Source organism: Mauremys mutica, chromosome 1 (assembly GCF_020497125.1).
Source record: "Mauremys mutica isolate MM-2020 ecotype Southern chromosome 1, ASM2049712v1, whole genome shotgun sequence".
Taxonomy (NCBI): Eukaryota; Metazoa; Chordata; order Testudines; family Geoemydidae; genus Mauremys; species Mauremys mutica.
The window spans coordinates 336,839,888-337,098,130 of record NC_059072.1 but is presented as its reverse complement, the minus strand read 5'-3'; the positions used below and the strand labels follow the sequence as shown (position 1 = coordinate 337,098,130).

At 44.7% G+C, this 258,243-nt stretch overlaps 4 protein-coding genes across 5 annotated transcripts; 2 read left to right on the top strand and 2 right to left on the bottom strand.

Annotated features, from left to right (window-relative positions):
* Positions 1-6,178: 6,178 nt before the first annotated feature.
* LOC123361818 (high-affinity choline transporter 1-like) lies at positions 6,179-23,797 on the bottom strand. The gene is made up of 8 exons (XM_045001975.1): positions 23,620-23,797; positions 22,188-22,301; positions 15,968-16,123; positions 15,330-15,478; positions 13,188-13,331; positions 12,584-12,737; positions 8,409-8,626; positions 6,179-6,649 (listed from the first exon to the last, which is right to left on the bottom strand). Exons 1-8 carry the CDS (start codon positions 23,795-23,797, stop codon positions 6,179-6,181), a joined length of 1,584 nt encoding a protein of 527 aa, XP_044857910.1.
* A 10,377-nt stretch (positions 23,798-34,174) lies between these two features.
* Positions 34,175-63,204, bottom strand: LOC123371909 (transmembrane 4 L6 family member 1-like). Of its 2 annotated transcripts, none has more exons than XM_045019796.1 (6): positions 62,976-63,204; positions 45,989-46,172; positions 42,280-42,345; positions 36,050-36,195; positions 35,047-35,233; positions 34,175-34,332 (listed from the first exon to the last, which is right to left on the bottom strand). In XM_045019796.1, the coding sequence occupies exons 2-6, from the start codon at positions 46,157-46,159 to the stop codon at positions 34,312-34,314; spliced, it is 591 nt and encodes a 196-aa protein (XP_044875731.1). In that variant the 5' UTR covers positions 46,160-46,172; positions 62,976-63,204; the 3' UTR covers positions 34,175-34,311. The 2 variants fall into 2 exon arrangements, with proteins under 2 accessions (XP_044875731.1, XP_044875724.1); XM_045019789.1 differs by lacking the exon at positions 62,976-63,204 and adding an exon at positions 53,607-53,764 and having other exon boundaries at positions 34,176-34,332.
* A 24,397-nt stretch (positions 63,205-87,601) lies between these two features.
* HEPHL1 (hephaestin like 1) lies at positions 87,602-164,492 on the top strand. The gene is made up of 20 exons (XM_045019781.1): positions 87,602-87,771; positions 103,834-104,078; positions 106,790-107,002; positions 108,640-108,819; positions 110,616-110,870; positions 113,190-113,358; positions 119,425-119,564; positions 119,745-119,876; positions 122,695-122,906; positions 123,663-123,813; positions 125,011-125,223; positions 128,991-129,189; positions 141,356-141,495; positions 149,544-149,684; positions 152,829-152,935; positions 154,914-155,136; positions 156,409-156,548; positions 157,162-157,321; positions 161,664-161,744; positions 161,828-164,492. Exons 1-20 carry the CDS (start codon positions 87,602-87,604, stop codon positions 162,028-162,030), a joined length of 3,474 nt encoding a protein of 1,157 aa, XP_044875716.1. The 3' UTR covers positions 162,031-164,492.
* A 6,616-nt stretch (positions 164,493-171,108) lies between these two features.
* Positions 171,109-216,839, top strand: PANX1 (pannexin 1). The gene is made up of 5 exons (XM_044982686.1): positions 171,109-171,314; positions 191,494-191,633; positions 209,025-209,248; positions 210,331-210,998; positions 215,375-216,839. The coding sequence occupies exons 1-5, from the start codon at positions 171,134-171,136 to the stop codon at positions 215,458-215,460; spliced, it is 1,299 nt and encodes a 432-aa protein (XP_044838621.1). The 5' UTR covers positions 171,109-171,133; the 3' UTR covers positions 215,461-216,839.
* The last annotated feature ends 41,404 nt before the right edge of the window (positions 216,840-258,243 follow it).

Sequence of the window (258,243 nt, the reverse complement as noted above, 5' to 3'; positions counted from 1 at the left end):
TGTTGAGTTAATTTTGGTGGAGTAAATGGGCCCAGAGAGTCAAAGATGTTAACACGACCCTGTCACTGTACAGCACTAAACAGTTAAACAAGGTTTAGGGTTTTGAGTACAGAGATTTTGGCCTGTTATTTCTATGGTGAATACCTCATTAAAATCTTTATTACCTCATTACATATACAGAAAACGAAGAAAAAACAGCAAAAGCATTTTAAAGGTAAAATATTAAGTCAGGCTTTCATTTTAACAATACCCTTTATTGCTTTTCCCTGTGGTTGTAGAGACTGTATATAAGGAAACCACCATTTGACAGTACGTTCAAGGGTGCTAAAGGTGGTAATAACTATCCTTTCTGGAAGGAAAAGAGAAAAAGTTAATTGAGATAGGCTGGAGCTGTTGTTAAGTCTGATCCTGCTTCCTTGAAGACAAACGCACACAAAAGGCAGGGGAATATAGGCGCCAACTCTGTGGGTGCTCCAGGGCTGGGGCACCCACAGAAAAAAAATAGTGGGTGCCCAGCACTCACTGGCAGCCAGCTCCCTCCAACACCTCTCGCCCATTGGCCGCCCCACCAATCAACTCCTCCCCATCCCTGCCCTCTGCAATCAGCTGTTCAGCGGCATGCAGGAGGCACTGGGAGGAGAGGGAGGAGTAGGGATGGGGTGCGCTTGGAGGAGGCGTCAGAACTGAGTGGGAAGGGGCGGGGGCAGAGCGGGGGTGGGAAGAGGCAGGGTGGGAGCGGGAACTTTGGGGGTGGAGTGGGGGTGGGGACTGGGTCTGAGCTGCAGTTGAGCACCCCCGGGGAAAGGAGGAAGCCGGCACCTGTGCAGGGGAGAGAAAAGAACACTAAAGATAGAAGATGCACTTCCACCTTTGGTGCTGACTTGTAGTTCTAAATTGTAACCTCAGGGTGGAGAAGCCTGGGCACATCGTATGGTCTTTTCAGACACCCCAAGACCTGGCAAACTTGCATTAGGCTGTCAAATGTGGTGCTTTTAGCTGCCTCTCTGGTCATGGGCTCACAGGAGTGTTGCAAAAGATGGAGTTGTCTTGGCGGGCTAAGCTAGACTCTGGCAGGAACCCAAGTCTCACATTTCAGGTGGTATTCAAGACTTAGCCAAAACTGGTGGAGGTGACTGTGTCATCCAGGTGTCACTCTCTGGCCCAGTCTAACCAGAACGCCTTTTTGGATCAGGACGATAAAGGCCCAATGGTGTCACAATGGATTCTGGGGTTGGGGTGTCATTTGCTGTGAAGCAAGGGGGGGCAGTTATCTCCTCCCAAACTGTTCATAAGTCTGTGTGCTCCATTATATCTTCCACTTTTGTGGGGGAGGTTGGGGTGTGGAGGGGGGGGAGATTTTGCAGGATTCAATTTATTCACATAAAATGTTTTATGCTGATGCAGGTTCCCCCCCAACCCCTGGATTTATCTGAAATGACACCTCTGCTTAGGGTCCCAGGAGATGGTGACTGCCATGATGGTAAAACTTATTTCTACCAGTCCAATCATCCACAATTCCCACAGAGTCTCTCTCTCTTTTTTTTAAGGACCTTAAAAGGGGGTGGTGGGTAGAATGGCGCATCCCCTCATTATTTCATTCACCATTAGACCTAATTTCCAATATACCAATTCCATCTTCCTTTTGTTTACCACAGATAATCTCATCCCAGTCCTTGGGTGGTATCAGCAGACCTTTCTGTTTGGGATAATTCAGGCTGGCTGTCTTTAACTGTGGCTGACTTTTATAAACAATTGTATGTAAGACGCTGAGTTGGACTTTTGTTATCTTGGACAACTTAAGAGTACAGGCCTGTGCACAACACCACGCCGTGACATGGTACTGGGATAAAAGCATTAAACATATTAGTGTTTGTGGGGAGGGGTACCCCATGGAGCAAAACAGGGCAGAGCTGGGTGCTGGGCAGAAGGGCACTAGCTGTGGCTTTTGCTGGTCAGCTTTGAAACCTGCTGTGGGAAAAGTTTTTAAGTGTTTACATTTTTTTCTTTAGTCTGTGGGCTTCCAGGGGCAAAAGGGACTCTCACCTTATTGTGGGAGGATGGAGAAGGCCAGGATGCTGGTGGTAAGTCTTGTGCAATAGGAATAGATGCTGGTGCTTGAAGCAGATGCCCTACTGCTGGAAGTTCCATGTGATTGCAGTAGCAGCAAAAGTTGCTAGTGGGAACTATCCTCCATATAGGAGCCTGATCCAACTTCCATATGAGGGGCAGGCAACTGAGGAGCCTAGAAAGGAAGTAACATGCCAGGATCTGTCCTCAAGTCTGGTGTTGCCAAGATTCACCATTTTATTGTAAGTCTCACAATATATGGTGTTTTTTTCTTAAAACCCCAGCTACTGGAGTCATGTGACTACATGAGACCCACATCTTTAATTTTGTTTAAAAAGTAAATTTCTAGTCTCCATAGTTGCAGTGAAAAGCTTATGTTTTAACTCAGATGATGTCTAAGCCAGTCATGATTTGGGGTTGTCAATACTGCAAACCTGATCATTAGAATTGGGTGAGAGAGTTCATCTTGCTATCAGAATGACGGGTCCTGGCATGATGATTGGTTTTTAGTTAACACGCAGCCTAACTGGCTCCCACTGTAGCTTTATATTGATGCTAACCACAGCTTATGTGGATCTTAAAGCCTGGATTCTTCTGCTTTCTAAAGGAAACTAAAAGCACCCATGCAGTTTGTAGTCTTATTTAGAGCAAATCTCCTTCATTCAAAGCATTTCCCACAGTTAGGATGATTCATTTTGGGTTGAAGAAAAACAGACAAGCCAAGAGAGAGCATAAAAAAACCTTCCATCAGACAAGGTTCATCTGGTAGTCTTTCAGTCTACTTCCTTTTCTATCTCGCTCCTCCACCTTTTGCTCATCCATCTAGGCCGGTTTTGACAAGACTGGCAAGTCTAGTTAGCTCTTTGTGTCCACTGATTGACATTCTTCAATCGCAATTGCCGCCAGTTATAAGTGGATGTAAAGTCCCTTAGTTCACAAAAGCACCAGGGATATTTGCTTAAGTCTTCATTTGCAGTAAGACACCTTGCTTACACTGTAACCCGGGGTAGGCAACCTATCGCACGTGTGCCAAAGGTGGCACGTGAGCTGATTTTCAGTGGCACTCACACTGCCCGGGTCCTGGCCACCGGTCCGAGGGGCTCTGCATTTTAATTTAATTTTAAATGAAGCTTCTTAAACATTTTAAAAACCTTATTTACTTTACATACAACAATAGTTTAGTTATATATTATAGACATAGAAAGAGACCTTCTAAAAACGTTAAAATGTATTACTGACATGCAAAACCTTAAATCAGAGTGAATAAATGAAGACTCGGCACCCCACTTCTGAAAGGTTGCTGACCCCTGCTGTAAGCTCTTGAGGGCAGGAGCTGCCTCTTAGTTATGTCTTTACAGTCCCTAGCACAATGAGAGTCCTCAGGCCCCTAGGAGCTACCATAATGTAAATGGTAATATTACCTGGCTAGCTTTTTCAAGTTCCCTACTAGAAGAGAAAGTTATAAAGTTTCTAAGCCACAAGCCTTGTTTCTTTATCAACAGCAAATTAGAAAGAGAATATGGAAAGAAACTGAGGAGACATGATCAGGTTGGAAGCCAGGACTGTGAAGGTTTGAGTTAGGGTCAGAGAGGTCCAATTGTTTATGAAGTTTAAGCCATGACATCATAGCGTTTGTCTGGGTAAAGTAAGATGATACTCAATAGCACTCAGTCACATAAATGTCATTGCATTTTAACACTGTATATTAATAACAACTGAGGAAGAGGTCTCTTCCCAAGAAACTTTTCCTCTGCTTAGCATAACTTTAGCATGGCTGGGATCACAGAAGTGGGCAGTAGATGGTGCAGCAAGTTGGTAATAGATTTTTACTTCTAGGACTGTCCTTCCAATCCAGCCAGATCAGGAATGAGTAGGGCCCTACCAAATTCATGGCCATGAAAAACATGCTATGGACCATGAAATCTGGTCTCCCCCCATGAAATATGGTCTTTTGTGTGTTTTTACCCCTTTACAGATTTCACGAGGGAGAACAGCGTTTCTCAAATTGGGGGACCTGACCCAAAAGGGAGTTGCAGGGGGGGGGTCACAAGTTTATTTTAGGGGCGGGGGTTTGCAGTATTACCACCCTTACTTCTGTGATGCCTTCAGAGCTGGATGGCCAAAGAACTGCAGCTGTTGGCTAGGTGCCCAGCTCTGAAGGCAGTGCCCCACCAGCAGCAATGCAGAAATAAGGGTGGCAATACCATACCATGCCACCCCTACTTCTGCACTGCTGCCTTCAGAGCTGGGCGGCTGGAGGGTGGTGGCTGCTGACTGAGGGCCCTGGTCTTCAGGTAGCAGCACAGACGTAAGGGTGGCAATACCATACCAGGCCATCCTTACTTCTGCGCTGCTGCTGGTGGTGTCTTTGCCTTCAGATCTGGGCTCCCGGCCAGCAGCTGCCACTCTCCAGCTGCCCAGCACTGAAGGCAGCCACTGCCAGCAGCAGCAGTACAGAAGTTAGGGTAGCAGTACCTCAAACCCCCTACAATAACCTTGTGACCCTCCCACGACTCCTTTTTGGTTCAGGACCCCTACAATTACAACACTGTGAAATTTCAGATTTAAATAGCTGAAATCATGAAATTTACTATTTTTAAAAGTCCTTTGGCTTTGAAATTGACCAAAATGGACCTGAATTTGGTAGGGCCTTAGTAATGATGAAGAATCCTTATCTGACTGATGTTCAGAGAATCTATACACAAAAAGTTGGTCTAAATAAAGATCCTAGTTGACCACTGTCCATGTTAGCCACCCGCATGGTTAGCAGGCTCAGCAGTAAGGCTAAGGATTGAGATTGTTTGTGTCAATTACATTACCTTCTTTTTGGGTAATATGTCTGTATCTATGTACAGCAACTGAGATTTAATGGTAAGTATCCACGTATAGTGTCTTCTATGTTCAAATCAGTGTACAAACACAATCTTGCTCACACTCAAATCACTGGACGTTTTGAATGACTTCAGTGAAAGCTGGAGTTGGTGGATCCTTACTTAAAACTTTTCATCTTCAAACCTCTTTACAAACCTTAGCTAATTAATCATCACCGCCTCATGTGATATAGAGAAGTGTTGTCGTTCCTCGTTCAGCAAAGCACTTCAGCATGTTCAAAATCTGAAGTCAAAGGGACTGCTCACATGTTTAACTTTAAGCATGTGCTTAAATGCTTTGTTAAACAGAGATACGTTTGCTCAGTTGCTTACAGGTAAGCATATGATTAAGTGAGATTCTGAATTGGGGCCATTATCCCCATTTTGCAGATAATAAAACCGGGGAGCATAGTTTAAATGACTTCACCAAGACCACAAGAGGGAGTCATTGGCAAATGTATATATAGAACTCAGGAATTTCTGGCTCCCAGACTTTTGTCTAAACTGTGACTAGGCCATACCTCTGTAAAATTCAGTATAGCTAATGTAAAGTATTGATTTCAATAGCCTGGTTGGTCCATTGTATAATTTATGCATTGTAAAAGTAGTGGGTGACTTATTTTTTTCCACATCTGATCTGTCCCTTAACAGATGGCTTTGCCATTTCACCGGGGACTATATCAAATTCAAAATGTAACATACTTGTCTATATACTTTCATAGGCCTGATGCTATCCCCATTGAAGTCTGTAGTAAAACTCCCATTTGCTGCAATGGGAGCAGGATCAGCCTGTGTGTGTCTTATGAATAAAATTTATTAAAGCATCAATCAGTCCCCTTTGTTGTGCGATGTGGAGGTGTCATGCACGAAGTTCACATCTGTGGCAACTCACTTTGTAACCCTCTCAGTTGCTTTGTAAATCTCAGTTGCTGTACATAGATACAGACATATTACCCAAAAAGAAGGTAATGTAATTCGAGCTCCTGGTACCAAGAACACACAGAAGCATTGAGTTATTTCATTATATTAACAATTCTAACCACTGCAGGATCAGGTTCCTTCATCAGAGGCCCTTAAATCATTGCATATTCTGACTTCATTCCTTTTCATAGTGCAAATGGAATTCTTGTTCTCTTTATGAATCTACCAAATAATTCACAATTGGTGAGAGAAGACTGGAAAATAAATGTCATCGAGCTGGTAACTTAACTGCAGAATGCTCAGTGATGCCCTGCATTTAATCATGATTCTCGGGTGGGTGAATGCACTATATCTTCTATTACACTGCAAACATCCCATCTGCGAGGGAGGATGTTTCTCTTAAACAAAAACGCCACCAGGTATGAAACAGCGACGATAGTCCCCAAAGTGAGAAGCATGGTGAAGGTTTTAAAAGGGAACAGCTGAATGTAGACCCCATCCACAAGGGAGCAGCCTGGGTAGTGGATTACAGGGGGGATTTTCAGGGAAGGCTCCCCTGCCAGCAGCCTTAACAGGAACCCGAAGAGGAATCCAGCAGCTGAGCCATATGTGTTGGTGTTGGGAATGAAGAGGACGCAGAAGAGCTGGGGAAAGAGAAGAGCGTACACCAGCTCGCCACTCAGGAACCACAGATCATAAATAGAATGGGAGTAAAAAGCCAGGCCTGCAGCTGCTGTCCCAAAAACCACCATGGAGACCCTCATTATACAGACAACTTCTTTCTCCGTAGCCTGTAAAATAAGGGAGAATTGTTGTAGAAATCATCATTGGTTTATTTTTTAATCTCACCCTGAATCCAATCTCAAGTTTACAGTGATCATATAAATAATATCCAGATCCAAATTTTACAAATAACTTCTGATGGGCCAAACCAAAATTCTAGATCCAAATACCTCTACACGTAGGTGTGTTCAAAATCTGGATCCAGAACTAAATTCTTCAGCTGAAGTCTATCTGTAAGCATTACTAACCTGGGCTGGATCTGAATTAGAAAAACTCTACAGACCTCGGGGCCATGTTCATTTTGAAAGACATCTTTGGAATTAGAGTAGCTAAGAATAATAGAAAAGTACATAGTAAAATAAATAGTAAGAACTCACTATCAAATACTGGAGCTGAGCAACATAGAGTATGTCTACACAGCAAAGGAAAATCCGTGGTTGGCCCGTGCCTGCTGACTCAAGCTCATGGGGCTCAGGCTGTGGGGCTGTTTCATTGTTGTGTAGACTTCCAGGCTCGGCCTGGAGCCTGAGCTCTGGGATCCTCCTACCCCACAGGGTCCTAGAACCCAGGCTCCAACCCAAGCCTGAAAGTCTACACAGCAATAGAACAGCCCAGCAGCCCGGGCCCCATAAGCCACAGTTGGCTGGTGTGGGCCAGCTGCGGGTGTCTAATTTCGGTGAAGACGTACCCATAATCAAAACATTTGCCATTTTGAGTTTACAGAACTTCTGCAAACTTCTGGTGTTTTTGCAAAACCCAGTTTGACTTTGGCAGCATGGGCTAGCCAGCTGACCACAGGAATGGGAATCAGTAGCTCCTGGACCACCTCTGACTTATATACCTTTACGGACTTGATGCTATCCCCATTGAAGTCTATAGTGAAACTCCCGAGCGGGATCAGTCTCTCTGTGTTGTATCAATAACATACAGTCTGTTAAAGCATTAATCAGTCCCTGTTGTTGTGAGATATAGAGGTGTGTTCTATGAATTTCATCCTTGTTACAACATAATTTGTGACCTCTAACCACAGTTACATTTATGTTTCACAACACTTCTACTTAAATGTTCTTACCCCCATTTTAAAAGATGGGCGAACAAGGCTCCCAGAGGGCATAGCACAGATTTTTAATGGTTTTTAGGCATTGCCAGTACTTAATTTGTGCCAGATCTCTAGGCTTGGCAGTTCATAGCCCCAGCACCTCTGGGCTTCCTGCATCAGTTATGAATGTAAAATAATTGCTTGAGACCCGTCACCTAATTGCTTGAACCCTGGCACCTCTTTCTTTACAAATTAAGCACTGGGCATTGCTGTGCTCATTGTTGCAGTACCTAACCAAATCTGATTTTCCAACAGGATTTCAGCAATTAGGAGCCAAAATACCATTGACAGCCAATGGGATTTAGACACTTAAGGGCCTAAATCACTTTTGAAAATTAGTTTAGGCTCCTAAATCAGTTGGGCCTTACAATGCTGAGTACAGCAATTGACTAAATACCTTTAAGAATCTGGGCCTAAATGACTTGGACAAGGTCACATATCCCAGTCATGACAGACAAGTATTCAAGTCTGGGGTCTCCGGGCTTCCAGCAGAGAGCAGTGCTGTACTGGGGAGAACAAATGTCATGTGAAAACTCCTGTCTCCCTACATTTGACAAACAGTTGAAATTTTGGGAATCTGAAATCAGACACGTGAAATGATGGCAAACATTTTGAAAAGATTTTCAGCAGTTTCTCCCTGCTGCAAATACTAGTGATGAATCTGTCACCTGTTTCCTAAGAATTTTTCTGTAGATATTGTGTGCAAACATAGAGCTGGCAGAAAGAAGGGCTGAATCTGCGGAAGACATGACGGCAGCAGCGATCGCTCCCAAGCCGCCAATGGAAATGTAGGTTGGACAGAGATAATGCAGCACTAATGGCAGTATCATGGCTGACTCTCCTCTCGCCACTGGTGTTGGAAGACCATAGCTCGTCTGGTTCCAGTCTTGAACACAGAACAATAAAAGGAGGTGAAGAATTAAATATTTAATTCATGCTTTTGTTGCCTTCAGAGCTGTATTTCTACAAAGAGCCATCCTTGCGCAGATAAAACCTGTGTTCTAGTACTTAGATTAGGTTGTTTCCTGACTCCAGCTGGTGAGCAATGTATGTGTATCAGTGATCATGTATCAGTATATGAGGCGAGATTAATAAGACTGGGACTTTTCAGCTTGGAAAAGAGATGGCTAAGGGGGGATATGATTGAGGTAGAGAAAGTAAGTAAGGAAGTGTTGGTTACTACTTCTCATAACAGAAGAATTAGGGGTCACCAAATGAAATTAATAGGCTGCAGGTTTAAAACAAAAGGAAGTATTTCTTCACAAAACGCCCAGTCAACCTGTGGAACTCCTTGCCAGAGAATGTTGTGATGGCCAAGACCATAACAGGGTTCAAAAAAGAACTAGATAAATTAGATAAACTATTAGCCAGGATGGGAAGGGATGGTGTCCCTAGCCTCTGTTTGCCAGAAGCTGGGAATGAGCGACAGAGGATGGATCACTTGATGGCTATCTGTTCTGTTCATTCCCTCTGGGTCACCTGGCGGCACTGGCCACTGTCAGAAGACAGGCTACTAGGCTAGATGGACCTTTGGTCTGATCCAGTAGGGCCATTCTTATGTTCTTATGTCCTGAAGCATGAGAACTGAAAGTCCTTGGAAACCTAGCTAGAAAACATGTATATGTTGTTAATGCCAAATCCTAACACTAGTTTATGCATCAAGTAAGGGGCACAATGGTTCAATACTGCTGGGTAAACTGGCAGTGAACCGAGTCAACCAGTTGGAGGGATGATTGGTCCAGTGCACAATGGGGAGTGCACAATGTGCCTGCAGGAGTGTCCCCTCTGCTGCTTCTGGGAATGGGGAACTGAGAAGTCTGTCCGCTCTCCAGACCTTGATTGCTCAGACATGGGGGTCTTTGCACTGATTTCTCTGATGGCTTTAGCCAGGGCCGGCTCTAGGCATCAGCCCTCCAAGCATGTGCTTGGGGCGGCACTTTCAAAGGAGCGGCTCTTCGTGCCCCCTCCCCCCGCCCTTTTTTTTTTTTTTTTGGTTGTGGTGGCAAAAAGCCGGAGCCAGCCCTGGCCAGAGCCACTCGCCCTGTCAGCGCGCAAGCCAGGATCTGCGCCTCCTGCCCAGCCTGGCAGCGCCCTGCATGGCCCACTCCAGCGGGGAAACGCGGCGCCACCCTGGGCAGATTCGGAGCAGCAGCGGCAGCAGGACCCCTCCTCCCTCCCTGCATCCCGGGCCCCGCTTCCCTCCCTCCCTGGCTCCTCACACACTCAGGGAGCCCCTCTCGCCGCCACAGCCCAGGCTCAGCTCCAGGGGCTGCCTGGGAGAATCAGACCCAGGGGGCCTCCCGAGAGGTGCAGAGACCCAGCCACACATGTCCAGGGGGCCGCCTGGGAGATGCAGAGACCCAGCCACCCATGCCCAGGGGGCCGCCTGGGAGGTGCAGAGATCCAGCCGCTCATGCCCAGGGGCCCGCTAGTGACAAGCCCGGAGAGGCTTTTGAACCAGGCGGCGAGCCGGAGTCTCGCGCCAGTTCCCAGGCTGCCTTGGCTCCAGCACAGAACCAGTCAATAAAACAAAACACAAAGTGTGTTGCGGAGCAAACCCGGACCGGTTCGGAGCCTGGCCTATGAGGCTGCCTTGTGCAGGGCTTTCTAGCATGTGGCTGGCTGCGGGCTGGAGCGAGGCACCATCTGCCCCCCACCCCACCCCACCCCCCCCCACCCCAAGCTCAGGAGATCAGATGCTGACTTTGGGAGATCCTCCTATTCCATGTATGGAAAGTGGCTCCCCATAGGGCTCACTGAGACTTGTCCAACACCCTCCCCCGCTGTGACTTTCCCCAGCTCCCTTTTCTTCTTGCTCCTAGCAGAGAAGCAAAGGAGAAATCTCCCAGCCTCTGCTGCTTCCCACAACTCACCCCCCTCCAACAGTCCCATGCCTGCTGCCTCCTCCTCCTCCCCTCCTCTGCACTCGGGAATAAATCCGGGAAGGACCGAGCCAGGCATGCCAAACCAAGCGGAGAGCTGTTCCCAAAGTAGCCCTGATGGCGGCGGATCGGATGGAGCCAGAGCTGCTGCTGGAGTAGCGGCGAGTCAGAGTATCTCCCTGGATCCCCCGCTCCACCCACAGATCTCAGTTGGTCTCCTCCCCACCGGGCTGGGCAGGGGGCACAGATCCCGGCTTGCCCGCTGACGGGGCGAGTGGCTGGGCAGCCCGAGCTGCCAGGGAGCTGCCAGGGAGCTGCCCCCTCCTGCCCCTGGACCCAGCTCGCTGCGCACCTCTCCCGCCTCAGTCCCGCGCTGCCTGCCCTGGGTGGGGAGAGGCAGAGCCCGGCTCCGAGCGGGGTAGCCAGGGATACTGCACTGCCTGGGGACCCCGCAGCTCGGGCACCTGGGGGTCAGTGTCCCTCCTCTCGGCTCTGCCTGCACGGGGCTGGGGAAGCAGCTGTCAGCGCCTGCCCCTCTCAGCCCTTGCACCCCCACATCCCTCTCGCAGCCTCTTCCCTTGTAACTTCCCCCATCGCTCCTTCCCTGAACCCCTTCCCCTTGTACCCTCCCTTCACCCGAACCTCTCCCCTTGTAGCCTCCCCTAGCCGTCTCCTCCCGCACCTCCCCCTTCCCCTGCACCTCTTCTCTCGCAAGCCTCCTGATACCCCCCTCCTCCCCCACCTTCCTCCGCGAGTACATCACACCCCACTTCTCTGCCAGTGTAGAGCCCCCCCCCACCCGCTCCTCTGCCTGAACCCTCTTTACTAGATCCCCATCCCTTTCTGGGTACAAGGTTTGAGGGTTAGTCCCTACGCTTTCCATGTGCATTTGGAGCACTAAAGATGGGGTGAGGGGGCGAGATTTATAGGAAAGTGAAATAAAAATAGGAGAAACGGTTAGATCCCCACTGCAAGTGTAAATGGGGATTGCTGTGGTGAACAAGGAGGTCACTTGTGCGGGGGAGCCCAGTGCTGGGGCAGCCGGGGGAGAGGGGGCAGTGGTGAGGGGAGTGGGAGCCCAGGGCTGGGGTGGAGAGCAGCCAAAAAATTTTTTTGCTTGGGGTGGCAAAAAACCTAGAGCCGGCCCTGGCTTTAGCTCATAAATATCAAATTCTTTTCTGACTCTTACTAAGCTATTTACCTCCACAAGAGCTTGATCCTGCTCCAACTAGGGTGGGTGTGATTTTTTTTTGGAGGGGAAAGGAGAGGGACTTGTTTCTTTTTGTTTTATCACTGAACCTTTAAATTCCTTTGAGCGTTTTCTCCCCTGAACGTGATCAATGATACCGACACAACTCAGTGAAGATCGTGAGTATAAAGCAGTGAGGGAAATAGGGTGACCAGATGGCCCAACTTTATGGGGACAGTCCTGATTTTTGGGTCTTTTTCTTATATAGGCTCCCATTACCCCCAGCCCCCGATTTTTCACACTTGCTGTCTGGTCACCCTAGAGGGAAAATAAGTTTTATTGGTCTTTTTTTTTCTTTTTGCGCTCAAGTGTATGTATTGTACTGTGCACAGAATATAAATGTGGCAGCACCCTTCTTTACCTAACATAAAACATAAGGAAGACATTGATACTCTAATGGAGATCCCACAACTGAGATTTAAATATATCTTAGGTACTTGAACACCTGAATCAGAAGCTGGAAGGCTCCAGCATTCTGATTCGGGCCCCTAAATAAGTGGCCTGAGTATCAAAGATGCTAAACGTCCAGCAGCTCCCACTGATGTCAGTAAGAGCTACTAGATGCTCAGCATTGAAACCATGCTGCTTTGTTAGGTGCCTAAATTAGAACAGCGGAGTCCTATCTTTAGGCCTCATTTTAATAATCTTGGCCACTGATTTTAAATCTTGAGCAAAAAGGTACATTTCTTAAAGCCACATGATTTAGTTTTACCTGTGGATGCTGCTACGGCCCCTATGAGCACGGAGGGGATGGCCATTAAAAAGCTCCCCAATCCAGACAGATAGGAAATGAGCCTTGCTTGTCTTGGTGAGGAGGCTGAGAGAACTCGTTGGAAATAAGTTTGCCACGGGATACTACCAAGAACCTGAAACGTTCAAATGTTAATGCAGTGAGACAACATTCCTTGCCTATTAGTATTATTTTATTTATTGGTAGGGCTAGTAGCACCTTCTGTTATCATGGTTACCTGACCCGTATCATTATAAGAGCTTAGTTTCAAGTTGCTTATACCTTTAACAAACTTTAACTGTTTGGGGTGAAATTTTTGCCTCCAGCTGATTTGTTTTTTTAAGTTTAGCCAGAATGGTCTAGCTGTTTCCTGAGAATGTGGCCACTGAAAAATGTCTTTTTTTGTGACTCTTTCTTAGCGCATTGATGCTTGGGAGCAGAGAGTTGAAGTTTGGCAGGGCAGTGACCTTTGTTTCAGGGATGAGTCTTTTGCCAACTCTGTGGACTGGCTTTGGAATGGATGATTAAACTATTCACCCGGTCCAATTTACCCACCCCACCAGCCCATCCAAGAAAGATTTCTTACCAGAAATAAGAAGTCATCCAGCCACCTTCCAAGATATTCTGTTTGTACTTGCCCAATCCAAGGGGCTTGGTAGGATTCCTGAGCAGCAGTGTAATAAATGTTTTCTGTTGCAGAGTTGAGCAGGGCAAATGGGACACAGATCCACTGGGATTAAAATGGAAACACTGAATCTCTTCACTAGCTTCCTCTCACTTCTGTATCCTATTCAAGCTTCTTGGCCTTGCCTTTACTCTAATTTCCTCCTCTCCCACTCCTGCCTCCTACAAACATCCCAAGCCTGCTGCCTAACTGTCCCTTTTGTCTCCTCCTCCTGCTCATCCTCATTTCATGCCACCCTTTATTCCTGTTCCTGTATCTCATTCCCTCTTCTTTTTCCTAAGCATTTCCATCAAGCTCATTCAAATTCCTTCTTGTCCTACAAGGCCTTTCAGTGCCAGCTAGACTGAAGTCTTGATTTTATAGCGACAGTCCCGATATTTGGGGCTTTGTCTTATATAAGTGCCTATGATCCCTCACCGCCTGTCCTGATTTTCACATGTGCTATCTGGTCACCCTAGTGCCAGCCCAGTGTAATTCACTAATGCATTAAGGTTAAAACTTCACTCCATGTATCATGTCCTGTATGTCAAGAATGTGGTATGTCAATGTTCAGTTATCAACAGGAAAAGTAGAGTCCATCAGAAAGGGCCACCATGTATGAATTATTATCACCGTTGTAATGTTGGATAAACTCAGACACAGAGAGATTAAGCACATTCTCAGCTGTGCACCAGGCACAAAGGAGGTGCAAAGAGTCATTTGTTTGCCCCCATTCTTGGGCCCAGTCCTACATCTGCCTGGTCACATAGAAGTGTAGGACTGGAAGGGACCTCAAGAGTTTTCTAGTCCATCCCCTGCACTTAAGGCAGGACTAAGTATTATCTAGACCAGTGTTTCCCAAACTTGGGATGCCACTTGGGTAGTGTAAGCCCCTGGCGGGCCAGGCCGGTGTATTTACCTGCTGCGTCCGCAGGTCCGTCCAATCGCGCCTCCCACTGGCCGTGGTTCGCCAGTCCAGGCCAATGGGGGCTGCTGGAAGCAGCACTGCCCGAGGGATGTACTGACCATCGCTTCCAGAAGCTCCCATTAGCCTGGAGCAGCGAACCGGGGCCAGTGGGAACCACGATTGGCCGGACCTGCGGACAGGGCAGGTAAACAAACCGGCCCGGCCTGCCAGGGGCTTTCCCTACACAAGCGGCATCCCAAGTTTGGGAAACACTGATCTAGACCATCCCTGACAGGTGTTTGTCTAACCTACTCTTTAAAACTTCCAATGATGGAGATTTCACAGCCTCCCTAGGCAATTTATTCCAGTGCTTAACCACCCTGACAGGAAGTTTTTCTTAATGTCCAACCTAAACCTCCCTTGCTGCAATTTAAGCCCATTGCTTCTAGTTCTATCCTCAGAAGTTAACAAGAATAAATTTCCTCCTCATCCTTGTAATAACCTTTTATGTACTTGAAAACTGTTACCATGTCCCCTTCTCAGTCTTCTTTTCTCTAGACTAAACAAATCCAATTTTTTCAATCTTCCCCCAGAGGTCATGTTTTCTAGACCTTTAATCATTTTTGTTGCTCTTTTCTGGAGTCTCTCCAATTTGTTCACATCTTTCCTGAAATGTGGCACCCAGAACTGGACCCAATACTCCAGTAAGGCCTAATCAATGCAGAGTAGACTGGAAGAATTACATCTCGTGCCTTGCATCGTGTAGTTAAAAGCATGGTTGCTTTATTTAAATTAATTGGTGTTTTTGGATAGCCGTCTTCTTGGGTTTTGTTTATTTCCAGCCAAGATAATTAAGGGCTAGATTCTGCAATCTTTACTCAAATGGAATAGCATTTACTCATGTGAATAGCCAGTAGACTACACCCATGAGTAAGTGCTACTCAACCCAAGTAAAAGTTGAAAAACTGGCTTTATGTAGTCCTGGGGCCTTTTTGTTTTTACACCTAAAGTAGAGCTTTTTACACCTAAAGTCTGAGACCAGTGTCAATGGCCCTACTTTGGACTGAGACTGGTGAAAATGCGAGAGGAATTTTCCCTCTCATCTTTAGTTATACAATATTGAGAAAATTGATAACACAGAAATGCATTGAACTTACCAGGCTGAGCATAATAAAAATCAGCTGTATCACATCTGTGTATGCAACTGAGTACAGCCCTCCCAGTAAAGTGTAGAGTATAACAGTGCATGCCGATATGATGATGGCCAAATAGCCTTCGATATCCAAAATGACCCTCATTGTTGCCCCTGCAGACAAAGACAGTTTTGAACAATCATAACAGGTTTTATATGTGCAAGTTTCTTATTATACAAATAAATGGTTAAATGATACCAATGGCAATGTAGTCTAGTGGTTAGTGCACCTGGCTAGAAGCCAACGATTCCGGAGTTTTATTTCTTGTGCTGCCACCAATTTATTTTGTGACCTTGGCCAAGTCACTTCTGCTCTCTGCACTTCAGTCCCTGTTTATATTATCAAGATGATAATAAATAAATACACAGCATTACCTAATACTATGGAAATGTGAATTTTATATTTCCATCGGTTTTACTTTAAACATGCACAAGAAACATTAGGAAAGGGAATAAACAATATATTTTCATGAATGAGCGATGAACACATAATCCACAAAAGGTGGTGGAAAGCAGAGCTATCCAGGGCTGTCTTTCCCTCGTCCTCTGTGTTTTGCTACATCGTCTTTCTATCAAATACAACAGCAGAGCAAATATATTTACCTAATGAAGCAAGAATAGCTGCAAACCAGAATATTTCTCCTATTAATGGTGGAATAAAGAGAAGGCTTCCAATCATGTTCCCGTATGTTTCTTGGAGAGGATCCATCATTGTCACATAATTTTTGGATCTCATTGGATTTACAAAGAAGAGGCCACCTATCAAAAAAGATAATATTGTCACTGAATTTTATACAATCTCCTAAGCAATTGTCAGAACTGTCCTCTTGTTCTAAATGACATCTGTATTAAAGCCAGCATTAGTCAATGTTCACTGGTCACATTGCAATAACTTGCTAATGTTCCCCATTAAAATGTCCGTCAGCTGATCACCTCCACAATTAATTAAATATCCACATTTACCAAGCTTTTTAAAGTGAATTTCTCATCAATAACCATCTCCTTCAGGCAATGCAAGGCCCTAAAGAGTTTTCACTGTAAAGGGTCTTACATTATCTGAAAAAAAATGTGCTTTGGCATGGGTGGTGACCCTCTGGCTCAGGGAGGCTAGCCCCTGCCCAATGCCCTGCTGGATCCCAGAGCCCCACCCTCCCCATGGCCGCCAGCCCCTCCCCCAGCCCCTGAGCGCCCCCAAGCACAGGGTGGACAGTCCCAGCTCTGGCATTCTTCCCCCCCAGCACTAGGCGGTGTGGCCCAAGTGCCCGGGGGCCCCTCAGTGCTGGGCGGCCCCAACCGCCCCAAGTCCCGGCCACGGCCCCCCTAACCCTAGCCCCAGCCCCAGCATGCTTCCCTGAAGATGAGTGACCAGCTGGGCTGGGGTGAAGGGAGAAGGATGAGGGCGAGCAGGAGGGGGCTTTCTGGGCGGAGTGTGGGCAGGGCCACGCCAGGCTGTTTGGGGAGGCACAGCCTTCCTCTGCTTATGCTACCCGCTTTGGTCAATAGAAGGCAATAGGTTTGTCCTTGATTTTGTGAATGCTAGATGCCATGCAACGTACTGAGATAAATGCTGCCCTCAGTTACATACAGTGAAACCTGCAGCTCCCCTATGCCTCGTCCAAAATTAAATTATCTTGTTTTTAATGTCAGCATCTCATGAACTGAGCCCAGTCCTACACTCCTTCCTCATATCAACAACCCTAACTCAAACAAGTAGTCCCATTAAAATTGATGAATGTATGTAGTGCCAAATCCTGATGCCTACAGGACTGCTTGTCTGGGGATTACTGACATGAGGAAGGGGTGCTGGATTGGACTTGCAGTCTCTGAATGGGGCTTCTTGTGTTGGTAAGGATTACTCACATGAGAAAGGGTTGCCGTGCCCATAGGCTACTACTTTAGGGCCTGATTGAAATGGAAATCAATGGGCATCTTTCCATTGACATCAATGGGCTTTGGCTCATGCTCATAGTTCTCTTCACAGGACAGATATTTCCCAGTGTAAGAGCAGCTCTTCCTTGTCTCTACTTGTAGGATTCTGCTAAATTCCTACTATACACTTCCAGGGAAAACTGCCCCCAAATGGCACTGTTGCACACCCATTACTCCAGCTTTATGTGATGGGCTGGTGTATGGCTGTATCTAATTGTGACCTGCCCTTGACATTGTAACTGCCATTTTGAAGAATGTGATTTGCATTTGGAGTGTGTAGTTGTGCCTGCCTAGAGATGCCAAGGACAGACCAAGGCAGCTTATTGTAATGCAGGGTGCTTCCCTGAAGCAGCTAACACAAGAGTCATCAATGGTGCTTGTCAGAACAATGGATTTGCTGAAACCAGTGGCCAGGCTAAAGGAAACTGGTTCTCCCAGTTTGTCTCCCAGGGGAGTAGGACTTCAACCACCTGACTGAGATGATGAAGCTGGTCAGTAGATAGCATGACAAAGGGGACTGAAACCTTATTTAAAGGCAAGATCTGCTCTTGGTTCATAGAATCATAGAATCATAGAACTTAAGATCAGAAGGGACCATTATGATCATCTAGTCTGACCTCCCGCAAGATGCAGGCCACAAAAGCTGACCCACCCACTCCTGAAATAATTTTCTCCCTTGACTCAGCTGTTGAAGTCCCCAAATCCTGATTTAAAGACTTCAAGTAGCAGATAATCCTCCAGCAAGCGACCCCCGCTCCATGCTGCGGAGGAAGGCGAAAAACCTCCAGGGCCACTGCCAATCTACCCTGGAGGAAAATTCCTTCCCGACCCCAAATATGGCGATCAGCTGAACCCCGAGCATGCGGCAAGACTCTCCAGCCAGACACCCAGGAAAAAGACTTTCAATATCCCAACATTGATCCTCGGTACTAATTACCAGTGGTCGCACGTTATTGACCTATTGACTAAATCACGTTCTCCTATCAAACCATTCCCTCCATAAACTTATCAAGCTTAATCTTAAAGCCAGAGAGGTCCTTCGCCCCCACTGTTTCCCTCGGTAGGCTGTTCCAGAATTTCACTCCCCTGATGGTTAGAAACCTTCGTCTAATTTCAAGCCTAAACTTCCCGACTGCCAATTTATATCCATTTGTTCTCGTGTCCACATTAGTACTGAGCTGAAATAATTCCTCTCCCTCCCTGGTATTTATCCCTCTGATATATTTAAAGAGAGCAATCATATCTCCTCTCAACCTTCTTTTGGTTAAGGAAAACAAACCGAGCTCCTCAAGTCTCCTTTCATACGACAGGCTTTCCATTCCTCGGATCATTCTAGTGGCCCTTCTTTGTACCCGTTCCAGTTTGAATTCATCCTTCTTAAACATGGGAGACCAAAACTGCACACAGTACTCCAAATGAGGTCTCACCAACGCCTTGTATAACGGGACTAGCACCTCCTTATCTCTACTAGAAATACCTCGCCTAATGCATCCCAAGACCGCATTAGCTTTTTTAACGGCCACATCACATTGCCGACTCATAGTCATCCTGCGATCAACCAGGACTCCGAGGTCCTTCTCCTCTTCCGTTACTTCCAACTGGTGCGTCCCCAGCTTATAACTAAAATTCCTGTTAGTCATCCCTAAATGTATAACCTTACACTTCTCACTACTGAATTTCATCCTATTACTAATACTCCAGTTTACAAGGTCATCCAAGTCTCCCTGGAGGATATCCCGATCCTTCTCCGATTTGGCAATACCTCCCAACTTCGTGTCATCCGCAAACTTTATCAGCCCACTCCTACTTTTGGTTCCAAGGTCAGTGATAAATAGATTGAATAAGATCGGACCCAAAACCGAACCTTGAGGAACTCCACTGGTAACCGCCCTCCAACCCGACAGATCACCTTTCAATACAACCCGCTGCAGTCTCCCCTTTATGGTTCTCAGTCTCTTGCTGGACAACAGACACTGCAGAAGGTAAAGGGTCCATGGGGCCTAACTGCTGGACACACAGACTAGGCCTAGGGACTCACAAGAAGGGATGAGCATAGACACAGGGAAAAGAGCATTCAGGTGCCCGTTATTTTCCTAGAGATCTGTAACTCTTGTATATTTTGTCAGCAACGGTTACTGTGATTTTAAAAACTCCAGAGCAAAGCCTGTGTTCCTTACTTTACCTGCCAGGTGTCCCCAAAGAGTTAAATTACAATCCAGAGCACCCACAGAGGGGACCAGACAAGAGGTCTGCACCCAGTAGTGAGCCTTAGGGTATGTCTGCCCAGCAATGTAAGCCTAGGTTTGAGCCTGGGCTCAAATCTAACTCCCCTTGCGTCCACACACCAATTGTGCTAACCTAGGGCTCGGACCTAGGATCCCAGGATCCTCCAGGGCTGGAGGGTCGGAGCCCATGTTAAGGTGGCACTGGGACCTGAGGTTTGAGCCCTATTGCTTTCCTATGTGCACGGGGTCCCAGCTTGACTTGGGTCCTGGAAGTCCTCCCAATGTATCCCAGAGTTCCTTGGGGCAACTTCCTTAGTCTTCTCTATGCCGATGATCTGTGATGCCATCTGTTGCACTCTATTGCAAATGGAAGCTGCACCTCCCTTTGCAAATGGAGCAGGTCAAATCAGCGGGTAAACCATTGTCTACTGAACATGCAACCCTAAGGAAGGCGGGGGCCCTTGAGAGCAGAGCAAGGATCAAGCAACTGCCTTGCAGGGAGAGGGGAGAGCAGAGCTCCCAGCTCAGCATGGCCTGGGGGCAGATGACCCCCATTACCCTGACCGCTTCCCCTCCCTGCAGGGCTGCTGCATGGTCTCCACTCTGATCTCTGGCCCCCTGGGGGCTGCATGTGCAGAGTGCCAAGGCAGTGTGTGCTGTCAGGGCAGTGAGTGAGAGCCAGCCCCAAAACTTCCCCACAGCCTCCCAGGGATCTCTTATCCCTGCCTCCCAGGGTGCGTCGGGGCAGGGATAAGGGATCCTGGGAGGTGCTGGAGTACACGGTACCCCAAGCCCTGGGGATGCACTTCACTGCTCTGCTGCCAGCTGGCCTGAAGTGTTTTTCCTCTGAAACCTGCTTTTTATGTCAAACTTCGAAACAAACAGACAAAAGTAAATAAAAAAACAGCCAAACAAAAACACCTTCACTGAACATCCCATTTTAGAAATTAAGAATTGCAAAGTTTCACTTTCATAGTTTGACAGCTCGAGAGCCTGATGTGCTAATTCTCCTCAGAATAGCTGCACATGGGCATTTTCCTGCCAAAGTGACTCAGCCTAGAGGTGGACAACCTTGTTGTCTGGTTAGATGGTAGTTCAGTATAAAGCTTTTTCAAACGCCAGTCATTCTATTGATACAGCCACCAAAGGAGCTAATTATCCAGCTTATGTACTCATGTGATCCTTATGGGCACCTGAGTCCCATCAATAACATGGTCACAGTTAGGAAACAGCATGGGCAGTAGAGTTTTCTCACAATGTAACACATTCCTAGGCCTAGAGTGTCGACACTGGCATGTGTATGTGTATGTGTGTGTGTGTGAAACCCACACGCCTCCTGGGTGTGGTGTTCTGTCCCATCTAGTGACACCGAGACCACTTAGATTAACGAATCTGCTCTACAGCCTTAGCTAAGGGCCATAAGGGCCAACCAGGGTCTGTCAATGTTACAAGTGTGCGCACCAGAGGTCAGAAAATCCTTAACCTAGGGTTAAAATGCATTATAAAAGCTCAAGCCCAAGGTTGAGTCAGGTCAACTTGAGTCCCATTAATCTTAGGCTTATATTGCTGTGTACACATACCCTGAGAGGCCCAGAGTTAGAGGCAGTGACTGGATGCTGACCAGATCCAGCTGGCTTGGAAGCACATGGGCTCCAAAATAGGTACAATTACAGCTGACTGGTGACTGTCCACTAAGGGACTTGGCTAGGTCTTCTGTAACAAACATGCGTTGAGATTAAAGGTGTTAGGAGAATGTATTTTGGTGGGGAAATCATGGTGATACTTTTTAGCTCCACCAACATTTCAAAGAAAGAAATACATTCTGCTGAGGGCCTGATTTTCCTACTGCCAAAAGGATATTGGAGAAAAACAGTATCCACGAAATATCACATGCAAGCAAAACACACAAGTAAGATTATTTTGCTGTAGATTGTCTCATGCAGGTGAATCTCTGCACTTGCACAGAGCCCCATTGAGTTCTGCATTTTAGGCCCTGATCCTACAATTATTAATCCCTTGAATTTTCATCCTGAATTTATTGTATGTATGCAGAATAGTCCAATAAAGGCCAATGATATCACTTTTTGGATGTCCACTATCTGATACTTCGTTCAGAATAATTTAAACAGCTCTGAGTATTTGACAGTTACCTGAGTGTAGAATATGTAATATGTCAAATGTATATTGTAGGTGTTGGGACATGTGAAAAGATGCCTGCTTGCCTGGCAGGGAGGTAGAACAGCCAGGTGAAAAGCTGAGCCAGCATGTCAATCAAATGAACAACTGGTCATTGATTCAATCAGGGGAACATCTTGGTCAGCAACCTCATTAGGTAAACAACTGAGTTAGCAAACTAATCTTAGTGTTAGGCAGTAACGTGTTTATATCTATAATGACTGATTTTGTAACAATGTATTTAAGGTGAGCACCTGAATGTGGGTATGCGCTTGCATTTAACCCTGTGCTGTGCCCTGTTCCGGTGCACTGATCACTCACTGAATCAGCAAATAAACTACATACTTCTTCAGCTCAAGAGTCTCTCTGTGAACCTGTGTGTTCTGGGTAGCAGGAAAAAGACCCAGTCAACACTGGGAGAGGCCGGAATTTTTAGATCCATAACACTGGATTAAAAAAAAAAAGATTTATAATATGCTTTTTTTTTGTTTTACCAATAACAAGGGACAAAGCAAATCCTATTGGTGCCTGGACCCACACTAGTCCTCTTGTGGGAAGATAGACAGTTTCAGCTGTACCATTGATATATGCTCCTCCGACCCATGTTGCTGAAAAAAAAAGGGGTGGGGGGAAATAGTGATGAGACATATATTGACATACTACTCTCATAAAACATGTTGAAAAATACAGGGCCAGACTGAACCCTCTATTCACACTGGTGAGTGTTTACGCACACTCACGTTTACTCCAATGGCACTGTTTCTGGAATAAGGTACTACACAATATGGATAGGATAATCAGAATCTGACCCTAAAGGCTAGTTTACACTACACAGGTTCTGTGGATACAGCTGTACTGGTACAGTTATACTGGCAAAAGCCCACACAGAGGATGCAGTGTAGACTGACAGGAGTTTTTCTGCTGCGGTAGTAACATCACCTTCCTGGATGACATTAGCTATGGCACTCTGGTGTCAGCATAGCTGAATCTATTCCGGGGGTTTTGCCAGCATAGTTGTGTTGGCTGGGGGATGAGGGTTTTTTACACCCCTGTCCGACATAGTTATGCTGACAAAACATTGCAGTGTAGACCTGGCCTGAGTAAAATTCTGGAGAGGCAATATTCAAAAGTGAATAGCCACATTTGCATGGAAAACTCATTAAGGTTCAGAATATTTCTAGGCAATTTGAGTAGGTTTATTTTTATTTCTATTTTTGTTTATGCTAGACACTGGCTGGAGCAGATAGCAAGAGCAAATAGCGTTAATTTATTGTTCCTTAATGATTTATAGAACATAATTCCCATGTATCATGATGCTTTACAATAGTAAATGTGTGCTTAAGAAAAGAAATCCCTTAAAACAACAGTCAAGCACATATTGCATTCAAAAAAGCGAGTCTTCAGCTTAGACTTAAACCAAGCAAATCTGTTGGCCAGACAAATGTCACTTGGAACTGCATTCCCCTAATGACAGGTAAGAGGGACAAATCTCTGACAATGGGAAAACACAGAAGAAATAGAGTGTCAGAAGCATAGTATGAAAATGCCTTAAAGAACTATATATACACATCCTTCTTTATAGGCAGATCCTGATAGACTTACTCATGATGAGTGGCACTGTATCCTACATAACAAGTAAGGTATTCAAAATGAGTGAAGGTAGAAGAATCTGGCCCTAAATTAGAACCACATTCTAGCCTCTTGAGTAGTATCATATTTCTCAGGGAGTCCCACTAATTTAAGTGGGACTACTCAAGGCATTAGGGACTGCTCAGTGTGAGTAGGGCTGGCACAATCTGGCCCATAATGCTAATAAAACTTTAATTCCATATCCCAGACTTAAAAGAGCAAATTTATGTTGCGAATGAGAAAAACTCAACCTGAAGGTTTTAATAAGATAAAAGAATTTCCCTTAAGAGCACTTACCAGTTGCAGTGAATAATCCAATGAAAAAATTCATGTTCCTGCCCCCCACTATGATCATCTCACTTGGTTTCCCTTTCTTCTGGTCCTTTTTGCTTTTCCAAGAAGCCCAAATTCCAATGGCAAAAGTTATTGCATAAAACACAATCAAAGCTACCAAGCCAGGTATATTCAGGGCCATTTTCTGCAGCTTATTCTGGACCACAGAGATAAATATGGATTCAGTAGTGCTCCCACACTACCAAAACGAATTATGAGCCAAAATTTTGGTCAAGGTACTGGATACTATGTCTCTGTCTTTCAGTCTCCACCCTTCTTGAGGAAATATCCAATCCTGCCTTCTCGGTGGAAGTAGGGTGGTGTAGATAAGGGATTGGGACTAAGGCAAATCAGCGTTTGTGTGTTGTATAATGTCAGTTTGATATCAATGAGGGGAAATGTAATATTTTGTATGATATGCATTGGCATGTAAATAATCAGTATCCATTTTGCTTGGTTCTAGTTATGAGGTCAGCATATATGTGGATGAGAATCTCATCTGAACAAAGTTGACTGAAATTAAAAAGAAATCATTATAATAAAAAGAAATTCAGGAAAGAAAAAATCAGTGATCAACTGAATGAGTAGCATTCCCTTATTCAAATCAAGCTCACATCAGTCTCATTGCTAAAGGCAGGCAGGGGTGCAGACAGTGTTGCATTGTACCATAAAACAACAGGTAACACAGCTGTTTCTCTGGAGACTGTATTTAACAAACTCCTGTTAGAATGTTTCTCAGGTAATTAGAAAAAGAACTCTTTCTTTGATCAATTTAAGAAGCTGTCCTTCTAACAGATAACAAACTTCCAATAGGAACCCCTTACATGGTAGGATGTGAGTAATTTATATAGTTTAGATGTCAGCGTTTGGTTGATCTATGGCTGAAATCCTGCTCTGGGCAGTAGACTTTCATTCTTTCTTCTTCTGTCCATTGAGATATGATCCTTGATGCCAGGTAACATGTTCCTTCTTTGGGGTAGTGGGCATATGTCTGCTGTGCCTCTACTGAACACCAGAATTTATCCTAGAAGTAGATCCTTGATGGTAAATCGAAGATTGTTTCTTGAACAGTCTTTCATTTGCATGCTTAGCTTAACAGTTTCTTCTAAACACCACCTCATGCAGAGATCAAGAGGCAGCAATTTTGTGAAACTCACATGGCACAGCTCAAAGATGACCTTTAGTTTAACAATACACACTAAGAACTCGTACATTGATTGTGACTGTGAAGAGTCTTGAAGAGAAAGACCTGAGGAGAACCTTGGTTTTTTTGTTTGTTTTTTCATTATAGCATTCTGTAAATAGCCCATCGGCAATCCCTCTGTGTACAGTGTTCTCAAAACATTCTGGAAGCAGTATGAAGCTGTCCTGATAGCACTGATAGCAGAATGAAGGCCAGTTCAAGGCTCTTCATGCTACTGGGTTTGTGGCCCAAAAATCCTAATCTAACAGCAAACATTTTGTTTGAGTGAGAGACGCGTTCAAAGTGCAATTATATGAGAGGTTTTTAACTAATTTTTTGACAAAACAGATGAATTTGACATCAAACTGTAATATGAAAAATTCATTAGAAATAGCAGAGGAAGCAAGATTTGTGTAAACTTTGCTTCAGTCTGACAGGGGGATTTGTACAAATAAAAGTAGTGTGGTTGTTTTCATTTAAAAAAGAAAAAGCCTCATGGCCAAACTCGGATACCTTTTCTTAGGCTGAATAGTACTGTTGTCTTTTAGTAATCTTATTAAAATCTGGTACTATTCAGCCTGAATAAGTGTATCAGAATTTGGCCCTAAATGTATAGATATAAAAAGCTAGGTGAGAAATACTGTACATTTTAAATATACATTTTCAGTGTGGTATGTTAGTCAGAGACACTAACTTTCACCTTCATCATAGCATCTGCAAAATCCTAGAAAGTGAAACTGTTACAGGTAATGAATAGCAGGGTGAATCTGAGCTGTCTTCTCTTGCTTACTGAGTAGAGTTTTTCTTGCTGTGAAGAATTTTCATGTTACTTTTTGGATAAGTCACCAAGATCCAGCCGGTGTGGGCATTAGATCTAAATTCAGTGTCAAGAAATTGTATTTGCTGTATTTAAACATAACTTCTAGATCAGTGTTTCTCAAACTGGGGCCACCGCTTGTGTAGGGAAAGCCCCTGGTGGACCGGGCCAGTTTGTTTACCTGCCCCATCTGCAGGTCCGGCCAATCGCAGCTCCCAGTGGTTGCGGTTCGCCGCTCCAGGCCAATGGGGGCTGCTGGGAGCGGCGTGGGCCGAGGGACATACTGGCCACCGCTTCCAGCAGCTCCCATTGGCCTGGAGCAGGGAACCGTGGCCAGTGTGAGCCGCGATCGGCCGGACCTGTGGACGGGACAGGTAAACAAACCAGCTCAGGCCACCAGGGGCTTTTCCCACACAAGTGGTTGCCCCAGTTTGAGAAATACTGTTCTAGATTCATAGATTTCATGGCCAAAAGGGACCATTGTGATCATCTAGTCTGATCTGCTGCATGACAATATCTTTTAGAAAAACATCCAATCATGATTTAAAAATGGTCAGTGATGGAGAATCCACCAGGACCATTGGTAAGTTGTTCCAATGGTTAATTACTCTCACTTTTAAAAACGTATACCTTATTTCCAGTCCAAATTTGTCTAGCTTCAACTTCTAGCCTTTGGATCATGTGATACCTTTTTCTGTTAGATTTAAGAGTCCATTATTAAATATTTGCTCCCCATGGAGGTAGTTATAGACTGTAATCAAGTGACCCTTTAATCTTCTCTTTGTTAAGCTAAATAGATTGAGTTCCTTTAGTCTATAACTATTAAGTGTTGTTTTCTAATTCTTTGTTCATTATCCTGGCTCTTCTCTGAACCCTCTCCAACTTGTCACAGCGGTTGCACTACTGCCAAATACAGAGGTAAAATAACCTGTGAGCTGAATCCATAGCCTTGCTATATGGTAAAAGCCAGCAAGAAAACATTAGACTTGCTGCTGGAGAAGATTTTTGTCAGAGCTCATTTAAAAATGTCTCCTCAATCCTGGAAAACATTGAAAAATGGGGGGGGGGGAAAGAGTCTACATTTTCCCTGGACATTTTTTTGTGTACAAATTTTAATACTTGAAAACTTTGGCCAAAACTGAAATATTTTGATTTAGAAATGCGGTCACAGTACTTCATGGGAGCTGTAGTCTGTGTGCCTCAGGCACCTGTTATCTATGAGCTGATCACCATGATTCCCTTCTTGGAAAGGGAGTCGGAGAATTAGCCTGTCTGTGCAGCAAACAGCCAGCAGCTCAGGCTGAGCGAACAGTTTAATATTAGCAGTCCCAGGCCCTGAGTCAGGGCGGGGCGACAAACAGTCAGGAGCTCAGGCCCTCAGGGAGGGGCTGAACAAATAACCTGGGAGGTGGGGGGAGACTGCCACCCGCACGTTGGGTGGAACGTTGGGGGGGGCAGGGGAAGACGCAGGCCCTCCCACTCCACTGCGTCCCAGCCTGAGGCCCTAGCAGCAGCAGAGGACCTGCTGCTGTGTCAGTGGGGATCCTGGCCGCAACACACTGACGTCGGCTCTGGCGGAGCTGCAGCCAGACTAGGTTCGGCTGCCCTCGCGCTAGTTCCTACCTCCCCCTCTGGAGGTACCTGTGTCTGGACAGAGTCTTCTAAGGAATCAAGCACCATGGGCTCCTCTGGGTACCCGGCAAGCGGCAGGTTTACCAGCTTCTCTGGGGCCTGGTTGGCATCTGGCCAGTCCTTGGGTCGGCCCCAAACTGCATGAGTCTCCCAACCGGGAGCTAAGCCACAGACATCTGGCTTCTCCGGCGGCCGGGCCGCTAGTGAGCTCTGGGGCTGGGCTTTTGTACTTCCTGTCCTGCGCCCTGACCTCTAGGGGGTGGGCGCAAGCTCCATTGGCTCCACCCACTTTGGCATCCGGAGGGGCTCGTCCCCCTCCAGGGTGGCAGGGAACCAGGCCACCTCACTACAGCTTTATATTAGGTGAAGGTTTCTAACCCTCAGACGAGTGAAGTTCTGGAACAACCTTCCAAGGGGATCAGTGGGGAAAAGCCAGTTAGTTTATGGAGGGGATGGTACAATTGCCTTCAATGGCATGTAGCCAATCTGCAAGTGCTAGCAGCAAATATCTCCAATGGCCAATGATGGAACACTAGATGGGGAGGTCTCTGAGTTACTACAGAGAATTCTTGTCCAAGTGTCTGGCTGGTCCGTGAATCTGAAAAGGTAACAGCTGCAATAGGCCATAAGTCTTGTATCCAGTTTAATGCTAACATCATTCCCATCAACCCAGCTGTCATAATGGTTACCAAATTAGTTATTATTTTAGATTTCTTAACTCCCATCTCAGGGATACAAAAGGCTGATTCCACTCTACCAGTTTTTTCATCTTTAGATCTGTCAGTATATAATCATCAATGGTGGCTCTGTTACTGTATTCACACTCGTACACTTTATCTTTCCCTTTATTTTATTATATAATTTAAATCCACATCCAGAGGGACAATTTTCCCAATATAATTTACTGCCCCACAATCATAGATTTTAATCTCTCCTAGTTCTTCCTTTTCACTTAACTCTTTTACCCACATTTTAACCCTAGGAGCATGAAGGAGTTTATTGGATTGGGTGAAATGTTGTCTGCTTTATTCCCAAGATTCCTTGTATATTTGTCCAGTGTTCTTATCTTCACTATTTCCCTTCACTTCAGCCCAAAGTGTCAAATCTGACATTTTCATTCTTAAATTTCTCCAGAAGCTACCTAGATTACACCCAGAGGTGTAAGAAATGCACTACCTGCAATTCATAGCTCTTGAGCTTGAACTGACTCTAACTTTTTAAGCTCCAATCCAGATGTGGAACTCAATGCTTGACACCCATAATCTATGACTGATCTTATTAACACTCTATCTAACATCATCAGGACTTTCTTATCTGCTGCCAGCAATACTTCTAAGTAGATTAATCCTATCTTTACATTTGTTTATAATACTTTCTATGTGGCCCTTCCAAGTAAGTTTATTATCAAATCATATACCCCAAAATTTAAAACTGCATGCACCTGTTCTCCATAAAGATATAAATACACCCATCTTTAATCTTTCTGCTAGTAAAGTTCATTCCCTTTGTTTTAGCCTCTCTGGGTCACTTTCTCACCTGGTCTCCTATAGGCCACAGGTGCTGCCTTGCCCACTTATTTGGCCCATCTGGGAGCACCTGAACTGGAACAAGAGAGCTGAGCCCAGTTGCATATAATGGATCAGCTACTCAGTTACAGGCCTGAGCTCTAGACACACGCAAACCCCAGGGGGACTGTGTTCTTACTCAGTCCCCTAGCTCCCTTTGGAGACGATTATAGCCAAGGTTCCCTTCAGGATCTAGGGCAACCAGACAGCAAGTGTGAAAAATTGGGACAGGGTGTGGGGGATAATAGATGCCTACATAAAAAAAGCTCTGAATATCGTGACTGTCCTTTTAAAATTGGGAGATCTGGTCACCCTAGCACAAATCAAACTAGAAAATACCTTTAGAATAATATTTAATATTTACAGATATTCATAAAACAAATGATCCCAGGGTGGATAAGACAAACAAATAGTGATTTACATGAGCACATACGCGTTACATTAAACACCTCTAATGCAGGAGAACTTGTAACAAAGAGATTACAGAAATACACTTCGCTTTTCTTACTTATGCTAGAGATCAGACATGTCAGTTTCTTTCTCTGAGTGCTGGCACAAGCAGGGCTGATTTGAGCATAGAGACTGTCACCGGGCAGCAAAACTTTCAGTGACTGTTTATGTGAGCTGATTAGGATGGACGTTTTAGGCAGAACCCCTGGAGTTGGCACATGTCTGCTGGAGTTTCTTTCTCACACTCTGAATACATGCTTGTGTAATCACTGATCTGCCTCCCTGACTTCTTTACATAAGGGAATTGTTTGGGTTTTGATTGATCTCCTGGCTACACCAGTTCTTAATAATGACATCGCACTCGGAGTTGTCCGAGGTCATAGAAACTGTCTTCAACAGCCAGGTGGATTCTGACTATCTGAATCGAGGGGCTGCCATCTTCCCTTTGATGTCTGGTTGCCTGGCTCTCACAGACTATTCCTGGGCTGGGAGAAGAGCTGGTCAAATAAGCCACAAAGTAGTTGGCATATACTGTTGTGAATAAAAATGTTGGGTTTGGTTTACAGTCATATACAGGGACCTAATATTAATAATTCTCAAGTATTCGAGTGGCTACTGGGAATTCATTTAAACTTCATGATTGCTGAAGGTTTCAGAAATATGCGTGTAACGCACTGGCTGTGGTGTGTGTTTGTGTGTGTGATTGTGCCTCCTTCTAATAGCTGGCCCCAGCCATTATAACAGCCTGCTGCATACTCACAGCTGAAGGAGTTACTCCTTCAGGTAAAATGGTAGAGCCTGTGGGTTTGGTGCTAAAAGACCTAGGTTTCATCCCCACTAGGGTTGCCAACTGTCTAATCGCACAAACCCAAACACCCTTGCCCTGTCCCCTGCCCCGCCCCTTCTCCGAGGCCCCACCCCCACTCACTCCATCCCCCCTCCCTCTGTTGCTCATTCTCCCCCACCCACAATCACTTTCACCAGGTTGGGGTGCAGAGGAGGTGCAGGGTCTGGGAGAGAGTTTAGGTGCAGGAGGGGATGAAGGGTACAGGCTCTGGGAGGGAGTTTGGGTGCGGGGTGCAGGCTCTGGGCTGGGGCAGGGGGTTGGGGTGTGGGAGGCGGTGAGGGGTTTGGGCAGCGCTTACCTCAGGCAGCTCCCAAAATTGACCAGCAAATCCCTCTGGCAGCAGCTTTTAGGTGGGGATGGGGGCAGGGAGGCTCTGTGCACTGCCCCACCCGCAGGCACTGGCCCCGCAGCTCCCATTGGCCGCAGTTCCCAGCCAATGGGAACTGCAAAGTAGGTGCTTGGGGTGAGGGCAGAGTATGGAGACCCCTTGCCCCACCCCAGGGTGCAGAAGGGCCCCAGGGGCCTCAGGGACATGCCGGCCGCTTCCGGGAGCAGTGTGGGGCCAGGGCAGGCAGGGAGCCTGCCTTAGCCCCGCTGCACCACCAGACTTTTAGCACCTAAAATCTCCTGGTTTGGCTTCAGTAGCTTCCAGGAGCTAGAGCCTGATTCTGGGAGACTCACGGCGAGACTGGGAGGGTTGGCAACCCTACTCCCCACTAGTGACCACAGTGTCTGTATATTCATCAGAACATTAGAAGTGTTGTTTTTTTCATCTTCTCTTCTCCTCCTGTTAAAAAGTTTCAGTCATCCAATTAGGGAGCAGAAAAGATACCATCTGACTTAAGTGACCAGTCCTAGTAGATTGCTCATGAATATCCGATAGGCTGAAATTTGTTTGCCTAAACTACTTGACAAATATATATGAATAATGAATAAAAATCATTATAGACAGAAATCAGGGTCAGCACAGGAATAATTTGCAAACAGAAGAAAAGAGTAAATTTGCAAAGAAATTGTATTCGCAATGAATAATTTGCCCAGTTCTGACAGAGTCTAGGTTCCCTTGTTAACAGAGTTAACGTTTTTCCTACAGGCTCAGTAGAGTTTGTTAGTGATTGTTTTATCCTTCCTGCTTGCTGTGATACAATGTCAAAGATTATAGTGTTTTACGAAGAGTTGTCTAATTAGTTATTGTTTCTTTACATGAGTTTCAAAGCAGCTTTTCCTTGAAAACGCTTTTCCAATAAGTTCCCCCAAGTTTCACTGTCACAGCTACACATACAAAGCAGTTCTCCTGTGCCAAAGCTCCTGCCTGACCAATATTCAAGATAGGCTTTTCCCTAACATCTCCCCTCTTTGCAACCGAACTCTTAGCAGCAAGCCGCCTGTTCACTTACTTTGCTTCCACTGCAGAAACTCATTTGAAGAAACAACATCTAACGAGGCAGCTCTTCATAACAGAGTGTAACCTGTTCCAGCCAGTTAATTTCTGGTTTCCTTGGGAGGTGGGGAGAAATAGCATTAGGTGGGAGGCTAGTTGGGGTAGAATGGGTGCGGGGTGGTCAGGTGGGTGATGATTGGCTGTGTCAGAGCTGGAGTGATGGAGGAGGGTGAGTCTAGGAGCAGGGGCAGACAGAAGCCAGAGCAGAGGACTAGGCAAGAAAGAGGAGAGTGGGAGTAGCAGATAGTAGATGCTGCTGCTGCAGGAGCAAGAGAAGCAGGCAGGCAGTGAAAGGGAGAAGAAGGCAGTAGTGAAGCAAGCAGCATTAAGGGCATCATGTCTGGAGAGTTGAGTAGTGCAAGGAAAGGGAGAATCAGTGGCTTAAAGTCAAGCTAGGGTCAGGCCAGCTGGCCTAGGAGAGGACCTTCAGGACAGCTTGTGTAGGGTGGGGCAGACACATGGACCTGCATGAAGAGGAGAGGTGGGTGAAAGGAGCTGGTTGCTAGCAGGTTCTGTCTGTGTAAACTAATGGCTGCAGCACAGTGGCTGTGAACCATTTGGTCGTACACTGGCTGTGAAGCACTGCTGCAGTGCTAGGAACAAAGGCCTGAATTCTCAGTTACCCTGTGGCCCCTTAGTGTAACTGAGAATCAGGCTCAAAGGGTTTAATACACTAGAAGCATATTCATACAGGTCACTGTACAGCAGCTGCACATTTCTCAGGACATGACAATGAGCAACCCATTTAAACTGTTAAATGTGAGATAATCTGCAGTGCGTTTTCATGCAGTGAAAGGACAAAATGTACACAATTTAGCCAAAGAAAGCACCGCATTTTATTTCATTTTTCAGCAGTTTTAAAATAAAAAGATTGCTGCAGTAAAAGAGACAGTAGTACTGTGAACCTCATCTCTGATCATAGCCCCTTGCATACTTGCATGTAACAGGTGGAACTTTCTGAGCCACTTACAGGATCTGTATGCATCCAAATCCTTTATTTATGTTTGAAAACCTTGGCTAACCGGTGTATTTCTCTCATGCTTTTTATTTAAGAGAATATGCTTTAAAACATGATGGGCAAAAATTTCAAATATTGGTGCTTAAGTTGCACCCCCTAAAATATACTTGTTGCCTGAACATAGCCAGCATTTATTTGTTCAAATGAGGGATCTGCATGCATATGTCAGGTGACAGCACAAGTGACCGGATACTTCCCATTTGTGTGATCAAATGCCGTAGTCAAAACATTTTTGAAAGAGGAATCAGAGGTTCCTCCTTTCGCAAAACAGATCCAAAGTAACCTAACTTTACAGTTATGCAGTTTTGAAGAGCTTCTGATGTATATGTAAAATATCTTACTACTTTTTGTCTTAAGCAGAAGAATCAGTGGCAATTGTAGGAATTAACCTTTGAAGTGGCCAATAAAATGACAAAGAATTCACTCCTGAAATCAGAGACTTTAGCAATCACACAGATTTAGCATTTGGGCTTGATCTCACACTCAGCACTTTGTGGGTTCAATGCTTGCTGTAGCACTGAGAATGAAGCCATTTGGTGCCTTTCAAGGCTTGCTTCGGTTTCTCAGAAAAGCATGCACAAGTATGATCAGAAATTCAATTTAAAAAAAATTAAATACCGAGTATGAAAATGTTCTACACTAGGATGTGCATATTTGACTCCCCTGGAAGTGAGTCTGATTTTTTTTCCTCCTTATTGTTCAATAAGGCTAATTATTGGCTAGTTGGTTGCTACATACCATGCCTTGCATGTTGGGCCAAGTGCATCTCCAGTGCTACCCCATGGGCAACGTTATTACCTTTGAAGTGCTGATTATCAGTGGAGCACTGGCACTTTACAGACCACCACAGCCTCCTACGGCACACACAGAAGTGTGAGTGGAGGCTGGCTCCACAGAGGTTAAAGCAGGTTAGATACTGGCCAACTGCCTGCTACACAGGGCCTCCACGTGCTACAAATATTGGAACTATTTAAGCAACATCGCTACTGCTAGGTCCTGAAAATACCCTTTCTGAGCCAGACCTTTAAATGACTGAAGACCAGTGCTTCTGTACCAAAGTGATAAAAATAGACAGAGCATGACCTGAAGATGAGTTCTGTGTAAGCTCGAAAGCTTGTCTCTCTCACCATTGGAAGTTGGTCCAATAAAAGATATTACCTCACTCACCTTGTCTCTCTAATATACTGGGACCAACATGGTTACAACAACACTGCAAACATAGACAGAGCGCTGCCAGAGAATCCATTCCAGTTTTACACAGGGCCAGGACAGGGTTTGGGGAGCATTAATGAGCACCTTTAGACATCCAACCAGTGTGGATGAGTTCAGTAAAGCTGATAAATTCCCATATACAACAGTCAGCACTTCAAAGTGACATGCTTGCTACACAGGGCAGCACTTGCGGGGTAAGCAGTGAATTTTAATTGGAGAATGTTTGTGACTGAATTTTATATATGCCAGGCACTCCTGAAAAGACAGCATCACGTTGCCAGTACCAGAGACTTAGCCTGGGTACAAAAAGAATCTTTGACTTCAAAAGTTCTAGATAATCCACCCCGTCCCATCCAGATATCTTTATAAAATATTCTGGAGTTGTTCTGAAACTCCTGAACATCTGTCCCCACAAATACAGCACAACACATTATGAATATACATGAATCCCCGCAGGTCTATGCTTGCCACTAGCATTCTTTGTAGGTGATTTACATTCCAGCAATATGTGTCTGAAAGGCAAGGAAGGAAAGAATGTCAAGTTAATTAAAGTTCCAGATGGATATCAGGCTTGCTTCAGGAATCTTATTAAGTTAAAATAAATGGCAACCTCTCCCCCCCCCACAACCTCCTTGTGGAGAGAAATCAAAATGTAAAGGTGTTTTTCTTGCAAAAGAAGAGACTTGCAAGCCAAGAAAAGATTTCTGCCTCATTACAACCCACAGATAACATGACCCTGAATCTTGTATGTCCATAGATGGGCTTTAATCCCTACATTTTGAAAAGTGACTTGTGACTTTGGGTGCCTTGGTTATTGAGTGCCCACCCTGAGTCACATGCTTTTCAGAGGGTGGGTGCTAAGTATTGTCTGAAAATCAGATATTTTTATGTAGCTCAAATTCAGTACCTGCAAATTGAGATTCCCCAAATCACTAGTCGCTTTTGAAAAGGTAGTCCTAAATAATCACAGCATCAGACCCTTTGTCCCCTCTCCATGTGGGAATAAATAGTGTTATGTTTTTTAAATGGGGCATTACTTTTTATTATTTGTCCAACTATTTAAAAAGTCCTTGAGATTTGCATCATTTGTTTACATATCTGATATTATACACTATCAGGACAATTTACTGTGGTTCTGTCAAAAGTGGGGCTAAAATTATCATAGAGTCTGAAAAATACTAGTAAAAATAATATTTACTTTGTGATATCTTATATCAGATACTCACCTTTCTTTTCCTCATGCATGTGCCACATATGAATCCAATAAGTCCATTGATGACTTGAATAAAGCAAAGAACAGCTTCAATTGTACCAATCCCCAAGAGAAGAGAGAACAAGACAATATTCCACATAATAACGTTTTCAGGTTTTTTGCAAATGCTCCATGTTGTCTGATTAAACAAATAATTGTCTCTGTAAGTAGAAAAAATAATTGACAACTTATTATGAAGAGTGATTCAAAAAGACTTCATCGGTTAAGAGCTGTACCTCAAAGATTGGGCCTGATTCTCTCCTTGGTATCTTTAGAAGTCATTTTCAAAGGGTAAAGTGAATGTTAAACTCTAACATAGTGGTCTGGTAGCATATTATACCCACTTTGCAAAGGTGTAATTGACCATTTAAGGTGCAGGGCCATGGAGCATTAGGCTTGCATTACATGGCTACCCGCATAAGATCCTGTGTTTTGTTTCAGGACAATTTTAATGGCAAAATACAGAAGTCCACAGAATATAAAAAATGTGCCCATAATCTGTTGCAATATCTCACCCAGTTTCATCAGAATTCTCCAGTCTACTTTGCAAGATGTTGTCAGGGTTCACTTGCAAAAAGCTAATGGAATGATTTTTGCATTGCTTTTCAGAGGGATGTGGGAGAGGGCTCAATTTGGCAGATTTCCATCCAACTGTGTGACTCCCTTTGACTTTAATAGGAGCCAAGGCACAAATTTCATACAGTCCCATGAAAGTATTGCACAGCCATCACACAAGTCTGGTCAATAGCGCAATAGAAACAAAGCACCCATATCCTCCAAAACAAAAGCAGGCAGCTTCCCAGAGAATGAGCCAGAGAACTTGGACCAAGTGAAGGATGGTTGGGGCCTGCTCGCTCAGAATAATATAGATTTGATAGCACAGAACATCAATTCATTTCAGAAAAACCTAGATTTGCTGTTAGAAGGGTACAAAAATTGGCCCTTGTAATTTGAAAGAGTCAGTACGTCATACTTACGTGAATGTGTCATTCCTGAAAGGGTAGATGTATTCTCCATCACCAGTGTCACAAAGAGGCCCACTAATCAATCCCAAGGATGAGATGACCACACAATATACCCCTCCTGCAGCTCCGAGTACAGCCAGCAGCACAGAGAGCAGCATCTGAAAGAGAGAAGGCCCTGAACATCATCTCTGTGGACACAGAGTATTATGGACTCCTCAGACTGTGAATGGAAAGGGAATCCCTCTTTATCTGTTTTGCACTTTAGGCAATAAATAACAGCAACCGTAATTTGGGGCCTGCATCACTGCAGCAGGAATTTGAAGTTGTTGAATCTTTCCAACTCTGGTGCAGCTACCCCCTGGGCTGAAGAAAAGTGCAGATTGCATCCCACCTGCCTGCAGAGGTGGATGAAGCCCAGATCTATAGGAACATAGGACTGGATGGGTATGTCTGCACTGCAGCTGGGAGCGTGCTTCCAGCCCAGGTAGATAGACTTGCACTAGCTCAGATAGCAGTGTGGATGTTGTGGCATAGGCAACAGCTCAGACTAGAACCCACACTCAGACCAGGGAGCCAGGTGGGCTTGGACTCGGGTGGCTGGCCGCCCATGCTACTATTTTCAGCGTGCTAGCTCGAGCAGAGCTAGTGCGAGTCTGTCTACCTGGGCTGGGAGGCTCACTTCCCAACTGTAAAGCGAGAAGAGTCCATTGTGATCATCTAGCCTGACCTCCTGCACATCACAGGCCACAGAACCTCACCCAGCCCCTCCTGTAATAGACCCAGAACCTCTGGCTGAGTTACTGAAGTCCTCGAATCATGATTTAAAGACTTCAAGTTACAGAGAACCCACCATTTACACTCATTTAAACCAGCAAGTGACCCATGCCCCAGGCTGCAGAGGAAGGCAAAACCTTCCTGGGTTCTCGCCTAATCTGACCTGAGGGAAAAGTCCATCCTTACCCCAGATATGGTGATCAGTTAGATCCTGAGCATGTCGACAAAACCCCCCAGCCAGACACCTGGACAAGAATTCTCTGTAGTAACTCAGAGATCTCCCCATCTAGTGTCCCATCATCAGCCATTGGAGATATTTGCTGCTAGCAGTTGCAGACTGACAACATGCCATTGCAGGCAATTGTACCATCCCTTCCATAAACTTATCAAGCTCAGTCTTGAAGCCAGTTAGTTTTTTTGCCCCCACTGCTCCTCTTGGAAGGCTATTTCAGAACATAAGAACAGCCATACTGGGTCAGACCAAAGGTCCATCTAGCCCAGTATCCTGTTTTCAGACTGGCCAATGCTGGGTGCCCCAGAGGGAATGAACAAAACAAGTAATCATCAAGTGATCCATCCCCTGTCGTCCCTTCCCAGTTTCTGGAAAACTTCACTCCTCTGATAGTTAGAAATCTTTGTCTAATTTCAAGCCTAAACTTGTTGATGGCCAGTTTATATCCATTTGTTCTTGTGTCAATGTAACTCTGACAGATCCTGGTCATTGGCGGGTGGGATCCAGCCTCTAAAGCAGGGGTAGGGAACCTACGGCCCATGGGCTGGATCCGGCCTGCTGCTTCATTTCATCCAGCCTGCTGCAAGTCTCCCCTCCTGCACTCAAACTCCCTCCCAGACCCTGCACTCCCATCCTCACTCCAACCCTCTGCCCCAGGTTGGAACCCCACACACACCCAAACTCCCTCCTGGAGCCCGCACCGCGAACCTCCTCCCTCACCCCAACCAGGGCCGCCGGGGGGGGGAGGGAGGGAGGAAAGTGGGGCAATTTGCCCCAGGCCCGGGTCCCCACAAGCCCTGGCCCAGCGGCGGTCTGGGTCTTTGGCGGCATTTCAGCGGCGGGGGGCCCTTCAGTCTCTCTGGGTCTTTGGCAGCGGAGGGCCCTTTGGTGCTGCTGAAGACGCGGAGTGACTGAAGGGCCTCCCGCTGCTGAAATGCCACCGAAGACCCGGACCGTCGCCGGGTGAGTACATGCGCCGCAGCTCCCCCGCTTTGCCCCAGGCCCCTGAATCCTCTGGGCGGCCCTGACCCCAACCCCCGGCCCCAGCCCTGAGCCTGCTCTGGCACTCCAAACCCCTTAGCCCCAGCCCATAGCCTCCTCCTACACCCCAAATCCCTCATCCCCAACCCCACCCCAGAGCCCTTACCCCCAGTTGGAGCCCTTACCCCATCCTGCACCCCAACCCACTGCCCCAGCCCAGAGCCCCTTCCTCCACCCTGAACCCCTCATTTCTGGCCTCACCCCGGAGCCTAGGGGAAGCCTCAAGCCTCTGTGCCTTCCTGTGGGGCTGGAGTCATGAGCGCTGGCTCACCCTGCTGTGGAGAGAAGCCCTGAGCCTCTGCACCCCACCTCAGGGCTGTATGTAACCCATGACTGACTTTTTCTGTGGCTCAATGACCCCTTATAGAAAAAAGGTTCCCCCTCCCCCCGCCCCCCCGCACTAAAGCTTAGTGCATGAGCCTCTACTTGAAAGGTCTACAATCTGGGGTGCGCCCCCTAGGGGAGTGCAGAGTAATGTTCCGGGGGGTGTGGGGAGGGAGCACTGCCCAGCTCCACTTCTGGCTCCGGCCCTGTGCCCAAGGTCCCAACTGCTGGCTCCGTGCTCCGTGCTCAGGGATCTGCTCCTGGCCGTGGCTACCGGCCCTGTGCCCAGGGTCCTGGCTGCCCATCCTGCTCCTGGGGCTCTGTGCCCAGCTTCGGCTGCAGGCCTTGGCCTCTGGCCAAGGGTCGCACCCCCCCGCCGAGGGTCCACTCCAACCCCCAGCTTTGGTCCCAGCCTTGCCCCACTTACCCCTGCCCACGTCCCCCCTCTCCTGGAGCCATGGCCCCACTTCCGCCTCCATGGGGTGTGTGAGGACAGGGGTAAGAGGGGACGTGAGGTAAAAAGTTTGGGGACCACTGCTCTACTGCATGAGTTAAAAGCTCCTAGCCAAGGCTGTAGCAGACTCATTAATCTTTAGGTGATCTCCTGCCACTAGAGAGGGAGAGAGCACCACATCCATCAGGCATGGGTTACATCAAAATTAGCACTTAAATAATTCCTCTCCCTCCCAGGTATTTATCCCTCTGATGTTTTTCGAGAGCAATCATATCTCTACTCAGCCTTCATTTTATTAGGTTTAACAAGCCAAGCTCTTCTTATAAAACAGATTTTCCATTCCTCTGATCATACCAGTAGCCCTTCTCTGCACCTGTTCCAGTTTGAATTCATCTTTCTTAAACATGGCATATCAGAACTGCACACAGCATTCCAGATGAAGTCTCACCAGTGACTTTTTTAATGGCAGTAACACTTCCTTACCTCTACTGGAAATACTTCACCTGATGCACCCTAGGATTGCATTAGCCTTTTTCATGTCTGCATCACATTGGTGGCTCACAGTTGTCCTGGGATCAACCAATACACCCAGGTCTTTCCTCTCTTCTGTTGCTTCCAACTGATATATGCCCAGCTTATAGCAGAAATATTCACTGTTAGTTTCCAAGTGCATGACCTAGTACTTTGCATTATTAAATATTATTCTATTTCTATTACCCTGAATTTCAAGGTCCTCCAAATCTTCTGGTATGATATTCCAGTCCTCCTTTGTATTGGCTATATCTCCCAACTTTCTGTTATCTGCACATTTTATTAGCACACTCCCACTTTTTGTGCCACGGTCATGAATGAAAATGTTAAATGATTGGTCCCCAAATCAATCCCTGAGGAACTTCACTAGAAACCTCCCTCCAGTCTGACAGTTCACCTTTCAGTATGTCCCATTGTAGGCTGTAATGTCAAACGAATGGGCCTGTAATTTCCAAAATCACATTTTCCCCTTTCTTAAAAATAGGTACTATATTAGCAATTCACCAGTCATAGGGTATGACCCCCAAATTTATGGACTCATACCTGAAGGGACCTCCTTGGTCATCGAGTCCAGTCTCCTGCTTTTTCAGGCAACCCCATCAGATAATCCCATTCATAAATTTATCAAGCTCTATTTTAAAACTAATTATGTTGTTTCCCCCACTATTCCTATTGGGGGGCTGTTCCAGAACCTCCCTCCTCTGATGGATAGAAACCTATTTCTAATTTCCAGCCTAAATTTATTCATGGTAAGTTTATACCCATTTGTTCTAGTGCTTGTGTAACCCACACCCCTTCTGGGTGTGGTGTTCTGTCCCATCTAGTGCCACCAAGACCACTTAGAAAGCAATTAATGAGTCTGGTCCTACAGCCTTAGCTAAGAGCCAGGGGGCTTTTAGCTCATGCGATAGAGGCTCATGCTTTAAGCTCCCAGAGGCCTCAGGTTCAATCCTGCCCACCAACGACTGGGATCTGTCAGCATTACATTAGCACTGTCCTTTAGCTCAAGTAGTTCTTCTCCTACCTCTTGATGGCTTTAATTGTCTGGGGTTCCATAGCAGATCTGCCAGTGGTGGCAGCCCATGAGACTGATTCACTGCATCTCCTGGGTTCCCTCAGCCAGCCACTTAATAATCTAAAAGTATACGGTGGCTGTTTGTATACGGAAAACTTTTATAAGTGGGGCTACCAGTGGTGCCTTTAATTAGGGCTGCCTAATACTTCCAGCCTATAAGATGTAGTTTTGGTTGCTTATAACTTTGCCAAACTTTAACCATTTGGGATAAAAAATTTCATGTTGGGTGTTTGGCTCAGCCTGGATTTATTTAGTAGAAAGTTTTGGATAAAATAGTTCAGCCAATTCCAGGAACAAAATTAGGGAAAATATATTGTTTTTCCACCATGACTGAGCATGCTCCATGCTGGGGCTCCAGGGGCTGAGCAGGAATTTCCCTGCAGCTGCTCCTCTGAGGGACTGCTGTGGTGCCACCAGGAAGATTGTCTGTCCAGTGATCTTAATGCTCCAGTTGCACTGGTGGTGGAGGAGAAGGAAGTAGCTTTGTGGTGGAGACTTACAGAAGCTAAGACAGGAAGGGGCAGAAGGGGAAGGGTCTTTAGCCACTAGAGAACTCTCCAGTCCAGAACATGGAATCAAACCTGGGATTTCTGAGTTTCAATGTTCTCTGCTGTCAGCAAATATCTGTAAAACCCACTGGTAAAATGTGTCTCATTTTCCTTGAGTGGCTGATCTACATAGAGGATGTCAACCAGGGGTCGGCAACCGGTGGCTCCCGGCTCGCCAGGGTAAGCACCCTGGCGGGCCGGCCCGGTTTGTTTATCTGCCGCGTCGGCAAGTTCGGCTGATCGCGGCTCCCACTGGCCGCGGTTCGTGGTCCCAGGCCAATGCGGGAGGCAGGAAGCCGCGGCCAGAACATCCCTCGGCTCGCGCCGCTTCCTGCCTCCCGCATTGGCCTGGGACCGCGAACCGCGGCCAGTGGGAGCCGCGATCGGCCGAACTTGCCGACGCGGCAGATAAACAAACCGGGCCGGCCTGCCAGGGTGCTTACCCTGGCGAACCGGGAGCCACCGGTTGCCGACCCCTGATGTCAACCTACTACTGCTATTGGTTACTGCCTTAGGTCAAATGGCAGAGGTTTGTGTTGTAGATCTAAAGGTTCCAAACCTATTGGTGAAACATGTGGAGGTTATTATGGTTCCACATGATGAAATTTCTGTGGTTTTTTTTTCAAATTTGATTTTTAAAAAATGTAGGAAGCTACAACAAATTTACATCCAAGACTGAAACATGAAGCACTCACAAATTAGGAAATGCCAGAATTGAGGTTGCAATTCTTAATTTGGCCCCCTTGTGCATTATGGTATATAGCAGAGAAGTCTTATGGTATGTTACTTCTGCATCATGAGGCATGGCACCCTGGCACTGTCCTCACATGAACAGCCACAGGAAAGGGGTTAGGCTGTGCCACCCTAGAGGACAGTATAGTTTGCCAACTACCCCTGTTCACCAGCAAACTGGAGCAGTGATTTGTGCCACTTGGAGTGGGATAGTGCTGCTTTGTCCCCCTCCACTCTATACTTATTATTGTGGCTAAATGCCCCAAATCTGTCCTTGGGATAGGTCTCAGTTTATATAAACAGCTCCAATATATTAACATTCTTGCTAGATGAGGCTGCTCCTGTGATGGAGTCAATCAATCATAGGCCAAGCACAGGGATTCTGCAAGTCAAGCCCTGTTTCCGTATTGGGGGGATTGGACTGTCAGTGGTTGTGTGCTTTGTGCCTTTCCATCTGCTCAGCTCCCACTTACGGGCTGTTGTTCAGGGATCATGGTCATTGCCCTTTTCAGCATGTAAATTGTTGCTTACCCCACATCTGTTAGCGCAACATCCAGCTCCACCTGCGCCCAGCATCATAAATGCTGGCAAAATAACCTGTAAGTTAAGAACATATTGAATTAATATGTGAGGTCTCCACGTACTCAGCTTTAGTTGGACAACAATGTGTGAATTAAGTGGGGTCATAGGATTGAGCTACTTTAGCTTCTTCTGGCTCTTCACTGTGTGTTACACCAACTGAGACTCACTTGCGCACTGGAAGAGTGACTTTAGGTAGCTCTATGGTATTCCAACTGACTCTAAGGAAGTGTTAAGGGGACTAAAGGATAGATTCACAGCTAGTGTAAACCAATGTAGCTCCATTGATTTCAGTGGAACTACACCAGTTTACACCAGTTGAGAATTTGGTCCTAAATTAGAGTGGGGGGATTTAAATTGCACCATCTTACTCATCATCCCCGAATTTGATCTTTTGTATTAGACCACAGGAAGGTGCAAACAACACAATTCAGTCAACACTCTCCGAGCTCAGCTCAGTTTGATCCATGGTAATTATTAGCTGGAGTCAAGTTGATAGGGTGTAGCCAGCAGTCCCATCCATGACTGTGCCATGGCAGGATGTCCTATCATGCCACAGAGAGTCTCCCTAGACCAGTGGTTCTCAAACTTTAGTAACCCGAGGACCCCCTTTTTTATTTTAAAATTTTGCTGGGGACCCCCAAGCCCCCAGCTCAGCCCCAAGCCCCATCCCCAGTTCACTACTTCCCCCAAGGTCCTACCCCCGCCCCACCTTTTCCCACCCCTGCTCTACCCAGGCCCCTCCTCTCTCCTGCCTCTTTCCACCCCCTCCCTGGAGCGCTCCCATCCTCCCTCCTTCCCCTCCCTCCCAGCGCCTCCTGCATGCCGGGGAGGGGGGAGGAACAGCTGTTCTCTGGTGTGCAGGAGGTGCTGGGAGGGAGGGGGAGGAGTAGAGGGAGGAAGGGGGAAGAGTTGATCAGCGGGGCCCACGGACCCCCTGGAGTACCCTCATGGATCCCCAGTTTGAGAAACGCGGCCGTAGACAACACTGGTTGTAGAACTACAAGGTCTGCCTGTGTTCAGTAACCAGAATAAAGAATCCCCCTTTATGTTCATAAAACAGCTGAATCCATTGTTGTTTGTGTAACTCTTTCATGCAGCAACATGAGAGAGAAAAGCATTTAACTGTGGCTGTCAAACCAGGGAATGGAAAGAAGGACGGACTGCGGGGCAGGTGGAATACTTGAAACTATTCACTCTTTTATTTTAGCTGACTAGATTCAGCCTGACAGTGCCCCTTTAACAGCTCATAGCAACACTTCCACAAGGGCTATGGGCAGAAAGCGAAGAATATAATATCCATTGTAGCTGAACCTCAGTGGGGAATTTATGTGAACAGAATGAAAATACTTCTGTTGGAATTTGGCTAGGGCATTGGGATTAAAAAAATCCTCTTGTTGCGAAAAGTGCAATGAGGTTGTTAGCAGTTCAAACCCAGCAATACAGTGTCCTCTAGTACCCTGCTCAGTCATTTTAGAGTATTGACTGAGAGTCAAGAGTGCCATCTACTGAATCAGCAGCCCTGCTTCCCTCACTACCCTTGTTTTCCTGGAAGGCCTCCTAGCCAGTCTGTGAGTGGGCTATTTCGTCTCTGCTTGGAGCAAGTTCATTTGTTTGGAGTGAAGGGCTTGTTTGTTGTGTCTTGTTTTTTTGAGCATCTGTAACTTCCTGCCTTTTGGGGTTAGAATGAAAATTTGCCAGTACGCTGGTGTCAGTGAGGTGGGGTCTATGTGTTAGGTGGGGCTCAGTCACTTCCCAATGGTGCCATTCTACGCGCAGATTGACTCATGATGAGTTTGCAGCATCGAGCACTCATAACAAATGAGTCATTCTTCCTTTCTTCAAATGTCTGAATTTGCAAAATAAGGAAATTGAGGGGTTTTAAGCAAAATAAAGTCCTGTGTTCTGTTTTTATACGGGCATGTCTTTTAAAAAGCAGCCATGGAAGACAAGGAGAGAGCAAGGTTGAAATGAGCCAAAGCTGGCTACTAAATGGAAAGATTGTTCTTGTGGTTCAGACACTGGCGTGGTACACAGGAACCTGGATTCAGTTCCCAGCATGAGACTGACTTTCTCTGTGACCTTGAACAAGCTGTTTAATTTCTTCATGTTTCAAGTCCCTTGCTGTCACGTGGGGATAATACCCCCCTTCTCCCATGCTTTGTCTATTCACATCTCTTTCTCAGTCTATCACATAATTTCATAGAAAACGCATACACTTAACAGCACTGTTTTGCTGATCAAAAACTACTCATAGTGCTGTTGTCAGTGTTTTGGAGATCAGTGCAAATTCCTCTTCCCCTCGCTGTGTCCATTTTTGATGCATACCATCCTGGCCACAGCCTAGCCTTATTAGAACCCTTAAGAGAAGTCATGTTCTGAACATGACACAGGGCTCTCATACTGAACATTACTCTTTTCTTTCATTGAAAGCCAGTGGCCCCTGGGCTTGGAATGGTATGAATTTTTCACAAGTACCCGTGGTACAATTTTGAGCTTTGTTCAGACTCCCTGTTCATACATCCAGGCTCAGCACGAGGGATAGGCCTATCGACTAGGTGGATGGTACACAAGAAGAGCCAAGTAAGCTATTCATAGCAGAGAATTTACTCATTTTTCTGTTTGTGAAATATGGTCCTGATCCAAGCCCATTATACTTAATAGGAGTTTTTTCATTGACTTCAGTGGCTTTTGGATCAGGGCCTTACTGAGAACAGACTTTGATTTTTATGGATTTGTTGCTCATAAATATTCAGTGAGGAGTACATTTCATCTCCTCCTTTATGTGAGGAGATGACAGCCTATTTAATGTCTGTGGTCTATTTACTTAGACTCTTTACTATTCATTATTTGTGGTATATGATTGGTCACCTTGGTTGCATGGCTTTTTTTCCTGCTCCTTGATTGCATGACTGAAAATGTATAGACAGGGACAAGCACTTCATATGATCTATTCAAACACAATGCATATACAACTGTGGGAATTCACACAAAGAACAGGCATTCCCCAGACATGTATGTGGACAAATACCTGGTCACACACATGTTCACAGAAAAATGACCAAAAGAAAAATAGGTTCAACCATTTTCATAACAGCTATTTGGAATTCAAACAGTCCTCTCAAAAAAGAGGAGCAGTTCAGCACTACTTGATTTTGACAACAGCTCCAATAAGGGCAAGCCCAAGCAAGCTTCACTGCCCCATGGAAGGTGAGAATAAAATCAATGAAAGGAGCAACAAGGCAACACAACTCAATACATGTGAGAACTTACAACCCAAAGCTGAATTTACACATTGAGCCTCAATGTGAACAGCAAAGAAACTTGTGTGTGTGTTTACTACATAAATAATGAAAAGCCAACATTTTTGTTTCCTTTAATAATTGGAATTTTGAATTTCTTTGTACACCAGGATTTTCATAAAGAAGTTATATTTTTTATATATCGGTGATTTCGCCTTAGCCCTCCGGAAATATGCCTTTTCAGTTTTAGACCCCAGATAGTTTTAGACTTTTCCCCACAGATAGGTTGTGTCATCTACAAATGTAAAGGCAATCCCCAGGGATTGTTATTTGGAATTGACAGAGGCATCGATAAGCTTTAAAATGCTGAAATAATTAAAACAACAACAACAACAACAATGACAAAACTTCTCTCTTACCAGTATCCCAGCTCCAAGAATGCCATGGAAAAACCAAACCAAATCAGTTATCTTGTCGGGGTCTGTAACATTTCCATTGGGGAAATACAGGAGAAGATTGGAGATTATGGCACATACAGCTAATGGGAACAACACGACCCCAATGCACTTTGAACACTTCCCAGTGCACATTGTAGCTCACCCTCTGGAACGAAATGAGAGAGGCAAGTATGGGTTACGGCACAGTTTAAAAAACAGTGAGACTTTACAAGGCAATAATTTTCTTTCTTTGTTGGAGAGAACTTTAAATTATGTGACACTTGTTATGAAGCAAAATATTTTCAATTAACCATTTATTTAAGAAAGGTGCTACTATATAGAGCCCTTTCACCTCCAGTTCAAAACTGGCGCAGGTTAGTAGTAAACAAATAGTGGTTGCTCAGTGTCCTATGTGAAATGAATTGGTGACTTCATTCTAGTTCCTACAGAACAGCATTAAGATCACCACTGTGACTGGCACTAACTGGCATCCTTGCTAACAGTCTTAGGAGTGGGGTCAAGGACTGAATAGGCATGGAGACTGAGGCATCCTCTTTCGAACATAACATAAGAACATAAGAATGGCCAGACCTTTGGGTCAGACCAAAGGTCCATCCAGCCCAATATCCTGTCTACTGACAGTGGCCAATGCCAGGGGCCCCCCCAAAAATAAACCTAACAGGTAATGATCAAGTGATCTTTCTCCTGACATCCATCTCCACCCTCTGACAGAGGCTAGGGACACCATTCCTTACCCATCCTGGCTAATAGTCATTAATGGACTTAACCTCCATGAATTTATCTGGTTCTCTTTTTAAACCCTGTTATAGTCCTAGCCTTCACACCTCCTCAGGCAAGGAGTTCCACAGGTTGACTGTGCGCTGTGTGAAGAAGAACTTCCTTTTATTTGTTTTAAACTTGCTTCCTGTTAATTTCATTTGATGGCCCCTAGTTCTTATATTATGGGAGCAAGTAAATAACTTTTCCTTATTCACTTTCTCCACATCACTCATGAATTTATATACCGCTATCATATCCTGCCTTAGTCTCCTCTTTTCCAAACTGAAAAGTCCGAGCCGCTTTAATCTCTCCTCATATGGGACCTGTTCCAAACCCCTAATCACCTTAGTTGCCCTTCTCTGAACCTTTTCTAATGCCAGTATATAGTTTTTGAGATGAGGAGACCACACCTGTATGCAGTATTCAAGATGTGGGCGTACCATGGATTTATATAAGGGCAATACTATATTCTCAGTCTTATTCTCTATCCCTTTTTTAATGATTCCAAACATCCTGTTTCCTTTTTTGACTGCTGCTGCACACTGCATGGACGTCTTCAGAGAACTATCCACGATGACTCCAAGATCTCTTTCCTGATTAGTTGTAGCTATATTAGCCCCCATCCTATTGTATGTATAGTTGGGTTATTTTTTCCAATGTGCATTACTTTATATTTATCCACATTAAATTTCATTTGCCATTTTGTTGCCCAATCACTTAGTTTTGTGTGATCTTTCTGAAGTTCTTCACAGTCTGCTTTGGTCTTAACGATCTTGAGTAGTTTAGTATCATCTGCAAACTTTGCCACCTCACTGTTTACCCCTTTCTCCAGATCATTTATGAATAAGTTGAATAGGATTGGTCCTAGGACAGACCCTTGGGGAACACCACTAGTTAACCCTCTCCATTCTGAAAATTTACCATTTATTCCTACCTTTTGTTCCCTGTCTTTTAACCAGTTCTCAATCCATGAAAGGATCTTCCCTCTTATCCCATGGCAACTTAATTTACGTAAGAGCCTTTGGTGAGGGACCTTGTCAAAGGCTTTCTGGAAATCTAAGTACACTATGTCCACTGGATCCCCTTTGTCCACATGTTTATTGACCCCTTCAAAGAACTCTAATACATTAGTAAGACATGATTTCCCTTTACAGAAACCATGTTGACTTTTGCCCCAAAATTTATGTTCTTCTATGTGTCTGACAATTTTTTTCTTTACTATTGTTTCAACTAATTTGCCTAGTACTGATGTTCAACTTATCAGTCTGTAATTGCTGGGATCACCTCTAAAGCCCTTTTTAAATATTGGAGTTACATTAGCCAGTCATTGGAAACAGAAGCTGATTTAAAGGACAGGTTACAAACCCTAGTTAATAGTTCCGCAACTTCACATTTGAGTTCTTTCAGAGCTCTTGGGTAAATGCCATCTGGTCCTAGTGACTTGTTACTGTTAAGTTTATCAATTAATTCCAAAACTTCCTCTAATGACACTTCAATCTATGACAATTCCTCAGATTTGTCACCTACAAAGGACGGCTCCAGTTTGGGAATCTCCCTAACATCCTCAGTTGTGAAGACTGAAACAAAGAATTCATTTAGTTTTTCCGCAATTACTTTATTGTCTTTAAGTGCTCCTTTTGTGTCTAAATCGTCCTGGGGCCCCACTGGTTGTTTAGCAGTCTTCCTACTTCTGGTGTACTTAAAAAACATTTTGTTATTACCTTTTTGAGTTTTTGGCTAGCTGTTCTTCAAACTCTTTTTTGGCTTTTCTTATTACATTTTTACTTTGGCAGTGTTTATGCTCCTTTGTATTTACCTCACTAGGATTTGACTTCCACTTTTTAAAAGATGCCTTTTTATCTCTCACTGCTTCCTTTACATGGTTGTTAAACCACGATGGCCCTTTTTTAGTTGTTTTACTGTGTTTTTTCATTGGGGTATACATTGAAGTTGGGCCTCTATTATGGTGTCTTTGAAAAGTGTCCATGCAGCTTGCAAGGGATTTCCCTTACTTTCAATTGGTTAGATCTTCAGGCTAAGCATGAGGTACATAGATAGCATGGTTTGGAGCAAGTTACATTACTGTTGCCTGTAGGGTGTGCTTGTTCAGGAAGAGGACTTCAGTTTCATAGAATCATAGAACTGGAAGGGACATCGAGAGGTCATCTAGTCTAGTCCCCTGCACTCAAGGCAGGACTAAGTATTATAGGATTGTCCGACTGGTCCCTGTATGAGCGCTAAACTTATTTAAAAGAAAACCAGTGCAAAGGTACATTTAGTTCTGTGGGTATTTGTGGAGAGCAGATATTTGCCTGAGACACTCATTAGCTAATAGTGCCAGGTCATCTCATCTTCAGAAAAGTGCAAAGACTGCTGTCTTGTGAAAAGCAGTGGCCCTATATTTTCTGGCTGTCAGGTTTTTCTGCTAATATATCCCATTCTGTACTAAAAATATGCCTGGTATCTCATACTCAATAGTGAATCTTTACTCCATAGTTAAGCTACTGGAAGCCACTATTTTTCCACAGCACGCATTTGGCATCAACAACAGTAAAGCTTCCCCACACTGCTAATCCTGGAAGGATTCTTAGTCCTTGTTTACATTGAGAATTTCGCCTGATGCCAGCAGCCAAGGGACAGCCACTGATGTAATTGCAGTGGTCTAATCCCAAAGTACAGACAAAGAAAGCCTCAGTTTGCACCAGCACCACTTATACTTGCTTGAAACTTGGGTAAATCCACCATGCAAATCACTGCTTTCCTTGTCTACCCTTGAGCATTGCACCAGTGCAGCTACCTTGGCAGATGGCTATTAACTGCTAGAATTGGGGAAAGTTTCCAAGGAAGACAAGACCTCAGAAGGAGAGCATGATTTAGACTTCATGCCCATTAATTTCTTTGCTTTTCTACTCAGGCTACAAATAAATAAATAAATAAAATGACAGAGACAAGATGGGTGAGGTAATATCTTTTTCTGGACCAACTTCTGTTGGTCCAAGAGATGAGCTTTTGAGCTTACACGGAACTCATCTTCACAACCCCCCAATCTTGCCAGGATGATCATCAGAAACAAGCTCCCCACAGATCAAACCCACCAACTCAAAGCAGCACCAGATCTTGCCAGATGCAAAACCTGTAGACACATTTCTACTGCTATGATAAGAACATAAGAACGGCCGTACCGGGTCAGACCAAAGGTCCATCTAGCCCAGTATCTGTCTACCGACAGTGGCCAATGCCAGGTGCCCCAGAGGGAGTGAACCTAACAGGCAACGATCAAGTGATCTCTCTCCTGCCATCCGTCTCCATCCTCTGACGAACAGAGGCTAGGGACACCATTCTTACCCATCCTAGCTAATAGCCATTTATGGACTTAGCCACCATGAATTTATCCAGTTCCCTTTTAAACATTGTTATAGTCCTAGCCTTCACAACCTCCTCAGGTAAGGAGTTCCACCAGTTGACTGTGCGCTGCGTGAAGAAGAACTTCCTTTTATTTGTTTTAAACCTGTTGCCTATTAATTTCATTTGGTGACCCCTCGTTCAACACTCCCCCACAACACACCTTTTAAGATCATGTGGCATACCTTATCCAATGCACTAAATGCCCCAATAACAACTATATGGGTGAAACCAGATAACTATGCTCTCAAACGAACTCACACTGAACAATGATAAAAGACAAAAAGCCCATATCACCCATGGGTGAACACTTCACAAAATTATCACTCCGTATCTGACCTCTCAGTCCTCTAAAGGAATCCTTCAAAAGATGAGTCATGGTCATAAGTCAGGTGTTAACAGGCCACTTCACCTTGAATGATTTCTTAGAATATGTGTTAACTACTTTTGCTAAACAATCTGTTCCAGCTTGTATTTATCTGAGTACCTTTCCCATACCTGAAGAAGAGCTCTGTGTAAGCTCAAAAGCTTGTCTCTTTCTCCAACAGAAGTTAGGTCAGTGGTGTGGTGTAGAGTGATATTACCTCACTCACCTTGTCTTAGCAATACAACAAATCTTCATTTGATTTTTTTATTTTTAAATATTAACCTGACTTGTCTCTCTAATATCCTGGGAACAACACAGCTATAACAACACTACAAGATAATACCAATGGTGATTGAGGGGTTTACAGCATGGAAATCTATCCACTAAGAAGTGAACTCATAGTTCCAGTCCTTCTCACATAGGATACTGAAAGGTAACTTTTAGTCACTGTGGATTTGGGTTGGATTCACACCATTGATCTAGGAAAGAAAGGCTCCATATCCCAGGCCGGACAGCATACTCTCAAGATGAAACCCATAGAAAGGGACAAAGGGAAAGGGAAACTCTATGATGTTCCCACCACAGAAATTTCTTTATACTATCCCCTCTGATGTGAGAGGACTGCTATATGTCCCACTTTAGTACTGTACAGAAGATAGATTGATTGCATTTCAGTATGGTGTGCTTCTTCATCAGTTGGTTCAATCAGAATGAAATCTTTGAATAACATGTCCCTATCAGGGTTAGTGCATTATATACACAATCCACAGTTGTCAGAGGCTGCGGCTAACATATTAAATAAAGAAGAGAGACAGATTAGAGGTTTAATACTAAACTCACAGATATCACCAATTCCCAGAGGAGGGAGGTCTGATTGATACTGGAACCTGATCCACAAATGGTTCTCCATGAGAGGTTTGAAGTTTGAGATTATTGGGATTGGGGTTTTTTTATTATTATTTTTTGCATTCTGCTGTTAACATCTAGTAGAAACCCACAATTATTATTATAACTGCTATTGTAAATAAATATTCGTATTGCCGTAGTGACTAAAAGGATCAAGGACCCATTGTGCCAAACACTGTATAAAATAGAAGTAGATACAGGCAGGTAGATTTCTGCCTTCAAGAAGTTTATAATCTAAAAAGAGGAGCAATTTAGGGGATGGGGAAATGATCAAACTATATGCAATTTTTATACACAGACATACATTTTTATATATATGATGCAAATATTTTTGGAATAACAAAAAAAGTCATCATCAGAATTACCCATTTGCTCCCACAATTGCGTGCCTGGAATGCTCCTCAGTTTAGCCATTATACATTGGCTGATTTTTCATTGGTATTGTGGCAGAAGTGGGTCTTGAGAAGGGATGTGAAGGTGCAATGCGTAGTAGCTTTAGAGATCAGTTCATGGAGGGTGTCCCATGCATAAGGGGCAGTGTGGAAGAAAGCAGAAAAATATTTGAGGGAGAAGCAGACAAGCTGATGGTGGAAGCTGGCATTACTGGAAGAGGAGGGACATCAGAGCAATGAGTTAAGAGAAAAAGGACCAGTGAGTTGTGTATGACATGAAAGTTTGAACTTGGTACAATCAGGGGCGGCTCTAGACATTTCGCCGCCCCAAGCAGGGCGGCATGCCGCAGGGGGGGGTTGCCGGTTGCCGGTCCCGCAGCTCCGGTGGACCTCCCGCACGAGTGCCTGCGGAGGGTCCACTGGTCCTGCGGCTCCACCGAAGCCGCGCGGGACCAGCGGACCCTCCGCAGACATGCCTGCGGGAGGTCCACCGGAGCTGCGGGACCAGCGGACCCTCCGCAGGCACGCCTGCGGGAGGTCCACCAGAGCCGCCTGCCGCCCTCCCGGTGACCGGCAGAGCGCCCCCCCCCCCCAGCATGCCGCCCCAAGCACGCGCTTGGCGTGCTGGGGTCTGGAGCCGCCCCAGGGTACAGTGGAACTGAGGGATACAGTGAAGGGATTCCAAGAAATGCAAGGTATTGCTATCACATAGCAGAGATTGCCAGTCTTTTTGTCAGTCTGCATTTCTACAGAGTGTAATTTGCATTGTTCTCCACTGCTACAAATTTAACAACAAAACTTAGCATTTACTTACCGTACCTTCTGAGCATTTTACAAACATTACATAGAGTAATTCAGCTTTTAAACAAGTTACTTGTAATTAAATGCTTTTAGAGAGAGATCTTTAAGAAAGGTAATTCTTGCCTCTCACTATCATTACTTACTGTTCAGACAGAGCCCAAAATTGGGCAGAGCATTTTACAATCATTTACGAAGACAGCTCCTGGCTCAAAGAGAAAAAAAAAAATCTAAATAGATAGACAACATACAAAAGAAGAATGAAGAGGGAGGGGAAATGGATGTAGATATTTTTCCTTTGTCATTTTTTTCTTTGTCAGCCGTGGGTGTTTGCCTTTTTTTATTTAAAATTAACTTTTGCCCATCTGCACTTACTTTGTATTTTAACCCTTGCTCTCTTCCTGTGCATGCCATCCCTCGTCTGTTTGCACTACCATTTTCTCAAAATAAGCACATACAGCTTAATGACATTTCTGTAAAAGTCAGATCATGTAGGGAAGTTTCATATTCCCCTTGTGCAGCTTTTGGATATACCCATAGGGCCAGATCATTGGCTGATGTAAATCAACATAGCTCAATCAACTTCAGCGGAGCTAAAATGACTTACACCAGAGGAGGATCTGGTGCACTATCTTTGAAATGTCTGACTATCCCTTCAGAATGCAAGGACAATCAACCTAAGCATAGACAGCCAAGTTCAGCGACTGCTTCTCCCGCTGAAGTCAGTGCAGCTTGCACCTGCCCACATCAGGACTGAATCTGATCAAGTTACAGAAGAGAAGACATACCAGAGAGACTTGAACATCTTGCCAATCTTACAAAGAAGAATCAAACCCACTCCCTTCACCTTCAATGAACAAGACTGTGTCTGCAGTAGCCTTCTGCTTTTTAATTAGAGCTCTCAATACATTAACCTATGTAAAGCTGAAGAAAGTAAGAAAATATCTTGGCTTACCTGGCTATACAGTATTAAAATGGCTACCAATGTTTCAGCTCGCCAGACAGCAAAGTGATTTTTCAGCTGGCTTCAAGTTTTATATTTCCCCTTTCCCTGTACCAGCTTCAGAGAGGTACAGAAATGTTCTCGAGTGATAGATTCCATTAAACAAACAGGAGTTTCTCCCCAAAGAATGAGGAAACTATCCCTGGTTGGCCAGTACACAGGCTGCATGTCACCCTGCAGTATTGATTTTTTTAAGGCACTGTTCCACTGGTCAATGCCCCCTCTAGGTCACATTGATTTGCTGTAGGTCAGTGCAGTCCTTTTTCCTGCCACAACCTTTTAAGTTGTGCGTGAGGTCACAAATTCAGAAGGCCAAGAAAAGAAACAAATGTAATGCACAAAATAAATATGAATGTATTAAGCCAAGAGAATGTACGAGATGATAGCAAAATACAGTGAGACACTCTTAGGGTATGTCTACACTACCAGATTAGTTCGATTTAACTTAATTCGAATTTGTGGAATCGACCTTACAAAGTCGAATTTGTGTGTCCATACTAAGGACACTAATTCGACTTTGTGAGTCCACACTAACGGGGCAAGCGTCGACATTGGAAGCGGTGCACTGTGGGAAGCTATCCCACAGTTCCCGCAGACCCCGCTGCCCATTTGAATTCTGGGATTTCCCCACAATGCATGCTGGGGGGAAAAATGTGTCGAGGGTGGTCTTGGGTAACTGTCATCATTCAACGTGCTTTCAGACATCTCAAGGGGAGATGGAGGAGCTTACTGACTCGCTCGGATCTCAGCGAAACCAATATCCCTGTAGCAGGGTGGACCCTGCTCCGGCCCTGAGGGCTTTAGAAAGCAGCCTGGCAGGGCTTGAGAGCTGCGGCTGGAGGCTGGGCTGATGGGGAAAGTGGCTGCAGCTGGGGCCACGCCCCAAACTGAAGTCCTGGGGCTTATAAGAAGCAGGGAAGCCAGAGCCCAGGGAGTCTCTCTCTGGCTTCAGAGAGGGATGGGCCTGGCTGCTTAGGGCCTGAGGCTAGGTACCTGAGTGAAGCAGGGCTGGGGGAACAGGCTGAGGAGCTAGGGAAGCTCCAGCCTGGAAAGCCCCAGGCTGCAGCCTAGCTATAGGGCCAAAGGTACTGGGGGTTGCAAGGGACAACCCAGGGGTAGGACAAAGCAGCAGGTCCAAACCCCTTTGCCTGTGATGAGTGGGCTGATACTGCAGTCTGCCCCAGGGTGTGGGGCTAGACCATGACTGTCAGTAGCCACTACTGAGGCAAGGCGGGGATAGTAGCGTGGGGTTCCCCTGGGAGGGGGAGACCCAATTATAGATAGCGGGCACCGGGTCCAGGGAGGGACGCCGGGGCCAGGGAACAGGCGGGTCACCAGCCTGCCGGGGGCGCTCCAGGGCTGGACTGAGGGACATTCTGGGACCAACCAGCAGGAAGCGCGGCAGGGGTGAGTACCACCCGCTTACAATCCCCATTGTTATTGCAGCTTGCTGTGTGCTCCACAATCTCTGTGAGAGCAAGGGGGAGACCTTTATGGCGGGATGGGAGGTTGAGGCAAATCGCCTGGCTGCTGATTATGCTCAGCCAGACAGCCGTGCAATTAGAAGAGCCCAGCGGGAAGCTCTGTGCATCCGGGAGGCTTTGAAAGCTAGGTTCCTCAGGGAGCAGGGTAACCTGTGACTGTTCAGTTTCTTTACAGAGAAACTGAACCTGCCCCTGCTTCAGTTACTGTTGACTTTCTTCTGCGGTTACATACCCCGTTCACCACGTTTTCCCCCTTCCAACACACGTTTAAAAATAAAGTTAATGGAACATTGTTAATTAACAACGTTTTCTTTATTAATGAATTTGCGTTAAAGGGTTGAAACAGGGAAGCAGACTGTGGTGGGTAGGGTGTTCAGTGATGTTAACACCGCTTCTACACTCGAGGAATGATAGGCTCCTGCTCCTAGAGCGGTCTGCAGTGCCGGACTGGTTGTTTCAACGGATCCTGCCATCCCTCCTTTTCGGGACTCTGTGTGCGGGGGCTACGTGACCTTGTGGCGGGGGAGGACGGTTACAGATTCCCCTGCTGCGTGGCTCTGTGGTCCGGGACAAGGACCGCTGCATAAGTTCTGTAACCGCCCTCCCATGCCACAAAGTCACGTACCCCCACCCACACAGAATATGGAAAACACCTCCCAGACCGACCAGGGTGCCTACTGACTGCACTGTGTGTGTGACCTGCTGTTGATCCTGCCCCCGTGTCTGTACCCTGGTAAAGGTGACTGTCCTATGCAATTAACAACCCCCTTCGCCCCCCCCTTCACAGACAGTCTTCTGTAGAAAAACTTGACGGAAATAGTAATTAACAGCAAACTACTTTTAATAATCAACTACACAGTTAGGGGATGAAACTGGGATTGGGGCTTTGGTGAGCCAGGAAGGGAAGGACTTCTCAACATTTAGGGAATGAAAGCCTTCTTGTATTTGTGCACTCTGCAGGGGTGCAGTGACAGTTTTCACGGCCCCTGTCGCTCCTCCTTCTTGTTACTTTGGGTGAGGGGGGTTTGGGACTTTGTGGCGGGGGAGGGTGGTTGCAGATACAGTGCAGGGGTGCTCTGTCCTCCTGCCTGCGGTCCTGCAGAACATCCACAAGGTGCCGGAGCATGTCAAATTTTCCCTGGGCATTTCCTGTGTGGCTGGTCAGAACATCCAAGCTCGGACTGCTGTCCAGAGCGTCAACAGAGTGGTGCACTGTGGGATAGCTCCCGGAGCTACTAAGTTCCATTTCCATCCACACATAGCCTAATTCGACATAGCCATGTCAAATTTAGCGCTACTCCCCTCGTCGGGGAGGAGTACAGAATTCGACCTAAAGAGCCCTCTAGGTCGAACTAATTAGCTTCCTGGTGTGGACGGGTGCATGGTTAAGTCGAATTAACGCTGCTAAATTCGACATAAACTCCTAGTGTAGACCAGGCCTTAGAGAAAAGTCTTTTTGTTTTTCACAGAGCAGTTTTGCTATAGGTCAAATTCTGATCCAGTCTTTGCCCGTAGTGTAGAGCTGGTTCCAGAGTCAGCTGATACATGGGGGCTTAGGCCCCAGGAGGTTGGATCACCTCTGGGTCCAATAAAGTGCTATTGCTCCCTGAAATACCTTCTATAGCCATCAGGAAGGAAAACACAAGAGGCAGCAGCTTCTTCCTTCACTACTTCTGCAAGGCCCGTTGCTGAACAGGGACTGGAAGGAATTCTGCTTCTTACTGCACAGTGGTCAGGAGTACCATTGGCTCTCAGCCTGTCCCCAGAACTGTGACTCTTCCGATTGGTCAAAGACCAGCCAAGGAGGGGGGAAGAGAAGGAGGAGAAACAGCAGATAGGATCTCAGATGTGGGTGAGGGGGCTGGAGCACTGGGCCAGGTGAGAGAATAGGGGTTTGTAGGATGGTGGAGGTGGGGAACTGCAGCTTGGGGAAAGCAGGCAGGTACTGCAGAGGGTTGATGGTTGGGTTGTGTGCATATGGTGGCAGTGTATAAGATGAGCGTGGGGGGGCAAGTTGGGCAATTTGCCCTGGGCCCCTCAGGGGCTTCCACGAGAATATAGTATTCTATAGTATTGCAACTTTTTTTTATGGAAGGGGCCGCTGAAATTGCTTTGCCCCAGGCCCCCTGAATCCTCTGGGTGGCCCTGTATAGATGAGAAACCAGCTTAGGCAAAGATCTTTTACTTAGGAAACCATGGGAAGCCAGCACCTTGTACTTCTGTGGAAGGTCCTGACTGTGAGAAATTCAGCCATGACTGAGACAAAGGAAGATTGGTGAGAAAAAAACATCTTGAACAAAGCCTGTACCTTGCTAGGTTAAGTTTTAGTCACTAGGCATCACTTAACCTATGTCCTATTGCTAATAAAATGGTTTTATTTTTACTATAAACCAACTCAGTGCTATGTTTGCAAGGAAGGGTGGATTTACCTCAGTTAATTTAATAAACTGTGATGTGCTTTTGTCTCTTTAAAGGAGCAAACAAGATGTATTAATTCTCTGGGTGGCCCAGGAGAGGGCTGGACACTTCAGGACAGACGGTTTTGGGAAAATTCAGGACAGGGTGTGTGTTGGGGTCACCCTGCAGGTAGTAACCACAGCTGGGGAAAGCCAGGGTGTGGCTGTCATGCCGATCCAGGGATGTACCACATACAGATAATCAGGGTGTGCAGCATGCTGGCACAGCAGGGCATTCGAGGCATGCAGGGTTAAGGGGTAGGCAGTGACATAACCTCTCACTGGTCTGAATTGCACCCCAAAGGGCAACAGAGGAATTTGTGTGCAAGTGTTTGTGAGGAGGGCACAAAGGTGTGTAGTGAAGGCGTGCAGTTCTGTGAGACAGGACGAGGTGACTTCTTGGGTGCTCCAGGGCTGGAGTACCCACAGGGAAAAATTAGTGGGTGCTCAGCACCCACCGGCAGCCAAGCTCACTTCACCCCCCGGCCCACCTCCTTCTCCCCCCCACCCATCGCGCTGCATCCCTGCTCCTCCACCTACCTCCCAGCGCTTCCCACCCAGCCACCGCCAAACAGCTGTTTGGTGGCATTAGCATGCTCCAGGAGTGGGGGGAGGAGTGGGAAGGTGGCGCGCTCAGGGGAGGAGGTGGGGAAGAGGCGGGGCTGGGGTGGGGATTTGGGGAAGGAGTTGGAATGGGGGCGGGGCAGGGGTGGGAAGAGGCAGGGCAGGGGCAGGGCCTCATGGAAGGGGTGGAATGGGGGCAGGGCCGGGGACAGAGGTGGGGTCGAGCACCCAGGGGAAAGCAGGGAAGTCGGTGCCTATGCAGGGGAGGTGAAGGGGGGAAAGTGTGAGTGAAGACAGGGAACGAAAGAGAGAGTGGAGAGATATAAAAGAGGTAGAGGTTTGATTAAGAGTGTGTGTGTGTGTGTGTGTGTGTGTGCAGGGTGTGGGAGGGAAGCAAGAGCACAGACCCAAGTAGGAGAGAGTGAGAATATTGAAGGGAAATTCTGCACAGGGGTTGGCAGGAGAAAGTGGAGGTGCAGAGGGCAAAAAAAGGCCTTAAAGGAACACAAGAGATAGGCTCAGAGAAAAATAATATAATGAAATTTTAAAAGAAATGTTAAACACAGACAAATTAGACTGAGAGAAGAGACACACTGAGGGAAGAGGAGCATGGCCAGGTACTTGGTCTGATAGAAAATATAATATCAAATTATTGGTAAAATATACACACAAATCACTGTAAGTAACAGGCCATGGCTGGACTTGCACCAGTCCAGCCCACTAACAACCACCAAATATCTGAGAGCTCCCTGCTGTCTGATACTCCCTGCCCCTAGAGCAACTGTAGTGCTGAGAGGTGGCACTTGCCTGACCATCTTATATCTTCTGCTTCCTTCTGCCTGGGCGATAGCACTCCGACAGCGTTGTGGTAGTGATGCTGCTGCTGCCGCTACACGCTTGCATTAGCAAGTGTGTTTGATTTGTTATATGTCACACAGCACAAATCACTGAAATAAGAAAACAGATATACATAGTGGGAGGCACTGTGGCCGAATGTATAGCACACCACCAAGGCCTCAAGAGACCTGGCTTCTATTCTTAGCTCTGCCATTGGACAGCAGGGTGGTCTTGGGCAAGCCATTTTACCTCCCTTTGCCTGAGTTTCCCCATCTGTAAAATGGGGATAATGATACTCATCTCCTGTGTGAAGTGCTTTGAGATCTACACGAGAGGTAAGTTATTTTTAACTGGAATATTGTAATTGGAAATGCCAGCGATATGAAACCTTTCCAGTCTCTACTCCGGTGGCTTTTAGTGTTCTGCAGCCCATCCCCCTCTCCAACAATATTTTCACCAGCTGCCTAGGGCTGCTCCACAGTCACATCTGTGATTCCTAAGAGTTTAGGAGCCCCCACTCTGAGTGCAAAGCCCCCTCACTCCACACAGGCAGAGTCTGTGACTCTGGCCTCAAACTGCCATATATGAGCTCCCCAATATCCATGACTCGGGGTAGGGGAAGGGTAGTCTTCCCCATGGCTGACTGACAGCTGGGGAGAACTGAACAAACTGCATGGCCCATAAAATGATCTCACTCAGGGAGAGGATGGGCTCCACAGTGGTAAAACTACTCCTCCAAACCCAGCCATGAAGGGAGGCGGACTGAGCCTTCCCACTACACCCCAAACTCCGCATAACACAGTAAGTGTTAGGCAAGAGCTGTACAAGGTGACGGCATCCTACAACTTTAATAACCTATGTGGTCTCAGTGAGGATGGGGTAGAAGAGCAGGCCAGGATCCACAAAGGACTGTTAGGGGGGTTCCTGGCCCCTGTGAACCATCTGTGACAGTTTACCAGTGTTGCAGTGAGTGCCCCACTGTGCATTGGGTCTCATACTCAGGATCAGTCAGGTCAGTGTGCATCCAAGATAGGAAGGTCAGGAGCTACTGCTTCCTTCAGTGAAGCACACCACAGGGCCAGGATTTGTCCTTACAAATGGTAGTTGTGTCATTTCCAATGTCATGTTAAAAATGTTTAACACAGACAAGAGGGTAACAAGCCTTGTGGAGAGGGGGGAAGTGGTAGATGTTGACTTTAGCAAGGATTTTGATACTGGGTTGCATGACATTCTCATAAACAAACTAAGGGAATGCAACCTAGATGGCGTAACTATAAAGTGGAAAACCATTGCCAGAGACTAGTTACCAGTGGTTCACAGTCAAGCTGGAAGGGCATATCAAGTGGGGTCCCAGAGGGATCAGTTTCGGGTCCAGTTCTGCTCAATATCTTCATCAATGATTTAGATAATGGCATAGAGAGTACACTTATAAAGTTTGCAGACAATACCAAGCTGGGAGGGGTTGCAAGTGCTTTGGAAGATAAAATTCAAAATGAGCTGGACAAACCGAATAAATGGTCCGGAAACAAGAAAATAGGATGAAATTCAATAAGAACAAAGACAAAGTTCTCCACTTAGGAAGGAACAATCAGTTGCACACATACAAAATGGGAAATGACTGCTTAGGAACGAGTACTGCAGAAAGGATTCTGGGAGCCATAGTGGATCACAAACTAAATATGAGTCAACAATGTAACACTGCTGCAAAATAAGCAAACATCATTTTAGGATGTATTAGCAGGAGTGTTGTAAGCAAACCATGAGAAGTAATTCTTCCATTCTACTCTTCACTGATTAGGCCTCAACTGGAGTATTGTGTTCACTTCTGGGTGCCACATTTCAGGAAAGATGTGGAAAAATTTGAGAAAGTCCAGAGAAGAGCAACAAAAGTGATTAAGCATCTAGAAAACATGACCTGTGAGGGAAGATTGAAAAAATTGGGATTGTTTAGTCTGAAGAAGAGAAGACTGAGAGGGGACATGATAACAGTTTTCAAGTACCTAAAAGGTTGTTACAAGGAGGAGGAAGAAAAATTATTCTCCTTAACCTCTGAAGGCCAAGAAGCAATGGGCTTAAATTTCAGCAAGGGTGGTATAGGTTGGACATTAGGAAAAACTTCCTGTTAGGGTGGTTAAGCACTGAAATAAATTGCCTAGGGAGGTTGTAGAATCTCCATCATTGGAGATTTTTAAGAGCAGGTTAGACAAATACCTGTCGGGAATGGTCTATATAATACTTAGTCCTGCTATGAGTCCCTTCCAGTCCTACGAGTCTATGGTATCCATCCATCCATTCATGCATTTATATGGCCCACGTTACCTGTGCTTGTTGCATAAAGATTCGAAACAGCAACCAGGTTCATGGCTAACTCAGTCCAGGTGTAAGCTTGGTTAAAACCAGTACAGATTGTTTTCTAGATAGGCATATCAATCAGTTGCCATTCCCTACCCTTTCTTTACCTTTAAGTCTCTTCTTTCCTTTGCACAGCAACCTCAGTTTCTTAATTCTAGCTATCCCTGGTCTAGTATAGGGTAGTGATGTCATGCGTTAGCTAGACCCATCAGCAGCCCTCCTGTCCAGCACCAGATTAGCCTCCTACAATCCTGACTGCCTGTACCTACCCTCACACTACACTGCTAAAATGACAGTCTCCTATGATGCTGTTATCTATAGTACTCATCATTGATTTTAATGAAGCTATGCCAACTTACAGCCAGCTGAGGATCTGGTGTTCAATGTGCAAGAAACTTTTTACCTGAGATAACAGAAATAATGTGCTGTTGCATGTGGTCTGCAAGTGACAAAACTGGCTCAAAAAATGGGTGTGTGTGTGTGAAATCATTACCCCACGTAAATCAATGGTAAAACTCCCATTGATGTCATTAGGGCTCAAATTTCACCTTGGATGTCTGCAGCGGAAGTGCTCAAAGACCAAAGAAAGGGAAGAAAGAAAGAACTTAAGTCATAAAAATCACAGGGCAAATATATGTGTGCTAATGCAATGCAATGCACATTTTCCAGTGATAAAGTAAACAATAGCACCTCACTCATTTTCACTAGTAACTGGGAGATCCATTGTGAAAGCAAGAAGCAACCAAATAAAAGTCTGGCTTAATGCATCAAAAATGTCTTTGTTCTTTAGATTTATTTATTTCTGATAAATAGCATACTATAACAGGAAATATGCTGGAGTGCTTTGTGTAAGTAATGAAATCTTAGGCATGTGAGACTATTATAGCATCTACTATGGGTCTTTGCTGAGAGGGCAGTAGAGAAGATGATGAGGTTTTGAGGATTAGTGAAGTGAGAATTAGTGAGGTTTTATTGTAATGTAAAATGAGGAGCCGATAGGAGTGCATTTCTCATTTCTAAAATGGCTCTCTTCGGGTCTGTAATCCCATTGATGGTACTACAGAAAGCATTGCTCTGCGTGAGTAAGAGTGACTGAATCCAGCTCACAGTCTGGGTCTGAAAGTAGTGAGCTTTATTTTTTCAGAAGGTTAGTTAATAAAATGTAGCATATTCAATAGAAACACTAAAGAAAAACAGCATTGTAAAAATGCCAAGATAGTTGTGACACTTGAAATTGCCTTTTTAACATTTGCCTTAAGACATGGTTACTTTGCCAATTAGTTTGGACATAATACAGAATCAAAATGGCGATGTTCCAAAAAGAACCAAACAGTTCTATAAATACTGATTATTTTCCTCTTTTCTTCACTACCAAATGAAGGGCAATAAACAACATATTCCCTTTAAGGCTTCTTAAAAGCAAATAAAAGGTTCAATTTGAATATAGAACCCCTGTTTTATTGTTGTTTCTCTTCCATACCCTTTGTGCTCAAAGGGAAAGGCTGTTAAATACATGGGGGCAGATCCTCTGCTTGTGTAAATTGTCACAGCTCCTAGAAAACTAGCCCCAGAACTCTAGTTACATCAACTGAGGATCTGCCCCATTAAACCGAGATAGATCAACTTACCTTCCTGTGCTGGTCAAAACAAAAAACGTAGCATAGAATGGTTCAAAGACAGCAGGATGGCTGTTTATGCTTCCAATCACCAAAACAAAAGTCTGTCTGTGTTAGTCTTTCGCTGACTTTCTTCAAACTTTCTGGAGTGATTAATTTGCCCTAAACAAACCAAAAATTTGCTTTAAACTATTTAGAAACACCCTGAACTTTGTCTGTGGAGTGGCCGGTAACCAAGCTGAGTATATCTATGTGTGTGTGTCTGTTTGTCACTCTCGAGAATTGATTTTTAAGGCAATGAAAGCATTGCTCTGTTCCACTGATCAATGTCCCCCGGTTATTGATCAACTGAACATCAGTGCTATATTTTTTTTACTATAAACTCTTTATTAATTTTCCAGTTACACTCAGTGGCACAAGTAATGAGAAAGGAAATGTAAACATATACAAATATATATATATATATACACCATATTAAGGATCAGAATACCAGCTGTAATATTACCTTGTATTGTATAATATGTGGTTTGGAATCAAATTATGCCATCATTTTGTCTTGCAGGGCATATTTGATTGTCCACTTACTCCTTTAATAGCTCTGTTCTATTATTAATGTAGAGATGGCGTACTAACTAACAACAGGTCCTCTTAGTTGTTTACATTATATGTTTCATTTATACTGGTATAAATCTGGAGTGAAGTCAAAAGCATTACTCCAGGTTGACACTAGTATTACTGAAAGCAGAATTTGTTCTAGTGTTGGCATCATCACAAACACTTTGTTTTTTCCAATCTTATGATGATCTTTTATTGTTCAGGTATTTCTTCAACTTTGGGGAAGTGAGGGGCTGTTTTTCCTGGGGAAGGGTCTGCCATTGCCTTCCTCCAGATCTGGGGGACAAGCCCACCTCATGTTATTACATATAGGGAAATGATTGTGAGTGCTTCACAAAAGGGATCATGTCTTCTCTGTTTGGAAAGTGTGTAGATGCTACCAGAAATAGCAATAATACATGCAATAAAACAGGGGTCAGCAACCTTTCAGAAGTGGAGTGCCGAGTCTTCATTTAGTCACTCTAATTTAAGGTTTTGCATGCCAGTAATACATGTTAACGTTTTTAGAAGGTCTCTTTCTCTAAGTCTATAATATATAACTAAACTACTGTTGTATAAAGTAAATAAGGTTTTTAAAATGTTTAATAAGCTTCATTTAAAATTAAATTAAAATGCAGAGCCCCCCGGACTGGTGGCCAGGACCCGGGCAGTGTGAGTGCCACTGAAAATCAGCTTGCGTGCCGCCTTCGGCACACGTGCCATAGGTTGCCTATCCCTGCAATAAAACAATATAACACAGCAAACTACTTTGTTTAAATTAAGAACAAACATGAATCTCAATAGATGGAATAAAAAACTAGGTTTTAAACATGCACTCTACCCTCTTTATAAGTGTGTGCGCTACAATCTCTTTCTTATAAAGATGTCTTGGCTTCCATTAATATTGTTATTGTTAAACTGATATAGAGTTCTCTGAATGAACATGTGCTTGTAACAAATTCATAACTTTTGAAATACTTGGTCCTTCTTTCACCTTTAATTTACCTGTCTCCATATATTATATTCTTTCAAACTGCTCTCCTTTTTTCCCGCTCTTCCTCATACTATTTCTTTTTGTATTCCTTCCCATACCCTTATGCACTTTCTCTATTCTTTTCTCCACTCAGACAATGTACAAAGCGTGGCTTACGGTGAGAAATGGCTAGCCCAATCTACTCTTACAGCAATGGTTCAACAGGCAGTAATGATACAAGTAGAAGACAGACCTTGGGAAGAAAGCCACATATTTATCCATTGACAGTATGTTGCCTGCTGTGTGATCTCACTGAAACCTTCAGTTGTTTGCACAGCCAATGGTTGTTTGCAAAAGCCAGGGTGAGTAAAAGGGAGGGGTGGGGGAAGGGTTGAAATGGGTTTCTGTGAGCTAGACTCAATACAGCCAAATGTTTATCCAAAGATCTGTTATGTGACTATGTGTCCCCTTGCTTTGTCTCAAAACTCATTTTACTTAATTACACTGAAGTGTTGCTGAGACAACATTGTGCAAGTTTGAAAATATTTTGGAGATGGTACTATCTGATGAACTCTGACCCATGGCCAAGGGTTACTTGTACACCTTGCTGTATGCAAAATTGTTCTACAGGTAGTTTCCTCTCATAATTAGAATTATGCAAAGCTTTAAGCTTTCAGTTTGCAGGATTTCACTTTGAATTTGGTGTTCACTTGGGTGCACTGAACTGAAGAACTAAAAGCAATACACAAAAGAAATACCCAGTTTTGCCTGGTTTCAGAGGGAAAACATGCATTCCTCTTCTTGAGTTCCAAATCCCCTTTGTTTCTTCAAATTCATCCTTATAATGTACTGCTTCTCCCATGAAGCCTTCAGTAAGGATCTCTCCTAGATATTCCTACAAGCTTGAGCATATGTAGCTAACCATTTTACTCAGTGACTACTGTATAGTCCATATTCTGTCTTGGCTAACATCCCAGATAGCCCCGTCAAAATCAATGTGTATATCAGGGCAGAATTTGGCTCTGTGAACTTGATCCAAGACTTCTGGAAGTCTTTCCATTCACTTCAGTGGAAATTGGATCAGACCCTTAATTTAAAATAAACAACAACAACAACAACAACAACAACAGAGGAGTGGCATCTAGTGAATAAAGCAGGGAACTGGGATCTATTTCTGACTATGCCACTGACTCACTGTGTTATTTTGGACAAGGTGGGGCCAGATTTCCAAAAGTGGCTTTTTATTTTGGGTGACTCAATTTTCAGGATCCCAAATCTAGACACTTGAGGTAGATTCATAGATTCCAAAGCCAGAAGAGATCACTGTGATCATCTAGTCTGACCTCCTGTATAACACAGGCCACAGACCTTTCCCAAAATAATTCCTAGAGTTTAGCATCTGGAAAAACCGCCAGTCTTGATTTTAAAGTTGCCTGTGATGGAGACTCCACCACAGTCCTTTGTAAATTGTTCCAGTGGTTAATTACTCTCTGTTAAAATGTTAATGTATATCTTATTTCCTGTCTGAATCTGTCTAGCTTCTACTTCCAGACATTGGATTATATTGTACTTTTATTGTCTAAAACTGGGCACCTGAAAATGGATGCATCCATACTTAAAGGCCGCATTTGAAAATTTGTGGCTAACCCCTCTTGCTCTCTTTACCAACATGTAAAATGGGGATAATAATACAGTACTTGCTACCTCTCAAGAGTGTTATGACTGAGGTTTAATTAATGTGTAAAGCACTTTGCAGTCTTTAAATACTAGGTTCATGCAAAGTTTTAATAATTTTTAAAATGATACCAGCAGTTTAAAGTTCCATAAATATGTGATCATAAATGATGTTGGTGATCTGGAGTACATTGGGCAATGCTGCCTTTTCATTAAGTCATTAAGTTTTTAGTGACAGGTTTCAGAGTGGTAGCCGTGTTAGTCTGTATATGCAAAAACAACAAGGAGTCTTTGTGGCACCTTAGAAACTAACAAATTTATTTGGGCATAAGCTTTCACAGGCTAAAACCCACTTCATCAGATGCATAGAGTGAAAAATACATTAGACAGGTAAATATATTACAGCACATGAAAAGTTACCTTACCAAGTGGTGGGTCAGTGCTAATGAGGCCAATTAATAAATAAAATAAAATAATACAATAATAAATAAATATTAGCTTACATCCACCCTATTTGAATTGGCCTCGTTAGCACTGATCCCCCCACTTGGTAAGGCAACTCCCATGTTTTCATGTGCTGTAATATATATACCTGTCTACTGTATTTTTCACTCCATTCATCTGATGAAGTGGGTTTTAGCCCATGAAAGCTTTTGCCCAAATACATTTATTAGTCTCTAAGGTGCCGCAAGCACTCCTCGTTGTTTAAGTTTTTAGCGATAACCCTAAATTTTCAAAAGTGGCTGCTGATTTTGGAAAATGTCTTAGGTTGGGCTCCTGAAAATTGAATTGAATCTCCCAAAATCAGAGGCCACTTTCAAAAAAGTAGGCCATAGTCTGTTAGGTGTCCAGGAGAATGTGAACAGAACTTACAGCTGAGGCCAGACCCACAGAGATAACAGAGACAGACCTCAACTGGTAATATTAGGGTGGCCACCTTTTCAGAATGCAAAAATGGGACACATGCATGATCACCCTAGCTAGTATAAATCAACATAACTCTATTGACTTCAATTTACCTCAGCTGAGGATCTGGCCCATGAAGTATAATGAATTATGAACTAAACTAAATCTTATTCAAGTTATCTACACTCCCCTTGAGTTAGCTTACCTGAGGCGTGAGCGATCACATTGTAAAATAACACTTGAGCTGCACAGAGTAGTCCTGTTAGCACCTGGTGCATTGTGCTGACTCCGGGTTTTACCCATTGATGGGCCAGCCAACTTGAGTTAAAAGCATAATCATACTTGAGTTAAGGAGTTTTGTGTGTGGACAGGACTTGAGTTAGGGACAGCACTTGAGGTATAATCCGACTTCACTGTAGTGAAGACAAGCCGTAAGAGGACTGAGGAAGGGGCAAGACTCAGGGCATGGCTACACTTGCAGATGTAGAGCGCTGTGAGTTAAAACAGCCCTCAGAGACGGTAGCAGGGAAAGCGCTGCAGTGTGTTCACTCTGTCAGCTACAAGCACACTGGCATAGCCACAATTGCGGTACTTGCAGCGGCATTGGGAGCGGTGCATTATGGGGCAGCTATCCCACAGAGTACCTCTTCCCATTCTGGCACTGTAGCTTGTGGGAAGGGGGCAGGGGTGTGGGGGGGCATTCTGGGTCCTCTCCCAATGCCCAGTGATGCATCTCTTCACATCCCAGCAATCCCTGTGCTTCCATCCACATTTGGCGCCGTCTTTCAAAGGTTTTTGTACTGTGCGCTCTGTCTTCCCTTTCGGTCTGCGGGAATGGATCCCGAACTGCTGAGGAATATGCTGATGGGTCTTGCCAGCACGTCACGTTTGGCAGTTGAGTTACTCCTTAAGCTACAAACTGACAGTGAGGAGTCTGACAATGATGTCGACTCGCGTAACGCATACGACACAAGATTGCTTGTGGAATTCACATACATGCTCTCCACCGTGGAATGCTGCTTTTGGGCTCAGGAAACAAGCACTGAGTGGTGGGATCACATCGTCCTGCAAGTCTGGGATGATGAGCAGTGGCTGCAGAACTTTCGGATGAGAAAAGCCACTTTCATGGGATTGTGTGATGAGATGGTCCCTACCCTGTGGCGCAAGAACACGAGATTGAGAGCTGCCCTGCCAGTGGAGAAGCAGGTAGCTATTGCAATCTGGGAGATGGCAACTCCAGACAGCTACCGATTGGACGCTAACCAGTTTGGAGTGGGAAAGTCAACCGTTGGAATAGTTTTAAGAGTAGCAGCCATGTTAGTCTATATCCGCAAAAAGAACAGGAGTACTTGTGGCACCTTAGAGACTAACACATTTATTTGAGCATAAGCTTTCGTGGGCTACAGTCCACTTCTTCAGATTCATAGAATGGAACATATAGTAAGGAGATATATATATATACAGAACATGAAAAGGTGGATGTGGCCATATCAACTCTAAGAGGCTAATTAATTAAGATGAGCTATTATCAGCAGGAGAAAAAAAACTTTTGTAGTATAATCAAGATGGCCCATTTCAGCCAGTTGACAAGAGGTGTGAGGATACTTAACATGGGGAAGTAGATTCAATCTGTGTAATGACTCAGCCTGTTGATGCAAGTTTGCAGGCCCATTAATCGCATCCTGCTCAGAAGAACCGTGACTCTGGGTAAAGTGCATGACATTGTGGCTGGCTTTGCACAAATGGGTTTCCCTTAATGCGGAGGGGCAATAGATGGGGCGCATATTCCAATTCTGGCACTAGCCCACTTAGCCTCCAAAGTACATAAATTGGAAGGGGTATTTCTCTATGGTTCTCCAGGTGCTTCTGGATCACTGTGGGCGTTTCATTGACATTAAAGCAGGTGGGTCTGGAAAGGTGAATGACGCATGCATCTATCAGAACACAGGCCTGTTCAGGAAGCTGCAAGCTGGGACTTTCTTCCCAGACCTGAAGATCCCCACAGTGGAAGTCGAAATGCCCACTGTGATCCTTGGAGACCCTCCTTACCCTTTAATGCCATGGCTCATGAAACCCTACACAGGGAGCCTTAACTGCAGCAAGGAGCAGTTCAACAACAGGCTGAGTCGGTGCAGAATGACTGTGGAGTGTGCTTTTGGCCGTTTAAAGGGCTGCTGGCGTTGTCTGTGTGGGAAGCTGGAACTGGCCGATGACAACATCCCTACGGTTAAATCTGCATGCTGTACCCTCCATAACATTTGTGAAGGGAAGGGTGAAAGATTCACTCAGGCTTGGAACTCAGAGGTTCAACACCTGGAGGTTGAATTTGAACAGACAGAGAGCAGGGCTATTAGAGGGGCCCAGCATGGGGCTTCAAGGATTAGGGATGCCTTGAGGGAGCAATTTGAGGCTGAAAGCCACCAGTAATGTTTGGTGCCCTGCACAGAGTGAAGTGCAGTGGTTCCAGTGTTAGTAGGAATCTGTGTTTGCTACGTATGATGCACTGACTTGCAGTGCCTGTTGCTTTCCTTGGCTACCGCATCATTTACTTAATGCAATATTAAAGAATGTTTTCAAAGCCAAAAAATTCATTTATTGAAAATAAACACAACTGCTTCAGCAGAAAGGGCATGACACATCTGTGCTGTTTGGGATGAGGGAAGAGGGTGGGTTGGGGAACAGACAATCACAGATTTGCGTATGTCCTGTTATCGTACTCAGCCTTCCTGTCTGGGGTGCCGTGCAATGAGTGCTGCACTTCAGGCTGGCTATACTGCATGGTGGTGGGGGTTGAGTGAAGTGAGTAAGGGTTGTAGTTTGCAGGGCTGGGTGGTGAAGCTACAGCTGTTGGAGGAAGCGGTTGGCAATAAGAACCCAGATGTTGTGGAAAGTGGGTTGGTGGTGACATGGGTGCACAAGGAAAAGAGTTTTGGGACAAGGGCTGGGGGAGGAGGGGCCATTCCTGCACTTTTTGATTTTCGTTAAGGGACTGCTGCATGATTTCATGCAGCATGTCCTCTTTGCTTCTTTGTGGACGCTTCCTGATTCTTTGGACTCTTTCGGCCATTGATAACAAGGACGGCTGGGATCTCAAGGTTGTATCTGTAAAGCCAAAATGCAACTCTTATCAGAGGTATCAGAGGGGTAGCCGTGTTAGTCTGGTTCTGTAGAAGCAGCAAAGAATCCTGTGGCACCTTATAGACTAACAGACGTTTTGCAGCATGAGCTTTCGTGGGTGAATACCCACTTCTTCAGATGCCATCTTTGGCATCTGAAGAAGTGGGTATTCACCCACGAAAGCTCATGCTGCAAAACGTCTGTTAGTCTATAAGGTGCCACAGGATTCTTTGCTGCTTCTTATCAGAGGCAGCATTGTTCACACCAGACAGAGCGACGATTCGGCTGTTCTTAAAGACAAGCAGTGTAAACAATGGCAGAAATTGCCCATCCCAAAGCGAGCGCACATAACCCACAGGATCCCCAAAATGGTGAGTAAGCACAGGGGTAAGGAGGACTCACTGTTTCACAGCCGTACTGTGTCTGGGGTTCTGTGCCTTGGGGGGAGCCAACAGCTGCAGCGGGGCCCTATACTCAACACTGTTCCCACATTTTCCACAGGATGAGTTCGTCTTGGAAGATATCTCGCTGCTGAGGGTGACCTGGGATGCAAGGGAGGATCTTCTACTAAAATGCGGCTTCCGCCCTGGCCCATTTGCAGCTTGCCGGTGTGCAGCAATGGTCTCCCCGCCCATCACGGCACAGTGGCATGGACATATTAGCCTTACTGGGACAAGGAGCAAAGTAGCTCTGCCAAGGAACCTGCGCAAGCACATTGCCCAGCTTCTGCATGAGACCTTTGAAGAGATCACTGAGGCCGATTACCGTGATGTGAGAGAACACATCAATGCCCTATTCTGCATCTAGGCATGCATGCAGCCCTAACCCTCCAATCCTCCACAGCCCGCACCGGACAACTTCCTTCCCAAAATAAAAGCTACTTACTGGGCACCTCCTCTGGTGTTTGTTCTTCCTCGAACACCGTCCGCTGCGATTGGCTGCCTTCCTCCTGGCTTGAAAACAGCTCCTGGCTGCATGCATCTAGGGATGCCAGGCTGTCCCCCTCCTCCTCAGCACCCTTGCTCACGCTTTTCCTCCTCCTGCCTTGTTGAACTGGGCTCTGAAGTGTCCATGGTGGTCTTCGGAGTGGAGGTGGGGTCACGCCCAAGTTTTGCATCCAGCTCTTTGTAGAAATGGCAAGTCACGGGGGCAGCACAGCAGCAGCAGTTTACCTCGCGGGCTTTGTGGTACACATTCCACAGCTCATTCACTTTAACACTGCACTGCACTGCAGCCTGGTCATGGCCCCTTTCCATCATGTCCCTTGATATCTGCCCGAAACTATTGTAATTCCTACAGGTGGAGCGCCACGGGGACTGAACAGCTTCCTCCCTCCAAACACTGATGAGGTCTAGCACCTCGCCATTGCTCCATCTTGGGGATCGCCTGGTGCATGGAGGCATGGTCACCTGGAAAGATTAGCTGAGAGCACTACATGCCTGGCAGAGCAAACAGGAAGCAGATTTTCAAAATTCCCAGAGAATTTAAAGGGCGGGTCTGACGGTTGGTCACCTGAGGGCAGGGCAGTAGAGTTCAAAGTGATGACCAGAGTGGCTAGAACAGGCATTGTGGGACACTTCTGGAGGCCGATCAGAGTGCATTAATAGACCAGGGCATCCACACTGGTGCAGTGGCGCTCCAGCCGGGGCGCAGCAAGCGTTATGCTTCTCGTGGAGGTGGATTAACAGGAGCACTCCAGCTGCAGAGTCCGAGTGCTGTACATGCCTTGCCAGTGTGGCTGTGTCATGAGTTAGAGCGCCCGAGCTGCTTTAATGCGCTCTAACTCGCAAGTATAGTCAAGCCCTCAGAGGAAGTCAGTTGAAGAGGGAAGATGCTAAGGTAGAGACAGGATAAAAAAGGAACTAGGAGAAAGGTGCACTTGATAACTGGAGGACTCAATCCTTTAAATCTTGTTCCTTGCCCAGTGTACCAGGTAGCATTGAATTTCACCTAAGTGTAGGGTGACCAGACAGCAAGTGTGAAAAATTGGGACAGGTGGTGGGGGATAATAGAGGCCTATATAAGAAAAAGCTCCAAATATTGGGGCTGTTCCTATAAAATTGGGACATCTCGTCACCCTACCCAAGTGACTGTACTGTGACTCTTACCACACAATAAGAACACTCTTCATCTCTGGCCATTAGAGGGAGCCTGTCCCACATCCAAAGAATAAAAGCTAGCACTTTAGGGCAAAGGTTGTACATGCTGGATAATTTGTTCATCTTGTAAACCTAGCTTTTGGTTGCCCTATAAATCCAGAAAGCTGAGGGAATTATGCTCTCCACTGTTGACAGGCAGAAACACTGGTGGCTGATTTTTAAGAAACTGGTTATTTTGAATAGTTATGCTGCAACGAATAGGCTATACTTCATAATGCTCCCAGCAGCCCTAGGAGTGCATGTTCTGTTTTTCTTTATAGGAACTTCAGAGATTGCACACAAGCCAGTGTTCTGGTGATAACACCTTCCTCGGCTTTATAGTAGGATCTATCAAAATGACCCCATGAGCAAGAGGGTCTCTGTGGAAATGGTCATGGACTAGCCCTAAGGAGGTCTGGGTTCAATTCCTGGTTTAGTCGCTGACTTCCCACATCACCTTGGAGAAGACACTGAGTGGGTAGTACTACCCTACCTCACAGGAGTGTTGTGAGGATAAGTACAAATGATTGTGAGGTGTTCAGATACTGAGGCAATAAAAGTACCATAGATAGTTCCATGTACAATTGAATAAAGTGCCTGTTGAGAGCTCCATTGAACACAGTGGGGTTCCATTGGAGGTACAGCAATGTGGCTGTATGGTCACAATGCAGGAATTGGGTCCTCTGTTGTAAGTCACTATATTGCCATGTGATTTGACACGTCAGTGGGGAATCATCCCCTGCTGTCATGAGCCAGTTCATTTACTTCAGTCTCTATTGTTTGCAATTAAATTACTTTTGATTTTATCAAGGCAAATAGTTCTAGCTCAGAAGCCAAACACAGCCTTAACAATGACAATATGAAAATCAAGGAAGTGATTTGGTGAGAGGTTATAACCAATCTTGTAGTTTAAAATATCTTTGTAGTGCTAAACAAGGCCAGCTAACACCTGCCTCGGAAGAACTACATTACCACCATGTAAATGAGACGCTCACACTGAGAGATGTATGCAATGAAGCAATTCTCAGTTTAGAAGTTCGTACAGAATGCTACTTCTTAAAAATATAATAAGAATAGATACCCAAAAGATTTAAGTCTGCATATTGTCCTGTTACAACAAGCAGGAAGGAACATCAGGGAAGGAAAGGGATCATATCTTTCCTGTTCCTGGCTCTTCCATTGACCTGCTATGGAACCCTGGGCAAAACACTTCACCTCTCTGTTTCCCCTCCTGCCCTGTGTCTGTCTTGGCTATTTAGATTGTAAGTTCTTTGGGACAGAGGCTACATGAGTTCATACAGCACCAAGCACAATGGGGTCCTAATCTCATTTGCGGCCTCCAGATGCTACTATCACATGAATAATACCAATAATATCACAAGATGCATTTTAAATGAAACTCAATTAGTATTTAATAACAAGGTCACAAAGGAAATAAGGCTAGGGAATTTCAGAAATCAAAGAACTTCTAACCAAGGCAGGGCCTTCACCCTAGATCAGTGTAGGACAGGTGCTGCAAGGGCGAAAGCCACATATGAGGACTTATGCTACTCTTAGATCTTTAACATAGAGTTTAAGTGGTGTATGGAGTCTTGGGAAGAGCCCTGTACAAGCTGAGATTCCTCCTAGGAGAATGCATGTGGTCAGAGAGTGACAACTTTGTCTGTTAACAACAGGAGGCTTTCAACTATTCCCTGAGAGATAATAATGTAAAGTTATATTCCAACCTAAAACCTGCTCTCTCTGCCTTGTGTGTATTTGTGTATGCACAAATGTGTATGTGAAGCCAGAGAGCCTAACTTTTGCAATTTCATCACAAGTATCATAATATTTCATGTTTCCTAAAGCTTCAGCTCCGGAAGTCTTGTGAGACTCTCAGCTTTGAAAACAAAAAGTAAAATTTTAGCCCTCAAGATTGTGAAAAAAAGCTCAGAAACATGAGCCCTAAAGTCTCAAAGCAGTTTTTAAAAAATGTAATGGTTTGTTGGGCTCCTGAGTCATGATTTTTGAATGCTTAGGGTTGGTAATGTAGACTTTGCAAGCTAAATTAGAAAAAAAAAGTCTGTTAGAAAGCGTAGTATCCTCAGACTATAGCCAGTCACCACCTTGACCACTTTTCCAGGTTGTTGTACCCCTTTTCTCTACCCTTTGTTTGGGAAGTCTGTCTTGTAACATTGCAAGCCCTTTGGGGCAGGGACTGGGCCTCCCTATGTGTTTGTACAGCTCCAAACACATTGTGAGTGTACCAGAAAGAAATCATTGTCATCATACTTTCTGCTTTCATGTCCAATTGCATAATATAAATAATTAATAATAATTTTGCCCATCTGTGTTTTTTTTCATCTGTAGATCTCAAAGTGCTTGACAAACATTAATTACATTGGCTTCACAACACTGCTGTGCGGTAATTAAATCTAATTATCCCTCATTTTGCAGATGAGTAAATGGAAGTCCAGAGAGAAACTAAATCTAGAATTATCAAATGTGAGTGCCTAAAGTTAGGCAGCTAAATCCACATTTAACCACTAGGAGCTGTGGGCACTCAGCACCTCTGTAACTCAGGACATTTGTTTAGGTGCCTAAAGATGGGTTTAAATGCCTAATTTCAGTTTCCCAAATTGAAAATTTGGATTTAAGTCATTTGCCCAAAGTCACGCAGCAAGTCAGTAGTATGTGCAGGAATCAAGCATCCTGGCTCTGAGACTTTCCTAGTCTAACTACCAGTCTCACAACTTCCCTGTGTCAGTAGGCACAGATTAAAGCTATGACTCCAAGTTACATGTACTGAGGCTGTAGACAATCATTGCAGTGATGGCATTTAAGGGTCTGATTCTGTCATGTTTTGAGCCCCTTCAAATCTCATTGAAATCAGTTGGAATTGAAGGTGCTCAGCTCCTCACAGGCTCAAGCACTTAAAGGGAAACATGCAGTGAGCAAGAGCTGGGTGACTGCAAATATGCAGAGGTCTTTTGCCTGATAGAGACCTGGATGAAAGCAGCAGCGATGCTGGGGAGGGGTTAAGAACTGACCTTAAAGGCAAATTATGATCTGGGAATGAGCAGTGACCACTTTCAGGTGAGCAGCAAGGGGTGTTTGCTTTAACTTGTCTAGCATTTGGGCTAAGAGAAGGGGCAATGAACTCTCTCTCTCTCCATCCCCTTACTCGATGCTGATTCTTTTTTAATACTAGTTTGGGAAGCCTCTACTGCTGCTACAACACAATTTTCTTCAACTAGAAAGCAGCACAATCGCTAAAACTGGTTGGTCTTTATTACAAAGCTCTTTAGACAGATGAAGGACTTTACGAGTGCTGAAAATATCCCACAAGTGGTGTAAAATCATGCCGCTTCAGTATGGGCAAGATACCAAGTTTCCAAAATGCCATGACATCTCCTCCACCATTTCTTGGGGGAGGGATAGCTTAGTGGTTTGAGCATTGGCCTGCTAAACCCAGGGTTGTGAGTTCAATCCTTGAGGGGGCCACTTAGGGATCTGGGGCAAAAATTGGTCCTGCTAGTGAAGGCAGGGGGCTGGACTCAATGACCTTTCAAGGTCCCTTCCAGTTCTAGGAGATTAGTATATCTCCAATTATTACCTTTTATCTTCTAAGTGAGAGAACTTCACCAAATGGATCAGCTGGAGAATAATAGTCATTTTAAACTCCTTCAGCAAATACAACAGCCTATGGTCTAGAAGCAATCACACCACTTACTCTGCTTACTCCTTCCTCAGGGAGGCTGTTCTGCACCCTTAATTACTCAGTTATCTACCTTAAACATTTATAATGGGCTTTTCAGTGCCTGAAACTCTGGCCACAACTCCCAGGTGTGTGTGTGAGAGAGAAAATGGGGCAGTATAATAATCTGAAATCCTGTGGGCAAAATCCACCACTCCATAAGTGGGTCAATACTATTAAAGTCAACAGAACTGCACCAACTTATACCCATAGTGAAGCTGGCCCAGTATCATTAAAGCACTGGGAATACTACAGTATGTGCAATGAAGGTCAATATAGTTTTTGAAAATCCTCCCTTAGGGAAAACACAAGTTGCCACCATATTCTTTTGTCCACATAGAGGTCCATCCTGTCCTGTCACTGCTGCCTTCGAATGATCACAAACACTAGCAGACTAACCCACCCAACAGGCAGGTGCTGAGTGCCCTTAACTTCCAGCACAATAAATAGAGTTGTATATGGATCTCACTGTGTCTCTGCAGGTAGATCTGGCCAACTACACCAAAGGGGAAACACACATGGTGCCATTAGTCTTAGTAATGACAGTAATGACAACCTGCCAACTGGGGTAGAAAACCTTTACCCTGTCTAAATGACACAGATTTCCTCCTTTAAAAAGTCATGGTTGGTATAAAACGGGCCTAGTCATTCTAACAAAGCTTCTTTCAAACAATACTCTCTTTAAAAAGCCACACATTAAAACAATTTCATCTCCAAATAGCTCTTATTCTGAGAAAGTAAGGAACAAGAAAGAGAGAAATGTTGGTTTTGTTGTACAGCACTGGACTAGGAGGAAAAAGATCTGGATTCTCTGCTTGGTTCTGCCCAGACTTCCTGTGTGATCTTGGGAAAGTTACTTAACTATCTCATGCCTCAGTTTCCTCGTTTGTATCATAAGGATAATACTTCCCTGTCTTAAAGTAGTGTTGTAAAGTTAAACTCATTAATGCTTGTGTCTTGGGTTTAAATTCAGACCTGACATAAGTGGGTGCATCTCTCTTGGACCTCATTGTAGTAGTTACTGGGCTTGGGTAGGTCATGCACTAGAAAAGAAGAGACCTTTAGGACTGGGAGATTGGTTTATATAAAATTAGAGCTTTCTCCCTCCCTCCCATCTGCTCCTCCACACAGCTGAGCCCTTAGCTTATTTTAGAACACAAGCTGAACCAAAGCTTTTAGGGGGCAAGATTGTCCAGCAGATAAGCGGTCTCAGTTGGGAATCAGGAGAGTTGGATTCTATTTTCAGCTCTGCTACTGACCTGTTGTGTGACATTGGGCAAGTCCTTTCACCTCTCTGTCCCTCAACGTCGCCATCTGCAAAATGGGGTTACGATACCTTCCTTTGGAAAGTGCTTTGAAGCCTTTTATGAAAAAGGTTAAGTATTATTATTTGCAGTTCTGATATGCTTATATAACACTTCCTTTGCACTAACCCTTTGGTCCCAGTAACCTTTACACTGCCAGGTTCAATCAGGGACTAGTCCTGGAACTAGCCATATACTGCAAGAAAAGCCTTTCTCTCAGAATTTCTATCCAGGATTCAAAGTAGAAGTGCTGGATTTCTTGTGAGAATGGCTGTTTTCATGAGATTTCCATCTGAATTGTGTAAAGCTTTGCCTAAGCATCCCAGCCTACAAAGAGAATCTGGCCTCTGAACATATTGAGGTTCACGCACTGCCAGTAATGCCTGTCCCTCAAACAATACTTAAAATTAAATATTGTGAGTGAAGTTACAATTTTTCATTAATGTAATAGATGGTAGTTAGTATGTGTCTGTGCCTGGGAAAACAGAGACAGGAGGATGCTCTTGCAGTTAAGGATTTGGAACATAATCATTCAATTCCTGACTCTGACACAAGCTTTCTGTGTGACCGTGGACAAGTCACAATCTATTTCTTCCTCAGTTCCTCTTCTTTAAAAAGCGGGTTATAATTGTTCATTTCTCCCACTCTTTGTCTTGTCTGTTTAGATTGTAACTTTCTCAAGGAAGGAACTGTCCCTTACCATGTGTATATACTATACCTACTACAACGGAGCGCTGATCTTGAACCCTCTTTTTCAGAAGCGCAAAAGGAAAAAAGAGGAAACTATTTTTAAAAATACTCTTTAAAAACAAAGTATCTAATATTTTTGAAAGGAAACTGATGGGAACTAAATTTGCAAGTCACTTAGTGGATTGGATAAAGCAAATTACTGGAATATATGAGAATGACATTTAGGAAGTCAAGATCTTCGTTTTGGGAATTCAGAAATCTGGGGCTTTCCTGTAAATAGCTGTGGTGGAATAAAAGCAGCTCCCATAGGCAGGTAATCCTACCCGAGTTTGGAAATTCCTTTAAAGGCCCATTTCCAAACTGGTGCTTGAGACAGGATCATTCATGACTTTAAAATGTTTTTTTTTCTCTAACACAACTTAAAAATACCCAAACCCTGCACATGTTTTGGATTTGAAACGTGTGAAAAAAGCTGTAGGATGGCTCCTCCATGAATATTTTCTAAAAGGTCTGAGGACAGTCTGATTGACAAAACAATTTCAATCCATTGCTTCACTGCTTGGGGAAGTTCCCAAGAATTTCCCAGATGTCAGGGCAAAACAACTGTTCTTTCATCTTTTTCTGAATCATAGTGTGAACCTTAAGGAATGTTAGACATGCTTCAATTTAATGATGCAACAAGGTAGTGAAGCATTGATGTACACAAGGCTGCCCGGTCTAGTAACTGCTGAAGCCAGGCTAAGGTGTTTTCCAATATATGGTGCTAATCACATCCACACATTATTGCGGCTATGCAAAAAACTATCACAGTAAGGAGCAAGGAAATTAATTTACTATTCAGTTGTTATTCCAGCAAATATACATCTGGGACCTAATCTTGCTCTTAAGATTATCAATGGCAAAACTAGAATTTACTGAGCCCTGATCCTTCCCTGCTCCCTCCCGTGCAGAGCTGGCCCTCCCCCAAGTCCCTCTCCTTCCTCCTGTTCGGAGCTGCCTTCCTGAACCCCTCTTCTTCCCTCCCCTCCTTCCCGTGTGGAGCTGCCCCCCCCACAGCCCCTTTCCTTCCCTCCTGTAGCTGATATATAAAGGTTAATAAAAATTGTAATTAAAAAATGTAAAACTCATTCATTTAAAAAAAGAGGAAAGGAGATAGTAAACCTGCCGGGGTGAAATTCAGCCTATGCAGATGCCAGTGTATGGCCTATGCCCTGCTTTAGTTCCACTTAAGCTGTATTTTGATGGCTTCATTGAAATTTACATAGTGCACAGGTTGCATTCTACCCTCAGAGAAATATTCTGTATAAAGTTTTCATATTGAAATATAAACAGACCTTGTTTCCATAGGTTATATAGTAAGGACCCAATATTGCAAACTGTGACTCACATGAGTAACTCAGACTTAGGCACATAGTGCAATTGAGCTCAACGAAACCACTTGCCGGAGTATGGGGTATTCATGAGAGTTAGGATTTGCTTGATCATGGACTAGTCTGCCTCTCTTTCTTGCTCTTATAAATTTGAATGTGAAGTAACAACCCTAAGTTAACTTTCCGGCAGCTTTGCCATCTCCAATCCCCCATTTTTTTTTCTTTCTAATGATGAATGTTGGAAACATAGTAATATAATTTGGGATTATTTAAATAGCTGAGCGATGAGCTTTAAGCAGTGGAAGAGGAAGGTGATTATTAACAACAGCATTTTAAATGGGCTGGAGTAGAATGAAGTGAGATGTTAGGAAGCCAGACAGAAAGTCTTTGAAGTAGAAGAGGTGAGAAAGGAGCAAGACTTTTAGGATAGGAATGTGACTTGTGGGTGCACCTCAGCTCTCAGGATCAAGCCTCCTGTTTGCACAGCCTTTATGATGTTGTCAGTAATAAATAAAAGAAATGTGGAGAATCTATCCATTAACTGATTGGGATAATGAACTTCATTTGTATCAGGGGACAGCACGGCTGATAGCTAAACATTAAACCATATCAGCACTGAATCAAAAGTGGTTGGGGGTAAAATAAGAGGGAGAATTGTCTGATCTTGAAAATAAGAGGATAGCTCATCCTTTGGACTATACTTGTCTTTCTCTTATTAACAGTGGTTTTAATTTTCACTCTCCTGGGACTTAACTATGCCTCTTGGGTTTAGAGATTATGTTAAAGATATATATATATGCATTATAAATAGGAATATTTAACAAAGAAACTCATAAAGCTACGTCAGTAAAAGCAGTCTGTGTTGTTTCTGGGTTAGATGAGGCCAGTCTCATTCAAGTGCTATGAAACCGGGTTGGTGTGTGGTTTACTTGTTTTTTTCAATTGCTCTATTGGTATTCTGAGAAGCACAGACATTTGAGATGGAAAAGGCCTTTTAGGTCATCTAATCCACCCCCTTGCCAGTACAGGATTGTTACTTACAGCAGACTGAGGTCAAACAGGCTAAGCACTATGGATGAGATTTGAAACTTGCTGTATTCGGGGGGGCAAAGGGGGATGTAAAAGTGATTTTTTCACACCCCTGAGCGAGAAAGTTGCAGCACTGTAAAGCGCCAGTGTAGACAAGGCCTTAGGAACACAAGCCTAAGTCCCCACTGAAAGTCAATGGGGCTTGTGCTCTAAGGCCAGACTTTTAAAGGTATTTAGGTGCTTGAAGATACAGATAGGCACCTAATGGGATTGAAATCAATTGTAGTTAAATGCCTGGGCATTTTTAAAAATCCAAGTAGATGCCTATTTGCATCTTTAGCTGCGTAAATACCTTTAAAAATCTGGCCCTAAATACTTTTGAAAATCCCACCCTATAGCTCCAGAGACTTCCTCATCAACCTCTTCCAGGCATTCACCAAGCTGGCCATTTATAAGTTCAGCAAGAGCCAGCTGGGCTCAGTTGGAGACTGGGATTCAGTTCCTGGCTCTGACTAGATTTCCTCATGTCACTTAAATGAATAATAATCTCTCTGTGCCTCAGTTTCCTTATCTGTAAAATGGACAAATCACTCCCCTCTCTCAAAGTTCTCTTGTGAGGACAACTGTATTAATGTGTGTGAGGCACTCAGATATCACAGTGATGGAGCCATCTATGTATCTAGATCACAAATTCTCAAAGTTGGGGGTGGGCGCACACAGTGTTGGATTACCACATCGGCCCATGAGGTCCATGCCAGTGGGCACCCACAAGGCATAACTCTGTCTCCATCTTCTCTGGCTCCTCCTTTCCCTCCCCCCGGGGCCCTGCTTCTCCTCTTCCCCTGGCCAGGCCAAATGCAGGAGCTGTAAGATAAGCATATCCCCCCTCCCTCCTCTGCGGAGCTACCCCCCCCCAACCTCTCTCCTTCCCCCTCCCCCAGTCTGTCTCCTTCCCCCCTCCCCCGAGCCCCTCTCCTTCCCCCTTCCTTCCAGCATGGAGCTGCCCCTCCCCCCTGCCCCTCTCCTTTCCTCCATGTTACACATGGGTATAGTGAAACACAGAGAGGTTAAGTGAATTGCCTACACTCAAGCACAAAGTGAATCAAGTATCATTGCTAGTTAGAGAACTCAAGAGTCCTGACTGCCCGTCTCCAACACTTACCAATAGACACTACTGTTTTCATAAAAAACCTCATGACTCAGCTATTACAATGTTTGGCACTTAAACAGAGTTCTCTGGCATAATGCTGTATTATGTGTACAGACAGCTGCAGCTGTCCACACTCACTCACCTGAAACTACGGGCTCCAAAACTACTGTCACAAGTATCAGCAGGGTTGTTCATTCAATACCAAACAGTGTATTGACAAGAGGACAACTTTAAGTGCATTGAACCATTTATTTTTATTCATATTTATTTCTATGCTGCCTATTTTATATTAGTGTTTGATTCTTTGACATGTAAAGAGACAAGGCTCCTGCCATGAGCAGCTTACAAGCTAGTATTTTTCCAATAAATACGTAGTTTATATTTAGTGTTTTAAAACTGCAAGTTGCTTTATAAAAGCTAATTAATCCTCGCTCCCTGCTGGGAGGTAAGTAAGTAAAAATCATTTTATGATGTGGAAACTCAGACAATGCAAAGTTATGCAATGAGCAAAGATCATCTAGTGAGGAAGAGAACTCATTTTTCTGGCTCCACAGCCAGTGCTCAGACACTCTGACTACATCAGCTTCTCAGACCACTTAAAAAGGAAAATTTACATTTCATATCTAAGTTACACAGGAATAATTGAAGTATTTTAAATCATTACATGTTTTTCTTTATTAAACCGGTTGCAATAAGACAGTTCTAACCCATAGATAGACAGTTCTAACCCATAGATAGACAGTTCTAACCCATTTAAAACAATAAAGGCAGTAAAATAAAATGCAGCAACTGTACATGGTTCCTTTGTTGTCTTCAATAAATAGTTGGTTTCCCCCATAGCTGTTTTTTTTTAAAAACACTTTTCCAGTCAACCCAGTACATTATATATAAGCTCTCTAGGCTTTTCTCGGCTCGCCTCTCACCCTCTCTCAGATTCATTCCTTCTCTATTTAAATGGGTCTTTTAGACAGCCAAAATTTCCCTTCTCCTTTAAATATATATACACATTGCTCCTTTGCTCCCTATATTTGTAAACAGACCTTCCCGTCTAAGGGTCCCCCAAACTCCTCTTTTGCCCCTCCCTCCCAAGGACACTGCCTCCCCTCAATGCCCAGTTTTGCCAAAAAGGTTGGGAAGTCTGGGGCAGGGCTTAACAAGGGGACTGGCCTGGCCAAAACAGGATGTATGGTCACCCAAGACTGTAGTAAGAGCTGCCCAGGGAGTCCGGGTACCCGTGGGGAGCCCTGGACCCTCCACCTGCCCTGGGCAAGGAGTCAGGGTACCCGAGAGCAGCCCCTGGCCCATGTCCCTGCCCCCAGACCATGCCGTCTACAACAGGTGGAGGGTCCAGGGCTCCTCACAGCAGCCCAAGCTTCCTGGACAGTTTTTACCCATGGCCTGACTTCCAGCCAGGCTAGGGGGCAGGGCCGTGGGGGGAAGGGGAAGTGCAGCGGGCAGAGCCCCATGGGCTGTGTGTGTGTGTGGTGGGGGCAATGTTATTTGTGCCCAGGGCCCCAATAAATCTTAATCCACCTTTGGGGAAGGAATGTATTCTGGGAGGGCATGAGACGTTTTAGAAAAAAATATTGTGACATTGCATCCCATCTTCATCATAGTAATATTATTATGTTATGATTATGGCATAATTATGATGCATTTTGTACAGGTCATGTGAGGTGTCATTGAAAAAGTTACGATTTGCTGAATATGATTATCCTGTTTGTATGCATTTGTCATTTTTGTATCTGAAGTTATGAATATTGACTAAAGATCTGTATTTTAAATGGGCTTACTCTGGAAAACACTCACAGCCAGTCTTTCAGGTACAACAATGAAGAAGCCAGACAGTGCTGATGGCCCATCAACAAAGACAATGGACACTGGAAGAAATTCACCTTCCTGTGAACGTTCCAGACAGCCTGTAAGTAATGGCTGCTATGACTCAGCAAGGTATGCAAAGGCCTGGGACCAGGTCACATGACTCTGGGCTCCATCTTGGGATATCAGTGTTTTGCCACAAGCCAAGGTTTGGGACAAAGGGTTCCCACCATATGCTAAAGCTGTATAAGGCAGAGAGTGACATCATCATTGGTTCTTCACTCCTCACACAAGAAGACTCCTGGAAACACCTGAGGAACAAGGACTAAACTGAGGGACGTGCTGGACCCAGGCTAAAGGGATATCTAGCCTGTGTATGAAAACCTGGGGATTCCAAGCTGTAAAGCAAGTGTAGCTTGTGCTTTAAGAATCGTCACCCTGCTTGTATCATCCGCCAGGGTGAGAATTTGCTAATTCGTATCCCATCTTTCTAGTATTTTAGCCTTAGTTTGCGTTTTTGTTTATTTGCTTGGTAATCTACTTTGATCTGTTTGCTCTCACTTATAATCATTTAAAATCTATCTTTTGTAGTTAATAAACTTGTTTTTTGCTTTATCTAAACCAGTGAGTTGGAGCGAAATGCATGGGAAATCGAAGGTCAAGGGGCAAAGGCTGTTGCATATTCCTCTTCACATTTGGGGGGGTGTCGAACTCTGTGAGCTTACACCGTACAAATCCCTGTGCAGCTCAAGATGATATAATTTTGGGTTTATGCTCCAGAGTGGGTGCGTGCCTGGGGAGCTGAGAGTTACCTTGGCTGTAGCCTTTCTACTGTTGCTTCATGCAGAGGCTGGTCAGAGAGCCTTGCATGTAACTGCAGCTGGTGTGTGAATGCTGGTGGAAATGTAGGACCGGGAGCGGGTCTGCAGCTCGTCACAGCAGCACAATAAGAGAGGGAGCCTAGGCTGGTTGGTCAGAAGGCTCAGTGGCATCCCAGTTCCAGGCAGCACCCCAGGGGGAACCCATCACAAATACTGTGGACATTTTACACTTGGGGAATGGACAGGGCTGGGACAGGGACAGATTGGAGGGGATGGGGCAGAAGAGGTCACATTTGGGGAGAATAGGCAGAAGCATCTGTAACCACTAGAGAACACTTCACTCCCCCTCTCTCTGCCAAGCATGGAATGGAATTCAAGATTCCTGAATCGCACCATTCTTCTGCTGTCAGCAACGTTCTGTGAAACCCACTATCAAAGTGCACGGTTCAGTGCTCACTAGTGCTGGTCCATATGGAGGATTACAACCTACTGTAAGTATCAGTTACATCATTAGCTCAAGTGGTAAAGATCTGTGAGGTGCATCTAAAATGTTCCAACCCTGCTGATGAACTATTTTGGTGTCAATATGATGCCACATGAGGGAATTTCTGTTTTTTCAGTTTGTTTTTTTGAAAACCTAGGAAATTATATACATGCACCACATTAAAAGAACACTATTAAGACTGCAAAGTCTAGCACCCTGAAGTAAGGAAATGTAAGAATTCAAGCTGCTTGTGCAATCTCAGTTTGACGCCTTTGCATGTATGCATTGTGATAGCCTTTAATTACATGTACGGTTGGCAACAGTCTCATATTACAAGACACAACCCTTATTTAAATAGAAAATTGCCTGTCTTGTACTAAATCAGCCCAGGACACCTTGTAGCCAGTATTTCAACAACAGGGGGCTAGTACTTATGGCTGCATCTTTCTGGTAGAGCCCTGGGGTTACCAACTGTCCCTTATTAAAAGGGATGTTCCTTATTTCTTCATCTCTGTACAAGATTGGGAGTTGCTGAGTGCTGCAAAAAGCAGCAAGAAATACCCCTGGCGAATACGTGAGTACTGCTTATTATTATTATTTATTCATTCATTATCATCATCATATTGTCGAGAGAATTGAGGCAGAGGTTTAAGAAAACAGTCCCTTATTTTTTAAATACAATGTTGGCAACCATAATTACATGTTCCCATACTATACTTTGGACAGGACCCTGTCTCATTCAGACAGACATGCTCTAGGTATGACTCAGGGTTGTGCAGTGAAGGATACCGTTGTCTGTAGGACCCATGTTTAGTTTGTTGCAGAAGCTGGAACGTGTGTCATGACTGAGGGAGGTGATTGCTAGGAGAAAAAGGATGATTTCATACATAGGCGCCGACTCTGTGGGTGTTCCGGGGCTGGAGCACCCACGGGGAAAAAAAGTGATGGGTGCTGAGCACCCACTGGCAGCCCCCCTATTAACGCCTCTCCCTCCACCCAGCGCCTCCTGCCTGCTGGCGGGTCCTACCAATCAGAGCCTCCCCTTCCCTCCCAGTGCCTACCTCCTGCCATGGATCAGCTGTTTCACAGCATCTGGGGGCGCTGGGGCTAGGGGAGAGACGTGAGGTCGCAGCGTGCTTGGGGGAGGGGGCAGAATAGGGCGGGGAAGACATTTCTAACTTGAGAGCTTGTCATTGCAATCTAAATAATGTCCTTTTAACATTGCTTGTTTGTGTTTGTATTCCAAATATATTTTGCATATATAATTGTGTGTATTCTCCTATTATAAACAATTGGGCCTGGATGTTCAAAAGTGACTAATAATATTGGATTAGGGTTGCCAGATGTCCGGTTTTCTACCAGAGCGTCTGGTTGAAAACGGATCCTGGTGGCTCCGCTCAGCACTGTTGACCAGGCTGCTAAAAGCTCAGTTAGTGGCACTGCCGGTGCAGCGGGGATGGCAGGCTCCCAGCCCGGCTCTGCGCGGCTCCTGGAAGCGTCTCTCCAGCTCCTAGGCAGAGGGAGGGCCACAGGGGCTCCACGTGCTGCCCCCATCCCGAGCGCTGGCTCCATTGACCAATAGGAGCTGCACAGCCTGAGCTCAGGCTGGGGGCAGCGTGCGGAGTCCCTGTGGCCATCCCTCCACCTAGGTGCTGGAGGGACCTGCCAGCTGCTTCTGGGAGCCGCCTGAGGTAAGCGCTGCCTGGCGCCTGCACCCCAATTTCCTCCTGGGCCCCAACACCCTGCCCCAGTCCTGAGCCCCTTCCCACACCCAAACTCCTTCCCGGAGCCCGCACCTCCTCCTGCATCCCAACCCTTTGCCCGAGTCCGGAGCCACCTCCCACACCCTGAACCCCCATTTCTGGCCTCAAGCCAGAGCCTGTACCCCCTCCCACACCCCAACTCCCTACCCCAGCCCAGAGCCCACGCCCCCAGCTGGAGCCCTCACCCCCTCCCACACCCCAACCCTCTTCCCCACCCGGTGAAAATGAGCGAGGGTGGGGGAGAAAGTGATGGAGGGAGGGGGGACAGAGTGAGTGGGGGCGGGGCCTCAGGGAAGGGGCGGGGTAGGGGGCAGGGCAAGGGTGTTTGGTTTTCTGCAATTAGAAAGTTGTCAACCTTATCCTGGATGCCTCCATTTTTTAGGGGTCCGACTTGAAAAGATTTAAAGAGGCCTGATGTTTAGAAAGTGTTGAACATCCACCCTATGAAAATTAGGATTGTTCTCAACTGTGCAGTTGCTAGTAGGGCAACCAGATGTCCTGATTTAGAGGGGCAGTCCTGATATTTGGGGCTTTGTCTTATATAGGCACCTATTACCCCCTCACCCTCTGTCCTGATTTTTCACACTTGCTACCTGGTCACCCTAATTTCTAGTGACTTAAAGTTACTAAGCAAAGTCCAAGAGTCTAGATTTAAAGGTCTAAAGAAATGATGAAAAGCAAATATTTAAAAAAATATATATGTGGATGTGATGAGGAGCAAAAAACCCTGGTCTAACGTTACAAACCACACTTTCTGGTAAAAGTGGAAGAAGGACTAACAAGCATCCAAACTTCCCAAAACATTGATTTGTTGTAGCCTGAAAGGCAAACAAAAATAAGCCAGTTACACATTCATTGAAGGGCTGGCAAAAGTCCTGTCACCATAGCAACCTCCTCAATGGGCCTGTTTTGCTTGCACAAGCTTTCTTGTCTATACCAGCCCCAAACTGCTGAATAGGAGGAGCTTTGCTTTGTCCATTCCTTATTTATAACTTGTTGAGAGCTAAGAGGAGGGAGGGCTGAGCCATCTCTGCTGCACGCTGGCTGCCTGAGTTGCAATTACACCTACAAATGCCTTCTGTGTTGTATGATGGCTGCAAGCTGGCTCTTAAATTCCTTTGGCTGTTTGTGTTAGTAGAAGCAACTACCAGAACCTATTATATTGGGATTGTGGAGGAGAACTGGGACTATGCACCAACTGGGAAGAATCTGATTACAGGACAAACCCTCACAGAAGATGAGTAAGTCCCTCAGGTTTCTGGTAAATCAGATCTCATGATGTCTCTAAAGAAAAATCCTTAGGTTACTGATGTTGCCTTAAAATGTCTTAAGTTTGTGCTGTCACTGAACTTTAGTTAAAAAAACAACAAACTTTTGCTAGTGTGGCTGCAATATACATTTAAGGCTGGATATGACTTCTATTCAAGTCAGTGGAGAGATGCCCACTGAATTGAATGGGAGTTGGATCAGGCCTCTGCTGTTGTCTAAAATGACTTATCTCTCTTATTACTGATAAAATAGGGGTGGGGTGCAGGCACTGGATACGTGCTGTGATGTTTATTGAAGGGTGAATTTCAGGTGTTGACAGTTCTCCCAAAAAGGATTAAAAGTTTTTTTTTTTTAATTACAGCTTTGCTTTACAAGAATTCATGTGGGAAATCAGGTCCTTGGGAGCCAAAAAATCTTACCGTGTTATAGGTGAAACCGCATTATATCGAACTTGCTTTGATCCACCGGAGTGCGCAGCCCCACACCCCCGGAGCGCTGCTTTACCACGTTATATCCAAATTTGTGTTATATCGGGTCATGTTATATCGAGGTAGAGGTGTATTTCTGTGAGCGCTGGCCCAAGGTGACGTCACAATTCTGCCACCACTAAGCACAGCTTTTCCGCAAAAACTGAAGAGAATCTTTTGTAAACTGGTGAAATTTGACAAATTGGAAAAACTGGCTTGAAATCAATAAGGACAAATGCAAATTACTGCACTTAGGAAGGAAAAAACAGATGCACAACTACAAAATGGGGAATAACTGGTTAGGTGGTAGTATTGCTGCTGCAAGGGATCCAGGGGTTATAGCAGATCACTAACTGAATACAATTCAAGAATGTGATGTTGTACAGAAGGCTAATATTCTGGAGCGTATTAACAGAGATATGATAAGAAAGACACAAGCATTATTTGTCTTGCTCTGCTTGGTACTGGTGAGGCCTGAGCTGGAATACTGTGTCCAGTTCTGGGCATCACACTTTAGGAAAGATGTGGACAAATTGGAGAGATTCCAAAGGAGAGCAAGAAAAAGTTTAGGAAACCTGACCTATGAGGAAAGGTTAAAAAACTGAGCATGTTAACTCTTGAGAAAAGAAAAGCAAGGAGAGACCTGATAAGAGTCTTCAAATATGTTATGGGCTGTTATAAAGGGGACTGTGATGAATTGTTCTCCATGGCCACTGAAAGTAGGACAAGAAGTAATGGCCATAATCTGCAGCAAGGGAGATTTAGGTTAGATATTAGGAAAATCTTTCTAACTATATGGGTAGATAAATTCAGGCTTCCAAGGAGGTTGTGAAATCCCCATTATTGGAAGTTTTTAAGAAGAGGCTGGACAAACACCTGTCAGGGATGGTCTAGGTTTATTTGGTGCTGGCTGAGTGCAGGAGGCTGGACTTGATGACTTCTCAAAGTCCCTTCCAACTCTACATTTTTATGATTCCACATGGAACCACAGAAGTTAGAGATGAGAGACTTATTCAAGATTCAAAAACACATGTACAAGTGGGATGAGAAGGAGATGGTCCATACAAATGTACTGTATACTGCACATACAGGCCTGGGTTCAGGGAGCCACGGAAGTCAGTGCTTAAATTTAGGCATGTGCCTAAGTATCTTGCTGAGCTGTGACCATAGTATTGTGATGTGTATATTCTTCTTACACACACAACTAAGCTTGATTCTCCATCCATTACACTCCATGGAAGACCTCTAGAGGAGCAGGCATCCCTGAGGCCCTGGGAATTGGCGTACCGGCTATAATTTTGAACATTGTGTGTTTATTGAAGTCCACATGGGGACATATTAAAGTTTTAGTTTTATTAAGAAAATTAACGGACCCTCCCCCTACTGTAGAGAGCAGGTGTGGGACTATGCTCAGGGATGTGGGTAGGGCTTGGGAGAAAATAGGATTCTGCCCAGGTGTAGAAGTCCACACTAGTAGACCGTGATGCCAGTTCTGAACTTTGTACTGTTGTAGAAGTTAGAGATGGAAAAGACCTATGGAAAATCTATCTAGGCAATGCCAAGCCAATATAGGATTGTTCCCTACATCCCTAGTGATATATTCACAATAGTTTGAAAAGTCTCAAGCAATACAAGAAAAGTATTTTTTTTAAATAACTTTAGGTGGAAGACATATGCAATTTTACAGATAATTACCATAAAAGTACCAAAAATGCAGTATTAGCAAGTGAAAAAAAATGGACTTATCACTTTTTGTTTTAGCATAGATGTGATGGTTATGGAGAAGGAGTGAAGAAATGGCATAACACTCTATAATCACTGTTTCTGGTAAAAGAGGAATGACTAACAAATGAAAGCGTTCAAACTTTTGAAGAAAATGTTGTGCAAATTCATTCACACTACCAGAAATCTCTCCATTTTGCAGAATTTTGTAAAACAGTAGTTTGACTGCAAAACTATAAAACTATGTTTTCAAACAGCAACTTCACAGAAGTGGACTCTTTTTCACTCACAAAATTACTGACATTTTAGTAAGAAAAAATAATAGTGCCGGGGTGATAGAACTGAAAATGGTCCCATGTTCCTGTGAGCATTTTGGGAAAACAGGACCAGTTTTGATTTAGCAACAAAATGTTCAGTACGTGAGTTCTTAGAACTGTATTGCAACCATTTCACCCCACTCTGCTAATGGGCATCCAAACTTAAGAAACACAATGAGGTTGTTTTCTACTAGTTTCACAAGAGCTTCACAGGTGCAGCCCATTGTTGATTCTGTTACATTTCCCCCTACTGTGACTGATTCATAAATAATATGAGTCTGCTACAGTACTGAGGCAAGAAAGGGCTTTGTGTTTTTGCTCAAGCTGGGAGGTTGTGCAATTAGTTCAGGAGGCCCCAGGTTTTATTGCCTAGGGTTATCAAGAGAGTCATTACACATACCTAGACTGCATGGTGGTGGCTTGTTCTCCACACGTGAATATATTTCAGAGTTTGTTATTTGGAAGGGAGTAGGGTGGCCAGATCTTTCACTGGGAAGGCTACTGCAGTTGTGTTACATATGGGAATGTCTCACTTCCCTGCTCAAGATAGCGGAGGATTGCTTTCCTGCTCTCATTCCTAAGATGGAAGAGCTCCAATGAAAGGAATTTAACTTCAGATGGGCTGCAGATATTTATAAATCTCACACACACCAGGAAGAGTTTGTATCTGTCCTGCAGAATGTAATGTTAATGGTATTTTTTGCTGTCTGCCCTTGGGACTATTTGAATGCTAAGTTGTACAGTTTGCTGTTTGGAGCAGGATGCCCATTCATGCACAGCACTCTCTGAATTTGGTTGCATGTACTTTAAAGTCAGTGACATTAATTCACATACCTATTTCAGAGACAGAGAAACTTTTTGTTAAGGATTTTAAGTTAACTCTTTGCTTATTTTTATAGTCTAATTTTAACAGGACATTACTTCCTAAGAGTAATTGTTAAATCTTTTAAATAAGAAATTGATTGCTAAAGGTATTAAGCCTTGCAGGATAATCCAGTCCCATAAAACCTTTGGATTCATGCCATTCCAGATGACATGGACAACAGGGCAGTACTCTTTGAAAAGGTAGCGTTCTGCAAATAATAATGCTTAGTACTTACTATACACAGTAATTTTCATTTTCAGACCTTGACTGATTAATCCTCAGAACATCCCTCTGATGTAGACAGGTAAGTATTATTACCCCAGTTTTACTGATGGGGAATCTAAGACATAGAGGAGGCAACCTAAACTGGTTCTTTTTAAAGGAGCTAGTGCACACAAGTTAGGGAATGTTCCTATTGAAGCTAGCTGGTCTTCAAAGCTGGCCTGAATTCTCATCCAGCACTGCCCTAAGAACATAAGCATTGTCATATTGGACCAGACCAATGGTCCATCTAGCCCAGTATCCTGTCTTCCAACACTGGCCAATGTCAGCTGCTTCAAAGAACGGCAATTATCAAGTGATTCATCCCCTGTGATCTAGTCCGAGCATCTGGCAGTCAGCAGCTTAGAGACACTCAGAGCATGGGGTTCCATCCCTGACTATCTTGGCTAACAGCTACTGATGGACCTATCCTCCATAAACTTATCTAAATATTTTTTAACACAGTTATAGTTTTGGCCTTCACAACACTCCTGGCAACAAGTTCCACAGGTTGACTGTATGTTGTGTGAAGAAATACTTCCCTTTGTTTGTTTTTAGACCTGCTGCCTATTAATTTCATTGGTGACCCCTGGTTCTTATGTTATGTGAAGGGGTAAATAAAACTTCCTTACTCACTTTCTCCATGCCATTTGTGATTTTGTAGACCTCTATCATATCGCCCCTTAGTCATCTCTTTCCCCAGCTGAACAGTCCCAGTCTTTTTAATCTCTCCTTATATGGAAGCTGTTCCATACCCTTTATCATTTTTGTTGCCCTTCTCTGTACCTTTTCCATTTCTTATATATCTTTTTTGAGATGGGGCAGTCAGAAATATATGCAGTATTGAAGGTGTGGGTGTGCTATGGATTTATATGGTTACATTATGATGTTTACTGTCTTATTATCTATACCTTTCCTAATGGTTCCTAACATTCTGTTCGCTTTTTTGACTGCCGCTGCACATTGAGAGGATGTTTTCAGAGAACTATCCGCAATGACTACAACATCTCTTTCCTGAGTGGTAACAACTAATTTAGACCCCATCATTTTGTATGTATAGCTGAGATTATATTTTGCCATGTTCATTGTTTTGAGCTTTTTTATTGCAAATGACATTACAGAAGCGAAGAAGTGCCAATATTCTTAAGTGTTGTAGGGGCTAAAACCTACTCCCTGCTACGCAGCTTACTACACCCTGTTAAGCCAGCAACTAAATCTTACAGTGACATTGTTCCCATTTTTCCCCAAACCACTGGTAATTGCTGAAAGATATAGGTTCCACAAAAGAGACCAAAAGGAAGATGAAACAGTTGTACAATTTGTAGCCATTCTAAAAAAGCTAGCAGAACACTCTGAATTTAAAGAAATGTTAAATGATGCCCTGCGTGACAGGTTAGTGTGTGGCCTGTACAGTGAAGCTATACGGAAGCGCCTACTGACAGAGGCTCAGCTTACCTTACAGAAGGCTGTTGATATTGCTGTCTCTATGGAACTGGCTACAAGGGAGGCACAATACATCTACCCAGCCTTAATGGGTAGGTCTTGGCTTGGGAAGATTCAACTGAACTGGGCAGAAGTGCACCGGATGACTAAAGAAGAAACCAGTCTAACCCCTATACTAAGGAAACATGCTGCTGTTTTTGGAGATGATTTGGGAAGTATGAAGGGAATCACTGTGACATTGAACATTAAACCTGGCAGTCCACCAAAATATCTGAAAGCCCGAACTGTGCCATATGCCATCAGGCCAAAGGTTGAAGCAGACCTGGAGCGCCTGGTCACCAATGGAGTCCTAATACCAGTTACCCATAGCTCATGGGCCACTCCTATCGTTCCAATAGTGAAGAAAGATGGCTCTCTCCGGATTTGCGGGATTTTAAAGTCACTGTCAACCCAGTGTTGTGTGCAGAGCAATACCCGCTTCCCCGCATCGATGACCTCTTCGCAGGCCTGGCTGGGGGGCAAAAGTTCAGTAAGATTGATCTGAGTCAAGCATATTTACAGATGCACGTCGATGAAAAGTCCCAAGAGCTGTTGACTATTGTGACTCATAAGGGCTTTATCGATACTGTCGCCTACCCTTCGGAATAACATCGGCTCCCGCCCTGTTCCAGAGAGCTATGGACCAGATCTTGTGTGGCTTGTCAGGAGTTCAGTGCTATCTGGATGACATCCTGGTCACTGGAAGAAATGAAGAGGATCACTTAAAGAATTTAGAGGCTACCCTACAAAGATTGGAAGAGTATGGCCTACGAGTTCGCAAAGACAAGTGTGAATTCTTCAAGCCCTCTGTTGAATATTTGGGACACATCATCGATTCTGCAGGTCTTCATAAGGCCCCTGCAAAAGTTAAAGCTATTGTGGAGGCTCCCCCACCACGAAATGTAAGCCAGCTGCGCTCGTTTCTAGGACTACTGAACTATTATGGAAAGTTCATCTCACAGTTAGCCACACTGCTAAAACCACTTCACGAGCTCCTTGGGCAGAACAAGGCCTGGAAGTGGACTGAAGCCTGTGATGTTGCATTTAACAAAGCTAAGGATGCATTGTTAAATTCTGAAGTTCTAACGCACTTTGATCCATCCTTACCCCTGCAATTGGCCTGCGATGCCTCCCCTTATGGAGTGGGAGCAGTCGTGTCACACATTATGCCTTCGGGAGAAGAGAGACCTATTGCTTTTGCTTCACGCACTCTAAGCAAAGCAGAAACTAACTACGCCCAAATCGAACGTGAGGCATTAGGAATTGTTTTTGGAATTCGGAAGTTTCATCAGTACCTCTTTGGGCGAAAGTTTACTCTTCTTACAGACCATCGACCTCTGATGTCAATTTTTGGACCCTACACAGGCATTCCCCCATTAGCTGCTAGTCGTGTGCAACGTTGGGCATTGTTACTTTCAGCACACACATATGAAATCAAATATCGGAAATCCACTCTGCACGGCAATGCAGATGGCCTCTCGAGGTTGCCTTTGCCGGTCAAACATCAAGATAGTGCCCAAAAGGAAATCTTTTACTTTGAACAGGTAGAGAATACACCCATCACTGCTACTCAGATAAAGAAGGCAACTCGCGTTGACCCAGTATTGTCCCAAGTTATGGACCTGGTGATGCATGGAAAATCTCGACAAACCTCTCCGTCTCATCCGACCTTGTTCCCTACATGTCCAAACGGATGGAGTTATCGGTCCAATCTGGTTGTTTGTTGTGGGGGAGACGTGTCATTATTCCACCACCGCTGAGATCACAGATGTTAGAACAGCTACATTCCGGTCACTGTGGAATAGTGCGCATGAAGGAAATTGCACGAAGCTATTTTTGGTGGCCTGGATTGGACAGCGCTATTGAAGAGAAGGCAAAAGCTTGTATGTCATGTCAGGGTGTGAGGAATGCACCCCACTGGGCACCCCTACACCCATGGGACTGGCCTGAAAACCCGTGGCAACGTATTCACGTTGACTTTGCTGGCCCCCTTGAAGGAAGCATGTTCTTGGTGGCAATAGATGCCCATTCTAAATGGCCAGAAGTCTCTATAATGCAGTCCACTTCTGCAGAGAGTACTATCCAAAAACTACGAGGACTCTTTAGTCGTTTTGGTCTGCCAGAACAACTTGTGAGCGACAACGGACCGCAGTTCGTTTCTCAGGAGTTTCAAAATTTTATGAAGGCAAATGGGATACACCACATCACGTCAGCACCATATCATCCGTCCACCAACGGATTAGCTGAAAGATTTGTGCAGACAATGAAAAACGCTTTGAAATCAGCAAGGGACAACACTCCATTCAAAAGCGTCTGGATATCTTCTTACTTTCCTACAGAAACACCCCTCATGCTACGACCCAGGCATCCCCAGCCTTTCTAATGTTGGGACGACAGCTGCGCACTTGCTTTGATCTGCTGAAACCTTCTGAACCCCGACAAATTGTGCAACATCAGCAGCAATATCAAGTCATCAGACGGGCACCCCGAGCAAAAGACCGAACCTTTAGCCCGGGACAGCCAGTTTTGGCTCGGAATTATACTTCCAGAGCTAAATGGGTCCCGGCCACAGTCATCACTCAAACAGGACCTGTTTCCTACACAGTCCGGACTGCAGAGAATGTTACCTGGCGGCGACATGTAGATCAGCTGTTGCCAGGTCATGCCAGTCCTCAGGACCCATCTGCAGTTGAGGGGTCTGACTTCACCTCTTCTGGTGAGGCACCGAATCACGAGTCACCTGTTCCTGACTGTTCTCCTCCATTACTGCCGGCGGCTGAGATACCCCTTTGCCCAGCACGAGCTGATACCACCTCCTCACCCGTTCGTGCTGCGGACCCTGAGCCCCTAGTGCTTTCGGGTGCAATAACACCAGAAGTTCGCCGTAATCCACCTAGAGACAGAAGGCCTCCTCATCGGCTGGATCTCTAGCTAGGGCGAACCCACGGTTATGGGGCAAAATAATCCCCAGGGTTTAGCCGGGAATGGAGGCAGTCTACCCTCCTTCTCTAGTCTAGTGTGTGTTTTTTTTATTTAGGGGATGTTCTTATTAGGGGGGGAGGAATATGTTGTGTATTTGGTTGTCATGGTTTTTGCTGCTATGGCAACTGAGTTAGAGTATTATGGTCTGTAAATAAAATGGAGGTTTTGGTTAGCTGTCTGCTCTCTGGCCTCAAGTGATTGCTTCCTACTCCGGCTGCCCCAAGGATATAACATTCATTACTTTGCATTTATCGATAGTGAATTTCATCTGCCATTTTGTTGCCCAGTCACCCAGTTTAGTGAGGTCCCTTTGTAACTCTTTGCAGTCTGCTTTGAACTTAACTATCTTGAGTAATTTTGTATCATCTGAAAATTATACTCTTGCTGTTTACCCCATTTTCCCAGATGATTTATGAATATGTTGAATAGCACCGGTCCCAGTACAGACCCCTGGGAGACACCACTATTTACCTCTCTCCATTCTGAAACTGACTATTTACACCCGCCCTTTGTTTCTATCTTTTAACCAGTTACTGATCCATGAAAGGACATTCCCTCTTATCCCATGATGGCTTACTTTGCTTTAGAGCCTTTCGTGAGGGATCTTGTCAAAGGCTTTCTGAAGGTCCAAGTACACTATATCTGCTGGATCACCCTTGTTCATGTTTCTTGACCCCCTTAGAGAATTCTAAGAGATTGGTGAGGCCTTTACACAAGCCATGTGACTCTTCCCCAACAAATTGTGTTGACCTGTGTGTTTGATCATTCTGTTCTTTCCTACAGTTTCACCCAGTTTGCCTGGTACTGAAGTTAGGCTTACTGTTACAGAAGCTAATTTAAGTTACATACCACAGTTAGTAGCTCTGCAGTTTCATATCTGAGTTTCTTCAGAACTCTTGAGTGAATACCCTTTAGACTTGGTGAGTTATTATTTTTTAATTTATCAGTTCATCCAAAACTTCCTATTGACACCACAATCTGAGACAGTTCCTCAGATTTGTCACCTAAAAAGAACGGCTCAGGTGTGAGAATCTCCCTCACATCCTCTGCAGTGAAGACTGATGCAAAGAATTAATTTAGATTTTCTTCACTGGCCTAGTCTTTCTTGAGTGCTCCTTTAGTGCCTTGATTGTTCAGTGGCCCCACTGATTTTTTGGCAGGCTTCCTCTTCTGATGTACTTGAAAAACTTTTTGCTGTTAATTTGAGAGACTTTTGCTAGTTGCGCTTCAATTTGTTTTTGGCCTGCCTAATTATACTTTTACACCTGACTTACCAGAATTTATGCTCCTTTCTATTTTCCTTAGTAGGATTTCACATCCAATTTTAATGCCTTTTTGCCTCTAACTGCCTCTTTTACTCTGTTCTTTAGCTATTGTGGCATTTTTTGGGTCCGCTTACTATTTTTTTTAATTTGGGGTATACATTTAATTTGAGTCTCTGTTAACGATGTTTTAAAAAAGTTTCCTTGCAGCTTACAAGCATTTCACTCTTGTAACTGTTCCATTTAACAAGCTTCCTCACTTTTGTGAAGTTCCCCTTTTTGAAGGGAAATGCTTCTATGGTGGGCTTCTTTTGTATTCCCCACACCACAAAAATGTTAAGTTAAATTTAATTATATTATGGTTGCTACTACCGAGCGGTTGAGCTATATTAATCTCATGGACCAGATCCTGTGCTCCACTTAGGATTAAATCAAGACTGGGCTCTGAGGCCCCATGAGAGTAGAGGGTCCCAGAGCTTGGGCTTTAGTCCGAATTCAAACATCTACATGGCCCAAGCAGGCCCAAGCCCTGCAAACCTGAGTCAGCTGACCCAAGCCAGCCATGGCCATATGGCTGTGCTGGGGAGAGCTCAGGATACACTCAATGGATTTTTCTCTTGCCTTATGCCTCTGAAAAAAAAATGCCTCTAGGCATGGGTTCTTCAGTGAAACTCCTCCCCATCCTTTCAGTGAGCCTCAGGATAAGGCTTAGCTGATTATGAGGTGTTCTGATCCATCCAAGATAATTCTGCAGCTCATAAGTCTTTTAAATCTCTGTTGAGTTTTGACAGTATTTAGGTATTAAGTGAGGTGAAATCTAGTCTCTCACTGCAGGCCACCAGAGCTGTGGGCCTAGTCCTGCCCTCAGCTACATCCGTCCACACCAAAGGGCATCATTTGTTACCAGAGAATCAGACAAAATTTATTAAATGTGCCAACTGGCTGATCCTGTCCAGCTAAATGAAGACAATACATTCATCATAGATGCTAAACTAATAGCTAAAGCTTTAGGTGGCCCAATGACCCATCTGCATCACTAAAATGATCACTGTGGCATGGGTCAGCAACAGCTGGGTGTCAGAAGGCCAGAGGTGAAATCTGGTTCCCACTGAAGCCAATGGGAGTTTTGTGATTTACTTCAGTGGAGCCAGAACTTCACCTCAGGAATGTAACCACTATAACCACACTCAACCAGCAACAAACTGGGGTTTCTCTTAAGATTTTAGGGATTCGCTGAATCCCAAATGTATCAATATGTGGAGGGAAAATGCTAAAGGTTTTTGAACCTTCTTAAAAAGACACTGCTACCCCATTTGATTTGATGCGGTGTGATCTTAGGCCTGGTCCATGTTTAAGTTTAACACACACCCCCCGCCCCACTGATTCAGCTGTCCTAGCAGTAGCGATAGCACAGAGGTTGTTCTGGTGGTTGCTGGCATTTTAACCACTGTATTATAGAGAAGTGCTCCAAGTGGGGTTACACAACACCGGTTAAAATGTCAGTAGCAGCCTGTCTACTGAGTGCTACTTCTGTTGCTGCTGCCAGTCATGGCAATAGGGGGTGTGACATTCCCCTGGTGTTATCTGGACTAGTGATCTGCTAGGTCACTCCAATCCTTGACCCTGGGAGCCAGCCTTACTGCTCTGCTGTGAGAATCCCTTCTCCAGGGCTGTTCACACACAGCCTCTAGCATGAAACTGCTCCCAGCTACGTGAATGAGCAGTTTTGGCCAGCCACTGCTTGGATTGTGCAACCGAATGACACTGGCCAATATCTCCGGTCCCAGACACAACCCTAGGAACCTCCGTTTTGCTGTGTCCAGTTATGCCCGCTGGATGCTGCAATCTTATATGGGTTTGTCAATTTAACAAAGAGATTGATATGTACCAGGCTTGTTATCCCAAGGGGAGTCTCTGACATGCTTCAAACCAAACACACTGCTTTAGGTAGAATAAACAAACAAATTTATTAACTACAAAAGATAGATTTTAAGTGATTATAAGTAAAAGCATAACAAGTCAGATTTGGTCAAATGAAATAAAAGCACAATACATTCTAAGCTGATCTTAACACTTTCAATGCCCTTACAAACTTAGATGCTTCACACCACAGGCTGGCTGGTTGCCCTTCAACCAGGCTCTCCCCTTTGATCAGCGCTTTAGTCGCTTGGTGGTGATGTCTGTTGATGGAGGTGGAAGAGAGAGGAAGAGCATGGAAAACAGCTCTCCCTTTTATCGTGTTCTTTCTTCCCTCTTGGCTTTGCCCCCACCCCCTTCAGAGTCAGGTGAGCATTACCTCATTGTAGTCCCACACTGACCAAAGGAAGGGGTGTGACTCACTCGAGAGTCCAACAGATCCTTTGTTGCTGCCTAGGCCAGTGTCCTTGTTCCTTTGAGGCTGGGCCGGGTTTTTACCATACATGCCCTGATGAGGTGTGAACTGTCCCTCTGTTCCTGGAGAGTTTTGCCTGGACTTATTTTAAGCCATGAGGACACATTTTTCAGCCTCATAACTGTATACATGAAATTACAACCTATAACATTACTATAACAATGCTTAGTGCATCATGAGCCTTCTGAAAACACCCAACATGACAAACTTTGCATTGGATACCACACAATCATATTACAAGGATGAACATTTAAGGTGACAATCCTTGGCAAAATACTCTTTGACTGATGGGGGAAATAGGTGTTGACATTACACTTAACTCATAAACATTTACTGCATGGCCTGAGTATCAGCATGGCTAGTTGTAGTGTCCTCGGGGTGGAATATTTATTGCTGTAGCGTTTTACTCTACAATTCCTTTTGGAATGAATATATCAATTATAGCACTTTTGGGGAAATGGGAAGCTGAAATTAAATCAGTAATAACTCTAAAAGGCTGCAGTTTGTTCCCTTTTGATAACACTTTGAAGTTACATTCTCCTCCTCCATCCATGTGTGTAAGCAGAAGTTGCCTGCTGGGGCTTAAGAATTGCTAGAAATGATAAATTGGGAAAATGAAATCAGGGATGGCCTAAGGATTTGCATGGAGCCCAAGCTCCCAGAGTCTGAACGAGGCCTTTAGGGCCTGATTTAGCAAGGCACTTAAGCATGTGCATAACTTTAAATAAGTGAATGGTCCAATTGAAGTCAATCGGACTACTAGTGGCAGTCAGTTTCCAAGCAAACACCTGTGCAGGCAAACAAGAGAGGCTAATAGGGAAGTTCCTGAGCATGTTTGCAGGAGGGAATGTAGGATATTTTTTCTACAGGGAGTATAGGAATTTTTGTCTACAGGAACAACTCTACATACCCAACAAGGTATTGCCAACGATGGAACGTTATCATGATCTGCAAGGGATGTGCCATGTTGTGGTCCTGCCTGAAGAAAGAGATGCCCTTTGCAAAAAGTGCAAGGTGATGGCTGTATTGGAGGAAAAGAGTCAAGATCTGGAAAGTATCAGAGGGGTAGCCGTGTTAGTTTGGATCTGTAAAAGCAGCAAAGAATCCTATGGCACCTTATAGACTAACAGACATTTTGGAGCATGAGCTTTCATGGGTGAATACCCACTTCGTCAGATGCAAGACATCAATACCGACAAAGTGGGTATTCACCCATGAAAGCTCATGCTCCAAAACGTCTGTTAGTCTATAAGGTGCCACAGGATTCTTTGCTGCTTTTAAAGATCTGGAAAGGCAGCTAATGAGCCTGTTTAGTCTTAGAGAAGCAAAAGAGCTCTTGGACAGCCAGATTGAGGCAGCACCACTGCAGATCTATCTGTAGAATGAATAGGTTTCCAGGAAACAGAAGAGAGTGGAAAACAGAGAGGAGAATTAGCTGTTTGTAACCAAGCAAAGACAGAGAAGCAGGATTTTACACAGCCAGAAGCAGATGGGCAATCTGTACCCACCAGAAGAAAGAGGACTAGGTGAAATTCAATGCATGTAGAGGTATCTAATCACTTTCAGGCACTTCATGAAGTAGCCACAAAGAATATACTGGAAGATTCAGCTGAAGGGAAAGAACAGGGATCTCCACTGGACACACCTGAGGTTGGATGCTCAGCCCAGCTGTTGAGAATGTCAAGCATACCCAAATAAAGACCACAGACTTTCCAGAGAAGACAGACAAACCTCAACGAGGACTTGATATTAAGGAGAGTGCACAAGACATTCTGCAGGGGACAGAAGGACAGCAAGATGGTCTGCTGTCTTCCTGCAGCAAAGACAATACACATCACTGGAAAACTGGATGGGATTCTGAAGACTGTGGGCAAAAATCCATTGGTTATCATAGAATCATAGAAGATTACTGTTGGAAGAGACCTCAGGAGGTCATCTAGTCCAACCCCCTGCTTAAAGCAGGACCAACACTGACTAAATCATCCCAGCCAGGGCTTTGTCAAGCCGGGTCTTAAAAACCTCTAAGGATGGAGATTCCACCACCTCCCTATGATGATATACATTGGCATGAATGACACTGCTTCATGGAGCATCGAAAGCATTCAGGATCTTAGAAAGAAGAGGAAAGGTCTGATGAGCTTCTCAGGAATCCTTCCTTTCCTGTGAATGAGAAAAGATAGACAGCAAGAAGATTCTGGACATAAACTGTTGGCTAAGTACGTGGTATAAAATAGAGCAGTCTGGTTTTATGGAACATTGGTCCACCTAAGGGTAGAGGAGGGTATGTGACTTGAGCTATCTCCATCTGAATAGAATGGGAACCAATCTTCTGGGTAGCAGACCAGCTAGACTAGATAGGAGAATTTTAAACTAGCATCTACAGGACAGGGTGCTAAGGAGGAAAACACAGTAAGCTCAAGCATAAAACTCATACTCATGATACCATTAATGTAAAAAATCAAGGCATCAAAGGATGTAAAGAGAAGAAATTCTTCAGTTGTCTGCCAATGTTAGCACCCTGGATAATAAAAAAGAGGAATTAAAAATACTAATATTAAAAGAAATTTGATAAGACTGGTCTTACTGAAACCTGGTGGGATCATTCATGTGACTGGTATGTCAAAATCACTAGATACATTTTATTCAGAAAGGATAGAGTGGGTAGAAGAGAATAGGGGTGGTGGTACTTTACATTAAAGATACCATTACTGGCTTTAGAGTTACTGATAGTTCAGAAGGACGGGATCTGAAATGTTTATGCATCACAAACTAACTGATAAATCACAGGATGTGCACTACCAGGGGTCTGCTATAAACCTCAAATCAGATGAAGGAGCAGATGAGCAATTCTTTAAACATCTATGTACAACATGTAGAAAGAAAAATTATGTTATTCCGGGAGATTTCAGTCTGTGGGACATATGCTGGAGGTCTGATGCTACCCCTAGTTTCAATGAATGGTATAGGTTCGATCTAGACAAAGATGATAAAATTATCAATCATGATGTAGAAAAGGCAGAAGTATTCAACATATGCTTCTGTTCTATATTTAAAAAGAAGGATGATGTATTCATATTATACAGCGATAATGAAATACTTTCTATTCCATCAGTAGCTATGAAGGATGTTAAACAGCAACTGTTAAACATGTTTAAATTTGCAGGATCAAATAACTTTCACAGAAGAGTAGTAAAAGATTGGCCAAGGAGCACTCTAAAATGAATGATGGTTTTTAACAAATCGTAGAACACTGGGAAAGTTCCTGAGGACTAGAAAAAGCTAATGTTGTTCCAGTATTTTAAAAGCAGTGAATCAGATGACCTGGGAAACTAACAGGCAAGTTAGCTTAGCATAGATTCTGGGCAAAATCATGGAAAGGCTTATATGGGATGCACTCAGTAAAAATTTAAAAGATAGCATAATTAATGCTAGTTAATATGGTTTTATGGAAAATAGTTCTTGTTAATTAGACATCATTTTTGGCTGCTGAAGGTAACTGGGTTGACACAATATTCTTAGATTTCTGTAACCCACTTGGTCAAAAATTGTGTTCTTTTTTTTCCTTGCAAAATTTGGATTGTTTGGCAGAAATTAAGATACTGAAAAATTTGAGCCAAACCCCCAAATATTTCAATTTGTAAATACTGCTGCAGTGCTTCATGGGAGTTGTAATTCAGGTCTCTCATCCTCCTATTCTCATCCATAGATCAAATGGAAGTTATGGGCTTGAAGGAGAAATTATTGCTGAGGTTGTTTAATTTGTGTTATGCAGGAGGTCAGACCAGATGATCATAATGGCCTCTTCAGGCCTTGAAATCTACGAAATCTATTAAACTGGTGCCTGAATTAGTTCATTCTCTTTTCCCAGTGCTAGAGTGGGGACTGTGCTTTGCTTGCTTGCTTTTATGCGCCTCCTGAGCAGCTGGGGATTAAGCTGTGGACTTTCTTCCTTCTGGTCTTTTTGTCAAAGTGGGAATTGAGTGATGAGCTTCTGGCACTACACAGAAACCCCTAAATGGCAGGACCTCAAGCAGTTGTTTGTCTTGCTTGTGCTTAAGGCCAGCCCTGATAGCATGACAACTACTGTTGCATAGGAAGAAACTTTCATCAATGTAGTACAGTAGTGTAGGAGCTGACTCCTCAGCCTTTATTCGGGTTGAGTAGCTCTGATTTGTCCCGCTGAGTTCAGTGGAACCACTTGCATGAATAGCAAGCACCAACTTTTGCATAACTTTAAAAAAAGAGTATTTCTATCTTTAAACTATTTCCCCTTCCATTCTATAGACATGCGAGTGGGTTTGTGAAGAGAGGAGCCAACAGAATAGGACGTATTTACAAGAAAGCTGTTTATAAAGAGTTCACAGATGGTACCTACACGCAGGAGATCCCCAAGCCATCCTGGCTGGGGTTCCTCGGTCCAGTCATGAAGGCTCAAGAGGAGGATATCTTCGTTGTTCACTTAAAGAACTTTGCTTTCCGTCCATATTCTCTGCATCCACATGGTCTCTTCTACTACAAAGATTCTGAAGGTAAAAACCAGTTCTCAGCTTCACTCCACACCTGCCCCTTCTGTCCTCTCCTCCCTTGCCCTGTCCTCCTCACTCTGCTGCCTCTCCTTTTCTTTCTGTTCCTAAGTAACTCCTACCCCCACCCCACCCCAAAAAACCCTGTGACGCTAACATTATGTTTGCCACCGTCACATTATTCACTCTATTTCTGTGGTATACCTCTTCCCCCACCCAGTTATCTGCCTTGTCTATTTCAGCAATATTGTCTCATTGTTTCCTTGTATTCCCCTGTCTTTGCTTATTTCTTTGCGTATTTCTTATACTAAGTCCCTGCCCCAAAGAGCTTGCAATTTATCATTTTGTTCTGTATTTGCACAGCACCTAGCACAATGGTCCATGACTGGGACTCCTCGGTGCCGCTCTCATGCAAATAATAAATAAATAATCATTTTTGTTCTGTCTCATTTCTCTTTTTCTACCCCCTTCCCTTTGTGCAGTGAATATACTGAATAAGAGCCTGGTCCAAAGCTGATTGAAGAGAATGGGGAACTTTCCATTAACCTTAATGAACTTTGTATCAGTTCCTAATAAACTGGCCAGTATCATTAACCAGTAACTTAAAAAAGGAAGGTATCAGAGAGGTAGCCGTGTTAATCTGGTTCTGTAAAAGCAGCAAAGAATCCTGTGGCACCTTCATCGGATGCATTCACCCACGAAAGCTCATGCTGCAAAACGTCTGTTAGTCTATAAGGTGCCACAGGATTCTTTGCTGCTTTTAAAAAAGGAAAATTCTCATTTATTATGTTTTTCATTTTTAGAAAAATAGCTTCTTCCTGCCTTGGTTGCTTTTCTTAGTAAAAATGCGAGACAGTCTAAATCCTCCTCTCTGGTGCATATGAGAGATCTTGGCTCCAGTGATGTGTTCTCTGTATACATACACAACTCCCAGCGGCAAATGACTAAGCTTCTATAGCTTTTCGTGGGGCTATAACATGTGATGTCATTTGCACAAGGAGGGATCTTGGTTAGAATGCAAAATTACATGCTGTGTGCATTTTCTCCTCATCTTCGTCATCAACATTTTCAACAATTTTAAGGCCAGGAGGGATAATTACAATCACCTAGTCTGATCTCTTGCATAACACACGCCATAGAATATCACCCAGTAATTTCTGCACCAAGCTCAATCATTTATGGCTGAACTATGAAGTGAATTGAAAAATACTATTTCTTTTTTACAGTGCAAATATTTGTAATAAAAATAATATAAAGTGAGCACTGTACACTTTGTATTCTGTGTAATTGAAATCAATATATTTGAAAATGTAGAAAAATATCCAAAAATATTTATAGTAAATTTATGTTAGTATTCTGTTACTGTGTGATTAAAATTGCAACTAATCAGAACCATTTTTTTAATCTCACGATTAATTGCGACTATTTTTTTTAACCGTTTGACAGCTCTAGTTGCCACTTATTTATAACTGAAAGAAAATCATTCAGCATCACAGAAGTGTGTGAGACCTGACCTGGCTTCTTTGGACAGTTCCAGTGAGAAACTGCAAGATGCTGAGTTTCTGTATCACAGTGGAGCAACGTATACAAAACTTTCATCATGAAACCCCAAAGTTGTGCCAGGGTCACCAAAAAGTTTTCTAAGTTTTGTGAACTTTTTAGCAAATGTGGGTACAAATGGACCTGAATCAAAACTCCCCACCCAACACCCCAAATCTTGAAAGTATTTGAATTCAAAACCCAACTCTGTAGCTAAATTTTGAAAATGGCCCCTATCTGTTGCGACAGAATATACTGTGTGCTCACACCCTACATACTATTGTAATAATGTTTGGGCGAGGTATGCTATATGAGGCATCGTTTAAAAAAATCATAATTTGCTGATGAGTAATACCATGGCAAAATGCACATAGCCGCATTGTATATGTGAAGTTATAAACATAACTTGAGATGACTAAAAGTATGTTTTCCAGATAAGTCTGGGGAATGACCAAACCAGTTTCTCAGAGACAAAGGGCAGGCTGACAGCTCAGCCAGGTGTAAACAAGGCTGATGGACCATTACTTCTAAAGGGAACCCTAAGTTACACAGCTATTTATTAGTCTGGATTGTGCCTCCGTAAATCACATCTGTGATAATAGGCTAGGCCAAAGCCCCAGATTTAAATATCCTAAATTAAATGGCCGGGAATAGGATGTTTCATGGGAGCATATGCATGCATCTGGGTGTGGGAGCCAGGTGCATGGGCCGGTCCTTCTGTCAGCTGAAGAGCTGCCATCGCAGATGTCTCAGATAGCTTGTGCAGATTTTTATACTAGCAGCAGCAGGCACAGCTACTAGCATGGAAGCAGAGAGAGTTTCTTTGATGTATCTTTCTGCATTGTGTATGCTTCTTTTATCTTTTATTCTTTGATCTGTAGAGGCAACCTCTAAAACACATCAGGTTTAAATCAACATTACAAGTCTGTTGAACATGATGTCTTTTGAAAATTATACTTACTAATATTGTGATTTTTTTTATTCTGGAGGCTATGCTCAGAATTACGTCTTGATTTGTAAATGATTCCGTGTTTGCAATTGCTGCTGTCATTGGTCTGTTTGTGAAATACTTTAAGTTATTTCCAAAAAATGTAACAAAAAGAAGAAATTCCATCCTTATCTAGGGTAACCCATTTTCCCAATATGTTTGGCCTTAAACTCCTTTTTTCTTACATTAGGTGCCCTCTACCCAGATGGAACAAGTGGCAAAAACAAAGAGGATGATATTGTTGTTCCTGGTGGAAATTATACATATACATGGCCAGTGAAGAAAGAATATGCCCCCACTTTGGCAGACCCAACCTGCCTGACTTGGATTTACCATTCGCACATTGATACACCTCGAGATATCAGTTCTGGGTTAATCGGACCATTGCTGGTTTGTAAAAAAGGTACAGAGCTGAAAATACTGAGGGAGCCCCTCTGCCTGTTTTGGCTTCTTAATAATCGTTTTTGTTTACAGGTGTAAATGTTATGGGCTTGATTGTGTCCCTCCGTAGCTCATAGTAAGGGGCAGTTTAGAGTTGTACCACTCTAGGAGCACCCCAGGCTTGGAATTGTGGCTCAGGGACAATTCCCTTGCTGCTTCCCTCTTGCTCCAGAGGACAGTAATTTGTGACCAGCCTGTACATCCACAGATCCTTGCCTCAGTTAGGGCAGACGCTGCATAGTGAGCAGTGCATTGCAGATGAGACGACATGTCTAAAAATGAGGACAAAAATAAATATTAAACAGCTGCCTCATTCACAGAGCACCATCCAGTCTGCCAACTGAACAGGGCAGTGGTTCTGTGGAAAAATGGCATGTGATCATGTCATGACAGACTGTTGTCACAGGAGCTGACTTTCTTCTTTATGGGTGGGTGCTCCAGCGCCTCGCTGCCCCGAGGTCTCAGCCCCCTCTCCACCCCTTCCCCTAAATCCCTACCCTCGCTCTGCTTCTTCCCACCCCATCCCTGCTCCGCCCCTCCCCTGAGTGCGCCCTGCCCTCGCTCCGCCTCTTCCTGCCCCTGCTCCATTCCCTCCCCTCCGCGCCTCCTACCTGCCACTGAACAGCTGGTCAGCAGGTAGCTGGTGAGTGCATCCACTATTTTTTTGCATGGGTGTTCCAGCCCCGGAGCACCCACGGAGTCGGCACCTATGACTGTCGTGCAAGGGACAAGTGTTAAAGTTGTGCAGGCAACCTTAACGTAACAGTTTTCAAGTACATAAAAGGTTGTTACAAGGAGGAGGGTGAAAAATTGTTGCTCTTAACCTCTGAGGAGAGGACAATTAGCAATGGGCTTAAATTGCAGCAAGGGCGGTTTAGGTTGGACATTAGGAAAAACTTCTTAACTGTCAGAGTGGTTAAGCACTGGAATAAATTGCCTAGGGAGGTTGTGGAATCTCCATCATTGGGGATTTCTAAGAGCAGGTTGGACAAATACCTGTCAGGGACGGTCTAGAATAGATAATATTTAGTCCTGCCTTGAGTGCAGGGGACTGGACTAGATGACCTCTCGAGGTCCCTTCCAGTTCTATGATTCTATGATTTACAGAGTGCTTCAGTTAGAAACATGAATGTTTTTCTAATCCAAGCTTTTTGTATGGAATATATCTTTATATGTTCATGCATGTCGAATCTTCAGTGTACAGGAATGTGCTCTGTACATCTGAAATGATAACCTGGCCCATGTATTTTACATACAAAATGTATGCCTACCCTGGGGCAATCTTTGTATTTCCTGAGGAAGAAGGAGACTTTGCTATGAAAGGGGCTAACCTAATCTCAGCCTGCCTCATTCGAGTGCCTCAGAGTCATTCTTCATAGGGTAGCCTATGAAGTCATCCCATATATGAAGCTGAATTAACATTCTCAGTATGGTCATTCATTCAAATAATTATGCTGAAATTGGTCTGTAAAAGTCTTGCAGCTTAATAAAGTACTTCATAAATATTGTACATTCAGACTTACTGTAAGAGGAAACATGTTAAAATTTAATTAACTCTGAGTTTATTTTTTAGTACTTTCCTGTTTGTTTCCTGTTTAGGAAGTTTAGATGACTCCTCGATACAAAGCACTGATGCTGCTAAAGGCTTTGCCCTGATGTATAGTATTGTAGATGAAAATCTCAGCTGGTACATTGATGCAAATATAAAAACTTTCTGCTTGGACCCAACCACAGTTGACAAAGAGGATGAAGGTTTCAAGAACAGCAACAAAATGCATGGTGAGCAGCCACTATCAAGTATCAGAGGGGTAGCCGTGTTAGTCTGAATCTGTAAAAGCAGCAAAGAGTCTTGTGGCACCTTATAGACTAACAGCTGTTTGGGAGCATGAGCATTCGTGGGTGAATACCCACTTCGTCGGATGCATGTAGTGGAAATTTCCAGGGGCAGGTATATATATGAGCAAGCAAGAAGCAGGCTAGAGATAACGAGGTTAGTTCAATCAGGGAGGATGAGGCCCTCTTCTAGCAGCTGAGATGTGAAAGCACAACCTTGTCATGCAGTAGCGACTAGACTAGACTGTTTTCATGTCTGTAATATATTGCTGTTCCTTAGATGTCTTTCCTTTTTCTGTTAACTGGGAAGAAATGAAAGCATAGGCTGAGGGTGGGCCAGACTATTAACCCATTGTACTTACAGAAAGCCTCCCCTCAAGTCTATAAGCAGCATGGTATGTAGGGCACAGGATCTGAGGAAGGAAGCCTGGCTCCTGTGCCCATCTCTGCCACTGGCTTGCTATTTGAACTTTGGCAAATGGCTTAACCCCTTGGTGCCTCAGTTTTCCCACCTGCAAAAGAGAAATGATGAGACTGACCTTTTGTAAAGCATTGTGAGATGTACTGCATAAAAACACTACTGGAAGTGGTGAGTGTCCAAGGCTCAAAAGTGATTTACAAATAATGGGCCAGATCCTCAGCTGGTATAAATTGGCATTGAACTATTGCAGTCAGTGGAACTACAGCCCTTTGTATCAGCTGAAGATCTGGTCTAATGAAGTTAGCCTGGCACTGTAGTCCCTTTACATGTGGAGAAGCTGAGGTAGAGAGAGATTAACTTAACCATTTCCAAATCTGCGTGCCTACAATTAGGCACCTAAATCCATATTTACACACCTAAATATATGGCCAGATTTTGATGTTAATGGAAATGTGGAATCCCCGTTAATGGAGGCTTTTAAGAACAGGTTAGAAAAAACTCTTGTCAAGGATGGGCTAGGTATACTGGGTCCTTTCTGAGCACAGGGGGATGGACTAGATGACCTCTCAAGGTCCTGTTCAGCTTTACATTTCTATTATTCTATGATTTTCAGAGGTGTTGCATACCCACAGTGTCCATTAACTTCAAAATCAGGCCATTTATTTACAGATTTCAGTGAAAACGTAGCTAAGTGACTTCCCAAGATCACCCAGGAAATTTGCAACAAGTAGCGATAGAAATGCAGGTCTCTTGATGCCCAGGCCTGTGATCTAACTGCAAAGTGCTCCTTCCTCTTTCCCACCTGGACCTATTGCCGCAATGTTTGGACTCTGGTTTTCAGTCGTTGCAGCCGCTCATCCTTTCAGAACTGTTCTTCAGCTGCAACTACTACATACTATTCATTATTTATATCTGTATTTTCGTAGTGACTAGTCATGGACCCAGGACCCCACTGTGGTAGGTGTCGTACGAACATAAACCAAACAGACAGTCCCTGCCCCCAAAGAGCTCACGATCTAAGTATAAGACAGAATAGACTAGATGGATACAGACGGGAGGGCACAAAGAAATAATGAGACAATATCGGCCAGCATGAGGTCTCTGCACATTAGCGGCCTAACCATTGTCAAGTTTTTTGTAGGCATAATGGAAAAGGAGAGTTTTGAGGGGGGTTTTAACTGCCTAGCTTGGATATGGTCTCAGCATGGACATTCTGCGGGTTTATTTTAAGGACCAGGCATTTACATTCTTTAAATAAGAGTCACTAGCAATCCGTGCTTCTCCTTTGTATCTCATGGGTTGTGTTTTGTTTTGCTTTTAGCTATTAATGGTTACATTTTTGGAAATCTCCCCACCTTGGAGATGTGTGCTGGTCAATCCGTGTCCTGGTATTTGATTGGAATGGGTAGCGAGATAGACATCCACTCTGCGTATTTCTATGGCCACACCATCGTTAACAAAGGCCACAGGGCAGACGTCGTCAACCTATTTCCAGCAACCTTCATTACAGTGGAAATGATTGCAGGGAATGTTGGGAAGTGGCTGTTAACCTGTCAAGTAAATGAACATTTACAAGGTACAGTGATACAGATCTGGCAAATCCCTCCAGGAAGATGCCAAGTTAGATAATGTATAGTACGTATTTCAGACTAAAAAAGAGAACTCAATGAGGATTGCGGGCCTACATTTTCCCAGGACATTAACATCTTACACTTACTTGTTTCATCAAATAAATCTCATGAGTCTGATTTCAGCCATTGACAAAAAGTTATATGGTGCCAAATCATCAGCGAGTGTAAAACTTCAGTGACTCATGTGAGTGAGGATGATTCACACAAGAAGGGGTTGCCAGATCCAGCCCTAGCTCAGTACTTTTGGTGCATATTGGGGCTTTTGGTGAGCAATGAATGCAGGGTCAGGCCCTTTGTATGCACTGTCTTGTAGAATATTGACTGAGGTGAGCAAACTTTTGGGCCTGAGGGCCACATCTGGGAGGGGGAAAGTGCATGCAGGGCCATGAATGTAGGGCTGGGGCAGGGGGTTGGGGTGTGGGAGAGGGTGAGAGGTGTGAGAGGGGGTGCGGTGTGCAGGAAGGGGCTCAGGTCAAGGGGTTAGGGAGCAAGAGGGGTGCAGGGGGCTCAGGGCAGATGGTTGGGGTGCAGAAGGGGTACGGGGTGTGGCAGGTGGCTCAGTAAGGGGGTGGGAGGCTCAAGGCAGGGGTGCAGAAGGGGTGCAGGGTGGCAGGGGGCTCAGGGCAGAGGGGTGGGGTGCAGGAGGGGTGAGGGGTGTGGTAGGAGGCTCAGGGCAGGGGGTTGGGGTGAAAGGTGCAGGAGGGACTTGGGGTGTGAACTCCGGCCTAGCGCCACTTACCTTGAGCGGTTACAGGGGGGGCTCCCTGCCTGCCCTAGCCCTGTGCCGCTCCCGGAAGCAGACAGCACCATGTCCCTGCAGCCCCAGGGGGGAGGCAGAGGGCTCCACGCACTGCCCTTGCCTGCGGGTACCTCCCCTGAAGCTCCCATTGGCCGCGATTCCCCGTTCCCGGCCAATGGGAGCTGCAGGGGGCGGTGCCTGCAAGCGGGGGCTGCACGTGGAGCCCTCTGTCTCCCCTCCCCCGGGGGCCACAGGGACATGGTGCAAGCCGCTTCCAGGAGTGGCACGAGTCTCACAGCACCACAGGGGTGGCAATCCTGTGGGCCAGATCCAAAGCCCTGACAGGCTGGATCCAGCCCATGGGCTGTAGCTTGTCCACCCCTAATATAGACTCTTTTACACTTAAAAAAAGTCATGTCAGGTAAAACATTTCATACTTTTTCTGTTTAAAGAAATCTGATAAAAATGGTCTGTGTTTCTAGAAGGCCAGTGAGAGGCCTTTGCATGAAAGAACTTACTATTATTATTATTAAGTATTGTTTGTATTACACAAGAGCCCATAAGCACCCAGTTGGCTCTGCGTCTCATTGTCCCAGCACTGTACAGACCTAATATAAGAGAGAGTCCCTGTTCCAAAGAACTTACAGTCTCAGAGTCTGATCCAGAGACTCACACTGGCTTCTATGAACTTTGGATCAGGCAATCAAGGCTTGATTCTGCAAGGTGCTGACTGCCTCCCACAAGATGCTGCCCACCCTCTCCATTCCTATTGAAGTCAGTGAGAGGTAAGGATACCTCATACCTTTCAGGAGGTGCTCAGTGCCTCAAAGGACCAGACCCTAAAGGCCAGATTCTGCCATCCTTACTGAAATCAATGGGAGTTAAGTGTATTAATACACCTCTACCCCGCTATAACACGGTCGTGGGGAGCCAAAAATCCCTACTGTGTTATAGCTGAAACCCTGTTATATTGGGGTAGGGGCGGCAGGGCTCCAGCGGTGATTTAAAGAGCTGTGGGCTCCAGCTGCTGCGGGGAGCCCCAGGCTCTTTAAATCGCCGGCTAAGCCCTGCTACCACAGCCCCAGGGTAGGGCAGCAGGGCTCCAGCGGTGATTTAAAGGGTCCTGGGCTCCCCACAGCAGCTGGAGCCCCGGACCCTTTAAAGCGCCGCCGGAGCCCCACTGCTACCGCGCTATATGCGAACCCGTGTCATATCAGGTCGTGTTATAGCGGGGTAGAAGTGTACCTTTGAGGATCTAGGCCTTTGGTATTAGTCAATGGTATTACTTGTGAAATAATGTGCCATGCTAAAGAGAGTACCAGTGGCAGAATTCAACCCCATATAAACTGGGGAACTCTTTAAAAATATAAATTTGTCCAAACAATCCAAGTCATTTCTCCCAGTCCATGTAGTTCACCTTCCTCTACCGAAGCTAATGTACATGAACTTTGCACCAGAGAGATGCCTGAAATGGTGAAACTTGCACTGTCTTAAGAACTGTTTGTGGATTTTTTCTACACTTTAGCTGGTATGAAGGGGCTGTATAACGTTCAGATCTGCCACAGAAATGTTTCTCAGCCTTCGTTGACTGGCCAGGAAAGAAGATATTTTATTGCTGCTGAAACTGTGCTATGGAATTACGGCCCTGAAGGTTATGATAAATTCACGGGGCAGGCCTTGAATACCACTGGCAGGTATGTGTCCCAGCCTTTCATTCAGACTTTTAATGTAAAGAGTATGGATGGATTTTCACACCTCCGTAGCAGATTTGTACGCTGGATTACCATTCATTAAAATGGGTGTCCAGCTCCCGTAAGTGCCTTTGACAATCTCAACCATTCAGTCGTAGGCTGCCATATGTGAAATCTTTTTTTTAATTTCTGTTGATGATGATGATGATGATGATGAGATTTTGTACTAGGATATTGCCCAGAGACCCTAATCAGGATCAAGGGCCTATTGTGCTAGGTGCTGTACAGACACGTAGGATGACACAGGTCCTGCCCTCTAATATTTACACTCGCTTATGTCTTGCCCTGAGTTAGAATGTAACACAGAGTGAGCATGGATTTGTTAACCTGGTTTTCTAGATATATTAATACATGAAACCGGCCCTTTCATGCCAAATAGCGTGTATCTCACTTCTTTGTGTTACAACCCCAATTTATATACAAACTTTGTGCACCCATGAAATGTAACCAGGTGAAGCCCTGATGAGCCACACCTGGGTTGAATCAGGTGATTCCAGGGTGAAAGGTAGCGGGAAGCTGCAGGAGTGTCATGTTGAGAGAGTAAGCATAAGACAGCAGTGTCAGAGCTCCAGCTAGATGGGTGGGGCTTATGATTTTGGACTCTGTGCGGGGGACTCATTGAGGACTTTTTGGATTAGTTTGTGATTAAGGACTCTTGAGGTTTGTGTGAACTTTATTTGACATTAAATCAGTCCCAGAAAGGGCTGCTGTGAGCCGCAGCAGAGACTGTCTGGAGCGTGTAAGGGTATGTCTGCACTGCAGTTAGACACCTGCAGCTGACCTGTGCCAACTGACTTGGGCTCATGGGGCTTGGGCTAAGAGGTGGTTTTACTGCAGTGTAGACATTCAGCTCTGGGACTGTCCTGTGTCTCAGGGTCCTACAGCCTGGGCTCTAACCCGAGCCCAGAAGTCTACACTGCAGTGAAATAGCCTGCAGCCTGAGCCCCGTGAGCCTGAGTAAGCTGCATGGGCCAGCCATGGAGTTTTGATTGCAGTGTAGACATGCCCTCAGGCTAGGGTGACCAGACAGCAAATGTGAAAAATCGGGATGGGGTGAGGGGTAATAAGAGCCTATATAAGAAAAAGACCCAAAAATCGGGACTGTCCCTATAAAATTGGGACATCTGGTCACCCTACCTAAGGCAGTGGTGGGCAACCAGCAGCCCACGGGCTGTATGCTGCCTGTCAGGGTAATCCACTGGCGGGCCACCAGACAGTATGTTTACACTGACCATCAGCAGGCACGGCCACCCGCAGCTCCCAGTGGCTGCGGTTCACCGTTCCTGGCCAATGGGAGCTGCCGGAAGCAGCAGCCAGCACGTCCCTGCGGCTTGCGCCACTTCCTGCAGCTCCCATGGACCAAGAACGGTGAACCGTGGCCACTGGAAACTGTGGGTGGCCATGCCTGTGGACGGTCAATGTAAACAAACTGTCTCACGGCCCGCCAGTGGTTACCCTGATGGGCTGCATATGGCCCACGGGCTGCATATGGCCCACCACTGCCCTAAGGTAAGGGGCCTAAGAGGGGGCCAGTAAGGGCAGGGTACCTGTAATGGGACCCCTGGCCACGAGGGAGTGATCTGTAAGCGACCACATCACTACACCTCTCATCTAAAAAGTGACTCCTCCAGTTGCTCTACACTCCAACACAACACTGGAGCACTGGTTCAGTACACACACCTTGTTGAAGGAAAAGGCCTGGGCAGGGACTATCGAATAGTGGAAGTAAATGTGTGGCTACTCAGGTTGTGTTGGTGAGAGGGTTTTGGCTTCTTTGACAATGAGCTGATGTTCCAGGAAAGAGGATTACTGTGATGGGATGGGCTCCATCTATCAAACACTGATAAGAGCATCTTTGGACATTGTCTGGCTACCTGATTATTTTATTTGGTATATGCAATCTGGTCAAGCCAAGCCACAGCGTTCTTATCAACCATGTTCAAGGCACAAAGACCTCCAGGAAGTGGAGTCATTTTGCAGTCCTCACCAATGCATGTCATGGTTTGTGGCTGCCCACATTGACATGGTGGACTGTCTCCAAAATGCCACAGAAATTCTGCTGCAGCACAAATTCCACGTCCGGTACAAAACCAGTTGAGAAGGCTCCATTGCCTTCATGGTAAATCAAATGTGGGTTAACATTGAGTGGGGTCTGAGACAAGATAATTATTTGTCACTTTCTCTGCACACCATGAAGCTTGCCACGTGTCCTCTACTGTAAATCACTTACCTGGTAAATTTATCCACAACAGGTGCTGTGAAGGCAGACAACCATATGCTGGATTAAACGAGGCTTAAGTTAACAGTAGATATGGCATATTACACAATTTTGTCATGAGCTCTGCTACACTTTCCTCTCTGCAAACACTGGATGGAATAATGTTGCTGAGAACCCATAACCATGGTAGAGGAGTAGATTTAAGTGTGCCTGAAATAATATACATGGTGAAATCAAGTTATACATAAATAATCCTTGTGTGAGATGAGCTAGCCCATACTGGAGTGGACTACTCTGCCGCTGAGTAACAGAGTGCCATGGCTGAAGTGCATAGCATTTGGGTGCTGGCGCCCCATGTCATTCTGGCCAGTTTTCCGAGAAGGTTGTTGTGCCTTTTGACCTTAGTCACTGTCTTTTTAAGATGGTCACAACTAAGGTGGGTAGGTGGGTGGCAGGGAGGGATAGATCAGTGGTTTGAGCATTGGTCTGCTAAACCCAGGGTTGTGAGTTCAATCCTTGAGGGGGCCAGTTAGGGATCTGGGGCAAAAAATCTGTCTGGGAATTGATCTTGCTTGCAGCAGGGGGTTGGACTAGATGACCTCCCTGAGGTCCCTTCCAACCCTCAATTCTAAGGTCAAAACACACAACAACCTGCTTGGAAAACTGGCTGCAGCAACATGGTGTGTCTAATGCCTAAATGTTACACACTTCAGCCTTGGTATTCTGTTACTCAGTGACAGAGTACTGTGAACTTGATAAGGAGAGCTTTAAAGTAGGTCCTACAGGGGATGGTGACAAAAATACATCCAATGTGCATCCAGGCTCAAATAATGAATGACAAGGGAAAGGGGCTAATTTCTGGAGAAGAGACTAGAAATCACAACTGCATTGAAAAGGCAAGAGGGCACTCATCAAAATATCTTCGACGCCTGTATACAAATGCAAGGAGTATGGGAAAGAAGCCAGATGAACTGGAAGTCATGGTATATGAATAAAATTATGACATAATTGGCATTACAGTGACTTGGTGGGACAATTCCCATGATTGGAGTACCAGCATTGAGGGCTATAGCTTGCCCTGAAAGGATAGGTATGGGGAAAAAGGAGGAGGTGTCGTGCTGCACATCAAGAATGTATACACTTGCTCCGAGGTCCAAGAGGAAGTGAGCGACAGACCTACCGAGAGTCTCTGAGTGAGGATAAAAAGGGAAAGAACAACAGTGATGCTACGGTGGGGGTCTGTTATAGACCACCACATCAGGGAGAGACAGTGAATGAGTCATTCTACAAGCAGGCAACAAGACTAACTAACACACATGAGCTAGTATTAATGGGAGATTTTAACTTTCCTGATAGCTGTTGGAAGACTATTACAACAAAACATAACATGTCCTGCAAATTCTTAGCATATGTCAGGGACAACTTTCTCATTCAGAAAGTTGAGGAAACAACTAGGGGGTCATCTGTTTTGGATCTGGTTTTGACCAACAGGGATGAATTCGTTGCAAACATGAAGGTGGTCAGGAACTTGGGAGGAAGTGATCATGATCTGATAGAATTCAAGATCCCATGGAAAGGAGGACATAAGAATAGCAAAACAAGGACACTGGCATTCAAAAAGGTGGATTTCAACCAACTCAGGCAAGTTCCCATGGAAACACCAATTAGGAAAAAAAGGAGTCAAAGGGGGCTGGCTGCCAAGGCTGGCAGTTCCTAAAAGATGTAATACTGGAGGCTCAACATCAAGCTAGTCTGACGCAGAGAAAAGATAAGAAGCACCATAGGAGGCCAATGTGACTGCACAAGGAGCTTTTTAACTATCTAAAAACCAAAAGGGATACATACAGGAAATAAAAGGAGGGGCATGTCACCAAGGAAGTATACATGGGAATAAATCAGGAAAGCCAAGGCAAAGAATGAGTTATAGCTGGCAAGAAATGTTAGAGACAACTAGAAGGGGTTCTTCAAACACATCAGACAAAAAAGAAAAATCAAGGATTGTGTGGGTCAGCTGCTCAATAGAGAAGGTGAGCAGCCAGCATGGATTTACTAAGAACAAATCATGCCAAACCAGCTTGATTTCCTTCTTTGACAGGGTAACTAGTTTGATGGATGGGGGAATGTGGTGGACATAATATACCTGGATTTCAGCAAGGCTTTTGACACAGTCCCACATGACATTCTGATAAGTTGGAGAAATGCAGGCTTGACAGAACTACCATTAAATTGATACGTAATTGGTTAAACAACCACAAACAAAGAGTAACTACTAGTGGAATTATCTCAGATTGGAGGTAGGTCCTAAGTGAGGTTCCCCAGAGATCTATTCTGGGTCCAGTGTTGTTTAATATCTTTATTAGTTACATGGATGTAAGAATAGAGAGCATGCTGACCAAATCTGCAGATGACACAAAGGGAGCCTTGCCAACACTTTGGAGGATAGAGCTAAAATTCAGAGGGATCTTGATAAACTGGAGAACTGAGCTATAGACAACAAAATGAAATTCAACAAAGACAAATGTAAGTTGCTACACTTAGGGAAGAAAAACCAAAGGCACAAATACAAAATGGAGGATAACTGGCTTGGCAGTAGCACTGCTGGGAAGGAGTTGTGGTGGATCACAACCTCAACAGGAGTCAGAAATGCGATACTGTTGCAAAAAAAGCAAATGCGATTTTAGGTTGCATTAACAGAGGCATAGCATGCAAGTCACAGGAGGTGATAGTACCACTCTACTCAGCGTTGATTAGGTCTCAGCTGGAGTACTGTGTCCAATTTTGGTCACCAGTGTATAAAAGAGATGTAGAAAAAGTGGAAGGATCCAGAAGCCAGCAGCAAAGATGATCAAAGGGATGGAATGCAAGCTATATGAGCAAAGGCTGAGGGAACTGGATATGTTGAGTTTGGAAAAGAGTAGATTAAGATAGGACATGATAGCAGGATTCAAATACTTGAAAGGCTACTTTTAAAGAAGATAGAGAAAAGTTGTTCTCTCTTGCCACAGAGGGCAGGACAAGAGGCAATGGGTTCAAACTACAGCACAACAGATTTAGGAAGATTTTCCTGAGATTTAATCCTAAATGTAAGAATAGTAGGACAATGGAACAGACTGCCTAGGGAGGTTGTGGAAGCTCCTTCATGGGAGATTTTCAAAAGGAGGCTGGATAGCATCTGTCTTGGATGGTTTAGACCCAACAAATCCTGCATTTTGCTAGGGGGTTAGACTAGATGACCTTTACAGTCTCATCTAACCCTATGGTTCTATGATCTTGTTCTTCCTACTCCCTTCCTGTCATTTCTAACAACAGCTATACTCCACATTTCCAGAATTCGAAATCGGATGACGACACTGTCATTTAATTCTGGAATGTATAACCTGCCAAGGCAAGAAGTTTCAGACAAACTATTAGACCAATCTCTGGGGCTGGTTCTGGATCTGCAGTGCCGTTCTGTTCTCTATAATGCACATTTTTTTGTTGGTTAATCTTCACACAGAGCTCCCATTCATAACCACGGGACTTCCAGTCATGATACAAGCTCAGCATATGATGGTACCTGAATTCTGGGACATAACAACGCCATAACAACATGACGACAACAACAACAATAATACACCTAGCTTTTATATCATGTTTTATATCAGTAGATCATAAGAATGGCCATACTGGATAGATCCATTGTCCATCTAGTCCTGTGTCCTGTCTCATCTGAAAGAAGGACTTTTGCCCTTAGTGTAGTGTTATAAATGTATATGCTACTATGTAATCAGTCTGATTTGTTTATTTCTCAGTGAGTCTGCACCATTCTTTACACAAGAGACTGATAGAATAGGAGGACAATATTGGAAAGTTCAGTATGTGGAATACACTGATGACAAGTTTACCAGAAAGAAGAACCAAACTGAGGCTACAATGCACCTTGGAATACTTGGTACTGTAAATATTTTCAGGTCCTATCACTGTCTCATTTGTAAGCATGCAATTCCAATCCACCTCAGTGGGAATTTTGTGCATGTAGCTATTAGAAAAATCAGCCCCATTCTGTAGAGGGGGCAATATTTTTATGCTTGGCACTTTTTCTAAGTGACTCCTTTCCTGCTCTGTTTTCAAGGCCCAGTTATCAAGGCTGAAGTGGGAGATACTTTGTTAGTTACTTTTGCCAACAAAGCTGAGAAGAATTATAGCATTATGCCCCATGGTGTGAGCTATAGCAAGCAATCAGAAGGAACCTCATATTTAGATGGTAAGTTTCAGTTGTGCGTGTGATGAAGGTAGGATTGTTGCCATCTGATTTACGTGAAGCTAACTCTCCTCATCTGTAGCATTATAGCTTTGTCTGCTTCATATTGTCATAGACTTCAAGCCCAGAAGGGATCCTTAGATCATCTAGTCCAGTGGTGGGCAACCTGCAGCCGCAGGCCACACATGGCCCATCAGGGTAATCCACTGATGGGCTGGACCGTTTCTTTGCATTTGCACGGCCACCCGCAGCTCCCAGTGGCCGTGGTTCACCGTTCCCAGCCAATGGGAGATGCAGGAAGCCGCGCCCCCCACCACTGATCTAGTCTGACCTTCTGTATAACACAGGCCATAGAAATACATTCAGTTATTCTGTGTTGGATCCTCCACTTGGATTTGCACCAGACAATGCATTGGAGACAGGGCCGGCTCCAGGCACCAGCACAGGAAGCAGGTGCTTGGGGCAGCCAATGGGAAGGTGCAACACGTCCGGATCTTTGGCGGCAATTTGATGGCAGGTCCCTCAGTCCCTCTCAGAGGGAAGGTCCCGGCTGCCAAATTGCTGCCGAAGAATGAAACGGCGCAGTAGAGCAGCCACCGAAGTGCCACCGATCGCGGCTTTTTTTTTTTTCTGTTTGCTGCTTGGGGCAGTAAAAAAGCTGGAGCCGCCCCTGATTGGAGACTAATAGATATTTTCCCATCTTGTAATGTTAAATGAAAATCATGGGCCAGATTATGATCTCAGTTATCCTAGCGGAAATCTAGAATAAGTCAACTGAAGTCAATGAAGCTACATTGTATTTGCACCGGAGTAACTGATATTAGAATCTGTTACCATATCTCTTTGTTTGTCTTGTTTTTTTAAATATTGCAGTTCTTTAGGATATTGCTGTTAATAATTCAGGATCTGATCTGAGCTACTTATTTTTTCTGCCCTCTTCTGCCTCTCCTCACACACCCCCCCAGCTGTAACGGTAGCATTGTTTTGATGTTCTGATGTTCTAATCACAGTGACATATTGTGATAGACCTGGAACAGTGAGCCGCACTGGAGGTACCTTTTGCCTCATGTAACTGGAAAGCAGCAAAGCAGTTAATCCTTGTAAATATATAAATGTTGATGTGAAAACTCTCACATTATAAATTAGGCCTAAACATTCTAGTTCCCTAATCTGAGAATATTTCTGCATTGTCTCTGTAACACTTTTGGTCTAATTTAAAGCATTCAGCAGAAGGGCGAGTCACTTGTTGGCTGACCTGCTTTGTTTCGACTGCCCTGGCAGCACTCAGAACTAACGCACAGGACATATTCCCAGCAGAGAGTTGTACAGAGCGAGTAAAGGGAAACTGTAAACAAACTAATGAAATCAATACAAACAGCAGCAGCACACTCTGTTACGCTTTCAATCACTGATCTCCCGGCATGTAATGTGGGCATCCAGGCAGCCCGCAGTGTTGTTCTCCTGAAACAAGACCACCCTGAGGCCAGCCTTGATGTCACCAGTAAAGACCCTGCTGCCGCCCACGTCAGCAACCGTCCCCTGATTGGCATGTGCTTCTGCTCTGTCTGCTCACATTCACGTTCTGACCTCAGTGGGAGTTCTCTAGTAATAGGGCCCTAGGCGATGCATGTGGCCATGCTTGGCATGGATTGGCCTAAGTAGCTAACTGTATCTTGGGTGCATTATATTGCTTTTTTTGTTATGACAGCTAGACATATTCTCCCGTCCTGAAGTTCACTCCTGTTCTGTGGCAGAGGGTTATTTATCTCCAAAGCAATGCTATTTTGTTTACTAAGAGCTGTCATTTTACATTCTTCAGTATAACTTTCTGCTTCTGCATTCTTTATAGTGTGGCTTGTAGCACATATTATAGCCTCAAGTAATAATATCAATATACTCGTTCATAGTCTATCTAAACCTTCAAATGTATCCTCTGTGGTCCTATGAAATATTTCAGGAGCCCAGTTGAAATAAACTGACACAGAGAGAATAAAATGCACACAGCCTGCCAGTGGCAGACACATTTAACTGCAGTGAGACAACCAGCCCAATCAATGATTTCTTCAATCTTAAAGCACATTTTGGGCCTGCTTTTGCTCACATTGAAGCCAGTGGATGTTTTGCCATTGTGTTTGAAGGGTGCAGAATTGACTCATTTTTCTAACCATCCTAGAAAGTCCCTTTTGTAAGTCTTCACTCAGTGGTACTGACAATCTCCATGGTAGGTGTTTTACTAGTTTAACATTGTCCCTGAGTTTGCTGTGAATGGCAATATACCAAACCTTTGCATGACAGTACCCCCTTCCAAGTAAGTCACAACATATAAACAGCAAGCAACACTACTGAGACCACAGCAAAGTTTCTGGTGAGCTGTTGCAGAGCCAGAAAGAAACAGATGATAGAGTCTGAATTCAGCGGTAGTCATGTTAGTCTGTATCAGCAAAAAAAAATGAGGAGTCCTTGTGGCACCTTAGAGACTAACAAATTTATTTGGGCATAAGCTTTCGTGGGCTAGGACCCACTTCATCAGATAAATGTGTTAGACTCTAAGGTGCCACAAGGCCTCCTCATTTTTTTTAGAGTCTGAATTGTTAAGTAGCCACAGCTGCACCTGCTGTCAATGGGAGTTGGGCATGCCCAGCCCTGTGGAAAAGGGCAGTGAATATTTGGACAGTATTTGCGTTGCTTTTTTGCTTAGAATGGAGAATGTGACTTCAGAAACTAATGACTGTGACCGACCTTCAACTACTACTTACTTTCTGGGAAATGGAAGAAAAGTGTAATTTTGGGGGGGATGCATTTATTTGTTTTGTATTTTAAGGACATTGGAAGCTAGGAGCACATGTTAAACCCTGTGAGACCTTCACATACAAATGGAGAGTGCCTGAAAACGTTGGCCCAACTGCCAGCGATCCACCATGCCTGACCTACCTGTACTACTCAGCATCTGATCCAGTCATGGACACCAACTCTGGCCTCGTAGGACCTTTGATAGTTTGTAGAAAGAACACTTTGAATCACGATGGAACACAGGTACTAACTGTGTTTACCTATCCCAAATGGCATGATTTGGTGATCTGTGGAGAAGGTCACATCCAGGTCTGAATTGCACAACATGGGCTCAGCCCAATTAATAAAATATTGGAAAGGGTAAAAAAATATCATCATTCAGGGTGGAAGCTCATCAGAGGAAGCTAAGTGTGTTATAGTTGTATCTTTGTTTTTTCCACTTTCCCTGAAGCAAGACATTTGTTTATTCCTATCGTTTGTCATACAGACTAGAGCTGGACCCAAGCTATGAAATTCTGATCTGGCTCTGAACTTCCCCATAGTTGGGGGTGTTTGGATCTGGACTCAACATTGACATTGGGGCCAGATGCAAAGTTTGGATCCAGATCCGCATCTGAACATCATCATAGTTCTTGGGTGTTCAGATCAGGGGCTTTGGTGTGTGCCTATCTCTGGGGTCTCTGTGTGTGAGTTAATATGTAATTCAGATAGCATGGTGATGAGTGCAGTATAAGAAGCTATACACACTAAAGTAGAATATGAATCCTCAATCTGGGGGTCATGAACAGGTCTCATAGAATCATGAACAACCTACCTTTCTTTATGGCTGAATGGAAAAGGTCCTGGTGTGACACGGGGTGCTGGTATGGAGAAGGTCGAGAGCAACTGAAGCAGAATATTTATTTTGCTATCACAAAGTTCATAAGAAAAAAAGTCTTTACATGTGTAATTCTACAGGCACCTTTCGTTTTAATGCATTTGCTTCCTCCCTGACTGCAGAAAGGAATAGACAAGGAATTTTATCTGCTCTTCACAGTCTTTGATGAGAATCTCAGCTGGTATCTTGACAAAAATATTAAGGTGTTTACTGGGGACCCCTCAAAGGTAAACAATGAAGATGAGGATTTCCGGGAATCCAACAAGATGCACGGTATGGAATCTGTAAATAAGACTTTCCAGAGATATTTAAGAAGATGAATAGTGAAGGTGCAAGACTTACCACATTTTGTCATAATTCATTGCTGCTTTTACAATACGTTTCTTTGTGAGGGCATGTGCTCTGGGATTGCCTATCCTGATGTAGGGCCAGATTCTGATTCCCTGATTCCCTGAATCATACTGAATAGTACTTTGCTCCCATTGCAGTAGATAAGACTACATCTCATTCTGCATCTCAGCATGTGTAAGAGGATCAGAATCTGGCTCTTAGACACTATCCTGATGGGCCCAAGACACTCTGACTAGCTGTATGACCTGGATCAACTCACTTAACCTCTCTGTGCCTCAGTTTCCCTGTCTATAAAATGAAAATAATCTATTACACTTGTGCAATCAACTGCTCATATTACATCAATTAATTATAAAGGAAATATTGTAAAATACTATGCATGTGGTGTCTATCAGCATCACATATTTTAGATTAACCATGTCGGTCTTAATTAATTTCCTATAAACTCAGAATTGGGTTTGTTCAGCTGATTATATTTAATTCTTACAGTATGAGGCAGTATCTCTTAATAGTTCCTTATGCTGACATGGCACTTTTCATCCAAGTATTGCAGAGTGCTTTACAAACCTTACTGATCCTAGCTCCACAACACCCCCAGGAAATAAAGAGGGATTACGAGCCTCACTATATAAAAATGTACATTGAGGTAAAGTATAGTTTAGTGACTTGGTTTATGTAACACGGGAAGGTTGAGTCATAGCTGAGACTATAACCTAGGTCTCCTTTCGTCCACTCCTTTGCCTTAACCATCAGTGAATTGGCATTTCTTAATTTATAGGACTGCTGTGAGGCTTAATTAATGTTAGGAAAGCACTTTGAAATGCTTGGATGAAAGCTGCCATCGCAGTGTAAAGAATTATTAAGAGATCCCACTTCACAGACTAAGAATGGAATCTAACGGTAGCTCAGATACCCAGACAGGAGTTTATAGGAACAGCATTAAGGCAATTAATCTTCTATACGTGATGTTGATAGGTACCACCTGTGCAGTGCTTCGCAGAAGACCCTTCTCAATTAATTAACGTGACATACTCTGTCAGAGTTCCCTGGCTAGGCATGCTAGCAGAATATTTGCAGAATTATGACACATCTTACTAACTGGACTGTCTTCTCCTTCAGCTGTAAATGGCTACTTGTTCGGTAATCTGCCAGGATTGGTGATGTGCAAGGATGACAAAGTTTCTTGGCATATGATTGGCCTAGGCACCTTCACGGACATGCATGGAGTTCATTTCCAAGGAAACACCATCCATTTGAGCGGGACGACAAGGGATACGCTGCCCTTGTTTCCGCACTCATCAGGGACGGCGCTCATGCAGCCAGACCACGTGGGTACGTTTTTGAATTTATCTCAGTATTGCTCTGTTCACAGGAATCAAAGGGCTTGATTATCACATATGTTAAGGCCCATTTACAGTGCTCTGGAAATGTGAAGGGGCCACAAAGTATGTGTGAATCTAGGAGCCTTAAAACAGGCCAAAGTTCTTTATTGCCAAGATGCTAGAATTCAGGTAAGTATGTACACCAAGGAACAAAAGATAGCACCCTCTCATTGATGGGCATGGGATAGACTGACAAGCAGGCAGAGAGGATCATCATAAAATGTTCCATAACTCTAAATAACAAATTTTGAATAAAGGTAAAATTCACTCCCATGAACAAGGCCAGCAACCACTTAAGCTCTATAGTGAGGTCTTAAGTAGGACTGAAGTGAGGCATAGCCTTGTGCCTCTGTACTGGACTCCGTTTCACCTACAGAGTGTGCATAAAAGGTGTTCCCATTTCTCCATTAATCATCCAGTGATGTGATCTTTTCAAAATTAATATGGGACATAGTCTGCACTCAGAGAAGCTTTGCAAACATTAGGGTCCAATGTTGTTTTCCTTTACACGGGTGTAACTCCAGTGGAGTTGTTACAGTTTTTCAACAGTGTAGCTGAGAGAAGAATTTGGCCAGAGCATTTAACAAACACCTGCATTGTGAGCTAGGGGTGTGATTCCCCTGCTCATGTACACACAGTTGTGCCAGCTCTCCTACCCACCAGTTTCAGGAGGGTCTGTATTCTTCATGGTTCAGTTGTGCCTGCTCTGCCACTACCTGCGCTACCGTGGCTACACAGCTATTTAGATGAGAGCTCTCATGAGTATGTGTATATGAGCACTGGAATCACACCCCTAGCTCATAGAATCATAGGGCTGGAAGAGACCTCGAGAGGTTTTCTAGTCGAGTCCCCTGAACTCAAGGCAGGACTGAGTATTATCTAGACCATCCCTGACAGGTGATTGTCCCACCTGCTCTTAAAAATCCCCAATGATGGAGATTCCACAACCTCCCTAGGCAGTTTATTCCAATGCTTAACTAAAACACAGCTCTTGCTGTGAGCAGGATTCAAAGCTGAGCAGGGAAACCCCACTGGATTTCAGCTCCAATGCCTTAACCACTCAGCCATCACAGCTGTGTGTAGCGATAGCGTAGACATAGCCGATGTGACATCAGTGGGAGTTATGAATGTTTATTAGCGAGCAGGATTTGATCTATTGTGTGATGAGTGTAAGTATGGACTAGAAAGAAAATTCTGTTCCAGCGTGCATCCTATGCAATGCCATCATCTACAATCGAATTACAGAGTATAAATCTAGGCCAGAATTTGGGCATCTGAACAAACAATAATCTACCTGTCTCATGATCCTGCACTAACGAGAAGCTGGAGTGAATGGCTTAATGGATTTTTTCAGTCTCTAGCATCTGTGATTCATCTTAATTAAAGGATGTCTTACTTCTCTATAACCTTTACTTTATAACCAATAGGGTGGGTTTGGAATCTAGTATGTACAGCGAGGTTCTGAGAGTTAGGAAGCACGGGTTCTACTTCTGGCTTGAGCACTAAACCACTGAGTTGGGCTTGAATATATCACTTAACTTCTCTGTGCCTCAGCTTGCCCAGCTACAAATAGATCTGAAAACATTTATCTACTTCACCGGGGTATTGCAAGATGTAACTATTCAGAGCCAGATTGTGGCCAGCCTCTGCTTGGGTGCACAAGAAGGAGGATACAAGAAGCCTTGCCTGGCTTTCACTCATTTATGGGAAGCCATCACTGTCCTTGTAAGCCCTGAGAGCAAGAGCTGTTCAGAGCTAGGCCCCTGTGAGTGGGAACCTCTCTAGAAGGACAGAGAGGAGTCATGGCTTCACCTAACTCTCTTTGCACTTGCCAGTGGGGATGGTCAAATGCTGCACCCTCGTATTTAGTATAGGCCCAAGCATTCATCCCTTATTCATGCTGGTGAATACGTGGGTGGCACAACTGGCCCCTATGTATTGCAGTAATTCCAAGTCAGCTCAGAGCCCGTTATGTCAGGTGCTGTACAAACACCTAGTAAGAGTCATCCCTTCCCTGAAGAGTTTACACTCTAAGGGCTAGTCTAGACTAGAAGCGCTACAGTGGCGCAGCTGCATCGCAGACACTCCCTGCTGACAGGAGAGAGCTCTTCCGTCAGCATAATAAAACCACCTCTGCGAGAATTGGTAGCTCTCCTGCTGACTTAGCGCTGTCCACACCAGGTCAGTGTCACTTACGTCGCTCAGGGGTTGGCTTATTCACACTGCTGAGCGACATAGGTTATACCGACATAACCTGTAGTGTAGACAAGCTGAGAGGAATGGCACAACAGCTGTGCTCTCAGGAGCTCTGGGAGTCATTGTGGCACAGTGCCTTCCAGAACGTTCCCTGGGACAAGACTGCTCTGCACTAGTCACTCTCCTGGGCTGGGCCTTCACAGTGCAATCTGTCTATTAATACAAGTATTGATGTTTGCAAAGCACTTTGAGACTCTTAGATAAAAGGTGCTATGTTCTTGTTCCTCACTTTATTATTTGATCAATGACTTCACATCTACACAGTTGATCTGGTATTAACATTAAAGCTCTGGCACTGATAGGTGCCTAAAACACAAGCCAATATCAGCAGAAGCTGAATGCCAACTAAAATGGAGCTGAAACTTCAAAGCAAGAGTGGTGTTCAGCAACCTGCAGTTGGATTTGCTGCCCGATCCCACCTAACAAAGTGGGTAGGATGCCGTCGTGTACCCATTATATTCTCTGAAAGAACATCTGCAGAAAAAGAAATGGCACTGTAGTATTAGATAAATGGTGTTACTCCTGGGATAGCTGCCTTGAAATTCTGCAGTTGGAAGTGTTATACCGATAGATAACACAGCTAACTGGATGGTACTTAAGGGTAGTGAGGGTTTGCTGGCCAGCTCATTTCTAAAAGCCATCCATCTTATTGACAGTACTTCCTCAGCTAAAAGGGCTTTTCCAGGTTTAAATAATGAGAAATAATTAAGGATGATGTTTAGGGATTTCTAGGGAAGATTATGTCAGTTCTCATGAGGGTAGCAAAGTTACTTGCTTTCTTAAGGATATAGTGGTCATGTTTTGGTCATTACATACCAGAATCAGTGAGTGAATACTCCCATTGATCCTGAAAAGACTTACATTGCAGGATCAAGACCAGGGGTAGGCAACTTATGGCATGTGTGCCGAAGGCGGTACGTGAGCTGATTTTCAGTGGCACTCACACTGCCTGGGTCCTGGCCACTGGTCCGGGGGGCTCTGCATTTTAATTTAATTTTAAATGAAGCTTCTTAAACATTTTAAAAACCTTATTTACTTTACATACCACAATAGTTTACTTATATATTATAGACTTATAGAAAGACACCTTCTCAAAATGTTAAAATGTATGACTGGCACGCAAAACCTTAAATCAGAGTGAATAAATGAAGACTCGGCACACCACTTCTGAAAGGTTACTGACCCCTGATCAAGACTATAGTTTGTAAATGGCAAAAGGAGATAAGTGGTGTATTTCCATTTCACTGAATGCATTGAAAACCACATGTGTGTACATCTTCACCTGTGAGGATCTCCACTTATCTCAGCAGGAGTCTCTGTGAGAACAAGTGTCTGGCTGCATGGCTCTCAGTGCGATAGCAGGTCTCGTTTGCTTTGGGGACAGGTTACTAAAGTATGGGGTTTTATCTTTAATCCTGTCATTTTATCCTTTATATAAATCCCCAGTGCATTCCCTTTCAGGCACTTTTAAAGTGGTTTGCAGAACATTTGATCACTTTGTGGCTGGAATGAAACAGATGTATGAAGTGAATAGCTGTAGCAGTACAGCTCGCCCTGGGCAGCCCTATGGAACCATGAGAACATATTACATTGCTGCAGAAGAAGTGGAATGGGATTATGCACCTAATAAAACCTGGGCTCTGAGTGACAAAGATGCAAGGTACTGAAGTCAAATTAACAGCAAACTGTATTCATGGGTGTTCATACATGCTCTGATGGGGAGACCTAAACATGTTTTGGGTTTCAGAAAAGCTAGCTAGTACTTTTGGAATGTGTTAGATGTTTACTAAAACAGGTATTTTCTGCAAAGAAATTATAATATGTTTATTTCTTACTGAATAATGTGGTTTCTGGGTAAAAATTTAAAAAGTGCTTAAGTGACTTAGGAACCTAGTCTCATTGAAAGTCAGTGGCATGGAGGCTCCTAGGACCCAGATCATCAAAGGGATTTAAGTGCCTAGCTTCTCTTCTCAAAGGTATGAGGCACCTGGCTCCCATAGGAATCAGGCACCTACGTTACTTTTGAAAATGGGACTCGGTCTCCTAACTCAGTTAGGCACTTTTGAAAATGTTATTCTATATTTTTAGATATTAAATTACAGCTCGGTTCTCTGGCTAACATTCCCTTGTGAGCTGATGCTGCTGAGGTTTTAGATTCCCTGGCAATGTTTTGGCCTTGGATTTCTCTTTTAAGTGCCCTTACCCCTGCTTCCTGAGCCCTTTCTGTTGGGCTGTAGATAGTGTGGCAAAGTTCCTCCTTTCCTCTAGTAGGTCCTGCGCTTATTGGCGGATTTCTTCCCCTCAGTGGTTTTCCCCTTGGATGAAACCCATAGTCTGGATCAACTACTCCTATGTCTGATTAGGAGTAGTGGGGCTTGGGGGGGGGGAACCCGGGCCCGCTCTCTACTCCGGGTTCCAGCCCAGGGCCCTGTGAATTGCAGCAGTCTCTATAGTGCTACTTGTAACCGCTGCTTGACCGCTACAGCTCCCTGGGCTACTTCCCCATAGCCTCCTTCAAGCACCTTCTTTATCCTCACCACAGGATCCTCCTGGTGTCTGATGCTGCTAGATTGTATGGTGTTTTCCTCAATCCTCCAGTAGTACCCCTTCTCAGTTCTTAGTTCCTTGTGTCTCTTGCTCCCAGCTCCTCATGCATAAGAACATAAGAACATAAGAAAGGCCGTACCGGGTCAGACCAAAGGTCCATCTAGCCCTGTATCTGTCTACCGACAGTGGCCAATGCCAGGTGCCCCTGAGGGAGTGAACCTAACAGGCAATGATCAAGTGATCTCTCTCCTGCCATCCATCTCCATCCTCTGACGAACAGAGGCTAGGGACACCATTCTTACCCATCCTGGCTAATAGCCATTTATGGACTTAGCCACCATGAATTTATCCAGTCCCCTTTTAAACATTGTTATAGTCCTAGCCTTCAGAACCTCCTCAGGTAAGGAGTTCCACAAGTTGACTGTGCGCTGCGTGAAGAAGAACTTCCTTTTATTTGTTTTAAACCTGCTGCCTATTAATTTCATTTGGTGACCCCTAGTTCTTGTATTATGGGAATAAGTAAATAACTTTTCCTTATCCACTTTCTCAACATCACTCATGATTTTATATACCTCTATCATGTCCCCCCTTAGTCTTCTCTTTTCCAAACTGAAGAGTCCTAGCCTCTTTAATCTTTCCTCATATGGGACCCTCTCTAAACCCCTAATCATTTTAGTTGCTCTTTTCTGAACCTTTTCTAGTGCTAGAATATCTTTTTTGAGGTGAGGAGACCACATCTGTACACAGTATTCGAGATGTGGGCGTACCATGGATTTATATAAGGGCAATAATATATTCTCAGTCTTATTCTCTATCCCCTTTTTAATGATTCCTAACATCCTGTTTGCTTTTTTGACTGCCTCTGCACACTGCGTGGACATCTTTAGAGAACTATCCACGATAACTCCAAGATCTTTTTCCTGACTCGTTGTAGCTAAATTAGCCCCCATCATGTTGTATGTATAGTTGGGGTTATTTTTTCCAATGTGCATTACTTTACATTTATCCACATTAAATTTCATTTGCCATTTTGTTGCCCAATCACTTAGTTTTGTGAGATCTTTTTGAAGTTCTTCACAATCTGCTTTGGTCTTAACTATCTTGAGTAGTTTAGTATCATCTGCAAACTTTGCCACCTCACTGTTTACCCCTTTCTCCAGATCATTTATGAATAAATTGAATAGGATTGGTCCTAGGACTGACCCTTGGGGAACACCGCTAGTTACCCCTCTCCATTCTGAGAATTTACCATTAATTCCTACCCTTTGTTCCCTGTCCTTTAACCAGTTCTCAATCCATGAAAGGACCTTTCCTTTTATCCCATGACAGCTTAATTTACGTAAGAGCCTTTGGTGAGGGACCTTGTCAAAGGCTTTCTGGAAATCTAAGTACACTATGTCCACCGGATCCCCCTTGTCCACATGTTTGTTGACCCCTTCAAAGAACTCTAATAGATTAGTAAGACATGATTTCCCTTTACAGAAACCATGTTGACTATTGCTCAAGAGTTTATGTTTTTCTATGTGTCTGACAATTTTATTCTTTACTATTGTTTCAACTAATTTGCCCGGTACCGACGTTAGACTTACCGGTCTGTAATTACCGGGATCACCCCTAGAGCCCTTTTTAATTATTGGCGTTACATTAGCTAACTTCCAGTCATTGGGTACCGAAGCCGATTTAAAGGACAGGTTACAAACCTTAGTTAATAGTTCTGCAACTTCACATTTGAGGTCTTTCAGAACTCTTGGGTGAATGCCATCTGGTCCCGGTGACTTGTTAATGTTGAGTTTATCAATTAATTCCAAAACCTCCTCTAGTGACACTTCAATCTGTGACAGTTCCTCAGATTTGTCACCTACAAAAGCCAGCTCAGGTTTGGGAATCTCCCTAATATCCTCAGCCGTGAAGACTGAAGCAAAGAATCCATTTAGTTTCTCCGCAATGACTTTATCATCTTTAAGCGCTCCTTTTGAATTTTGATCATCAAGGGGCCCCACTGGTTCTTTAGCAGGCTTCCTGCTTCTGATGTACTTAAAAAACATTTTGTTATTACCTTTGGAGTTTTTGGCAAGCCGTTCTTCAAACTCCTCTTTGGCTTTTCTTATTACACTCTTGCACTTAAGTTGGCAGTGTTTGTGCTCCTTTCTATTTGCCTCACTAGGATTTGACTTCCACTTTTTAAAGGAAGTCTTTTTATCTCTCACTGCTTCTTTTACATGGTTGTTAAGCCACGGTGGCTCTTTTTTAGTTCTTTTACTGTTTTTCTTAATTTGGGGTATACATTGAAGTTGGGCCTCTATTATGGTGTCTTTAAAAAGGGCCCACGCAACTTGCAGGGATTTCACTTTAGTCACTGTACCTTTTAACTTTTGTCTAACTAACCCCCTCATTTTTGTATAGTTCCCCCTTTTGAAATTAAAGGCCACAGTGTTGGGCAGTTGAGATGTTCTTCCCACCACAGGGATGTTGAATGCTATTTTATTATGGTCACTATTTCCAAGCGGTCCTGCTATAGTTACCTCTTGGACCAGCTCCTGCGCTCCACTCAGGATTAAATCTAGAGTCGCCTCTCCCCTTTTGGGTTCCCGTACCAGCTGCTCCATGAAGCAGTCATTTAAAGTATCGAGAAATTTTATCTCTGCATTTCGTCCTGAAGTGAAATGTTCCCAGTCAATATGGGGATAATTGAAATCCCCCACTATTATTGGGTTCTTAATTTTGATAGCCTCTCTAATTTCCCTTAGCATTTCATCATCACTATTACTGTCCTGGTCAGGTGGTCGATAATAGATCCCTACTGTTATATTTTTACTAGAGCATGAAATTTCTATCCATAGAGACTCTATGGAACCTGTGGATTCGCTTAAGATTTTAACTTCATTTGAATCTACACTTTCTTTAACATATAGTGCCACTCCTCCCCCTGCACGGCCTGTTCTGTCCTTCCGATATATTTTGTACCCTGGAATGATTGTGTCCCATTGATTGCTCTCAGTCCACCAGGTTTCTGTGATGCCTATTATATCTATATCCTCCTTTATCACAAGGCACTCTAGTTCACCCATCTTATTATTTAGACTTCTGGCATTTGTGTACAAGCACTTTAAAAACTTGTCCCTGTTTATTAGCCTGCCTTTTTCTGATGTGCCATATTCTTTTTTATGTGACTGTTTATCATCTGATCCGGCCCTTACATTATACTTCTCATTCCTCTGCTCCTGACTATAACCTGGAGATTCTCTATCATCAGACTCTCCCCTAAGAGAAGTCTGTGTCCGATCCACACGCTCCTCTGCAGCAGTCGGCTTTCCCCCATCTCCTAGTTTAAAAACTGCTCTACAACCTTTTTAATGTTTAGTGCCAGCAGTCTGGTTCCACTTTGGTTTAGGTGGAGCCCATCTCTCCTGTATAGGCTCCTCCCATCCCAGAAGTTTCCCCAGTTCCTAATGAACGCGAACCCCTCCTCTCTACACCATCGTCTCATCCACGCATTGAGACTCTGAAGCTCTGCCTGCCTACCTGGCCCTGCGCGTGGAACTGGGAGCATTTCTGAAAATGCCACCATAGAGGTCCTGGATTTCAGTCTCTTCCCTAGCAGCCTAAATTTGGCTTCCAGGACATCTCTCCTACCCTTCCCTATGTCATTGGTACCTACATGTACCACGACCACCGGCTCCTCCCCAGCACTACACATAAGTCTATCTAGATGCCTCGAGAGATCCGCAACCTTCGCACCAGGCAGGCAAGTCACCATACGGTTCTCCCGGTCATCACAGACCCAGCTATCTACATTTCTAATAATCGAATCTCCCATTACTAACACCTGCCTTTTCCTAGAAACTGGAGTTCCCTCCCCCGGAGAGGCAACCTCAGTGTGAGAGGCAACCCCAGCACCATCTGGAAGGAGGGTCCCAACTACGGGAAGGTTTCCCTCTGCTCCCATCGACTGCTCTACTTCCCTGGGCCCTTCTTCCTCCTCAACAGCACAGGAGCTGTCTAAGCGGAGGTGGGACAATTCTACAGTGTCCCGGAAAGCCTCATCAACATACCTCTCTGCCTCTCTCAGCTCCTCCAGTTCCGCCACCCTGGCCTCCAAAGTCCGTACATGGTCTCTGAGGGCCAGGAGCTCCTTGCACCGACTGCACACATACGCCACCCGCCCACAGGGCAGGTAATCATACATGCAACAGTCAGTGCAATAAACTGGATAGCCCCCACTCTGCTGCTGGGCTTCTGCCTGCATTGTCTCCTAGTTAGTGAAAGGGTGGTTTACGGAAAGTAGTTTTGGAATGTAGTTTGGTTTATAGATTTTAGGATTTTAGGGGGGGGCTACAGGGAAGGGGTTACGGCCGGCGAGGGACTCCCACTCCCTTCCCACTCCCCTTCTAAACTCCCTTGCGAAACTCCCTGTTAGCAGCCCCTGGTCGCTTGTGCGCGGCTTTATAAAGCCCTGGCCTGAGTGAATGCCCTGCCCACTGATTAAGGCTCAGCCAATGACCAGAGGCTTCGAGCTTTCAAACCTGCCTCCAACTGCCAGCCAGAGCACACGGTCCCTCAAACAACCAAACAAACAAACAGACTGACAAACACAAGCTCAGCACACAGCAAGTAACCCCCAAACACAAACAAACACACACTACAGACAGTCACTTACCCCACAGATGCTGTATTAGCTCCTCCTTCACCTGGAGAACTCCCTGTTAGCAGCCCCTGGTCTCTTGTGCGCGGCTTTATAAAGCCCTGGCCTGAGTGAATGCCCCGCCCACTGATTAAGGCTCAGCCAATTACCAGAGGCTTCGAGCTTTCAAACCTGCCTCCAACTGCCAGCCAGAGCACACAGTCCCTCAAACAAACAAACAAACAAACAGACTGACAAACACAAGCTCAGCACACAGCAAGTAACCCCCAAACACAAACAAACACACACTACAGACAGTCACTTACCCCACAGATGCACACTTCTTTCCTCTGGCTCCTCCCCCCCTAGACCGGAGTGAGCTCCCCCTTTTATACCAGATCAGCCCGTCCCGATTGCCTGTAGGTGCTCCAATCAATGTAGCTCTCTCCGGTACCTTCTAGAAAGTTCTTAATTGGCCCCAGGTGCCTTGATTAGCCTGGAGCAACTGCCATTTTGGTTCCCATGGTACTAGGGATTTGCTTAGCCTGGAGCTAACATACCTGCTCCTCAATACTTTCCTGTAGCCATCCGGCCTTGCTCCATCACAATAGATAAACACAGACCAGAGAGTGTAACAGTGGCATCTGGTGGCTAAATATATCATCACTTTGAATTTAATATTGTAATGCCTTATAAGGGTACGTCTACACTACGGGACTATTCCGAATTTGCATAAACCGGTTTTGTAAAACAGATTGTATAAAATCGAGTGCGCGCGGCCACACTAAACACATTAAATCGGTGGTGTGCGTCCACGGTCCGAGGCTAGCGTCGATTTCTGGAGCATTGCACTGTGGGTAGCTATTCCGTAGCTATCCCATAGTTCCCACAGCCTCCCCCGCCCCTTGGAATTTCTGGGTTGAGATCCCAGTGCCTGATGGGGCAAAAATCATTGTCGCGGGTGGTTCTGGGTAAATGTCGTCAGTCACTCCTTCCTCTGGGAAAGCAATGGCAGACAACCATTTTGCGGCTTTTTTCCCTGGATTGCCCTGGCAGATGTCATAGCATGGCAATGATGGAGCCTGTTTTGCCTTTTGTCACTGTCACCGTATGTGTACTAGATGCCGCTGACAGAGGCGATTCAGCAGCGCTACACGGAAGCATGCTTTTGCTTTTGCATGACAGCAGAGATGGTTATCAGCCGTACTGTACCATCTACCAATCCATAAATTGGTAAAAAGATGATCATGGTTACCAGTCCTTTTGCACTGCACCATCTGTTGCTGTCATAAGTGCCCCTGGCTGCTCTTAGCCAGGGGCGCAAAAGTCAAAATTGGGAATGACTCCCTGAGTCAATCCCTCCTTTTTGTTATCTAAAAATAGAATCAGTCCTGTCTAGAATTTGGGTAAGTGTACTAGAGAACCACTGTATCATAGAACCAGAGAGCACAGCTGCTCTGTGTCAGATCCAGCAGAAATTATGAGCTGTATGCTATTCACAGGGGGTGCTCCTGCAACAACCCCACCTGTTGATTCCGTTCTTCCCCCAGCCTTCCTGGGCTACCGTAGCATTGTCCCCCCCACTTGTGTGATGAAGTAATAAAGAATGCAGGAAGAAGACACAGTGACTTGTTAGTGAGAAATGAGTGGAAGGCAGCCTCCAGCTGCTATGATAGTCCAGACAGGACAGTAAGGAGTGTGGAGGAGAGGAGCCCAGCATCCCGCTGCTAGTCCAGGGGCAATTGAATCTTTTCTTTACACATGAAGGGTGGGGGCTGATGGAGCTCAGCCCCCTATTGCTATGATGACGATGGTTATCAGCCATACTGTACCATCTACCAGGAAATATTAGGACCAGGTGCCCTTGATTGACCTTACCGATGCTAGTCGGCATGGTTACCAGTCCTTTTGCACTGCCCCATGTGCCAATAGGCTGATGATGAGGACGGGTACCAGTCGTTTTGTACCATCAGCCACCCATGGCGGGGGGGGGCGGGGAGCAAGGATATTGGCGTTGAGTGCTGCAGCATCGCATCTATCTGCAGCATTCAGTAAAGATAGGGTAACATGTAAAAGAGTCAAGAGAGGATTGTTTTCCCTTTCACTTCTGGGGGTGGGTGGGGGGGTGCGTAGATTGCCGAGCTATGCCCTGACCCACCGCGGACACTGTGTTTGACCCTAGAAGCATTTGGAGCTCAGCCAAGAATGCAAATACTTTTCGGAGACTGCAGGAACTGTGGGATAGCTGGAGTCCTCCAGTCCATTTGATTCTTTGGCTTTCCGTTACGCTTGTCACGCAGCAGTGCGCTGAGCCCCTGCTATGGCGTCTGTCTGGAGATTTTTTAAAAATGATTTTGAATTTCGTCTTCTGTAACGGAGCGCTGATAGAACAGATTTGCCTGCCCTTACAGCGATCACATCCGCATGGTCCATGCGGGAGCTCTTTCTTTATTTTGATTTTTAACTGCATCGCCACCCGTGCTGATCGGAGCTCCACGCTGGGCAAACAGGAAATATTCAAAAGTTCGCGGGGCTTTTCCTGTCTACCTGGACACTGCATCCGAGTTCAGATTGCTGTCCAGAGCGGTCAGTGGTGCACTGTGGGATACCACCCGGAGGCCAATACCGTCGATCTGCGGCCACACTAACCCTAATCCGATATGGTAATACCGATATTAGCGCTACTCCTCTCGTTAGGAAGGAGTACAGAAACCGGTTTAAAGAGCCCTTTATACCGATATAAAGGGCCTCTCAGTGTGGACGGGTGTGGCGTTAAATCGGTTTTACGCTCCTAAAACCGGTTTAAACGCCTAGTGTAGACCAGGCTTAATCTCGGGATGGGACACAGCATTCAGATCCTTATCTGATAGCAAAGGGGTGGATCCAGGTTGTTGTTTCATCCCATTATAGGAACAGCACCATCGTGAACTCTAGTCATTGAGTAGCTATTTAAAAGAGAGGCTTTAGCTCAGCCAGAAGTTATGGGCTTGATGCAGGAGTTATTAGGTGATGTTCCAAGATCTGTGTTATGCAGAAAGTCAGACTAGATGATCTTCTGGCCTTAAAATCTATAAATCAAGTTTTTAAAATGTAAAGTATCTTTACGTTATTATTATTTATTGTAGTGGCTCACTAGTGGCTAGAAACCCCACTAGTGGCTAGAAACCCCACTGAAGCCCCACTGTGCCCTGAACTGAGCAAACACATGAGACAGTCACTGCCTTGAAGAGCTTACAGTCTAAGGCCCTGATCCTGCAACTGGCAATGTGCAGGCTGATCTCCATCTGGTGCTTCAGTGAAGTAATGTGATATAATGCAATAGAGTATTGAGCCTACAGCATTGGTACCACATTTAGCCACAGAGGATCAAATTTTCAAAAGAATTCTGCTCCCATTTTGGCACATACGTTTTCAAAGTGCTCAGCACCCAGCAGCTCCCATTAGCAGTAGGTGCTGATCACTTTGGAAAGTGTGGTCACTTCATTTATGCCTTAAGTGCTAAGTGCCAGGCTCTTTGAAAATCTGGCCCAAGATGACACAGTTGCATGCTCTGTTCTTATATACCCAAACAGATGGGACACAAGGAAGAGAGGCCTGAACAAAGAAATCCAACAACCCCAGGATAAATAAATGGGATTGAAGCACACACACTTTGCTGAGTCGATGCCTAAGAGACTTGCCCAAGATCACATAAGCAGTATAACTACACTTGTCTTTAGAGCCCTTTGCCAATTTGAGGGTTTTCTTTTACAGTCATGTATTCCTATTTGTTCAAATGGTTTTTCTCTCTCCTGTTTCTGTGTGAAAGACCCACTCGAAATGGGAAAACAGCTAAACTGACTGACAGTATGGGGAAAGAAACAGTGAAACTGACTCGGTCAACAAATTGAAAATTTAGAAAAGGTCATTCTTTCATTTCTTTCTGTTTTAGTAACCTTAGGAATTACAGTTCTTGTAACAATGGCAAGTCAGCAGGGTGATTATTAAATGGATGGTGTCCCTTTATATCTGTTTAGGGGGTGAGTTCTGGGCCTCTGTCATCAATGCTATTTTATAGGCAAGTGTTTCCTGGGTGCTCCACTTTGATGATGTGAATAAATAATTTACCTTTGCCTGGAGGAGTTTAAAGGTCTTATCCTGCAGACGCTTAAACACATGGGTAACTTTACTTACCGGAAGCACTGCCTCTGAGTTCAGTGGGACTGCTCAGATGAATAAAGTTGCATACCCTTAATGTATGCAGGATCAGACACGACATTAAGAATCACACACAGTCAAGATGGAGTCAGAATAGCGTTTACTTGTATAGAAAGTAATTTTACTTTATCACCTACATAGAAATCAGGTACCATAAAAGTAAACCAGCTTTTCAAACCAAAGTGAGTTATCTTTTTTGTTCACAGGGTTGTTGTAGCTGTATTGGTCCCATGATATGAGAGAGACAAGGTGGGTCAGATAATATCTTTTACTGGTCCACCCACCTTGTCTTTTCTTTTTTTTCTTATATTTAGGGTTGAGAAAAGTATTTACCTTTTCCACAAACTTTTTTTTTAAATTCTTTTAAAGCTGGTTTTGCCAGCAATAAGTATTTTGCTTTCCCCAGTTCTTTATACTCTTGGACAGATAAGTTAGTTTGCCACAGGACTAGAACTACCAAGTACTAGAATTCAGGCAAATCTGATTATTGTACTGGCTCATTTGAGGCCTGATTCAGTTACCATTATAGTTAATGGAAGGACTCCTGTTGACATTAGGTGGCTTTGAATTAGGCCCTTAGCTCAATCCTGCAAGATTCTGAGCACTCTCAACTCCCAGTTAAGTCAGAGTCACTCAGCCACTGCTAGGAACAAGACCTTATTGAAGGTAAAGTAGCTCAGGTCTGTCTATTGGAAAATCCACCCCTGGTTACAGCACAGTAGCCCCCCACCTAGTTAAAACACAGTATGGGTTTCCAGTATAGCCACAGCCAAACCATTTTTTTAACTGTTCTCCTGAATTCTGCTGCTATAGGGAAACTTGGACTCTGCAAAGAATTTCAGAGGCATCTATGTCCAAGCCTCCAAAGAACTTCCAAGCCTCCAAAGAACATAAAAGGGAGTTTGAACCTGGCAACTTCAAAAAGACAAACAACTTCAGAAATATGTGCCAGTCTGGCAAAATGTACCCAGTTAAAAAAAAATGAGGAGTACAAGAAAGATAGATTTATTGAGGACCATTTGCAGTATGTTATGTAACAGTGTGGAAGAATCCCAGAAAGAGTCACTTTCTCCTAACAAGGAACGTGATTAAAACAATGTCAGCTCCACCCTTGGCAAAGGATTGCTCTTGTACGTCCATGCAAAGTACAAAAGTTGGCACATGTTCTACTTTCATTTTGCAAAAGCATGCTGTGAGCCAACTTAGAGACTCCCTTCCCAGAGCGCCTCTTGAAGGTGACACTGCAATGAAAGGCCACTGCTCCTGTAAGAGAGTGGAAACAATCTCCCGTTTGTTTGTTTTTGAGTGCCCCCTACTGACCAATCCACCCTTTTTCTAGTATTTGGTCCAAGATGCTGGGGTTGGGGAGCGGGAGAAGCAGTGTGATTATGTAAACCTGGAGTAGGAGGACTGGATAATTGGAGAAGCTTGTGTATACTGGCATTATGGTCAGAGCCAGAAATGTGTAACATATAGTAAAAGCATCAGTGGCTAGTGCAGGGATGGGCAAACTACAGCCTGCAGGCCGAGCCGTTTTAAACCGGCCCATGAGCTCCTGCTGGGGAGCCAGGTCGGGGCCACACCACGCTGCTCGGCCCTGCAGGGCTGGGCACCGGATCGGGGGCCGCACCACGTGGCTCCCGGAAGCCACGGCATGGCTCCGCTCCGAGGGTTGGAGGCCTCTCCACGCCTAGGAGCCAGAGAAAGGACATGCCGCTGCTTCCGGGAGCCGCTTTAGGTAAGTGCCGCTTGGAGCCGACACCCCTGAGCCTCTCCCCATGCCCCAACCCTCTGCCCCAGCCTTGATCCCCCTCCTGCTCTCCAAACCCCTCAATCCCAGCATGGAGCATCTTCCTGTACCCCAAACCTCTCAGCCCCACGCCAGAGCCTGCACCCCCAGCCGGAACCTTCACCCCTTCCCGCACCCCTGCCCCAACCCTGATCCCCCTCCAAACCCCTCGGTTGCAGCCCAGAGCACCCTTTTCTACCCCAAACTCCTCATCCCCAGCCCCACCCCAGAGCCCACACCCCCAACCAGAGCCCTCACTCCCTCCCACACCCCAACCCCAATTTTGTGAGCATTCATGGTCCACCATAAAATTTCTATTCCCCGATGTGGCCCTCAGACCAAAAAGTTTGCCCACTCCTGGGCTGGTGTGCATCACTGCCCTCTTCTGGATGGAATCAGAACTGCTCATTGTGTGTGTCAGGCTCCAATATTGGTTTAGGTAAAACTATTGCCGTAAAAAGCTCTGAGTTATCACCTTGCTGGTGCTATTAAGCCCAAATGGTCACAGTGATGAATATGAAGGTATTCATCGATTTGTCACATGTAAGACATAAAAGCCTTAAACTGAATGCTAAAGAGGTGTTCTCCAGCAAGTAATAAAGCAAATATTTCATCAGCACTTTAGATAGTTAAATAGTTTGCACTTTTAACTTCTGTCTTTTTAATTTGCAGTTACGGGAAAATTTTTGTAAGCCCAGGTGAAGATCGGATTGGTTCAAAATACAAGAAGGTGGTTTACAGAGAGTACACAAACGGAGAATTTACAGAGCACAAAGTGAGATCAGCACAGGAGGAACACTTAGCAATCCTAGGCGAGTAGCTCTTATAACTCACAGAGTATATCAAATGTAAGAAAGCATCTCTTCCCAAAACCAAACAGGTTGTGTGGCAAAGTACCTTCTTCTCCTCAGCAGGCTCAGTCCTTTTTAGCCTTGGAGAAACAGGCTTGGGCAAAGCAAACCCTTTTAGGTAGCACAGGGTCTGGCTTATCCTTCCCTCAGTCAGACCCTTGTGCTTGTTTTCTCCCCTTCTGGGGACAGAGCACAGCCTTCCTTGCTGGAAGGGTTCAGAGCCCTACTGCACCTAACTTGCTGGCAGGTTCCCTGCTTCTCTCACTCTCCCCCCTGCTTCCACGCCAGGGAGGGTTTAAAAGGTCTCCTGCAGTTGGAGCCAGCTGGACCTAATTAGTTCCCTGATAACCCCTTTTCCAGCTGAACCTTATTTCCCCCTGGTTCTCTCTCCTCAGTGGATTGGGAGAGGCCTCTTAACCTCCTGGGACTAATTACTATCCCTCCCTTGGTAGGCATTTGTCCTGGGTTTGCCACAGTTGTGTCAGTTTTGTTGTAGAAGGAAACAATGAACACTTGGATCGGTCCCAGATTTTTCGGTGGTTTTACATATATTTTAATCAGTGATTGTAAAGACAGGTATTTCCAAACAGGAAGTAATTTGTTGGAAGTATATAGCACATATAAGAGTGCCAGGTTTAAGATTTACCTACCCCTTTAAAGACTGAAGATCTGCTGAACAGGTCAGTGGGAACAGCTCTGGGGAGCAGGGTGTGGTTGCAGCAACAGAGTATGATATGCTCCGAATTTGGGCTCAGCCACAATTTGGGCATGTATAAATTGTGTGTGTTTGTTTTTTGGGTGCTAAGTTTAATAAAATTATCCCAGGGCCTGTCCCTGGTAACAAGTACATCCAGCTAGGATGGACAAACACAGACATTGCTTCTTCGAGTGCTTGCTCATATCGATTCCAATTAAGTGTGCGCGCACCTCGTGCACATTTGTCGGAAGATTTTTACCCTAGCAACACTCGGTGGGTCGGCTGGGTCGCCCCTTGGAGTGGCACCGTTATGGCGCTAGATATATACCCTTGCCGACCCAATGGCCCCTCAGTTCCTTCTTACCGCCCATATCGGTCGTTGGAACAGTGGAGCGCGGCTTAACTGATCTCCTCTTCACTAGCCTACTCGTAGTTCTTTACTAATAGTTGTGTATATAGTTCCAGTTTTAGTTAGTTTTAGTCGTTTGTATATGTAGTTAGTGTATATAGTTGCGGGGGGATCGGGGATTAGCCCCTTCCCCCCACCCCCACCGGGTCACCGGGATTCAAACCGTGCTCGGCGTGCCAAAAGCCGATGCCAACGGGAGATCCCCATGACTCCTGCCTTAAGTGCCTTGGGGAATCCCATCTCCCAGACAAGTGCCGGATCTGTAAGGCCTTTAAGCCAAGGACGAAGAAGGAGCGGGACTTTCGTCTCAAACAGCTCCTGATGGGGGCAGCTCTTAGTCCAATGCCCTCGCACCGAGCGCTGAACAGTCTACATCAGGGAGAAGCGCTCTTTCGGCTCCGGATCGCCCCGGTACCGCAAAGGCCCGCCGGCACCGACCGTCGCTGGCACCGATGTCGGCTCGGCACCGCTCCCTGTCCCCGCGGGTCAGGAGGCATCATAAGGCTCCCGCTACTTCGGTGCCGTCCGCACCACAGTCGGAGCACCCGCCTAAGTCGGATCGCCCGGCACCGACACCTGCTGCGGCACCGCTAGCTTCGGCACCGTTGATTCCGATCCTGCAAGGGCCGTCGAATCCGGTGCCTGAAAGCTCCCCGGCTCATGCTGTGGTCGAGCTCACTATCCCGTCTACCCCGGAGACCTTTTCCACAGCGAGGAATTTAATTGCAATGACGGAGACCGCACTGCCTCAACCTCCGGCACCGCTGGTGTGGGTCATTCAGTCTATTGGCAAGCCTGCCCTGCTGAGGCCGCCCTCCGTTGGCACCGCTGAGAGGCACCGATCGAGATCTCGGTCCCGTCGCCGATCCCGGTCCCGACGCCGCTTGCAGTCCCGGCACCGCTCTCCATTGCAGTACCGGTCGCACTCGCGGCACCGCTCAGCACCCCGTTCGCCTGCCCGGTACTCCCGGTACCGATCCAGCTCCCGGCACTGCTCCCGGCACCGCGCATCTCGCAGCCATTCCAGGCGAAGAGCTTCGAGATCCCGGTCGACCTCCCGGCACCAATACAGTCGTAGGTCCCGGTCTAGTTCCCGGTACCGTTACAGCTCCCGGTACCGCTCTCCGGTGCCATCCCGAGAAAGACATGGCTCCTTCTCAGGGTTTCTCAGCATCTCCTTGGCCATCGAGACATACCTCGGTATCATCTCATGCTGGCAGCGCTTCCTATGCACAGGACCATGACTCGGACATGCCCAGCCGCGTGTTCCAGGAGAGCCAAGGCCACGAGCAAGGCCCCCATCAGTGGTCATTCTGGACACCTTGGGCATACCACCAAGCCCAAGGTGCTCCCCCAGATGCACCACGATCCGTGCCAATGGAACACCGGGTGCCAGAGGCGACTGTAAGCCGCCCCCACCCCATGGGTACGGATGAGGCTTCCGTTCCACTGGCAGACACCCAGGCCCCACCTGAGCCTGACACCACCCAAGAACAAGAGCCCCCGCAGGACCCTTTTGTCCCTGGCCTCTCTTCTTCCTCCTCTCCAGATGAGGCGGTGGCGGGGACATCCTCCTCTGGCCCTCCCCCAATTGACCTGAGGGCTCATCAGGACCTTCTGAGACGGGTGGCTCGAACATGAATCTTCAGGTGGAGGAGGTCCCGGAAATAGAGGACCCAGTCGTGGACATTTCATCAGCTGACACCCCCACAAGAGTGGCCCTGCCTTTTATTCGTACTATTCAGGCGAACGCCAATACCATCTGGCAATCCCCAGCCTCTATCCCGCCCACAGCCAGGGGAGTAGAGCAGAAGTACATGGTACCTCTAAAGGGTATGAGTATCTGTACATGCACCCTCCTCCCTGCTCCCTAGTCGTACAATCAGTTAACAAAAGGGAGCGCCATGGCCAGCAAGCTCCTGCTCCAAAGTCCAAGGAGGCTAGGCGCATGGACTTATTGGGCTGCGAAGTATACTCTGCTGGAGGCCTCCAACTTAGGGTGGCAAACCAGCAAGCCCTATTCAGTTGCTACAACTACAACACCTGGGCGGCCATGGGGAAATTCATGGAACTAGTCCCCCAAGACTCATGCCAGGAGTTTGCAGCCCTCTTGGAGGAAGGAAAGAAGGTGGCGAGAACCACTCTCCAAGCCTCACTGGACGCAGCCGACTCCGCAGCGAGGACTCTGGCTTCAGGAGTGGCCATGAGGAGAATATCATGGCTTCAGGTGTCAGGCCTTCCACCTGAGTTACAGCAAACTCTACAAGACTTGCCCTTTGAAGGCCAAGGGCTATTTTCCGAAAAGACTGACCCTAGGCTGCAAAGCCTAAAGGACAACAGGGTAATCATGCGCTCGCTAGGAATGCACACCCCGGTGACCCAGCGCAGGTCCTTCCATCCTCAGCCTCACCGCACTTACCCCCCGCCTAGGCCGCGACAGGACTTCGGCAGAAGGCGCGGCCAGGGGAATCGCAGGAGGCAGTCTGGGCCCCAAGGGAGTCAAAATCAGGGCCCCCGCAAACCACCTGCGGGACCCAAACCCAACTTTTTAAGAGAAGCCCGAGGACGGCGCACCAGTTGTTTCCCAGGATCCTTTTCCACCCTTCTACAACTATCTCTCCCATTTCCCCCCTGCGTGGTCCCAGCTAACATCGGATCATTGGGTCCTACGCATGGTGTAATTGGGATACCACCTTCAGTTTGTTTCACCCCCACCTTCCCACCCCCCCTCCTCGTCCCTCTTCAGGGACCCCTCTCACGAGCAATTCCTCTTACAAGAGGTACGGACTCTCCTCACCATGGGAGCTATAGAGGAGGTACCGAAAGACTTCAGGGGCAAGGGGTTTTATTCCCGCTACTTCCTAATCCCCAAGGCAAAGGGAAGTCTAAGACCGATTCTAGACCTGCGAGGACTCAACAAGTTCATGATAAAGTTGAAGTTCCGCATGGTATCCCTGGGGACCATTATCCCGTCATTGGATTCTGGAAACTGGTATGCCACCCTCGATATGAAGGACGCGTATTTCCACATCACAATTTACCCACCACACAGACGGTACCTCCATTTTGTAGTCAACCATCGATATTTTCAATTTACGGTCCTTCCATTCGGCCTTTCTACGACCCCACGAGTATTCACAAAATGCATGGCTGTAGTCGCCGCCTCCCTCCGTCGTCGTCGAGTGCACATCTTCCCGTATCTCGACGATTGGCTCATTCGAGGGACCTCCGAGACGCAAGTGAGCCGTCATGTGGGCATCATCAAGATCTCTTCAGGCGACTAGGCCTGACGATCAATATAGAGAAGTCCACTCTGGTTCCCACACAAAGAATAGACTTCATTGGGGCAATCCTGGACTCCAATCTCGCCAGAGCCTGCCTACCACAGCCTCGGTTTCAGGCGATGGTAACGATGGCCTCCAAAAACATCAGGCGATGGCCTTCAAAACTTCCCAACAACCTCAGCTTGCATTTGTCTCGGCCTCCTAGGCCACATGGCTGCCTACACCTTCGTGACCAAACACGCCAGACTACGCCTCGTCCCCTGCAAACTTGGCTCACCTCGGTATATCGGCCGGGCCGAGACAGCCTGGACACGATCCTCACGATTCCCACGAGCATCCTAGGCTCCCTGGACTGGTGGCTGACTCCCATCCTGGTCTGTGCAGGGATGCCATTCCACCCACCTCAACCTTCGATGGCCCTAACCAAGGACGCATCATCTCTGGGTTGGGGTGCCCACCTCGAAGGTCTCTGCACTCAAGGCCTTTGGTCTGTTCAGGAACTAACCTTACACATCAATGTGCGGGAGCTGAGGGCGGTTCACCTCGCGTGCCAGGTGTTTCGAGAGCGTCTCCAAGGCCGTTGTGTCTCAGTGTTCATGGACAACACAAAGGCCATGTTTTACATAAACAGGCAGGGCGGAGCATGCTCCTCCCTCCTTTGTCAGGAAGCCATTCAGCTCTGGGGCTTTTGCATAGCCCACTCGATCGATCTGGTAGCGTCCTTTCTCCCAGGAGTTCAGAACACCCTGGCGGATCACCTCAGCAGATCCTTCCTGTCTCACGAGTGGTCGATTCGTCGGGACGTCATCCATTCTGTTTTCCGGAAGTGGGGCTTTCCCCACATAGACCTCTTTGCCTCTCACGAGAATCAGAAGTGCCACGTGTTCTGCTCCCTCCAGGGGCACTCCCCGGGCTCCCTCTCAGACACATTCCTGATACCGTGGATGAACCATCTACTCTACGCCTTTCCACCGTTCCCGCTGGTCCACAGGGTCCTGCTCAAGCTCCGCAGAGATAGGGCCCACCTGATCATGATCGCTCCAGCGTGGCCGAGGCAGCACTGGTACACCTTGTTGTTCGACCTGTCGGTGGCCAACCCAATTCCCCTACCACTCTGCCCGGATCTCATAACTCAGGACTACGGCAGACTTCACCACCCAGACCTACAGTATCTTCACCTCACAGCATGGTTGCTGCGTGGTTAAGCCAGTCCGAGTTACGTTGCTCTGCCTCAGTACAACACATACTCCTGGGTAGTAAGAAACCTTCCACTAGGTTGACATATCTGGCCAAGTGGAAGCGTTTCTCCTGCTGGTGCGCTCAGCATAACGCTGTTCCCACCCAGGTAATAGTTCCTACTGTCTTGGACTACCTCTGGTCCCTGAAACAACACTCCTAGCGGTTTCTTCAATAAAGGTGCATTTGGCGGCCATCTCTGCCTTCCACCCAGGGGAGAGTGGCCGTTCGGTCTTCTCTCACCCCATGGTTTCAAGGTTCCTCAAGGGCTTGGAACGTTTGTACCCACAGGTTCCGACGCCCCGCCCCAACTTGGGACCTCAATCTAGTTTTAGCCAAGCTTATGGGTGCGCCCTTTGAGCCACTAGCCACCTGCTCGTTGCTGTACCTGTCCTGGAAGACAGCATTCCTCATAGCCATTACATCGGCAAGACGAGTCTCCGAACTTCGGGCCCTCACTTTGGACCTCCCATATACAGTGTTTCACAAGGACAAGGTACAGCTGTGACAACACCCGCCCTTTCTCCCTAAAGTGGTATTGGCCTTCCATATCAATCAAGACATCTTCCTTCCGGTCTTCTTCCCAAAGCCGCACTCATCGCGCTGGGAACAGCAGCTGCACTCCCTAGATGTCCGTAGGGCTCTCGCCTTTTATATTGATCAAACAAAGCCCTTTTGGAAGACGTCCCAACTCTTCGTTGCGGTGGCAGAACGAATGAAGGGCCTACCTGTCTCCTCCCAGAGGATTTCATCTTGGGTGACGTCGTGCATCCGTACCTGCTACGACTTGGCTCACGTTCCAATGAGCCACCTTACCGCCCACTCTACTAGGGCTCAAGCTTCATCTGCCGCCTTCCTGGCTCATGTACCCATCCAGGAGATATGTCGTGCAGCTACCTGGTCCTCAGTTCACACCTTTGCGTCACATTACGCATTGGTACTACAGTCCAGGGATGATGCGGCATTTGACTCAGCAGTTCTACATTCTGCGACATCTCACTCCGACCCCACCGCCTAGGTAAGGCTTGGGAGTCACCTAATTGGAATGGATATGAGCAAGCACTTGAAGAAGAAAAAACGGTTACTCACCTTTGTAACTGTTGCTCTTCGAGATGTGTTGCTCATATCCATTCCAAACCTGCCCTCCTTCCCCTCTGTTGGAGTAGCCGGCAAGAAGGAACTGAGGGGCCATTGGGTCGGCAGGGGTATATATCTAGCGCCATAACAGTGCTACTCCCAGGGGCGACCCAGCAGACCCACCGAGTGTTGCTAGGGTAAAAATCTTCCGACGAGCGTGCACGCGGCGTGCGCACACCTAACTGGAATGGATATGAGCAACACATCTCGAAGAACAACAGTTACAAAGGTGAGTAACCGTCTTTTCTGGCATCTGCCTTAGTTTCGTATGCACGGTGGTTTTTTGCAATGTTCTGGTGGGCAGGCAGGTTGGACTGGATGTTAGGTGTTTGGGTTGAGATTAGGGGTTGGAGAATTGGAAATGTTACTTGTGTCCTATGGAATGACCATCACCTCCTGTGATTTAGGGGTGGGGCTAGAGCTGGTCATAAAATACTATGGATTTTCTGGGAACATTTTTGAAAGTAATGAAAACAATTCCTGTTTTTTTAAAGGGATCATGGAAATTTTCCTTTTTTCCCCAATGAAAAACTGAAAACCAAAAAAAAGGTTTGAATTATTAAACCATGAGAAATAATCAGTTTTCAGTTTCTGAAAAAATTGCCGTGAATATTTTCATTTGTTAAAAAAATCCCAAAAAAACCTCCAAAACCATTTTTCACTGGAAAAAATTTGACTTTTGACTGGCCATATTTGGGACACCCCTCATCTGCTGGGGTTATGGACCTGTTTTGGTGGCCTGTCCCTGGAGGCTAATGGAATCTGAGCATTTCTGATGGGGTCTGAGGGAGAATATTGTTTCTCTAAGGGCATGTGTACATGTTGGCAAAACTTACATTGCTCAGGGGTGTGGTTTAATTATGTTGAGGGGAGAGCTCTCCCCTGTTGGCATAGAGTGGCTACACGAAAGATCTTACAGCTGCATTGGTACAGCTATGCTGCTGTAAAGTCTCTAGCCTATGAAATAATTGTTCATCCTTAACTCTCAGTGAAGTGGCTGTTAGCCTCTTTACAGCTTTGATCTCACAGCATTTCACATGTGGATTTACACTGATTTCTCTTTACTTTCATTATGAGCAGCAGTGACATGTCACAAAAGTAAACTTCCAAGTTAAACGCTAGCAAATTCTATAACTTGTAAAAATAATATTAAATATCCATTTCTGAGCTGACTTCTGGACAAACTCCAGTTTTCTTTATTTTAAAAGAGCAACATTAGTCACCATAGCTTGTTGTTTTCATTTAGGGCCCTTAATCCATGCAGAGGTTGGTGAATCCATGCTCATTATATTTAAGAATAAAGCTATCAGGCCCTATTCAATAACTGCACATGGCATAGAAGAAGTGGGTAGTGGAGAAAGACCTGGAACACTAATCACCATGCCTGGTAAGTATGATCGTTTATTCTTGAGCAACAGAAGAGCTCCTTAAATCTTATATGAAGAAGTCGTTTTAAAAATCAAATGACATTCCTTTTTTCAAACTTTCTGACACCTACACATCTTTTTGGGCACAGTAAATTCTACATTTATCTATCTATATGTCTGTCTAGCTAGGTTCTTATTATTAATACGCTCCAGATTGTATAAGCTTGTTAGGACAGGGACTATGTCTTCACTTGTTTCTGGGGCACATATGGACACTCAGAAACAATAATTAATACTACCAATGGCTCAAACTTTAAAATTAGGTGCCTAAATATAGATTTAGCAACTTTACTTTAGGCACACAGGAACTGAAAATTCTACCCAATAAAAAAATAGAGATCAGGCTCGAGTAGAAGAGATCTCTTGAACAAATAGGAATCGGTATACAGTATATTTCTGTTTTCTCTCGATCCCATGCTCAGGCAAACTCCCACTGAAATCAATAAGGGCCTGATCCAGCTCCCACTGAAATCAATAGGAGTCTTTCCATTTACTCAAACAGGAATCCGATCAGGGCCTACGGGCCTAATCCAAAGTCCAGTGAAGTCAAAAGAAAGACTTCCCATTGACTTCAGTGAGTTTTGCCTGGGTAAAGGCTGCAGGATCAGGATCAGTAATACTGCCTAAACATGATGTTTACCTGAAAGAAGGTGTTACAATTGGCATTTTATGTTATACATGGAAACAGTGATGCCATCTAGTGAGCCAAACTCTGAATAGGCAGAAGCAGGCCCAAATCAACTGGAGTCAGTAGCATTTATACCTGTGCTGCATTTGGCCAAAGGCTGAGATTTTAATAACTTAAAAAAAAAAAAACAAGGAATTCAGAGTTAAGGTTTCCAACAACATAAACTCTGCTTCTTTGTGCATCAACATTACAAATGGAACCTTTATTTAGAGTTGGCCAAAAAAGCTTACGCAGAACCATTTTCCATCGGAAAATTAAGTTCCATCAAAATTGAAATCAGGTTGATTTTGCTAAAATGTTGTTTCAGAAAAAAAATTGGAGGGGGGAAAAAGTCCCACTATATTGAAACATCCTGTTTCAACATTTTCATAATGAAATTTTCAATTTTTTGTTTTGAAACCATTTGCTATTTCAATCTTTTAAATGGGTTGTATATTATAATATAATAATAAAAGTTGAAGTTGAAACTAAACTACACATTTTGATCAATCTGAATTTTTTCCCCAGAATTTTCTTTCATGGAGAATTGTGAAATTTTGGTGTTTTGTTCCAAATCAAAACAAAAACAAATTCTGAAATCTCAAAATCCTTCACAGAATGGAATTTCCATCTTTCACACAGTTCACAAAAATGCATATAATACAGTAGTTCCAAATGCTTCATGTTTGATTATTATATAATACAGTGTAGCTTCTTTGTATGATTCCTTTGTGTTCTGTTATTTTTTTAGCTAGTATATACGTTGTCCAGCACTGCAGTGTTATGATAGACCTTGTTGTAATGCCTGTAATATGCACACTGGGGCCGGGTTATAGTAATGTTGTAGGAAAGGTAGCCCTGATGTGCATGACTGTTAGATGATTAAAATTTCAACCTGAATTTTGCATTCAGATTAAGGTGATGAGATAGCAAGTGTGAAATATCAGGACGGGGGTGGGAGGTAATAGATGCCTATATAGGAAAAAGTGCTGAATATTGGGACTGTCCCTATAAAATCAGGACATCTGCTCACCATACTCTGATTTTTCAAAAGCAAAGAAAATTAATGTATGGCACATGCCTAGAGCACTGTCTAAAATGCCCATCACTTTAATCTATGGAGCAGGGGACCATGCCTCTTGAACTATACAGTTGCAGGGTCCTCCCTTCACCTCTTTCCTTGACTCTTGTCAGTGAAAGGATATTTTCTGTGGGGGTGGGAAACTACACAGAGAGAGGGAATATCCTTTATAGCCACTTTTCCCCTGGTCTCTGTCTTTCCATCGGTTTGGTTCTTGATAACAGTGGGGGAGCATAGGGGCCTGCAGTCATTCCTAATGACCTATCTTCCTCAATCTATTTCCCTATGATTCTTAACCCTTTTGCAGTGTAATCCTTCTGCCAGATGGATTTGGGAGCAACAAGGGCCAGGTTTAATATCTAGGGGTTCCTCTTAACCATACAAAGCAGAATCTGCTCAAGCCTCTATGCGGTTATCTGGGAAAACTTACCACCCGTGGATGCTTCTAAGAGGCAATACTTTCCCTCTCACAAGCACCGAGTCTGTGTATAATAAAAGGGAAAGGGAACCAAGCATTAGTTTGGAAAAACAACCACATTCAAAAACATGCAGTTGTAAGCAAAAACCTGACCCCACAGTGTGCTGTACAAGTGTCCTTTGCCTCAGTTTCCCACCTTCCGGTGGGAAAGTCTAATGAACAAATGTCCCTTTCATACATCACTCTCCTCTACCCCACTCACAGTTGTCTGGCCTTGGTTAGCGAAGACCTACTGGAGAGGGGGAAGGTTAAATGGTGACTAGAACTCTTTCGGCAGAGTCCATACCACCAGGTACAAACACCTGTCCCCACCCCCTCTCTCCTGCCCTCTGCTTAGTGCATGAGGTGCAGTTTAGGTTGACCCCCTCAATCAGGGTAGGCAAAGCACAGTTGAGCTGCCCTTTACTCATACAGTAAGGGTAACAACATTTCACTACCCCTGTACTCAATGCTAAAGTGATTTGTAACCCAACACCAGACAAAAGTGATCATTTTGGCAAAGCTGAGCCATCATGCTGAGGACCTAGGCAGAGTTTCTTCAGTCAAATTATTTTGTTTTGTAAAATCAGGGCTTAACACAGAACTGGAGACACTAATCTCATAGTAATACAGTTCTTGATCATTTCATGCTATATAATCATAAGAATCTTCCAGTTTGTCTCTAACCTCTAATAAAGAACAGAAATGTTTTCAGCATCATTATCAGAGTTTGTTTTCATGGGCATCAGCTCATTATAACACAGCTTCTCCTCAATGCATATGACGCACATTTGGCTCTTTACATTTCTGATTACGATACTGTCAGATCTGAATTATATTTTAAAAACTCATAACATCCAACTGCTATTGGTAAAACTGTTTTCTCACTACCGTTTCAGGGGAAATAAATACATACAGATGGAATGTTCCAGAAAGGTCAGGTCCGGGTACATCGGATCCAAACTGCATCAGTTGGGTTTATTATTCAACAGTGAATTTTGTCAAGGTAACCAGGAAATAGTAACTAAAGGTTGTTATTTTATGTATGGCTTCCTAAACTGGGGATGGATCCTGTGAACCTTTATTCACTACTTGTCTGAGGACTATTGGCATGAGGACGGGTTTACAGGACTTGGCAATTCATGCTTTTGAAGATGACAGCTGATGGTTAAGGCTTCGTTTTAGTCACAGATATTTTTAGTAAAAGTCATGGACAGGTCACGAGCAGTAAACAAAAATTCACAGCCTGTGACCTGTCCATGACTTTTATTTAAAAGTACTTGTGACTAAAACTTGGGCTGGGGGGGCTGCGGGTGTTGCGGGAGGCAGTCCGGAGGTACCGTGGTTACTGGTGGGAGGACCCCGCTTGTCCTGGGGGAGGGTTGGCAGGCCTGGCAGGGGCTCCCTACCCAGCTCCGTGTCCCTGCAGCTCCTAGGTAGTGGAGGGGCACAAGCGCTGTCTGCCACACCTCCCATTGGCCAGGAACTGCAGCCAATGGGAAATGTGGGCTCGGGCAGTGCGCGGTACAGAGCCCCGCCCCCAGCCCCTCCACCACCTAGGAGCTGCGGGGCCATGCCAGTGGGAACCCCCACTCCGAAGTAAGTGCCCCTCCCGCACCCCTCAGTCCCCTGCCTCTAGTCCCCTTCCACACACCCAAACTGCTGCTGCTGCAGAAGTCATGGAGGTCATGGAATCTGTGACTTCTGTGACCTTTGTAACAGATTCGCAGCCTTACTGATGATGCATGAATAAGGCCAAATTTGTCCCCATGTATAGTCCATTGAAATCAGGGGAGTTACACCAGGACTAAATTTGGTCCTTAATGTTTTATTTTCAAGTTTGGGTGGAGGTGGGACTTTGCTTTACTTCATGAAAATCTAAAAGGTAGAAAGTCATTGTTATCATGTTAGACTTTTGTGTCAACTAAATGCACCAACAGACAGGCATAAATAGCACACAGAATACATGAAGCTAAGAGGAAGAATGGCTTCTGGTTTACTGATTAGTAATCAGATGGAAATGTCTTTGGATTCCCAGTGCAGACAATCCCCATTCTCCTTTCAGCACTTTACCAAAAGTCTGTTGCATGGCCGGGGTCAGATTTTCACAAGACCTCAGGCATCTTGATGAAGTAGCCACATTTGATGAAGTGGCTTACGAGTCAGCACCTCACAATGCTCTTGTGAAATTCTGTCTCTCAGGGTGTCTACAATCAGAAGTGTGACTGCAGCACATGTAGACATCCCCAAGCTAACTTTAACCTAACTGGCTTAAAGAACAATAGCCGTGAAGCCGCAGCAGCAAAGGCTAGCGTCTTGAGTACATACCCAATGTCCCGGGTGGGCTTGTACAGCCCGTGCTGCCACAGTTTCACTACTATTGTTATTTGAGCTCGCTAGCTCAGGTATGTCTAGTGGTGCTGCAGTCACACCTCTGATTGCAGTGTAGATAAACCTTTGATCCTTTTGAACTGATGTGTGCTCCGCATGCAGATATCTCCATGTATTCTTGCTTGGCTCTCCCATGTGCACATGGAATTGAAACAAAATTGGATATCAAAAAACTGGGTAGTAGAAAATGTTATCATCCATTCTGGGTGTGAGGAATGGAAACTAAAATTTTCATTTACTTCTTACAAGATGGTGGCAGTTACAACTCCTGGAGTTGGAATAATTATTTTTATGTCTATTATTTAAAAGGTTTTATAAAACAGAGATAAATTGGAAGTTTGAGTTTATAGTAGAAAACTATGTTGTAGTCCTGACTGTCTGAACTCCAGGAAGCATAGCCACTTTCAGTCATTCCTTTACTGCATGGGAAAATATAAGGCTCAGCTCTAACTGATATATATCATATCTGTATTTATTTATTAGTTATGTTATGTGAACTATCAACAATTATTAATTTAACCACAGCTCAATGTTATGGTTAATAGCAATGTTACGTACTGTGTATAACGTCTTTTTTAAAAATCTAATTGCAGGACACTTACAGTGGTTTGGTTGGGCCACTAGTAATTTGCAGAAAAGGAATACTAAATGAAAAGGGTTTAAGGAGAGATATTGACCGTGAATTTGCTCTTCTGTTCATGGTCTTTGATGAAAATGAGTCCTGGTATTTGAATGAAAATATTGAAAAGTATCTGCATAAGTGTCCTGATGACTTTAATTACTCCAAGGACTTTCTGAAGGGTAACAGCAAGCATGGTATGTAGGTTTCATTGGTTGCAGCAGCAGTTTATCCAAGAGACTAATGAATTCTTTTTTTAATATAATCCTTTCAGAAGACTGTCAAATTGGCTTGCAATTGTATAGTCTTGCTGTACAGTCTTCACAAACAAAGTAGACTAGGTCATTATTGGGCCGGATGGCTACTAAGGAACGAGGGTGCATTCTGGGCATCAACAACAAACCTGGAATCAGCCAGCAGACTTTGGGGGACCTTGAAAAAAGTTTTCTCAAGAGTTAGTTTATATTTCATTATGTGCTGAATGGCTCAAGACCCTGGTAGCTGGAGCATTCAGGATATATTCCTGGTCTTGGGTCACTCATTGACTTTGCTTTATAGTTCACCCTAGTGTGAGTGCACAGGGCAGAAAAATCAGCCAAACTACCAGTGTATGCGGAGAGGCCATTCCATGACCTCCTGTCACTGCAGAGTTGTGCTCCATGGTGGCACACTTTGCAACAGCATGATCATGAAGTCTGGGAACTGGGGGCCAAGTGGCAAGAACTGACTGGCCAAACCTCTGGGTGGGGGAGAGAACAGATTGGATGCTATAGTAGCAGCCACAGAAAAGCCAAGTTTGTGTTTCTGCACATTTCTCCCAGTTGGAATGGGACTCCATTCCCACATCCCCCACGTAGGTCCCCTGCACAAAGCCCGCTCACTCAGCACTTTATATTAAGACAGGTTAAAACTTGCCTTATGCATTGCAAAAAACTGCTTATGGTGCTGGGTTGAAACTGAAATGCAAACTGTACTGTCTCCTTGCCTGTAACCTTTGAGATGTGAACAACAACTTTACATTTGAAGGCCTGGGCTTGATTCTCCACCTTCTTGTTTCTTGTGCAGTCATTTGCACTGTTGCAAAGTGACCCTGATTCATCACTTTGTTACTTGTTTTATGCTGGAATAACTCCACTGGATTTCAATAGACTTACATTGGTGTAAAACTGGAGTAATGCAGTTATGAATCAGGCCCAGTGAGTGCAAAGTGGGTGTAAAACGCTACCAGTGACCTAAGTGAGGGTAGAAGTCTGATTCGGTAACGTTTTACTTCCCATTTTCACCCACTTTGCACAGATGTAAGTAATGACACAAGACAATGGAAAACCCAGTCCTTGGTCTCTGCAAAGAGAAAGCAAGAACAAGGGTATGGTACTGGTGTTTCTCTTCAGCACCCTCAGCACTCTGTCTCCTTACTGGACACATTTAGTCCACTAGTGAGAATCACGCTCACTTTGTAATTCTTTCAGCAATTAACGGGAGGCTGTATGACAATCTCCGTGGGCTAACAATGAAAGAAGGTGAAAACACAAACTGGTACTTGATAGGAATGGGAAATGAAATCGATATCCATACAGTCCATTTCCACGCAGAGACCTTCATCTTCAAGGTTGGTAAAAACAAAGTAAAATCTTTACATGTTGATGGGAAATTTTTGCAAGAACTTCTAGCTTCTAGCCTGATCCCACAGCCTTTGCGCGCACACATGATTTGTCATCAGTGGGAGATTTGCATGTGAATACTGCAGAATTAGTTTGAATTTTGTAAAGCTCATGGTTCATATGCCTTTGTATGGTAAAATACATAGTATCATAGTATACATATATCAATAGTTAAAGTGTGCATGTACTACAGGACAATAGAGGATGGTTTACACAAATTGAAGTCAGTGGGAATTTCACCTGCTTATTCTAGAGTTCAGTGAAGCCCTGTGTTCTGTATTTATGTGTTGAAAGAACTATTTAAAGAGCTTGGTTTAGAACAAATACCAACCATGGTGTGGTATTTTAGGGCATCATTGACGTTGCTAATGTAGCACCTGAAATCATTTGTATTAATCTGTATTGCCCGGGGGCCCCATCCCCACTGGGCTAGGCACTGTACAAACACATAACAAGGAGGGCAGCCCTGCTCCAAAAAGCTTACAGTGTAGTCAGAACATGAATGCATTGTTTCAGGTGTAGTAACGGAAGTCTTCATGATGCTGTTTTGTCCTGCCCCAGACGGATAATGATCACAGAGCAGATGTGTATGACCTTTTCCCGGGGACATTTCAAACAATCGAACTCATAGCGGATAACCCTGGAACATGGCTTCTGCACTGTCATGTTGCTGACCACATTCATGCTGGCATGGAAACAACTTTTACCATCAGCAAATCAGGTATAGTATTTGAAAATGCCATTTCATGACTGTGCATTGGTATTACAGCTGTTCAGATAAATGGCAGATGGGAAGAAACATAAGGCTTGGGTCAGCACTGCCAGTATGCTTCCATGCCCCACCAATGTCTGGTTTCAGGGAGTGGACCTACACTGCAGTGTGAACAGGCAATGTTATCACTGCTGCCCTCTGCAAATTTTAAACCTCTTGGAGACCCACAAGAGCTCCTTGAATGGGTACTGCTTGAAGGGAATCACTCTTGGGATTGTGCAGGTTTCATATCTCCTCTAGGTGGAACTGAAGTTGCTTTGTATCACCATAACCTGCTCCTTCAACAAGTCTTGCCACCAGGGATTATCACAAGAGTTTCTGCTAGCCTAAACCAGACAAGCAACTAGTGCAGGGGTCGGCAACCTTTCAGCAGTGGTGTGCCGAGTCTTCATTTATTCACTCTAATTTAAGGTTTCGCGTGCCAGTAATACATTTTAACGTTTTTAGACGGTCTCTTTCTATGAGTCTATAATATATAACTAAACTATTGTTGTATGTAAAGTAAACAAGGTTTTTAAAATGTTTAAGAAGCTTCATTTAAAATTAAATTAAAATGCAGAGCCCACCGGACCAGTGGCAAGGACCCGGGCAGTGTGAGTGCCGCTGAAAATCAGCTCGCGTTCTGCGTTTGGCAAGCGTGCCATAGGTTGCCTACCCCTGAACTAGTGACTATGGCGCATACAGTTATAGAAATTAGAGATGAACAAGATCTATTACATCATGCAAAAGTGAGATCTAAAACTGACCCAGTTAGCTGCCTCAGCTTCCATTGAAGTCAGTTGCATATGCAGGAGCTCAGCACTTAAAATCAGGCACACGGGCCCAAATATACGAAGGTATTTAAATACCTAGCTTCCATTGAAATCAGCGTAAACTAGGAGCTTACGTACTTTTGTGGATCTGGGCCCAGGTGTCTCAAGTTGAGCTCCCAGAAACAGAGGCGCCAAAAATTAATGGATGCATGACAATTTTAAGCATTACGGCAGCCCTTAAAACTAGAGAGAATTTTACACTGGATTGAGTGTGGCTCTTTAATTAGAGCAGAAGATTGTAAGAGTAAATTACTGCTCTCTGTGAATTAGGCTGGCAGAATCTGGTCCTCAGTAAGTGAAGTCTTTTGAGCCTCTCTGATGAAAGTCCCTGTAAATGCACAGCACTATCTTTACGTCAAATGGGAGGAGGTGCAGCTTCAGAACATTGTACTTCTGCCCTAAACTCATTTTCTTTTAAACGCCTCTTTACGCACATTAATAGCCTATTTTTATAAATCGTTGTCACCGCTTATGATGCAAAGTGATTGTTTTGGAATGTTGACTTCATACCTGGCACATGTAGCCTAAATGTCAGTCTGATCAAGTGCTCGTTAGGTGTGGTACAAGTTCATCCAGTGTTGGCCTGGGCCATAAGCACAGAGAAGAATTACCATTTGACTGTGTACGTCAGCTTTGAGTTTTGGAATCATCCTTAAGTAGATGCTGAGATCCTCGAGTTGTGGCTAGACTGAGAGCTTCCTATTTAAACACCAATAGAATGGTACATTTAACTACTAAATGGGAGCGGTTGCATGTTGACTAGGGCTGACTGAAAATTTATTGTCAAAAGGTGTTCTTTTATGGAAAATTGGGGGTTTGACTAAATTAATTTTTTTTTCGAAGTGTCTGTTTTACATAGAAAAGTTCCATTTTTTGGTCAGCAAACTGAACACCTGTTTTCAGTCAAACATAAAAATATTTTTATTCTGAAATGCTGCCACACTGCCTCATGGGTACTGTAGTCAAGGTGCTTCATGCTCCCATTGTCTGTGAGCCTGGTTTCCCTGCCAGACTTCATCTACCATGTTATACCATGGCAAAGTGACTTTCATGAGGCACTGCCTCCCCTCACCTAGAAGGGAGACCGAGGTGCATCATGGAAGATGTAGTCCAACCAGGTATCCCAGCATATTGAGGAGAATGAGAGCATGGGGTACTATGGGGGCATTTTAGAATTGAAATATTTTGGTGCAGGGACAAATTAGTGTCAAGTTACTTGCCCAAAACTTGAAACGTTCCACAGGAGGAAAAAGCAATTATTTTTCAACCATCTCTAGTGTTGAGCTTCCCTGAAAATATAGCCCTAAAGAAAAGCTGTCAGCTCTTTAAAGACTTTCTTAATACGAAAGAAAATTAGAAAAAATGAAGTAAAAACCTATAGCAAGTGAGCTGGAATAACTCCTCAGGAGGGTGATGAAGAAGATTAGATACAGACATTGGACCCAGTCCTGCCAGTGAATAATGCCCATTGGTTCCAGTGGGAATTGTGAGTACACAGCTAATGCAAAAGCAAGCCTATCTAATTCATGTTGTGCTTGAGAGCTTTTCCCATCAAGTCACTTGGAAATCTTACACGCGGAGAACATTTTTATTTCATTTCTGGTAAAAAGACAATTTATAAATTCTTCTCAGGGGCACATTCTTGCATGGAATATGTTTATCGGGCAAACCCTGCCCACAGCTGGGGTAATGATACTGTGCTCTGGGAATGTCCACAGGGGCTGGGGAAAGAAAGCCTCCCCTGACCAGGTGCTCCACAGGTGCTCCAGCACATTCAGTGGCTGCTGTACCTCTCCCCCGCCCCAGTATGGGATGGAGGAATACACAATGGATTTTGCTCACAGTAATTGTAAGGGTTAAGCTGAAATTCCCCTTCACTGTCCAATGTGAATCAGTTCTGTAATTTGCACTTATTCTGGGCGTGAAACTTCTATTGATCTGAGTGAAAGCATGCAGAACTAATGCAACTGAGATCTCTGCTGTTTATAGGTGTAACTCTTCTGCCAGTCAGAGTTGGCAGCAACAAGGGCCGGGTTCAGTATCTAGGGGTTCCTTTTCAACTATACAACACAAAACCGGCTCAAGCCCCCACCCAGTGACCTGGGACAATTACACACCACCCCCTGGGTGCCTCTAAGAGGCAATACTTCCCTTCTTGCAAGCACAGAGTCTGAGTGTATCCAAAAAATTTAATAAAAGGAAGGAAGTAACTCAGCACTAATTTGGGAAAACACCACAAACAGGATTCATAAACTTAGACCATAAGCAAAAGACCCAACCCCAAGTAAGCTGGGCCGTGTCCTTTTCCCCTGAGGTTCTTAAGTCCAGCAACCCAAAAGTCCCTTTAACATGCTCATCCCTTCTCAGCACCCAACTCACAGTTGCTGTCCTTGGTCAGTGCAGACCCAGAGTTCAGAGGTGCATCTGCAGAGTTCACCTCCCGCCCTGATTGGAGGGGGAAGGCAAGTAGGTACTTTACACGCTCCGCTGCTCAGGCATTCACTCGCCACCTCTCTCTGCCAGCTGCCCAATCACCACATCTCTCTGCAGGGCTCTGCTCTGGCCCTCTGCGCCAGCAGCCCTGTCAATCACTGCACCTCTCCACCAGCCACCCTGTTGGCCACTCATTGTGCCTCTCCACCAGCCACCCTGCTGGCCACTCACCAAGATGTTATCAGAGCCCACCACTTAACACAGCTCTCAATGATTGCAGTTCTCAGTGAGGAAGCCTCACAACTGGTGTACACTGGGTAGTTGCTTGGATCAGACACATTATCCCAAAGCAGATCTAATACTTAGACATAGATATCAGTGATTTCAGCTCTGTAGCATGTAACAAGACTCTCAATGAGTCTAAATTAGCTCTTTTATTACACAAAGGAGAGGAAAAGGCTCAAATAATACCTATAGCCATTAAGCAGGGCTCACCACAATACAGCTCCCAGTCCCTACCCTTGCTCAACTCACTGGCCTGTGGAACCCATGTCCCCTACTTAGCGAGTACCACTGTGTTCAGGGTGACCCCCTCCATAGGGCTATGCCAAGTACAGTTCTGTTGCCCTCAATTCACACAAGGATAACAACCCTTTATTACTCCTGCCCCAATAACAAGGGGGTTGGGGATCCAACACCAGCCCAAAGTGATCATTTGGACAAGCAATCTCATCATGCTGAGCACCTAGCAGGGTGGGTGTGTCCATGCAAACAAGATCAGCTCCTGAAGTCCTCTTCCACAGCCCATCACTAGATGTCAGCAGAGAGCTCATTCAGACTCTGCTTACATAAGAAAGGGAAATTTTGCCCTTAAAACTACCCCATAGCTACTGGCAATCTCTGCCTGAAACTTTGTTGGCCTAATCAGAATTTCTATTTGAGTTACCCATGTAGAATAAACAATGCATTCACTGTTTTCTCATACCACTAAAATCTGCTTCTTTATACTGTTTTCAGTCTAAGTAAGCTTTAATTTTTTTACACAGATAACAAAGTTCCTTTAGAAGGAGGAGTAACAACCACAGCATATGACTCAATTCATGTAAAACACCGGGCTCCTGTAAAGGGTATGGATTCATTTTATTTAAATAATATAAACTTAAGCCAATGGATGTACAGATTTCTCATATGCTGCTACTTGTTTTGACAGGTGATGACAGAGAAGGAATCAAATTCTTAGGCAAAGCTCTGGGTGCAGGAGAAGCTAACTCAACACTCATAGCCCTTTTTTCTGTTGGACTTGTTCTTCTGGCAACAATATTAATCCTCATCATCCTCATCACTTGTCAGAGAAAAAGGACATACTACAGGTCTGTGCAACCCAAGTGTGCGCTCCCAACTGATTCCCTGTAAATCTGTATTTTGGAGACCGTTTATAGAGCTCTGTTGGATTTCATTGTATATTGTTGGTATATTGAGGCAAGATATATGTTTGTGAAAATTACAAAGTGAGAGCCCAATCCTGCAGCCATAAGTCACGTGTGACATAGGCTGCAAGCTTAGGCCCTGATGGCCATATCCTGCTTGTCTTTGCAGCCTGATTCTGCTCTGTTGAAGTCAGTGTGAGTTGTGCCATTGAATTCAATAGGAGCAGGCTCAGACGTAGGGCTAGTGTACATTAGAAGCGCTACATTGGCACAGCTGCATCAATGTAGCGCGTCTGGTGACGACGCTCCTCACCAATGGGAGAGAAGTCTCCCATTGGCATAATTACTCCACCTCTGTGAGAGGTGATAGCTATGTCGGCGGGAGAGTGTTTCCCACCAACATAATGTTACCAGCTTAATTTCTGGACACTCCGGGCTTAGATTGATGTAACTTGCATCACTCAGCAGGGTGGCTTTTTCACATCCCTGAGCGACGTAAGTTATATCAACATAAGCAGCAGTGTAGACCTGCCCTTATACTTGAGTGGTCCCACTGATATCAATGAGATTGCTCACTTGAGTTAGGCGAGCAGGATTTGGCTTTGAGAGCTGATAAAATGCATTAGGCTTCTGATTCTTTCAATGCTGTAAAATGTAGTCAAACAATTTTATTTTTAAAATTTGAATTGAGTTGTGACTGGAGCAATGAGAAACTCAACAAGGTAAAAGGTTCATGCAAACGTCTTCTCCTGTTTCAGTTCATGTTCATTGTGCTTGGAGATTCTGGTTCAAATAAACAGTAAAACACACTGAGAAACCTAGTCAAACCCACAATAAAGCCCAGACTTTTCTTTTTATGCGAACCTATTATTGGCCCTAGATTACCTCAAAAGATTGATAAGCCTCAGTGAACATGTTGACCACATGGGTTAACTTTCTAGGGCTTACTGGGCTTCCCCTATAGTTAATGTGAGCAGGAGGAGCCTTATCCAAAGCCCACTGAAGTCAATGTAAAGACTCTTACTGACTTCAGTAGCTTTGGATCAGGCCACAGACACTAGCTCTTAATGAACCCAAAACAGGTGAGTTTTGTGTGGCTTTGGTTTCATAATGAAAATTTTACGCAGCTCTAATTGTGAATCACTCCCAGATGTGTGTAAACATGTTGACTTTAAAGAGATTTTAACAGAATCTTGTGCTTAAAAAGTAATACACAGGACCAAAGTATGCCTTCAAGTTCAGTACATCATCTTTGCATTTCCACTGAGTGCAATGGGTTTGCATGGGTGTACGTGAGGGCAGAATTTGGCCCATAGTCTCTGTGATAAAAGAGTTGCATAATGGGATCTCTATTGGATAATGCTATGTTGAGCTATTTTCAGTGTGCCAGATTCTGCATGTGCTAGTGTAAATCTGGAACAAATCCATTGATTCACTGGAGATACTCTGGATTGATACAGTCTGAGGACAGAATCTGGCCCACTGAATCTACTAAAAGTTTAAGAGTTCTCTTCCTGTATCCTATTAAATGAGATTGCTGTTTTGGGGGCCAACATTTTAAAGGTATTTAGGCACCTAATGATGCGTATAGGCATTCTGGGATTTTTTTAAAGCACTTAGAGGCCTTACTACCATTGAATTAGGTAGCAAGGTGCCTATCTGCATCTTTAGGTGCTTAAATACCTTTAAAATTCTGGCCCCCAAAACACATCAAAAAATCTGGCCTTGGGTTACTAAAGAGAAAGTCATCTGGTTCTATAACTACTGTTTATTGTGGGCCTGATTCTGTGACCCATACTTACACCAAGTAGTAGTTTACTCCCTGATTTCAATGAGACTACTCAGGAAGTCAAGTATTTACTCAGTGTTAGTAAGGGTGGTAGAATCAGACCTTATATATAGTGATACTTGAATGTTTACAGCTCATTTTGAATGAGCTATTGTTTAGTCCTGCCACAAGTATGTTCATATCACCTACAACCCTGGTGGATGAACTCCAGAACTAAAGCAATGTTTTATCTGTGAAATAATTTAACTGAGTTTGAGTTTCAGTGTAAATTCGAGTTAGTGCATAATGTCATTTTTTTACTCTTCTGTATTTAAAAATATGCTACGCCTGTGTAGGGAACTTTACTGACAGTCACTCTGAATGTAGGTTAATGGTATTCTGGATTAATGCCTAGATCACCAACAGATAAAAGGTGTTAAAAAAAATCCTTGAGGTGTGGGGTGTTTCTCAGTGTTTCCTTGATTCTTTTGTTTTCTTCTGGTTCTTTAAAAAGCAAAACAAAAAACTTTCTAGATAAAGAGGCCTGATCTTTCAACCATTACTCATTCAAGAAGTCTTTCAAGAATAGTGACTTGTGTGAGTTAGTTACAGGACTGGGCTCAGAATTAGGATAGCAATTACAGTAAAAGCTGTTTTATCCGGCATGTTGGGGAAATGGGAAGTGCTGGTAAATGAAAAATGAGGGTTAAATAAGAGGGAGGGAGTTTGGGTGCGGGAGGGGATTTGGGGCAGGGGTTTGGGGCATGGGAGATGGCTTGGGGAAGGAGGTTGGGGCACAGGAGACGACTCAGGGCAGTGGGTTGGGGCACAGGATTGGGTATGGGGTGCTGGATCTAGGGGGCACTCACCTCAGGCGGCTCCCCACAAGCGGCGACCTGTCCTGGCTGCTCCTAGGAGGAAGCATGGCAGGCGGCTCCATGCGCTGCCTCCACTCTGCCCCGAGCACTAGCTCCACAGGTCCCCAAGCTTGGAACCACGGCCAATGCGAGCTGCGGGAGTGGCGCCTGCAAGCGGAGGCAATGCACAGAGCTGCCTGCTGCGCCTCCGCCTAGGAGCAGCTGGGACAGGTAACTGCTTGTGGGGAGCCACCCGAGGTGACCGCCCCCTGGATCTGGGACCCCACATCAGGGCTGCTGGGGGGGGGCAAGTGAGGCAATTTGCCCCAGGCCCTGCAGGGGCCCCCACAAGAATTCTCCAGGCCCAGCTCCACCTCCGCCTTCCCCCATCCCCTGGCGCCTCCGCGTGCTGCGTCCAAGAGTGGCCCTGGACAGAGCTAAAGCAGTGTGGCTCCAGCAGGGCCTGAGCTCCTCCCGCTCAGAGCCACATGATAAGAAGGTAGGGCTGCGAGCTCCGGTCCCGCTGGAGCCATGCCGCTGCAGTGCTGTACAGGGGCCAGGGCAGCTCCTGGACATGGCGCGCTGAGGCTCTGAGAGAGAGGAGTGGTGGGGTAACCCAGGAGCGGCCCTGGACAGAGCTAAAGTGGCATGGCACCAGCGGGGCCTGAGCTCCTCCCTGCTCGGAGCCATGTGGTAAGAGGGTGGGACAGGGCTGCAAGCTCCGGGCTGACCGGCGGGAGCTCAGGCCTCGCTGGAGCCACACCGCTGCAGCACTGTCCAGGGCCACTCCTGGACGCGGCACACTGAGGCTCCGGGAGAGGGAGGAGGCGGGGGTAAGCAGCATGGCAGGGGGCTGAGACTGGGGGGGGGGTGGATAAGGGGCAGGGAGTCCAGGGGACAGGGAGGGGGCAGAGGTTCTGAGGGGGCGGTCAGGGCATTCCGCGGGTCTGTCAGGACTCGGCGGGAGTGTGTGGATAGGGGTCAGGGCAGTCAGGGGACAGCGGGGGTTGGTGGGGTCCTGGGGTGGTGGTTAGGGAGGAGGTCTGGGGGGGGCAGTGAGACAAGGAGCAGGATGGGTCGGGGATTCTGAGGGGGGCGGTCGGGGGCAGGAAGTGGATGGGAGTCAGATAGGAGGCAGGGCCAAGCTGTTTGGGGAGGCACAGCCTTCCCTACGCTAAAGCTCATTCAGCAGTTTGAGGCTTGCAGACAGCTATTTAACACAAAGAGCCAAGCTGTTATCTTTTCCATGAGGGAGGGATCATGTGAGAAGAGCAATATCCTACACCACCTACCTCCTTCCCAACCCTACCAAAAGAGACACCCCTCCCCACCGCCCCATACCCCGAGGCTCCAGAGGGGTTAATTCAGTGGTTCTCGAACTTTTGTACTGGTGACCCCATTCACATAGCAAACCTCTGAGTGTGGACCCCCCCTTAAATATATTTTAAAAGTGTTTTTAACGTATAACACTATTATAAATGCTGGCGGCAAAGCGGGGTTTGAGGTGGAGGCTGACACCTTGTGACCCCCTGAGGGGTACCGACCCCCTGTGTTAATTTAATTTTAGCACCCTGTGCATGTGCTATTTTGAGCATTTCAGTTTTCACAACATAGGCTCATCCCAGATTCTGGAACAAGCTCAAATGCTCAGTTCGTGGAGTATGTACATAAGCTATACTAAAGACAAACCCACAGTAACCGTCTCCAGTTTGTGAGGGACCCCATGGAGCCAGTCTCTAGGAAACAGATACATTCATGGAAGTTAAGCCCATTAGTGGCTAATAGTCAGTCAGGATAGGTAAGGAATGGTGTCCCTAGCCTCTGTTTGTCAGAGGGTGGAGATGGATGGCAGGAGAAAGATCACTTGATCATTACCTTTTAGGTTCACTCCCTCTGAGGCACCTGGCATTGGCCACTGTTGGTAGACAGGATACTGGGCTGGATGGACCTTTGGTCTGAACCAGTATGGCCATTCTTATGTTCTAAGGTAAATGAACCCAAAGTTATGGAGACCGATATGAATCAAGGAAGCCAGCAGAGTATCAGAAACCTGGAAAAATCTCTGACTGGATGGGCTCAGGAGTTTGGTCACAAGCTGAGGTGGCTCAAAAGTTCTGGATTTTTTTTTAAGCAGAATTTTTTTTATTGTTTTTTTAAACAAACACAGCAAGCAGCAAATATTTGGCACACACTTCTGAAACCCCAAACCATGTTCAGGTTTTTGGCAGACTAATTTCAGCTTTTCAATTAAAAAAACCACAACAAATTTTGAAGGAAAGCAGACATTGTCCGTGATTTTTTTTTCTTTTTAAAAACCCCTTGTCATAAACAGATAGTTAAGGGTTAATGTCTCTTTTACCTATAAAGGGTTAACAAGCTCAGTGAACCTGGCTGATACCTGACCAGAGGACTAATGAAGGGACAAGATACTTTCAAATCTCGGTGGAGGGAAGTCTTTGTTTGTGTTCTTTGTTTTGGGGGTTGTTCTCTCTTGGATTTAAGAGGGGCCAGACGTACATCCAAGCTCTCCAAGCTTCTTAAAATAGTCTCTTCTATTCAACATAGTGAGTATTAATTAAAAAGGCGGATTAGTCTTTTATTTGTTTTCTGTATTTGCAAATGTGTATTTGCTGGAAGAATATTTTATCTCTGTTGCTGTAACTTGTACTTAAGCTAGGGGGGAGGGAGTCCCTTTAGTTTTTATAAGCTGTATACCCTGTAAGCATTTCCATCCTGATTTTACAGAGATAGTTTTTACTTTTTCTTTCTTTAATTAAAAGCTTTTCTTTTTAAGAACCTGATCGATTTTCTTCCCTTGTTTGAGACCCCAGGGGGTTAGTCTGACTCACCAGGGAAAGGTGGGGGAATGGTTTATTTCCCTTTGTGTTAAGACCCAAGGGGTTTGGGTCTTGGGTTCCCCAAGGAAGGTTTGGGGGGAATGGAAAGTGTACCAAACCACTATATTTTTGGTTGGTGGCAGCACTATCAGATCTAAGCTAGGATTTAAGCTTAGAAGGGTACATGCAGGTCCCCACCTTTTGGATGCTAAAGTTCAAAGTGGGGAACAAACCTATGACACCCCTAGTTTTTGATCAAAAAATAGTTTTGACGGAAACTATTTGTCCAACCCGTCAAATGAACTTTAGTGCCTTTTAGCACTAGCTGATGCTGAGAACCAGTGATACCTTGCAAAGGTGACTTGAAAAGAAGTTTTCTCAAAACTGGGTTTGTGCCGAGATGAGGAAGGTTTTTAAATGTTTATTTTTCCCAGGGCTGCCCCAGGGGGTGAGGGGGGTGGGGAGAAGAGGCAAGTGGGACAATTTGCCTCAGGCCCCACAGGGGCCCCCATGAGAATATAGTGTTCTATAGTATTGCAACTTTTTTTTATGGAAGGGGCCTCTGAAATTGCTATGCCCCAGGCCCCCTGAATCCTCTGGGTGGCCCTGCCCCACACTGCCTCCCATGCCCCAAACCCCTGCCCCGAACCGCCTCCCATGCCCAAACTCCCTCCCAGAGCCTGCGCTCCACACCCCTTCCTGCGCCCCAACCCCCTGCCAGCTCCACGCCAACCAGACTATAAACCGGAATTTCAATGAAGATCAGAAATGCTGGTTTATAGAGCTTTCCAGTTGGTGAAGTGCTGAATAAAACAGCTTTTACTTACATTGTACCACAAACACTCCTTCAATCATTACTTTTAAAGCTTCCTATATAGCTGGCTAAACCTAATAGCAATCAGGGAACCACAGACATTCTAAACACTTGTTTCATTCCACTATGTAACCACTAACATTGAGGTCTCTTGTTCTTTGTTAAATACTATTCATGTGTCCAGAATGCTTGTGTACTATATACAAATAGAGTTAAGGCTTTCACCCATCATGCACCATAAATCAACATTATTTAGGTATTTTTATTTCTGTTTTCCATATCTTTGCTGTTTAAAACAGAATCATAAAATATCTGAATGGTATAATTTAGCCTTTTATATAAGGTTTAAAACTGTAATGTATTAATAATAAAAAAAAAGTTTACCAGTTGTATGAACCTCCTGACTGTTTCTTTAATACAGGAACTCTTTTTTTTATTTGAATTGAATAGTTGTGGTGGAACAGATACGGGGTATTTCAAAATGTCTTTAACAGTATTGCAAAGCTTCATGCTGTTAGTGAACCAAACATTATACTTTCACTGTTACCTTCTCCTTCCCCACCTTCCCTCCCTGCTTATCTTTTCTCTCTCACCATATGCTAAGAGTGTAAGCTTTTTGTGGCAGAGTCTGACCTTTTATTCCATGTGTGTACTGCACCTAGCAGTATGGGGCTGACTTCTCCAATTTTCTTCAGGAGCTTTGTTGGAATAGCATAACATTCTTATTTCAGATGCAAATCCCAAACAAGCCCTCAAGGCCAGCATGTCTCCCTGTACCTTCAAATTTTAGGCTGAATATCAGGAAAATGTCTTAATGCTAAATTCTGTCAGACTGTAGCCTAATCTCCCTATGAAGAAGCCCCTCTCACCAAATCCCTGCCTTGTAGTGGATGCTACAATCCTACACTGACAAGGAGGGTGGGTTAGTTGTCTTGTTAGGATCTTGATCCCACAAACATTCTGTATGTGGCACTTCAGTTGAAGTGAATGGGGGTTCTGCATGGCAGAGCATTTGACATATTGGTCATTTTCGTCATTAATTTCTGAGATTCTTATGTGAAAGTGGGTTGCCCCTTAAAAATCAACGAACCGGTAACATATGCAGTCTGGTTCCATTGCCTCCTGGGCCCTCTGGCTCTGGAGAAAGCTGCAGTTATCCCATAAACACAAGAGAATGGAGTTCACTGGATTCAATCCAAAACCAAAAATTCCCACAGAAAGTTAGTGGAAGCCAGAGACCAGATGGGGGGATTTTCTTTTCTCTCCCTGTACAAATAAGCTATTAACATGCAGTCATAGCTAGTTGCCATTCCACATACTTTCTATTGGATGTTACAGGCTGGAGAGTAGCCAGGTAGCAGTACAAATACAGGATGCAATTTGTAAGAAGCACTGGGAGTAACCCAGGGTTTAATCTGTAATAACTGAGGTGCTGGGGCTCAAGTCATTTTTTTACGTTCATAACTAATGCAGCAAGCCCAGAGGTGCTGGGGCTATGAACTGCCAAGCACAGAGGTGCGGAGGCTCAGCACCTTTTGGCCTAAATTCAGTGGGGATTGCCACAATTTATCTGTAGAGCATTAATCTGCCCTCAGAGCTCTACTCTAATCTCTGCCACATGAGATCTTTGGCTTGCTTCTCCGCTCCCACTACTATAAACCAAGAGTAACTTCACTGAAATCAGTGGAAACGACTTTGGCTTAAAAGCAGCGTGACTGGAGCATCAGGCCCATTGGCCTCTGATACTGCTTCTTTCTATAAGCACAATTTTCCCCAAAATGATATGACAGGCAGAGAGACTCTCATCCCCATAACCACAAGGAGGAAGATTGTTTGGGTGGAGGGATGGGGCTTGGAGCACCCACATCATCAACCCAGAAGCTCCTATTTAAGTTAGGGCCACAGGGGCAGTTCTAGGGTTTGGACCAATGATTGCCCTCAGCCACTCCTGGATGGACCCAATCCTGCCACCGCCCCTACCCCTGTGCCCAACCAGCGGGGCCCAATCCTGCCACCATCCCAACCAGCGGGGCCCAATCCTGCCACCACCCCTTTCCCTGCGCCCTGACAGCAGGGCCCAGTCCTGCCACTGCCCCTGCCTCTGTGCCCAGCCAGCGGGGCCCAATCCTGCCACCACCCCTGCCCCTGCGCCCTGACAGCGGGGCCCAATCCTGCCACTGCCCCTGCCTCTGTGCCCAGCCAGCGGGGTCCAATCCTGCCACTGCCCCTACCCCTGTGCCCAGCCAGCAGAGTCCAATCCTGCCACCACCCCTGCCCCTGCGCCCTGACAGCGGGGCCCAATCCTGCCACCACCCCTGCTCCTGCGCCCTGACAGCGGGGCCCAATCCTGCCACCACCCCTGCCCCTGTGCCCAGCCAGCGAGGCCCAATCCTGCCACCGTTCCTACCCGTGTGCCCAGCCAGCGGGGCTCAGACCTGCCACCGCCCCCCCCCCCCCTTTCTGAGAGCCACACCCTGAGCTACCCCCGGTTCCCGCTGCCCGCCGGGGGGCTGAGCCCGGCCCCGCCTCCTCCCCGCGCTCGCGGGCTGCGGCGCAAGGTCCCGAGACCCGAGCGCGCTGGCTGGGGAGGGGGAGGCGCCGCCGCGGCCCCACTCGGCGGGGGGGAGCCGCGAGCCAGACAAAGAGCCGGAGCGGGGCGCTGCCGCTGCAGGCCGGGGCTTGCCTCGCTGCTGCCGGCGCCTCGGGCCGCCGGGGGCAGGCGCGAGCAGGAAGCAAAGCGAAAGGAGCGGGGCGGGCTGCGTGCCGGGCGCTCCGGGCGCCTCCTGTCCTGTCCTGCCCGGCCCGCGCTCGCCATGGCCATTGCCCACATCGCCACCGAGTACGTCTTCTCCGACTTCCTGCTGAAGGAGCCCTCCGAGCCCAAGTACAAGGGGCTGCGGCTGGAGCTGGCGCTGGACAAGCTGGTCACCTGCATCGCCGTGGGGCTGCCCCTGCTGCTCATCTCGCTGGCCTTCGCGCAGGAGATCTCCATAGGTAACCGCGCCCCGCGCCCGGCCAGCCCGCAGCCTGGCGCCTTGCCACGGTCCCGGCCGGGCAGCCCCGCCGCGGCTTCCCGACCGGCGCACGCCTCGCCCTGCGGAGCGGCTGGGCGGAGCCCGGCTGCATTGTCAGGGCTGCGGGAGCTTGCTCGGCCCTTCGGAAACTCGTGTCTGTGTGTGGACAGCTCTGGGTTAGGCTGGGTCGGATGGTCCTACTGACCTGGGGCTCAGCACCAAGCCACTTGCCTTTCTTCCCGTCTGCAACAGATTTGGGTTTATCTTTATATTAAGGGGCGAGTCACACAGGGCAGCAGAGAATCTCAGCTGGCAGCAGAAAATGGGGCTCCTAGTTGGACAAGAATTCTTTACTCTTGCTAGGAACCCGTCACTGGATTTGGGGGAATAATGTGATTCAGTCAGTTCGTCTTTCCTGGCGCACTGCACGCGCTGGTGATGTCTAACTAATAATAATGAAGAGCCAAGTTTATTTCATACAAATTGTATCCAGCGCCATAGATTCGCTGGTCAGAGTAAACACGCGCTGTATAAAATTAAAGTATCCTTCCCAAGGAAATAACAGGAGAGAGAAACCAAAAACATCTGTGTATCACAATAGGGAACTGAGCAGTTTCTTTGTTACTGACTGCACCAAGATGTGAGACTGTTCAGGGAGCATGGGAGAGGAATGTATCTGAATAATTAAAACTAATAGTTTGGCTTTGATGTAAACAGGTGTGGATGACTACAGGTGCACTGCACTTCAGGCTTAAGAAAATGCTGATAGAAATGTCATTTTTAAGGAATATGGTGAAATTTTTGGCTTGTCAGCCTTTGCATTGTTCCATTAAAATACTCAGTTTTCCACTTCCTAGACTGATACGTTTTTGTCACTCAGAAGGACTGAAGGTTACATATGGTTACAAAAGGGAAGCAGCGAATGATTCTGACAAAGATTTGGGGGTTGTGGTAGATAATCAGCTGAACATGTGATGGTGTGACCAAAAGAGCTAATGCAATTCTGGGATGCCTAAATAGGGGAATCTCAAGCAGGAGAAGAGAGGTTATTAAATCTCTGTATTTGGCACTGGTGCAAGCACTGCTGGAATACTGTGTCCAGTTCTGGTATGCACAATTTCAGAAGGATATTGATAAATTGGAGAGTGTTCAGAGAAGAGTCACAAGACTGATTAAAGGATTATGAAACATGCCTTATAGTGATAGACTCAAGGACCTCAGTCTATTTAGCTTAACAAAAAAAGATTAAGAAGTGACTTGGTTATAGACTGTAAGGGTATGTCTACACTTACCGCGTGGGTCGACGCGGTGAGTTCGACTTCTCGGAGTTCGAACTATCGCGTCTAATCTAGTTCGAACTTTCCGCGCGCTCTGGTCGACTCCGGAACTCCACCACTGCAAACGGCGGTGGCGGAGTCGACCTTGGAGCCGCGGACTTCGATCCCACGGCGTCTGGATGGGTAAGTAGTTCGAACTAGGGTACTTCGAGTTCAGCTACGCTATTCGCGTAGCTGAACTTGCGTACCCTAGTTCAACCCCCGCCCTTAGTGTAGACCAGGCCTAAGTATCTACATGGGGAACAAATAGTTAATAATGGGCACTTCAGTCTAGCAGAGAAAGGTAGAGCATGATCCAATAGTTGGAAGTTGCAGCTAGACGAATTCAGACTGGGTATAAGGCATATCTTTTTAATGGTGAAAGTAATTAACGATTAACAATATACTAAGGGTCGTGGTGTTTTTCTAAAAGCTTTATCTAAAAGCTATCCTCTAGGAATTATTTTGGGAAAGTTCTATGTCTGTGCGATACAGGCGGTGAGACCAGGTGATCACCGGATCCCTTCTGGCCTTGTAATCTCTGAACTAGGTACATCAATTCACATGCAAAATTCTCATTGAATTCAATAGGTGTTCCATGCATATGACGCCTGGAGATGGCCCATAATTTACACACTGACAGAGGCAGACATGGGGCTTTATTACGCTGCTGAAGAAGAAAGTTTATCTAATATTTGTGTATATCTCAGACGCTTGAATGTGTGCCCATGTCTGTTTCAATAGATGACAATGTAGATAGGTTGTAATCTCTGCTCCTTTGTTTTCTTTCAGTTTAATTCAACTATAACACTTTATTGTGCTTATACTTGGGAAAAATATTGTAAATTTGATTTACAGCCTTATTAATGCTCTCTGTTGGACTTTGGTAAACTGTCATGGGTATTTTTATGACCTTCAGTACTGTGGTATCTGTGGTATAAATCATAGAACTGGAAGGGACCTCGAGAGGTCATCTAGTCCAGTTGCCTGAACTCAAGGCAGGACTAAGTATTATCTATACCATCCCCGACAGGTGTTTGTCCAACCTGCTCTTAAAAATCCCCAATGATGGAGATTCCACAACTGCCGTAGGCAATTTATTCCAGTGCTTAACCACTCTGACAGTTAAGAAGTTTTTCCTAATGTCCAACCTAAACCACCCTGGCCCCAATTTAAGCCCATTGCTTCTTGTCCTCTCCTCAGAGGTTAAGAACAATTCTTCTCCCTCTTCCTTGGAACAACGTTTTATGTACTTGAAAACTGTTATCATGTCCCCTTTTCTCTTCTCCAGACTAAACAAACCCATTTTTTTTCAATCTTCCCTCATAGGTCATGTTTTCTAGATCTTTAATCATTTTTTTTGCTCTTCACTGGACTTTCCACACTCTCTAATGTATTTATCCTCACAACTCCCCTCTGAGGCAGGGAAGTGCTAATATCCCCATTTTACAGAAAGCCTCTCTGTGCATCAGTTCCCTAAGGCCCAGATCCTCAAAGGTATTTAGGCACTTAACTCCCTTTAAAATCAATGGTAGTTTGGTGCTTATTTACCTTTGAGGATCTGAGCCTTAAGTGGCTTACCCAAGGTCTGTGATGGAGCAGGGAAGCTGGGTCTCCCAAGATCTATGCTAGCACCTTAACCACGGGACCATTGTCTCTTATGTTTCATCCTAATCTGTGACTCTCCATACTTTCATTGTCTGTCATTAATGTAATATTCTTCTAAAAGATTGTAGTAGTGCAGTGCACTGAAGTAACTGCCACCTCTTTTTTAACAACACACTCTCTGCTATTGATTTCTACAGGCACCATGTTACTCTTCTCATCGAATGAAATGTTGTTTAGATAGATTACATATCTGTTGCCCTTTCATCAATTCATTTATAATACTTGGCTCTGAAGGGCTAGATTGTGCCTTTATAATTCAGTCCTGAGTAGGTACATAGAGCTGTACTAATGGGAGCTCAGCAAGGGATTTCACTGTGAGGAGACACAATCCATCCCTGAACTTCCAGATAAACATGCTATCCCTAGTCCTGTGCTAGCCTGCTCTAGTCCTTCCTCCTTCTTCTCTTCCTTTGAGGAGATTTCTCTTCCTGGGGTGTGCACAGAGGGATCAGTCTCTCTTGTCTCTCAAATGCAGTGACTATGGCTGGCCATTGGCAGGGCTTCATTGAGGAAAGGTTTTGTGCCTCCACCAGCAGCCCCCCACAAGGGCAAGTTGCAATCTGGTCTTAAGCAAAGCTGATAATTGGACAAACTTGTGTTCAGTCACTGGTAACAGTTGAAGGCCTGATCCTGCAAATGCACATGTGAGTAACTTTACTCCTGTGAGTAGTCCCACTGAAAGTCAGTGGACCCACTCACAGTACTAAGCACTCTGCCCCTAGGCTTTAGTCACTATAATGTCCTAAGTGGGCCATAAGCCTGAGCCTTCCAGAAAGTCACTCTAGGCTTTAGTGGCAAAAGGACTAGCAATTCTGTCTGTTTTTAGAACTAGAATTCACCAGATTAAATTAATAGGCAGCAGGTTTAAAACAAAAGGAAGTATTTCTTCACACAATGCACAGTTAACCTGTGGAACTCTTTTTTCCAGAGGATGTTGTAAAGGTGATATCATAGGTTTATTCCCCACTTTGAACTTTAGCGTTCACAAGATGGGGACCTGCATGGACTCCTCTAAACTAAAATCCTAGTTTAGATCTGGTAAAGCTGCCACCAACCAAAAATATAGTGTTTTGGTACACTTTCCATTCCTCCCAAACCTTCCCTGGGAACACAGATCCAAGCTCCTTGAATCTTAACACAAAGGGAAATAATCCATTCCCCCCTCCCCTCTCCAAGTCCTTAGGAGAGATACCTGGATTCAAATTCCTTGAATCAAACAAAGAGGGATTCACTTTTCCCCCTCCCCTTCCCCTGAAAATCCAAACAAGGGAAGAAATCAATCAAGTTCTAAAAAGAAAAGATTTTATTAAAAGAAAGAAAGAAAGAAAGTACATTATCTCTGTAATACCAGGATGGAAAAAATTACAGAGTCTAACTTATAAAAACTGGAGAGACTTCCCCTCCCTCCTCCTCAGAATAATCAAAGTAACAGCAACAGAAATAAAGATATTTCTCCAGCAAACACACAATTGCAAATGCAGAAATTAAATTATAAGACTAATTCGCCTTTGTAATACTCACTATACTGAATAGAAGAAAATACTTCAGGAAACTTTGGAGAACTTGAAGAATATGTCTGGCCTCCCTTAAATCCAAGAGAGAGCGAACTCAAAACAAAGAACACAGACAAAGGCTTCCCTCCACAGAGATTTGAAATTATCTTGTCCCTTGATTGGTCCTCTGGTCAGGTGTTCATCAGGTTACTGAGCTTGTTAACCCTTTACAGGTAAAAGAGACTTTAACCCTTAACTATCTGTTTATGACAGGTGAAGACTATAATAGGTCTCAAAAAAGAACGAGATAAGTCATGGAGGATAATTCATCAATGGCTATTAGCCAGGATGGGCAGGGATGGTGTCTCTAGACTCTGTTTTCCAGAAGCTGGGAATGGGCAACAGGGGATGGATCACTTGATGATCGCTTGTTCTATTCATTTCCTTTGAAGCACCTGGCATTGGCCACTGTCAGAAGACAGGATACTGGGCTAGATGGACCTTTGGTCTGACCCAGTATGGTCATTCTTATGTTCTTTTCTCTGGTATAGCCCAGGTCTACATTTAAAATTTAGTTCGACTTAGATCTCTTAGAGGTGTGAAAAATTCATACCACATAGCCCTTAATTAAGCCAACCTAGACCCTGGTGTAGCCACGGCTAGGTCAACAGAACAATTCTTCCAGTAACCTAGCTGCCACTACACTGAGAGGTGGTTTACTACAGTGATGGAAAGCCCCTTTCCATTGATGTAGAAAGTGTCTACACTATATAGTGCTGCAGCAGCAGAGCTGCAGCTATGTAGCTGTAGCACCATGAGTGGCAGGTAGGCCAGGGAAGGTTAAGTCCTGGCGCAGCTGCTGCAGACCCACCGCAGGACACCTGGGCTACGGTGGCCTTTCCCCAGGCCCCCACCGTCTGCTGCTGCCTGCCTGCCACTGCTCGCCTCGTCCCTCCTCCTTGGAGGTGGGGGAGTGAGGAGAGAACACAGTGAGCCAGCGGTGGGTGGAGCAAGGGTCTGGCGGGTGGGAGTGAGGTGGCTCGCTCGACCATGTGCTTGGGCTGGCCAGGTGCAGGGGAGGCGGGGGCGGGGGCAGCAGCTTGGCCTGGTGCTCAGTGCGGGTGGGGCCTAGCCCGTCCGGGGGGCGGCTCAGCTCAGCATCCCGGCTTGTGGGGGAGGGGGACAGCGGCTTGGCCCGATGCTTGGCGGGGCCGGTACTTGGCCCATCGGGGTGCGGGGGCAGCTCAGCCTGGCACTCGGCCAATCCAGGGGGCAGCTCAGCCTAGTGGCTTGAGGGGGCCAGCAGCTGGGGGGAGGGGCCGGCGGCATGACTTGGACCAGACTGGCACTGGGGTTGGTGGCCTGGCATGGCTGGGGTGGGCAGGCCACAGGACTCCTCAGTCCGGGGGGGCCCTCAGGGCTCCTCCTATTACGGGGTGGGGTTGGGGCTCTGGCATATGGGAGGGTGGGGCTTTGGGTGGAAGGGGCATGGCCAACGGGTTAGCTTCCCCAAACTGGGGCTTCACCCTCTGCCAATGTGTAGCACCCATAGTGTAGAGATGGCCTGGTATTAGTTGACAAGTGTATTTAGTAAATTCAGGTCAAATTTCTTCAGAAAATACTGATTTCAGTGGGAAATCGTATTATCTGAGAATATTAATCTGGCTCCTGCATTACAAAGGCCAAGATTTCTGATTGTCTCACAGATTTCCCAGAACTAGAGAACCTGCATCATAAGAAAATTTTATGTATTGTTTATTTGAAGTTTGAAATGGACAGAACAAGGCAGCTCACAAACATGCTTCATGGGTCCATATTTTTCAACCTCCTTTTCAAGAATATTTGTGATAATTTTCTGCTTCTTCATTCATAGAATCATAGAATATTAGGGTTGCAAGAGACCTCAGGTGGTCATCTAGTCCAATCCCCTGCTCAAAGCAGGACCAACACCAACTAAATCATCCCAGCCAGGGGTTTGTCAAGCCGGGCCTTAAAAACCTCTAAGGATGGAGATTCCACCACCTCCCCAGGTAACCCATTCCAGTGCTTCACCACCTTCCTAGTGAAATAGTGTTTCCTATAAGCCAATCTAGACCTCCCACACAGCAACTTGAGACCATTGCGTCTTGTTCTGTCATCTGCCACCACTGAGAACAGCCTAGCTCCATCCTCTTTGGAACCCCCCTTCAGGTAGCTATCAAATCCCCCCTCATTCTTCTCTTCTGCAGACTAAATAACCCCAGTTCCTTCAGCCTCCCCTCGTAAGTCATGTGCCCCAGCCCCCTAATCATTTTTGCTGCCCTCCGCTGGACTCTCTCCAATTTGTCCTCATCCCTTCTGTAATGGGGGGACCAAAACTGGATGCAGTACTCCAGGTGTGGCTTCACCAGTGCTGAATAGAGGGGAATAATCACTTCTCTCGATCTGCTGGCAATGATCCCACTAATACAGCCCAATATGCCATTAGCCTTCTTGGCAACAAGCGCACACTGCTGACTCATATCCAGCTTCTCATCCACTCTAACCCCTAGGTCCTTTTCTGCAGAACTGTTGCTTAGCCAGTCGGTTCCCAGCCTGTTGCGATGCATGGGATTCTTCCGTCCTAAGTGCAGGACTCTTCACTTGTCCTTGTTGAACCTCATCAGATTTCTTTTGGCCCAATCCTCCAATTTGTCTAGGTCGCTCTGGACCCTATCCCTACCCTCCAGCATATCTACCTCTCCCCACAGCTTAGTGTCATCTGCGAACTTGCTGAGGGTGCAATTCACCCCATCATCCAGATCATTAATAAAGATGTTGAACAAAACCGGCCCCAGGACTGACCCCCTGGGGCACTCTGCTTGATACCGGCTGCCAACTAGACATCGAGCCATGGATCACTACCCGTTGAGCCCAACAATCTAGCCAGCTTTTTATCCACCTTGTAGTCCATTAATCCAATCCATACTTCTTTAACTTGCTGGCAAGAATACTGTGGGAGACTGTATCAAAAGCTTTGCTAAAGTCAAGATAGATCACATCCACCACTTTCCCCATATCTACAGAGCCAGTTATCTCATCATAGAAGGCAATCAGGTTGGTCAGGCATGACTTTCCCTTGGTGAATCCATGATGACTGTTTCTGATCACCTGCCTCTCCTCCAAGTGTTTCAAAATGGATTCCTTCAGGACCTGCTCCATGATTTTGCTGGGGACTGAAGTGAGGCTGACCAGTCTATAGTTCCCCGGGTTCTCCTCCTTCCCTTTTTAAAATATGGGCACTATATTTGCCTTTTTCCAATCATCCGGGATCTCCCCCGTTCGCCACAAATTTTCAAAGATAATGGCCAATGGCTCTTCAATCACATCAGCCAACTCCCTCAGCACCCTTGGATGCATTAGATCTGGACCCATGGACTTGTGCATGTCCAGCTTTTCTAAATAGTACTTAACCTGTTCTTTCACCACTGAGGGCTGCTTACCTCCTCCCCATGCTGTGTTGCCCAGTGCAGCAGTCTGGGAGCTGACCTTGTCTGTGAAGACGACCAAAAAAAGCATTGAGTACTTCAGCTTTTTCCACATCATCTGTCACTGTGTTGCCTCCCCCATTCAGTAAGAGTCCCACACTTTCCCGGACCACCTTCTTGTTGCTAACATACCTGTAGAAACCCTTCTTGTTACCCTTCACATCCTTTGCTAGCTGCAACTCCAATCATCCCTTGGCCTTCCTGATTACACCCCTGCATGCTCTAGAAATATTTTTATACTCCTCCCTAGTCATCTGTCCAAATTTCCAGTTCTTGTAAGCTTCCTATTTGAGTTTAAGCTCACTGAAGATTTCACCGTTAAGCCACGCAGGTCACTTGCCTTATTTGTTATGCTTTCCGCACATCGGGATGGTTTGTTCCTGTGCCCTCAATAAGGCTTCTTTAAAATACAGCCAGCTCTCCTGGACTCCTTCCCGCCTCATATTAGCCTCCCATAGGATCCTGCCTATCAGCTCCCTAAGGGAGTCTAAGTCTGCTTTTCTGAAGTCCAGGGTCCGTATTTTGCTACTCTCCTTTCTTTCTTTTGTCAGGATCCTGAACTCAACCATCTCATGGTTATTGCTGCCTAGGTTGCCACCCACTTCTACTTCCCCTACCAATTCTTCCCTGTTTGTAAGCAGCAGGTCAAGAGGATCATGGCCCCTAATTGGTTCCTCCAGCATTTGTACCAGGAAGTTGTTCCCAACACTCTCCAAAAACTTCCTGGATTGTCTGTGCACTGCTGTATTGCTCTCCCAGCAGATGTCAGGGTGATTGAAGTCCCCCATTAGAACCAGAGCCTGTGACCTGGAAACTTCAGTTAGTTGTCTGAAGAAAGCCTCGTCTACCTCATCCTTCTGATCCGGTGGTCTATAGCACACGCCCACCACAACATCACCCTTGTTGCTCTAACCTCTAAACTTAACCCAAAGACTCTCAGCAGGCTTTTCTCCAGTTTCATACTTGCATACAATGCAACTCCTCCATCTTTCCTCCCATATCTGTCCTTCCTGAACAGTTTATACCCATCCATGATAGTGCTCCAGTCACGTAAACTTCCCTCGCCAAGTTTCTGTTGTTCCAATCACATTATAGTCCCTTGATTGTGCCAGGACTTCCAGTTCTTCCTGCTTGTTTCCCAGGCTTCTTGCGTTCATGTACATGCACCTAAGATAACTAGCCGATTGCCCTACTTTCTCAGTATGAATCAGGAAGCTTCCCGTCTTGTACCCTCCTCCTTGTGTTTGCTCCCGGTATCCCATTTCCCTACTTACCTCTGGGCTTAGGTCACCATCCCCCGGCAAACCTAGTTTAAAGCCCTCCTCACTAGGTTAGCAGGCCTGCCTGCGAAGATGCTCTTCCCTCTCTTCGTTAGGTGGATCCCATCTCTTCCTAGCAATCCCTTTCCCAGAACAAAATCCCATGGTCGAAGAATCTAAAGCCCTCTCTCCGACACCACCTCCGTAACTACGCATTCACCTCCAGAATTCGACGGTCCCTACCTGGGCCTTTTCCTTCAATAGGGAGGATAGATGAGAACATGACTTGTACCTCAAACTCCTTTATCTTTCTTCCCATTCTTGCTATTTTAACAGCAGATTCTTTTAATTTCCAAGAAATGACTGAGGGGCTTTCCAAGTCCTAAGGATAACATTAATTTACAGTTTACAAAGTATGTAGTTTTTGGTTACAAAATGTGTGGCAGAGTGTGCTTAAGTATTATTATCCACCTCTGCAGATTAGGAAACTGCATCAGAGAAAAGGTTTATTCCAAAAGTAGCCTGAATCAGTGGGTGCCTCAGTTCTGGATCTCCAGCTTTAGACTTCTTGAGCATAAATTTCCTCAGAGGTTTTTAAGGTCAGGCTTGACTGGGATGATTTAGTTGAAAATTGGTCCTGCTTTGAGCCAGGGGTTGGACTAGATGACCTCCTGAGATCCCTTTCAACCCTGATATTCTATGATTCTAAGTGTTGAGCAACCACAGCTCAATCTGTTATCAATGAGAGCCTGAATTAGACTTTGAATTCAATGGCGAGCCTCTGCAGAAATTGAAGCATTGGGGAATGTACTCATGGTGCTCACTTGCGTTGCCTAGCAGGTGGACTGCCATACTCTGTTCCAGTTGCAGCTCTTCCAGTCTGTGTGGCTTTATTCCTAAGTATAATGAGTTGCAATAATCAAGAAGTCATAAACACACGAGTTACAGTCACCATGACTAGGTCTGAGTCTGATAGGGTGAGGCAAAGTTTTCTTACCAGTCACAGATTGAAGAGAGATGTACCTGTTCCTGAAATCCATTTATTCATGCTTTTCCTGGTTTTAAACACTTTGAGGGACATCCTGCTCATCTCCTATTTCAAGGGGGGACCCCTTTCAGGAGATTGCATAGGAGTTGGGTATAGGTGGGATGGAGGATTTGCCACTACATAGATCCTCCTGCTCCTCTTCTCCTGCAGAGAGAACTCTAGGATGGTAGAGTCTACTTCAGTCATTAGGCTGGAGTAGTGGCTACAGATCAATTCCCCTCCTGGTCTGCAGTCTCTGGGGAAGAATTCCTTTTCTTCATTCCTTCCATGCAGAGAACCCCAGTGCACAAAACAGTTGCCCAGGATGATTGCTGGAGAGAGTAGTCCCACAATGGCTGGTCCTGCTGAAATTAGTGGCAAAACTCACATCTACTTCAGTGGAAAAATGATTTGGCCCCAAGCACACAAACGTATATAAAATACATCCCTCAGTGTGAAAATAATTTGAATAGATAATAATTGAAATTATAAAACTACACGGACAATGCAAACATTAGCTTGATCACCAACATTCTATGTCCAGGTGATATTGATCCTTGGAATTCTAAGAATCCAAAGGAAACATGTGGCTTTTGATTCTCTGAATGGAAGAATTCTGTTTTTAAATGAACCATTTTATAATACAAGGGTTCTCTAATATGGTGATACTACATGGTATCATAACCTGTTGGTGTGTTAATATTGAGCAGTTGTCACAGCTACCTTCCCAAGTCTTATTCCTTAAGTAACTGAAGTTACTTAATTGAATGAACGGAACTATTTTAATATTGAATTTCTCGGAAGGAACATAATTCTGTGAGAGCTCATCTAGGAAAACTAGTACTGGATTCAGATGTTCCCTTCTGCGGCTATACTTGGATTGTTTAAAAATTCAGTGCTGCCAAAATGGGAGACGATGGTAAGATCCTATTTCAGCTCTGCAGAAGAGTAATAGAATATTTAAAATAGATGGAAAGGATTAGCTAGCTGTGAAAGCAATGCCAGTGACGAGTCAGAACATGAAAATAGCTATACAGGAGGGTACAGGAATTGCTTTTCAAAGGAGTCCGAGTGTTATGCAGTCATAGGAATTGCCCTCCACGCTGAGTGCCCTCCATAACCTCAAAGCAGAAGACTCCCAGAGTGAAGGTGGCCAGTTGAGCTCTTGCTGAATGATGCCTTCAGTTAATCAGCCCTGAACAGTGCTTTGGTCAGTGAGTTTTACATGGAATGCAGGGGAGAGAATGGTATGAGAACACCTCATCTCTGTGCTGATGCAGCTCTTTTGAGTAATCAACTTGCCAAGTGAAGACTCAGATGCATCCCATTCAAACTTTGCTGGGTGGACAGTGGAAAATGGCCTCCCATCTACGCTTCACTCCAGGCTGGCCTGCAGCAATGTGAGTGGGAAGGAGAAAGGGTGCTGCTGCTAAGGGATAAGCTTAACCTTTGCCCACCTACTGGGTCTCAGTAGTGCTCAGTAGTTGGCCTCTGTGCTGATATAGAAAAGCCACTTCAGTAGTAACACCTGAAGATGGCAGGGGAAATGCAAGGCAAGGCAGACACAAATGAGTTTAAAGCCCAGCTGCTAATCCCCTGATGCCCTCATGGAAAGAAAGCATTTCCCATGAGATTATCCCTGTGAGCAGAATGTTTAAAATACAGTAATTAATCACGGTTTACTGTGGGAGTTGGTAAGTGTAAAGAATATAAGCAAAATAAGCAATAAGATAGAGAGAGGAGGAAAAATTTCTGCCTCATTACCTCAGTACTTGGGAGCTGAGGCTTTAAAGTTTCAGCCAGTGGTTGTACATGGATCATATAGTACTGGTCGCAATTAATATTCTGATCTTTGTAATATAAAAGAAATATGTATAATAAGAAATACCTTGAAAACCTTTTCTAGATACCCAAAAAGAGGCACATGAAGAGGTAGACAAAATAATGCAAATAACCCATATACGATCTTGCTGTAGATGTGGGTTAAACCCTGATTGTGTTTGCTTGGTAGCTATGGTAGGAGCAAATATACCTACCCACAGGCAAATCCACACACACACTCAGCTGTCAAAACCAAGAGTACAACACAGTAAATTCCCTTCTCTTCTGTTTGTGTTCTTGTACCGTGCCCATGACAAGTGCTAAATTGTTCCTTGCCCCTAAAGGTAATAATTGGAGATATACCAGTCTCCTAGAACTGGAAGAGACCTTGGAAGGTCATTGAGTCCAGCCCCCTGCCTTCACTAGCAGGACCAATTTTTTTTTCCCCTGATCCCTAAGTGGCCTTCTCAAGGATTGAACTCACAACCCTGGGTTTAGCAGGCCAATGCTCAAACCACTGAGCTATCCGTCCCCACTAGGGCTGTATAAGGATTTGGGGTGTGTGGGTGAATGTGAATGAAGCTGTGTCCCACATAGTACCCTTCGCAGGCCAGACGCCAGTTACTGTGCTCAGGGTGTAATGCTCTCCACGAGGCAGGCTGAGGGCAGAGCTTATCCTTCATGTGGTGAGGGAATAAATGGCACATTGTGCATCCTGCAAGAAGGTATAGCAGCCACTGCTATGACCCATGATTCTCTGGTGTCCCTGGAGGCACTGTGCCAGAATAAATACCTTTAGGTTCTCTTGGTAGGGCAGTGCACCTCTTCACCCTTCCTATTACGGAGCTATGCCTTTAAGCATAATCTAGCCCAAAGTGTGTAAATATGCCCCTGGTTTTTTTTATCCAAGTTACTCACGCTTTTAAACAAAGATGCGACTTAAGCCCTAAAGAAGGGGAGAAAGCAATTCTAGGACCAACCTATTAGACATGCACTAAGAAACAATTCAGTCTCTGGACTGGGTTAGGCTGTTTTTCCTACAGTCACACACATCTGTCGTCCTAGCACACAAGGAGGCCATTAATGAAGCCACAACTTTGTCTTTTTAAAATCGATCTTGTGATTTCTGAGAAGGCCAGAGTCTGTAATTAAATTTGACATCAGTGGGCTAATGTGGATGTACTACTGCAGTTGCCTACTATGAATGCTGAAAAAGCACTGTAAACACTACTGCTGAATCTGACGTTCACAATACATGTGTTAATGGATGTGGTTGGCATATCTTACAGGCAGTACAGTGGGGCCAGTATATTCTGAAAAAGAATGCCCTAGACTTTTAGACTGTGAGGAAACAAAGAAGAATTACTCACTGGTCTGTGTCTTTAGGAATATGAACAGCAACATGATGATTTATCTGTCTAGAGAAACATTTTAGACTGGAGCTGTTGTAACAGTTGATATTTCAACCATTTCAAGATTTTGTTTTTACTTATCTGAACTATAAAGTCAAGGATTTGCAGTGAAATGCAGTCTTCACCTACCATGGAGGACTGGCCAGAGAAAAATGACTGTTGGGGCAGGATTTTCACAGGATTAACAGAAGGAATTTTTAACTTTTTCCCATTTCTAGCCATTAAATAACACTTCTTGATTATGTTAAAAGTTGATAAATGCTTAGTTTTAATGATTGTACTGAATTTTGATATTCGTACAACAGTAGCACCTCATAAATATCATCATCCAGGCAGATCCCAAAGAGACATAGACTCCTTGTAGATTGAGTACCACCCAGCTGATCTCAAGCTAGATCTTTAAGACCGTTTTTTAGCTCAGTGTTTGGTCTGTGTCCGTCATCATCCGCAATCTTATCACAGTATCAGAGGGGTAGCCATGTTAGTCTGGATCTGTAAAAGCAGCAAAGAGTCCTGTGGCACTTTATAGACTAACAGACATTTTGGAGCATGAACTTTCATGGGTGAATACCCACTTCGTCGGATTCATGTACTTAAATGCTCAGCTTTTTCCATTACAAAGCAATCCCCCTCCATAACAATGTGTGTCTAAAATGAGATACACGTGGAGAGTGAGGTGTAAGCGACAATCCATTTATCACTCAATCCCTCTCCCACATTTGCATCTCTACACTGGCTCCCCTTTGCATAGCACATCTAATTTAAGACTCTCATCCTCGCTTTTATGGCTCTGCACTGCTCTTGCCTTATATAAAGTCCTCTCTCTACTCTGCCATCTAAACCAGCTTGAATGCCCTATTTATTTCCTGTTCCCACACTGGCTTACATGTCTTTTTCCATGCTTCCCTTGTACATTGAATGACCTTTCTTCAAGCTACCTACCTCTTCCCATAAGAAGTGGTCCATAGTAAGAGGAACTCCCTGCTCCAAAACTGCCTGTTCGTCAGGGTTTCTCAGTGCATTCTGTCTGACTTATATTGTAATATCTTTGGTGCAGGGAATGTCTTTATATTGTGTTTTGTACAGTGCCTAGTACTATACCAGCATTTTTCAAAAGTAATTATTATAGTGGTTAATTCTTGCTGGATGTTTTCAGAATCAAATATCTTGGTAGCTGCAGTTTGCACTGCATTTGCCTAACACACTGTTGGCACTATAAAGGTAATAATAATAATTTGCATAGATTTAGATGAAAATGTCATCTTTTATCTCAGTAATAGCTGCCTGTCTGAGAGTGTTTAAAAGGAAAGCAATTTGATTACAGTAGCACCTCGAAGTTAAGAACACCAGAGTTACAAATTGACTGGTCAACCACACACCGCATTTGGAACCGGAAGTATACAATCAGGCTGCAGCGGAGACACGCACATAAAAGAGCAGCAAATACAAAAAAAAAAAAGGGGGAAAGTTTAAAAATAAAAAAAGATTTTACAAGGTAACGAAACTGTTTCTGTGCTTATTTCATTTAAATCAAGCTGGTTAAAAGCAGCATTATTCTTCTGCATAGTAAAATTTCAAAGCTGTATTAAATCAATGTTCAGTTGTAACCTTTTGAAAGAACAACTGGAACATTTTGTTCAGAGTTACCAACAGTTCAGAGTTACACAAAGCCTCTGTTCCCAAGGTGTTCATAACTCTGAGGTTCTATTGTACTTACTCAGGGGGGCTCAATCTTGCCAGGTGCAGAACTGGAACTAGAAGAAATATTTTAGCATGTGATAAATATCAGCTTTCAAAAGTGCTCATAACTTGAAATACTGGTCTGTTTAGACGGCCAAATGCCCAAATTCTTGAAAATCTAAGCCACTGTGTCCAATTTTTTCCATGTATAAAATGAGAATAATAATATTTATCTCACAGGAATTTAACTAATGTTTGGAAATACACACTGTTTACTTTTGTCCTGAAGAATCAAAGATCATAGGAGTCACTCTCCCATCCCTGAAATGCAGCTTTCTCTTGCAGCAGAATATAACCGCTGTTCTGCACCAGCAAAATTGAATAACTATTGAATCACTCGTATGACTTCTTACAGTAGCTTGGATTTTCCTTGGGACTGTGGGTGGGGAATAGGGATTTGTGCTTCCAGATTCCTTTCCAGTATTAGGGCTATGATTTTTGAAACCTGACTAAATCCCGCTCCCCTTTGAAATCAGTGGCAAAACTCACATTAACATCAGGGAGAATAGGAGCAGACCCAAACTTATGGTTTGTATTGCAGCAGTGCTTAGAAACTAGGGATGTAAATACTGTTTAAAAAGTTAACCGTTTAAATGATTAAAAAATATTTCATTTAAACAGTTAACCGATTAAGTGGCTGGGGCCGCTCCGGCCGTGGTCGGCATGGCTGGGGCCGTTCTGGCTGTGCGGCGCTGTTCTGGCCGGGCGGCGTGGTGGGCCTGCTATGGCCGGGCAGTGTGGCTGGGGTCGGATGGCCTGCCGGCCAGTACAAAACCACTGGGGCCAGCCGGCCGACCCAGGGGTTAACATTTAAAGCGGGTAAACCAATAAGACTAATGCTTACCGGTTAACCGATTAACATTTTACTTGCACACTAGAAACTCCAATCAAGGTCAGGGTCCTGTTGTGGTAAGCACTGTATACACACACCATCAGATGGACCCATCCTATATAAATAGAGGCACAGTGAGGTAAAGTGGCTTGCCCAAAGTCAGACAGTAGATTGGTGGCAAAGCTGGTAATAGAGGCCAGGGGAAGGGATCCTCACCTCTGCTCCAGGCTCTTTAACTGGGTAAAAAGGTTGGTGCGGCATATAGGCACCCTAAAAGCCTTAGTTCCAGCAGTGAGCGGATTGCCCTAGTGCAGTTACTGAAGCGGACTGCTGTAAGGCTGCTTTCTGACAAGATCCCTTTACAAGGTCTGGTGTAGGGAGTGGGCGGAGGATGGGAGGGGCATGTTGAGACTGGGGCCTCAGCATTGTGTAAATTTCAGGCAGTTCTGCAGCCCTGAGACTTAGACTTTTATTATGTACCATAAGGTAGATTTGTACTATGTACTTAAGTTGCATGCCTTTAGGTAATTTCCTGCGTCCATGACTTTGCTGATAATTTCATTATGCTTATGAAGATAATTTTGATCACGTTCGTGCTCTCACTTTCTAGTCTGTAGTTCGCTGTAATGGATAGCATGCTGCAGCTGTCTTATGCAGTCTTTCTTTAGGATAGCCTTGTAAATGAGGTGGCTTTTTCATTGCCTTTTGCTTTGTTGTTGAGGAAAATGCTGTTGTATAATAAAAATTAATTAAGTTTTCTCTCTACCTTCTCTGTGTTAAAAGTCGTGCAAATGTAATTTTGTTGATGCCAGTACATAACTTTTCTTCTACATTAGGCAAAGTGTGCTGTGATTGCAGCTTAGTATAATAAACATGATTGTTTTGCAGTGACCTCATCCTCCCCCTGCACCTTTGTTTGTTGTATCTACCTGCAGTCCCTCATCATGTGCTAACATTGTTAGTTTTGGGGGATGCTGACTTTTTAAAAAAATTACATGTGTGCGCAGAACCTACTTCAACAGGGCCTTGATCATTTATTGAGGCTTTTAGGTGCTACCCCAATATAAATAATAAAAATAACGTATTATTGGTTTTAACTTTCCTCCCCAAGATACCTTTACATTAAAAATGTTTTTGCCTGTATTGATTTAATAGGTGTTAATTTTTTGCAAAAAGTGAATTGAAAACACTGAAAATAAGCATGCAGTAGAACGTTGCTAATCTGCTCGTTTCATGGCCAAAAATGCAATCTCAGCTGAAATGAGGACTCGTATCAATAAGAATCCATAACTTTTACAAAAAATGCTACAGTATGCTTGTGTCAATTAAGTCCTAGTCCTGCAAGGTCCTGAGTGCCCTCAACTTCCACTGATGTCTCTGTCTTCATGCTTCTCTGTGACAGTACCTGGTGCACTGTTGGAACTAAATAAATACAAAGGGCTTTCATTATACCATTGAGATCAGTGGAATTACACTGGCATAAAATTGGTGTAACAGTGTGGAGAATTTGCACTAACATGTTATGAAATATTATCAATCACTAAAATTAAACCACAAATAAATGGGAAAATACATTTTCTGATCCATATATTTTTTTTCTTTGTTTTCTTATTATGGCCTGATTCTGCAAAATGTGAATTCCCTTAACTCTCCTTGACTGTAGTGGAAATTGAAATAGCCAGTATCTCATAGGAGGCACACAGCACTTTCCCTTACTAATTCACAAAAACATAGCAATTTGCAACGGGTCTCCCATTCGTTAATTCAAATCAATGAGGTTCTAACTGCATCTGAATTATGTTCAATCACTCTCACTGATGGCACCGGCATTACGAAGGCAAACACGGCTCAGGACTATTTTAGTTATTCACCTCTTGAATGTTTGAAAGGGTCGTATTCTGCTGTTGCTTCACACACAGAACCCCCCATTGACAGCAGCTGGAGTCTTGCTAAATAATGAGAGCAGAACATAAAGCTCATTTGTTCTGTTGGATATCCAGACGATGAAGGGCACGCAAATTGCCGCACTGGCCAGCACTGTATTTCTGGGCCCATCACGGATAACAGGGGTAATGCCTGTAAAGTACAAGGCACCCTGGAGTTTTCGTAGCGCATAACTGTTGAGGGTTGTGCCAACTCTGTTAAATCCATTTAAGCTTTCTGTAAATCTGATAAATAAGTGACCTGTTTTCATGAGGGAGCCTTGCGACTGGTCAGAGCATGTTGTCATGTCACTGCAGTCTTATAAATAATGAGAACAGTGACTCACAATTAAGCTTTTTGTTCATATTGTGCTTGGAGCCCCTAACTATCTTTGGTTCACAAGGTGGCATAATTATAATTTTAATGAATTTAGTTCATTATGAAAGGGGCTCTTCTTCTTTTATAAGAACTACACTGGCATGTGGATACAAAGTCCAGGAAGCAATCTTGCAAATATTTTGTTGATTTCTTTAAGGCAATGCAGGGGCAGCATCAGCACTATTTTGGGAGGGATGGGTAATATCCCAGCAGAAATAATGGCAGTGATTCCTTTCTTAAAATAGTCTATGCAGCTTTCAAAGATTAACTTATTCTGCCTCATTTTTACAAGTCAGTCAACTTAATTTTAAAAAAAGTTTCTCCTTAAAGACCGTATAAATGAGCAAGCCAAAATAAGAAAAATGTACAAAAGTATAAATGTTGAACAAATAGTAGGGCCACTTGGCAAAACCTGCTATGAATTCATAGTTCCTGTACAGTGCACCTGTTTTCCCATCCAGCTTATTTCTTGTGGTGATGTTCCCTTCAACAGAGCTGTGGAATGCTTCTGTGTGCAGGAGGCTATGAAAGGCTCAGTCCTGCAGAAGCCATCCTCCCAGACTTACAAGAAGTCATTCTCCAATTTGTATAATTTTAGATGATTTAGCCAGAGTTATCTTAGAATCTGGGGAGGCCCAATACTATTATTTTCTAATAGGGCACAGGAAATTTTTCCTTTTTGGAAAATTGTGCAAAAATAAGCAAACTAGTGTCCTCATCCTGTTCTGGCCTTATATTAAGGGTGCCAGCAATATGGCTTACCAAATAATCCCATCCTTACTAGGTGCAACCTGCTGTGGGAAAGTTTAGTGGGTCATTAGAGCTGGGCCAAGTCTGAATTTGGTCCTATGACTCTGGATCTGGCTACATTCAAGGTGGGAGGTGTGATTGCCAACTTAGGTAGACATACATGCACTAGCTTTGATCGGGCTAAAGACTAAAATTAGAAGTCTAGCTCCTGTGGCACAGGTAGCGGGAGGGTCTGTGCGAGCCTGTCCAAGACCCTAGGCACATACTCAGGTGGCTAGCCCAAACTTCTGCTGCCTGTGCCTCCATAGCTAAACCTCTAACTTTAGGGGTTAACTCAATCAGAGCGAGCCTGTGTGTGTGTATGCCTGAGCTAGGAATCATGCCTGCTTAGTCCTTGCAGACTGCACCTGTTACTTCCCATTCAGTTGGATATGTTGTAACCTGCAGTGGATCTTGGGTTTCATTGATGCTCAAACTGAGGGCTACTCTACATGAGTGTGCTACGTCGGCACAGCTGCATCGGTGCAGCTGCGCCGTTGTAGCACGTCTGGGGAAGACATGCTATGCTGATACGAGAGCACTGTCCCATCCGCATAATTACCCCACCTAAGCAAGAGGGAGACGCTACATCCACAGAAGAGTGTCTTCCGCTGACATAGCACCTGTGTGGACAGCGGATCGGTTGATGTAACTTGTGTTGCTCAGAGCAGTGTCTTTTTCACACCCGTGAGTGACACGAGTTACATTGACCTAAGCAATAGTGTAGATGAGCCCTGAATGAGGTGGCATGCTTGAGCACAGCACAGAGGCTCATGGTTAGGCTGATGGAGAAGGGTAGAGTACCGTTCAGAAAAGTCCAGAGGACCAATATTGTTATCCCAGAAGGTGAAATGGGAATGGTTAGATTAAATAGTTAAATTGAGAATCCTGATTTATTTTTTCTTACAGAATGGATTTAATATTGAAAAAACTGAAATGTTAATTAAGTGTTCTTTTTAAATTTTGACTCTGATACATTTTGCTTTGCTTTTTAGGTACCCAGATAAGCTGTTTTGCTCCCAGCTCATTCTCCTGGCGCCAGGCTGCGTATGTGGACTCCTACTGCTGGGCGGCTGTGCAGCAAAAGCAGTTATTACAGAGCGATTCAGGACACATTCCACTGTGGCTTCATAAAGTATGTACAGATATATTTTCTTCTTGAAAACTGGGTCCAATGCAGAAGCCTATATTTCCCCTTCCCTTCTCCCCATCCCCAACTTCTTCTCTTATTAACTCAAAACCATTTATTAGAGCACTTGTCAATTTATTTTTAGAGAGCATATTTACTTTCACTGGTATCCAAATATGGCATTGTTGAAAAAAGTATTTGCTTTAAAAAAAACCTCCTGGCTTTCCATACCCAGTAAATGTTGCCAATTATCTGATTTACAAATAATGGCAACATTAAAGTGTTATCCTCTGAAACACATCTAAGTAAACATACTCCACGTATTTCTCCCCAGCGTAAATTCCGAGTCATGTCTGCTGATTTTAATGACTCTTTTTTGCTCCTATTAGCACTGCACAGTCTACAAAGCTATAAGAAAGTGAGTTGGATTCTGTTTCATCTCATGGACATTAACTAAGGGACAGATTTTTGCCACCTTTACTCAAGTAGCATAGTAAGTAAAATAGTATCTTACTCTACCAGTAATCCCACTGACTTCAGTAGGACTCTTCCTGGAGACCTGCTGAAGGCTGTGGGACCGTTTAGCATGAGTAAAGGTGTCACAATCTGATCCTAAGATCCAATTGCAGAGCTAATAGCAATAGTTTGTATTTATTTTGTTTTCCTTTGAGTTGGCAAACTTTTGTTTTTTGCTTTCTCTTTATTTAGTTTTATTCCTAACAACTGGGCACTGATATTCTCTGGCATGTAGCAGCAGATCCTTTAATGCTATCAATGGTGAACACCTGAAGTCATTCACTGTTTTTAATTTTTGCCCAAAGGGCTTAGTCGTTTTGGCAATAGGTGCTATCCCAAAGATGGATCTATGGCCTTATTGCCATGCTCTCTATAGTGGTTTATGTAGCATTACCCGTGAGTTTTTGAGATGTTTACTTTAAATTAGGGCAGTCAAGTGATTAAAAAAATTAATCGCGATTAATTGCACTGTTAAACAATAATCAAATACCATTTATTTAAATATTTTGGATGTTTTCTACATTTTCAAATATATTGATTTCAGTAACAACACAGGATACACAGTGTACAGTGCTCACTTTACATTTATTTTTTATTACAAATATTTGCACTGTAAAAAACAAAAGAAATAGTATTTTTTCAGTTCACCTAGTACAAGTACTGTAGTGCAATCTCTTTATCATGAAAGTTGAACTTACAAATGTAGAATTATGTACTAAAAAACTGCATTCAAAAATAAAACAATTTTATAGAGTCTAAAATTCCACTCAGTCCTGCTTGTTCAGCCAGTCGCTCAGACAAACAAGTTTGTTTACATTTGCAGGATCTAATGCTGCCTGCTTCTTGTTTACAATGTAACCGGAAAGTGAGAACAGGCATTCATAGCACTGCTATAGCAGCGTCGCAAGATATCTACATATCAGATGAACTAAAGATTCATATGTCCATGCTGTTGATGGGTTCTGCTCAATAACAATCCAAAGCAACTTTCTTTTATGGTGGTTTGGGTTCTGTAGTTTCTGCATCAGAGTGTTGCTTTTTTAAGACTTCTGAGAGTATGCTCCACACCTCATGCCACTCAGATTTTGGAAGGCACTTCAGATTCTTAAACCTTGGGTTAAGCGCTGTAGCTATCTTTAGAAATCTCACATTGGTACCTTCTTTGCATTCCGTGAAATCTGCAGTAAAAATGTTCTTAAAATGAACATGTGCTGAGTCATCATCCGAGACTGCTATAACATGAAATATATGGCAGAATGTGGGTAAAACATAGCAGAGAACATACAGTTCTCCCACAAGGAGTTCAGTCACAAATTTAATTAATGCATTTTTTTTAACGGGCGTCATCAACATGGAAGCATGTCATCTGGAATGCTGGCCAAAGCATGAAGGGGCATACGAATGTTAAGCGTATCTGGTACGTAAATACTTTGCAATGCTGGCTACAAAAGTGCCATGCAAATGTCTGTTCTCATTTTCTGGTGACATTGTAAATAAGAAGAGGGCAGCATTATCTCCTGTAAATGTAAACAAACTTGTTTGTTTTAGCGATTGGCTGAACAAGAAGTAGGACTGAGTGGACTTGTAGACTCTGAAGTTTTACATTGTTTTCGTTTTGAGTGCAGTTATGTAACAAAAAAAATCTATATTTGTAAGTTGCACTTTCACGACCGAGATTGCACTATAGTACTTGTGTGAGGTGAATTGAAAAATACTGTTTCTTTTGTTTATAATTTTACACTGCAAATATTTAGAATAAAAAATAATACACTTTGATTTCAAGTACAACACAGAATACAATGTATATGAAAATGTAGAAAAACATCCAAAATATTTAATAAATTTCAGTTGGTATTCTGTTAACAGTGCGATTAAAACTGATTAATCGCGATTAATTTTTTTAATCGTGATTAATTTTTTTGAGTTAATTGTGTGAGTTGACAGCCATACTTTAAATATATCGCTCTGGGCAGTCTGTGCAAGCTACCTAAACATCAGATACTCTAAACATTAGAAAATGTGGCCAAATCAGGTTGCCTAACTTTAGGCTCCTGTATCCATATTTAGGCCCCTAAATTGGCCTGATTTTCAAGGATGCTGAACACTTGCAGCTCCCATTAACTGTGAGTGCTCAGCAGCTCTGCAAAGCCAGCCACTTCTCATTAGGGGGATTAAATGCAGATTTTGAAGCCCAACTCTAGGCACCCAAATTTTGATCCATCTTTAATTGGGAAAAGAGTTACACTACCCCCAATGACTCTTAAATGAGCTCATTTATACTTGACAGAACTCCTGAAGTGTTGCTGGGAAGTCGGTATTAATGAATGCCATTCTATTTCTGTCTTATTAGTCTTCATGCTTAGTGAGGTCCCAGGAAAGGAGCCACATCATAATTGTCAACAGCAGCCTCCAGTTCCCTTTGGGGTGTCTCTAGGTGTTTGATTCCTATTTGCTGTTGCCAGGGATAGCTGCCGCTTGCTGCACCTGTTACTTTGCTTGCTATATTGATTGTACTTTCGCATCAGAAAAGGGATTCAGCTGTCTCCCGAAACAGACTGTGTGCCATGAGGTAGTAAAAGCTCATCGTCCTGCACCCTTTGTGTAGATAAGATAAAAAAGCACACTGTGCAATGTTAGCACAATGACATTAACAAGAGATGGGAACCTTGTTTATATCATATAAGGGAAGATTAACCAAACTCATCCCCAGTGCAAGGTAACTGAAATCAGTAGAGAGACATCGGAGATAAATTTGGGTCCAAAGTTTTTAAAACAGTGTTCAAGTTTGTATTTGTGGGTTTGTAGTGACACATTTGTTCGCAGAGCACTGCAAGTGCTGTTTAGTATTGTGACTCGCTTTCCACTGTGATGTAATGGCATGCAGGAGAGCTCCATTTAAAGTAGCTAAGGAGGCACTACATGGGATGTGAGAGAAAATGCATTTCACTTTGAAATGCATACTCCTTGCTGCTGCTTGTTTTCTGATCTATGTCAAAGTAACACCATCAAAGTTTTGAGAACTAAGGGTATGTCTACACTATGAAATTAGGTCGATTTTATAGAAATTGATTTTTAGAAATCAATTTTATACAATTGATTGCATACGTCCACACTAAACGCATGAAGTTGGCGGAGTGTGTCCTCACTACCGTGGCTAGCATCGACTTATGGAGTGGTGCACTGTGGGTAGCTATCCCACAGTCTCCACTGCCCATTGGAATTCTGGGTTAAGCTCCCAATGCCTGATGGGGCAAAAACATTGTCGCGGGTGGTTTTGGGTACATGTCATCAGTCACCCCTCCCTCTGTGAAAGCAACGGCAGACAATCGTTTTGCACCTTTTTTCCTGGCTTACCCATACAGATGCCATACCATGGCATGCATGGAGCCCGCTCAGCTCACTGTCACCGCTGCTGTTGTGGGCAAGTCTACTGTGGGGGCTGCTGTGATCCAAGTAGCCAGTGCAATCATTGATGTTCTGTTATCAAGGGAAGTGACTCTGGGAAATGTGTGGGCCTTTTTAGATTTTAGGTGCATCATATTCCTGTCCTTTGTCGCTGGTGAAGAAGTCTTGCAGCCATACATTCCAGTCTGGTCAGCGCTGTAACACCCCATAGCACTTCTGTGGTTGACACATGTAACAGCTCCAGGGCTCTTGCTCTTTTGCCTTGGCCGAGGTACTTTGCCCTACTAGGACCTCGAAGCATTTGACACAGAATCACCTGCAGCAGCTGGCATTGCTACACATCAGCAGCTCCTTGCCTTCACAGCAGACGGTGCAGTAGAACTGCTAACCGTCCTCATCAGACATGTAGCTTGAGCAGGGGTTCTGGGAACGTCTTCCCTGCCCAGCTCCTAGCAACCTCCAGGGCCTGGTGTATGGCTCCACCGCTTCCGCTGCAACTCTGCTCTCCTGCTCCCCAGCAATGAACTCTGGGGATGCATTCTGGTCCTCCTGGGTACTGCTGGCTGCAGATGGTGCAGTAGGACTGCTAACCGTCCTCATCCACCGCTTCCGCTGCAACTCTGCTATCCTGCTCGAGGGATCTGTTCATGAAGCCTGGACAGTAGTAAGGAGCAGTTCAGCTATAGCCTGAGCAAGTGCAGAATGGTGGTAGAATGTGCCTTTAGACATTTAAAGGCTCGCTGACACTTTTGGTCAGGTCAGACTTCAGCGCAATCAAATTCCCATTGTTATTGCTGCTTGCTGTGTGCTCCATAATATCTGTGAGTAAGGGGGAGACGTTTATGGCGGGGTGGGAGGTTGAGGCAAATCGTCTGACATCCGATTTTTGAGCAGCCAGACACCAGGGCGATTAGAAGAGCACAGCAAGGAGTGCTGTGCATCAGAGAGGCTTTGAAAATCAGTTTCATGACTGGCTAGGCTTTGGTGTGACAGTGGTGCGTGTTTCTTCTTGATACAAACCCGCCCCCTTTATTGATTTTAATTCCCTGTAAGCAACCACCCTCCCACCTTTGAAATCAAGTAACTATTGTTTTGAAACCATGGATTCTTTCTTTATTAATTAAAAAAAAAAAAAAGAGATAACGGACAAGGTAGCCCGGGTGGGATGGGGGAGGAAGGAAGGACAAGGCCACATTGCTTATTGTAGCCACATTAAAAATGAAACTGTTTGTTTGAATGACAGCCTTCTGTTGCTTGGGCCATCCTCTGGAGTGGAGTGGCTGGGTGCCCGGAGCCTCTCCCCTGCCCCGTTCTTGGGCATCTGGGTGAGGAGGCTAAGGAACATGGGGAGGAGGGTAGGCGGTTATACAGTGGATGCAGTGGGGGTCTGTGCTCTTGTTGGCTTTCCTGCAGCTCCAACAGATGCTTCATCATGTCTGTTTGCTCCCCCATTAGCCTCAGCATCACGTCCTGCCTCCGCTCTTCTCACTCATTTAATTCTTTCCTGGCCTCTGCCACTGAATGCCTCCACACATTTAGCTGTGCCCCATCAGTGCAGGAGGACTGCATGAGCTCAGAAAACATGTCATCACAAGTGCGCTTTTTTCCGCCTTCTAATCTGTGATAACTTCAGGGATGGAGATGATAGGGGGAGCGTAGAAACATTCTACGCTCTACGATTCTTGGGGGACTGCTTGGTCACCTGTGTTGAGTTCGCCATGCTGACCAAACAGGAAATGAAATTCAAAAGTTCCAGGGGCTTTTCCTGTGTACCTGGCTAGTGCATGGGAGTTCAAAGTGCTATCCAAAGCGGTCACAATGGAGCACTCTGGGATAGCTCCCGGAGGCCAATACCGTCGATTTGCATCTGCACTACCCCAAATTCGACCCGGCAAAGTTGATTTTAGTACTACTCTCCTCGTCGGGGAGAAGTACAGAAGTCGATTTTAAGAGCCCTTTAGGTCGATGGAACAGGGTTGGTTGTGTGGACGCAGTCATTTTTAAATCGACCTAATGCGGCTAAATTCGACCTAACCTCCATAGTGTAGACCAGGCCTAAGATTGCATTTAGTATTATGTTAAATTAGTTTGAATCATAATAGTATGTAAGTAATAATGAATGCAGAGGAAGTATAGGAACTTTTTTTGGACCTGTTTTGAGATGGGTAAAGAAAACAGCAAGTAAATAAGAAACAGATGGGTTGGAAAATGTCATATGTATTGAAAATACTTTTGGGATTCAGTTTAAGATCTAGAGCCACGATAATCTGTCAGCCAGATTGCATTCCCTCAGGGTTCCATGAGTAATATGCCTATGCTTTCTCCCACTGAAGCCAATGGTAAAACTCCCATTAACTTCAACAGGACTAGGATTGCATCCATAGTGAATTTAATTTCCGGGCTTCTGGAAATTTTTGTTAGTTCATTTCTATTTGCAGAGGGGTTTTCCAAGGCATAATCCTTCTCTTTCTCCCACGAGGCAGAGTAATTCAGAACCTGTCGTCAGTTAGTCTAAGACATCTGCTGGCTTTTGAGCCTTCTCTTCCCCTTCAGAAATGTCTTAGTCCCACATTGCTCTAATTTTCACTTATTTTATCTTTTTTCTGTCCCTCATACTTTTCTCATTACATGGCAGAGGATTTACTTTTCCTAAAGCTTGATCCCGTCTTGAGGCTGCAGTTTTCACAGCTCTATTAAATTAAAGTTAATACACTAAATTAATGCTGTGCCAGCCTGAGTGTTTGGGTCACACTGGTGCTGCTGTTTATCCAAAAGTCAATGAGAGCTGAACATGCCATAGCCAACCTTTTCTGTATGTTGCTGGAGTCTTCCCATGCCATGGATCCCCGGGTGTTAGTGTGCCTTCCTTAGTTCAGCCTCCACCTTAATAATGCTGTTATTGAGCGCTCCACCTTTATAAAACATGTTTATTGGGTGCCCCGCAACTGTCATTACCTGCACTTTTAAAAAACGATTCAGCCCAAACATGAATTTCACTCACATTAAAGTACCCTTTTAATTTATTATTTTTAGTTTATTTATTAGCGCCGGAAGGAATTGACAATGGTATCATCTGCATGACAGAGAGATTCCAGGCTTGGGATTCAGGCTGCTCTCTGTGCAAGTTGGGGAAAGAGCCCCAGAGTATGGCTTTAAGTATTTTGTAGAGATTCGTTATATGTTGTGTCAGAACCTACAGAGAAAAACAGAGCAAGCAGCTGCACAGATTGAATATAGGTATTTGAGTATGCAAACAAACTTAAAAACAAACTTTACTTCATCTCATGCACACATTTTGCATACATAGTTAGAGTGCATCATATTTTGATGATGAAACATTTTCCATCCAGTAGTAACTCAGGAGGATGTTTAAAAGTAGCTGCTAAAGTTGGACATTTTTAAATCAGCAAGTCTGAGTAACTAGCATCTGAGTTTTAAAAGAACTGACCGAGGTGCTTGCTAGACCATTAATGTTTATTTTCAATAATGCTTGGAACACTGTGGGAGTTCCAGGAGACTGGAAGAAAGCTACTGTTATGCCAGTATTTTAAAAAGGTAAACTGGATGACCCAGGTAGTTGTAAGCCTGTCAGCCTGACATTGATTGTAGGCAAAATAATGAAGCGGCTGAGACAAGAATTAAAGGAGGGTAATGTAATTAATGCTCATCAACATGTGTTTATGGAAAATAGATCCTGTCAAACTAACTTGATATATTTTTTGACGAGATTTCAAGGTTGGTTGATAAAGGTAATAGCGTGGATGTAACAGACTGACTTCTGTAAGGCATTTGACTTGGTACCCTAAGACATTTTGATAAAACAACTAAAATGATACAAAATTAACATGGTGCACATTAAATGGATAAACTGGCAAACTGACAGGTCTCAGTCTCTTTGGGCCAATTTTTCAAAAGATTATAAGGCCAGAAGGAGCCAACTAACCCTACCCCACTCCTCCTATGCTCCCTGCCCAAACTGGCTGCTCAGAGACCAGATCCTGTGGATCTGTGACACACACAGTGGAATAAATATTTTCCATGTCCAAGTTCATAGGCTAGCATTTTTTAAAAAGTTTGACTTCCAGTTAGGTGGGTAAATAAATGTTTGTGTTTTCAAAAGAGCTCAACCTATTAGCTCTCAAGAGCTCTCATGAAAATCTGGCCCCAGTGTGGGTACAGAACACTTGAAAAATATGGCCCTGAGCTCTGCAGAAAATCTGGTTTAAAGTTTTCTTTTTAATTAATATGAATTAATACCTGGTGTCAGATTTGGTGGCTTACATGTAATAATGGTCAGTAGGGTAAGAAAGTAACACATTTCTTTTGTGGCTTTAATAGATTATCAGATATATTTTGTGACTTAATTTTATATCTTCTCAGGTAAGTGCAGAACACAAGAAAATGCTTTTGTAAATAATGTGTCAGTGATATCAGCGAGGGGGAGAGAGGCTTTAAAATACCGATGTCACTGTGTATCATGTTACTAGAGCTATCGTTAATATATAAAATGATGTCTCCTATCTTACACTGTGTGGTGGCAGATAGGAACTGCAGAAGATTACCAGAGCAAATTTTGCATCTTTGATTACTCTGCTGTGAGTCTTACTCACAGAATACAAGCAGATAGTGCTGCAAGACTAACCCCTTTTATACTGTATTATTATTGAAGTCATGTGTTATTAAACCAGAATGATCAATTGAAATATTAATGTTAATCAAAGAACATTTGTGGCCTGGCTGTAGAAGCTATACTTAGTTTCCAGTTCTGCCACTCTAACTTTCACTGAGTAGGACCTTACTCCATGAGTGCGGCCATTGATTTCAGTGTTTCTTTAATAACATGACTGACATACTTTCTCACAGTAAAAACTCTTGGGAAGGAGAACAAGGACTCAGAAAATTCACCTTTGGGAATTACTGGCAGCTGCCTTGTTCAGAAGTGTGAGAGGTTTGTAGTTTCCCAGAGGGATGAAAAGGAGTGTTCTCCAAACATTGCACAGCTCAAGGATCCACCTGGAAAACCAGCTCCAGCCACATGGAGCCAGGTGCATCTGTTTTACTTATCCACCTTGTTTCCTTGGACTCTGCTTGTCTCCTGGAAAAGGGGCTACTCTAGGAGCTAGCCACCTGCACCCTTATCCGAGGGAGTAGTTAGCACAGAGTGACAGTTAATGATGCTTCCACTGGCTTGTCAGGCAGAAATATTGCTCAGCTTGGATGGGAACATGCTATGCATATGGAATGTTTGCTCCCAGTTCCACCCGTCATACCCCAAGATGCACATCCCAGATACCCAGAGTAAAAATCACACAGCATTTGCACTGAGCAGTTTCCAAAGACCCAGAGAAAGGGAACACACTCCTTAGGGCTTGAAATGCCACTGTAGCGCTTCAGTGTAGACACTTCATACACTAACAGGAGGAGTTTTCCTATTTGCATGGGTAATCCACCTCCCTGAGAGGTGGTAGCTTGCTGGACAGAAGAATTCTTCTGTTTTGTCTGTACTGGGAGTTAGGTTGCTTTAACTACACCACTCAGGAGTGTGGATTTTTCACCTCTCCCGAGTGACATAGTTAGGCCAACTTAATTTTCTAGTGTAGACCAGGCTCTTGGCTCCCCTACTCTCCTCCTGTTTCAGTCCTCTGAGCTCTTCTTCTTGTACTTTTTCTTTTTCCTTTCCTTCCCTGTCATGGTGACTCATGATTATTCAGAGTTGGGGATAATCTAGGCTGGGTATGTCTAATAATTCATCATTGTCTTCTCCTAGGCTTGACAATGGATGAGTATTTGAAGTTGATTTTGTGTAAACAACTGGCTTGTGAAGTACCCCTCCCTGCCATGAGGTTTACTTGAAGTTGTAGTACAGGTTATGAACCGTTTTCTGCATACACAAATTTATAACCACAGCCTGAGATAGACACTGTATGATACATACATATCTCATAATGACCGTCCAGTTCAGAACGTTAGAAGTTTTCATAAAAGACCTTTCTCATTATACTTTTATGGCACGATAATACAATATGCAGTCAGTTGGTTCAACTGCTCATTTTTGGGGTTTGAACCTTCTGTTCTTCTTTTGGGGTGTCTGGACCCTGATCGTTCCAATTGCATATTGACACATGTAGATAAACTTTAACTGGTGATGTTCAGAATCTGAACGTTTCCTACAAATGGCTTCTGTTATCTCAGTCCTAATCACTAAGGAAGGGTGTGACATTCCCCTCTGGTGTTATCTGGACCGGTGATCTGCTAGGTCACTCCAACCCTGCTCTGCTGTGAGAACCCCCACTCCTGGGCTGTTCATGCACAGCCTCTGGCATGGAAGCTGCTCCCAGCTACTTGCAGCCAAATGACGCTAGCCAATATCTCCAGTCCGGGACACAACTCTAAGAACCTCCGTCTTGCAGTGTCCAGTTATGCCCACTGGACACTGCAAGCTTATATGAGTTCGTCAATTTAACAAAGAAATTGATATGTACCAGGTTTGTTTTCTCAAGGGGAGACTCTGTCACGCTTCAAACCAAATGCACTGCTCCAGATAGAATAAACAAACAGATTTATTAACTATAAAGCTAGATTTTAAGTGATTCTAAGTCAAAGCATAACAAGTCAGAGTGGTTACCAAAGAAAATAAAATATAAGCACACAGTCTAAACTCTGAACCCTATTAGACTCGGAAGCAACTAGATTAAGCAGTTTTTCTCACTCCATTGGATATCGCAGTCCTTAATATACAGGTTTGTTCCTTAAACCTGGGCCAATCTCCTGTGTTGGAGTCTTGTCTTCTCAGGGTCTTGGTTGCTTGCAGCATAGGTCGTGGCAGGAGAAGGGCCAGTATATGTCCGCTCTGTCTGTTTTATACCCTCAGTCCATGTGCTTGGAGAGCACAAGTCCAGGCATGTCTAGGGGGCATTGCTGAATCTCTCCAAGTAAGGTTGAGCAATTCCCCTGGTGTGGCCTCATGCAGGTGAGTCGTTGCATTGTAGCTCCCTTGCTGGACAATGTTTTAGTGACCACCATACAATACAATTCTCATAACTTCATATGCATTAATGATACACATGTATGGATAGAGAAATGACTTTCAGCAGATCATAACTTTTCCCCTGATACCTTGCAAGGCATGCTTTATATGTCAGATCACGATTATCTGAAAATGAGGAATATGGGAGTTACAGTATAGGTAGAGAATGTCACAAAGGGCCTTTTGTATGTACAGTAAACTCCAGATTATCCGAATTGCATGGGGAGATAGACTTAATTTGATAATCAGGAGTGTGGATAATTGAGACGGCAAGTGCCCTTCAGCCATTCAGCAGCAGGTTGGCCTTCCTCATGGCCGGGGGCTTGTCCTCCTCTCAGTCCTGGCCAGGGCGGGGGGCTCTCTGCTCTGCTCCATCAGGATCGTAACCTTCCCTTTGTGCCTGCAGGGTGTCGCCTGCACTGCCACAGGAGCTGTTCAGCAGCAGGGTGGCCTCCTCTATGGCCAGGGACTTGTCTTCTTCCTCCTTCTTGCAGTCCTGGCTGGGAGTCTCTGCTCTATTACCTGAATCTCCGCATTATCCGAATCCCCTCCTTTGTGACATATGTGCCTTCTGCAGCACATATCTCATGCTGGGGGACAAGGAGGGGATTTGGATAATGCGGAGGTTCGGATAATAGAGTTTTGGATAAACAGGAGTATACTATATTCATATTTACTAGTTCACATCCAGCATCATAAACTTCACAAAATGCTGTTAAAAGAGGCCCTACTAGTAATCTTAGAACTAAAGCACTCTGGGGCAAAACTTTGAATTTCATTTCAGGGATAGTAAAACTCTTCAATTTATTTGACCATTTAGGTCTTTAGCACCAACAAGAAACATGGCTAATGTAATGCAGACTATCCCCGAGACATCTCTCCACTACTTGATGTAATGCTGCCACCTTGTGAATTGTGAGGCATTGAAATACATTTTTTTGAAAGGCAAATTGCATGCTTTGATCCATACACCAAGCACCAGTTGTTTATCCATGTACAACTGTCATGAATCTTTATGTGGGGGGGAGGGGAGGGGGCGACTTATTTTGCCTGCTGCTATTTTAAAAGATTGGTATGGCAGTGTAAATAAGGTTATTTAAACATTGGTTAGACGAGCTGGATAATTTAATAAATCCTTTCCATTCTGACTCCTGTGATTCTACTGTCAGATCATCTTTTGCTTTTCTTCTCTGGTTGTGCATTCATCTCAGGAGTTTCATGTGGAAATTAACTTCTGATCACAAGTTAATGCACGTAAAGAAAAACTGATGAGGATAATGAGATGAGGAGAGAGGGTTATGAACTGGACCTTGAAAACATCATGGAATGCTTGGTAAACGAAGACTGCTGCTTCCAAATAAAACAGGAGCAAATGCTGCTTCTTTCCAGAGTTGAAACACAAAACAAACATCTGCAAGGTTCCCCGTGTGCTCTCATTAATATTATTATTAATTAGCACAGCACTTAGGTGCCCTAGTCATGGACCAGAACCCCATTGTGCCACACACTCTACAAACACAGAACAAAAAGACAGTCTCTGCATCAAGGGTTTACAATCTAGGTATAAGACAAGAGACAACAGGTGGAGGAGTACAAAGAAACAATGAAATGATATTGGTCAGCAAGATAGGCAGTAGGCTCAACAAACCAGTGGTCTGGATTTTTGTAGGTGTCATGGCACAGGAGGATTTGAAGGAGGATAATGAGGTAGGTTTGAGGGGGTTCGTGGGGAGCACCTCCCAAGCATGAGGGGCAATCTGAGAGAAAGCACAAAGATTCTTGTTTGAAAATGTAATAAGTGGAGAAGGGAGGTGGGAGTCAACATCTCGATAGTGAATGAAAGATGATACATGGGGTGCAGATTGATGGTGAAGGACCTTGACAGTGAAGGCAAAAAGCTTGTTTGATTTGATAGAGAAAAGGGAGGCAGTGGAGGAATGTAAAGAGAGGGGTATGACATGGTCAAAGCAGTGGGTTAGGAAAATGATATTTGCAGCTGCATTCTGAATGAATGGGGGAGCAAGATTGCATATGTCAAGGTCGGAGAGAAAAATGTTGCAGTAATTAAGACTTGAGATGATGAGAGACTAGGTGTGAATTTTAGCTATGTAGATGGATAGGAAAGGCCGTATCTTACAGATGTTATACAGAAGTAATCTGCAATATTTAGACATAGTCTGGATGTGAGGACCTAGAAAGAGAGAGGATCAAGTTGAATATGACAACCAGGTTATTTGCCTGCATGACAGGCAGGATGGTGATGATGTGCACAATGGTTGAGAAAAGAGATGGAGGGAAAGGAATTGAAGGTGGTAGATTGAATGCTCTGTTTTAGTCATGTCGAATTTCAGCTGGCGACCAGACATCCAGAAGAAGGTGTCAGAGAGACAGGCAGAGGTTTTAGTTTGGGCAGAAAGAGACAGGTCTGGAGTAGAGAGGTAGATCTGTGAGTCATCAGTACAGTGATTAGTCATTGAATTTGTGCTTGAAGATGAGTTTACCAGAGATAAGGTACAGAAGGAGAAAAGAAGGGGACCCAGGAAAGATCCCAGTGGAGACCCCACAAAAAGCTGGAGGAGGGATGAGGAGGATCCCCTGAAGAACACAATGAAAGAGAGATCAGAGAGGTAAAAGGAGATCCAGAAGAGTACAGTGCTGTGGAAGACCAGGGAGGAAAAGATTTCAAAAGCATGGTTGACTGTATTGAATGCAGCTGACGGGTCAAGGAGGATGAGGATGGAGTACTGGTTCTGAGCTCTGTCTAGGAAGTTAGAGACTCTGGTGAGAGCAGTTTCATTTGAGTGCAACTGGTGGAAGCCAGATTGGAGAGGGTCTAGAATGGAATTGGAGGAGAGGTACTCCAGATAGTGATTCTGAAGTGTGTTCAATGAGCTTAGAGATGAAAAGGAGGGGGGAGGAAGTGGGATCAAACATGTTTTTTTAAAAAGAATGGAGAGACTGGAACATGCTTGTTTTGTGAGGGGAAAGAGCCACAGGAGAATGAGGTTAAGGAGAAGAGTAGGGGAGGGGATGAGAGTGGGTATGAAGGAGAGCAGGAAATGGAGAGGCACATGGAGGGGTTGGAGGAGGAGAGCAGACAAGAAACCTCTGCTTTGTGACCCCCACCCTCACCCTCATGATCCATGGTGGGGAGTGTGAGAGAAGGAAAGGCCTCTGTGAGGGAGGGCAGTTACAGAGGCAATGTTGAACAAAGGGATCCAGGCCTCCGTGAGAGACAGGAGCTGAAAGAAGCAAGATAGGAAGAAGTTCTGGATTGATGTAATTTTTTAAATGAGAGAAGTGGGTGGTCCAGAGACAGCAAGAGAAGGGGAAGGAAGGGGAGGGCGTGAGGTTAGGAATGGAGGCACAAGAGGGGCTGGGATGGGTGCAGGAGGTGGGGAATGAAGGGAGGGTCGAGGTTGGGTAAATATCACGAGAGGTGAGGAGGAGGGTATGGTTTTGGGACCTAGATTTGAGAGGGTGAGAAGAGGGAGAAGATTGAGATGGAGCAGGGAAGAGGACAAGATAGAGATGATGAGGAACTGTAGAGGGGTGAGAGAAACCAAGAAGGGGTGATGGAGCCAGTGGGGAGAAAGGGAGGACAACTGATGTTATGAGGCAGAAGATGGACGTGGTGAGAGCTATGGGTGAGTGGCAGATGGACAAGATTTCAAAGTAAATAAATAAATTCCACAACCAACCCACAACCCAGGAGGTGTGAAGGTATGTGCCCAGCCCGGCAGCTGAGTCCCTGCTGGCTAAGAAGGGCCATTGACACTGTTATAGGCCAGGACCCCCAGTAGCCATCCCCTTTTTGGGTGTGAGGGGGCAGGGGCAGGCTGCTTTGCAGCAGCAGCCTGGCCCCCAGCCCAGCTCTGGGTCCTTGCTGACTAGAAAGTGCCTCTCCCACCCAAATCACAGTCTTCCTCACTTCGTAATCATGATGAGTTTTTGAAAACTAATTTGTTTTTGGGCTAGTCCCCCTTGCACCATGCCCCATCTGTTCCAATTATAAAATGCATGCATTATGGCGCTGTTTTTCTTGAGGACTTGGAAAACTGAACCAGTGTCTTTGCCCACATATAATTGTGATGAGACCAAGCAATAGAAGTAGTGGCAAGGAATAGAAGTTGAAGTAGTTAAGCTTCCCAGGCCACACTTAGCACAGCAATTTCAGGATTTTATCACCAATTAAGGCTTCACAAATTTGTTATTTACTGTGACTAATGCTTGCAAATTTTTGATGTGGCTGTTACCGTTTTAGAACACAGCAAGTTTCCTGATTGGCATGTTAATTGCAGTCAGAGTATGTATCATCTCCAGCTGTTGAGAGACATTGTTTCCTAAGGTATATGTATAAAGGTATGCTAAGAGAGTAAGAGTAGAGGTAATTCACAGGATTTTGTCACAGTTGTCTGAGATGTTGGCAGCAGTTTTCCTCCATAGGCGTATGTGCATCAGATCTAGCCACAGTGACCAACTGACTGGGCCAGATCCTCAGCTGGTGAAATCTGTGTAGATCCGTTGACTTCAGTAGAACCATGTCGTCCATTTGCACCAGCTGATGATCTCTTCATTGACTTTCAAATGTATGTGTTGAGGGAAAAAATATTTATAATTTAAAACCAAATGAATTTTGGTCATCATGACTATAATTACAATTCCTTGGGTTCTGATACTGGAGTTCATTAGAATATGCCTTGTACTAAAAGTTAAAGACATGGTAATTTAGAAGTTCATGGATGAATAAGATGGGTAATTATGTTTGGTAGAATTAGACAATATATGCATCTGAAAGGATTTTCAGATACTATTGCTGTTTTATACCTTATACATTTAATATAAATGTGCCTTGAGAATATATTGAGAGAGACAAAGTGGGTGAGATTGGTGGAAGGGACGAGAGGACCTGAAGAAGAGCTCTGTGAAGCTCAAAAACTTGTCCCCTCCACCAACAGAAGTTGGTCCAATAAAAGACATTACCTCCCCCAACTTGCCTCTCTCTCATCCTGGGACCAATGCAGCTACAGCAATACTACAAACAACTCTGAGAATGTATTGCCATTATTATATGATTGATAAGAGCATGCATTGAGTAAGCTATACTGGCATGGGTAGTGTTATAAGCTTACAATACATGTGTTTTATAACCATCGTTATATAGGAAGAAAGTAGTAACACTTAACCAGGTTTTAAAGCTTTATAAGACAATTACTACCAAGGGACCAATATGTAGAGCCCTGCAACTGACCAGTTCCAAGGTGGGGTGGGCTGCTGATTGGCCTACATTCCCCAGCTCCCAGGATTCAACCTGGAGCTGAGGCCATGTGGATCCTCTTCTGCTCCGTTCCAGCAGCCCACCCTACCCATTCTGAACTAGGAATGGGAACCCGGCCTGACAGGTGCTGCTGGTCTAGCTGATCTCCAATTTGGGGGTCAGAAGGATTTTTTTTCTCCTGGGGGTCAATTGAGGATCAGGAAGTTTTTCTTCTTCCTCGCAGCACCATTGAGCCACAGTGGGTTACATAGGAAGGTGCTTAGTACTTACCTGAGGTTCTTGGGTTGAGGTGTTAATTCCTCACAACTTGCAGCCTGTTTCCAGTGCAGTCAAAAAATAAAATGAACAGTTCGCTGAGGTAGAAGTCCTGGGATTTTGGTGATGGCCCTTGGGCTCATGGGATAGGGTGAGACTTTGTTGCTCCCAGGGCTGAGGTCCCCAACCCTCTACACCCTCTGTCCGCCTCGCCATGAGGAAGGGTGCCCGGACTCAGAGAACTGAGTCCTGGGGGTTGGGAGAGTAGGCTGAGGAAGTCTACACCAGGTTACAGGGTATATGGTAGGAGCCCTGTAACCCCTGCACTGGATCAAATTAAATGCCTGGTATAGGAGAGTATGGGTGATGGGCAGGTAGCTCCCCTCCCTTGTGTTAAAGTTTAATAAAAGGCGCAGCAAGCTGCTCAATTCCAGGCATGTGTCTGTCCTCATTTTGCCACTGTGTCCACATCAAATGACGTTCTTGTCAGTTTCACACTTGCCCACACAATTCTGAATAGCTGTGATGAAAATGTGGTCCAGAATTTTGGTTACGTTCACTCTGCTTCTGTTTGACAAAATCTGAGCAGCAGCAGAGGCAGTGGATCTGTCTGTCTGCACACTCAAGAAGATGGCTCTGCATTAGCTCTTAATGGGAGCTTTTCTGTGTACCTATGGGACTATTTCCCGGTTTAGTTTCTTTTTTTTTCCCTTTAAAAAAGAACAAAAGCTTAAATTCTGCATACATTTTGCCCCCCCCCCCCTCCTTCTCCCAACCCACCAAGAAAGTTTCCTACTCACCCTGGTTAGTGTGAGAATGGGTTTTTATAAAACAGAGTGCCTTGCCCAGGAAGATATTATTTGGCTTGTTTTGTTACAGATTGATTCTAATTTTTAATGCTATTTTTCTCTTCCAGTTTTTCCCATATATCCTGCTACTAGTTGCTATCCTGTTGTATCTACCATGCTTGTTCTGGCGCTTCACTGCAGCACCCCATCTTTGCTCAGATCTGAAATTTATTATGGAAGAACTTGACAAGGCCTACAACAGGGCAATCAAAGCAGCTAATAGCTTTCACAGTGGAGACACTAGAGACCCCAGTAGCCTGCCTCCCGCTGTTAATGAAAACTTGACACAGAGGTAAGGTGCTGTAGCTTAGTATTTTTGGTCTTTATCTCTTTTAGCCTTTAATAAGTATAATATGTTTGGAACACTTGTAAATCACAGACACATACTGTAAATTTATACCAGACATTTTAAAGCTGAGCTGAAATGTTTTTTTAGAACTGTGATTAAAAATGTAAGATCCCAAACCGATGATAAAATGTGTGTGTGGAGTTAGAACTTACAAATAGCTACTTTTTTCAAACAAAATCAGGTTGTCTTCCTCTCCCTTTGTAGAGCCTGAGGTGGCTCTGTGTTTCCTTTGCTACAATGGATGTCAATATTGCCTAAAACAGCATTAGGAAGTGCAGGTGGCTGCATTCCTTACCTACCAGTACAGTTATTTTTCACGTCCTTTGATGTGTAAAGCCATTACTGAGCTCCCCTGTCACTCCATTGTTCTCAGAGTTGTCTCTGCAAAGACTCTTTTTAAATATTTGTCTTTTCCAGTCTCCTTCTCTTGGATTAGTTGCTGCACTGTTCTAACCAACCTCAGTTTCACAGCCTCCCTAGACAGTGCAGCAATTTCTCCTCTTCTCTTTCTTCAGAAGAAATAAAAATTACAAATAAGAATTGAAAATTGTTTCTTTAATAGTGAGTTGGCATGGATCTCTGAAGTTAGGTCCTGGCAGGTAAAATGCCATTCTCATCTTAATGTAAGACATGTTGCAGCTGTGTCTGCTTTTTCTCTTAAGGTTGGATTTGAGTATCAATGCTTGAGTTGCATTTAAAAATTTATTTTTAGTATTTTACTTATTCTGTCTGAGGCGTGTGCATTTTTCCTGTTGACCCTCATACTTGTCTTGTAAACAGTTATATTCAGTACTAATGAATGTACTGGAATTCTGGTCTTGAGATTGCCCTCACATCTGTTTTACACAAGTGTTACTTCATTGATTTCAGTAGAGTAACTCCTGATTTACAACAGTGTCAGTGAGATCAGAATCAGGCCTTTTGTTTGTGTGTGTCAAAATGTTCGGCTTATTTAATATGACAAAATGATTCCTGCAATGATTGGTCTGTTTGTTTGTTTTTTCTTTTTCTTTTTCTTTTTCCAGTTTGTGGGAGATATCTGAAAGCCACTTTAAATACCCCATTGTGGAACAATACCTGAAGACAAAGAGAACCTCCAAAAACTTAATAATCAAATACGTTGTTTGCCGTTTACTAACATTAGCAATTATCCTGTTTGCATGCCTCTATCTGGGCTATTATATCAGTCTCTCCTCTATGACTGATGAGTTTTTGTGCACCATCAAAACTGGAATCTTAAAGAATGACACAACAGTTCCAGAACTAGTTCAATGTAAGCTTATTGCTGTTGGCGTCTTCCAACTACTCAGTTACATTAACTTAATTGTGTATCTTTTGGTGATGCCTCTTGTAATGTATGCCATGCTCGTCCCATTCAGGCGAAGCTCAGACATTCTTAGAGTATATGAAATTCTGCCAACGTTTGATGTTCTGAAACTCAAGTCAAATTATGATGATTTAAGCCTCTACCTCCTCTTCCTTGAGGAAAACGTAAGTGAGCTTAAATCATACAAGTGCCTCAAAGTGCTGGAGAACATTGCAGGCCCTGGGAAGTGTGACATAATCCATCTGTTGCCAAACCTTGGTACAATTAAGACGACAGATACGGTAGATGGGAAGCCAGCAGTTGTGAAAGAGAAGCCTGAAGAGAAAATTACAGAAGAACCAGAAAGGACTACAACAGAACTACAAGGTAAAGTTGAGCTGCTTGTTGTGTTTAAATGGTATATCGATTAACATGAGCCTGAATAAGAAGAAAAATTGTTTCTTATATTAGGAAATTCTGTATCTAAGCAAATAGAAGCCTTAGAGTTATTGTGTGCAAAGACTTAAATGTGCTGTATAAGAAAATTGACTAGCTTACATCTAACAATACAGTCTGCTTATATGATTCTTATAACTTCAGTTAAACCACAGGAGGGTTATGTTGTTGAAAGCTATTGTAGTATTTTTATTTGTGTGTCATAATGGACCAAATTTTCAAAAATAGATGCCTAAACTATGCTTGCAAAATATATAAGCAGAGATTCAAGTTTTCCATCTACAGCTTAGGCACTTGCTTTTGAGAAATGTCACTTCCAATTAATATGGTGTTTGTGCAATAATATTGCTTGGGTAATTTGAACTCATGGTAAGGAAAAACTAAGAAAGTCATGTGCCTGTCTTAGCTCTCCTGCCTGGTTTGTGGGTATGGGTCTAACCTGTGGCAGAGGACTAGAGCCAGAATAGGCTCTTAGATCTGTGTTAGCCCTTCCTGACTTCATCTCTCGTCAGCTTTAAGCCTAGCAGAAGTGGTGGTAGCAGCAGTTGGTTATTGAGTTCTTAGTCCTTTGGATCAATCATAAAGTAGTAAAGTGTACAGTCACTGTACAATGTGTTTGCATTTAGAGAGAGAACTAAGATAAGATAGGGAAGTTAGTGGTGTCATGATTTTGTTTTAAAGAACAGCGTGAAAGGCTGGTAGTCTTCTATGCACCTCTGTCCCTCTAGCCTGAAGTTAATCCCCCCCCTTTCTCTCTCTCACACGCACAAGATCCGATGGGAGTGGTATTGGGGAAGGGACTCCTTTTAGTGGAAGGGTAGCAGCAGAGCCCCTGTTATTGCTGGCTGTCTGCTCTTTGTGGCAAGAGAAACTGTTTATGTATAAGCCACCAAGCTGGCTACACTTCTCTCATGCTCCCTGTCCAAACCTTCCCTGTTCTGGGGTGGAGGGAGCCCCTTAAGGGTAGTGCTCTGCACCAAAGGATCCCTAAGGCTTGATCTACAGTTAAAACTTATAGCAGCATGGTTATGACAGCAGGGATATGAAAAAAACACATTTCTGACTGACACAGGTATGCCGATAAATCCCCCAGTGTAGATACAGCTAGAGGGATTCTGTCAGCATAGCTAACTTCATTAGGGGAGGTGGTATTCCTGTACCATCAGATCTCCTCCTTCTGTCGCCATACACTGCATCTACACTAGGGGGCTCTGCAGTCATAGCTATGCTGCCGAAGGCCCTGTAGTGTATGCATGGCCTCACACAGGAAATAAGGCACACGTTTTTAACAGAGAAGGTAGTTGGAACAATTTACCAAGGGTCGTATGACTGGCAGTTTTTAAATCACAATTGGCTGTGTTTCTAAAGGATTTACTCTAGTTCAAACAGGAATTAATTCAGGGAGGTTCTATGGCCTGAGTTAAACAGGCGGTCAGACTAGATGATCACAGCGGTCACTTCTGGGTTTGCAATCTACAAGCTGGAACAATTTGTATAATAGGGGTGCTGAGAGTCGATGAACCAAACTGTAAACCTTGTATATAATGGAAACCATTTCAAGACAGGGGGTGTGGCAGTACCCCCCTGCCATCCCATCCCTAGTTCCAGCACCTACGTCTACAACTCTTTCATGACCACATGCAGAGGAACCACTCCAGTTCCACTACAGAGGGGCCTTAATTGGTCACAGAGGAGAGGGGAAAATTTGGCCCTAAGTGATTTCACCAAGATCATAGGGTGAGTCAGAATCCAGAATAGAGCACTTAAACCATAATAGTTCATCCCCTGCCCAGACATGGTTAATTCTATTGAGCAATCATGGTAATACAAGAATAAATATTCGGCTACAATGGTAATGAGGGTAGCATATTTTATATTTCGGTGCATTCACTCGGATCCTGCTCTTTCTACAGAAACATAACCTGGCTTTTTCCATTTATGGTGTTCATTGTGATTCCAAATCTCTTTGAAGGAAATTACCAGTTATGTTGTACATGGAGAGAGAGATATAGCCTCTTTTTGCCGAGGCGGGAATGGCTGGGAACTCTGACTGTATTTAGCTCAGATAGGAGGAAACTGCAGATGCAGATTAAGTCAAAGAATGGTTTCCAAAGTAGAGGATATTTAAATTATTTTTCAGCACAGTAATGATACTGTCTCTTCTGCCTAATATAATGGAGGAAGCATCAGCTTAAGAGAAATGTTCATGATGTAGTATTCTAAGTCACTCCCCTCCACCATCCCCGGTACCAACAGCCAGCTAGGACCTGACATCATTGTCACCGATGAGGCCCAGAAAAAGATCATCCTTGTTGATGTCACAGTCTCCTTTGAGAACAGGACCCTGGCATTTCGCGAAGCCCAAGCTCATAAACTGGAAAAGTATGCACTGCTGGCCGACACCCTGAGAGCAAAGGGCTATGAAGTGCAGATGGACGCCCTGATCGTCGAAGCCCTGGGCACCTGGTACCCCTCCAACGAGCGTGTGCTGTGGACCTGCGGGATCGGTTGACGCTACACACGGCTCACGTGGCGCCTCATGGTCTCAGACACCATCCGATGGTCCAGGGACATCTACATTGAACACATCACTGGCCACCAACAGTACCAGGAGGGATGAGCTGGAGTGACATCATGCATTAACTACGAGAAAGGGACCAAGAGACTTTCTCCATTGGATCATATGAACTGGAACCATAAACTCCCTGAACATTAAATCTCACCAAATGAGGGTCAATCCATCCTCATCATCATATGCACTCATTATACTCCACACCCGAACATAGCCATTATATGAACTTCATACCCTCATACCTCAATGTCTGTACTTTGACCCATCAACCTTTTACCCCCAATCAGGGATATTGCAGATTATATATTCCTTATGCGACCTGATCTTAAACCGAACTTCACACCCCTCGATAATCTGTACGTTATTCCCTGATAACCAGAAACTTCTATGCTTAAACTCTGTACCCTTCACCTTTTTTAAACATCATCTTAATAAAAATTTTAATTCTAAGTCACTCCCCCCCACCATATAAACACAATGGTGAATTTCTGTACCACTATGTAGGGGAGGGGAAAAAAAACACTTGCAAAATAAAATAAAAAATCCAAGATGCCCTAATGACAGGAATGTTTTTATTAGAGTTGGTCAGAATACTGGTGACTAAATGTTTGTTGCTGAAATGTGCTGTTTTGTCAAAGCTAAAATGTATCGATTTTGACAAGAAAGTTTCTGAGGTTCATGGTGGACTCTCCAGTCGCTGAGAGGGAATAACTTATTGAAAACCTGACCTTTTGAATCTGAAAACTGATCTTTCAACGTGATTCTGTTTCGTGAAAATGTTCAAGAGGTTTTTGTTGTGTTCCGATGTGGAATGAAAACAAATGTTGGAACTCAGAAGTTGTAATGAAATGGATGTATGATTCACCAGTCAGCTCTCATTTTTATAGGTTCTGTATAAAGTTTGACTGGGATGATTGTGCCCTTTGATCTGTAGTAGGAGGACTAAGGGTTGCATTTAACTGCCCCCACATTTTCGCCTACCTCTAGTGATATTAGCAAAAAGAACAGGAGTACTTGTGGCACCTTAGAGACTAACAAATTTATTTCAGCATAAGCTTTCGTGGGCTACAGCTCACTTCTTGTTCCATTCCATGCATCCAAAGAAGTGAGCTGTAGCCCACAAAAGCTTATGCTGAAATAAATTTGTTAGTCTCTAAGGTGCCACAAGTACTTCTGTTCTTTTTGCGGATACAGACTAACACGGCTGCTACTCTGAAACTAGTGATATTAGCATGATTCAATAAAAGATCTTATAAACCTAGGTACAGATTCTAGCTCCTTTGCACAAGAAAGGCACCAAGAAGATTTCTTTACTACTTTGGCACACCTCAGAGGACAGGAACAGCCAGAATCACAGCAATACTGACCACCCCAGAAGTAGAGAGATGCCTGGGGGATGGCTCCAGAACCCTATGCACCAGCTCGTGGTTCTACGCTAGCTCTTAGTTCTGCATTTCCAAAAGGAAACTGTAAGGCTCTCCTCAGGCTCAGCGTTTGACGGGTAGTGCTACTAGGAGGGTGCCCTTTGTATATGTCCCTGTATAAAGCCACACACTAGCCCAGCTATAGTACAAAGCAAAGGTGAAAGAAGGTTGCGGGTTTGTGTTTTTATAGTACAAAGCAAAGGTGAAAGAAGGTTGCGGCTGGTATTTTGTTGTAAGGAAAGCAGGAATATTTGCTTGTGACAAAATGGTGTGATGGAATTTAATTGTAACGAGCATTTGTTTTTGTTTAGTTTTAACAGATCTGCTCCCAAGTGGAAATACAAGCGCAAGCAACGAAGATAAGGTTCGTCAAAGACTTATAGATTCTTCATGCTGATTACTCCTGCATGTTTCTCTTTTGACACGAGCACAGGACAACTGCCCTCTCTCCCCACCTCCAATACAAGCTGCACCGAACACAGGACACTGCCTTTCTCAATGAATGGACTGGGTTCGGGGTCCTAGCAGTTCACCAGAGAGGATAAACCAGTTTGCAGACTGTTTACATACAGTACAGTTAACCTCGTATCACAAAAGGCACCGTCTAGAGTTTGAATATTTATAAAACTACTTAAATATGAATTTTGGAAAAGTGAAATCCATCAGGTAATCAGCATGCAGAATGGATTACCAGAAGCAGCAGTTGAAGCGGAGACCATTTAAACAATAGGAGTGTGCTTACAGCGATGAAACACTGAACTGTATAGACACTAGAAATAGAGATGGACCGATTCCATCCTGAGAGGGCATGATATTGAGGTGTGTGTAACAGAGTGCTGGAAATGCCAAACTTTGTTACTTCCCACCTAGAGTCCAGTTCTGCAGTTCTTGTTAAGGTAAAATATCCCATTCATTGCAGTGGGTATCAAAGGAGATGACTGTGTTAGATCTGAGTTTAGAACTAAAGTGTTCTTGGCTCCCTAGCCTGTAAAGTTTGTGGGAGTTTTGTTTGAGTATGGACTGCAAGATTTCAATCCTTAAGCTAGTTCTTAACTGCTTTGGTTTTAATTCCCCACCCCTCTGAATAATGGATTCTAAAGACTAGGGGCTGAACAACAGTGATGACCCCTACTACAGCGGTTTGCCTTGTCTATGCTGATGTAAAGAACCTGCATTTTATGTCCATTGTGTTTAAAATAGCCACTTTTTAACATTTATTGGGTATCAAATCCAGTATAGAATGCACATTTTCCACAACATGCCTTAGAAGAAAAGCATGCATGACATTCTCAGCTGTATTACAGTAGCAACTACAGGCCTCAAGTCAGGGCCCCACTGGGCTAGACAGGATACAGAAGAAGACAGTCTCTGCCTCAGAGTTTGCAATCTTAGTTATAGATCAGATACAATGGATAATTGAAACAAACCGAACTGAAGAGGACCATGATGTGGTGATAGAAATATGGACATGTTTTGTGGCAAAATCACTGATCCACTGAGGCATTTTATAACTCAGAAAGGTACAGCCATAATTCATTCATGTGGGTTTTTTTAATTGCTGTGCAGGGGTTTCATTCAATTTTGTAACCATGTTCCAAATGGGGGTTCATGTCAGCATCATGGCATTTCTTTCAAATGGTAAATTAAGCCTAATTACGATGGAACTCTTGAATATACAGTAGAACCTCAGAGTTACGAACACCTTGGGAATGGAGGTTGTTTGTAACTCTGAACAAAACATTACAATTCTTTCAAAAGTTTACAACTGAACACTGACTTAATACAGCTTTGAAACTTTTCTGTGCAGAAGAAAAATGCTGCTTTTAACCATCCTAATTTAAATGAAACAAGCACAGAAACAGTTTCCTTACCTTGTCAAATCTTTTTTTTTAAACTCTCCCTTTGTTTTACTAGTTTACATTTAACACGGTACTGTACAGTATTTGGGGTTTTTTTCTTTCTTTTTTTTGGTCTCTGTTGCTGCCTGATTGCATACTTACGGTTCCAAATGAGATGTGTGGTCGACCGATCAATTCGTAACTCTGGTGTTTGTAACTCTGACGTTCTGCTGTACTGGGAAGGGATTTATTTTTAATTACCAGAATGGTAATGTACATCTTGAACAGCTTTTAAATAGTCATTGGCTTTACCATATGGTCTGGCATGAGAATTACCTTTTAACTGATTAGTGTCATCTATAACTTTTGTCCAAAAATGCAGTTTAAAAAACACTTGAACATTAATGACAGTGCCTAGAAATATCTAAATAAGTCTAACATTTGCTTTCCCATTTAGCTTATTCACTGGGTTCCTTTTAACATATCTATTATCAACGTTGCAAAAAAGATTTGTTGATAGTGTGAATGGGATAACCAGTAAGTAATTAGTGTTAAACTTTTCACTCAGAATTATTAATGAACAACCTAGGTGCTAGCATAGTACAATAAGAACTACTACTTGGGTATTTTATACCGTATGGCCAAGATAATGCCTTAATGTAATAAAATACAGTACCTAAAACCATAATGCTTCCTCTTTGCTGACGAGACAATGGCTGCAATACAAGTACTTTGTTCCACCAAAAGTGAGAAAAACATGTCTTCAGTTTAAATATCTTAGGGTGTGAAATTTCTGGATAAAACTATTTTAGAAATAGTCTTTTTAAAAATGATCCTTTCTGTGACACAGGGTTGCAGGTTTGCTTTTCAGCTATCGGGCAATATGATGCACCATTTCTATGTAACTCTGAAATCGGTACTCCTCCCTGTTTGTTCTTAAATTGGAGTTAATTGAGCTGAGATTTTTCTAAATGGCCATCTGACCCTCTTCAATTAAACAACCCCTCTGTAAAAAACCTTAAAAGCTACTGATCATCCGTATGCACATTCCTCTGATGGTGTGCATCTGCCAGAGATCAGAGTCTTTAGGCCCACAGTACCCTTAGGACAGTGGTTCTCAAACTTTTGCACTGGTGACCCCTTTCACATAGCAAGCCTCTGAGTGTGACCGCCCTCCCCCTTTATAAATTAAAAACACATTTTTATATATTTAACACCATTATAAATGCTGGAGGAAAAGCGGGGTTTGGGGTGGAGGCTGACAGCTCGAGGCCCCCCCCCATATAATAACTTCACAACCCCTTGAGGGGTCCCGACCTCCAGTTTGAGAACCCCTGCCTTAGGATGTACATGCACTCTTCAGTCCTCATGTTCCACTTAAAGGTTGAGGAACACTATCCACTATTCAGTTCTCACCAACTCACGGCTTAGAGATGGAGCCTGACTCTCAGAGATGGCCAGCCTCTCACTTATTATTTGTAGCTCATAGTGTTTTTAGTGCTAGTGTTTTAGTCATTAGGTTGACTGTTGTGACCCTTTTTAGTTGTTAGAATCTTATTCATTGCCAGTATGGTGTCATCCAGGTCTCTCAAATTCAAATGCTGCCTCTCATGCAAGGGAGCTATCCCAGCCTCTGATGGATACTCGTTGTGCCCCTGTCTGGGAGAATCGCACAGTCCCAGTAAATACGCCGTTTGGGAGACTTTAAGCTGTCGGGCTAGAAAGAACAGGGAGGCCCGTCTTCAGGTCTTCCTAATGACTAAATCCATGATGCACGCTTCCAACCCAGGCTCATTCGACACCCCTCCACCCCTCTGCATGGGGACCTTCAGAGCCCCAGATCATAAGTGCAGGCTTATTGTCTGACTAGAACCACAACATTGTCCTCAGACAGACAGCAGGGAGACAGAAGTCCCAGAAGTAGATTGCCTACCATAGTTTCTTCTAAAGAAAGCTTCCCATGATACCAATAATTATCTGAGACTCCACAGTCTGGAATGGTTCCTATTGAAGCTTAATCCTGAGCTGAGTCTGACCATATGGTATTGTAATGTCCAGCACTGAAATCCAGGACTTTGGGGGAAAGTTTGGCATGAAACCCCAATGTTATCTACCTCAGTGGCTGTGGCACAGACTCTTGGCACCAGAACCAGGCTGATCAGGGCACCGTACCATGACTCTAGTGGAGACTGCAATACTGCTGTGGGAAAACCTGGTTCCAGGTCACCTGTCTATGCCACCTCACATGGCACCGTTCAGATTCTTAGCACTGATGGCTCTGCAGAACCCCAATCCTCCTCTGTTGTCAGCACTTCATTTGGCATCCTGCAGCACTATGGGTCCACTGCATTGCCTATGGATCCAGCCTGCACATTCATGGTCGGCTCAGAACAATTGTGGGCTGAGGGAGCAGAAGACTGTCTCCTCCATGGCACTGCACATACGAACACCCCAATAACCCTTCCTGGTTCTGACACAGCCTCAAACAGAGGACAAAGATGTTGCTGTGGGGCTGATGGCCCCACAGCTGGGCAACTATAAGGGATTTCAAAAACTACTGAAAAGGATGGCTGAGGGCCTCCAAATCCCTACTGAAGTGGTGTACAACAGACACACAAATTGGTGTACATACTTCAAGCCTCCTCAGTGAGAAAGATAGTCTTATTGACAGGGAGGGTTATCATAGAGCCTGCTAAGACTGTGGCAAACACCTGCTTTGGTGCTTCCTACTTCCTCCAAAGCAGACAGAAAAATATAAGGTGCCTCCTAAGGATGTGGAATTCTACACACCCTACCCCAAACACCCTTGTGGTCAGTGCTGCAAACAAAAAGGCAAAACAATTCAGGTCCACCCCAAAGAAAGAAAGCCAAAGAGGCTAGATTTGGCTGGAAGGCTTACTCTTTAGAAAGCCTACAATTCCATGTGGCCAATCATCATCTCATATTAGCTGGATATGACTTCTGAATGCATGAGGCAGCTTGCCTTTGCGGATAATCTGCCCCAAAAGGCTCATGAGGATTTCACTTCCCTAGTTAATGAAGGCCAACTCATAGCCAGGACAAGCCTCCAAGAATGCTAGAGGCTGTAGATATGGCTGCCAGATCAATGACAATGGCTGTCTTTTATGTGATAAGCGTCACGGCTTCAAGAATCAGGATTCCCCAAAGAAGACCGAACAATGATGGGGAATCTGCACTTTGAAGGATTTGAATTGTTCAGCTCTAAAATAGATGAGATATTCTGTATCTTGAAGAACTCAAGCCATTCATTCCTTTGGAGTCTACACACCAGCTCCTAAGAGGAAACACATAAAACAACTTTAAACTTCAAGAGACCAATTGCACTGCCTTTCTACCACCAAAGGTTGGCAGAACCACCCAGGAAACATCAGCATTTCCATAAAAGGAGACATCCCTTGGCTTTATTACAAACCACCCAGTCTTCCCACTCCCAGAAACACTCGTTTTGATGGGATGGTCAAAAGACATGTTCTACCACCATCAACTGGAAAAAGGGGTAAACAGTGAGGTGGCAAAATTTGCAGATGATACAAAACTACTCAAGATAGTTAAGTCCCAGGCAGACTGTCACAAAACTGGGTGACTGGGCAACAAAATGACAAATGAAATTTAATGTTAATAAATGCAAAGTAATGCACATTGGAAAACATAATCCTAACTATACAGATACAACAATGGGGTCTAAATTAGCTGTTGCCACTCAAGAAAGAGATCTTGGAATCATTGTGGATAGTTCTCTGAAATCATCCACTCAATGTGCAGTGGCAGTCAAAAAAGCAAACACAATGTTGGGAATCATCAGGAAACGGATAGATAATAAGACAGAAAATATCATATTGCCTCTATACAAATCCATGGTATGCCCACACCTTGAATACTGCGTGCAGATCTGGTCGCCCCATCTCAAAAAAGATATATTGGAATTGGAAAAGGTTCAGAAAAGGGGCAACAAAAATTATTAGGGGTATAGAACAGCTTCCATATGAGGAGAGACTAGTACAACTGGGACTTTTCAGCTTGGAAAAGAAGCGACTAAGGGTGGATATGATAGAAGTCTATAAAATTATGAGTGCTATCGAGAAAGTAAATAAGGAAGTGTTATTTACTCCTTCTCATAATACAAGAACAAGGGGCCACCAAATGAAATTAATAGGTAGCATGTTTAAAACAAGCACAAGAAAGTATTTTTTTCACCCAACGCACTGTCAACCTCTGGAACTCCTTCCAAAGGATGTTGCGAAGGCCAATACTATAATGGGGTTCAAAAGGGAGCTAGATAGATTGATGGAAGATAGGTCCATCAATGGCTATTAGCCAGGATGGGCAGGAATGGTGCCCTACCCTCTGTTTGCCAGAAGCTGAAATTGAGTGACAAGGCATAGATCACTTTGTGATAACCTGTCTGTTCATTCCCTTTGGGGCACCTGCCACTGGCCACTGTCAGAGGACAAGATACTGGGCTTGATGGACCTTTGGTCTGACCCAGTATGGCCGTTCTTATGTAACCTTCTCTTCCAGGTCTGATACTGCACTTGGTAAAGCTGTTCTCCATTCATTGTTCATGTAACTACTCCAAACTCCCACCTCTTTAACACATTCATTGCTTGGGAGTCGCCATCAGTGGAATGTGCATATGGACCAGCCCTGAAGGAGAATGGGAAGTTTCTTACCATGTACAGTAACTGGAGTTCTTCGAGGTGTGTTGTCCATATGCACATTCCACAACCTGACCTATTATCCCCTCTACCTCAGAATCTTTATCTTAGGGATTCTGCAGTGAGAAGGAGCTGAATGGCAAATGGCACCCTTGTATGCCCTCACAGTGGAGTACGAGAACTGGAGAGCACATGGGTACTTTACAGGTACTCCTGGCCCAAAAGCTTTGATCTCTAACACACGCTGTGTATGCACACCTTCAGTAGAATGCGCATATGGGCAACACGTCTCAAAGAAATCCACTTTACAATTAAGTAACTTCTCATTGCGCTCACCATGTTATATGCCCTTTTACAAAGCCCCATGGTTTAATAAACTAACTAGCCTCTGTGCTTGTTGCTAAAATAAATATGCAGATGCTCTTAAACACACACATGCATACACACTACAACAACTTAGCTCAGACTGAATCAAGTCCGAATCCTTCCTTAACTACAATGATAAAGATATTCACCACTCACTGGCGACTTTTATATAATACAAACGTTCTGTTGCTTTCTTGATATTACTAGTTGGAAATGGTGGAATTATCAATAATAATGCAGAAAAGGCAGAAGTGTTCAGTACATATATCTATCCTGTATTTGGGTAAAAAACAAATGACGTGGTGATCACACTACCATGTGGTGATAACTCTCTTTTCATTGCACTGGTATGTCTGGAGGCTGTTAAACAGAAGCTACTAAAGTTAGACATTTTTAAATCAGCAGGTCCAGACAATTTGCGTCCAAAAGTTTTTAAAGAGATGGCTGAGGAGCTTGCTGAACAGTTAATGTTGATTTTCAGCAAGTCTTGGGGCTCTGGGGAAGTTCCAGAAGACTGGAAGAAAGCTAATGTTGTGCCATCTTTTAAAAAGGGTAAACAGTGTGACCTGGGTAAGGCCTGTCAGCCTGACATCGATTCCAGGCAAGATAATGGAACGGCTGATATAGGTCTCAATAAAGAACTAAAGGAAGGTATGCAATTAATGCAAATCAACATGGGTTTATGGAAAACAGATCCTGTCAAACTAACATCTTTTTTTGATGAGATTACAAGTTTGGTTGATAAAGGTAATGGTGTTGACGTAATATACTTAGATTTCTGTAAGACGCTTTACTTGATACCACACAACATTTTGATTAAAAAAAAAAAACGATATAAAATTAATGGCGCACATTAAGTGGATTAAAAACTTGGTAGCGGATAAGTCTCAAAATATACCTAAGTGGGGAATCGTCATCGAGTAGGTTTGTTTCCAGTGGGGTCCCACAGGAATGGTTCATGGCACTATGCTATTTAACATTTTTATCAAGAACCTATAAAGAAACAAAAAATCATCACTGATACAGTTTGCAGATGACACAAAAATTATGAAGTGGTAAATAATGAAGAGGACAGGTCCATGATTCAGAGTGATAAGGGTCACTTGGTAAACTGGGCACAAGCAAACAATGTGCACTTAATACAGCTAAATGTAAATATCGATCTAGGAACAGAATGTAGGCAATACTTACAGGATCCGGATCTTACTGCTTATACTAGGAAGCAGTGACTCTAAAAAAAGATTGGGGGCTCATGATGGATAATCAGCTGAGCTCCCAGTGTGACACTGTGTCCATAAGAGCTAATGCAATACTGGGACATATAAACGCAAATCTCAAGTAGGAGTAGAGAGGTTATTTCACCTCCGTATTTGGCACTGATGCCACCACTGCTGGAATACTGTGTCCAGTTCTGGTACCCACAATTCAAGAAGGATGTTGATAATTTGGAGAGAGTTCAGAGAAAAGCCACAAGAATGATTAAAGAATTAGAAAATATGCCTGGTAGTGATTGAGCTCCTTGAGTCTTTCTATTTAGCTTAACAAAGAGAAGGTCAAGGGATGACTTGATTACAGTCTATAAGTACCTACATGGGGAACAAATATTTAATAACGGGCTCTTCAATCTAGCAAAGAAGGGTAGAACATGACCCAGTGGGTGGAAGCTGAAGCTAGGCAAATTCACACAGGAAATAGGATGTAAATGTTTAACAGAGAGTAATTAGCCATTGCAACAATTTACCAAGGTTCATGGTGGACAATCCATCATTGACCATTTTTAAATCAAGATTGGATGTTTTTTCTAAAAGCTCTGCTGTAGGAATTATTTGTGTTCTACAAGAAGTCAGACTAGATGATCATAGTCTTGGCCTTAGAATCTATGAATAGTGTATTTAAATGAAGCCTGTCAAATGTTGTTAAAGTTGTGTGTTGCATATTTACTTCCAAAGTAATGAAATTTAATATCTTGTAATGTATTAGCAGTGGCTGGAATAGTTAGTAGGTTTTTATTCCTTAAAACTTGAAACTCACAAAAGTCGAGTATTTTTGTGGTGTATTACATTGTGTCTATTTCTTTAGCAGCATGAGTATTAGTGCACTGTAGTAAAAGTCTTCGTTTGTGAAAGCATGATTAGAGAGATGCTTGTGGATGTTTGTTTTTATATTGAACAATACAATGCATTGGTTGTTTAAAGGGACACTTCCAGGTTGATTTAAACACAATTTTGCAGACTGGAATAGCTTCAGGAGCTATTTTGGGGAAGGTTCAGGGGACAGTCACCCTGCATCCTTATACTAGCATGCTTCATTATAACAGACAATTTAATGACAGATGCTCAGTTCAAAATATTGGACATTTTAGTTCACTTTTCCCTGACAATTTCTGTTGCAAATTTCTTATACCTCTTAAAGCGTTATATTTTATGGAAAATGTCATTGATAAGTTGATTTAAAAAAAATCACTCAACACATTTTAAAATGTCCACGTTTGGCATTTAATTGTACAATATTTTTCTCTGCTGTTTTAAAGTTAGTTGTGCTAGCTGCCTAACTAAAAAAAAGTAGCATTAAGTGGTCAATTAGATTAGTACACTTTGTTCTTTAGAGATCTGGATTAAACATTCTGACTTAGATCAGAAATGAAAGCGAGTTTGATAGTTCATCCTACACTCCCCATTAAAACTACTACAAGATATGGTACAATTGCTAGTCTTTGTTCCAGATAGGTCTAGCAGCGGGATGCCAGGTGTAGTGAGTCAGAACTGATATACACCTGCAGGACTGAAGAAAAACATGCAGTCTCTGGGCCTGATTCTCTTTTCACTTAGCTTGGTATGACACTAGTGTAGTTCCATCAATTTCAGTAGAGATACCACTGATAGGTTTAAGGAGAACTAGCTCCACTCCATGCGCTATGCCTTGTTTAAGCCTCTATGAGCACTCAGTTTACCTTCCAAATTTTAACTAAAAAAAATATACCCGCCTACACAGAAGTGTAAACAATAAAAGTCCCCAAACATGTAACAATACTTGAAAATGTCCTTCTAAAACAACAAATGCCCCATATTTTGATGTTACTGATGTAGTTTCTCAATTGATTTCTAAATTAGGAACCCAGACCTGTTCATCCGTTTACATGTAAGCATGTAAACATTGACTTCAGGACTGGGCCCTAAACCAATTGGCTAGTCTGTGTAGTGCAGTTATATCGGCTGCCATTAAAACATCACTAGCACATGGAGGCTGGAAATTAACAGTTGCTATATGTACAAACAGCAAGATAAAGTAGTGATATTTATTGCACGCTTTCAATGTCAGTCCAAATTAAAATTTGCTGTCTGGAAAAAGGGAACTCTTTGGTCTTTGTTATTATAATTGCATGAATATTACCGTTTTTATGTGATTTATTTTCATGGCAGGATAGGCCTGGGTAAATGCATTATATACTGGAATCCACAGAGAGATTAATTGAAGCCAACTCAATTACAATGCTGTCAGACTTACTTGACTGCAATCTTCAAATACACGTTCCCCACAATACCTCAGACACACAAGCTGCTTTTGTTAGCTGAGCTCTAATGGATCAACCAGACTTGTATCAGTCACAGGCAGTGATCTTCTTTTCAGTTCTTCAGATGAATATGGTGTAAAGCCTTTCTGGAAACCCAAAACACCACCAAAATATGGCAACAATTTATAACCGATATGTCCTTTCTAGAGCAATCAGTCACTACATACCTGGTTGTTCAGTTAAAGATGGAGGAGGAGGACTCAGGGCAAGGTTCAGAGCCACTACGAGGAACTGGGAAATTTTATTTACATGATCTCTCCTACCTGAGCAACCTGTGTAAGTGCCTCAGCATGAAACTTACAGCCATATTGGCCTTGAGCAGTGGGATGATCCTTTCCTGGAAAGGATAATCAGTTACTCAGCCACAACACCAAGGATATCTCTGGGTGGATGGAGCCATTAGCAAGGACCTGAGCCAAATTTCATTGAAACAGAATTGGAGTCTTTCCACTAATAAGTTGGATCAAACTATAGGAGATAAATACCAGAGAAACTGTTCCAAATAAAAAATAACCTTGTGCGCTGTGCATAAACAATAAGTACCCCTATTACACTGCTGCTGCCAGGGGAACATAGTCAATTCTAAAGGTATATTAGAGATGGTCTAGTAGCAGCTTGAGCTTGTACGTAAAGCGAGTCGGCCATCAACAATTCAATTTCCTTTGTGCAGCTGGAAAGAGATCCTGTGACACAAGCCTAGTCTTGACAGGAACAACTGTCTCCCCAGTTAAGATTGCAGTCTCGGTTTTGACCTGTGGGCCAAAACATACCAGGGTTATGACATGTATGAGACTATGTGTAAACAAAACTATTCTACCCTATGGAAGAATTCTTCTGTCAACCTAGCATAGTCTGCACAGGGACTTAGATCATCTTAAACGTATCAGGCAGGTGTGTGGATTTTTCACACTTCTGAACGATATAGTTAAGACGACCTAATTTGCTAGTGTAGACGAGGCCTGAGAACAGCTGTAATTTTGTTCTAAGTACATTTAGTTTTTTTCTCTTGACACTATTGCTGCCCAGCATAAATTTGCTATCATGCTCTTAAACTGGTTTTACAGAAAACTCCCTTAATCCAAACAATAGCAAGAGCAGAGGTGTGAATTCAGCATCGTTCCGGTACCCCAATGAGATTGACCATTAATGCTTAAAAGGCTATTTAGAGCTGTAGTCTACCACCCTATTCAAGTTGATTAGTATCTTATGCTGCATAGTGCTCCTCCTGAAATGGGTGGGGCTGCTCACAGAGGAAGGATTTATACAACATGAATAAGTGTGGCACAATCCAGCTTTCAGTGGCCATGTAATTGAATCAAAACCAGGCCATTTTTAGTCAAGAACGTAACTATGGATTTAGGAGCCTAGCTTTACACAAAAGCTTGGAGAGTGTTGGCCTCTTTCTGTCAAACAAAGAAAATTTAAGAAAGAAAGAAAATTCAAAATGCCTAGAACTATGTTAGTGCGAAAATAAGATTACAACTGTAAACACAAAAATTGGGGAATGACAAACTTCATGGGCTCAGAACAAAAATAACTATTGCATATTTGCACTCTGCGTCATCTGTCGCTGTCAGTCTTTTTAAAAACAAAATATAATTTCCACTCAAAACATACTATAATAACTGAACTCCAGATGTAGCCTTAATCACAGCATTCAGTACTGCAAAAACTATGGTTTACAGGTAGGGAGCCCAGACTTCCCAATTTTATAGGGACAGTCCTGATATTTGGGGATTTTTTTTTACATAGGTGCCTATTACCCACCCATCCCATCCCCATTTTTTAACACTTTCTATCTGATCACCCTATTTGCAGAAGATCAGAGTAGGGACTTGGCTTTACTTATAGTGCAACAGAGGTGCAGCTACATACGGCTGTAGTACTTCAGTGTAGACGCTACTATGCTGGCAGGTGAGCTGCTCCCTTCAGCATAGTTAATCCAACTCTCCAAGAGGTGGTAGAAGCTCTCCCAGCAACACAGTGCTGTCTATGTGGAGGAGTTAGCTCGGTATAACTACTACGCAGAAGGGTGTGGATTTTTCACATCCCTAAGGCCTGGTCTACACTAGGACTTTAATTCGAATTTAGCAGCGTTAATTCGAATTAACCGCGCACCCGTCCACACCAGGAAGCCATTTAATTCGACCTAGAGGGCTCTTTAGTTCGAATTCGGTACTCCACCCCGACGAGGGGAGTAGCGCTAAATTCGACATGGCTATGTCGAATTAGGCTAGGTGTGGATGCAAATCGAACTTACTAGCTCCGGGAGCTATCCCACACTGCACCACTCTGTTGACGCTCTGGACAGCAGTCCGAGCTCAGATGTTCTGATCAGCCATACAGGAAAAGCACCGGGAAAATTTGAATTCCTTTTCCTGTCTGGCCAGTTTGAATCTCATTTCCTGTGTGGACGTCGTGGTGAGCTCAGCAGCACTGGCAGTGATGCAGCGCTCTCCAGCAGAGGAGTCCATGCAATCTCAGAGTAGAAAGAGGGCCCCAGCATGGACTGACCGGGAAGTCTTGGATCTGATTGCGGTGTGGGGCGATGAGTCTGTGCTTTCGGAGCTGCGCTCCAAAAAACGGAATGCAAAGACCTACGAGAAGGTCTCCAAAGCCATGGCACTCAGAGGATACAGCCAGGATGCAACGCAGTGCCGCGTGAAAATCAAGGACCTGAGACAAGGCTACCAAAAAATCAAAGCGGCAAACGGACGCTCCGGAGCCCAGCCCCAGACATGCCGCTTCTACGAGGCATTGCATGCCATTCTCGGTGGGTCTGCCACCACTGCCCCACCAGTGACCGTGGACTCTGAGGATGGGATAGTGTCGAGGGGCAGTTTCTCGGCGATGTTCGCTGATGGGGAAGATGAGGAAGAGTTTGTGGAGGACGAGGCAGGCGACAGCGGTTACAATACTGCTTTCCCCGACAGCCAGGATCTCTTCATCACCCTCACAGAGATCCCCTACCAACCCTCCCCGGCCGTTAACCCGGACTCCGAATCAGGGGAAGGATCAGTCGGTAAGTGCTATAAACATGTAAACATTTATTTTTTAACAAAACAGGAATAAAAACTATATAAAAAGGTCAATGCATATAGGGATCGAACAGAAATCCTCTTGGGACAGTTCTACGACGCTCTCTGAGAGGTACTCGAAAAGCCTCTGCAGGAGGTTCCTGGGGAGAGGTGCCTTGTTGGGTGCTCCGTGGAAGCACACTCTTCTGCGCCAGGCCATCCTGAGGTATAATGGGAGCATCGCCTCGACCAGCATGGCAGCATAGGGCCCTGGTCTGTGCAGGGATTCACGCAGCATTCGCTCTCTGTTTCTCCTGGAGACCCGCCTCAGGGTGATCTCACTCGGCGACTGCTGCATCTAATTAGGGGAATTACTTTAATGTTACTATTGTGAATGCTTGACTTTTCCTTTGCATAACAATGACCGTCGTTTAACAGCCACGTGTTGTAGGCTGCAGAGGAAAAGCATACAGGGATCTTTCCCGGGGACAGCCGCGAGGGGCTGGAACAGGGTCAGACTTTATGCTTTCCAGATTGCCTGCAGCAGGAGGGCACTGCTATCCATTAACTGTTAAGCAGCCTAAAGTTTACGGCTTACCAGGCCTGGCTGCTACACGGATTCTGCTGTCCTGCCCCGCTTGTCCGATCTCCAGTGCAAGACCCCAGGCAATGAAAGCGAATGCCGAAAATTCGAACTTGTCCTGAGAGCACATGAGATTAGGTGCCCTGTATGGTCTTGTTCACAGAAACTGAGTAGACTGTGTTCAGTGTTCGCAAACATGTATCTTTGGAAGGAAATCACTTCCTTTTTCCCATCACACAGCTGCGGCTCTTTCCCGAACTGCCCCGGCATCCCCCTCACAGAGGCTGGCGCAGATTAGGCGGCGAAAGAAAAAGACTCGGGACGAGATGTTCACTGAACTGATGGCCTGCTCCAGAGCCGAGGCGGCCCAGCAGAGCCAGTGGAGGGAGACCCTCTCTCAGCAGCAGCGCTCACACAGCGAACGGGAGGACAGGTGGCGGCAGGAAGACCAGCAGGCGACTCAAACGCTGCTTGGACTAATGAGGGAGCAAACGGACATGCTCCGGTGCCTTGTGGATGTTCTGCAGGACCGCAGGCAGGAGCAGAGAGCCCCCCTGAACTGTATCTGCAACCGCCCTCCCCCGCCACAAAGTCCTGTCCCCCCTCACCCAAAATCACAAGAAGGAGGGGCGCTAGGGGCCGTGAAAACTGTCACTCCACCCCAGCAGAGCGCTCATGTACCAAACAGCTCTCATTCCCTAAAGTATGAGAATTGCTTGCCTTCCTGGCTCACCCGATCCCAAATCCCAGTTTCATCCCCCAACTGTGTAGTTGAGTATGAAAAATAGTTTGCTGTTCATTACTGTTTCCGTCATGTTTCTTTGCAGAAGACTTTGTGTGAAGGGGGGGGAGGGGTTTGTTAATTGCATAGGACAGCCACCATTAACAGGGTACAGACATGGGGGCAAGATCAACAGCAGGTCACACACAGAGTGCAGTCACTAGGCACCCGGGTCACTGTGCGAGGTGTCTGCTGCCCCAGGTCAGTCTGGGAGGTGTATGTTGCCCCAGGGTCCGAGCGCCTGGCATCCACAAATGGCAAGGCAGGCTGCCCTTACCATGCCCTTCCACCCTAGCCATGAACCTCTCCGATGCCCTGAGCCCCAGCCAGAGCCATCATCCCCCCACACCTACTCACCCTTCCCACACACCCCTCACCCCTTCCTGCAAACCCACCCCTTCCTGCACACCCTCCGGTAACCGTCCTCCCCCCAGAGACCGCTGTAGGAGCAGGAGCCTGTCAGTCCTCGAGTGTAGAAGCGGTCTGTACATCACTGCACACCGTACCCACCACAGTCTGCGTCCCTGTTGGAACCCTTGAACGAGAATTCGTTAGTAAAGAAAACTTTGTTAATTAAAAATGTTCCAATAACTTTATTTTTAAACGTCTGTTGGAAGGGGGGAAACCTGGTGAACGGGGTATGTAACCGCTGAAAAAAGTCAATAGTAACTGAAACAGGGGCAGGTTCGGCTTCTCTGTAAAGAGACTGGACAGTCATAGGTTACCCTGCTCTCTGAGGAACCTAGCTTTCAAAGCCTCCCGGATGCACAGCGCTTCCCGCTGGGCTCTTCTAATCGCACGGGTGTCTGGCTGAGCGTAATCAGCAGCCATGCGATTTGCCTCAACCTCCCATCCCACCATAAAGGTCTCCCCCTTGCTCTCACAGAGATTGTGGAGCACACAGCAAGCTGCAATAACAATGGGGATATTGGTTTCGCTGAGATCCAAGCAAGTGAGTAAGCTCCTCCATCTCCCCTTGAGACGTCCGAAAGCACACTCCACCACCATTCTGCACTTGCTCAGCCGGTAGTTGAAGAGCTCCTTGTCACTGTCCAGGGTGCCTGTATAGGGCTTCATGAGCCAGGGCATTAGCGGGTAGGCTGGGTCCCCGAGGATCACTGTAGGCATCTCCACATCCCCAACACTTACTTTGTGGTCCGGGAAGAAACTACCTTCCTGGAGGCGTCTAAACAGACCAGAGTTCCTGAACACACGCGCGTCATGAACCTTGCCCGGCCACCCGACGTAGATGTTGGTAAAACGTCCCCTATGGTCCACCAGTGCTTGCAGCACCATTGAAAAGTAGCCCTTTCGGTTAATATACTGGCTGGCCTGGTGGGCCGGTCCCAGGATAGGGATGTGAGTGCCATCTATAGCCCCACCACAGTTTGGGAATCCCATCGCGGCGAAGCCATCTATGACGACCTGGACGTTTCCCAGGGTCACCACCTTTGAGAGCAGTAGGTCAACGATTGCATGGGCTACTTGCATCACAGCAACCCCCACGGTAGATTTGCCCATGCCAAAGTGGTTCGCTACTGACCGGTAGCTGTCTGGCGTTGCAAGTTTCCAGAGGGCTATGGCCACTCGCTTCTGCACACTCAGGGCTGCTCGCATCCGGGTGTCCTGGCGCTTCAGGGCAGGGGCCAGCAAGTCACAGAGTTCAAGGAAAGTGCCCTTACGCATCCTGAAGTTTCGCAGCCACTGTGATTCATCCCAGACCTGCAGCACTATGCGGTCCCACCAGTCCGTGCTTGTTTCCCGGGCCCAGAATCGCCGTCCCATAGCATGAACGTGACCCATTGCCACCATGTTCTCCGCAGCGCGGGATCCCGTGCTTTGTAAGAGGTCTGTGCCACTCTCACACTTCATGTCCTCACCGCGCTGCCGAAGCCTCCTCGCCCGATTTCTCAGCAGCTGACTGTGGAAGAGGTGTTCGATAAGGTGCGAGGAGTTGACAACGGCCATAAGTGCAGCGATGATCGCAGCGGGCTCCATGCTCGCAGTGCTGTGGCGTCCGCGCTGTCACTGACCAGTAAAGTGCGCGAACAGAGTTCCCGCCGGCGCTTTCAAGGAGAGAGGGCGGGAGTGACGGTTGAATGACGACAGTTACCCAAAACCACCCTCGACACATTTTTCCCCCAGAAGGCATTGGGGGCTCTACCCAGCATTCCAGTTGGAAGCGGGGACTGCGGGAACTGTGGGATAGCTGCCCAGAATGCACCGCTTCCAATGTCGACGCTTGACCCGTTAGTGTGGACTCACAAAGTCGAATTAGTGTCCTTAGTGTGGATACACAAATTCGAATTCATCAGGTCGAATCCACAAATTCGACCTAAGTTAAATCGAACTACTCTTGTAGTGTAGACATACCCTAAGTGACGTAGATATTCTGGTAGAGGTCTGTAGTGTCGACCTAGCATAGATGATTATAATAGTCCTTTTTTGGCCTTAAGATCTATGAATGTATAGAAACTGGTGGGGAATTTTTTTTTTTTTTATGAGGACTCCATCCACAATCTAAGGCTATGTCTACGCTACAGAGTCTGGGCTGGCATACACTGCATCTATACTATGGTGCTATGCCAACAGCAGGAGTTCGGATGGGGTAAGGAATATCACCTCCCCGAATCACATTAGTTACATTGATAGAGGCACTCTTCTGTCAGCATAGCTGCCTCTACAGTGGGGTTTTGTCAACATAGCTGTGTCACTGGGGTGGGGGTGTTTCCCATACCCTGACCAACGTGCCTATGCCGGTATAAGTTTTAAGCGCAGGTGAAGCCAGAGGCAAGGTCTACACTATAAACTTACATCGGTAACTATGTCACTCAGAGGTATGAAAAATCCACACCCCTGAGCAACACAGTTATACCAACCTAACCCCCAGAATGGACAGCACTATGTCAGCAGGAGGGCTTCTCCTGTCAACGTAGCAAAACCCTCTTGTGGAGATGGAGTAACAACCCCGGTAGGAGAAGCTCTCCCAGCTGGGTAGTAGCGTCTTCTTTAAAGTGCTACAACAGCACAGCTGCAGCTTTTTAAATGCAGACCTGACTTAAATGTGTCACTTTATGCAATATCGCCAGGATTACAGGTGTTTTTTCTTAGGCACAGAACAAAGATTTAACTCGGGGAGGGTATCAGACCATGTAATTCTCAGGATGCCTTTGACAACATCCGTAATTCACTCTTCCCTTCCCTCCAATGTAGAATAGCCTTTAGCCAACTTAATTCTCTTTTTCTCCTCTTTTTATTACAATAAATTCAGGCTGAAATTGAAGAAAAGCCTTTCTGTGTAATTGGCAACCTCCTGTATCTCACCTACTAAGAAATGTGCGCCTGGAGTATTACTCTAGGGCTGAGAGTATAGAAATGAGAAATCACCAAAATGAGAGTGAAATTAGAGTCCTGGGGACATTAGCTAATTGAACAAGCCATTCCACATGAGAAATTCAACTAAAAGCAATCATATGGGAGCAGAAAAAGAGCAATTTGCAACCAGCAGACACACAAGAAAATGGAGAAGGCCATTAAAAAAGGAAAAAAGATATAATAAAACCAGGATCCCGCAAGCATCATAGCTTATTATGCACAGGCAGCAAAACCAACCCTCACACCTTCCCCCACAGACTGATCAGGGAGGAACTCTACAAAAGATTCTCACAAAAGACTTCCACCCCCGAGCTTCCTCTAATGGGTTTTAGCACAAGCGGGTGTGGGGGGGGGGCAACCTGGGCCATGGTCAGAAAGCCAAATCAAGTGGCACTAGCATAAGGATATGGATGGTTATAACTTTTCATGATTGATCTCTTGGTTTTTTCTGTTCAGATCCTTGTGAAGTCACATTTGGACATATCCATCTTTACCATGGCTAAACTCTCATTAGCGTCAGTGGGAATTTTACCTGAGTAAGGACGTCCAGATTTGGTCCTTTACTATTAATATTTATTAAGTGCCATCAGTATACTTGGCCCTGAGCAAGCCAGGATGCCAAGCACAGAAACTCAGTGATATGCCGCTATCACATCCTGTGCTGGGTTCGAATCATGGCTGCTCATAGCCATTACATTGCCTGGCATCACTGGCTTTTCAGCCCCGTTTCTAGATGTTTTGTACTCACCTATTGTACCTTCACGCTAAAGCCACATGCCAGACCTGCTGCTACATAGTGTTACTCTGGCATTTTATCATGTGAATCAGGGGGTATAGGCAGGGAGAGCTCCAGCATAGGTAGGAATCTCCCCCCGCCCCCCCTTGTGTCGACGCTCTTCACCCATGTTGCGTCTCTTCTTTTCCATGCATGCTTGTGCACTTACTGCCTCCTCCTGCTATCGCACTGTGTGTGCTTTCTCTCCACTCCAGCTTTTGTGCTGTTTCTCCACACTGTTCTGTTGCCTGAGAGAAGAGGAAACACTCACCAGCAGAAGCAGAAATACCGCTGGGATCATCTCACTGTATTTCCCTCCGAATCATTCTGCTGTCAATGGGACAGGCTTTGCCCCCCCCTCCCCCCCACCCGAAAGGGTAACAGTTCCACTGCTCACCACACAGCTCCTGGGGCATGTGCACAAAAAGCTCGTCTCATTGAGGTTTGTACCTTTCTACCAACCCCAGGGGCCCCTGAAACTCAACCCAGCTCCCCAACAGCACAGCTCCATTGCAATCACAATTCCCTGCTGTCACTGCCTCAGGAGTCCTTTTAAAAAAGGGTTTCCCCAGTGTGGCTTTGACTATGGAAGAGTGATGGCTATTAATGCAGTACAATGCCCCCAAGCCCATGTGGAGGGGATTAGTTCACTACTTACCCAGCAGAAATACAAGGTACTGTATTCCAAACCACCAACACTGCTTCCTACTGTCTGTAACTTTGCCTTGGAGGTCTCCAATGCAAGTATTTCATCCAGCCAAATTCTGCTCTTCCAAGACCTGGTGAAGTCACAGCCTAAGGTAATCGGGTCATAGGAGAGGAAGAATAGTATCTTTGTTATTAAGATACTTTATCAGTACTCAAGAAACCTGGGTTCAAATCTCAGCTCTGACATAGAGTCTGGTTGACCTTGGGCAAGTCCTTTAATCTCTGTGGCCCTGAGCCACAAAGTTATTCAAAAAGAATGAGGAGTACTTGTGGCACCCAAATTTATTTGGGCATAAGCTTTCATGGGATAAAACCCACTTCCTCGGAGGCATGGTTTTTAGTCCACAAAAGCTTATGCCCAAATAAATTTGTTAGTCTCTAAGGTGCCACAAGTACTCCTCATTCTTTTTGCTGACACAGACTAACACGGCTGCCACTCTGAAAGTTATTCTCAGGATTAGGCCCCTACATCCCACTTTTAGGCTCCACTGTGATCTACAAAACTCCCATTGACCCTGTAGGCACCTAACTTCACTTGGCACCTAAGTTTCCAGAGTAAAAGTTCCCTGGGCATCTAAGCCCCCAAATGATCCATGAAGTGGGCGAAGAGAGGCATTTGCTTGCCTATCTCACATGCAGGGCCCTAATCTGGTAGGCGTGCTCATAGGCCACCCACCGGTTCAGATCCCACTCAAACTCCAGCCAGAGGAGGTGGTGGTGGTGCCCACTTCATAACTTTTAGCTCCATGGTAAGTGCGCTCACCTGGAATGTGGGACACTCCAGCTCAAATCCCCCCTCTCTGCCAGAGGGGAAGAAAGGATTTGAGCAGGGATCTCCCACCTCTCTGGAGCATGCTTTATCCACTGATCTATGGGATATTCCCTCCCTCTCTCCTGGTGAAACTGCTTCCCCATGGACAAATAATGAAAGATGGACCAGGCAGACTGGATCCTGGCTCTCTTACCTCCTAGATGGGTGCCTTAACCACTGGCCCATAGAGACCTTCTGTTCAAATTGTGTGTCCTTCTCAAGCAGAGGAGGGAATTGAATTTAGGTCTCCCACATCCCAGGTGAGTGCTCCAGTCATTGGGTTACATGTATAAAGTAGCTACTCTCCAGCTGTTGTGGGTGGAGTCAGGCAGATGCCCAACTCATTCCTGCAAGAACCTACTTAGGCACCTCCAGGGTTCAGCAGGAGTTTTGGGGACTCCAGGAAGCTGGTTCCTGGTTATGGATTACAAGCAGAAATAGGCACCTCCCTGCAGCCCATACTTAGGTGCCATAAAAGAGTGGCACTTGGGATAAACCCCCGTCATTGGTATCTCCCATTGGCTAACTTAGGTGGCTCCCCATCTAGTGTACTGGCTCTGTGGCTCACATTCTAAGGTCCCTGTCTCTCTCCCCGTCTGTCGTGTAAGACACCTAGTGCAGGCTTTGTGGATCTTGGTGTTGTTCCTGTGATTTTCTAGGAACCTGACATTTGCAACGCCTAAGTCCCTTGGTGGAGCAGGGACTGTGCCATGCCTTGATTTCCTCATACATAAAAGGAAGGGAAATAATACTTCCCTTCCTCTAGCCTGTCTTTGCCTCGTTCATTTGAGACTACCACTTACTCTGCGCTGTACAACCACAGTGGGGCTCCATTCTCAGGTGGAGCATCAAGATGCTACTGACATGCAAATAATAATGATATTCCAATTAAAAAGCAAATGGTATTTTTCCTGCTGTCGGCAAGAATTACCCAAAAAGATGATAATGAGAATCTCTGTGAACAGCTGCCATTTTGAATGTCTGAGACCAATTAAAATCTAGACAGAAAATGTCAGACTGCACCATCCAAGAGCTGCATTTGAAATAATGGTACCTTAATTATCATGAGCATTTTCAAAGTAGAAAAAACAACTTGCTCTCATTAAGGATTAATCACTTGCCAGTTCTATTTTCACCATTGAAAGCTGAATTTGAATTACAGAAGCACATTAAAATATCAGCACACTTCAAAATGTATTTTAATAGCACTTAGCAGCACTCAGATAGCGTTTTCCAGCTTCAAAACACTTTAGAGGCTAAGTAATGGATTCAGTGGTGGGTTTTGTACAGAACCTATATACCTGCTGATAGTGCCATCTACATGGAGAAAGAGCTTCAAAGGACTATCTCTAAAGTTGGTAGGTGGGCAGTATTATTATCCCCAGGCACCCACAAATTAAGGTGCCCGAAACCAGTGGCCACTTTTGAAAATGTTGGCCTATGTGACGTGCCCAAGGCTTCATGGGGAGACTGTGTGAGAGCCAGAATTAGAACTCACCTCCCACTCCTTTGCTTAGGCCACTAGATCACACCTCTCAGTTCCTATACTTTATAGATGGCTGGATTACTCGTTTCCCATTTTGGTGGCAATATTCCATTCCTGGGCTAGGCTATGATTGTCAAAAGGTCAGTCCAGGGGGGATTTGTATCCAAAGTGATCGATAACTGAAAATAAAACTGTGGAAAAGAAATGTCATGTCAACCTCATCTAGAGCAACAGGAAAATCCCGGCCAATGGGAGCTGCAGAGCCGGCCGTTGGGGTGGGGGCAGCACACAGAGCCCCTGTGGCCATCACTGTGCCTAGGAGCCAGACATGCCAGCCGCTTCCGGGAGCTGTGCAGAGCCAGGGTAGGCTGGGAGCTTTTAGCGGACTTTTAGTGGCCCAGTCAGCAGTGCTGACCAGAGCCGCCTGGGTCCCTCTTCGACTGGGTGTTCCAGTTGAAAATCAGATGCCTGACAACCCTACACGTGAGGCTGCTACCAAGTTTCTCTACCTTGGAAGCAAACTGCTGAAAATGAGGCAAGGAGTAGGTGGGCTGCGCCAGCCTAGCCCAGCAGATGAGGTTGGGGAAGGGGAGTGTGTTTATGCTGTGGAGGGATGGAGCACCCACTATTAGGGAGTAGCAGCAGAAAGCCTCCTAGTGCTCTCCTTCAGGTGTCTCCGACAATGGGCTGTAACCAGCCCAACTTATCCTCTGTAATATGGCTCAGATGCTGCTCTGCCATGTCAAACCAACAGAGTTTCCCTAGATCAGCAGATCGGTTTTGTCAATAAGTACAGCAGGATACTTTGACTCCTGGACACTTCTTGCTCAGTAAGGGTCTGATTCTGCCACTGTTACTCATGCTGAGTAACTCCTTACTCTGTCAGCAGTCCCCATTGAAGTCTATGGAGTAAGCCCCTCAGGATGAGAAAGGAAGACTGAATCAGGCCCCGAGGGAATGTTTACATTGTAATTAAACACCCGTGGCTGGCCCACGTCAGCTTCAGTGTAGACATACCCTGACTGTCTTATCTGGACTCTTGTCAGAGAAGATATTTATAGTGCCTGTGGTGGGGGCTGATTAGCTGATGGTTGCTAGGCAATCGATCTTTCAGAAACAGTCTCGTTCTTTAGTACTGGCAATAGACATAAAAAGGAGGTTACACTCATGGGCCAGATCCTGCTCCTACAGAAGTCAGGAAATGACAAAATTCCCATTGACTCCCATGGGAAGAAGGGACAGGCTTCTAATGATCAAACCTCCATGTTTACTATTTATACATATATTATCATCACAGCAAAATGGCTGACCAAGTATTCTACAGTTACTTAACAACATAGTAAAGGCATCCTGATTGGTTAATAATTAAATCACACAGTGTTTTAGTATCATAAGAACATAAGAACGGCCATACTGAATCAGACCAAAGGTCCATCTAGCCCAGTATCCCGTCTTCCAACAGTGACCAATGCCAGGTGCCCCAGAGGGAATGAACAGAACTGGTAATCATCAAGTGATCCATCCCCTGTCGCCCATTCCCAGCTTCTGGCAAACACAGGCTAGGAACACCATCCCTGCCCATCCTGGCTAATAGCCATTGATGGACCTATCCTCCATGAACTTATCTATTTCTTTTTTGAACCCTGTTATAGTCTTGGCCGTCACAACATCCTCTGGCAAGGAGTTCCACAGGTTGACTGTGCGTTGTGTGTGTCAGGATAGTTTGCCATTGTGCCTTTAATACTGTCTCCTTGAGAAACCTTCAGCTCTCCTGAACTCCTACGTCTCTTAGATTTCCTCCCACCCCATTTTCTTCCCTACAGTTACTGAGTGTATTGAAGTCTGTTTTTTTTGAAGTGCACGGTTCTTATTCTGCTGGTCCCCTTCTTTCCTTCCTTTAGAATCATGAAACCTACCATCTCATGATCACTTTCACCAAAATTACCTTCACATTCACTACTAATTCCTCCCTCTTGGAAAGAATTAAGTCTAAAATCGCTCCTCCTCCTCCCCCCGCTCCTGCGGTTACGTTCCACTTTCTGAAACAAAAGTTGTCCCCAGTACATTCCAAGAACTTATTGGAAGTTTTGTGCTCTGTGGTATTACTTTTCCAATGCATGTCTGGGTGGTTAAAATCCCCCATTACTACCAGATCTCATATTTTGGGTATTTCCGCTATTTGTTCTAGAAATGTCTCATCTACCTCCTCTTCCTGATTTAGTGGTCTATGGAAGACCTCTACCATGACATCATCCCTATTTTTTTACCCCAGTTATCTTTACCCAGAGACTTTCAATTGGTCTGCCTCCCGCCTCCTTCTGGACCTCAGAACAAGAGTATATATCAGGGGTTGGCAACCTTTCAGAAGTGGTGTGCCGAGTCTTCTTTTATTCATTCTAATTTAAGGGTTCGCGTGCCAGTAATACATTTGAATGTTTTTAGAAAGTCTCTCTCTGTAAGTCTATAATATATAACTAAACTATTATTGTATGTAAAGTAAATAAGGTTTTTAAAATGTTTAAGAAGCTTCATTTAAAATTAAATTAAAATGCAGAGCCCCCCAGACTGGTGGCCAGGACCCAGGCAGTGTGAGTGCCACTGAAAATCAGCTCACGTGCCGCCTTCAGCACGTGTGCCATAGGTTGCCTACCCCTGGTATATATTCTTGAAGTATCATGCAACACCACCTCCTTTTCATCCTATCTGCCCTTCCAGAACAAGCTATATCTCTCTATACCAATATTCCAGCCATGAGCCTTATCCCACCAAGACTCTGCGTTGCCAATTAACTCACAATTTAGCTTGTGTACTAATATTTCCAGTTCTCCCTATTTATTCCCCGTGGTACTTGCATTTGTGTATATCCATCTAAGAGTTTGAGCTGATTCCCCCACTAATTTCCCTTTTGTCGCTTCTATGACCCCATTGTAATTTCCCCTGTCCCCCTCGCCCTCTCCCTTCCTTCTCCCCCCTTCCCCCCCAGCATCTAGCAGCTGCCTCTGGAGTGACAGGACTGTAGCCAGGAATATAAGAGTAAAAGGGAGGAAATTTGGAGCAATAATACCATGGAAAATTGAAACACTCACCGACTGCAGTCATGGGATCTTTACTGGCCATTACCTCATATTTGAGGTCTCATCTGAAAGATGAGTGCTTCCCTGAAGAGAGAGGCATTTGGAAAGGCTTTTTCAGGGTCAGGAATTTGGCCTCTCTCCTCAGCTGCAACATCAGACAGTGGGAAATAGCAAGTTAGTCTCAAAGAGCACAGATTCCCAAATGAGAAAACAGACATTAGTACACATTATATGGCATCCACACTTTCAATGAACAGTGCAAAGGAGTAGAGTACATAGATTATTTAATTATATAAACCAGATTTGATTATAAAGCAAACAAGTACTCAGTTCCTTCCGCCTCAAAGGCTAAATAAGATTTTACCCTTATGGAAGAGTCCTGCAGAATTTAATACAGAATGATACCCTTTGAAATGGATTTTTAAGCCATCCTATAGACTTTGATAGAAAATTATATACCTGCTATCAAATTATTTAGGATGTTTTAAAAAAAAACCCACCAAAAAGATCTCAGGGTTAGAAGGGGCCATTGTGATCACCCAGTCTGACCTCCTGGATAACACTGGCATATAATTTGTCAGATGAACAGCGTGCAAAAGTGCCCATTATTATCTCAAGAGTACTTACCTGACATCTGAGGTCTCAGCTAGAAGCCTGACATTTAACACCCTTTCAAAAAGGAACATGTTAATGTGCATGCTGTTCTCACTATTTTTTCTCTGTGTAGAAGCTATTGTAGAGTAGCTAGAAAATCATTCATCTTAGTTGACAGAATATTCCATAAACTATTAGGAAGGCTTTGAAAATGTTGATCCCAAGTACTTTTTAAAAATATCTATCTGAAACAAGCTAGTTCACCTAAAACACCACCATTTAGTTGTCCTTCAATGAAGGGATTAAAGACCAGGTCATTTGAAATTAAAGCAGAAAATCCAGGCTGATAGATTGTGGACAGTGACTGAGTTTTTCTGCCTATGTAGATTTGAAATGGATAAGGATATTTTGGGGGAAGGAAGGAAGGAAAGGGAATCCTTTTGGTTAAGGTACATAACTTGGAGTCAGTAGACTCGGGGTCTGATATCTAGTTCTACTATGGGATTCCTTTGAGACTCTTGGCGAATTACTTAGGGCTATATTTTTCCAGAGTGATTGTTAATTTTTGATAGCTGAAATTTTAGATGCCAAATTTTAGACATTTAAGTGCCAAGTTGGGCACGGAAAATTAATGGATGCTTTCAAAACTTTAGGCATTAACCTCATGGTGCCTTACTTTCCTGTGTCACAGCCTCAAATGAATGTTCAGAAAGCATTTTAAGATAACTGGATGGGAAACATTATAGAAATGCCACATTAAAAAAAAAACACTAGACATTAGGGCTCACTGTTCAAAGGTGGCCTCTAATTTGCAGATTTTTTTTATTTTTTGGGTGCCCAACTTTAGACACATAGATCCAGATCCACAAAAGTATTTAGGCTCCTACCTTCCATGGAAATCAAGGGAAGTTAGAAACCTAAATACCTTCCTGGACATGGGCCCTATAATTTCATTTTCATAGGTGTTAATCTCCTGAAACTCCTTCCAACCCCAAATCTGGGATTATTAAAATCTGATATAGAATAGGTTACTACTTTTGACAAAATTTGATTGTTTTGCTGTGTTCCTCATCTCCACCTCCCCACCCACTCCCTCGTTCTTTCTCTTAGTTGTGTTCACTCCAATCTTCCCCATGTTCTTTTAATTTCTTCTCTACTCCACAGGGCCGGCTCCAAGGATTTTGCCACCCCAAGCAGCAAAGAAAAAAAAAAGGGGGGGTTAAGGCAATCGCGATCTGTGGCACTTTGGCGGGAAGTCCTTTACTCCAAGCGGGAGCGAGTGACCCTCCGCCGAATTGCCACCAAATAGCTGGACGTGCAACCCCTCTCCGGAGTGGCCGCCCCAAGCACCTGCTTTGGTAAATTGGTGCCTGGAGCCGGCCCTGCTACTCCACCTCAATCTCACCTCCCTTCCTTCCAGTTGTCTCATTCAACATCGGGGGGGCTCAACACCTCTGAAAATCAGGCCATAAAACCACGTAAAATTTGAGGCAGCAAAAATTAAAGATCACTTCTGAAAACGTGGGCCTTAGTATGTACTAAGCTTTTATTTTTTGGCTTTGTGAGAGGGAAATTGAAATTGTTTGGGAAGAGTCTGCATCCTGCAATTGTAGAAGCTTACCTAAATCTTACTGCATAGCCAAAGTACAGTGCAGTGATGAAATACTTACAGGGAAACTTTCAGATTACTTTAGACTCATGGACTGGACTGAACAGTCTGTATAGCTCTGAGGGCACATTTGTCTTCCTTTAGCCTGTTCTTGAAGAGATGAGAAGTAATTTCATGCAATTGCCTGGTAACAGAGATTTCAGCGCAAGAGGAACTTGTGAGCTACATCTTAAGGTTACAAAAAGAGACTTTCCAAATGTTTTCTTTTTACTGGATTATGCAGTGCAATTTTGGTATTAAATTAAATTAAATTGGAGTGGGGGGGAGCAATTTTACATTGTGTAATCCAAGTATTGTTTCCTTATAGGACTTTGTGAAATTTAGGACACCAAAGTGAATATCCTATTCGTGATGTCATGAGTGAAATCCTGGCACCATTGAAGTCAATGGGAGTTTTGCCACTGGCTTCACTGGAGCCAGGATTTCAACCCATCTTTCTTTCTTTCTTTTTAAATGCCACTCCCTATAGCCCTGACTCTGGAGGGTGTTGAGTGGTGCTGAGTATCCTAATCTCCCAGTGAAGTGACAAGGCTAGGATGGCAGCAGGAGAAGAGGGGAAACCAGGTCACAAAAAGGTATTTCCAGAAGCTTGAGGAGAGTTCCCTGAAAATCTGTGGGGTGGAGGGGGCAGGCATGGGGTTATTGGGACTGGAAAGAGCACAGAGTGGGAGCTGGCTGGAAGTCTGGGAGAGATTGCATGGTAAAGGGAGAGAGCTGTATGGATGATGTAGGAGGGTGAGTATGAACAGTGTGAATTTAAAGTGCCTCTGACATTTGTGTTCCAAAACAAATTAATTATAGCGGCAGGATATTTGCAGCTCATTATTCATACACATGCACTTTCTTAGATTTTTGTGTGCGTGTGTGTGTTCCCCTCTGGCATCTCTTGATTAAACAAAAACGCTGGAGAAAATAACATAAATTACAGTGAAATCATGGTTTATCAGCTGCATAATGAATGAAAAGTGCTATATTTCCCCTGCAGGCATAACAAATAAAACCTGTAAGACAGGCTTCATCTTAATTCATACATAGGGAAAATGACCATACAGATTTCAAAGAATATAAAACAAATCAGGACATTTTAAAAGAGAAGAACTTCAATATTAGGATCAGAGTGCATATTTTAATTATCTAGCTAGCCTTATGTTCTGGGAATAGAGTTTGAAAGGCATGTTCCTTCTAATAAGTGTAATTTTAGTTTAGATCATTTTGATCATTGCTCTTTCAGCATGACATTACATAAAGTACATGTCAATAGACTACAAATGAGCTTTGGGCCAGGATTTCAGAGGTATTTAGGAGCCTAATGATGCAGATAAACATTTAGATGCTTTTGGTACCTATCAGCATCTTTAAACTCCTAAATACATATGGAAATCTGTCGTGTGTTTAGTCAGCTGTGCACACTTGTCTTAGTGCATTAAGAATGGGGGGAATCTTACCTTTTCATGAAGAATCAGTCACAGGGTGCTCCCAGAGGCAGGTTATTGGATTAATGATCCGATTCCCTGGCCAGTCTTGCAAAGGGTACATGCAAAAGGTATAGATTCTTACTCTTTGTATATTCAGTAAGGGCTACAATGCTAGATTATAAACGCCTTACTCACACTGTGAGCATTTACTCAGAGAAGGTGTCCCAATTAAGTCAGTAAAGCTACTCCTGTGACTTTGGCCTGGTCTACTATGTAAAATTATGTTGATTTTAGTCACCTTGCATTGACCTACGCATGCATGTGTCTATACTCAAATTTGTCTCTAGCCACAATGGGAGCATCCCGTTACAGCAACGTCATCTTCTTGAATGGCATGGAGGCATTGTCAAGCTACTGAGGTTTACACAGTGCAAGTGTGACCTATGTTGACTCAGTCCTCCAACTGCTGTCCTACAATGGCCCATTCCTGGCAACAGTGACCGCTCTGGTCACATTGTTATGAAGTTCCCTGCCCAGGAGTCATGGAAAGTGGAAGCCATCCCACCATTAAAAAAAACTGTGTATTTTTTTGCAATGCCTTACTCTGACTGCCCAGCTTGGTGAGCGCACCTAAGAGCTCACATGTTCTCTGCAGCTGCCCAACTCACCGTTCTGGCTGCATGTTCTGTAGTAGAGAGAGAGCCCGGAACACGGGGCCTGGTGCAAGGCTTGAACCAAAGTCAGCAAAAGCCGTGCTATGAGGAAAAGTCAGGCCCTGTCATGAAGCAGATGCTTGCTTACAACTTCACTGTCCGGTGCATGAACTTGGCAAAAGCATGGCTAGTGTTGCTAAAACACAAGGACTCTAAGAAGTACTAGGTATTGGGTATTCATATAAACACACTCCAGAAGGCTACTCCAGGTGCACCCCAGCATAGAGTTATGGCATAAACACAACCATGGGAGATGGTACAGGAAAACACCGACACCAAGTAAGACAAGGAGGGGAGGACATGATGATGGATGGAGATGTTTTGTTTGAACCAGTAGGTACATAGGTTTGGGAATTATGTCAGGAGTGTAATGCGTAACTTGTTTTTAATCACTGTATAAAAGAGAGCACCTTTGTCCAGCCTAGGGGGCAGCAGAAAGTCCTGCTGCTGACTGAGCTGAAGCCATTGTCACGGGAATACATGGGTTAGTTACCATAGTTACCTCCTATGGGGCGCTAGGACCGTGCTTCATCGGCAATACCTGGCCAAGGGCCTTTGTCACCGAACCAAAGCTGTGGTCTTTCTGGGTAGTACTGTTGAGGTCTGCTAGGCTGGCTATCTGCAAGGGCTGGTACAGCATATGGCGAGACTACACTTGCACGCTACTGACAACATGCTCTAGATGCACTCCTGCCTGGAATAGACAGACCCGGCTGTGCTGGGCCTATGGCGAGCAGAGGCTGTGCAAACACAGCTCTGGACCAGCTGTAGAAATGTGGACATCTCAGAAAAAGTTGCATGGAGTGAAGACAGGGATTAGCAGCAGTGCAATTGCGGCAGGCATACCAGGAGGCCAGGGAGCAGCAGCTGTGCTCTCTGTGTCTGTTACCCTCAGGAGTGAGATATCAGCTAATAGCACCATCACCTATGGAAAATGGCGCCAGTATTTAGTGCCACTGCCCTATGCTTGTACCCATGGAAATAGGGACCAAAATTTTGTTTTATGCAACCAAAAGTCTTACTGCCTTCCTGCCACCACCCCACCACACACCCTGGTGGGCCATACTCACCATGGTTGGGGCTCAAGAGCCGTACTGTGTAGACACACTCCAAGGCTGAAATATCACTAAGCATGTCTTACTAAACATTTTCTGGGAATACGGGAAGGGAGTTTTGACACGTCTCTTTCCCTTTCCATTGTGACTGTAAATCCAATGAGTCAGTATCTTTAGTAGTTCACCACACACACTGCAGCATGCCTAGCGGTACGCAAAGCATCCAGTACCTGTCCATGTACAGCACCTGGAACTCATAGGTTCAAGAAAACACCGAGTTGTGCATGTAAATGTAGAGCAAGCACCAAAGAATCACAGGTTCAGTAAAACACAGGGACAGGGTAATTATTATAAACATACACCAAGCAGTACACAATTCTTAGCAGCCCCCCAAACCGTCAGGTCCAGAGCACAGTCCTGCACAGCACATTAAAGCCTTCTTAATGATCCAGCAAATGGACAGCACCTCAGGTCCAAAGAGGGAGGCACCATCCTTAGGGAAGGGTTGGAGAGAGTGTGGCCTACTGAGGCCCAGTAAGACTGAGGGTGCTTGTTTGGAGCTGAAGCTGTGGTGGACTTGTGGCCACTGGAAAACCCCTGGGTGGGATATGAAGGACTTTTCGCCAGCCAGAGCCCATGCTGGAGGTGGGGGTTCTCTCTGGTAAGCTAATTAACATGCCTGTAGGTGCTTTTGTTGTGTTTTATAGATGTTCTCTGTAGCGCGTTTACGTTAAGAATAAATGTGCTTAGAAAGAGCTGGGTGGTAACTTAACTGGGGCAACTACACCCTGCACCATCTGTGAAGAGAAAGTAAAGCAGGCTGGCTGAGACAGCTTGACTTGCTGGGGAGGTCACTGTTTGTGAGCTGTGGAGCCTGGAAATACCCCAGTCTGGAGGGAGAGAGACACAGTTCTCCCCCCAGCAGGGGCAACGGCTGGGGAACTGGGAGTCGATGAGTGGGTGCCCTTGCTGGACTACTGAGCGGAAATGCAGGTGTAGCTGCCCTGAACTGTGACCAGGTTCTTTAAAACAAACTGGATTTTAAAGCCATTCTTTTTATTTTGCTCAAACTGCTATTGCCTAAAGCAGGGGTGGTCAACTTGAGCCTGAGAAGGAGCCAGAATTTACCAATGTACATTGACAAAGAGCCACAGTAATACATCAGCAGCCCCTCATCAGCTCCCCGCCCGCCAACGCAGCTCCCAGCGCCTCCCACCGACCGGCAGCCCTGCTGATCCGCGCCTCCCCTCCCTCCCAAAATAGGCGCCAACTTCTCCTGGCGCTGGTGGATGCTCAATCCCCCTGCCCCTGGCCCCACCCCCACTCTGCCCCTGCCCCGCCCCCATTCCAACCCCTTCCCCAAAATCCCCTCCCCAACTCCACCCCCTCCCTGCCCCTATTGGACTCCTTCCCCAAATTCCCACCCTGGTCCTGCCTCTTCCCCGCCTCCTCCCCTGAGTGCGGTGCATTCCCGCTCCTTCCCTCTCCATCCCACAGCTTGTTACTCCATGAAACAGCTGTTCCGCAGCGGCACGCACTGGGAGGAGAAGTGGGGATGCGGTGCGCTCAGGGCAGAAGGCAGAATGGAGGCAGAGGTGAGCTGGGGTGGGCGAGCGGGGTGGGGCGCTTGGCACCCACCAATTTTTCCATGGAGTTGGTGCCTATGCCCCCCCACATCTCCTGATCAGCTGTTTCATGGCGTGCAGGAGGCTTGGGGGGAGAGGGGGAGGAGCGAGAGCATAGCAAGCTCAGGGGAGGGGGCGGGAAGAGGTGGAGTCAGGGCAGAGCATCTGGCAGAGCCAGGGGTTGAGCCGCGAGCACCCCCTGGCACACTGGAAAGTTGGCGCCTGTAGCTCCAGCCCCCGAGTCGGTGCCTATACAAGGAGCCGCATAGTAACTTCTGAAGAGCCACATGTGGCTCTGGAGCCACAGGTTGGCCACCTCTGGCCTAAAGGTTTCGCCCCAAAATGAACATCACTCCTCAAAGGAAAACAGGTAGCATAAGGCTTTACCACCTGCAGCACAGTAATGTGGCAATTCCAAGATGTTACCGTCCCCTCAGTAAAGTAACTCTCTGAATGCAACTTCAGTGAAAGAAAATCTACTGCAACTTCTCAGCAGATGTGCCAGTGGTATTCAAAACTTTTATGTGGAGACACTGGGAAAACAAGAAAGCCGCTCTACTTCCTTTTTGCATTCACTAGTGACTCAAGGTGGGGAATTTTAATCGGAAAATATCTTTTGTGTTTGTCTGTCTTTCAGATTGATGGATGGGAATTTAATTGTACTCAGCAGAAGTGCAGCATGACTCACTGTGCCCACTGAGGAGGCTCTGGTCAACATAATGGAATTTAAAGTACGAGCAACAAAAAGGATAGACCAAAAACTGAATTAGGGGAGACACTGAGAATTTTCTGTAGGCTTTTTAAAAATAAATTAGATCGGGTATGTATTATGATTATTCCATGGAGAATTCAGTATTAACGGAAGGAACCTTAATGAAGGGTAAGTTATTCCATTTCTGTGTAAAAAGGGTCTTTTGTTCTTTGCAAAAACTCTCAGTTGAGCCAAGGTAATGCTTAGCTTCTTAATACCAGTGGGCAATTTATACACGTTCTTTCAGAATATCATTGAGTTCCCTGCACCTTACTGTACAGGAGAGACCAGAGGTTTAATCCTTAGGGTTCATAATTTCTATCAGGTTCCAACTTTGTTTCATAAAAGTAGCTATTACATTATATGCTTAGCCTGCAGAGGAGGGCATATCTGGAAGGATTTTCTTTCAGGTTTTTGCTTTTTATTCTTAATGTTTAAAACTTATTGACAATGTTACGAATGTAGAAATAAAACAATCCACAATTACAAATAATATAACGGTAGAAGGGCCAGATTTTCAGTGGAGTTACGTCTTACATCAGCTGAGGATCTCATCCAAATTATGTATGTATGAAAAACATTAAAAATAAAGATGGATCCAATTGGCAAAACTTGGATCCAAATTGTGAAACATGTTTGTTGTCCCAAAATTTCACGGTTCAGATCCAGGCTTTTGATTTGAGCCTTTTATAGAAAGTTTCTACGTTTCATTTTCTTTAAACTGTTCTTTTACAGATCTATCAACATTACACATTTTGTCTCCCTTTATCTTACAAATGACTTGTCACTTCACCATGAAACTTTCCATATAGTGCACCAGATGTATTTGCAGGAGATAATATCTTTACATAGATTGGAATTAATTATTTTTATTGAGGATAGTTTTGGAAACTCATCTTGCTCCATGGATTTCAATGGGAGTTATCCTTATTGGAGTAAATGGAAGGTTATTACCACTGACTTCATTGTGAGCAGGTGTCACATACCAGGGTACAATCCAGACTGATGAGTAGCTGTGTTGCCCCTGCCCTCTAGCATGGCATGCCCTTTACAATGCTTTGCTGCTGTAGCTCCCAGCCTGCACTGCTCACAAACATCCTTCAGCATGTAGGTCACTCCCAGCTCAGCCTGCGTACAGGCTGCAGTCAGCCAGCCACACCTTGGTTCTTACTGGCCTTGGTTACGTTCAGGGTGACCTCCACACACTCCTAGTCCCAGATTTTCCCCCAGAAATGTATGGCCTGTACTGCCCAGCCCTCTCCTGGACAATAGCTTTATATAAAGCCTGTTATTTCAGTAACAGAAACAACATGCACACGACTTGCCGCCCCAACTGGAGTTTCCCAAATACTTCGATTTAAACATGCCGCATTAGATAAAACAATTAAACAAGTTTATTAACGACTAAGAGATTTTAAGCGGGTACAAGTAATGAGGCATGAAAGTCAGAAATGGTTACAAGATAAAGATAAAACACAGCTGGTACCTAATTTAAACTATGTTAAATTGAAAGCAAAGTTCTCACCATATGCTCTCAGCAGCCTTGCTGACCAAACTTCTTGAGTCAGGACCCCTTCTCCCAGACTTCAACAAATGCTTCCTTTGTTGCTTCTGGTGCCATGAATGCAATGGGCAGGGAGGGAGAGAGGGCCTGTCCCTGGCCTTGGCGTGTTTGGCCCTCCTTTGTCAGTCGCCCACTCTTGAATGCATTTCCAGCTGATATTCAGGATACTGTCTATGTGAAAGGATGTTCCCTGCTGCTTTTTCTTCACCTGTTTGAGCATCTTTTGTTTCCCTTCCTGCTTGAAGACTCCGTTAACTGCTTCAATGCAAATTAAGCAGAGCATACTTTCCATGGCTTACGTCAGATTTGTTTGCCAACCTCGGTTTGGAACATGTGTTAATAACACTATATAGTGGAATCTTATTACTTTACATATAATGTTGCCACACACATTTTATCAGGACAATAGTGACCAGCAAATTATGAGTATTCAAATGTACCTCACACGGCATACTGTGTACAATAGTGTGGAGTGGACACAGGAGTACATTCTGTCACAGCAGGATTAGGCACTGGGCATCATATTCATCCCTGTACCAGAGTTGAACTTTGCACAGACTGAATGAAGTGGCGAAGGTGACTTTACTCTTGTGTTCCCATGTCCCCTACACTGGGGCTTCAGGGTCTAATCTAACAGTGCTGTTTAGAGCAGTCCCTTCCCTACTCCGTCTGCTTGTCCAACTTCACAAAGTGGTTTTGCTGGAAATCTTTACACTTAGTTCCTGGAGCTATATGAAGTAGAGTGATAGGGTATGGAGTGACGAATTGCTGTCAATGAAATAGTGGTAGAAGTTGGATTAGCACAGGAGCATAGGCTTATTAGCGGGATAGCACCCATCAGCAGCCAAGCTCCCCTTCCGGCCCTGCTCCCCCACTCCTGGCTGTCAGCAGCCCTGCCAATCAACGCCCCCCTTGCCCATCACCTTCCACCCTCTGCAATCAGCTGTTCTGGCGTGCAGGAGGCGCTGGGAGGGAGGGAGAGGAGCAGGGATGGGGTGCACTTGCGGGAGGAGGTGGAAAGAGGTGAGGAAGAGGCAGGGCAGGGGCGGGAGGTTGGGGGAACAGGTAGAGTGGCAGGGGGCCTGGGGCTGAACAGGGGTTGAACACCCTTGGGGAAAATTAGAAGCTGGCGCCTGTGCACAGGAGAATGGATTGAGGGGGCAGGGAAAGCTGTCAGGAGCTGGTTATGGCCTTCTGATTCTGTGGGCTGATTTATCTGTTGGGTCTTGGCATAGAGCAGTGTGGGGGCTGCTCTGTCTTTTGCCAGCTGAGAGTCAACAGGCTGGGACAAAGGAGCCAGAGCAGGAATGAGGATTGGGCCCAAAGTCACAGTAAATAGCAATGGCTAAAGCAGATTAAAACAGTAGAGGGAGCTCTCACTGTGCCAACTGGAAGAGGAGGAGCTGTGGGGGGAGCTCCCCCTCTTTTGGCGGGGGGGGGGAGCTGTGCTTTCTTAAAGGGAGTGAGAGTGTTAAGAGGGCGTGTTAAGAGCTCTCTGATCCCTGGGATTGCCCACCACTTTGCACACAACAGACTCAAAACTGTGATTATTTTGCTACTTTGGCTGATGGGTTAAATGAATCAACCTTTTCCTAAGTTCTAACCACGTGAACTGTAAAAATCGATCCCTGCCTATCAGCCCCCTCCTCGCAGTGCTGACTATCGATTTTTCGCATCAACACTTCTACAACCCCAAAGGCCAAATTGTCACACCTACTGTAGCTACACAAATGTACAGAGCAAACTCCAAGTGTTTCCATGGTGCTGGGGTCACTTTGGGGTCACTGGAGCCTCTGTAGACTCTGTGTACAGCTGTTCCTTTTCCAGCCACACCCTGTCCTCTGCGTCCTTTTGCTGTTTAACCAAGTGAGGCAGTAGCACATAGGTTGGGGTCAGTGAGCAGTCTACCCCTAATTTTAAATGTCTTGGCCATGGTCAGTTTAAAGGACCATTGGCACTGTCTGAAAAAATTAAAGCAAAACGCAGGCAGTTTTGTACTCCATCACTGTGGATTACTTGAACATTCCTATTTACAAAGAACTATTCTATTTTCTAAACTAATCAGCTGTGGTCCAAGCAATGCAGGCCACAGGACAGAGAGTCAGAAGATTTAGGTCGCCGCTCCGGACAGCTCTGACTGAATTTAAGCCCTGCTAATGGGTCCACTAAAGATTGTTGTTACCATAGAACAGTGATTTTCAATCTCTGGTCCATGGACCAATGGAGGTCTGCAATCTATGTCTAAGATTTCCAAAGGGGTCCGCACCTGCATTAAACATTTTTTAGGGGTTAGCAAATGGAAAAAGTTTGAAAAACACTGAGATAGGCTCTGCCGTGTTGGGAAAATGTGCAGCTGCACTGCCTAAGGTGAGGCACCAAAGTCATTCGGTCTCAGAGGGACAGTACCTGGAGGAGCACACACAGTGTTACACCCCTTCACAGGATACAGCCCATGAGTAAATATGTTCCAGTGCGGCCAGTCAGCACTGGCTGCAGGGGGCACACAGCCATGGCGCCAGCTTCTTTCCACCCCTCTCAGCCTCCTTGGGACCTCTGCACTCCCACGGAAGTAGTGAGGGAGCAATCCCTGAACTCTTCTGAGGGCAAGGACTACCGCTCTGCTTGGCTCTTACATGCAGTGTGCAAGCAGGGGGAGAAGTCTTACTCCCCTACCTGTCTCCAACTAGCCACCTGCATAAGGGCAAGGCAGAATCTAGCCCTTCGTAAAGGGAAAGGAGCAGCTTAAAAAAAACACATGCCAATTAAATGTGGCTTTGAAAATGGTACCAAGTGTGCTGGATTGTGACTGTGGTTCCTTCAGCCAGACCTTTGAGTCCTACTGAATTGTGCCAGATCCTCAGCTGGTGAAATCTGTCAGAGTTTCATTGACTTCTGTGGAATGCTACCAGTTTACACCAGCAGAGGATTTGGCATAAAAATTCCCATTTTAGCCAGGTCCTGGGGGTTGCTGAATAACGATGTAGTTTCCATCTTTTTCAGAAGACTAGGACAATTGTGCTAGTGCTCTATCAGGTTACTGGTTACAGGACAACCTATTTGGAAGAGTAAAATGTCCTCGCAGCTCTTTCTGCTCTATATAGTTTCTTATATTGTGCTCATTGCTGTAGTATCTGAGCACCTGCCAGTAGCGCATTAAGCAACATGACTAACATCTGCCATGCAGTGTTTGTTCTCTCATCCTCTTCTCAGGGGGAAGCACATGCACTGGAGTGTCTTGTCTCAATGGGTGTGTTGGTGCCACGGAGTCCCCGGGCGATGCTCTGGAACTACTCCCCACAAAACCAGTCAGGACTTTGGTGAGCCTCCTCTCCCTTGGAGCAGACTGTCTTCAGGGCAAGAAGCTCACACGGCTTCATCTTCCTGGGTCTGACCTTGGAGCATTCAGCATCCTTTACCCTTCTGTGTGCTTCCCACAGCGAGTCTGCCCAGGCGGGGTCCTGGGGAAGCCAGAGGGTCCTGCACACACCCCCACTTCGCAGTCAGATGTGACTCTTAGCCAGCCAGTAAAACAGAGGTTTATTAGATGACAGGAACGTGGTCTAAAACAGAGCTTGTAGGTACAGAGAACGGGACCCCTCAGCCATAAAACCCCGTCTGCCCTCACTTCCCGTCCCCAGCTAGCTCCCAACTGAAAACCAATCCAGCCCCTCCTTTCTGGCCTTTGTCTCTTTCCCAGGCCAGGAGGTCACCTGATCTCTTTGTTCACCTTTAGCCATCCCCTTGCAGGGGGGAAGGGCCCCAGCCATTTGTTGCCAGGAGACAGAGTGTCGGCCATTTATGCACACTGGAGACTTAAGAACTGCATAGTGGAAACTGAGGCACCCATGCAGTATTCAGAGGAAACATTAAGAACAGTCCCACTTTGTCACAGTTGGGTTTTGTTGTACTTGTTGCTATGTAGTTATGCTGGAGAAGGCTGGTCGAAGAACTGCGCCTTGTACTTGGAGAAGAAGGCAGTGAGGTTTGTGATGGTCCTTACATCATGTGAGTGTTCATTTCACATTCTTACTGGCCCCCAGAAAGTAATGTCTCCACCACAGGTGACCTTTACCCTTATTATAGAGGAGTTCCATTGGTCCTGAGGAGAAAAATTGTCAAGCGCAGTCTTCATTCCAGAGTTTTAGGCGATATTTTAGATATCCAAAGCCCAGGTCATGGAGTGCCTTGAAAATAAGGTCTAAGACCCTGAACTTGACTCATTCTATGAGAAATCAGAGAGCATAGGTCAAATCTGATGTGCTCACAATACCCTGTGGTGCTGAGTTGTGCTGCAGTCTTCTGTACTAATTAGAGTTTCCTGAGTGTTGAAAACTTCTTACCCAGGTATATCAAGTTGCTGTAGTGTGAATAACTGAGGCCAGGTCATCAACCTGGATGGGTGGAATCTCCTAGACAACAGGGGACAGTAGAAAGTATTACTTGCAGATACTGATATGTGAGAACTTAATGTCCATGAGGAATCCAGGAGAACTCCTAGGTTACAGACAGAGTTGACTAATTGTGACTGCGTACCCTCAGTCAAAGGATACTGCACCATAGGCTACAAATTCTTCAAAATATTATCCTTTGCTCACCAGCATCACCTCTTTTTTGCTTGGGTTCAGCTTCAACCAGGTGTTCTTCATCCCTGGGCTGAGCTCATCCAAGCACTGGATCATCTTCAGGGTAGTGGTGTGGATGTATGTGATAAACAATAGGTAGAGGTGCGTGCCATCTGCATATTGCTGGCACTTGAATCCATGTTGTCTGACCAGTTCTTGTAGTGGCTGCTTGTAGATGTTAAAAGGACAAGAGAGATAATTGATCCATGTGAGACTTCACAGGTGAGGTGCCTAGTGGTTCAGTTTTGCATCATGGCTCATTGAGTGTGTCTCTCTAGGAAGGATGCAAAGAGTTTTCACTCATTATTCTGGACCTCTGATACCTCTCTCAGGTGAGGCAACAGTATCTTATGGTCAGTGTTGAATGCTGCAGAGCGATCCAACGGGATGAGAACAGATGGCTGTCCTCTTTCCATTGACAGGAGGAGATATTCATCAATGCCCCTAAAGTAGTTTTGGTTCCATGTCTTGGCCTGAATCCAGATTGTGCCATCTCAAGGATATTAGCTTCAACTAGATGACCTTGCAGTTGGCCTTTGGATTTTCTCATGGATGGGAGGTTTGATACAGGGCTGGCTAGAACCAATTTATCCAGGATAGGTTTCTTCAATGTTGTTGGACTACTGTGTGTTTTGAAGGTGGAAAAGGAAGAGTCTCTCTCTGACTGAAGCATTGGCTATTTCAGATCAGGAGTGGCACCAACTGCTCATGACCTTTCAACAAGTCAGGAATGGTATGGCTTGGGTTGAGATTCCCTTTGGGCATCTAGAATTTCTTGATGAGAGAATGCCCTGAACTCAGAATGTAGGCGAGCTGTTGAGTATAAGGAAATGGATCCATGTTGTTTGAGAAGATTTCCTGCTTCTTGCATCTCATTTCTACACCTGCCAGTTTTCAGCACCTGCTTGCTTCTTTTTACTGTTTTTAGGGCCAATCTTCAATGGAACTACTTGAGAAGAAAGGTGCTACTTGGTGTCACTAAAGGAGAAATGTTGGAAATTCCATGAAGTACTCTAGGGATTTGCTATTGTTATTGATTTTTATGTTGAAAGTGCACAGATATGGTGGTGATAGGCAGCAGTATGAAGCCCTTAGAAAGTCAGGGAATCACAATCTGGCCCTCTGTGATTCCTACATAGTAAATATCCAGAACACTTATGTTCCACTGAAAAATGATGTGAAATTTCATATATTTTAAATCTGGGAATCTGGGCTGGGCAAGAAATGTATTCAGAGTGAATTTAATCTCAGTCAAACTGAATGTAAAAAAATGTGATTTCTTTCTTTGGTCTGTCTAGGTGAATTATATCCCCTTTCAATTAGAGGATGTTTCTCAGGGTGGCCCACATAGATTTTGTCTGTCCTCAGTATTATTATAGTATGATCATTACATAGTATGCATTGTCTGTTTTGTCTACACTATTAGATATCCCAGTCTCCATTAGATACAGCTATAATGCTCCAGCGGCTGTGCAGACATCATTTGAATGAGACAAACCATAAGTCTTGAGCAGTGTTGTTAAAGGTCTCCTGGCACTTTTCACAGGTATTAAGTATTAATTTTATTAAAGCCCTTGGATCCTCAGATGAAATGAGCAATAGAAGTGCAAAGCGTTATTTTAATATAAATGGAGATGAGCCAGTGAAACTAAATCCAGAGGTTTTTTATATCCAGGTCTCATTTCATTTGAGCTGTCAACCTTTGGGACAAACAGTGGGATCAGCAAAGGGACTTCAGCATTGCAACACTGAGCATCACAGCAGGTAATTTTTAGGCAACTTAGAAAATCACAGGAACAACACAGCAAGCCACGAAGCCTGAATTAGGCGCCAAGGCTCCCTACCCAATGAATGGGAAGAGAAGAGCACCTTATAGATTGCAATCCACAAAGCCAGCACACTAGGCGGGCAGCCACCTAAACTAGCCAATGAGAGACACTAACCAGAGGAGGATGTGCTAAGCCCCGCCCTTCTGTTGGAGACAGGCATCTAAGTCCAAGCTGCACAGAGGTCTCTAGCTCTGATAGTCATCCACAAATTGAGGGAAGGTAGGTGGTTAGCTGCCAAGGTTGTGTGCAGGACCCCCCCGCCCAAAAAAAAAACAGGGGGAGGGGAGATGCCATATAACATGTATCCTGCTGGGCAGGATACTCACCCAGGATGTGCGAGACCCTCCCCGAGATCAAGTCCCTCCCTCCTCCTGAGGGGGAAAAAAGGGATTTGAAAAGGGCTCTGCCATCTCTCAGGTAAGCACCCTAACCACTAGGCTAGGGAATATTCTGATTTGGGGCTCCCTCAGTCTCTCCTGTTGAAGTTGTTCCACTTGAATTAAACAATCGAATACTTAAATGTTACTTGGGCCAGACAAAGAGTTAGAAAGACTCTATAGCCTAGTGATTAGGGCACTCAGCTGAGTGGTGGTTGTAACCCTAAGCAGCCCTCAATGCCCACTGACAAAGGGTTCTCTGCCACATCACAGCAACTCCTGTTAAGCCTGACAAACTCACTACACCTAACATATTGCTGTCAGGGTATTTATAAAGAATGTCATGCAAGGTGTCAAATGAAAATTTATGTTGTACTGGTCATCATAGGCATTGTATGATGTGTGTATGTATGTTAATTAAAAAGTGGTAGGTGTATACTGGAAATGTTTAAAACCATGTAACCAAACTGGGGTGACAAACAAGTCTGCCCCAGACAAAGCAATGTTGAGTTACTTGTCTGCCTAGGTACCCGTTGTGAATCAACTACTGTAAAACCAATGCAAAGGATGCATCATTTGCATTTTAAGTCAACAGGAAAAGCAAGTTTTCAGGAGAATGTGAAAACAGCATGGTGCCAGCACACTGGAGCACAAACAACAGAGGGAAAAAGCTGTATCTGGAGACACACTTCAAAAGAATACATGTCAAAGGGTTACTGGACTATATGAAGAAGGGGAGAGAATCCCTTTGTTATCCATGGCCGAGGGAATAAAGAGGTCAGCACTTTTTGGATCTATGAATGGTGGATCCCGAACTGTGTGGGTTGGTGATGCAGAGAAGTGGTTGTAGGCTGTAGACAAAGCTTGGAGTATGCTAAGGTTATATGTAGTCTCTTAGACATATATTAATCTTTTGTTTTATTGTTAACCATTTCTGTCATTTACATCTCTGTTCTTTCTTAATAAACTTATTCTTGCTTTATTATAAATTCATCTCAGGGCTGTCATATTAAAATAAAGTGTGGCCACACAGCTGAGCCAACAGGCTGGTGAGTACACTGTCTCTTTGGAGACAGCAGACTTGGTAATTGCTGTGAGTGTCCCGTGACAGGGGCCATATGTTGCAGGGAGATACTCCTGGAAAGTTTGGGAACTGAAGTACACCCAGGGTTAACCTGCAAGACAAAGTTAGCACTGGCAGAGTCCATTTGGCTGACAGGGAGCTGTCACACAGGTTAGCAAAACCAAATCCCTCTTTTGCTGCAATTGCAGATCCCTGTTCAAACCCCTTCTCTGACTCAGGAGGAAGCGGGACTTGAACCAGCAGTCTCCCACATCCTATCCACTACGCTGAAAATTATAAGGAAGGGCTGCCAACTTTTCCTCTCCCCCACAGCTGAGCTGCGTGAACTTGTCTGAGGGATGCAGTTTACAGTCATACCCATCTGTGCAGGATCAAGCTGAGATAAATATGGCAATTTCATGCAAAATCCTTGAAAAACCTTTTTGATTTAAGTTTAAGTAGCTTTAGAGTCAATTGCATTAAAAATGAAAAATGTTTGTATAATTGTGACCCATGTAAACCCTGGGAAGAACTGTGAGCTTCAAAGGACCATGTTAAACCTGTGGGGAGATGAATGCACACTCCCACCTCTGGCCCCAACCTTTTGAAACTATACCCTGAGGAGAGAACCATTGTCTGCTCATTACCTGTTCCTGGAATCTGATGGCCAAAGGTCCAAGAACTATAAAGGAGAGAGTGACTTATTCATGGGGGTGCTTGTTCTGACTAAAGGTGTTATGAACGTGTAGCCACAGAAAACCCCCTTTGCGGGGTTTAGAGGACTGATCACCTACCAGAGCCCTTGTTGATGTTAGGGGTGATCTCTGGTAAGCTTATTAGCA

Bases quoted from the DNA above. Each gene is read 5' to 3' on its own strand.
- LOC123371909 (XM_045019796.1), bottom strand. From the start codon at position 46,159: ATGTGCACTGGGAAGTGTTCAAAGTGCATTGGGGTCGTGTTGTTCCCA. The intron at 42,346-45,988 runs GTAAGAGAGAAG...CTTAACTTACAG, and splicing joins TTCTTGGAGCTGGGATACTG to GTTATTTTGCCAGCATTTAT. The intron at 34,333-35,046 runs GTGAGTATCTGA...CTTGCCTTTCAG, and splicing joins CATGCATGAGGAAAAGAAAG to ACACATATTGCTGGAATGTA.
- PANX1 (XM_044982686.1), top strand. From the start codon at position 171,134: ATGGCCATTGCCCACATCGCCACCGAGTACGTCTTCTCCGACTTCCTG. The intron at 209,249-210,330 runs GTAAGGTGCTGT...TTCTTTTTCCAG, and splicing joins AATGAAAACTTGACACAGAG to TTTGTGGGAGATATCTGAAA. The intron at 210,999-215,374 runs GTAAAGTTGAGC...GTTTTTGTTTAG, and splicing joins GACTACAACAGAACTACAAG to TTTTAACAGATCTGCTCCCA.
- HEPHL1 (XM_045019781.1), top strand. From the start codon at position 87,602: ATGCCTTCTGTGTTGTATGATGGCTGCAAGCTGGCTCTTAAATTCCTT. The intron at 113,359-119,424 runs GTATGTGTCCCA...TTTATTTCTCAG, and splicing joins GCCTTGAATACCACTGGCAG to TGAGTCTGCACCATTCTTTA. The intron at 119,565-119,744 runs GTACTGTAAATA...TCTGTTTTCAAG, and splicing joins AATGCACCTTGGAATACTTG to GCCCAGTTATCAAGGCTGAA.
- LOC123361818 (XM_045001975.1), bottom strand. From the start codon at position 23,797: ATGGCCCTGAATATACCTGGCTTGGTAGCTTTGATTGTGTTTTATGCA. The intron at 22,302-23,619 runs GTAAGTGCTCTT...TTTTTTTTTCAG, and splicing joins TGGATTATTCACTGCAACTG to CAACATGGGTCGGAGGAGCA. The intron at 15,479-15,967 runs GTAAATATATTT...CTTTGTCTGCAG, and splicing joins AGCTATTCTTGCTTCATTAG to GGGCAACAATGAGGGTCATT.